Genomic DNA, 288,358 nt, shown 5'->3' with positions numbered 1-288,358 from the left:
TGTAATGTAGTTAAATTAGGATGTGCTTCAGAGAGTCTTGAATTGGTGGATTTTGAGGATTTTTCTCATTAACTTTATTCTTATTGTAAAAGACACCATTTTTTCATCTTTTCATTATTCTGACACGTACATCCAGAATTTGCTGGTGTTCTGCGGAATCCATTCTTCCCTTGGTGACAACACAACCCCAAAGTATGACAGATCTGCCTCGAGTGCCTCGAGCTGTTTTCAAACTGTACGCAATATGCGTTTCGCTCACCGTTCATGTTCACACAAGCTGCTGTTCAACACCCACACTCTATAGCGAGGCGCTGTCTGTAGCAAGGAAGAGTCATCGGAAAGAGAGGGATTTTCCAAAACACTGATTTTCCCAAATATTAACAAATAGGCTGACAGACTGGTATTGTACAGCTGTTCATATTCAGAATCATATAAAATGAGCCTTTCCTCCATGTTTGAGCAAACTACCAGTCACATGCTGAGATTTGGCAGATGAGCATTGCGCAAAAGTTGAAATCATTTTCAGTGTAAAAGCTGCTTCACAGTTGGCAAGGTGTTCTTTTCATGAGCTCAGGTGTTCAGTTTCATGAGCTTCTCCACTTAAAAGGAATATGGTAGTTAATTAATTCATCAATTACCTTTTTTACCAGTATACCAGCAGTCCTCTCATCGTTAATAAATAAATACAATAAAATAAATGTTTTATAGAATTTTGCTGTGCTGAAATTTGATGTTCTACTTTTTGGTCAAGGATCAAAACTCACCAGTGCCTCCTATCAACAGTGAATTTCATTGTGTTGAATTACTACATGTACAATACTATACTATATATATTGGGCTTGTATCATTTAACCTTACAACAAACGTAGTTGATAAACTAAAAAGCTGTGTGTTTCTTTGGTTTTGCACCACACACCACACCAAGTTGGAACGTAGTGTCAAACAGAATAAATGGTGTGGTTTCTGATGCTGTATGACATTCAGTTATCTGTACGAATGCCAGCAAGCATGTCGCATAGTTAAAATGCCTGTGGGTTTGACAATTTTAACTGTGTGAATTTGAATAGTGTCTATGTACAGCTGAAATGTTGAGCCACAGTCATTTTAATACCTCTGTAAGTCCTTTAAGTCCTCTTTAAGCAAACAAGAAAGTTGCTCAGTGTTTTGCGTTACATAATTGTAACTTTTCTCACTTTTAGAAGCGTATCACTCACCCAACAATGGTGTACAACGGCAGCAAACCAGCAGACCAAATATACAACACACCTGATGGTGTCATTCTGCAAGCTGTTACACTGCTTTTACTGTGCATGCATTTTTGTTTCTACCTTCAGGAGACGAGGAACAGAAAGTCTGAGCTGGATTGTTTGCGACGTCCTCCTATTCAATTTTAAAATGCCTCCAGAATCTCTATATCCAGCAGTACATTCTGTTCCCAGTATGCTACTGTATAGAGGCATGTGGTGTATGTACAGCCTCTGCTTGGATAATCAAATTCTACGCGGTTATGTAACAGGTCTTCTACTGGTGGCCTAGATATTATATCTACAGGTAACCAAAAGCGTTATGCTCTACATTCTCACACATGTACAACAGTTTCTTGTGCAATATGTGGTAAGACATGATCAGCAATGCAAAATCCTTCAGATTTTTAATACTTCTTTATTCTCCCATTGGTGAAGCAATACTGGAAGTTTCTGATGCAAAGCAAAACTAATCAGAGGGAGAAACATGAATTCTTTAGAAACATGAATAGTGGTGGATGTGGGGGTTGATTCTAACGGCCTGTGACTGACAACTGCATTTTAGTTAGTGTAGTATATTACCATGGGCCTTTATGAAATCCATCCTTTTTTCTCAAAATAGTTTGATATAGCATGTAATCATTGTTATTGTTTTAACTGCTTGAACTGAGTTAAATTTGTTGTTTATAAGTAGGAAAACTGCCGAAAAGCACCCCTCCAGGATGGATCGAATGGATAAAGTAAAGATTTGAAAAAAGACTTGAAAAATCAATTATGACCACAAATCAGAGTTCAAACCCCGAGCCATGTCGCTTTGCCATCAGCGGTCTAAGTCAGAGAGAGCACAATTGCCAGTGTTTTCGCCGGAGGGGTAGATGGCGCTATCTTTCCTCCAAGCATGTCAGCTCCCTAGAGCCAGAGAAGTCAGAGAAGACGTGTTAAGTCTCTGCTAGTGTTGGGTGCATTGGCAGAGCTAGAGGGAGTTATGAACGGATGGGTCAGATGGAACAAACAAAATAAAAGGAATTATGACTGTTTTGGTGAACCTCAACACAAAAAGTATTACATTTTTTCCACACCATTACATTTCAAAGTAAAAGATCAATTCACAACTGCAGCATGTGAAGACCTGTTTCTCTGATATGACCAGTAGGGACCCCTCAGAGACTTTAGAGACAGCCTAATAAAAACAGTAGGAATTCATTTTTATGTGCAATTCAATGAGCAGTTCTTTCTTAAAGTTTTCTTGATCTTTCAAACCACAACTTGACATCCACTATTCCAGTTAACTGACTACTTCTGATGATATAAACGTGGTTTCACTCCCCCATGTCCTGATTACTGCTTGTTCTCTCCAGTGCTCCTGCCCCTCACCCTCCCCCTTGCCTCCTCCTCCATGTTCCTCCGGGATAGAAAAGGAACATTTGGAAAAGTAGCCAAAATCTTTTGTAACTTTCTGGACCATGACCCCCTTTTCTTCTTCTATGATGCTGAGCTTGCATTGTGCATTTCTGGTGGTGCGTCTGCTGGATGGCATGGTAATTACACATATGACAGCATGATCATGAGTTTTTTTTCATTAATTTTGCCCTTTATGGCCTAAACTTTTTAATGGCCAATTGTCATGATATACAGCGATATATGACATAATAGCAATAATTTAAGGACATGAAAATTGAGAGAAAATCATTCAAAGGTATGTGATGCACTCTCAAATTGAATCAAACTAGTCATAGCAGTTACCTGATTTCTTTGTCATTGGGTCCATTATGAAACTCATAGCACAGAGTCAGCCATGCTTTTATGGGTTAATGGTCTTGCTTAAGGGCCCAGCAGTAGTATCTTAGCGGACCTGACTATTGAACCCTCAACCCTGTAATCACCGCCACTGAGCCACCAATCAGTGGTTAGAGTGTTAGGTTATAGATACAGTAGCTATCAATCAGCCATATACCAACAATAATACCACCTACATAATATTTAGTATAGGTCTCACTTGTCCTGACACAACAGATGACATTGTTGAACTGGCCATTCAAGGCATCCACAGCATCTCTAAAGGCATCATGTGGTGTCTGGCATTGAGATGTTAGCAGCAGATCCTTTGAAGTCCTGTAATTTGTAAAGTGGGCCTTCCATGGGTTGCATCAATGAGCCTTAGGTGCCCATGACCCTGTCACCGGTTCACAGGGTGTCCTTTTTTTGGAACACTTTTGATAGGTACTGGTCACTGCATACCAGACAAAACCCACAAGACCTGCCTGATGTTTGACTGATCTGACCCAGTCGTCTAGCCATCACAATTTGGCTCTTGACAGCGTGGTTCAGATTCTTAAGCTTGGCCATTTTTTTGCTTTAACACATCACCCTCAAGAACTTACTGTTTACTTGCTACTTTATGAATCCCACAAACTGACAGATGCTACTGTAGATCACTGCTCATGACCTTTCAGTGGCTCATCAGTTTAGATGGCTATAGCCTTTCAACTGTAACATTTAACTATAATGCAAACATTGATTGACAAAATAAAAAGGTCATATCTCACAGTACATTTGCTTAAGACACTTAAATAGGTACTTTTTGACTTGAACCTAAATTGAAATTTAAATAGGAATCACTTTTTCTTAATAACCTCAAGAATTTGTGTGCTTTGTTCATTGCTGGCAATGCAAACAGAAAGAGCGAAAGTCCCTTCTTTCAAATAGTATTGTAATTTTCTTTCATTTTGTTTTGGTGCACCACCTCCCCCTGAGTTTACTTCCTTTCGGTCCACAGGGGGCAAATGTGTCTTTTGTGGTGGAGCAAAGAACAAGGATACGCTACCAGAATTCCCAACAGATCCCTTTCTGGGACTTGGCAATGCAAGTGAAGGATTTCCCCAAGTTTCAATAAAATCTGAAAAAAACAAAGATTAATCACCCTACATGCCCCAATCACTGTCTGGTCCCATTTGTTGCAGCCGACTTGAAAGCCGGGGGGAGGAAGAGATGTGTTCTGCAAATATCAATTATCACAATGAACTGATAAGAACAGCTCATCAGGCCATGAGCAGACAGGAATCTGGGGTCAGGTTCTCAGAGTGGACACCTCTAGCGCTTTTAATTTTTAAATTAGGTTCTGTCCGGAAGATGCCAAGAACAATTTGTCTGTCACTGAAAGACCTCCGTTGGGGAAATTAGAGCACATTTTCATACAAAAGAAGACTAAACAGAGGGATGAATCATAGCTGATGGGATGAATCATGGTAGTGTGTGTGGGGCACTACTTGTACTACTACTACTACTACTACATCTAGTTCAAAGGGTCACTTTGATGCATCAAATTAAGCCATGGGAGGTTGGAGATGACATCATTTCCATGGCTTTGACATCAATGCACTGACTGTCTCATAAACAAGCTAAATCGTTAAAACAGACTTTCAGGTCAGCAAATACTTTCCACATAAAGCCACAACCACACAATGGCATTCTGAGGACCTGGCCTAACTCTGTCAACATAGTCATATCAGCACACCAACATTCATCATGAAAAGAGAGCACTTAAGTGCAAAAAGTAGCTCTACAACTAATGAGTTATTGCTATTCAATGGTAACAATTCCAAAACACCAGGACTGACTAAGTGGGGGTTCATTAAGGTACCCGTTGAGGCTGTCCAAGAGATGGGAGCCTGGTCTTGTGTGATTGGAAATAATTTCAGTTCAGCCTAACCTTGTCAATTGCTGTCGGCATGTCAGCGGAGTGATTCAGTTTAGTATGTAAAACTTGTGATGTTATCACAAATATCAGCATGATTAGAACACTCCTCTATCAATCAGACTGTGAGATCGGAACTAAATGTGCGCAATAGGTGCTTTCTGATCCAAACATCAGTCTGACCCTACTAGTGAGTTTGTTCTGCAGGCTTGTTCGTTCATCACACTCACTAAACGTGTCGAAATTCTGTCATTTTTAACAAATCTCTTTGTTTTGCTAAATACAGTTTAGAAATGAATAATTCAAAATGCAGGTGGAGACTTCAGTATCTCACCACCATCTCCTCACCCCTTTCCCAGGAGAGTTTATCTGACCCCAGGCTTATCTGGCAGAAGGAGTTTTTGTTGGAAAGTGTCCTAAACTGGAAAAAAAAAAAAACCTCAGGAGAGATCTAGACATTGTTTGATTAAAAAAACCCTCATTGTCCCTCCTCCAACTTCCCCTTTTCCTTCCGCACAAACTAACAGTAAAAGCGCCTGTGCAGATGGCCACCTGAAGAAACAGAGAGGGCCCCGGGAGAAAGGAGCTGCCATTGCAGTAGGGATATGGTAAGGGATATAAAAAAAATCCTTTCCAGTTCATTCCAGTCTAGATCTTACAAATAGAAATGTCAAATCAAAAACTGTTCTATGGATCAATACCATAGAAGAGCTATTATCAGCATCCTGATAGTGAATGTCTCTAAATACTCACTTTTGTAAATGAATTCTCCACAAAATGTAATGGTACTGTGGCCCATTTTTTCCTAGAAGTGTGCATTCAAGCGAAAAAGATACAGTGGCAAAAAAGGGTAACTCTCAGATAACATTGACCAAGATCTCAGACGATGTCTGATGTCTAAAAAAAGGACAGATGATGCAAATTCCAAAACTTTTATAAGACTCCTCAAACCTTTTCCCAACATTCAGCAGCCATAGACTCCTTTAAGCAGCTGCCTAGCACTATGAAAATACAAATAATTGATGGCCACAAAGAAGGAGAAGGTTCCTAAACTTCTGAATGTCACTGTATTCACTGTATTCTGTATCCCCCAGAAATCTATATAGTATTTTTTGATTAGCTGCTGATTGTTGGGAGAACTGAATGATGTAGGTCCCTCAAGTCTTTAGAATTATATGAGCAGAAATACAACAAATTACAAAGCAGTTAGTTGTACACTACTGCTGTGACACACCTAGTCTTATTATTACATAAAAATCTAGTTTATTCGGACCAACTTAGTGTTACCTCCATATTTTTGGCCTGAAGTTTATATAAAGTTAGCAAAGCACTCCAATTCCAATTGACCTCTGACCACTGTCTCTACAGTCCAGGTACCATATTAATACCATCATAGGTCCTAAGTGGTTCAGAGCATGTGATGTCTATCTGGCACGTAAAGGAAGGTGAAATGCCTTATGCAACAACTCTGCAGCACTCAAAATACAGGTGAGACTGTTTAAGAAACCGTCACGCCATGATTCTGATGTTATTCCAGCAGTTTCTAAAGGCCTGGAGGTCTTAAATATTGCATAACGTTTACTGTGAAGTTTCCTTCCAGCCAACAACCTCCCATCAAACCGTTGGATAATGCTGCTGCCCTTTGTATGAGGTAATATGGGGTCAAAACACAGGTCCTTTTATGACCCCCCTCCCTTTTAAATCTCCATATTATTGGATGTTGCTGGCCTGTGCATGAGGTAATACAGGGTTTTCCTAATTACTGTCACCGTTTTGCGAATGCTTATGCCAACAGAGAAGCCAGTCGCCCTGGACAGCGAACAGCCTAATGAGACGATGCTCTGTGCTCTGTGTGTTTTGTCAACAAATAGGGTGTACTATTCCAGGCCATCTGCAGTCAGGGGTTTACAACCCTCTCTTTTTTATTTTGAGAAAGAAAATCATCAGTTCTTATGCCACATACAATTGATAAGAGAATCGTTATGTACCCCATGCCTTAATGTTTCACATTTTCTTGGTCTCCCATTAACTCTAAATATATCATCCATGCAGGACTGCTAGTTTGCCATGGCCTTAACAAAAGGCTCTAGTGAGTGTGCCTGTGAAAAATGTAAAGCCAGGGCAACGTAAAATAATTACAGAGCATGTTTGAGGTAACTCACTTTAGTTTAGTCAAAACATTTTAACTTTTTTAGTTTTGCTTCTCAGTTTGGTCCACAATACATATTAAGTTGATCTCACACTTAATGAGTTGGCAGTTAAACTGTTGTGCCATCTTAGAGCTGTGACATTACACTACATAAAAAGTAGTGCTGAGTAAATTTCCCTTTCTGTTCTTTCATAGACATTACCCCATCCACACCACAACCCTCCATAGTCAAGATTTTGAGAATTCCGCAGGTGCTCCCTCCCTGTAATAGGGGTAGTCCTAACTTGCAGATGAGAATAATTTATGGAAAATGTTGGTCATTGTCATGTTGCATGGTCCATCTCCTCTTTAGTTTTTGGACAGATGGTCTCACAGTTTCCTCAAGCAGTAATGAAAGTGGGGGTTTCCACATTTTAAAAGACAAATAATTTTCTCAATATTGGTAAAATGAAGATCAAAAGGCATATGTTTAAATGTTCTCATGGGGTGTCCTAATTTATTTCACATGACTATGTATGGCTACGTGTCCTCATGTTGTATAGAAACAAGAATGTGCTGTGTGTGTGCATATGAATCCGTGTGAAAGTTCATCTGTATGTCTGCCATTGCATTGGTGTATCAGTCTTATCCTTCTTGCTTCTCTGTAACTGGCCAATGTAACTTTTAACAACCTTACACACACTGATTCACACAGACATGTGTCTTGCTCACACACACACACACACACCCACCCTGTCCTCACTGACCTCGGGTCCTCAAGTTCAGCAGCTCTGCCTCTAGTGTGGTCAGTTCCTGTAAGGACGTTTCTTCAGCCTAGCCAAGTATTAAAGAAATAGTGTCAGCGCCAAAGAGTAATAAAAGGTCTATTTAGGCCAAAGCCTGTTTTTATGTCTGTCCTGCCACACTATACTGACAGGCCAAATACCCATTTTTACCCTTATAAAGTTATACCAATTAAAAAATCTGAATAAAAGTTTCTGAATAAAAGCCATTCAGAAACTAACATGCTTCCACAGACCTTGCCAACTTCACACCAATAAAAGCTTGAATTCTGTCAAAGGACTTTAACTCAATGGGTTGGTTTTCTAGTCAGGGATTAAGCCTAGTTCTAGACTACATTTTCTTTTAATTAGAGAATCTCCATTCTAAATGCAGTACAGTCCAATACTAGGCTTAATCCTTAGCCAAGAACAGCTTCAAAACCATGTTGATACTCCACTTACTTGTAATAGGGAGAATGACATTTCTGTCATTATACTCCACATCTCTAGGTGGGGTCCATGAGCAAAAAAGAATTTCCCTGTAGTGCGGCATTAACCTGAGTTACGCAGTTGTCTCTTTACTTCAAATAGAGCCAAGCAGACGAGAAATAATGTAGGAGGATGATGTCTATGAAAATATAAATACAAAGTTATGTCCCATAGCTAAAACAGTAGCAGCAAACTCATACAAGCTCAACAACTCTATGGAGTCCCATTACTTGTTAGCCAGACTAGCTTCTCAGTTTCAGTGTAAAACTTTAGAAGCCAACTTTGTACATCTAACGTGGTTGGGTGATTGTTTTTTGGGGTGGGTAAAACTTGAGTAAATTTGACTTTTCACCAAAGTGTTACTTTTATGTTTGTTCCCATTGATATACACTGACATAACAGTTCTTCCACTGACCTGCAACAGGCCGAGCCTTCTCGGCCCTGTGCCAGGTCCACCTTGCCTTGGCCCGCCGCTGTAAAAGAAACCCTGTGAAGTCCGTGCTTCCTCTCACATAGTGAATGGAGATGGAAATAGCTCATTGTTTTAAGGGAGACACTGTAGGATATCGGCAAGTCCCGTTGACAAGCCTAAATCACTGCAAAGCATGCAACCAGCTCTGTGCCGTGTCCAAAAATTATATAACATGTTAATGGAATATCGTGGTTTAACTGCAAACGTGCTCGGAAAAGAGTCTGGGTTTGTCCTGCCAATGCCCCAGAACTTCTCCACCCCCCCTAACAATCCTACCTCATGCTATGTTAACTGTCTTGCTGACCTTGACCCTTGCTGAGCTATATATGTCTGAATCAATACATTCAGAATTGCTTATGGTGGTTATTGTGGGAAACAGGTGCATTGCTATTAAATCAGAAAGCCCAATACTCCGGATGTTCCTGAAGCAGTTAAAGAAGGCACAATGTTCCCTGACCAAAGGCTTTAGCTGAGCACCAGCTTTTGCTGAGCTTTGCTTAGCCCTCTGAGTGTACCAGATGTTTTTGCCCCTCCCGGGGACAGGCTAGACATCCTGGGCAGGGTTCACTGTCACATTCCTCACCTCTCTCATACACTCCCCAAGTGTCAATTGTATGTTCTTTCTCTCTCCCCATTTTGATACTGCTGTTAACATGCTCTTGCTGACTTAGCCACATGACTAGGCAGAGCATTAGTGTCTATCTTTGGAATGGATGAATGGACAACAGATGCCTTCCAAATTTACTTGAAATAAAATCTAAATCTCTTTGAGTTAGTGAATATTAAAACCAGCAAACATTAATGGATAAACCTACAGGAGAGAAAAGAGGGCAAGTCTTTTTAAATAGAGATACAGCTACACCTGCCCTAGCTTGCCCTCGGCTAGACAAACATCAGTAAACTAATGAGCCAGCTAATCTTAATGATCAAAAGATCTTTCCTGTTGTTAGCTATGTAGCCCTTAGCCCTAAAATAAAATATGTTTCAGCAGGAAGGTAAGAAAGATGGGGTAGTTTCCTACAAGGAGCCCAGCTTAAACATAGCAAATTCAGTGCTACTGTTGGAATAGTGTCTCTATGGTTGCTACTCCGGGCTTGACACGCCACTAACTGCACTATGTGAACTAACTTTGGTAAAGCCAGGTGGAAAACAATGACCAGAATCAGATGTCTAAAAGATGGTGTAAAGAGGTGTAAAATTCTGTAACTTTCCCGACTTAGTCCACATGATTCTTTCACTTTCAGACATGGTTCTGTATCTTTCAGCTTGTCCAGAAATGCATGTGTACAGTATGTTCTGTAAAGGTGTCTCAAAGTTCAGATTTCTCTGGGGAAGCCCTTAATCCCTAAAACTACCAATTCTTGCATAATGCTGCTTTAAAAGCTTTGATTTTGCCACCACTCTACTAGAATAGAGCATTTCAGATCAAACTATATATATATAGGCTGTGTCCCAATTGCACACTACACACTAATACTATAGGCAAAATACTATATACTAATCTTAATAAAAGTGGGCAGTGGTGGCTCAGCGGTTAGACCTCCGGGCTGTCGATAACGGGGTTGTGGGTTCGATTCCCGGGCTCGGCAAGCTGCCACTGTTGGGCCCTTGAGGAAGGCCCTTTACCCTCTTTGCTCCCCGGGCGCTGGAGTTGGCTGCCCACCGCTCTGGGTGTGTGTGTGTACTCACTGCCCCTAACACATGTGTGTGTGTGAGTGTGTGTTCACTACCAGATGGGTTAAATGCGGAGGACACATTTCGCTGTACACTGTACAGTGACAAATACGTGCACTTTTACCTTAATAGTGAAAAATATTAACATGCTAACATATTGCCATGCTAACATGCTAGGTTCTCCTGCTTGTGTCGTCACTGTACTTGCAAATGTTGTCTGCCTTGCATGGAGTAGCTCCTCCCTTTCTGTTTCACGTTGCATTGTGGGACAGTACTGTATTGTGAATCTACGCTAAGGAAATGACTGGTCCTGAGTGTGAATTGTGGATATTTCAGTATACTCAACTTTGGGACATTAATATGTATTACATACTACATACTCAAAAAGTAGTTACTATTACTAATCAGTATGCAGTTGGGACACACCCATTATTTACACCTGAACCTGAAAAATCAGTGGAATTCCCCTATAAGGTGTCTGGGATTCCCCTAAGGGGAAACTGCATGGACAAGTGTATAAGGACAGTATCCCAACTGACCCTCTCCTGAGGGTGCTGTTGCCAGCGTTGTATTGCTTTACTGACATCCCACTTCCAAATGAAAAACCATTAGTACTGATTTTAGCTTAGGAGCAGAACGCAGGAATAGAGTGTGCTCATAAAAAGAAGAGGGGGAAAACTCCCAGCCAGTTCTGAATGATGGGTTGTAATGGATCATTTCTGCCCAGCCAGGAATACTGCTTCCAACACCACATGAAAACGAGAGGCCATGGGTTCTCACCCCAGTGGACACAGTGGTAAAAAAAATAAAACAAAAATGCTGTGCTGACTTAAAACACATGTCCCTTAGTCAAACCTTGCTTTCGTGTGGTACGAAATCATTGGAAAAAAATACTTTGCAGAAAATGGTAATCATCTCTTTTTTTCTCATGTAAGCTTTAAACACCTCTGGAAAAGAAAGGCAACTACAAAATACCCTTTTTTCATAAAATGCATCCCTTATGTGCATTTTATAAGACTTGTAAAAGCAATTATGAAGTGAAATAAATCAAGCCATGGCAATGGTTAGCTTCCATTCCAGACGCGACCTCAGGCACGCAGCAGATTAGGCCTGATAGGGGATGGGACGTGCCTGAGAGACAAGACCTCATGCTGCTTTTGTTCCTTTAACACATTCCACGACAGCGGTGCCCACAAGTGCTAAACCAAGACACAGAGAACATAAAGTATCTTCTCCCCCCCTCCCCCCCCAGCTGTTTCTCACTCTTTCTCACATGCCTTTTCTTTCCTCCTTGCACCAATGCAAGGGACTGGCCTTTTTTAACCCCTAAGGCTTCATAGTTCTCATAGTTTCTCATCCAAAAGCTTATAATTCAGTCAATAATTAGAAAACAAGAATATAAAATGACCCGGTTTCATGAGTGTAAAAAGTTGAATACAGTGGATTTCAACATCAGTCCTGGGGACCCTTTTCCAGTATTCCAAGCCTCAGCACACCCGGTCCAGCTGGACCCGGTATCTGGGTCAGTGACATTTTCGAGTGTAGCGTTTTTCTACACAGTCCCTTCATTTTCTCAGGCCTTAACAGCAATTACACAAATTGAAGTATTATTTTTAATACATGGATGAAAATTCTTTGAAGTCAATGAGTGCCTGAACCCATAGACACCAAACGCTGAGGTTCCTCCCTTGATATGCTTTGCCAGGCCTTCAGTGCAGCTGCAGTTTGTGGGTCTTTCTGCCTTCTGTCTTGACTTCAGGGAAATTGAAATTCATGCTCAACTGGCTTGAGGTCAAGTGACTGACTCAGCCATTTAAGAACATTCTGTTTCTTTGCCTTAAGAAGATCCTGGGTTGCTTTTGCCATATTTTTGTAGGCAATTTGTACTGTGAGGCAGTGTTCTATAGGTTTTGCAGCATTTCACTGAATCAGAAAGTATGACTCTACACACTACTGAATGCCTCCAGATGCTTCTGTCTACAGACACATTATCAATAAACTCCAGTGACCCAGTTCCATTGGCAGCAGTACATGCCTTGTCATGACACTACCTCCACCATGTTTGACAGATAAGTGGTATGCTTTTGATAATTAGCAGCTCCTTTCCTTCTCCATACTATTCTTTTCCTATTGTTCTGGCACAAGTTGATCTTTCTCTCGTCTGTTTTAGTAAGTTTTAGTTTATATGATTTTCTCTAGTGATAAATAACTTTATAAATGTGCTGTTGAAGTCACATTATTTATTATGTAATAAGAAGTTTAATACGGTATAAGAAACCTTGCTTGTCTTGACCCAGTTATCGAGTCAGCTGTGTTGGGGCAGGGAGACTTGAATCCCATGACTGGAGTTGAGAAACAATGGGTATAATGGTTTGCAAACAGCATGTACTGCCCTGGAACGGCTCTAGCACACCTGATTCAACACATCAGCTTAGTTTGAAGCCCTCAGTGAGAGTTATAAAGTATGTCAGAGCAGACATAACGCTGAACTGTGCTGTGCTTTGGACCCTTACATTGCTCACGTTTGGCCTACATAGCGTAAGCTCAAAATTCAGACAAAAGATTTCAAATTGAAGTTACTATTATTTAACACACATTTAAAGCACACTGCAGGAAATGTTTGCACAAAGCACATTATTCACACACTTTCCCAACTGTGTGTTCCCAAGTTTCTTAGTTTTGGAACAAAATGTGCATTGTGATGAAACATCTGCAGCACCCTGAGTCTGAAGAGACGAGAAGATATGGTAGCGGCGAGGATTGATGTTTAATATGTGTATGATGTATCTGAGATCATTTGTGAAATAAGTTCAAGCATTAAACCACTCGAGCTTAACTAGTGTGTTGTTGGCAGATTTAACAGCAATACATGAAGTGTCAGACTCTGCGTTACAATGCTGGAAGCTGATCGACCCTTAAATGAAGGACATTACCCTGCTGCCATCTTCTGGCCGGATATAAGCAATGCTGCTGTGAGGACGAAGCCTTGAGGTAATGGTCAGGATCTGAGGGAACGCTTATTTCTTTAAGGTCAGAGAAGCTAAACATGGCAAATGGACTGATGAGCGAAATCAGGTGTATCTAAGTAAAAAGCAGCAAAAAGCAGATTTATTATTTATATTTTATTTAATATTAAAATTAAATATTATGCATATTGCGAATGTTTAAATGTGTTAGTAATACCACGTATGAGAATGAGAATTTGAATAGGACAATACTAATAATAATACTACTAATACTAATACTACTACTACTACTACTAATAATAATAATAATAATAATAATAATAATAATAATTGTTTAGGATTTAGCGCTGTTCTACCAGCTTTTTGCAGCATTGACAGAATCCAAGCTCTCTATATGGCTCTGTACACTTCCGGTCACCTCTTGCTGCTTCTGTCAACAGACACATTATCAACAGAAACCAGTAACCCAGTTCCACTGGCAGCAGTATGCCATGCCATAACACTGCCTCCACCATGTTTGACAGATGAACTGGTATGCTTTGAATAACGAGCAGCTCCTGTCCTTCTGCATACTATTCTTTACCCATTGTTCTGGCACAAGTTGATCTTTTTCTCATCTTTCTAAATTACAGAATTGTACAGGATTTGTTTTCTGACACAAATATACTGGTATATGCATATGAATAATATATTACTGTATTAATGTATGTAGTAATATCACATATAATAGAATGAGATGTATAATAATAATAATAGAATAATAATAATAATTGGACAAATTTCAAGTCAAGTCAAGTCAAGAGAGAGAGAGAGAGAGAGAGAGAGAGAGAGAGAGAGAGAGAAGAGAGAGAGAGAGAGAGAGAGAGAGAGAGAGTCTGAGAGAGAGAGAGAGAGAGAGAGAGAGTCTGAGAGAGAGAGAGAGAGTGAGAGAGAGAGAGAGAGAGAAGAGAGAGAGAGAGAGAGAGAGAGAGAGAGAGAGTGAGAGTGAGAGAGAGAGAAAGAGAGAGAGAGAGAGAGAGAGAGAGAGAGAGAGAGAGAGAGAGTGTATGGAACAGAAATAAACATCAGTTCAGTCTCTGGAGTTGAGAAGTCTGATGGAGTCTGGTCGTGTTGGACCGGATGCTGCGGTACCTTCTTCCTGATGGCAGGAGGGAGAACAGTCTGTGTGAAGGGTGGGTGGAGTCATCCACAATGCTGGTTGCTTTGCGGATGCAGCGGGCAGTGTAAATGTCCATGACGGAGGGGAGAGAGACTCAGATGGTCCTCACAATACGTTGGAGGGAGACGGGCCTTTCTCAGCTTCCGGATTTCATTTTGAAATGAAAACCACCTACTAAAATACCTTAGTTACTAGATTCTATACTAGAATGAGATGTATAATAATAATAATAATAATAATAATAATAATAGAATAGTAATAATAATTGGACATATTTGAAATGAAAAACACCTAGTAAAACACCTTAGTTACTAGATTCTATACTAGAATTAGATGTATAATAATAATAATAATAATAATAATAAAAAAATAATAGAATAGTAATAATAATTGGACATATTTGAAATGAAAACCACCTAGTAAAACACCTTAGTTACTAGATGCAGGGCACTACTACACCCATGATTGATCTGTTTGGGAAGCTGTTACGTAATACTATTATTATTATTATTATTATTATTGTTATTATTACTATTATTGTTGTTGTATAAGGATGACTTTGCTAGTTAATGTTAGGAAGGCGTGCTTTTATTCTGAAAACGGTAGCCGCAGTCGTACGTTCCCGGATGTGTGTACGCTGGTCAGATCCCATTCATGCCAATTATGCTGGTCCAGCGTTGGTGGACGTACTAACGGTAGATGTGTCTAAAATCGCGCTCGAGTGGAGTGTCCTCTTCAGTTTGCATGAAGATCAGGAGCTGCGGGTGTTTAGTAGCTAAATAACCTGTATCAGCAGTAGTATCCGGGTGTTTGGGTGTGATGTGGTTGTACAGACAGTAGGCAGGCGGCGGGGTCTGAGTGCTGCAGGGCATCAGAGGAGTCGCTGCGGCTCTCAGTCAACTTCAGCTAGCGGTCGCGTTTACGAGCTAGCTGTCAGATCTACCGCGGACAGGGGGGACGTCGTATTGAGGACTCTCTCTAAATTTGGGATTCAACCTTTTTTCTGAGGGGGGTTTCCGTTCCGGTCAGGTTTAATCACGGCGCTGGCTGACTAAGCCGTCGAGATTAGCTGCTCCCGCTGGAGTTTGTGAACTGCCTGCCTGCCTGGATGGATGGATGGATGGCTGGCTAGCTGGCTAGCAACTACCAGCCAACTATTGCCATGCCGTATTTAGCCAGCGCTTGTGTTTCAAGAACAACAACTGGTATCCGTTAAGTGTGTCAGGTGTTAATGCCACGAAGGAGTAACGCCTGGCCATGGAAAAACTGTCTAACAGCTATTGTTAAGTACTTGAAGGAGGAGGGGGAAGGCAGCGGGTGAGCTATGCGGACCACGGCGCTGTAGCTGCTGCATAGCCTGGCGTTGATGAGTGGGGAGAGACGGTACTGCTGACTGGATGAAGATGCCGTGGACCGAGGCGTGGTGGACTGGCTTTGGGTCGCTCGGATGGACAGCCATCAATCACTAACTGAATAGGTGGGTTTTGTAGCTAACCAAGGAGTTATTCATTAAGTAAAATGCTGTTAATCATACTAAGATATGATGTTTTGTGGAAAAATATGCATGTCAGTTTTTTAATGTTTGATGGTAAACTTCATCCAGTTTTACTTTATTAAGGTTCCCTTTTTTATTATTTTAATATTTGTGATTCGTGAACCCCACCTATAGTGTTCTTCTAGGCCAAGGGTCTTCACTTCTAGACCTGGAGGTCTGATGCTGATGCTCTGGTGCTTATGAGTTCTTAATGGTGTAGATAAAATGATGCATGGATGTATTCTGAATCTGAATGACCTAAAGAAGTGATTCCCTGTGTTGTTGAACTGTCTCAGTGGTAGGAGGGGATCTGCTCTGCTCTCCCATGGACATCTGCGGTAGGAACCCTAACCGTACCGCCCCGGTCAGCGACGGGCAGCCCAGGCGAGGTGACCTACCACTGTGCTCTCGGACAAACGGTTGGAGCTGGCCTCCGCACCCTTTCCAGCTGCTGGCTTGGCTTCTGTATCTTTACTTCGCGGTCACAGGCTTTGGAGTGTTTGTCCCTTTGCTGCCTTCCCATTGGATCCCAGCAGGCTACATTGTATCCTTTGGGATGAGGTTTAAAGTTTTTTCTGGGGGTGTTGAAGGTGTAGTATGTGAGTTCATTTGAAGTACATTAACTTGTTCTGGTTCATGTTCATGAAGGACCTCAACTCTTCATATAGTCTCATGACTATCACTAGTCTGTATGATCCCCTGCGGTTACTGGCCTTTAACCCTGCGTTCAGTGTACAGGCATTACGTTCGTCTGCCACCTGTTTGTGCACCTGACGGCAGTCTCCATCGATCCTGCGGACTATAATGTAAGAGCGAAGAGCTACAAGGGCCCGGTTCCTGTGTTTGACCGCACCAAGCATGCACACGTGATTGAGAATTGCCACTGCTACCTCTGTGAGGTGGATGTGTAAGTGTTCATGTGGTTATACCATGTGCCAGAAGTAGGGAAGTTATCCACGTTACTCTGTGTTTCTAATCCTGATTTATCACAATTGATTTGTTTGCTCAGATTTGACCCTTTTCAGTTTAAAAGAAGAGCTTTTTGTCAGTGCCATGTGAATGAACACATTAACCAGAATGTTTCTGTTCCTCTGCCAACTTCCACTCTCCACATGAGTGTCCTCTTGTAGCAGAATACGGGAGAGGTGAACAAAGAGCAGATTAATCATTCGGAGCCCTCTCAGATCAGATCTGATCATATCATAGCAACGTACAGTGTGGGAGCAGCTGCTTTAGCCTGGAACCACAGATGGTTCAAAGGGTTAAATAAGGAAGTTGTTAATGAGGTGTTAATGCTGTGAAATAGTGCAGTTAATAATTTAGCATGTTAACTTTGATAGTAATACTATAAACATGAGTTAAAGGAGAGTGCAAAGCATAAAGTAATTGAGATTAAATTAAAGGAATAAATGATTGTAGTGTCAGGCCTTAGTAGATAATTTGAACCTATGTAACTGGTATAAATGAAAAATATCACAGTTTGTTGATGGATAGATAGATTGTTGATGAAATGTCAGTTTTACTTAATGTTTCACATGTTAAACAAAATTTGCCCTAGGAAACTTGCAAAGTCTGTGATTCACTTCTAAAAAACAGCTTTGAATTTTTAACCTTGTTGATTTCTAGTGGAGAGACTGTCATTTTCATTTCATGGCAGCTGTGTACCTTAAAACATGCCAGTTATTTTGCTGAGTATATTTCCTCCCATCTTCATATTTGAATAAAAGAGGTAGTAAGTGCATGTTTAGCTATGAAACTTGTTATAGCAGCAGGGTTTGATGAAGTTTCTGTATTTGCATGTTGTTGTTGTCCCGCAAAAACCATGTATCTTCAAAATAGCAACTACAAGAGAAGGAAGTAACCTTCTTAATTTCCAAATCAATGGAAGTCAATGTTAAAAAGGTTTTCTGACAGCTTTTTTTTTTTTCATTCCATTCATTATGACATTTTGACACAATGTACAACTGCCAGATTTATATCATGTCAAACAGTGGAAAAACAAAAAAATCGAGAGGCAGGATTTTTGTGACCTTGTGTATATGAAGGATTACTTGGCTATAGTTACAGGCTGAAAGGAAAGAATGCTGAGACCTGGGTCTATCAGCAGCATATGGCGTTAGCAGAGGGCAGTCAGCATGCTTGACTTCCCTAATCGTCTCCGCTAAGAGTTCCTCTCCGATACACATTGTCATTAATAGTGGTGCTAAAGAGAGTTTCTGTGCATGCTTTACTTCCCTTATCGTGTTAGCTAGGAGTTCCTCCACATTGTCATTAATAGTGGTGCTAAAGATGCTGTTTCTGTGTTCTTTTTTTCCCCTCAGCGGGCCAAAGTCCAAACACTGCAGTGCCTGTAATAAGTGTGTGGCCAGTTTTGATCATCACTGTAGATGGCTGAACAACTGTGTGGGCAGCAGAAACTACTGGTGAGACTTCCGTCCTCCTTGGAGGACTTTTATTTTGAAGAAATCGGATGTGAATAATGAATATGCAGTATGTTCTGATTGTTAAAGTAGGTCAGAACAGATGGTTTTCCATCACGCCTTGCTGGCTTGCCATGTGTTCTCTGCTGTTCTGCGCTGCACAATATGACACTGGAATATGACACATTTCTCTGATGCAAAGCCAAAATCAGTCATTTTAACATAAGAACTGCATCAGATAAAAACTCAGTTTTGGCATCCACAGAGAGTAAATGCCAAAGTCTAAAATAAATGCATTCTTTTCAGTAGCAGCAAAAGGACTCCTCCCAGAAACCATCAGCGTGGGTGCTGTGAGCGTACTAATGAAGCATGAACACAAAATAATTATAGTTGTGATTAGAGTAATTGCGTTATGCTTTTTGTTTGAATCATGTTTAAATTTTACTGTTGGTAGCTTGGTGCTAGAACATGCAGTAATGCAGTTGGTTTAGGCAGTAGTTTTATAATGACCTTTGCTAAACTATTGTTTTCCTCATTAATGATTAAAATCCTTTGTCACTTTCCATTGCAGGCTCTTTCTGAACAGTGTCATATCGGCTCTGCTGGGTATTTTTTTAGTTGTGATCATCGCCAGTTACATTTTTATCGAGTTCTTTTTGGATCCATCAAAACTGCGATCTGACAAACACTTTCAACAAGGTAGGAATCTTTTATTAGGTCTTACATTGTAGCAGGCACAGTTATTCAGTTATAAAAACAGAGCAGGTGCGATAATAGGCCAAGTCATTGACCTAGCTGGGTCATTGTCTTGTTGCATGAACCAACTGCACTCCAGTTTAAGCTAATGGGAAGGTGACCTACAAACTCATATGCCTGCTTTTCTACTGCAGGGCTGAACAGTTTTGAGCAAAGAGGGTAACTGTTTCGGTGGCTTTTCCACACGGACACGGTTCGGCACGGGTCACTTAATGAGCCCAGTTTTCTCTGCACTGCACGGTTAGATAATCGTACTTAGAGCCACATAATTGTTCAAAGGGAGGGCTTAATGGCATAGGGATCCGCTGATTGGCTCCATAGTCGTGTTACTCTTGTGCTGCAAGATCCTGGTTCTTTATATTTCCAGTACAGAACATGGTGGAGACAGTATCTAATAAGTACGAGAATAGGTGTTCCAGATTAGCCTCTCTAAGATAACTGATCATTAGTGTGGCAACAAATGCGCTTTAGTGCACTGTAGCATGATGCAGTTTGAAATACTGGAGTTGGCTATGGCCTCATCCGACATCACTAAGGCAACGTTAGCTAGTCCCAACAGCGCTACCCCGGCACGGCCCCCTGCCAGGCTTATCCAACATCAGTACTTCAGTGTTAGCACGGCCCAGCTTGCTTAGTTGAAGGTGGTATTAACTTTGCAAGGCAAACGCTTAAAAGCGAGCTGCAAGGTTAATAATTGTGTGTCTGTATACTGTCTTTTATGCCAGGACCACAGCTACCCGTCAGCATAGTGCTTATTGCTTCGATTTTAAAATCTTGAAAACCATGATATTATTTAATGGATTCCATTCGTGTTCAGGGTTTGTCACATATGAAGATTGCACAATTAAAACCAACTGTTCATGTCAACTTACACTACTAAAGAATTGCACTAAATAAAACAAGAAAAATGTGCACAGATGTAAAAATGCCTTTGCTGGGGTTGTCTCTGTCTTTTGCACACTACTGTACGTAGGAGGAAAAAGGAGAAGGCTATTAACAACATTTTTTTGATGAGTTTATCCTTTATTCTCCTTTCCTCCCTCACTTTCTTTCGTCTTTAGTGAAGAATGAATCTGTGGTATGGTTTGTGTTCCTGCCGGTGGCTCCAGTGTCTACTGCAGGTCCAGCCATTCCTGCCCTGGCTGGAGTAACCATTGCTCTGGGGCTACTCTCCAGTCTGCTGCTTGGCCATTTGCTTTGCTTCCACATCTACCTCAGTGAGTGCAGCCCTCTGCTTTATGTAACTTTACTGAAAGTTCTGTAATGAAGGTGACATGACTCGCATGTAAAGATATAGTTTTAACATCTGTAGACTGTTTACGTGTCTCTCCTGTGTCATTGATTTGTACTGTTTTTTCAGTACATTTAAGGTCCTAATGACCTAGCAATTATCCATAGGTGAGGCCACAGTTCCGTCCTGTTTTTAATGGACAGATACTGAGATTGAAACCTTATCTGACGTCTCTGTATCTCTGTATTGTTGCCTGTTGTATTCACTACAAGGTTAGCATCTAAAACAAATCTCTGATATATATAGTTGGCAGAGTGGGTGATAATAACAGCTTTATTTAGTGAAGGGGTGGGAGGTGAGGTAAATTTCAGATTAGGTTAATTAGGCACATCTGTCCTAGTGATGAATTTATTTCCCCCTGCAGCATTGAGTCAACACAACAAACAGCTGTACCATTACACTACAGCAGCATCAACAGTGCAAATCTGTTCCAGAGAGGGTTTCAGAGATGGGGGGGGGGTATATAACTTAATTGATTTTGTCTGGTGTGTGTTATTGAATACCTTTCAGCTTAGACTGAATCAGCTAGCTAGCACCTGTTGCTATGGCTACACAGAGGCTAGAGCAAGAACAGTTAATTTCCTGAAGCCGTACTAGGCAAAGATGCAGTCAGACCCTAATCGACGGATTGGCTGTGTCTGTTTTGTGCCTTTAATACCAAGCACTGTGCCTCTTAAAGGCTGTTTATACTTGAATGCTGTGCGTTAAAGGCCTTGTCTGTAATTTCCTGAAGCTGACTCATTAAAACAGGTGTTCACTCAGTCATGTTCATTCTCATTAGATGAGCAGTGCGTGGTTTCTAATGGTATCTAAGCATGATGATTCACCCGTTCCATATTTAGCCTGCACTTCCAGGACTGACCATTTTGCTAATTGTCTCGCTGTGATGCACACTGAAGTGAAGAGGAGATCATTCTCATGAGCTTGAGGGCTTTTTAAGTGCTGTGTACTGAGTCATAATAACGGGGATTATCATAATAATTTGTTTTGTTTACACAGTGAGTTTCATTAAACCTCTTAACACACGAGGCAAGGTAACAGTGTACAGTAGTGCACTATTTTTCCAGCACCGATATAAAAAAAATGCACACGGACAGTTTGTTTTAATAATTCTAAAAGTTGGGCTCATCAGTGTGGTCTGCAGCACTTGAAGAAGGAGATGTAAAGCTTAGTGGAGACTAGTTTTGTAATTTCACACTTTATTTATTTATTTCTTTTTAAACCTATTTTAAAATACAGTGACCCCCTAGAACACTTCTCCAACTGCTTGTGTTGCAGCCAGTGGCACAGGGGAGAGTTCATTGGTAGAGGGAAGAATGGATTCTGTTAAATACAGTAAATTCTAAAAGCAAACTGAATAAAAAAATAAAATAAAATAAAACCCCTCAAAATTCACAAGAGGTGCAAGCTGTGATTTTGCAGTGCCCTCACAGTCATCAGTCCAAAATATGTGGATAGACCGCACAAGAGCAGAGCATGCAAGAAGACCCAAGAATCACAGAACTAGATGAAGAATGGGCAGTGGCCAAATGTTTGATTCAGTCCTTTGTTCTTTTTTTGTTATTTTGAAACCGTAAAAGATAAAGAGAACACAGTCTTGCTTAAAATATTAAAGAAACCGTCTGAAATTTTGACCAGGGGTACCCTGACATTTACATCACTGTATATGAAAAGGGCACCAAAAAGAGCAAAGAAGCAGAAGTAAACCTTTATGTGGGGGATAAAATGACAGGGTCGTGACTTAAAATTGGGTTTTCAAATGTGAAAGGATCTTCATAATTCTAAAGCTTAGTTATACACTATATGGACAAAAGTATTGGGACACCTGCTTATTAATTGTTTTTACTGAAATTAAGGGTATTTAAAAAAATTAAATAAAAAAAAAAATCCTCCTATGTTGTTAGAGTAACTACTGTCCAGGGAGGGCTGTCTGCTAGATTTTGGTGCTTTGCAGTGAGGATTTGATTGCATTCAGCAACAAGAGCATTAGCGAGGTCATCCCCTTTGTCAGCAATGAGTGCAACTGAAAGTAGCTGAATGCATTCATTAGGGGTGTACACACACATTTGGACATGATGGTCTGGTTTCCTTGCCAAGGATGAGACCTAGTCCTGGACTACACCACCTTCTGAATAGAGATTCCCCATTGAAAGGAAAATGTACCCCAAGAGTAGGGTTAATCTCTATCCGGGAAACTAGCCCATAGTGTATTTCAATGCTGATTATTATTAGGTATTATTGCTAGTCCTTAATGTACTGTGATTGACTGTATGTTCCACAAGGGGGCGAAGGAGCAGTTCAGGTCTAAGTAATGCAGTAGTTGAGAAGAATAGGTAGAAAAGGTACCCAGGAGGGTCTTTTATATGAGCTTGCTGTACAATTTACTGCTTACTCTTCCAGTTGTGTCTTCAGTTTCCAGGTTTCTTTCGCAATCTAATAAGATGGCTTTTCTCGTTCTCTCTGTCAGTGTGGAACAGGCTGAGCACATATGACTATATCATTCGACAGAGGCATCGACAGGAATCCAGGGACACAAATAAAGGCCCCTCAGGGAATGACACTGCCGTTCCCAAGATGAATCTCATCAAGGTAAACATGCACACAAACAAGCCACAGTCCAGGTGCGGTGTTTAGACACTTAAGGCCTGTTTACACACTCCTGGCCAGTCAGATTAAGCACACCGTTTGCATAATTGCTTGTTTATTTGTTTATTTAGAGGAAAGTTTATAAAATAAGCCAGGGTACAAGCAAGCTTGCTAAGACCTCACTCTGACCCGTTAGTAGTTTGCAAGTGAGACGCGAGGTTATCTTCATTGCAGACTGGCTTGACTGTGTTTAGCCATTTAAATCATTAATCAGAACCTGTTAACACCAAACCTTAGCCAGACCCAATGAAACTGATACGGGCTGCTGTTTAGCTTACTCTTCATCAGGCGTTCGCCCTCGGGAAGGACGAACGTGAATGATTACACTAAGGCAAAACAAGTCTTCAAAGTGCAGATCATTGCCCTGCAAAGCTGGATGGCAAAGTGAAATATGGAATCATGTGTTGCCCCTGGACACTGTTGCCTGAAAGGAGGGGATGCGGGGAGGGAGGTTGGGGAATGTTGCTTATGGCAACCTGATTGTTTTGATTTGTCATGCCTGGGAGACTGCATAGCTGGCGCGCAATTAGCGCTTTCTCCGAAAAATGTCTTTGCCAAGTGGCAGTGAAAATCTCACATGGGCGGCACATTGGGGTCTCGCCAGGCCATGGGAAATGAGCACACACGCCATTAGGTCACTTCCTGTTTTAGGGAGCTGTGTGTTCGAAGGGCAGCGTGACTCTTGGAAAGTGACCGACCAATAGAGCAAGGGGAGAGACGTGATGGAGAAACGCATTACCGTGAAGTGAAGAGAAGCAGGCTTACTTATTAAAAGTGTTATTTGAACAAAAACACTGGGAGAACACCATGCCCATAATGTCCAGTAGTTTGGGACAAAGGGATTTTTTATGTGGTTAATGTGCACCAACCAAGATTTTAATAATGGGTATTATTATCCATTTTATTGTTTAAATTAGCCCTGATAGTGGGGCAGTGGTGACTCAGCGGTTAGAGCACCGGGCTATTGACAACAGGGTTGTGGGTTTGATATCTGGGCTCGGCAGTCTGGCCCTTTACCCTTTCTGCATTAATGACTGCCCACCGCTCCAGGCACGTATGCTCACTGTCATGGTGTATGTTTGATCACTAATGTGTATGTGTGTGTTCACTGAACAGGTTCACTCTATGGGTTAAAGCTGGAGGCTAAATTCCATCTGTGTCCAACACAAATGTTGAATATGATTGTCTGGACATGTAGTGTTTGGGCTTTACAGGTGTCTAGTCTTTATTCAAAGCTTTTGCTCACCTGTGAGGTCTGCTTTTGCTGTTTGTCACCTAGTCTTGCACCATCACTGATGCTGTATTGGTATATAGAGCAATAGAGAGAACGATACCAGAAACCGTCTTGAAGGATAAGGGCTTCACACATGTCAGGTATTGGAACAGAAGGCGGAGCATCAGTGCATTCCTACTGCCATCATTAGACCCACTTTTTGCCAGTGAAAGACCAGTAAACATATAAACCTTGGCCAAACCATAGGCTAACCAAAATCAACTTTTTGGAACATTATTAAGAATGAAGGGAGCTTGGGTACCTTAATGGAACTGGTAGGTCAAAGAAGAGCTCCACAGCTAATATTAGAGGAAACTGTCAGATCAAAGACCCCTCACATAAAGGGGAAATATGGCAATGAGCACTGTCCTCAGAAGACGTAAACAGAAATGTAGAGGCTACACTGCAAGATGCAGATATATGTAGTAAGTGGTGAAATGTGCACGTGTGAGTTGTTTGAGTACAGATTGAAAACGGTTGGCTGCAAAAGCACATCAACAGCACATACCTTTCTCCCAGACATCATGGAGGTCGCATTGTGCTAATGAACCACTGTGATATTTAATAGCAGCTATACATGCTACATAAAAGCTCTGATAAAAGACTTTCAGGAAAGTATCCGTGTAGCCTGTGCTTTTAGTAAGTATCTGGCAAAAGTAGTTGCGCAAGATGCGCTGGTAGAGTATCTGGCATGTCTGTGAGAAAGTGGTGGTGTGGGTGGGTGTGTTGATGACTTCATCGTTCTTTGGAATTATTTAAAGGAGCTGAGCAGATTGTTGTGTGGGGCTGGGCTTCACAGTCACCTACCATGGTGTCACTGTGTGTACACACGCACAGCACTTCCAGTGCACACACCATTGTGAGTACACAACATACAGATTCACAAGCCTATGAATCCAACATAGTGATGCATCCAAACTCTGCATACTCTATACTGGAGTTAATGCAGATTGAAGGCATATTTTTGTATTCGTTTAGGTTAGTTTGCTAACGTTTGCCAAACTGAAGAAGGGACAGGGTCAGGAACCCGTCTGGAAGGCAGCTTAGTGGGTTGCATTGTTAGAGTAACGTGTAGTCTGATTTGTTTCCAGTCATTTGTTTTCAAGCCCTCTGGCGTCCTTTATGATCCATTAGAAGACGTTTTTCAGAGCCTGCCGCAGTGAGATTCTTTTTTTTTTATGGATAATATTTAACATATATGTAGTTTTCATGATTTTACTTAGTTTAAGTCGTATTTACTTCATTTGTTTATCTGGTTTCTGCCATTTTGCTCATCCCACTTAACCATTAGGGAACTGCAAATACATTCTGATTGTGTGTTTACTCCTTAATGCTGGCAGGGTCTATATTTATTAAAAAATGGCATTTTCTTGCTTTTTTTTGGGGGGGGGGCATATTTATTTAGTACTTTTTTCTTAATGTTTCTTGTTATTTCATGAGTTCTTATTTCATGAAATTTTGCTTTAATTTGTTTTTTTCTTTCTGTTTTTCGTTCTGCCGTCCTTTATTTCTTCATTTTTCTTTCTCGCTTCCTTTCAGGATGTGAGCTACTCAGGCCCTTTAGGCTACACCAATCCTGAGATGGAGGTGGAGGATCCTAACCACATGAGCTCACGGGGCGGACCTGAGTAAGTTGTAACAGGGTGTTTATTCCTCATCTCTACCACCCCTAAACACGCAAAAATGATATTTTATTTGTTTCCTAACAGTGTACAGAATTTTGATTTAGAAGTACCAGTACGAGAACAAATTTCAAACATTGTTGCGCACGAATGACCCTGTGAATTACGCAGCATGACACTGGGAAAATAAAAAAAGCTACTATTTTTACAGGGCATAAGGAGAAAATTTGCATAATTGGTTCATCAGACGCTTGCCACAAGACGCCTTCCTGACATAATAACGAACCTGAATTGGTGTCCAGTCTTACAGTTAAGTGTGAACTGCTAGTTAAAGACACACTTTTATTGGCTCTGCGGCGCTCTCACAACAGTGAATATAAATCTTACAGGTACTGTCCAAAGCCACATATTTCACCTCACACAGCCCAGAGTCCTCACATAGGCTGCGTTTAGGAAGTGAGACATTCCACTCAAAAAAGGAGGGCATAGGGCTTTATGGTGTTACAGTATCATTAGCATTTATGCGTTTATAAACATGCTAATTAAAGAACTCCCTGCATCGCTATCACTAAGGTATCATTTCCCTTCAAATAGTGTAATAAGTGCTATTTTTTAGTGTATTGATGTTATTTTAAGTATGTTGTGGCATCCTCCCATGAAGCTCCACTCATGGAACAGGACTTCACATCACGGGCAGTTTGCTCACGTTTTGCATGGGGGGGGTTATGTGTGAAATTCTTTGCCGTCTGAATGCAGCAAAATCCAGTGTTATTAGCCAGCGCACCCTCGTCAAAATTGCCTTAGTCTCCCCATTTCTAGAATCCTCGAATCGCCATTGCTGACTGAACTATACAAAAAAAATACATTACGTTTATGCTCACAGATGCACGTCTGTTCTGTATCTCTTAGCTTGTGAACAAATGCACATTTATAGCTGTCGCTCATAGTGTAATTTGTATTTACGGCAGTGGTGTAAAAGTGTTGGGGGAGCCCAGGAGCCAAAAATAAGGCTCTTTGTTGTCTCAGCATTCTGTACCTGAATGAAGATGGGAAATAAAAAGGGGAAAAATCAGTGAGTGTGCCTTGTATATATATAAAAAAAAAAATATATATATATATATATATATATATATATAAAAATAACTTTTTTTACTTTTTTTTTTTACATAAATGCACTGTGAGTACAGTACCTAGCATTATTCACAAGCCACCGCTGCCCAAAGTCATACGTTTTATAGGCCTCCTGCCTTTATTCTCAGTGAATGATTTCAGCGCTCTCATTTCCATCAGATCGAGCGCGCCTTGCTTAAATCCTTCCCACACCCTGATGAAAGAACTAGGGCTTGGTGGCCTATTGATTACTTTTTACAATGACTCGTAAAAGTGCAAGCAATGTTTTTTTTATAGTATTGGGCTGTTCTGCTATTCGGTCGCTCAGTCAAGCCCTGGGTGAAATGGTTGGGACTTTGGGAGTAGGGACATAAAAGCTTTTATTAGACAGTTAAAACGGTGCAAAGATATAATCCACAGACATTGCGGAGTAATCACGACTGGGGGAGTGACTCTCGCTAGAAAATACAGAATATACGCTATTGCCAGAGATGTGCGAATTAGAGTTCCATGGGCATTTGTACATCTGTTGTTCCTTCTGCTGGCACTGTAGAAAGAAAAACACTGAAGTGGTTTTGGCTTCTTTGCTGTTAAGGCTTCTTCTTGTGTTACAAGGCTGTCTGTTTCCACACATCAGAGTTTGGCCTTGTGTGTTTAAGGCCTGTTTGTTTTCAGAGATGAGTTGGTGCACACGTGTGTGTGTGTGTGTGTGTGTGTGTGTGTGTGTGTGTGTGTGTGTGTGTGTGTGTGTGTGTGTGTGTGTGTGTGTGTGTGTGTGTGTGTGTGTGTGTGTGTGTATACACAAACATGTTTTGTAAAGTGAACGAACGTGAAATTGAAAGTGAATGTTAAAGGTAATCTTGTAGCAGTGACAAAACAAGCTTTCATCATGCTGTCATGGAGACGGTTTTCTTTGCGAAAACACAAAGTGCAAAATCAGATTCTTTTCCCATGACTTTAATGAGACACAGCGAATTAAAAGACGAAGAAAAACATGTTTAGAGCCACTGCCACTGACCTCAGCCGTAGCGGTCATTAAAAGTAAAAGGTCAGAACAATTAAATGGCTGTATTGAGTTCAGTTTTCTTTTCATGGGCTGTTTGGATTGAAGCAGTTTAGGGGGGATGTCCCGATCAATTTTTTTTTTTTTACTCCCTCGATCCGAGTCTCTTAATGCCTCTTAATGTCAGATCTGATCTGATCTTTGTGTTTCTATAGATGATACAGCCCCAGATAAACCCCAGTAAATTCACTGTTTTTAATACCAGTTTGACTAAACTCTAAACTGATTTACTTTGTTTGGAGCAACTTTTTAAACTGATTTAAACTCTATAGTGTTTAATATCTTGCAGTCTTACTGACCTACCTGATCATTCAGCTGCCAGTTCCTTTACAACTCTGCAGTCAAATCACTCCCCTTTGGCTATGAATGCACCATACTCAGCTGGTTTAGAACCAAAGAAAGGAGCATGGTTCTCTTGCTGGTAGAACAGAGCATTTCCTTGTAGATAACCAGGCATAATTCCAGAGTAAAGACGGGATTAGAGGAATGTTAGATCTTCCCAAACAGAGATAATGGAAAAAGATGTGTCCTTGGACAACCAAATCTGTCTCTTCTGACAGATTAAATAACAATCTGTTTGGCGTTTTTCTTTTTTTTCTTTTTTTTTTAATTGCTATCACATTTACATTTAGGCGAGGTTAATGCCAAGCTAGTTTTCCTCTTCCCCGAACTTTCTGTTCCACCTTAAATGATGCGGCAGTTACATTCTGCTGTTGAAATGTACACAGTGTAACTGGGGCACTGTTTAAGGTGGTGTGGAGAGTTTTACATTTTGTTGTGGCTGCTAACAGGTAACGTCACCACACCAGTTTTCTCACTGAAATGACACAGTCACAGTGTCGCAGTGTCACAGTGTAATGTCACAGTGTAGTGTAGCTTTTGAAAAAATGAGAAGTTCGTCTGCAGCAGCTGTGGATCATGTCTATTAAGGACGCCAGAGGGCCAATGCATTAAAATTGCCTGGATCAACACCCTGTTGGGAACCCTTGAAAGAATCAGTTATTATGTGTTGCATACTGTGCATTGTTGTTCAAAAGTTAAACAATATATATTTTAAATTATATAATTTTTATAATTTAAGTATATAAAAATACAGTGTATTTGTAGAATTTATATTATGAAATAACTGTTTAAAATGTATAACCTCTTTGTATAGCTGTATAACACGATTCTATTGTGTACAAAGTTCCAGCCTCACTTTTCAAATCATTTATATTTGAACTTTGTAAAAGAAAAGTGTTAAATGAGAAAATCTAGTTAGGTTATTATTCAATAAAATATCAACAATTATTATTAATTAGTAAATCATTTTGATAGCTCAGTGTATCTCCATATGTTTTACACTTCAACTGTTTCCAGTGGTAAAAACCAAACAAGAGGGTGAGAGAGAGAGACACCGAATGATAAATGGAAGTGATCAACTGCAGAGGACAGTGAAGTGTTACTTGTAAAGGATGATGGGTGCTTTGTTACACTCCTGATTTTTCCATGCACATTTTTGCTCAGTAATGTTTAGTGATTGTTGTTGTGAGGTGGCTGTTGAGTCAGCAGAAAAAGGTTAAGGAAGTTCAGATAAGTATATATATATATAGCTTTTTTTTATAGCTTGGTGTTTTGTTTTTTTTGTCTAAAACAAAGTTGTAAGAATATATGGTGTTTTTTTTATGTCATTAGAGGGGGGGACTCTAAAATGATCAGTTTGACTGGCTAAATGTCTAGAATTAATGTTTAATTTAACATGATTAAAGGTGGAGATTGTTCCTAATGTACTATTAGTTTCTATGTAAAGAAAATAATGGCTTTCCAATATTATGGTTAATATGTGTGTCGCTCATGTGATGCATCGCCTATGATGACATCATTTTCCAGAGATGATTTTCCAGACATGGTTTATGAAGTAGGCCTCGGGTTGAAAACAGAGTCTCAGTAAAAGGCAATGGAAAAAAATCTCCTTCTAAAGCATACTTGGAGCATAAGTTTGTCTTTTAATCTACTGTACCTGACCGTCTGTTTGTGTCTGTCTGTGCAGGTTGTTTGGTAACGGCAGGGTCAGAAGCTCACCTGAGAGAATGATTGAAGAGGAACTGCTCCCTCCCATTTCCACAGAACAGAAACCAGCACCTCGTCCCCTCAAAAACACACAGGTTCGACACCCAGTGCACACACTGAACCCCCCCCCTTTCTTAAGAAGAAACAAAACAGTAAGATAGACGTTTTGGAGCTTCTACCATACTGGACGTTTGACTTGCCACATACCTGGAAACCATCTCTCTGGTTTGATTATCAGAGAAGCATTTACAAAGCTTAATTGTTTATCCAGAGTTTGAAGCCTGTGAGAGCTGACATGTCAGAGCTTTTATTATAAACAGTGTTCAGATATACACTATATGGACAAAAGTATTGGGACACCTGTTCATCCATTGTTTCTTCTGAAACCAAGGATATTGGAAAAAAAGATTTTCCCGTCTGTATTGTCCAGGAAAGGCTTTCTACTAGATTTTGGAGCATTGTTGTGAGGATTTGATGGCATTCAGAGCATTAGTGAGGTCAGGATGTTGGATGATCAGTTCTACTGCTCCACAGCTCAATGCTGGGGGGCTTTACGTCCCTCTAGGTTCATTTTTATGTGGTCTAGAATGTCTATTTTTATAGACATATTTCTATTGGCAATACGTCTCTGCAGGGACTAGACAAGCTATGTGTGTGCATTTGCACATCTGTGTCAGCAATAGGTGCATTTCCAAGTAGCTTAATGCATTCAATAGAAGTGTCCACTAATATTTATTTGTTTTTGTGTTCTTTCGGAGGGCTTGAATTCGATGAGAAACCAATGAATTCTGAGTTGCATTAGGAAATTCTACAGATTGTATGGGTGTACCTCTGTGCTCTAAAACACAGGGAGTAAATCAACCACCGGGTGACTCCAAACAAATGCTGTATTTTAGAATGACCAAGCCAAGATCTGACCTTGGTCATATTGAAGTGCGGAGGCAGTCTGTTTAAGAAAGACATCCCAAAAATAAACCTGAGCTGAAATCAGTTTATTGAGATAAGTGATTGATTGATTGGCCAAAGTACTTTTTAACTTCTGCACTTAACTATGGAACAAAGCTATGGGAAGCATTGAGGATGAGGATATTGTAAATAAATGTTATTGGAAAGGGCTTGTTTAGACACACTGGCCGTAACAAACAGTTGTAATCTTTCTTTTTTTTCTTTTTTTTTTTTGTAGAAGAAAAAGAAGAAAGTGCGTAAAGTTCCAGCGGAAGTGATTAATGACCGTGCCACCGAGACGAGCTCCAGCAGAGCCATCGCACACCACTCTGCTGAACAGGGTAAGATGCACAAAATCGCACACCAACTGTAGTTTTGGGAATAACCAGTGTGTATTCTTTAATGACCTTCATTAGAATAAATCATCATGCTAACCACACAAAGCACGGGACTGCCTCAGTGACTGCCTAGTGACACTCTCAGCTTTATTTGAACTAGATTTGTTTACCCATTATTTAGTTGTCATCACCATAGTTTTACCTCCTCAATAACTGCCTTGTTACTTGTGCAAGATAAGGTCTAAACACACATTACCACACCTACAGAGAAAAGCTCACGGTCAGGCTCTAGCATTTAAAGACACACTGGCGATTGTGTATTACACATAGTAGTGTTGGTAGTGTCAGTTATGGCAGTTTTGTGTAGAGGTATATGGACTGATTAGAAATCAGTATTCTAGAGAAATCTCGGCTACTATGAGCATAGTGATTACCAGTGGCGTTCCTAGCTGGAGTGCTACTAAACTGCAGTTGAGAAGTAAGCAAAGTGGTTTGATGTGCAATTATGCATTCCAGTAATCCTTACAGGATTGGTTGGAACCAGGCATCTGACGCAATATTATGCAGCATTAAAGCAACATTATGTAGTATTTCTACTTTAAAATAACAGCCTCAAAGTCATGATGATCCTCTGCTGATTGTAAAGTCAGCAAAGTATCATCATAATTTTGAGGCTTTTACTGTGCCTGGCTCTCCCTATCTCTTGGGAGACCCATTCTTGCACAATGCTGCTTTAATGCATCATATAGATAAAAAAAACTAAAGATATATCAGTAAGGCTATGGCATGGTTATGAATGTTGCCTGATGTCTGATGAATAATTTTATGGTAATTTTAAGTAAAGGTTCTTTTTTTATGTGTATGAGGGGTAATAGAGCAAATTAATAATTATTTTATTTTTTATATACTATTTTTCTACTATTTTAATCATTCTCAACATTTCACATAAACAACACATTTATGTTAACTGTCTGTTTAGTGGAGGGGTAAGCAAAATGTCTATATAGCAAAGTTTTGTGATATTATGCTTTGCAATACTGTATCAGTTTTAAGAAAATTAGTATTAGTATTATTAATAAATAGTTGCAAATACATGCAAAGACTGGTAGTAGATAGTGTTTCTTTTGTGTTGTGTTTAAACCCTGACCAGATCCCACAGTTCTAACTTTTTACTCAGATTTGATTCATATGATGGTGTTTTTAATATTATGACAGTTTTTCTAAAGTTTAATAAAAAACCAAAACACTTTTTTTCTTACAGTATCACAATATGTCACGGCATATAATAAATTATAACCCCTGTATCATAGTGCATACCGTTTCTCCAGCTTCACATGCCTACTATTTTGGATGGCAAATTAAATTCTGTATTATTTGTGAACATTACAGTGGTGGTCATCAGAAACCTTAGTTTCAATGTCTGCATCATTTCACACCAAACCACTCTTTGCTGCAGTTTTCAATTAGTGGAATTCCCCTTTGTTTCGCCATGGAATTTGTGACCACCATAATTATTTAACAGTTAAAACATTGTTGACCATTGTATTTGCTTTTGTCATTGTGCTGTTAGTAGTTCTCATATGTTTCATGATTTATGGTGTTTAAACACTAAGATATGCTGTTTGCAAAGCTATGATCAGGGCAGTGTTTGTCATGTAAGCCATCTACACTGCTGTTACTAGTCATTTAATTGTTTTATAGGTGTGTGTGTGAGTTCAGTATTGCACTCCTTAGTGCTGGGGTTCTCAGTCGTGATCTACCCCATTCTAATGACTACAGCATCTTTCACATGTAGTTACCTCTGTGTAGTGAGAGCAAAGCGGAACCTCTTGGTTTTCATTTCTTTGATAATGTTAACAGCTCGGTGTTCGCAGGTCGTTCGCATTTGATTGTATATGATGGTTCTGTTCCTCAGTAGTGGTGTAAAGGAATTGTTCGGTGAAAAATAAATGCCCACTGTTTCCCTACCTTACTCCAAAAATACTTGATCAGCTAAGACATGTTTGATACTCAGAATTTAATTCTGTAGTTCTGGGATGGAGCTACGAGGTGAATGTATCTCTAATAAGTGAAGATTACTTTTGCCCCCCTAGTTAACATAGTGCAAACTGTGCCAAACACTCCTTATACACACACTTGCATCTAATCGGTTGAAGTTGTGCTAAAGTATAGATGATGGTAATGTCATAAGAATGGTTCGCAGATGACAAAAAAAAAAAAGAAAATTGAGTTTACTTAATGCGGCTTGGTACATATGTTATTAAGGCCCTGATCACATGTATCCAGGTAGTTTTACCATGCTGTTTTCATTGTGTTTTGATCTCAGGTTCACACAAACACTGCACAGGTTTTTGAAAACGTGTTGTAGGTTGAAGTTTGCAGTTATTGCTAGTTATTGTGCATTTACTTTTTTTCATTCCACTGCGTCAGAACTTGTCATGAGAACAATTTTTGATTTTGATTGAGATTATGCAGGGCATAGTGTTTGAGCAATACAGCTTGAAGAAAATGCTTCAGCTTCATGCTGTGAGAGCAAGCAACTGATGCCTAGGCACTCAGCCAGTAACTGCTACCGGGTACTGTAGTTAGGGCTGCCCACTGCTCCGGGCATGTGTGGCATGTGTAGGTTAAATGCAAAAGACAGAACAAATGGCTTCCATGCCTGCCTATTTGGGTGTCTTTTGGGCCTTTTTGCATGCTTCCAATGGTTTTCTTAAGGTATTCAATATTATTTTCACCCCTCCTGGACTGGCATGCTCACATGAGCTTTCTAGAGCTATTTGTGAATTCTTTTGTGGATATAGAGATTATCAAAAACTGTTGAGGCCAAGGCTCTAAGATGGGCAGCTTTTACGAAGCTAATTGGCAGCTATAAGCTTCAGTTATTTGTTGCTCATATGCCATTTATGGCTAAATTAAAAAAGAAAATAAACATTGGGAGTAAGAGGGAATACTCTTGACTTTTTGCCAAACAATTCCTTTAATATTATACATTTTAGTGTTTTATCTTTCTGCACAGTAGGTTGTGTGCGTGTTTTATTGTGTCTGTAGTGACCTGTCTACCTTGTGCCCTTGTGTGTATCCTTTGCCATAGACTCCTCTGTAGCTGCTGCCACTCTGTCCTCGTCCTTAAGCCAGCGCCTCCCATTCCCAGCGTTCCCTCTGCGGGTGACCCTGCCCCCCCTGGCCCCCGTACAGGCTGCCGGCCCTCCAGCTGAGTACCATTCTGATTCCGCAGAGTCTCTGGAGGAGATTCCTGTAGCGTTGGCGCGGCTGGGCACCGCAACCTTGGCGGGGGCGCCAGCGCCCATCTCCGTTGCTACTGCTGCCCATTCCTCCTCCACCCAACGTGCTTTGCCTCTTCCTGCAGCAGCCCAGCCCCTGCCCTCCCCCCAGCCCAGGACCAGGAGGAAGGCCGCAGCTCGGAAGGCTGCAGAGCAGCGCTTTGAAATGGCATCGCAGAATCCCTCCGTGTTCGTTAGCCGTGGGAGCGGAGAAGCAGCCATATGTCTGGAGGGTGCCAGAGCAGACGAAGGGCCGAGTTCTACAGGGAAACGTAAGCACACAAGCAAGAAGAGGAGCGTGGAGGAGCCCATGCCCAGCTCCAGAGAGAGCACCCCACTGGCGTGAGAACACTAAACCTAAACCATGCCTCTTCTGTGGAAGACTTCAGTAAGCATAGCCTCTGGAGTGCTCTGGAGGTTCAAACTGACTAGCTGACAAGCTGCTTCTGGACAGTACGAAATCCACTACAGTCTAAGATGTAGCACCGAAAGCCTCAGATAACCTATGCAAACACCACTGAATGTAGGCATTAGGATACGAGGGGCGTTTTTTGAGAAATTTCCAACTCTGATATTTAACAATTTCATTCATTTCAATACCTTTTACTATAACACATCTGTAGCGTTGCACAATTGCATTTTATATGCTTTTATTTTTTATTTATCATCAACTATTTATTCATATTGAATGCCGAAGCTCATATATCGTGTACAGTCTTTACCAGACAAACTTTTGTTGACTATTGCTTTATAAGTAAGTCCAGTGTTTATTTTGAAGCCTCCTGTATGTAAACAACCACTACCAGACGTTATGTTACGACATTTCACTAGTATGCTTCAGCCATGCTATCATACTCCGCTTTTAAGATTACTTTATCATCTTAAAAGGTCAAATTAAAACAAAATTGCTTTGGAAGTGAGCCAGGCTCCTTAAATCATTACACCTGCGCTCCCCAAGCATGCTTATCTCATCAGGGTCGCCAACGGAATCTGCTTTAGGCCTCAAAATGCACAGTATTTGCTTTTTAAAACTGCCAGGGCACTACATCCTGTCCATTGTTTAACACTCAGAGCAGAAGAGAGGAATTTCGTTGTCCAGGTGGCTGCTTGCTGTGTTTTGTATGTCTGAAAGAGCGTTGTTGCCGAATCCACTCTCTTGTACAGCACTGTGACGCATTGAATCATTTAACCCCCTTCATGTTTTTTCTACTTCTCATGCCTTCAATAAAATCTGGAGCTTATCGCAGCCTCGCACGCTCCACACCCCGCCTGTTGTCTGCTCGAAAGATAGATGAGACGGCAGCTTAGGAGCTTCTGAAGTCACAGCGATGCATTCATGTGTATGTGAAAAGGTACTGGGACAAGGTAAGGTTTTGAAACACTTTCTCAAGCATCACACTGTTAGCATGGCAACATGTCACAAACACAAATACGCCTCTCTGGAAGAGTAATGGCGCCATTCGAGCAATGGTGGAAGTTCAGCGAGAGCCAGCACGAATCCCCAATTATGCTGGCTGGACCTCCACTGAAGGAGCTCACGTGGCTTCGACAGGGACATGTTGTGACTCTTCCTTTCTGCTTAACGAGGTACATGATGCAAGACTAAAGAGGAAATTAGCCTTCAGCCCGCCGTCACAGGTTCATGCATCATGAGGTTTGAATGCATATCTGCAGAATGCCATCCAGTGCATTTTGGAGGGTGTGTTTATACAAGCTAACAACATGAAATCACTTGCCTTAAATAAATGATATTGCATAGGTGCATATTGGCGCTGAACATAGTAGATGTAATGCTTTTGGAAGTTTGAGAGATTACTGAAGTCTTGCTGCCAATCTAAATAGCCTTTTTTTGTTCTTCTGGAAGAACCACTGTAACGTCCTTTCAGTTTTACTGCTAAATAAGGGTGTATTATTTCACTCTCTGCAGGGTGTCAATCATGATACAGGGTTCATGATTTGATATTCACACACTATTTTTTAACAAATCTTGAACTTATCCAGGCTGTTGCATAATCTATGGAGTCCAGGGCTGGAAGGGTGGCGTGACGTGCTGGATTGGTCAAATTATTTAGTTGATGTCATAGGAATGGTTCTGGACGTACGTGGGCCGCAGATTAAAAGCCAAAGTTTAACTCCGTGTGGAATACAGTTTTACTGCTGCGCTCACTTATTTTTTTTATAATTCAGCTTGCTGGCTTCAAGCGGAGGATGGGTCAACGATATTGTGGCTCAGACCAGAACGTGTTAAAAGTCTCTCATATAAATGTAGCAATAACACAAATTACTGATGAATGGAAAACTGATTTACTGTTGTGTTAGTGCTGCTACTTTGCACATGCTTGGTTTTAAATGTTCACAGGAAAAATATTGCAGTTTTATTCATCTTTTATATTAGCATTACCGTTTTTTCTATATTATTATATTTTTTTAAAACCAGATTTGACTCAAACTTACCGTTTACAGCATGTGTAAAACTAACATGCCTCTTGGAGAAAGTACAGTGAGTTTTCGCAGAGCTAGCAAACTTCAAAGCAAACCTCTGAGCTTTGTGGTGCAGTTCTACAAGGGAATTCACAGGCTGTAGCAGCTTGTGCCTGGAGATCAGCATAGATTTTAAATGTGGATGATTCCAAAAAGTAAAGTACAGTTGAATAGAACATTAAAGAAGTCAGACGGGGGCGAACCTTGTATCTCCAAAATGGCAAAAACAGGGAACAAAATATTGTAACTTTTTTAATGTAAGTCAGTGTAGTTCAGGTTACCGTAAGTAATTGGACGAGTAGCTACTTTGTAATTTTAGTTCATTTGTTGTACAAGATAGATGCAAAAGGTCTGTGTTGTAGTGTTGATTCTATGTTTTGCTTTTGCAATGGTGCAACAGTAGCAGTAAAACAGGGCGTCACTTGCCTGAAAATAATTGCATCGTTTGGAGCAGTAACAGAAAGGTTGGACCAGGTTCATAAAATGCACTCATTCTCGTTCCTAAACAAGGACTACCTTCATGTTCTACCGTTTGCGTGATGTTCTACCACTATTTTTTCGTCACACACTGTTAACTAAGTAACTTAATCAGTTCACCACACCGTCACACACAACCTGATCTAATCTAGTTCATAATGTAATGTGGACTAATCCATCTTTTCTATAATGAGTTTAAACAACGCTGTTTACACTGGCATGAATGCACTATTGTTTAATATTAAGATTAACTAAACACATTTTGATTAGCTTTAATTAATCATTGCGATTGCATTTGAAGATTCTGACTTGCTTCAAAAAAAAAAAAAAATCTGTACACTGTATGTCCAAATGTTTGTGGACACCCCTTCTAATGAATGCGTGCAGCTGCTTGAAGTTGCACCCATTGCTGAAACAGATGTGCAAATGCACGCACGCACACACACACACACACACACACACACAGCTTGTCTAACTTGGACTATCTGGAGCAGATAAGCATGAACCTATTGGCACCATGCCTAATGCCAGACGTGGAGCAGAGGGGGATATAAAGCATTGAGCTGTGGATTACTGGAAATATGTCCTCTGGAATGATGGTCGGTGCTCCACCCAATACTTTTAGGAAGAGTTGGGGAGTTGGAAATGAGGTGGGGTGGTGATCATTCAACATCCTGACCTGAGTAATGCTCTTGTTGCTAAATGCAATCAAATTCTCACAGCAATGCTCTAAAATCTAGCCAAAAGCCTTCTTCCCTGGACAGTAGAGACAGTTACTCCAACAAATCCAGGCTAAACTCAAATAATACCCTTGATTTTGGAAGAAGCAATGAATAAGCAGGTGTCCTAGAACTTTTGTCCATGTAGTGCTTGACGCTCTGGGAATCTGTATATCTGTGTATTGACTGTTTAATGCACAGTTAGGAAGCAAGCGCTCACTAGTGAGGTTACCGCTACAGGAAGCCTAGCAGATCACAGTAGTGGGTGGCTGAAGAATGAGCAGGAAAAGAGAAGAACATGCTGTACTGCCAGAAGAGCTAGGTTTCAGTTTGCTGAACAAATGAAAGAGGTTAGATGAATAATCTGTGCTGAAATGGTGGAATGAGGAAAGTGTGTGAGGGGGATCTATACCCATCTAGACATGTAAGTCTACATACCAGTGGAGCTGGTTCACCTGTCTTTGTTGACATGATTACACACAGCAGGAGGAGGAAATATGAAGTGTACAGACGCATCTTTACTGTTTATATCCAACAAAACCCAGCACATCTGCATCTGCAGAGGTATTCAGGCCCAAATGGTTGCGTGTTCTCTGATGATCACTATTCGTTTTCACAGTTGATGCAATGTCTTATCAGTAGGCCATAGGATGGGTTCCAAAATTAGTCCAATCAGTTGAGACACAAACACAAGACTCATCAAACACCTCGTCTCGGACAAGTGAAACGACCAAACCAACAACAAACACCAGTAATAATTGCCCAGTCTGGGCAACCAGAGGCACATTTGGCTACTAAGTATAAATGCATGTGGCTAAAATCTTATCAGGAGACAATCCAGATACTGCTTGCATGAAGTGACTGGAGTCAATGTCCCATGCTATCACATATTAGAATTTGCTGCACACTAGATATAACCTGATCTGAATGCAAAATTTTACCTCCATCTAATCTGTTCAGGGGAGGAAAAACAGAGGAAAATGGAACTAAACTAAGTGTTCAAACATTTTCAGCAAACGAGCTGAGAGTGAATTTTCCTTCTGCAGACACTGACAGTGCTTTAAGACCAATCTCCGCTTTTAATTAACGCTTTTAAGACATAAAAAATTAGTTAGACATAAATTCTAGTAATTGAAACATTTAATCTCATCATTTTAGAGGCCTTCTGAACTATCGTAAGGTTATTTTTTTATAATATATATATATATATATATATATATATATATATATATATATATATATATATATATATATATATATTAGAATATATAAAAGATTCTTATGAAGATTTTTAAAGAATATAAATTTATCATAACTTTTTTTTCTTTCGATAAATTAAGTAAATGACAAATCTAAGAAGAATGTAAATTCAGCCCCAGATATTTAAATATTACAACGGTGAAGGTTTTCAAGGTTATCTTCATTTCTTCATATGACTGTATCAGCTCTTTTTGAATGCTGTGTAATGGTTTTGTACGAGTTTGTAATGGGTTATTGCAGATCGGGCGCTATTTAAGATCTGCAGGAGTGAATATTCCTCTGTTGATCGTAAATAGTTGAGAACTGGCATCGAACTGATGGCTCATGTTCCCAGACTAAACTGTAAAGTTAGTTATAGACACTTCTTCTCATAAAGTACCACTGGATTCATAGTGTTGCATTTCAAATATCAAAGTCCAGCCTCTCTCTCTGATATCCAAGTCTAGCTCTCTCCAAAGGCCTGTATATCAATTTTGATAATTAAATAGTGAACTAGTTGTAGTGCCTATGTTGTATTTGCTTTTGCTCTCTCTCTCTCTCTCTCTCTCTCTCTCTCTCTCTCTCTCTCTCTCTCCCTTCCCCTCATTGGTTGCTGTTTATAGCGGTATATTGTTTTGTTGGGACAGATCGTTTACTCTGGCACTGTCCCCTCTCAACTCAGCTGGCCCCTATGCGCACAGTCACACCATGTTGCCATGGCAACCACAAACACGACGACATCATAACAGTGTCAATCATGTACTCTCTGGTAGGGTGAGGCTTGCGGAGTAACATGTTGACATCTAGAGACCCGTGCAGTAGCTCTATTGCTGGCAGCGTGAAGCGTGAGCTGGGGATTAGGACAGTCCTCTGATGGACTGTTGGTTTAGCAGAGGTGTCCTGCAAGAGCACATTTCTGAAACGCTTTTGAAACACCTGCCTTTTTTGCTTTGTTTTGGGTTTCCGTGATGTTCTCCTCTAGCGACACTGGCTGGGCTTTGTTGACTGCCGTTTAACCCAGAGTTAGCAAGGGCCTCGTTACTCCTCTCACAGCTCCTGAATTATGGACTACGAGGCAGTCTTGAGTTTTTTTGCAAATAATTATTGTGAGATCATTCCGGTCTGAATGGGGTTTAGATCACTGCCAACAGCAGACACCCACCCATTTTATATTTAAGGCACTGTGTTAGATTAAGTTTGAGTTCTGCTTTTACTTTTACAGTGTGTGTGTGTGTGTGTGTGTGTGTGTGTGTGTGTGTGTGTGCATTTACACATCTGTGTCAGCAATGTGTGCAACCTAAAGTACCTGAATGCATTAATTATACAGGGCATCCACAAACATTTGAACATATAGTGTAGCAGAACGGAATGGCTCCTCCATTCTTCTATGTTATGGGTTATCTGTGTTATCTTTTGCAGATAAAGATCATGGATTAAGATTTCATGTACAGCTATGAATATAGGCATATACAGGCATATCTACCTAAAACAAAAGTGCTTCAATTTGGCTTTGAGCAGTTCCACAGAAGAACCATTTTGTCAAGTGTGAATGTAAAGAACATTGAGTGTGATGTTTCTTCACACACATTCATCTTTATCACAAAATTGGTTCTGTTTGGAACCAAAAGTGGTTATTCTATGGCATTGCTCAAATAACTATTCAAAGCACCTTTTATTTATAATGGGATAGCTGCCCTTTTTGACACCTACGGTACTGTGCACTTCATTCATTTAGTTTCCAGTCATTTGGCAGTCCTTTGTCTTTTGTTACAGCCTCCATTCTCATTTGAGTTTCTGTAGAAATATTGTTCCACACTTCTTCTGATGTTGAGGCCTAGGCTTAGGGATGGCCAGTCCATTGTTAAACACTAACAGCTTCTGTTTGATTTACAAATTGTTCTCCTCTTTGTCTGTTTGCTTTACTCAGTCAGAGCTCTCATCACAAGCTCCACATACTTTCAGACTCACAATGGAAGGATGGACAGAACCACCCAGAGATGTTTTCAGAGCTGAAGCATGAGTGCAGCTTGATTTCTTCCTCTCTCTTAAAAGCTTTTAAGTGCTGTTTACCTGATAAGGACAATTTTGGTAGTCTACCAGGTTTTGCATGGTTTTGGAGCATCCTGTCTTCTCCATCATTTTTGGAATTCCAGTTTTGGAAACTCCTATTTTTTTCACTTATTTCTTAAATCTAATTCGCTTAAATAATTTTGGAAATGAAACTAGAAACTAGTTTATTGGAAATTAAATAAGCAAAGGAGGCTCTTATACTGGGTACTGCTTCAACATTGTATGGACTAAATGTGCCAAAAGCTACATTTGGGTGTGTCCCTAGATTTGGGTGTGGAACCTATAAGAACCATTAAAATTGAACATGTATGACTGAAACATAATCAGTGCGACTACTCTGGCTTCTCCTATACTTGGTCCAGTTCTTCTGAACCTTCGTCTGTTGTCAGCAGTTCAGCCATGGCAATTGCGCTGGGGCCACTGGCACGGAAAGGGGGATTGTGTGGACCAGTCTCTCTAAGTTTTTATTGAACCCATTGGATGCAATGTGACAGCCATTCCTTATGAGTAGCTACGGTTTACTAATACACTTCAAGCATTAAAGCATAATTGAGATGAAGGCATAGCAAGCAAATTTCACACAAGGAAGGTCTTAAACTCTTAGTGTCAGTATAATTAACTCCCCATTCCATATGTAGGCACCTTCATTACCACCCACAAGGAGCACTGAGGTGTTTGTCAGAATTCTTGGGGCAAAATGTCTGATAAATGTTTTCACAGGAGAAAAAATTAGAGATTCTAGAACGAGGCTCTGAAACGCTTAGGCCAAGACCTAATAAACCATCTCAGAAGATCTGAGCTATGACAGCACGGGTCCTATAACCTGCCTTTGACCATATGCTTTACTGTTTGAGCAGACATGACTCTGGCCATGCCTTGAACAGGTTGACTTTTATTAAAGCTGTAAAAAAAAAGGGGGAAGGAATCCCCAAATGCTTGTATGCGGCATGCAGCCCGTGCTTCAGGAGGAATGCGTCCAAACCCGATCTCCACGCTTATCAATGCCTTGCTCTGTTTACATCCACGTTGCCATAGCAACCTCCTCCGTCTGCGTTCCCTCAAAGGGGCCTGGTCAGCAGTAATCATCCCCATGGTGACGGGCTTTGCAAAAACAAAAGCCTGAAAAAATATCACACAGCGATCTTGTGATGCCATTTATTGACCCTTACGTCCAGGGACCCAACCCCCCTTCCCTTCTTCCCCCCCACTCACCAAAACACAACGCTGTTGTGGACACAAGTGGCTGTCCTGGGGCGACAGTAGGAGGGAACGGGGAGTGATTTTTCCATTGACCTGGCTTCCGCCACAGCTCCAGTGGCCTACTGACTATGGCTGAACACTCTCTCACACACACACACAAGCACTTTCTCTCACACAAGAAGACTGTCCATCTCTGGGCTTCTGAGGTGGTGGGAGGTAAGAACTAATGCAAACACACACTCAAACTCACACTTAAACGCATGCTCAGATGCAGGTCCAGACGTTCTGTTCCCCAGACCGGGACGCACATCTGTTTCCTGTTAGCTGCTGTTAGCCCTGATCTACTCACACGCTTCTAAATGAGCTCATAACGAGCTTCCATTAATATTCACAGAGGAAGGAGGGGAGAAGAAAGAAAAGCATAATAAGGGCCGGTTATAGGAGGCCGAGAATGAGAGCAGCTCATCATGACTGTCATAACCAACCACTTCCTTGTAGACACACACCCACAAAGGATGATCTAACTAATACCACATCCACATGAAAAACACAGATGCATGCTGAGACTTTGTGGGTTTCGGAGGTTTAGTCCTTGACCAAGCATACCTACAGGAAGCAATATTCATGTGTTTTGGCAGTGAGACAAGTAATGATGCCCAACCCAACATTCTCTCAGTGATTCTTAGTGTGTAATCTTCATCAGACTACTTTCGCACTGTGCAAAAGTCTTAAATATCTGGAAAAAATATTTAAGGCTAGATATATGGACAGTAATTCTTAATTCTTGTGTTCTCTGTGTTCCTCTAGCCAGCCTATCAATACAGTTGCAAGAAAAAGTAAGTCAACCATTTGAAAGTACCTGAATTGAACCTACATCTCAATTATAGACACACACAGTCTAACTACATTGAGTAAACATCTACACCTGGAAGCACCTGGATTTCTGCATTTCTGACTACATTTCTTACTAATAGACTGTGATATGATCAATGAGAAAACATCCCAATGCAGGCTAGAAAAAGTAAACCCTTTGGGGGTACCCTAATCAAATGTGATCTGATCATTATTTAAGTCATAATTATAGACACACACACAGTCTAACTAAACTACGAACCCACAAACAGTTGTACTGTTCATGTCTTCAATTGAGCACATTGAGAAAACCATGCACAATGCAGGCTAGAAAAGTAAGTAAACACTTTGGAAGTACCTGGATTTCTGCATTTCTTTTTACTAATAAAATGTGATCTGATCAATGAGAAAACATCCCCAGTGCAGGCTAGAAAAAATAACTGTTTTGGCAAAATGGTTGGTGTGGCGCAACAGCTAACACCACTACCTGCCACTGAGCTATCACACTATGTGGGAGGCTGGGGTTTGATTCCCGGTCTGGGTGACTGTGCTGCGCTACATCAATAAGAGTCCTTGGGCAAGACTCCTAAAACTAAATTGGCCCACCTCTGTAATACGAGTAACCTTGTAAGTCGCTCTGGATAAGAGCGTCAGCTAAATGGCATAAATGTAAAATGTGGTTAAATTTTTTATGCCTTGGAATTAAAAGGTGTTTTTATTGGATGACCTGTGTTGTTCCTGATTCAAAGGCAATTAGGCTGAAACACAATTTTATCAATCAATGTGCAGGGGGTTAAACCACTATAGGCTGAGTGGGTGGATGGTTTTGACAAAAACTGTGAATTAAAAACAGGCCAAAAGAAGTCTTCTCTCAAAACGTGAACATGGTTTGAGACAATTGTGTAACAATTTAGGCAATTTCTATGCATTACAAGTAGATATATTGCCCCAAAGCTAAAGAGGTAAACCTTAGACACCAGATAGCAGATGGTGCCAGACCAAATATGGCCCGGTTACAGCATTTCTACTGTAGGTCAGTTGTGTAATGCAGTAGTAAGTGTAATGTTATTGTGGGCCAAAACTGCTCCAACTCCAGCAGCCACATTTAAGGATTGTCATTGCATTTGCAGCTTAGCATGTGAAATGTTTCTACAGCATTTCTATTTTGGCCCAAAACTGTGCCAGCTGTGGTTGTGCCCCAACCCCAGATTTCCACCATTCCACCATGTTCCACCATAAGTGTTACGTCAACTGGACATCGAAATTGACAAATGCAGCCTTTATGCCAAATGAGGCTTTCTGGGAAAAAAAAAAACATGAAGAATGTTTATGTAAATTTAAGTCAGGTGTCATAAAAATGTTATATAGCCATATGTGGTTCTCTACAGGACACTTTACTGCAGAAGGAGTTTCAAACTGAAATGGGTGGCACGCAGTCCTCATCCATTAATCAAAAAATGCTGCAGCCCTTTTTGACATGCCTCATTTTTTAAATGCCAGGCAAAAGGGCAAAGAGGACGCTTTTCTTTCACTTCTCACAAAAGCATCTTGCGGGGTAGAGTTTGATAGCACAACAAAGTGTAACTATGGCAATGTAAACACACCCTCTAAACATGCCAGTCATCTAGAGGTCACTGAAGATTGCAGCATATGTGTGCAACTGCATCTGCAAGGCCTGTTCTGAACAGCACACACAATGTGTGTAATTCTATAGAGAGGATATATGTAGGGTCAGAAGTCAAACAGTTAAACTGTTTTAAGGTGAAATTGCTCATGTTGTGGGGTCTGTTTTCCAAAACCATCATAGAACACATTTCCTATCAAATAGAATATATATATATATATATAGCTGCCGCTACTTAAATTCTTAAATTCTTGTGTGTGTATTTTCCATTTTATAGATAATGTATATGTAGTGTTAGAAACCACATAAACAAGTCCATTTGAAGAACCACTCACCATAGTTAAAGGATGTGACGATTTAGAAATAGGGCACAATGCTAAGAACATATGTTAACACCCTGCATGAGAGTACACCTGCAAATAAACCTAAGCACTGTTATATAATAACTTACTACACTTGACAAAGCTTGCTGGTTTGTGTGGGATATGTTAGTGATATTGCAGTGATGGCTTGCATGTAGCAGCATTCATATTTTGACTCTTTAAAGTAATGTTATGTAGCAATTTGACCTTAAAATATCACTTTTTGATGCCACACTGACTTGTAATGAGAAGAATAGCGTCTCTATCATTGGCTCATCCGGACGGAAAAAGGTAAAATTGCAAGCTGCACCAGACCTCTTCCATGAACTGTGTAACGCAGCATAACCTGAGTCACATTTGTGTAAAATCCTGCAGTTTGTCAGTCGAAGGGGTTCTTTTAATCCAGATGTTCACAAATGGTCACAGATTTCTACAAAATACTACAAAAATGTCTACAAAAAAAGCATTATGCCCATTATACCTTGGTTGACTACACAGTTACAGCGGAATGGTGTACCCTTCAGTACAGTGCAAATTAGTGCTTTAATAGTTAAGTTAATCAGAATGTCACAATGTTGTTGGGGAAAGACTTGACCAGCATGAAACTACTGTGAAATGACCAGAGCAGAAAGGCTGCTACTCTCAGTGCTGCTTCACAACTCAAGCCGCATTAAAAAAAAAAGGGGTCCAAATATGGTTGGTTACTGGAGGAGGAGGACATCACAGGCTGAAATCGACGTCTTCTCACACATCTCTGCGCCTGCAGCTAATCCCACATCAACAATGCAGGATATTAGATCATCTGAGGACAAACCCAGCATGAGTGGAAGTGTATGTGTGGATGTATCTGTGTGTATGTGTGTGTCAGTTCTCCCAATTGTACTGGAAGGCAGAAAGCAAGGAATGTATGTGGTTTTGTGTTGAATGAAAGCGAGGGCTCCTGCCATGCTGCTAGGCAATCGAAACCCCAGCTAAGAAACAAATGACAGACCTCCAAGGAATATGTAAAACTCATTTACATGGATATGAATTTCAGCTTCTGTGTTCCTTTCAGTCTCTCTTCATTCATCTCCATTTCACTCACTCTTTCTGTCTTTCCCCCGAACGCTCATGCACACTGCAGTCTTCTGAAGTGGCATGTGGTTTCGGTGTCCCATATCAGGATGTCTCAGCCACAGTAATGTGAGCTGGTCTGGGGAGTGGATTGAGACCGATCACACCATTAGCTCTTTCCTTACAATGGCAACAAAACAAATAGAGTTGCATCGGATAGCCATTTGTTAGGCTGTGTACGTGCACACAGCACATGCGTCTGGACGCACCACCAACACACTGACTGTTTTTGCTGTATTTTTTCAACTACACATTACATCTACGGCCAATTTTTTGCCAGGCAGGGTATGGAATTAGGTTCCGTGGTACACTAAAGGTCAAAGGTTTGGACACACCTACTCAAAGAAGGGTTTTCATGGAATATAGAAAAAACATATGGATTTGTGCAGTGGCCAAAAGAGTGTTAAATAAATCAAATGTATTATATAGGTGTTCCCACTATCCTCTCCTGTGCCTCGAAGCCTTTTAAGATTCTCTCAAGCAGCTTCATGAGGAGCCATATGGGTTGCTTTTCCAATAGGCTTGAACAGACTCAGACTATATACTGAGTGTGACACACATGCCACGTACCACATAACAGACAACACAGCAGCGCTGCTGTGTGTGATCCACTCGTACCAGCGCTACATACGCTAACACACCACCACCATGTCAGTTGATGTCACTGCAGTGCTGAGAATGACCCACCATCCAAATACTACCTGCTCTGTGGTGGTCCTGACCATTGAAGAACAGGGTGAAAAGAGGCTAACAAAGTATAGCCTATATGGTAAGTGGAGCTGATAGAATGGACAGTGAGTGTAGAAACAAGAAGGTGGTGTCAATGTTATGGCAGTTATGGCATGTTATGTTATCGGTGTGTGTTTGTTGACAGAATAGCGCTGGATGATATATAATCTATAGTGGTATATAGAGGTGTTGCACTTAAACTGTGTCATCATAATATACAGAAACTAAATACACAGAGAACCATAATCATAATATTTACACTGTCATACATACCAGTATGTAGGAAATATGGATTCTGTCCAATTCATGTTTCCAGTACTGTGTAAGTTTGGCATAAGCACTTTGGCATAATTTAAAGGACTGTATGGAACAACAAACAGTCACAATTCATTTTGACATGGCCGTTTTCGGTCTTTTTTTCCCCCTTTGATTTTGAGATAGAACAGAGCTGCAGTGGATGTATTACAACAGCAAAGCACGATGTCCACGGAAAGACCACTTTCTGTTTGTACAGAACCCCAAGTTCTCTGTTTTAACCAAGCGAGTGCTTTCCAGGCCAGAAGTGCTTTCTGTCTGTTGCACTAGCACTTGCTATGTGTTCTAACCATAACTACACCGCATTCCAAATTATCATGCAAATTATATTTTCTCTGATTTTCCTGAATGGCTGATGCAAATAACAGTTTGTATAATTTTCAAGACAACCGTTCAGTTTTATTGAGCAAACCTCCCAATGCTAACAGTTTTTATTCACTCTTCCAAATTATTATGCACATATTTTATAGGTTGTAAAGACCTGGAAAGGTTGAGGTTGAGGTTGTTTAACATTAAGAGAAGAGCATTAGGAGATCACAGTTGCTGAAATCAAAAGCTATTCCAATCAAAAACCATCTATACAGGCCAGGTTGCATATTAACATAGGCCCCTTCTTTGAGATCACCTTCACAATTCTTGCCTCCATTGAACTTGTGAGTGTATGGAGAGTTTCTGCTTGAATTTTCTTCTGTTCTAATATGAACTGCCTTCCACCCTCATAGATCTTTTGCTTGAGGATACTCTGGAGGTTCTAAATAGGGTTGGATGGTGGTCACACCATTAGTTTCTCTCCTTTTATACCCTTTGCAGCTAATGACACAGATATGTGTCAAGGGTATTCTGTGCAGCATGAGATGATTTTGTACCATGGAAGAAAGTGGTCAGTCAGAAACTCTATATACATTGCTGAGGTCATTTTCACACCTTCAGGGACCCTAAAGGGACCTACCACCTCTCTCCCCATGATTCCGCCCCAAAACATTACTCTGCCACCTCCTTGCTGATGTCGCAGCCTTGTTGAGACATGGTTGCCATTCACCAACCATCCACTACTCCTATCATCTGGACAGTCCAGGGTTGCAGACCATTCATCAGTAAACAAGACTGTTTGAAAATTAGTTTTAATGTATGTGTGGGCCCACTGCACAACTGCAATCCTCTAGAGGATCCTACACCATGAGGTTCACGGGACTCCAGAGGCAGCAGCAGCTTCAAATACCTGTTTGCTGCTTTGTAATGGCATCTCAACAACTGCTCTCTTAATCTGAGAAATTTGCCAGGCAGAAACCTTCCTCATTATGCCTTTATTTGCATGAACCCATCTGTGCTCTGAATCAGCCACAGAGGCAACAGAGATCCTTCTTCTTTCCCATATTGCTTAAGACCTGTGTGCTGCTTAATAATGTGGAATGTCCTTCTTAAGTAGTTTTCCTTTAATTGGGCTCACCTGGTAAACTTCCAGTGCTTCCAGTGATCCACAGAGCCCTAAAACACAATGCCATCAATGAGTTTAATTGAAAACAAAAACATGTAATCTGGCACTTAAATCCAATTTGCATAATAATTTAGAACACAGTATATATAATAAACAGCTTTCTACTATAACTGCATGTAGCGCTTGCTTTCTGCTGTAACTGCATGTAGCTCTTGCTTTCTGCTGTAACTGCATGTAGCTCTTGCTTTCTGCTGTAACTGCATGTAGCGCTTGTTTTGGCTGTAACTGCATGTAGCTCTTGCTTTCTACTGGAACTGCATGTAGCTCTTGCTTTCTACTATAACTGCATGTAGCTCTTGCTTTCTGCTGTAACTGCATGTAGCGCTTGTTTCGGCTGTAACTGCATGTAGCGCTTGCTTTCTACTATAACTGCATGTAGCTCTTGCTTTCTGCTATAAGCGTATCTAGCGCATGCTTTTTCTTTCATAACTGAGCTGGAAGGAGAAAGGCCAAAAAAGGCAGAAAGAAAGATTGGGGGGAAGAGGCAAAAGAGAAACATTATGAAAAGGAGGAGAAGGCAAGAGCCGGAGGGCGGGAGAGGTGGGAGGAGAGGAAATCAGTGAAGCTGTGTGAAATCCAGGATTTGTTTAAAGTATCGTGGCCCATTAACTGGTGGGACCGGCTCCAGCGCGGGCTCCCTTTGCCTCCTTAATTCAAAGCAGAGATAATTAAAAATATATTTCTCAATGACATCAGGCAGTGCTAGATCATATTTGGCTCTGGGCTGGCCTGAAGTCTCGTGACTCGTCTGTTTATTCATCCTGTACAGACAAAATGGATTTGGAGGAGAAGGGGCAACTCTGGAAAATGTAATGCCATTGCAGCAGACAGTGGCCAGAGAGACAGAGGCCCAGATTCAGTATTCATCTGTTCTTCTGCTCTGCTAACTGCTGTAATGTTAACTGGCCTATTTGCTCTCTGTTGTTGAGGGAGTAGACCTGGTCCAAACGCTTGGTTGCCTGTCCAGTAATTAAAGCAATCTGTCAAATAAAATAATCTGTAAATGAAATTACAGATGCATATGCACATAAACACACAGAAGTGTGTGCATGTGCCCTCGAGAAAAGGTCAAGGTTTCTGAATGGTTCCGTTCTTTGGTGCATAAAAAACTGGTATAAATTGATTATATCAAGCTTCTATAAATACGTAATTTAAAGAAATTTAAAATAATTTCTTAAAGGATCTTCTAAGAAAAAAGTAGACTTAAGGAGATATTGCTGATATTGCTCCAGTGAACTCTTTTTAGTCCCTTTAATGTTCAAGAACAATCACTGCTGACAAACATTAGAGGGTGCTTGGGTTTTAAAGATATTTGTAAATGGCCTATGTTAGGCTTTTTTAGAAATAAAAGAGCTTGATAAAGTTTTTGAACACTGTTACTTTATTTATTATTATTTAACAATTCCACAAAATGCAGTAATTTCCAGTGCAGTTACATCAATAATTTGCTGTTGTTATTGTAATTGTTATAAGAATTACAATTTCTCCATAAGTGATGACACTAATACAATTTTTAAATTATACAAAACAAAACCTAAACAAAAACAAGCATTACATACACAAACAAATCCATTTGTCTTAATGTCTTAATGACATCCTAATGTTATCAGTCGTTCCTCTTATGGAGTATTTAATCTTTTACAATTAGCATAACAACAGGTCACCGAGCCATACTGACATTTTGGTTTTGGTCACTTAAATGATATCTTCAGAAATATATATATTTTGCAATTTCAGCACTGGGTGGCACATCTAAATCAAATCCTTTTTCAAAATTTTAAATATAGAGATCCAAAAACCCCTTATTTTAAAACACTAAAACAGCTAACACTGCTAATTAAGTTTAAATTAAGCTAAGTAAAGTTTTCTGAACATAGTATTTTACTGCTCAGTCCATTAGGTCCTTATGTGGACAGTAAGCTACACAAAAACAATGTATTTACATTGCATGTATTTGCATTGTTTTACATTTTGCATTTAAAATAGTGGTGTCAATGGATTTAAAAGCTTAATCATGTCAATCACAGCAATTAATTCTGATTAATCACAAGTCTTTTTTTCTTATCATGTTTCAACTTTAGCCTTGAACATGCTGAAGCTCAGACACAGACACAGCTTTAATAGAAAAAAATGCTCCAACAACTTTTTAAGAGATAAATGGACGATCAGTCATTGGGCTGGATTAGCTCAGCAAGCTCAGAGAGGAGCAGCTCAGAGAGGAGTGTGTGTGTGTCAGAGAGAGAGAGATGAGGGAGGGGTAAGAGAATACAAGTTAGTTATGAGATATAATCCATATTTCATCACAAATATAATGTAGTCTACGCTCTGAGCTCAACAGTAGCGAGGCTGTAATATATAAATAATAATGCTAATACGTCACTAGACTCTGTAAAGAGAGTGATCTACGGGTGGACGTTGGGGCCAAACGTGGTAAGATGATTCATTTCCATTATTTTTGCATTAAAGTTTGCAGATTAATCATGTGTGTTGATAGCACTAATTTAATCCAACATATTCACATACTGGAACATGTAAATTATGGTTCAGGCATGGTTTATTATGATGAGGTTTAAAAAAACCTAGCTATGGCTAGATTTCTTTTTTATTTATTTTGACAGACAATGCAAATTACAACGTGCCACACTAAGGGCCCTATCTTACACCCTGCACAAGGCGCGCCACGATGCTCATTGCTATCTTACACCCCACCAATAGTCTATCTTCATGCATTCCACCTGCGTTGTTTAAATAGCAACGGTGCTTGCAACTGTATCTACGCCAATGGGTGTGGTGGTCTCGTATTGCTGTCTTGGCAACAGAAAACACAGGAGCACCACTGACTGAAAACAACCTAGGCAGATGTCAACAGTCAGACATTCATTGCTATCTTGGCGGTGAATTGTCAACACAGGTGCGTGCCCAGTGCGTGTACACCCCTGCTTTACACTATTGAAATAGCAATCCGCCAAAGTCAGACCACACCTGGCTCTTAAAGGGAATGGCGAGTGACACACTGATTGATTTATTGCAAAATATGCCAAAAACACACCCATGACTAATTAAGAGACTTGGTACATGCCTTTTGTGCGTTTCGAGTGGAGCAAGGCATACTTTTCCCGTCATTGCCCGGCTCGCATTAGATTGCTAAAATAGGGCCTGTTGTATTGTCCCCTCTAAGCAAGCTGGTACAGCCTGGAGTAAATGCAGCAGTTAAACGTGAAAGTTAGCTTATTTTCAAACACTAATCCTTGAACTGTCCAACAAAGCCAACATACACACCCTGCTACACCTCTAATTTACATATATCCACCTACCAGTGTTGAAAGTGTTTTTTGTTTTTTTTGGTTTTTGGCAAATTCTTCTCTTTCTCTCTCAATTTGATATTGGCACTTTACCCACCGCTTTGTAGCTCCCCCCTAGCACTAGCAATGCTCCCAACACTAGGAGGATAAGAATTTAACACGTCTCCTCTGATACATGTAAAGCCAGTCATCCCCTCTTTTTCAAACTGCTGCTGATGCGGCATCACCAGGCAAAGCCTCACCTGATTCAATTTAATGAAGCTCTTAGTAACCAAACCAGGTATTTAGATGATAACCACAAATAATGGTAGGACTCCTTGTCCTCTTAGACATTTTAAAATTTGTACATATTCCCACTTCATTTTTCATCATAATTTACATTAGTTCCACAGGCCCTAAAATAGAGCCCTGTGGGACTCCACAAACTCTGGTAAGCTAAACTAGATTTAGGATTAATAAGTGAATCATGAATTTAGGGTTAAGAGGTTAAAACACGATTTGAAAATGGCAGGCGTGAACATCTTGAGATCCATAACATTTGCATGTTGAATTAATATTATCCATATTTATTTTATTAGTAATTTTTTTTGTGTTTTCATATAAACACTTACAGCCCAATTTCATTACTTTTGCACTGCACTGTACATGTACATGCTATGTCTGTCTGTACCTTTGAAACCTGATTGGGAGAGCATTCTCACACACACACACACACACACACACACACACACAGTCTGACCACCCTTCCTAATCATGCTTAAGACTCTATTTCAACTCAACTGATAAATGACCCTGGTCACTCCTGCTCAAGGAGCCTCTCTCTCTTTCTTTCTCCTCTCTGCGCTCTCTCTCTCTCTCTCTCTCTCTCTCTCTCTCTCTCTCTCTCTCACTCACTCTCTCTCTCTTTTTATTGCCCTCCCTTGATGTTAAACAGGATGTCTCTATGGATACAGGCATAAACAGATGATAACAAGCCCTCAGCCCTTTAAAGCTCAATTGAGAAGAGAGTAACAGGACAGAGAGAGAGAGAGAGTGAGAAAGAGAGAGAGAGAGAGCAGCAGGTGGTGCAGGAGACCGAAGCGCTGTATATAGAGAGCTTTTTTTTGCGAGTGTGAGCGTGAGTGCATGTGTGTGTGTGCGTGCGTGTGTGCGGAGTAGCCGTGCAGGAAGGAGCAGGGTGGCACAGGTAAGAGCTCCATAACCGTTATCATTCCAACACACACACAAACACATATATACATATATATATATATAGACACACACACACACAACTGCACACACAGTGCTGCAGCACAGCTTCACACACTCCGCTCGCAAGTTGACCGGCTTGCTTTAGCCCTGCATGTTTCTCACACACCCTGCACTTTGCCTGCAAACAGCCAGTGTGAGTATATACAGCTTTGAACTTCAGCTTTTTATTACTATGTAATTACTGATGTCTTTTTTCATGTTATAGCAAATCAGTGACTTGTTGGCATGCCAATGGCTGTTTTTTGAATGTAACACACTTTGCAAACCAATATGTTCCATGTGCAAAGAGACGGAAGGTTAATATTCCATATTATTAACGGACAAGCATGGTTAAACTTGGGTAAACTGGAAGATAATGAGCGTATTTTACTGGGCCGAGATTTAGGCTTAATTTACTGTAAAATATTTAGCGCTTGCTTCAGGACGCTTGGCCTGCAGTGTAGATACAAAGGGTGTTCCTTCTCTGATATTACACTCCTATACAGGAATCATGTCTAGACAGCATGCAGATAAAGGGTTATTACATTGTAATATAACTTACAGAACTGTTCCACATTCTGCACTTTATGCAAACATTTTTCGTCTGAATATTTTAGGAGAGCATATTTAGACCTGCTAAAGCATTGCATTTAAATAGCTGTCTTTAGAGAAACCTCTGTTTGGCCAAGCACTACAATACAAGACTATCAATGTCAACAAACCTGAGCCTGTCTAATAAATGCATGGTGATGTTTCCCAGGAGCCACCAAATGCCAGTGGTGATGTCATGGCTGTGGTGGGGAAAGACAAACGTGGAGCACTGAAGTAGATTGGGTTGTAATTAAGCATAATTATACCGCCTGCGATAGGCTGGCACTGCGCCACCTCGCTCACATCAGACCGCAGTCACCCAGCTCAGTGATCTCATGCAGTTAAATGATAGGGAGTGGGTCTCGTTATCAGAGAGTTCAGATCGAGTCAAGTAACATCCCAAAAGGTCGTCGGATGCAGGGAAATCAGACTGGACAAGAAATTGCTCCAAAATGACTGAAATCAATTGTGAAATTCGTCAATACAAAAAAATGTATACTGCTTATATTAAACTTAGCAGCCATATGGGACAGTATTAGGGCGCAGCGCTATGCTTATGTAAAGGTGCGTGTGTGTAGATAGGTGTTTCCCAGGTTTATGTAATGGTTTCCATGGACACTTCCTGAGACTGGACAAGCAGTGGAGTTAGAGTGAGGGAATCTCTTGAGGGAAGTGGACAGTGTGTGAATGTGTGTGTATGTGTGAGGTTCGGGGTGAGGTTCAACACACAATGATGTCTTTATTCCACTGACTGGCTCATGGAATAAAGGTCATGTCTTCTTGAACACACACTCACACAAACATGCACACGAACACACTGCAGCGGTCAGGGCTTTACACCACAGATCAACCATTTAAAGCCAAGCTGCTAGCTGGGAAATATGGGTGATATGCCATCAGTTATAGCAGTAAAAGGCCTCAAATAATGAGTAGAGTGATAAGTGTGTGTGTGTATAGGCATGTGTGAGTGTGTGTAGGTCTGCTTGCCTGTGTGTGCATTTATCCATGCGTGTGTGTCTGTGGGCTAAAAACAAACTACAGATGGTTTCGGAGGCTGCAAGTTGAAGTCAGGCCAAGCCCACCCACCGTCATTGTCCGCTCATCAGCTCAGTTCGGAGCCCTCCCCTGCCAAACCTCTGACATCCATCAGAAAGATTTCACAATAACACACTCCTCCAGGCCCATCACACCATCCTCACGCCTCCTCACACCTCTCCTCTTTCTACACTTCTGTGAGTGTGAAGGTTCACTCCTCTTCACACCTAGATCTCTTTCACAAGAATGTTCTCTATAGAACCACACATGGTTCTTCTGTTGCACTGCTCAAAGAGCACACTGTAGAACGAATTTGAGCTCAATTAAAACTGTAATGTAGGAGAGATGGTGGTAGGACAAAGTGATGTGCTGTGTTGATAGGGCTCTTCCAGGGGCTTAGCACACAATCCAATATAAAACAATATCAATTCCAGATACCAAAGAAATCTTCTCTCTAGAAGACTACTACTATTCCACAAATGCACACGAAACCACTTCAAGGCCTTGCCTAGACTGTAAGCATACAAATAGGTATCTGTACACACATAAACAAGACTAACCATCACACACAGTAGTTAACAGTAGGCTAAAACTGGAAGGTGGCTCCAGGTTGGAGTTGGAGCTGTTGAGAACCAATCCCAAATGGGCTTCCAAAACTTAATACTTAACCTCAGATTCAGAAGTTGGCTACAAGCTCAAATACAATTGCTGTAAAAAAATGCTGTGGCTAAAACTATAGAGCATATATGAACCATTGCAACTGATTACAATAAATGACTGTTGGTAATGCGGATAGCATCAATACAGCTGATGCTATAATAGAAACTAGCCCTGCTTTTAATGTTAATATCACACCACTTACTACCCGTGCCCGTGCTGACAGTAAGTTGGCGTGTGTATGTATGTGTGGGCACCTATATATATATATATATATACTTACAAGGGAGTGAGACCTACGATGTCCTTTACCTGATAAAAAGCATCATTAGTCGGCCTCTCATTTCAGCAGTGTATAAACAGCATTGCTCCTTAATCTCTACACACCACTTATCTGTTATTTTTGACCCATGTTTCACTGGCCTTTTCTACACTAATATTGTGTAAGCAGTTAATGGGATGTGTTACTATAGCGGATGACAGCTGGATTGTGAAAGACACAACTTGGGTCCAGAATGTGAAAAGTCTCTTTAAAAAAACTTTTACCCACTTAAGCCTTAAGGGTTTGTTTCCCAGACATGGATTAAGCCTGGTCCTGGACTGCCTTGTTTTTTTAATGGGGAATGTATATTCAGCATACTGTGTAGTCCAAGACTAGGCTTAATCCCAGTCTGGGAAACTAACCATAAGAGTCTAACAGTGGGCCCACACTTCAGTTCTTCACTCTCATAACTACAGAATACATATATTTGTTTTACAGTAGTTGCAGAATCATTCACAGTAGTAAATAAAGAACGAGTCTGAAGAATAAACCCACACTTCCAGGGCCTCAAAAGTTTTTTTAAATTTTCCCAGTCCACTAGCCCCTCACTTACACTGAAATTGAACTGAATTTTACATGATAAGTTGATTTTCTGTGATGATTATATTTTATGACAGATTATTTTATTCATGTAAAGACAAATTAACACCATCTAGCCCTGTGAGAAAAGAAACTGTAATAAAAACTGTAAACAAACTGCGAATTGCCAAAAGAAATGCAAAAACCCACAAAATTAAAGTCAAATTTAAATTTAGATTTAGTGGAAAAAACTATACATTTACAGAAATTGTCATTACAATTTCTGCAGAGAAATTTAACTGCAGAGAAAGGTTGAACACCTTCAATAAAGTGACAGTGCCAAAAGTTCTGCAACTACATTAACTATGTGTCAAACGCTGACAGAACAGAGTCACACTCAGCAGCATAGAAAAAGGTAACTTGCTCTTACAGCCTACAACTGCCAAGCAGCCAACCATTACATAAAACATGCACTCCTAAGAGAAGGTAGCTCTGGAGAAACTACAACACATTGGCATTGAGTGTCAGTGACTGGAGGACATACCCTGCATATAAATAGACAGTAGCAGGATGTATAATTCATAATGCATAAATTAGGAATGGTCTGTAAAATAACAGAGTATCTCTGCAGAAACTTTAATTTTATGTTTTTGTTTTGGCAGTCATGTTTCCATTTTTTATAGTGTTTACATAAATATAACTAATGAAACTTACGCTAAAATTACAAAGAAAATATTTAAGATTGATAAGATGGACAATAAACCTTTATATTATTATCTGCATATTTGATTAAATATAAAAATAATATAGTATTTTTCTTAAAATAATAAGAAATAAATGTCACATATAATTACTGGCATAAAACTTAAAATAACAGTTGGGTGGTTAATTTACAGAGACTTTCTATAGTTTTACCAGGGTTTGTACACAATTATTAAATATAGAAACTACTACAATTATTTATAGTTATTTTCTATAGAATTAGTTTCTTTTCAATTTACAAAAACAAAAAAAAATTATGCACAGGTTTGGACACCCCTTTCACATCCTGCCTCAAATGACATCTGTTGTGTTGTTGTTCTAAGTAAAAATGTTATTAACTACAGAAAAAAACACATTTAACATGTTTAAAAAAAATAATTGCATTTTACGTTGCATTTTATATGTTGTGTTTAATGATATGTTATGCAATACCTTACAAAATACATATTTATATAATACAATTTCCAAATTTCTTAAGTAGTAAGTTTACATTTACTACTTTCATTATCTTTGGTAACGCCTGCTGTTTAATGACACCAACTTAATATTTGCTGACTCTCTTGTGAAAAACACATTCTTATTTCTGTGCAGCATAACAAAGATGGCGGAGAGCACTGACATGGAGCAGCTGCTAAGCGCCTTCAAGAGGTTTGCAGTCCATGGTGACACCAAAGCCACAGGGAAGGAGATGAATGGTAAAAACTGGGCAAAACTCTGTAAAGACTGCAAAGTTATTGATGGCAAAAACGTCACAAGCACCGATGTGGATATTGTCTTCACTAAAGTCAAGTGAGTTGCTGTTGGATCACCTGTTTGTGTTTCCTGTGTTCATGATTGTACTTTGATAGAATGTAAGAAAAATGAATGAATTAATATATTGTTGGACATCCCTGACATATAGTATATCAATTTGATATGCAACAAATAAAAAAATAAATCAATATCATGTGGTTTATGTCTTTTGACATTTAATTTGACCTAAAATACAGTCTCATTTTTATTTCATGGCTGAAAACAATGATTTTGTTACATTTTTTAGAATAAAAATTCTATCACATTTTTTAATTTAGAGGAAAGTCATCTCGGGTCATCACTTATGAGGAGTTCCAGAAGGCTCTGGAGGATCTGGCCCCAAAAAGGTTCAAAGGTCAAAGCAAGGAGGAAGCATTGCAGTCCATTCACAAGCTGATTGAGGGCAAAGAGCCCACCAACGTTGGTGTAACGGTGAGATTCAGAAGCTTTCCGTATTGTACGAGCACATTAAAAATGCAAAAATGTTTAAAAAATGTACTAAAAGAGTCCCTGGAAGCAATTCCAAAAATTCCTTTCAATGGATGAGATGTACGAAAGTTGAAGAATGTATTTGAAATTGAAAGAGCTGTTTATAAAGGTTTTCTACCTAGTAAAGTAGTAATTTCTTCTCCAAAGTGGTCCCTGGTGGTCCCTGGTGGTCCAAGAACTGGGAGCCACAGTCTCACTCTGTAGGCCTTATACAAGTTTCTAGGCATGAGATTCAGACCATTTGAAGATAAGCGTGCCAAAACCATAAGCATAAACCATGTAAACGATGGTGTAGAATAAGCAGGTCTGAGAAAAGATGGTTTTGGGAAGGATTTGCTGAGAAGATTTGCTGAGGCCAGATCCCCCCCGCCCGCAAAGGATCAGGGGGATTATTATTGTTCTCTACTCTGCTCCCTCATTCACAACAGCTACTTACCACTTTCAGCCACAGGAACCTCACATGACATCATCCATATTATTACAGCTGTGTCTTGACCAGTGGCAAACTATTGTTGTTACAGAAATCTGAGGAGCATTTAAGCACTGGAAGCAGGCCAAGGCAGCCAAAATGAGATAATCCTACAAAATAGTGGCCGCAGAGGAAAACTCTCTGAATTCAATCAGAAATAAGATGTTCTGTTTAAGATACTGTAGCAACAACTTAAAAATAGGGCATATTTTGCAGCATCCATAATGATAAAAGGTGCTGAATACACTATTGATTGACACAGGAGGGCAGTAGAGAGTAGGATGACGTAAGTCCTACAACTGTGTGTGTGCAAAGTAATGAGTGAGTGAATTGTGTCACCTGTATTGTCATGTAGCTTAAACAGCAGGAGTTCAAGAAGAGTTCTTTTTTCTGCGGCATGTCTTCTGGCATTTACTCCACACACCTGGTCTTGCTCGGGCAGGCCTCATAGTAAAATATGAGCTGCTAGCAAAGATTGATTTCACGGAGGCAAGTGAACGAATGCCAATGCTACCTCTGAACAATTTAGGCCTCAGCCTGTTTTACGTTTTTTCCTTTACTCTTCACCATCTATAGTGCCTGCCCATCATTTGGCCTATTATTCTTGGCTTTGTGATGGCATCTTCATCAATCAAGGTTGCACAATGTTTCTTTTAGCCCAGATGTAGTGAGTCAGCCAAGACATGTTTGGTGTCCAAGGTTTGCATATTTAGTTTTGCACTGGAGCTAGACTAACGTAGCTAACATGTAACGGAAGATTTTAATCATCACTTGAGTAAACTGAACTGAAGTACAGACAAAATGCAGGCTTCAAGACGGCTGCTACTACTGGTTTTAGCTCTGTTTATTTCTGTAGATACCAATATATCATACAGTGCCAGAAATCCCATTAGCAAGTTCTTGTAGCTGGAATTATTACACACTCTTCTTTGCAGAAGGTATAGTTCTGAGATAGTTCTCAGATATCCTTGGGTCGTCTTGTCTGCACAGCTTGTTTGCTGGGTCAGGGGACTGTAAGTGCCATTCCAGAGGCTTCTGTAGTCCATGATGGTTTATAGGTATAATTTGGTATAAATTATCCTGTTGCAGAAGCCATCCCATTTTTGTCAGCTTCAGCCATTTCACAGATACTGACATCTGGATCAAAGACTTGCAAGGATCCATTCTTTCCACCATCAATACAATACTACCACTGGCACCAACACAACCTCAAAGCATAATAAATCCACCCTTCACTGTTGGCAGTGTGTTCTTTTCATTAAATGCAATTCCTTCCCTTTTCTGGTTGTGGCACTGAAAGTGGGCCAAAGACTTCAATTTTGCCTTCACCAGTCTATAGCACTTTTCCACAACTCATTTGGCTGGTCTACAAGTTCTGTAGCATACCTCAAACATTGAGTTTTGTGATCAGTGGTTGCAGGTAATGTTTCCTTTCCTTCTTAAGGCTTCCATGAAGATTATGTTTGTGCAAGCATCACTGCACAGTGGAATGGTGCACCTCCCTCTTGACTTCTTTCATGCAGGTTCTGGCCCATAATATGGATGTGTCAACAAGCAGTTTTCTTTGAAGGTTTTCTTGGTCTTCCAGATCTCATCTTGACCTCCAAATTTCCTCTGAACTATTTCTTAATAAAGCTCAGCCTTGTAGAAAACACGATGAGGAACCTTCTTATATACTTCCCCTGCCTTGTGGGCTTTAGTTACATTTGTTTACAGCTCTTTAGACCGGTGTTGCGCAGAAAAGCCTATGACTCAGCTGATGAATTTTAAAATCTTGGAATTTGATTCTGTTGACAGTTTAAATTTCCAAGGTCTAAGGCCTAAGGTCCAAGACCAGATCCAAAAAGAATTTTGGAGGTGGAGATTGCAAAGGTGTCCAAACATTTGCAAAGACCATGCATTTGACTTAAATATAGTTATTTTATGTTATGAAAGTCTAAGAGTTATTGTGTTAGGATCTGCTGACAGTATTGTTTGCTACAAAATGAGTAATTTGGCCACTTTTGCAAAAGACTGCATATCAGCCTCCAGTGAACAACCCTAATGACTTCAGATACCACACATGTCAGATTGACTACATTTTGAGATAAGGGGTAAGACTGTGTAAATATCTGACCCACCCATAATCTCATTTTCGCTTTCCAGAGAGTGGCAAAGACTGCAGCGGTGGACAGACTAACAGACACGTCCAAGTACACAGGCTCCCACAAGGAGCGCTTCGACGAGAGCGGGAAAGGCAAAGGCAAGAGCGGGAGAGAGGAGATTGTGGAGAACACGGGCTACGTAGCGGCCTACAAGAATGCAGGAACTTACGACGAGAAGACCAAGGCCAAGTAAAAGTGGCCAGTTGAGCATGAGAGGAATGCAGGGCTCCCTTCCCATCAGCACTTAGATCTGGACCAAAGCCCGAGTTCAACGCTGTCCCTTGAAGCACAGTGGAAGCCTGTGAATGACAGGAAGTTATGTAAAGGCTTGTCTCTGAGGACACAGGATGCAGTCGAACAGACGCACTGATGCTCGAGTGTTTTCATTATTATTGAGATGTTTCTGCAGACTAAGCCCATGTCTTCAAGGGTAAAACTATCCGACAGTTTTAACAACCATACAAAATTGATTTCAGGTCAGATTCCAGTCAGTGTTTCCTAGATGTTACGGTGCCACACCTTTAGTTTCCATTGTGTTGAGGTCAGCAAAATGGGCAGGACACAAAGTGCTGTCTAAATTGGTCATGCACTAATTATAACATTGTCCATCGCTGCCAGAACTGGCTTGCAATGCAGGGGCTTAAACTGGCTCATGAGTTCATGTGCATTTGTTCCATTCTTTTATAGCCTTATATGGTCAATAAACGTAGGTTACTGTAACAGATCAAACTGAGGTGGAAAGTAAGGATGTAATTGGCTGTTTTAGTGTCATTGCTGGATCTTGTTGTTGCTAATTTTCTCTTTTTTGTTTTTGCACCATTTAAAACAATACAAATAGATTTTTATTATTATTCAATATATTCTAAAAAGCTTGAAATAAAATAAATGAAATTGATCAAATAAAAAGCAGAAATCTAAATTTTACATTATACATTATTTGAATGCAATAGCTGTCCTTTACATTATGAATGGACCAATATTCATGAAATTTTGCATTTTTTTAGACTGTTGCATCTGTTTACACTGTTGTGTTTGACCACATGGGCTTAGTTTGCAAAAATGTGCTAACCTGAATGACAAAAAAGGTATTGCCAAGGAAAAAAGCACTAATGAGAACAGGCTTCATTTATACAGCTACCAGCCAAATATACATACTACCTGTTTACAGATAACAATCCATCGTGTGCCAGTGGAACCATTGACCATAATCCTTGGTCCGATTCCCTAGTTGTGTGCAGAGTGCAAAATATGCTGGCATTTTGGTTGCCTTGCTTAAGCTGTGCTCCAATAAGTGCACCTGAACATTAAATGTACTGTATATACTGACCTAAATGACAAAAAGGAGATCAAAAGTGCTTTCTTTAATCCTATCTCCTAACTGCAATACTTTCATTAGTCTGCAAAAAATATGTTGTTTTTCTTTCCTCATTATTTGTTTAAATGTCTGTGTCATTATGTCTTTACATGATACTGGACATCTGTGTTCAGAATATTCAAAGATCTTTTGATTTGCTTGATTTTCTTTTGAGTGTCTTTCTTTGTTTTCCTATGTGTAATGTCATTGTGATGCCAAAACTGGAAAATAAGTGTATTTACAGTACACGAAGTTGTATAAAGTTAGGAAAAGATCATGTGTGTTTCATTTTGGGCGGTTTATTAATATGGGCTGTTCATTTCCACAGGTTCTGTCCCTTTTCAAAATGATAGCTAGTGTAAAAACTTAATGTTCTCATTATATATTCCATTATATTATTATACATAAGACGTGATCCAATATACCAAAGCTGCAGCAAGTTAACCCACAATCTCAGTACAATAAATAAATAAATAAATAAATTCTTGGCATTTAACAGATTGTAAGTTAAATAAAGATATAAACAACATACAGATATTTTTATATATATATTGACACCCTTTATTTTATTCATTTTTGTATTTATTACAACATGAACTAAACAAACAATATCAAAATCAACGGTGAACAGGTCGGGGAGTACTCATACCCTATGATTATTTTAGATATTTATTTTCAGATAAATACAGACATATCAGAGCATTGTTCATATTTTACAACTCTAGAAAAGAATGACCATCATATGGAGGAGGAAAGGGAACGCTACTTATTGGGTAGGTATTTGGTTTTCCAAAATATGCAATTATTGGATTCAAAGGTGTGAGGAATTTAACAGATGCCAGGTTAGGACCTAAGGAAAGTATAACAGAGACACTATGAAGTCACTATGAAGCATTCGTTGAATACAGTGATTTCCAGTTCAGTCAATGCCGCCTTCTAGCCAGAAGTGAAGCAAAGGCCAAGGCCTCCATCATGTTAATGGGATTTCAAAGTCTGCGTTAACCAGCCCAAATAAACATACTTACAAATTAGGTACAATTTCTAGTCCAAATGCTTCTGATAAACAGCTATTAATTGATGACCAGAAACTTGACAATGCTGGACAAGTTTACAACATATGCAAAAGGGCTGAATTCATTGAATAACAATGATCACAAAGCAGTAAGTGACAAAAAGTGAAGAAATCCTGTACAGAAATTAGGAAACTTAAATATAAATATTTTTCCACACTTTTTAATTTTTTTTTTACAAAATGTTAAAAAAACATTCAAACTGAAATTAAATTAAGATATTAAGCATAAACTATATTTTAGAATATGCAAAAAAAGGTGTGCTTCTGTTGAGGATTTGAACTTCTTAACACTCCCTTACATTTTAATAGGGTTGGAAAAACCTTTTCACAAGCCTGTATGTTTTCATACTGATGCAACAATGCACATTTCAGTATTTACATTTGAATATTTCCACACATGTCACAAAATATAGAAATATCTTTACAATTTGACTCATTTTGCTAGGTGTGTCCCAATAGTTTTGTCACAATGTGGACAAAAGTATTAAGACACCTGCTCATTCACTGTTTCTTCTGAAATCAAGGGTATTAAATAGTATTTGTTGGAGTAACAGTCTCTAGTGTCCAAGACAGGCTTTCTACTAGATTTTGGAGCACTGCTGTGAGGATTTGATTGCATTCAATGACAAAAGCGATGTGATGCTTTATACTCCTCTAGCCCATGCCTGGCATTTGTCATGGTGCCAATAGGTTCATGCCTGTCTGCTCCAGAGTCCTATTCTATTTGCAGAACTTGTCTACAGAGAAAAGACAAGCTGTGTGTGTACAAATAGATGAATGTATTCATTAGAAGGGGTGTCCAAAAACTTTTGAACATATAGTGTGTTTGTGTAGGGATAAATTATCTTAAAAAAAAAAGCAAAATGTCCATTGGTCCGTTCATCATAAAACGTTTACACAGGGACATTTTTCTTTTTCGAAGGCTGTCAAGCAAAAGAGTCAGGCCCGGCCCCCTTATTCCCTCCCTTGTACCTCATCTCGCCCTCATTAAAACAGACGCAGAAACAGAGCCAGCCCCTGTCCTGTCTGACTTTATAGTGGACAGAGCTCTGTGTGTGTCCGCTCCTGCCCCCGTCCCTCATGAGAGGAACAGGATGCCGACCCGGGTCCCTCTGTTGCCATGGCAGCAGGCGCGTACACAAAATAACAGCGCGGCACCTGGCTCCGGCACTTCTCGTCTGCCTTTCTGTGTTTGTAACCAAACACACCAGTTCATGGCAACGTTTGTTTGGGACATCTCCTTGGAAGCCTCTAATCAAAACCATATCTCGCCCAGGCTAAGCGATCCGTTCTAACCCAGCCTTTGTTGCATGCCGGCTTGATGAATGGCGACCCGCAGGAAGGAGTTCTCACATACTCCTCCTCAGGCGAGCTCTGTGGCTGTTGCTGGTTACAATAAATTGCTTGATTAATTGCCTGTTAACTCACTCTGCACTCTTGAATGTGCAGGCTGTTGACATTTCTCTTGCCACACATGTGGACTGGAGTAATATTAGCATCAGTGAAATAGCTGCCTTCGCTCCATTGGCCGTCAGAGTCGTTCCTGCAGGCTGGGTTACATGCAAGAAGGGGATTAGCTAATGCACTGCACAAAGAGCATGCATGACAGTGATAAATGAAGGCAGTTAAGAGCATTAAAGTGAATTGTCAAGGCCTAGTCTAATTGAGACATGGAGGAAAACAACTGCATGTTAAGGGAGCGTTAGTCAACATTGGAACAACACTGGAACTATTTTTCCCTTTTAGATTCGCCTTTCAATCTTAGCCATTATCACAAAGCACGGCACTAAAATCTCCTTTTAAAGAGACTAATCATTTAGTCATGATCCCCATGTACTCAAATAAACTCTTCTGGTACAGCAGTGGTGTTTGGCCAGAGCAGGCATCATGATGGGTATGATGGCATGCGCGCTTTACCCCGATATGTAGAGCCACCATTACTGCTACTACAACATTTAGCTTCTTAATAGTGAAATTATAAACCTGTAAACACTTACAATTCAGCTCATAATGATTTGCAGATGCAGCAGTAAAATAGTGGAGTGTATTTGCTGTCCAAAAGTCCTTTGTAATGAGCTCCTGTGAGTTTATCAGTCACCACCTGTGTTAGCTTCATGGGCTGAAGCTGACCTGTATTACATCTATTTCTGAAAAGCAGGTTTACTCAATGTTTAATTTACTCAGCTCTCTAAGTGCTAAAGATTTATTTATATACTATATTATATACTCTATTCATTAGGTAAAGTCTGTCACTCAAACAGTTGAAAATAGGATAGAGATTTATAGTGTTTACATAGCTAAAATGTCACTGACTATGCAGCTAACTTCCTTTTCTTTTTCAAATGACAATTCTCTTTCAATGATAACTTCTCTTTAACACAAACTAGAGTGCTAAAGAGTATCTCATACAGACTGACTGGAACTGGAGTAAACACAGATGAGGTCTAGGTCATGGCGTTGTTTTTCGAACCGATTTTCTCAAGCAATGAATACATGTGCTGTTACCATTGCTAAAATAAGAATTCTGTTTCGTCCATATATTTCACATTTTTGAAATTTTGACTACGAACAGGGAGAGAAAATCAATTTTGATGTCCTGCCATGAAATCTCTTTAGAAGCATTCAGCTCATGAGTTTAGTTAGGCTCATCTTTTATTCATAGCTTTGCATCTGCTTCACTCATTGCAAAAGCCTAGTGAACAAAATCAGTTACTCTCTTCAAAACAACAGTTCCAGATGTTTTGTGGCTTGGATGCAGGAGTGGCGCCACACCTCCAAAAGTGGTGGGGCCAAATTTATTGTATCTGAAAAGAACAACAACAAAACCTAAAGTATGCTAGTGAAACTGTGGCTGACTGACTGACTGACAAATGGTGGCTTTCTCTGACTAATAAAAGATAACTGCACCATCGACTGACTGATAAATCTCAGCATAACATTAAGCCTTGGTTATAGCTATAGCAGGCTCTGCTCTGCTAAGACTGCTAACTTGCTGATATTTCTACAAACATAGGTTTCACTGTTTGGGAAATGTCCTGTGCCTAGTTTAAATGGGCATTTTGGTTGGTTCTCCTGCTGGGTTTGACTGTGGGCCCAGTTCCCCAAAAGTATCTTAGGCAATGTTCACACATCACACAAAAATAAAATAAAAAATATTGGTGAGAATCTTCCATGAAGGTCAAAATAACAGTATAACACCACTCCCAGGTGTGTTAAACCCTGAAGGTCTTTTGGGGTTGATCAGGGGTTTTGATATATCAGGCAGTGCATTTCTAAATAACATTTTGCTATCTTCATATAGCCTTTTTAGTGATCAGTGATTTAGTGATTAGTTTGAGTAGTCTCACACTTTGATATTTGCATCACCTGGCCTTTCCTAAGAATGAGGAACAAGCCAAATCAAGCTAACTAAGGTATGAGAGCTTAAGCAATGAGTTGTTTATCAACAATGTTTTCAAAGGTTCCAGAATGGTTAGCCTGGAATGTTCTAGGAACGTTTTCAGTAACGGTATGGAAAATTTGCCAGTACTTAAAGTACAATAAATAAAATACAAAAAAACATTGACAAAACATACAAAAATACATAGTGATGAATAGTGGGCAGTGGGCAGTGGGGGCTCAACGGTTAGAGTGCCGGGCTATCGATAACAAGGTTGTGGGTTCAGTTCACGGGCTTGGCAAGCTGCCACTGTTGGGCCCTTGAACAAGGCCCTTTACCCTCTCTGCTCCCCGGGCGCTGGAGTTGGCTGCCCACTGCTCTGGGTGTGTGTGTACTCACTGCCCCTAGTTCACTAGTGTGTGTGTGTGTGTGTGTGTGTGTGTTTACTACCACAGATGGGTCAAATGCGGAGGACACATTTCGCTGTACAGTGTACACTGTGTACACACTGTACCGTGACAAATATGTGCACCTTTATTTAATGAATGTTTTCTAAACTTAAGAATTGGAGCATTTATTTATACACATAACTGAATATTTTCTAAATTTACACTGTTAATAAAAAGTTATTTGTAAAAAAAGTTTGTAAAAAAATTGTAAAAGTTAAATTATAATTATAAATTATGAACTTGCATTGATTTTCAAAATGTGTCTACCATATTCAATTGTGAGAATAAAGAAACAAACATTTAAAAAAGATTTAAATAAACAGTTAATTGAAAACATTCTAGCAACGTCCAAAAAACTAGGAACTGAAAGGCGCAACGTTCAGAGAGTTCACGTTACGTTCAGAGAGTTCACGTTACGTTCTTTTAGCCAAAAAAAAAAAAACATTTGCATAGTGCTTTTTTCCACTCCAAAATGATACAAAACAAAAATAATGCAGTAATTATGCTTCAAATGTTGACAAGAATGTTCCCTTTTTTAACTTTATGTCTTTTGAAGATCAATTCATCTTCTAGTTAACTTATCTACAGTAATAGAAAATTTGACCAGGGGTGCCCAAACCTTTACATGCCACTATACACAGCTTTCTCGTTTGAGATTTTAGCATAAGTGAGATTGATTTTGCTGGATTTCATATAAATTAAAAATGCTATAACTGGTGCTAAAACAGCCCAAAACTTAACAGCTCATAACTTTTCATCCAAGTGGGCTGTCTGAATTCCCACAAATCTGTAATTGTGCAGCCATGCTGATATAGCACTTTTGTAGGATCTTGAGGGAAAAGATGGAAATTTTTATGTGCAGATATGATGCCCATAAAGTTTTTAACATGTCACTGATGTACTTAATAAATCAGTCCTCAACTACCCCTAAAGAGCAAGAGGCATGTGTGACCATACTTTATGGAGTATCGTTGGAATGTACTTATAAATCTGAGAGGTTTTTGTATGCCAGTGTAGGATTCTATAAATGACTTTTTTATTGTAAAAAAAAAAAGAAAAGAAAAATTCTATATTTGCAGTTGCTTAGTAGATTATTTCTGTAAAAATGTTAATGCACAGAAGCCATGAAAGAAAAAAAAGAAAGAAAAGAAACTAATGCTGGTGGCATCATCTATCATCATACCAGCATCACGTTTACAGCTAATTGAGCATAAGTCACAGGTGTGTAATGGCCACTAGTTCTACAGCAAGCTTAATGGCCTTCATGTCATTCTACCTGCTGCTAATATAGTTATATACAGCTCTTGAAGTCTCCAAACCTTTAGCTCTGTCATTGTTTGACCAAGTGAACGGGTCTCTATGGCTACAAAGAAAGCAGGGAAACAAAACCATTTCCAGCTCCATGGCTTTTAGTAGACATAACAATACATTGAGCGTGTCTCTTTCCCTCTTGAGGTGCAAAAAGCTGACACTGGGGAACTTGGCATACCCTGAAAAGTGAGAAGGCCTGGAATGGATGGTGCATGCATGAGCGAGGGATGGATTCTGGGATAAAGATAGAGGAGAAGAAGGCAGCTCCTCTGTATATTTTAGGACAAATTCCTAAGAGGTGAGCGCTGCACACAAGATACTGCATGTACTAAAGTTTATAAATGTACATAATCAGCCATAATACACCATTTACATAATCAGTGGATCAATGTTTTTAATGTAATTATTGTTTCATATTTAATACTAAATATAAGTATTTCTAAAAAAAAACAGAATTAATGACTGACTACTAGTTATTTTCACAGTAATGTAATATTAACAAGAATTTGATATAGTATGTATACTATGTATACTCTACTCTACAAGTACAATGTCAAGCTGTAATTAACCATTTAAAGCCTGAACTATCAAATCATTTCCTTGATCATTCTTTCAAACTGGTGTTTATTTCTCTCCAATTATAAATAAATTGAAAAGAAAACATACTTTGCATGCATTACATTTATTTTGTATCACATTTGATACATCCATTCAGCAAATGTTTTTCTAAAGATAATTTTCTAAACATTAAGAAAACAAAATTGTTTAACACCTTATACTCTGAATTGTACTCAAGTAATTTCAAACATAACGGGAAAAGTTATACTAATATAAAGAAATGTAAAAAAAAAAATCCTAAAAAATGAGGAATTAAAGGTTGCAAAGTTCAAAATTTTGTTCAATAGCTGGGAATCTCTTGGCCTGCCAAAAAACATTTTGCATAGTGTTCCTTTTTCACTCTGAAACAAACACAATGAAAATGTTGAAAACAATGTTTCCTTTTTTATCTTACATGCTTTTTAGAGATCAGTTGACTGTAGCGATTTTGCTGGATTTCATGTAAATTAAAAATGCTATGACTGGTTCAAAAACCACAAACTTTCAAGTGCATGGAGCACACAGATGATCCACTAGGGGGCAGAAAACATGCATTTGATTTTATATTTTATCATTTTATTTTATTATTTTTCATTATTTCTTATTCATATTATTATGGAACCCGTTATATATTGTTTATGTTATTATTAAGATACTTCATTGTTCAATTATCTCACTGATGTTGCAGATGTCTCAAAAACTCAAATATGTATCAAACATTATACATTGGGCTTTTATGGGTTAAAATTTAGTAAAATAACAACATTTGCAAAAGTCAGAGACGACCCTTACATTTACACCCTTATGATTTCAACACGGCCTCATGCTAGCTCATTTGTGGAAATTCACCCAAGCCAACAAAAAATCATGAGCTGTTAAGTAAAGGGTGACTTTTTGTAATCTGACTCCTTACAGTCCCTATTATTCTATTAGTCTTTCAGTTTGAATATCATAGATGTTCTCATTGCTGCATGCAACTAATCATTCACGTCTGACCTGTGACAGCACTCAGACATCTGCAGGTGAAGATCAAAGCCTCTATGATGTCAACAAATCCCACAGTTCAAACACTGATGAAGGTAAGAGACCCTGGAAACCAGAGTCAAATTCTGTAGAAAGTAATACATAAAAGGCCTCATCAGTCAAGTTGTACTATGGGATGTTTCAGACTATAGACCTCTACCTACTCCTTCCCACTCTGTTCTGCGTCCCTCCTGCTCTCCTCCACGTTCAAAGCAACTCAGAGTGACCTTCCAGCAGGACATCTCAAACAGCTCATCAAATAGCAGGACTTTCTACAGGTCTTTAAGTGATGCAGCCTGCCCTGCACTATGGGAAACCAGCCAGCAGCCACTGCTCACACCTACACACAATAAATCTGAGAGAGGACCTTCTTATTTGGATTCTAACCCTAGACCATATGGGTCTGATCGAGAATTGGACTCAAGATTCACAGATGCCTGCTGGCCTATGGCCGAACCTGGTCTGACCTCCGTGCCTTGGTCCTTGCCTCGGAAATCTAGAGAGTTGGAATCACACACTGCTCACAACAGACTGCTCCAACTTACCTCAGGTAAGGATGTTTTATTGAATTTCTCTGTGTTTATTTTTATTAACCTAAAAGTTTATGCACTTTTAAAGTTAAGATGATTATGATTGTTAGTAGTCGTAAAATTATTTAATTCTGCATTTGGTTTTATTCTACACATTAAATGCACTGCCCTCGTTCTAGACTTGTATGTAGTGACTCACCTGCCAGAAGGAGAGACTGCAGAGAGTCCAGAGCAAAGGTCACCACGCTGCACTCTCTCCATGGAGTCCTTTCTACAGCCCAGCAAACAGAAGCCACAACAAACACTATCCACTCAAACCGCCCCTTTAAGGCAGAATGATGGAGCCGCTAAAGGCTTGAAAACCAAGGAGCAGGTTTGTGTTTCTTGTTGACCAGTCTATGAATGTAGCTAAACATATTCTGGTCCACATTGGGAGTGCAAGTCGATAGGACATCCCTCAGTGACCTCACTGTGATAGTGCAAGTGTAGAACACCTGCATTACCAAATGGTGTTTGATGTGTTTCCAGACCACACTGCCACAAGGCAAGAGAGGCCCTTGTCCAGCTCTGGCCTTCCAGCCTGATGGCCCCGATATCTGCATGGTGCTAAGGGCCCTGCTTGACTTGGTGGACCAGCACTGGAGTGGACCGTTCTCTCTCCACCTGAGTCCCAGCTTCATGGGTACGTCCCCAACAGAGGCAGCAGACTGGGCTAAGTGGATGGGGTTTGGCTAGCGAGTGAATAATGAGTTCCTGTGGTAAATAAATATATACTGTAAAAGGAATTTGCATCATGTACTGGAATTTAGCTGGTTGATTGTTTACAGAAACTACAAGATGATGGAATATGTAATGAAGGGATGCTGTTCATTATTAAAAAGAGCTGATTGTTTATTATAGGCAGTATTAACAGGCAGTACTTCTTCTCTGCGTTCCCCTTCTTATAACACAGTTTTCACAACCAACCACCAACCCATCTTCTCCCTGTTACTCAATTCTTTCACTTGTCATCAAGCAAAGGTTTGGACTCCTAGACAAAATCAGAAGCCGCCCAGAACTCTAGCCCAAGTTTCCCCCCTTCAGTGATACAGCCTTCTCATGCTACAACCATAGGTTGAAGGCATAGTCTGTTATTATAGACATATCATACAGGACCTGGTTGGTGTGGCCAGCTACACCAATAAGAGTCCTTGAGTCGGACTCCTAACACCACATTGGACCACCTCTGTAATGCGAGTAACCTTGTAAGTCGCTCTGGATAAGAGTATCAAGTACATGTCATTTGTCAATAGACCACAGTCTACACAATACAACAAACATATTAATAATATTAAGAATGATGGTATTTTATTTAATCTGCTTCTGGATTTGACTGGCACAAGTACACTAAAACAACAAAATATCCAAAACAAGTGATTCTGATTATTGTTCGTTGATTTTTACTTGTGGAGCATTAACCATTTGCCACAACATGAGTAGTCACTCACATAATTACCACCCCCCCCCCCACCCCCCCCATTTTGTAACTGTGAAATCCCATCCACAGGCTTAAACAGTTGTGCCACTCTTGAGGCCCATAAAAACTGACTGATGAAAATAAACAACTTGAATGCCATCACCTTGACATGGTGTTCTGCTAACTTCTGTGACTTCTGTGTCACTCATTTGCAATTACGGACATTGCAAATGACTCAGATCTCAATTCACAATTATTCACTTCCAGGAGCTGCCCTGAAAAACCAACAGTACCATCTGGAATAGTCCTATACTGATATACTATATGCCTTTGCCCATGTCACTCACAGCGAAAGCCATCCGTCTTCTGATGCCCCTGGCTAGCTCTGCTCCACCACTCCAGAGCGAGACTGTGAGAAATGTGAAAAACATAAACGATGAAAAACATGGAATGGAGGACAGCAGAGAATGGTGGGATGTGTGGAATGCAAAGCTTGACAAGACAGAGCCACCTAATGAGCAGGCCAGAGTGGAGGAGAGGAGATGCTGGGGACAGTGTAGCTTGGACTTTGATGTCACTGAAGCCGACTATCTCAAGAGACAACTTGCCAAAACTCAAAACGAACTGGTAGTGGTGTTGCTTTTCTAAAATTGCAATAGCGTTTGAGACTTGCTTTGCTTTATCCAAATGAAACTATGCTTTTGCTGCAGGAATCACTGAAGAAAAGACTGATCACCTCTTTAAAGGAGAACTACATTTTGAGATCAGACAAAAGGAAGGTTACTGCGTGTCTCAAAAGTGGTGAGCATCTGAGCGAAAGGTATTGTGAGAATAATATGTATTATACTGTGTATTAGACGTTTGCTCCCTCTCTCTATCCTTTGTGTATGAAGAAGTTGTATCATTGGATTTGGATGAGCATCTACAGAGAGAATTAAAGGTCCTTCAAGAACAAGAAGAACTCTTAAAGCAACTGGAACAAACAGTGATTCTTCTACAAAGCAACCAAAGGTAGACTTGCATTTTGTCCATTATTAGATTTGATTATCTGCTGATCATGAAAGTGCAAGTTGGATGATATTAAGCCTTATATACTCATCATCCATCTGAAAGGTGAGATTAATATTAGAATGGTACTTAGTAATGCATGCTTCTGCTTCTTCTTCCTCAGGTCCTTGGTGTCCCATAATAACCTTCTCCTCAACATGATCAAGAGAAAACCAAGCAAACTTGGTGTAACATTATAATTCTGAGAGGTAATTACTGACTAGTGGCTATGTGGATATAGACTTTAGACTTTTTAGATAAAAATGTAAGACTTTAAGCTACATGTAAACTTTAGATGCTTTGCATATACTTATCTTGGCATGTGCCTTTTACTCAACAGTGGCTTCCTTCTTGTCATTCTGCAATCAAGGCCTGATTTATGGAATGTTGCAGAGATGGCTGTTCTCCCGATCTCTGCACAGGGTTCTTCTTACATCCCTGATCAAGGCCCTTCTTGTCTGATTAGTCACATCTCCAGGAAGGGTTAAGCTTGTACCTAGCATCTCCAATTTCAAAATAATTGTGACCACCGTGGTCCTGGGAACACTTAAAGACTTTAATCTTCAGTCTGTCCATTTTGTGGTATAGGGTAGTGGATAACAACACTGTCTTCACTATGGCAGACCAGGGTTTCATTCGCCATCCAGAAAAGTCTTTGAGCACAAAAGTCCTAAAACTACATTTGCCTAGCAGAGTAACGTGATTCAAATGTAAGTCGCTCTGAATAAGAGTGGCAGCCAAATGCTATAACTGTTAAAAAATATGCCTTTACCAAATCTAATCACAGATGTCGACTTGAGGACTTGTATTTCATGTTATGTTTTTTGTCCAGACAATGAAGTATACATAGTGGGCCCTTATAGGCCCAGCTCAGATGGGTAGAAACCATTTTAATTAAGTTTAATATTTCAGCTCAGTCCCGTAAATCTCTGAGCTGATCAGTTATATATTTCAAATGTAATTTGGAAATAAAAAAAAAATTAATACATACTTTTTAATACATGTTTTTGCTCTAATTATGTCGTCATTTTTTTCATTTTCGGTATTTCGTGTACCAGACCAGACTAGCTTAAGTAAGCTGTGGAATGACCCTTATAAATGACCCTTGTATGTAGGCCTATGTAAAGTCTGAGCTCCCTCTGTGGTTGTTTAAATGTATTGCGAGGCAGAAAGTGACAGTCTGTGCTGTTTAGACAGGGCCTAATCTCTGGCTAAAGTCAACACTCATAAAGATATAAACTTTAATTAAATGATCCACTTTCTGTGCGGTCTGAGGCTTTAACACTTAGAAAGAAGCTTTATGAGATACAGGCTGATCTGGCTAATCTGTAGTTATGTGATAATTGTCAGAGATACAATATGTTTATAATCACTTCAGCAAGTGTCAATTTTAAGGAAAGTAAGCAACAAGGAGGTAGTTTTCAGTTTGACATGTTTGTATTAAAATATCTTATCAGAAAGTCACGTAATATTACTTTTAACAACATCTGGATATTACCAGATTTCTCACATTATTGAATAAAATACTTACTGTATTGGCAATATGTGGGGGCCATGTATTAGTAAGAGGGCAATGTCATTTTATTCTGTAAGCAAAATTATTAAAAAATATGAATGCCTTAAAAAGATAATCTATCACTTCAGAAAGGTTACAGTGCAGTTCTCTGTGCTATAGCTCCCTCTACTGTCTTATTCTGGTGCTTGAGACATCCGAGACATTTGGCAGAAGTGTACTGGAGTAATGTGTTGTTTGTGGTGGATTAAGTAGATTAGACTTGGACTTTCAGCAGTAATACATGATCCAACACTACATCTGTTATTCATCTCCGTTAATACAGAGGAATAGAGTGTGTCTGGAAGTTCTTGATCTGTGTAGTTTAGTGCAGGAGAAAAAAGTCCAGTCTGTGCCAAATGCTACTCAAACTCCCCGTCGTCACTGTGAATTGGAGGCTGATCACCAGTTCTGCTCTTATGGATGTGTTCTAATATGCCTATGTTCCCATTAAAGGACAATCATGTGGGGACAGTACACTGAAAGCTTGAGCTCTGATGTTTTATGTTATGTTGTATCCAGAAACACCATAAAGTTCTGATCAGGGGAGGCCTGGTACCTAATATACTGTACCATAATTAATAACTTACTATTAAGCATATGCCTACATTGCAGCACCAGCCTGCCTGAGGCACAGCAGTTGTGAATAAACAAGTAAATTACATTCAAGGCCATTTTGTGTGGGCGGCCCATTCTTATTTTTCACTGGATCCCATAGGATCTGATGTACTATTCACACCACCAACAATGACTATTGTAAAATATGTGAAATTTTATATTATTATTTCCAAGATAATCTCATGCTGCTTTAAAATTATTTTAATTCTTTAAGCTTTGGAATCTCATTCATGTACTCCAGTCACCTGAGAGGTAAATAATCCTAGCAGCAGAAACAGTTTTGGGAAAATGGGCAAAAATGAGTGTCCAGAGGGCAAAGTTATTTATCTGTAAGAACACTACTCTGCTAAAGAGAATTACGCAACCTGTGAAATTTGGAAATATCAATACCACACTAATCCAGCAGATAGCGCCACTGACTTGGCCTCATGGAACCGATTCTAGACAGCCTTCCCACAGCACTGGTCTAGACGAGAGATGCCCATATTTTTGTCTTGAGAACTACAGCTCAATGTCTGTCGTAGGCAGATGCCCAACAGGACTCCACAGTAATCACAGAGTAAAGTGGAGCTACATATAGTATTAAATATGTTCTCTGAAGAATCCAAAGAAGCAGAGAAGCTAAATCAGGTTTGACTCCATCCCTCGAAAAATGGAACTGAGATGGGAGGAACTAAATATTCCTATTTTGTCTAAATATGTCTCTCTAATATGTCCAAATATCTGTTGGTACAATATGTCTGTGCCAAAATGGTCATATTTTTTCTCAACTGAATAAAACTGACCTGAATTCTTGATTGTTCTGGGAATTAAACATGATCTTGAGTTTTGTGAAGTTAAAGAGCTGTGTCTCACCTTGTGGCACAACTGGAGAGAAATCTGCCTGCCTTGACCTTGAATTAGTCAAATAGGCTGTGTTAATATTCAGTTACAGTGTTAGAATTCAAAGTTTTCTTAATTAAAGAAACCTTAAGAATCTGGTTACAGCAGCACCTCTTAATTTGTTTTACTGGAAAATTCTGCTAGTAGCTAAATCATTTGTTGTGTCAAATGATCCAACTAAATAGAACTAGCAACTTCAGTTACTGTAAGGTCAACATGGTAAATCCAGGCCTGAATGAGAAATGTAGATCAGACAGACATTGAACTGAGACATCAACGACAACACACTTGTTTAGTTGATGAAAACACTTTAACTGTGCACCAATACCAATTTTATAACTAAGAAATGACTGTAATATGACTGTAGAAACTGTAGTGTGTGCACAGTAGAGCATTAGTACCTATTTACAGGTAATTGAGCAAACAGTAATTGCAAATGTATGCAAATCATTCATTCTGGCTGTGTCAGTAATGCCTTACCTGTGGTTCTGACTACACAACTTAAAGCAGCTTTATGCAGGAATCTGTATTTTTATGATTTATTGTATTTTATTACAGTTTAATGAACCATATATAACCCAGCTTGATATATATATATATATATATATATATATATATATATATATATATATATATATATATATATATATATATATATATAATCCAGGCTTCCTGGTACCACTGCTTCCTAGTACCACTGCTACCAGACACTACTTCTACCCACAAACAACTGGCTGACTTATATCAGCCATATATTCAAAATGTCATATCATCACCTTAAAGCAGTTCATTGCAGTTTAATTGCACTTATGAATTAAATAGATTAAAACAGTGAACTACTTCTATGGTTATCTCCTTTACATTCTTGTATTCTTTCCCACCCTGCAGTTATGTCCCACAATTCATCTACAGCCATGCAGAGACTAGAAACAATGGTTTTACCTTCGTTTCCCACGCCTGAAACATTTCCCTAGCGCTTATCATCTGAGTGATGCATCTAAGTGTCTTGCTATTCCTTTTCTGCTGCGACACTAAGAATGTCTTATCTTATCACATAGATCCAACTCATGGGCATGTTTTGGATTAAAAACAAGAGGGCATCCCTCACTCCAATCAGTGCTAGCTCCATGCCAATGGCTTCATGATGGAAAGCATCCTGAGCAAAGTCTGCTGATCAGAAGACTTATTGACAGATTCTGCAGAAAAAAAATGGGTAAATAGCAAAGCACTTTTGTAAGTCGCTCTGGATAAGAGCGTCTGCTAAATGCCTTAAATGTAAATGTAAAAAAGATTGGTTAGTATGTAAAATCCTCCAGGTCTGTTTAAGATGAGATTTAAGCCGTTTAAACGGACCAGATCCACCTGGCCTGCCATGGAGACACGGCTGCTAAGCCAGATGCTGCTCAGAAGGAGACGGACGGACAGCTTATCACAAAAGAAGAACTGATCAGATACTGACGTACAGACAGAGCTGCTGAGAAATGAGAATACAGGCATACCAACAATGAAGGCCTGACACAGGGCAGTCAGTCTAAGGGTTACGTTGGTCATTACGTTGGTCATGGGTGTTCTTTTGACAGGTGACAGTTTTGACGAATTCTGCACCTGAAGAAAACAGAATTACCCTGAAAAGCGCATGAAACCATTGAAAGACTGTGGGTGCGCACATACGCAGAGCTGAGACTGACCACTGTCACCTAATCCTCAGCGCGCCTCCTTTACCTGTCAGCGGGCAGCAGGGGGCGCCACGTGTGTTTTGAATGGGACCATAGCGTGAGAAGTTTTGCTGTGAATCGAGAGTAAATAGCCGGATATTTGGGAGACGCTTCTGGGGAGGATTCAACCTTCACAACATAAGCTAGAGCAGTGTCGTCGCCTGTGGGTGCTGAACCTCTCTCTGTAACACGGTGAGTTATTTTTCTAGTCTATTTTTCTCCTTTTGCAAGCTAATTCTTGATCGTCCAGATGTGTTTAGTTCATTATATTGTCATTAAATCACTGAATCAAATCCTATGAGACTCTTACTGTACATCAGCTATTAAGGTTCAGTTTAATCTGTTGTTCTTTGCAGGTTTTATATAAAATAATACAATATTTATACCAACATGCTGCTAAAACCCTAGTTAAAATGAGTGTTTAGGCTTAAACTAGAGTTTAAGAGTGTAAACGTTGGTGACAACATGTGATTTGGTGTAGATTGTCCACCAATTATATTGTCATTGTGGTCACACTAATGTACAGGGTGATACAGCCCAGAGCTCCTTCCCATCCACTCAAGCTTAATGAACTGTTGCTGGTTTGTGTGTTTTTGCTCTTCAGTACTGTGATGATCAGCAGAAGACCATGTTCTCCATAAAAGGATTAGACATGTGCCAGCTGTGCCTGGGGTCTGCTTTAATTCTTCTTCTCTGTGGAGTGCAGTCTTCTCACAGCTTTTCCAGTGGAACATGCAAGCTGATGTCAAAATACCCACTGATCGATGGGTAACAACGTATTTTCTTCCCTGTCTAAAACTAATTGGCTAATTCAGCTACTTTAATGCTGACACAGATGCCAAACATCATCTGGAAACGTTTATAGACCTCCACTGGGTTCCCTGGAGTAATGGAACCCACAATTATCAAACCTCTAAAAGTATGGTAAGCTCGCTGATCTGGAATCAGCTTATGCTGAAAAAAAAGCCACTGGATGGGTCTATAGTCTGATCTTACCAGTGGTTTCAAATATGGCCCATTATTTGGAGATGAACTGGAGTGCTGTTTGTGATCCAGAGCTAGTGTTTGAGCATCAGTACCTGACCTCACAAATGGTATTGTGGCTGATTACAATCTGATTCGCACAGCCATGTTCTCACATCTAGTGCAAAAGCTTCCCAGCAGAGAAGAGGCGGTTACTGTGGATTTTTAGAAGAAATGAAAGATGAACAGAACTGTCTACATAGGAGCTGTCTAAATACTTTTGGACATGTAGTGTTAGCATGTATTATTTAGTATTGGTGTTTACCCACAGGCACAATGATCTCGCTCTGCGTCTCAGGATGAATAAGGACCACAAGCTCAGCGACATAAATTTGTACAACTACAGCAAATCAGCCACAAATATTAACCGGCTCAAAGCTGCTCGTGTTGGAGGACAGGTGACTTATTTATTTATTCATTCATTTAAATTTGAACTGGGATTAAAGTTGTACACCATAAAAGGGGTTTCTGTAGGTAGGGAAATGGCTCTGTATGGAACCACACTAAATCACATGAATATGGAAATGGTTCCATGTCTGACGAAATGTTTTTTATATATATATTTGCGAAACATTATTTTTACAGTAAAGCTAAAGTAAAGGTACCATCATTGTTATAGGTAAAAAAAACATTTCCAGTACTAAATAGAACTACTTTTGTATTAATAACTGCAAATGTAAGGCAAGGCATTACTTTGGTTCTTCTTAAAGATAACTCTCTAGAAAACCTGCTGTTTGCATTCGTCCGCTCACACATTTGTTTACTGAGTAGTACTGAAGCTGTTAACCGATCAAGCATTTAAACAAGGCCTAATCAGATCAGGGTTGTTTCTGTTGTAATTATGAGAAAAGAGTATGGCAATTCATGTGTAGTTGCGCTCAAAATGATTTAAAATGATATATATAGATCCCTTGTTTAGTATAGGTTTATAGATTTTGCAGTAATATTTTGTATTTGTATTTGTTTAGGTCTATCTGTAAATGTAAGGCAACGCATTACTTGGTGTAACTGGGACTCCTGAGTTTAGTACCCCTGAAACATACAGAAACCTTGCTGTTTGCATACATCCGCTCACACATTTGTGTACTGAAGCCATTAACTGATCGAGCATTTAGACAAGGTCTAATCAGATCAGAGTGGTTTCTATAGTAATTGTGAGAAAAAAAGTATGGTTAGTCATGTACAATTACTCATCATGCACTTAAAGTAATTCACCCCTATTGTAAATAAGGCTAAATAACAAAGTGTACAAACTTTCAGTTGTTAGCAATAAACCAATCAAACAAGACCAATTTAAAAAGCCCAACACAACTAATATAGCAAGTGCTTTCTCTAAAGTCAACACAAAATGCCATTTTTAATGATGACTGCAGTCTCAGAACCCCATAGAGCTCCCTTTTACTGTCATCACCTGCTGCAAACATGATGCATAGCCAGACTTCAGCTTCTGGCAGTATTTCTGTGCAATCTTAGCACATTCCTCAAGGGCAGTGGCCTCTAGATCACTGATATTCTTAGGTTTGCTTGGGTTTGCCTTCTTCAAATACCACCAAGGACTTTCTAAACCAAGGGCTTTGCAACCAAGGACTTGGATGACTCTGAGGTATGCTTGGGATAATTGTTCTGTTGGAAGGTCCAGAGTCTCCCAAGCTTCAGGTTCCTCACAGAAGGCATGATGTTTTCATAGGATACTTGATTAAACCCATCCTACCCTCCACACGCTGCAGGTTTTACTGTAGCACTTTCGCATCTTCATTTAAAAAAACACAAAAAGCCACTTTTAATGACGACTGCAGTTTCAGAATTACTGTAGTTTTAGTCCCTTCATGATTTGTGTCTTTGACCTGCTGCCAAAACGTGATGCATAGCCAGACTCCAGCTTCTGGCAGCGTTCCTGAGGAACCTTAGCCCATCCCTAATGGACAGTGACCTACAGTTCACTGATATTCTTGGGTTTGTGTGCTGCAGCTGCCGCCTTCAAATCCCACCAAAGACTGTCTGTGGGGTTCAAGTTCAGCAAATAAAAACATGGCAGATGTGTTTCCCCATATACAGCATATTTATAGGCAAATTTATGGAAGTACTATATAAGACTATTGATTGGCACTTCCTAATCCTGTTGTGCCCAGATATTAACTTTAATTCTTATACTACTTAGACTTATGAGGGCAATATGACTAGCCTCTTAAACTTCACACTTGCAGACTGGCATTTCTCACTTCTTCTGCACCTTAAGAATGGCAATCAGGTTGCGTTGTTTTCTGTGTAATTACTAAATAATAATCCTTGATAATGATATAATAAATGAGTTCATGGTCAAAACTGTCCTAAAAAGCTTTGTTCTTATTGGACAGATCCGTTTTTTTTCAATGAACTAAGAAATCAGGACAACATTAAGGATCCTCACTTCATTTATTAAATATGTAAATGTGGTCTGATAAGTGTAAACGTCCTAAAGGGTGACATTAATAAGTATGTTTAGTATATTGAGTACACAGTAACTGCAATAATCTTTCCTGTTTAGATCTTTGCAGCATATGTGATGTGTACGGCTCAGGAAAAAGACGCTGTGAGGCTGACCCTGGAACAGATCGATTTGATACGGCGCATCTGTACTGAATACCCAGACCTGAAGCTGGCTACCACAGCAGAGGGTAATAGCTTGAATTTACATTTAAGATATATTCATATTTTATATGATATGATTTATATGAGCTTTTTTTTTTTGTATTTTTTTAACACTGAATAGTACACTGAGTAGTATCTTTATTTTTGTCATTTTTCATTGTTCACTATATTTGAAAATGCTGATGTGATGATAAATGTACCAAAACAGCCTGGAATAAAATCATTTTCCACTGTATATGAAAAATTAAAGGAGTAGCACCGCAAAAAATCTAATGAACACAATTTATCACTTACTGCAGAGCCAGCCCATGAGCCAAGACATGTTTGCTATCTGAAGTTTGTTTCTTTATAAAGGAAGATGCTAGTTTAACATTGCTAACAAACAGTGGACTTAGACTGTCACCAAATTCATGATCAAAACACACCCAGATCTTTGTTTATTTAGTACAAACTAATCCATGTGGTATGACTAAACTAAAACACAGTATAGCTTAAAAATTAATAAACTTCTCAGCTGAGTTGTCATTTTGATTTAATTGTTTGACTATGGTCTAAGGTTGCTGTTTTTACAAATTTGTTTAAGAAGTATTTGTTGACAGATTTTCAATACATTTTGGAAGCAAATGAAGTAAATGAAGGCTTTGGCATATGTTTGCAGAGATAAATTGGTGACAGTCTAGGTCTAGTGTTTGTTTACAATGTTAGCCTTACATCTCCCTTGTCAGATATCAAACATGTCTCAATAGATCAAATGCATCTGGGGTTAGTGATACGTATATGAGCTTTCTGACCATTTTTGGACATTGTGGTTGTGGTTTACATACACTCATTATGACTATCATGGCAACATTAAACTTTCAGTAATTTCTTTGAAGTGTTTTTCTTTTTTTTTCTGGGGCAGAAAGACACCATACATCTTTAATAGGAATATAATTGTTGCTAAAGTCTTAATTTGGGCTTGGGGGGTCTGAAATCAACACAGGGTCAAACAATACATACCTAGATTATTAATTCAGTAGTTCTGAAAGTTGCAAAATCTCATTTAACTTGCCATGCTCAAGGTCTCTTGACTTCCTTTTAGTGATCACGATTGGCTACAGCTAGGAGCTTCTCTGTGTTCACATAAAAAAGGGTTTGTTTAACAGCACCTATTTGATTGACCAACACAGAACAATAGGGAAGTCAAATGAGCTCAATGCAGATCTTAGGATTTACACAAGTTGGGAATGTCTCTTGAAACCATTTCTAAACAACTGCAGATTTCAAGATGACTGTTTAAACAGTTGTAAGTAAGAGGTTGTAAGTGAGGCCACTTTGCCATGGTCTGGATAAAGGCCAGAGCAGTCATCCTCAGCTCAGAGGAACGGTTAGGAATTATGTTAGAACTACCAAGGCACAGGCTTGTCATGAACTGGAAAGCTGCAGGAACACCAGTGTTGCTGTCTAAACTTAAGTAATGTTTACATCACCGTGGACTGAAAGACTGCCGTCCGAGAAAGAAGCCTCTGCTTCCAAATTGGCATCTTCTAGCACGGCTAAAGTTTGCAGCTGACATTGAAAAAGCCTTCTACAGAAATGTTTTTGGGCGGATGACACTGTTCCACATGTCAGGAATGGTGGTGGCAGCATCATGCTCTGAGGCTGTTTTGCACAAAAAGTGGATGGAATAATAAAGGAAGGCTACCTCAGAAATCCTCAGCATAGCTTCAAACCATCAGCTGGACGATTGAAGCTTGGACACAGTTGGATGTACCAACAGGACAGTGACCTCAAAAACACCACAAAGGATTCATCAAGCTAACATTAAGCTTTTACAATGGCCTTCCCATTCTGAGCTCTACCCGATCAGAAATATGTGTACTTGGCTTAAAAGCCAGGTCAGAGCCCCCAGGAAAACAACACATTTAATTAAGCTCTACCAATTCTACCTAGAAGAGTAATCAAATATCCAACCAGAATTCTTCCAGAAGTGTGTTGATGGCTACCAGAAGCATCTGGTTCAAAGTGCAACTTGATAAGGGCCATTTACCCAAATATTAGGTTTGCTGTATGTATATTTTTGATCCTTTAACATTAAATATGAATGGTGTAACTAATTCTACCCCAGAAAAAAGAGTTGGTGCTGCTTCTTTTTTTTCGCTGTAATTTCGTTGTTGTAATGTTTACAGCTTTTACCCCATTTACCCAATGGAAGTCCCATATCAAATGATCTGCTAATTACTTGCACTTACAGGGAACAGCAGTTTCCGGAACACAGTTCAGCAACCGGTTTTAAAGAACACGTAGAACATGCAAAAGACTTTCTTGATCATCATCTATGAAGATGACTTTGTTGTTAGAAGGCTTATTTCTTTCTTTTTCATGTGTCTGTTTGTTTGTATACATGTATAGAACTGAGAAACACAAAGAAGATAGCCTGTCTGATTAGTATAGAAGGAGGCCATTCAATTGACAGCAGTCTGCCAGCACTGCGCATGTTTTACCTGCTAGGAGTGCGTTCAATGACCCTTACACACAACTGCAACACGCCTTGGTAAACACACACATACATTTGTGCACACTCTGACAATGAAAGATTATGGCGATAGTGGCATGGCTCACTTTATTAGAAACATCTACAATGTGTTTTCTCTCTTTTACCACTTCATGAAATCCACTTGCCTTATTAGGCCACTATGTACTGTCATATGTGCACCACCTAATGGATTTGAAATGTAACATCCAAGTGATGTGATTGAAGTATCAATATTGTAGAAACTGTTCAGGAATTACAGCCATTTTCTACATTGTCCTCCCATTTTCACAGGCTGAAAAATAATTAGACATGTTAACAAAATGACAGTGATATGCCTACCTCCTCAACAGTGTTCTTATCTTGACTAGATGTTGTGAAAGGTTTTTTCTTCACTAAGGAAAGATTGTTATTATGTGGTCATCTACTTTAGTTGTCTTCTTCTGTACAGAATTGGCCATGTCTAAAGTTTCTGCAAGCCCTTTAGTAGTTTTTTCCCCCAGCCTAATGATGGCCTCTTTCAGGTGCATTGACAACTCTTTCCATGAGATTTTCCATGAACAGTTCCTTAATACAAATTCAGCACAACTCCAGATCTCCCCCATGTTTTTTGGGGGGCTAAATCTGATTGTCCCGTCATGTACTTTATTTAGACCAAAAATAGAAAATTGGGCTGAGTTTAGTCTGTCTGGTCCAAATTTAACCCAAAGTGGGTGTAACCACCACCAAGTAGTTTAATTCAAACGTCTTGTACAAACCCAGACTTGTCTTTCTGAACATAATCACTGCTGTTCAAAAATGTCGAATATTGAAAAGAGACGAATGAAAAAATTACTTTTGATGACTGTTCTTGCAGCAGTGAAGGGCCACCGCCCAGTGTAACACAAACATAGGCTGGGATAACGCAGCAGGATGGGGGAGCTAGCGAGATGTCGCAGTAAGTTAAAGGTTGGGCTAAAGCTACTAAAGCTATTTGAAAAAATGACGTCCTGTCAACATTTCAACTGCATTTAAATATAGACATCAAAGAGGTTCCTTTGCTAGACGTCTTTTCAAGTTTCACTTTTCAATTAAATTTATCGATGTTGTTAAGACATCATGCAGGGCCGTCTTTTCAATGTCTTTTCAAAAGGTTTTTGCTGGGTGGGTTTATCTCCTTAATGTCTTCATTAAATAACCAGGATGTAGGCCACACATGAACATAAAACTGCTTATCAGTTAATTGGCCTGTTATCTAATCGGTTACCCCCTTAAATTCTAGCTGAAAGTCTTCAAGCTTCCGTTACAAAAAATGTATCACTGTCCCAATAGTAATGGGCTTACGGGCTGTGAAAATGGTAGTGTCACAGTACCAAAGCCTGCGTGGCAGGGGTACAAGTATATCAAGCGTTTGTTTTTCTGGGCTTTGTACGCACGTCAGGATCAGTGCTAGTTTGAGGATATGCATGCCTGACAAAACATGGGCAAAGGCAAATCTACCAAGTATGTGTTTCTAATAATGTGGCCAGTGTACAAGAGAAAGAGCACTTCCAAGTACAGCAGATTTCTCATTTCAAGAGTTCTCTTCTCCCCACACAACTAACTGCTTTCTTTAGGGCAAAGACCTCTTCTTCATTTTACTCCTACTACAAGGACCAGAAGAAAAACCTGACAGACTTTGGTAAGGTAATGAACTTTCTCTTCCTCTACTCTTGAAGATACAACAGAAGCAAACAAACAGGCCTCTCACATACAGGTATAATAAACAGAAACCACAAACACATGAGTACATGCTTATTTTCTTGCATAAGCATCTGGCCACAAGCTGGATTGCTGAAAACATTCTTGCACAAAACATAGGGATGTGAATAAATAAATAAGACACCCAATGGAAACCTTTGTCTTTTCAAACATTTGGTCATTTCAAATAGAAACAAAAGCCTTGATAACAAAAAATGATAAATAATAAAAATAATAATAATAATTTGTGAATTGTTATTGATAGCAATGCAATATTCTAGTGAGTAAAACTTTAGGACACCCCAACATTTATTATTACTAAAAACTCGGCTCGGACCATACCTTCATCTTCTGATCATTTGGGAGGAGACTGTAAGCAAGGGGGGGGGGCTCAGACAAGTTTTGGGCTGGGGTTCTGGTGGCTTCTGCCTTGTGGTAGGAAGCCAGTCCCCCTCTGTTATGTGCAGTCAGGAATGACAGATGGCAGAGAGGGATTCTCAATACAAAGTTTGCCATGTTCAGATGGGTGTACTTCGTAGCACTGCCATGGCAAGTTCAACTATCGAGTACAAGCCCCCAAAGACAGGAGAAAGCTTTATGGTAATTTTGCAATTGGCAATAGGCACAGCAGGGATATTTCAAGTCAACACAAGTCACAACCTGATGTATCCCGATAACACGAGTGGAAAAAGAACACATCTGGGCATCTGGACTGTACTTGGCTGGATGTGAACTTTTTAATGGAGCAGTACTTAGACTGCGACTGATGGCGTTTCCCAAGAACAAAGGAACACAAGTACAGACAAGAACGCAGACTGAGAATTGGCCACGGTTAAAAGTGAGGCGATGGGGTGGTGGAGGGTTTGTTGTGAGATTTGTTGTAGACACGTGACCAAAGTTGAGGTGGAATTTATAGGACTTTAGATTAGTAAGGATTTCAAGATTTAGTTATTTCATAACTCCCCAATAGAGGTTAGAGAGGATTCTGGAGAAGCCTGTCTTATTCAAAGTGATTCCGATCACAGAAGAAGTTTTCCAGTCACACTCTGACCACCTCTAAATATGGTTTGAGTGATCCGATCGTAATTTGATCCGGGTTGTTAGCTATGAAAAAGGGGTTTGTTTAGTGCAGGCCTCTACAGAATGTACAGTGGCCCTTAAAGCCTAAGATTGTCTACCCCTGCTAATCCCACTTAGCTATGTTTTTGATTTGATGAAGCACCTACAGGGCTTACAAAATCAAACTTGCGAAGTCAGATTCTTCATGGGGAAAATGGAAACGAGTGGCATGTGTATATTTTTTGCTGCACTGCTTATTTGAAAGAACTGTGAAGAATGCTTAAATGGTTTGTGTCCCCAGGCAGTGGTGGATGAGATGAACAGGCTTGGGATGTTGATTGATCTGTCCCATACTTCCTTGGGCACAGCATATGAAGTGCTACAGCATTCCAAAGCTCCTGTCATCTTCAGCCACTCCTCCTCCCATGCCATCTGCAGCCATGGCCGCAATGTCCCTGATGACCTACTTCACACTCTGGTGACACAGCACTGTCTTATTTGATTGTCCTGCTAATAGAGGTGTGGTAGACTAAGACAGCAGTGGATCCGTGGATTCTATACTTGTCTAATGTGAATGTCATATTCTGAACTGCCAGTTTTTATGATACCTTCCATATACCGTGCCCTCCAGAATGTTTCGGACAAGACACATTTTTCCTTGATATGCCAATATCTGTTCCACAGTGTCGTTTTTCAAATCACAGCAATCAGACGTGACGAATTCCAGACTTTATGTAAGGGTATTTGCGTACATTTTGGTTTCACAGTATTGAAATTACAACACTTTTTACACAGTCCCCCTCATTTCAGTGCATCATAATGTTTGAGACATAGCAGTGAGAGGTACATTAAAGCAGCCATGTTTAGTATGCATTTAATGTTGCATATCTCTTGCTTGCAGTGACTGCTTGAAGTCTGTGATTTCTAGACATCACCAGTTTCTGAGTATCTCCTCTGGTGATGTTTTTTCAAGCCTTTCCAATATGCAGCCATCTTCAGCTCTTTCTTTCAGGACCTTGTTTAGCAAGTGAATTTAAAAAGGGAGGCTGTTTTGTTCACTAGGTGTTTGAACGTACTGTATGTACTATTTAGAATCATGTTTGGGATCAGTATCAATGAGTTTGGAAGCATTTACTAAAACGTGAGCAGATATGATGTACATAGCTACTTCAGAATTCATTCTGCTACTGCCTTAAGCAGTTACTTCATTCATGAAGATAAGCGCCTGTACCTGTGGCAGCCATGCATATTAGACTTCCGCCTTTAACGGATTGGTTCACCCATCCGTGTGCTCACTAGTATGAACACACACATACACACTTGTGAGCACACACACACATACACAGTAGACAGTGAGCACATGTGCTCAGAGGTGGGTAGCTTCTGCACCAGCACCCGGAGAACAGAGGGGGTTAAGGGCCTTGCTTAGAGGCCCAATAGTAGCAGCTTGGGTATCAGACTCACAAGCCTGTCAGCAATAACTCAGTGCTCTAACTGCTGAGCCATACACCCCCATGGCACCCCCATGACAGATAAGGTGGTATGCTTGGATCAGGAGCAGTTGATTTTTGTCTCCACACTTTGCTCTTGACATCACTCTGATATAAGTTCATTTTGGTCTCATCTGTCAACAAGCTCTTTCATCTACTTTTTTGTACAATATGGCCAAACCAGGGATTTGCATCTTGCAGTTGAGGATTTTTCTTTACCATAGTGAGGATTCTTTTGCCATCAGCACTGGAGGTCATCCTTGGCCTACCAGCCCCTTTGTGTGGGATTAATGAGCTCATCAGTGTGATCTTTCTTCTTAATTCTATTCTACACAGTTGTTTTTGGTAATCCCAAAATCCCCATGTTTTTTCAGCCTCTTTATAGCTTCTTGACTTTCATTGGCACAGCTTTTGTCCTCATGTTGAACAATGGCATCTACACTGTTCAAAGTATAAGATGATTGAGGATTCTTAGAAGGTTTCTTGAACTTGAAACTGTGGAGGAAACTCTTGAGGTGCTTTGATGAACTTTCAAGAAAAGGTTTTCAGAAGAACAAGTTTCCTTGACGGTTCCTCAAAGCACCTTAAGAGATTCCTCCACAGTTTCTAACTGAAGAACCTCCAACTGTTCCTCAAATATCTTTTAAGAGTGCACAGTCTCAAAATGTACTTGAAAGCTTATAAGCAAGCACTGATGAAGCAATGAAACACAACTGATTAATCATGAACACTTGTGAAGCCATACATTATGGTGCCCTAAAATTAGGGCGGCTGTGTAAAAACAAGTATCATAATTTTAACATGGTAAAACCGAAATGTCTGGAATGTGTGTTTTTTCACATCTGATTGGTTTGATTTAAAATTGTGAACTGTATCTTTGTCCCAAGATTTATAGAGGACACTGTATTTGCTCTTCATGTGCATACAGTCTGTTATGATACAACTTGTCAGGATCTTCTTAGGACCACTACTGACCAGGTTATGCCAGGCAGTGTTGCTGGGATTCTTTCGCCCAGTTTTCTCCCACTGTGCCAGCGAACTTCATCTTCTAGACTTCTGTCAATGCAACATCATTGGACAGCTCAACACAGTTGGAGGAGAAGACTAAGGCACACATGTTGGCTAGCATGAGAATTTCCCCACTGCGGGACTAATAAAGGACTATCTTATCTTATCTTAGCATCACACACACAAGTGATCAGTGAATAGGGAGGGCCATTCTACACACCAGAGATTCCAAGTGTACTGTCTTGAATGGCTCTTTTGGTTGAGAATAGGCTGCCAACAGTGGTCCACTGATAAAGGGCTAACGCAAAGGTCCTAAAACTTCCAAAAAAGATCTGTCAGGCTTTAATCCAAACAAGCTGGAGCAGAATCTGATTAAACCAGCAGAATAAAAAAAAACCTGCAGCCACACCAGCTGCTTGAGGATAAGATTGTGATTGAACTTGGGCGGATCTCTTTTGTCTAGTATTCTCACGATTGCCTTTTTCAGTTACATAAGGTGGTGTGTGTAGTGTGTACTAGCAGAAGAAACATTGGCAAAATTAGACTCTCTTGTTTCTTTGAGCAATGCCATACAATAACTGGTTTTGGTTCCATAAAGAATCATATTTGTTAAGGAGAACTGGTAAAGAACTGGTAAACAATTTTTACAGCCACCTGTACAACTAAAATGGTTATTTATGGAACCACAAATGGTTCTTCTGTGGCATCACTAAAATAATAACCCTTTGTAGCACCTTTATTTCTAAGGGTGTAGCTGACAAGTTGTGCATAACAACAGATGGATTGCAGTAATTGACATTTTCATGGTGGGTATACCTGATAAACTGCAAACTCACTGTATATGCCACAGATGTTACCTAAGATTTATATATTTGCATAACCTGGGTGTATTTCCTGTCACTAACTCTTGGAAGTCTTGACTTAATTTTTGAATTCATTGTTCTTCTGCCTTTTCTTTTGTATGTCAGAAAAAGAATGGAGGGCTCATCATGGTCAATTTCCACAACAAGTTTATTGCCTGTCAAGGACAAGCAAACATCTCTACTGTAGCTGGTAAGCACTGCACTTGATGACCAAGTAACCATCAAACATAATAAACATTGCATTAAGCTTGCCTGAACTCTTGCAGACCATTTTGACCATCTAAAGGGCGTAGTAGGAGCAGAACACATTGGCATTGGAGGGGACTACGATGGGGCCGTTGGGTAAGTGATTTCCTTCGGAGCGAAACAGTGTCTGAATTCCAGCACACTGACTCACTCTAATTCAGTCGACCATAAATGGAGAACATCTGCCCTCAATCATGCAAGACCGAGTTAAGTTTCCTATGTCTTTTTGTTTTGGGTTTGGTGAGCGTCTAGATTTCCTCAGGGTCTGGAGGATGTGTCCAAATACCCTGCTCTGATAGAGGAATTGTTGAGGAGAGGCTGGAATGAGGCAGATTTGGCAGGCGTGCTGAGGCTCAACTTCCTCAGGGTGTTTGATAAAGTGGAGGAGGTGAGAAGCGGTGTTCTCCAAACTATCACAAACACCTACTGTATTCTTTTGATTGTTAGACTGAAAGAAAGGAAGTGTTTCTGATTGTTAGATAGCAAAAATAACATATACTCCCACACACTCTATTTGCGGACATTTCACCAATGAGAATTTGCCTGCATTTGCACTATGATAATGATGGATTATAGAGAATTGAGTAGGAGAGGAAACACTCCATCTTCCAGGTAGGATGGACAAAGACCATGTATTATTCACATTGGTTCATACATGATTTTGGGAACATTTGCGTAAGCTGTAAACACCTCTCTTTTTCCTCTTATGTGGTTTTGTTATACAGATACGTGATGGTCTGAACAACACTCCTCCCAGTGAAGTCCAGATTCCCTTTGCAGAGGCTAATAACTCATGCCGTTTGGAGCTAAGGCCTCCGGTCATCAATGGCAAGTCACTGAATGTACGTGGAGGTTCTCCGTTATTGTCAGTGAGTTCTGGACTGCTCTGGATCATGCTCCTAGTTACCTGTTTCACTGTTAAAGCAGCATAGTCATCTCACCAGGTATAAAGACAACATGGCTTTATACTGTTGATCTGCTAATCATGTGCAGAAGCTACATTTCTTCAGGTTGTTCTTTTAACATGTCACCCACCTGTCTGTAAATTACTGTACTGCAGCAATTGCAAGCTTCTGATAATATGGCTGAGTATGGCACCCTCTCAGTAAAGCAGCCATATAATACACCAGACATTCCCTCTTTATTTGGGTTACCTGTGAAAGTTTGTGACTGACTGCAAGTTTCCAGTGGCATGTTATTAGCACCTCTTCATGAACTACTGACAAGATGTCATCTGTGTGCTTTGCATGTGCATATATGCATGTCTGCGCACATACATATATACAAAAAATTTGCATATTACATGTAGCTTTACACAAGCAGCCATCCTGCTTTAGCTGGTACTGTCGGTGGTGCTGTGACTGCAGACAGTGTTGTCACTGCCTTTGCTACTGATAGGAGACACATAATCTTTACTGCAACTATATTTATAATTGTTTGCACACGCAGTATTCATATGCATTTATAAATGTCGTCTATATGTGTTTTCTAAAACCTGTAAGCATCCTGGAGTGCTTTATGAGTACAGTTTAATATGCTAATTAAGAAAAGTAGCTGCTTTTACAGTACCTTTACACTTTTTGCCACAGTTTTTAGTTTCAGTTTTTGACATGTGACAGCAATAGCCATATATTCTGCAACAAGTTGAGCTTGTTTGGCTTGTATTGGTAAGAAATATTGAAGGCATTGCCTACTGGGTTGCATTCTGGACAGCCACAGAGTTCCTATGTAGGACAGAGATGAACCAATCTGTGATGTGTGCAATATTTGACTTAAGAGAAGTAGGTCTGTTGTCTAACTCTCATTCAGGAACTATGACAGGTTTTCAGGAAATGCATACAAATCACATGCAAAACGTATGTTGCGCTTACACTTTAGGCACAAGTGCTGATACCTTTATTATAAAGGACAAATAGATAAGAGGTGAGCACTTAGTTCTCAGTGCAAAAGGGTGGAAAGATTAAAGGTTTTGTTAATTTTCTAAGTGAAAATAATGTCACATTCTCTACAAAGAACGTATTTTTTTCATTTTATTTCTGAAGAGTTTTTTAAGTGTTCTTGTATGTATAAATATTAAGTATGTGACTTTTTTTTTTTTGCTGGTTTAAAGCACTGTGAATGCCCACAGCCTAATAGACAAGGCTAGACCCAGCATTGTTTTTTGAGCTGTATTAAGAAGTTTACTTGGATAGTCTTGCTTGATAGCGTTGCTGCGCTCTCCGGGTCCTCTCAGTGTCCAGCTGGCACAGTGTGCAGTTAGCTAGCTAAAGAGATTTTAGTAGGCTCTGGTGGGGTTAGCTTTTAGCCTAGCAGCCTGCTGGCACCTATGTAGCACCCACTCACTTCATCAGCTCGTCCCTGGCCCTTGCAGCTCTCTTCTCGGGCTCTCCTCTCCTTTGGTCTGTCCTTCTCAGAACGGTGCCTCACCTTGTCGGCTTTTAGCCTGCCAAAGTGGTTGTGGTTAGGCTTGAAAAGCCTATGGAAATATTGAGGGTGTTAATATAATGAATGAAGACTGTTTTAGAATTGGTCGGCTGTACAGTTACTTTTTACCCGTGTGGGTTTTGCTGTTGAAAGAGGTCAAAACATAGATCAGGGTTTACAGTATGTACCGAGCTCCCAATTATTCAAGGAGATTTTAATGCTAGGGCACCTTTAATGCACAATTACTATTTATATGCTAAATGTAATACATTTTAGGGGAAAAGGGGAGGGGTTAATACAAATGTGGCACATAGAAAGGGTTGATTCCAAAGGAAATTGCATGTCATGAATTTTCTCATTTCATATCTTTATTTCACGTCAATCTGAATGAAGCAGAAGAATTCTTCATTATTTTCATGTAGAAAGAATTTATTTGATGAATTTGTAGTTTTCTAGATTGCAATATTTCTGGGCTATTTAAAAGGTCTTCCTTCTACAATCAAAGTAAGACATTTAATGTGAAATGTGACAGCCTGAACTGAAACACCCATGAATGAAGATGAAGGTGACACTAGAGTAGTAGTGAGGCTTGTACTGGTTTGATGGTAATGCTTCTGTACTGTCTTCCCTCCTACATTCAGCAGACAGCATGCATATACCTTGTAAATATGAGAATAGTACATGGTCATCTCCTAAATGTTTCTGGAACATGGTCATATTTAAAGCAGCTAGCATCGAAGAATGTTGGTCAGATATGAGTCCGTCAGGTTCAAAGAGTGTTCCACCTTTCTGAATTTGCATATGCCCTTTAGACTGGTTTGCATCAACACGGAGACAGGAGAAGTTTGACCTCATGGTAGAAAGGCATGGACACATAGGCACATTGTTAATTTTCCTTGTTTACATGACTTGTTTAATTAATTTTTTCAAAAAATGCATTTGCAAACACAAATAAAGACATAACAATAGCAACAAAGCAATCATTTCTGCTTCTGAAAGCACTCATCTGCCACTGTGAGCTGTGTGTGTGTGTGTTTGAGTTTGAAAACACATTTCATTTACATCATTACATATCAAACGATCTCTCTTTCAGAAATTCAGTACAAAAAAAGTAATAATTTATAAAATCACTGCATCTGTTCTCCAAATATCCCCATCAGAACAATGTCAAATCCCACTGCCTCTCCTCAGATCATTATCTACAACTTAATGCTCTTGATACAACGGGGACTAAAAGTAAATAAATAAGAAAATAAATATCGTAGATCTTTTCAAACCATTCCAAGTGAAATCAGAGTTTGGCACTTGTGTTTGAATAATCAGTCTCAGGGGAGAATGAAAGCTCATCCATTACAGGAGTTTATGGAGTTCTGTATGAGTTACTGTATGTGTAGCCAGTTTCTATCAGGCCAAATATTATCTGGCACTGTTTCGAACCAGCAGATTTAGTATGCTTAAAAGGGCACATTACTGGTCATCTGTGCAGACTGAGAAACCTCTTATGAACTGGGAATACATACACTGTTACAAATAAAGCTTCATCAAATGGTACTTCAAGCAAAGCCATAGAAGAACCATATTTGTAATAGATGTGCAAGAAAAGAGTGTGAAAATCCTTTAAAAAGGCTTTAAAGACCCTTCACCTGATTCAGTCGTAACTCTACTCATTTAAAAAGACATCTCCATTAAAAACATGCTTCCAAAGGTGGTTCTTCTATTGCTCTTCTATTCTGTATTTTTAAGCGTGCACCTTTTTAAAGGTGGATTTTAGTAATCTGTTCTGGAAACCATGCACTTGATCTGCCTCATACTCCACAGGCATTGCTTCAGCTGGCTTTTCTAGGAAGTAAAACATTCAAAGTAGCCTGATCACCATGAGATGTGCTTGCATAGCTCCTGTTTACTTTACCTGGATAATACAGTGCGTACAAGGTGCAGGATTGGCAGGACAGGCGTGTTGCCTTGGAGCGCTAGGTGTGTGTGATGCGTGTGTTTTTCTTTCAGTTTCTTTCTGCTTGAATTGAATTCTGATGCTATCTGCTGCCTGTTGCACCAGAGAATGTGGCCCATTGGCATGTAGCCATTTAGAACGGATCCCAAATTATAGCTATTTTTTAATATGAAGCAAAATAAATGTATCTGATGATACAGTTCAGTGTAGAAATCTCAAACTATAGATATATGATATCTAGATTACTGCTCAGGTAATATCTGTGTGATCTGGATTGTGCTGCATCATTCTCCAATATTTAGGGGCAAGTCTGATTTGGTGTAGACCAAGTGGTGACCATTTTAGGAGTAGATTGTGATGACCTCGCGACCTCCACCCCTCACGAGTAGCACTCTCTCCAGTCCTTCCGTCAGCACCTCCAGGAATTCCATGTCTGAAAGATCTGAGTTAGGGAAGATATGGAATTCAGACAGGTGAAGGGTAGAGTGGGCTGATTCTGGGGCTAGAAACAAATCTGAACGTGCTCTCTGTAGTTACAGATCTAGACCCTTAAATGTGATGTTGGTATAACAGCTATGGGTAAGTCATGGGTAAGTCAATGTTTTGCAGAGGATACAGTTTTCATCGCCTTCAGCATTGCGTGGAGGCCCAGGCATGTTGAGCAGCACCAGCCTGGCATCATGGGATCTGTTCACGATAACCTCATTGAGCTTCACTGCTGTGTGCATCCGTCGTACGTTGGATTGATCTCTGTCTCACACACACACACAGATAAACACACAAATACGTCAAGACAATCATAGCACACAGGTCCATATTTATTATTAGAATAAGAACACTCAGTCCCTGTTTACATCTGGTCACTTCCTGTGATGAGTATCTGGACTGTATATGATATGCACTTACACCTGGTAGTTAAATGTGTCTCCTTTAGTCAGACTGAAAACTGATTGCTGTGTGGGACTGAATATGCAAATTCGCTCTTATCATGGCATCTATTACTGGTGTTTCGATTGTACTGGGAGGAGTTTTGGTTGATGGCAATGGTCGAAAGCTGGTCTGTACCAAGAGTCCTTCGAGCTTCAAGTATGGCTCAGCTTGACCCGCCATCTCTTAAGATTCACAGAAGACAAGCATTCAGGCTTTTTTCTGTCCTGGCAATGGACCCATCTCTTCCAAGAGTACTTGGGTGAAGTGTAGTGTCGAGTATTATGGTCTCCATACTGACTTTGTGTTTAGTAGTGTCTAAGCTTAGGGGTATCTTTTGGATCCAAGCCGATACAAACTAGCTAAGGGTATTTTGTGAGTGTTTGTAAATCACTCTGGAGAAGTGTGTCTGCTAAATGCCTTTAATGTAAATGTAAATAATGTGCCTTAAATGCATCTCAGACCACCTCCTGAAGTGGTTTTTTTGATTTTTATCTATTTACAATTGCATTTTATGTGGCCTGGATTATAATCCTGGATTAGTTGTAATGAATGATCAGGTGTAAACGGGGTCTATGATATAAGACCAGATCTCATCAGGTCACAGAATTCTATTTAAGTGTAAGAGGTTTTGGGCCATTGACACATAAAAAACCTTGTATCTCCAAAATGGCAAGTTTGCAGTTGAATGAAAACCTTCACGTTCAATGACAGTCAATGTAAAAAACTGTAATTCCTGATTGATTTTGGAGCATTTCTATTGGTCCATTTATCATAAAATTTGGACACAATGTAAAGAACAACTGCAACATTGAAAAGTTGTTGACAAAAATGAAGAGTGGAAGGTTAGCGACAATGTATAGCAGTCTGCAAAATACAAGCATCCAGAATGCATTGCCCTTGAAGACAGATCCTCTCTTTTGAGAGATAAAGCAGGGAGAAGGAGTTTAGCAGCTTTAGAAGAGATACTGAACTAGAAGAAACGCGAACACGCTAACAGATCTTCAGCTATCTCATACACCGCCGTCACAAGAACTGCCTTGGCCATTCTCCATAATTAATCTAAATCAGATGTCATTCTTTACTCACGGCCTGATACTAATAAGCTCTCTGAAGTTTTCTGGAGCATTGTTTCGGTTTCGCCTCTCTGCTTCCAGCTTGTCCTTGGTCCATGTCATCTGAATCTTCTCAGGCACTACATCTATAGACTCCTCTTCTTCGTCTGAGTAGAGACTGCCCATTCGCACCAAGGAGTGTCTGTCCTTTACCAGCTGGGCCTACCAGAAACAATTAGGAGATTTACATTTACATTTATGGTATTTAGCTGACGCTCTTTTCCAGAGCGACTTACAAGGTTACTGGTATTACAGAGGTGGGCCAATGTAGTGTTAGGAGTCTTGCCCAAGGACTCTTATTGGTGTAGTGCAGCACCCAGACCGGGAATCGAACCCCAGTCTCCCACGTGGTGTGATAACTCACTGGCAGGTAGTGGTGTTATCTGTTGCACTACACCAACCACGGAGAGGAGAGATCAATGTCAAATGTACGCAGGATCTGATCTTTTTGTAGAAAGTGGAATGTTGAAGGAAGTCAAATCCATGGCCTGGTGTATCAATACTGGCTTCTATAGATATAGTACACCGCACATACCTCTCTGTTCCTCTCGGCACTGGACAGCCTCATCTGCCTCAGCATCTGTGACCTCTGCTCCATCATCAGTGTCCTCTCATATGTGTATGCAGAGATGTCACTATCATGCTACAAACAACAGCAAAATAGCATTGTAATTTAAGCGGGAAGTTACGGGTGACTTCCATGTACACTCACAGAGCACTTTATTAGGAAGTCCTGTATAACTTCTCCTTCATGCAATTATCTAATAAGCCAATCGTGTGGCAGCAGGTAAGGCATACAATCACAGAGACACAGGCCAGCAGCTTTAGGTTATGTTCACTACTAGGCCGGTAAGAGTATTTCTGGAACTGCTGAACCCCTGGAATTTTTTTTTCAGTATGGCAGTTTCACGCAACAATTATTACTAGTGTTATTTGTACTGGGGGGGAGTTTTGGAGAGAGTCTTGGAGAGACAGATGCGTTTACATATACTTGTAGTGAAGTGACCAGGTATAAACAGGGTCTCTGATAACCACTCTGTACAACTGTAGTGGGCAGAAACGCATCTCAGAACGCACAACACATCAAACTTTGAGGACAACAGCAGAAGACCCCAGCAGGTTCCACTTCTGTCAGTCAAGAACAGAAAGCTGAGGCTGCAGTGGGCACAAGCTACCTAAAAATAGACAGTTGGAGAATGGAGAAACGTAGCCTGGTCTGATATTGATTTCTGCTGGGGCACACAGATGGTAGGCTCAGAATCTGGTGCCAACAGCAGGAATCCATGGACCCAAACAGTCCATGCGGGTGGAGGTGATGTAACAGTGTCTCGGGCCTGTTAATACCATGCTATCTTCACTTGCTTAAATAGATTGACCCCGTCATGACCACAGTTGCCTTATCGTCCAGTGTTCAGTGTTCTCCCAGATTTGAATCCAAAAGAACACATTGCATGGATTGTATCAGAACAGGAAATTCACAGCATGGAAGTTCACCTGAAACATTTTCAGGAATTGTGTAATGCAATCATGTAACAAGAATCTCAAAGGAATGCTTCAATATCCTGTGGACTCCGTGTCACAAAGAATTGAAGGTATTTTAAAAGCAAAAGGAGGCCATATCCAGTGTTAGTACAGTCTTCCTAATAGAGTGGTGATAAGGTGAGTGTGTATCTGACATTTTTAAACGATAAGATATTATGCATGTTTGGATAACTACCATTTCCACCACCTCCACTTCTGCCTCTAGTCTGAGCTGGTACAGGAAAGTTGCCAAGTCCTTCTTCATCTGTATACTGTTGTCATCCATCTGAGCCACAGTAAAAATGCGCATCTTACACTTTCGCCAAACCTGGATAACATGGAGATCATGGGTCAGAGGTAGTGTCAGCTATTAAAAGTGCACTTAAAAAACACTACAGAATTCTTCACTGAATCCAAAAATAATGAGCTGTTGTGCTGAAACCCATCTACAAACCTTAGTAAAAACTAGTAAATATCCCCCAAATTTATCCAAAACTCTTAATTTTTTTGTATTAGAAGACTAGGACTGTGGCATCAACAATGTGCACCTTGTGCTGTTTGAGAAGGAAGGGCAGCAGCATGAGCATTCCTCCATCATGGACGATCCACCACACGTCAATGTGCCCGTCAGTAAAGCGTTCATGGTTACTGGGGTAAAACGACACATTCTTTGGCACCATCAGAGCCAGATGGGCAGCCGTAGTACAGCGGACAGTATCTACAATCACAAACATGAGGTGGGATTGTGAATAACCTTGATAAAGTACAGAATTATTTTTAAAAGTACTGAATATTTACCATGAATTTCTAGAATTTTATTGATCAGTCATAACATTAAAACCAACGGTTAAGTTAATAACACTGATTATCTAGTACAATGGCAAGGGGTGGGATATATTAGGCAGCAAGTGAACAGTCAGAAACTTCTGAGATATTTGAGTGACTTTAACAAGGGCCAAATAGGGATCACTAGATGACTGAGACAGAGCAATCTCCAAAACTGTATCTTGTGGGTGTTCCTAGTATGCAGTGGTTAGTAGCTACCAAAAGTGCACCAGGGTCATGGGCACCCAAGACTCACTGATGGGATACATGACGGCCCCACCGCACATGTTACAGGACATAGAGGATCTGGTGCTAACAACTTGGCACCAGATACAACAGGATACATTCAGAGGTCTTGTGGAGTCCATGTCTCAATGGGTCAGAGCTGGACACAATACACAATATTAGGCAGGTAGTTTTAACGTTATGGCTGATCGGTATAGATAAATGATCTTCTGGGAACGCTGGTCCTGAAATATTTACTTATTGTTAGAACACATTTAACAGTTTTCATTTCAGTTCATTTAAGTTCACTAGACATATACTTCATATACTACCTAGAAACAAAATTCCTGGTATGCTGTTGGATACTGACAAAGAAAGGCACTCACTAATGAAGGTTTTCCATGCTCGAGGATCCTCGCTCTGCCTCCAGCCATAAGGCCAGCCCATAACCACTGTGTTGTGCTTCATCCCACCCAATCCGCAGGACTGGATGAGATGCGAAATTCCCTCCCGCACCTTTGAGGCCACCACTACCTGACAAAAGCCCTTCACCCTCTCTATCTCCATCATGTTCTTAATTGCCTAAATGAAAAGAGACACAGCAATGTAATCAAACTCACAGTCATTGAGCTCATTGAGCTCAAAAGGTGCAATCTTTTACACCAACATGAAAGCATTACCTGTTCAGAGGCCTGCGTTTCTCCATAACTGTCCAAAAAGTTGCCCTGGATAACGGATCCCACAATCGTCAGACCCTTTCCTGCCTTCAGTTGTGAGGCAAAGGTTAGCATTCTGGGATATTTCACATGCAGATCTTCATCCAGCTTCAGCAGCACCAGCAGCTGTGGTCTAAAAACAGTGTTAAAGTAATCCTGTCAATACAATGCAGTATACTTTGACCATTACCAACCTCCCAGACTTCCCAATGCCAACTGAAACAAGCAAATTATATGTCAAAGGGATACGACACTTTCAGAAGAAAGTCTCTACTGCCCAGGGAAGGCTTTGTTCTGAAGCACTGCTGTGACAAGAGTGATAGTCAGGTCAGGAAGTTGGCTGATCACCACCCCAAACTCATGCCAATAGCATGAGATGGAGCACCATCATTTCGGAGAAGCCAGTTCCACTGCTCCACAGCTCAATACTGGGGGGCTTTATACCTCTCAAGCCCATGCTTGGCATTAGGCCTGGCTCCAGTAGGTTCATGTCCTATTCTAGTAGCAATGCTTCTATACAGGGACTATACGAGCGGTGTGTGTGTGCGCATTTGTACAACTGAATCAGCAATGGGTGCAGCTTAAAGTAAGTAAACATATTCATCAGAAGAGGTGTCAGTTAGAGATAAATTTAATAATCCTACAAAATTTTTAAACATCAGATATTCAGACTAGATATTTAGATCATTAAAAACACTCTGTACTGAGAACAGATTGCACTCTGTACACAGAATAACCCAGTATTGAACCCAGCTTTCTTATCATTACTACAATCCTGCACTTCTTAAAATATTAGCCAATACACAGTTATGGCAGTTTACAATAATTACTGTTTCTTAGTTTACAGTGTATTCAGGCAATCTGTCAACTGTTGTTCATGTGTAGTGGTTTCGCAATCGAGCTCACACCACCCACAGGGGATTGTGTAGAAGATCAAATAAGCCAAACAAGAAGTAAAAAGAAAGTGCAGCAACATGTTCTGGTTTGAGGGAATGAAGAACACTAACCTCCAATTTTTGGTGTGGGGTGGTCCAGCTTCCAAACGAAGAAGAGCGTATCGGGCTCCACTCAGAGACAGACCACGGATCCCATCGCCCCACTCTTTTTCTGCCCTGGGGGATGAGAGCATTTTCCTTAGTGTTAAGCAAACAGTTTTGTGAAACCACCTTAGTGAAAGATCACTCACCCCTGGTATTCAATGTACTTGTAGATCATGCCAGCGATGCCCATCGCGACGATGGCATAATACCAGGAGGAGATAAACATGAGGGCCAGGCACATACTCATTCCCAGGAAAGATAGAGCCCTGAGAGACAAATATATGAGATGCAGGGTGATGACTAACATGCTCTTACATGGTTTTGCAACATGACTGGAAAAAGAATAATAAGCATAACTGAAATCTAGGCCATGGATACATCCACCCACACACACATATTGTACTGCATGCACTTCCACACTCACCAGTGATAGTATTTAAACCTTGGTCTCCAGTTTGGAGTTCGTAAGAGAGTTTGTACAGCACAAGCCAAATTTACAAACAGGTAACACATCAAGAAGAACCTGGAGAGAGGACAAAACATGGGGAAATTGTAAAATTAGACTCAATAGGACTCCTTATATTTGCAAAATATAAGGGAAATGTATTGAGACATTACTGTAATGTACCAAATTGAATTACAACTGTGAACCATTACACCACTTCAAGTCACCATATTTGATTAATGACCTTAAATGATTCAAATTAAAAGCTGTACATATTACCATAAATTTCCACTTTTTGACATAATCTTAATCTGGCATTTTTGTTTGTTTTTTATTTTTTTTACATTGTGTCAAATTGCATGATGTATGGACCAATAGAAATGCTCTAAAACAATGACTGTAAAAAAACATGGTTCCCTTCCGTTTTATGGAAATGAAGGCAAAATTGTCCACCATGTTGTCAAATTTGCAACCAGAGTCTGCGCAGTAGAGACCAGAGAGCCAGACTCCTCTACTCATTTGATAGACCTGCCCACACACACCAAGCCTGTCTCAGTTCACCTTCACCGAGTTTACAGCGCAGCCTAGAGGACCAGAGCCTAGAATATTTTCCCCTGGATACCCAGTTTGTCCAGTCAGTTTAATTAATAACTGGCTCTTTTAGCCAAGGTTGTCAATCAGTTCATTCCTAAGTATAACTCGACTTCTTATGATATAGCAAATTAACATTTTCACCTTGACAGTTATAACCAGGTAAACTATGTGTTGGATTTAGATACTGGGGATGGAAAGAAAAATAATTAGATGGAATATGGGCTGTACACATCATGTACACCAGCAGAGCCAGCAGAGGCAGTAGACCTGTAGTGCTTTCACTTTTGAGAGATGTTTCACTGTCCATGCTTTTTACAGTCATTGCTCCAAAATGACTTTCTAAAAGTTGCCATTTTTGGAGATACAAGGTTTCTGCATGACAGTGACAATAAACTGGGCACCTACTAGCTACTACTAGTCCCATCTACTTAAAACATACACACATGAGTCTAGTTATGCCATTCATGAATTTGAAAGTGCTTCTGTGCACATCTGAAAGCTAATGTTGACTTTACAACCACTTCAATCTTCAAAGAGTTGCAGACATGACGGGGGAAATTGGATAGCAGGATCCTGTATATGTGCACAAACTGGGGCGGGAGCATAATTGGGATATCTGTGTATAGTTTTGCACGCGACTATAAGTGCTTCTCTGCTGTGTCTTTTGTTATGTTCTTACATGGAGAGAATAGGAGCCACCATATCCAGTGAGGCGATCAGAATGCCTAGCTCTGCTATGAGTCCCGTCAACAGCAGCGCCCATGTCGGCTCCCCGTTTGCTTTACCGTGTCCGAATATCTAGAGGGTCAAAACAGGCACACATACACAGAGAACACAGATAACACATTATATTTTTCAAAGAACAATGATTTGCATATCAGCATGCAAATATATCTATCTGTGTCTATCGGTTGTTCAGTTTTAGATAAGGCCAGAGCTTTCCTGATATAAACAACAGCTGCTCCTCATGCACATTCGGAACATTTACATAGGGACTTATAATGCTGGAAGGATTTCCAGGATATAGTCATGACAGGAAATGATGGAAGGATACTTTTAATATATCGATCCTGATTTAAGGAAACAGGAAACAAAGCAACAAAGGCACATGCAACAGGCTAAAACTGGGAAACATGGAGTGTGTGTGTGTCTATGTGGTGCAGAAGAGCAAGCGAGGGAGTGTGTGTGAGAGCAAGCGAGAGACAGAATGAGAAAGAGAAAATGTGAACTCAACTCAGCTAGTGGAAACAAGGACAAACGAGAATAAATGTAAAAGTAAGGTCTAATAATTTGTGTATCCAGTAGAGAGGAGTTATACAAAAAGGCTGGGCAGTGGGGGTAAGGTGAGCAGTGGCTCATTATCCTTTAAAGGAACAGGCACTCAAACCTGAACAGGGCTGTTTAGACAGTGTAAAAAAGGGTGCTGTTGGTAATTGATCCTTGTGGTATATTGCTCAAAGCAGGTGAGAGACATTTCCACCCCAGGGAAAAGTGTTATGTTGTGGAAAATGGATATAATAGGTGACCTTTTAGGATTTTACAGTGAAAGGTATTGGCATTGTTATTGTTGACAGCAGCTTACCCGGAGGAAAGGAATAATGTTGTCTTTAGCAATGGCTTGCAGGAGACGGGGGGCTCCAGTCAAGGACTGTAGTCCTGCCCCCACTGTGGAGAAGAAGGAGCCAATCACAATGACCCAAGGGGATGGCCAAGAGAGCGTGCCAACTACCAGGTTTTTACTGACCGCATCTCCAAACCTACAAAAATACACATATGTGAAACTTCATCTACAATCATACACATCTACATGTAGACGTTTCCATCTGAACACTTACTTGTCTCGGAGAACCACACCTTCAATACAGGCCCCAAACAGGACCACAGAACTGAAATCTGTTAACTTTAATTCAGGAAGAAATATGTTCACTTTAAATAAGTTATTTTCAGTTCATTTAGACTGTAAATAATGTTGACAGTATCACAAGATGTTCACGTTAAAGAAATAGTTAAGCAGGAAATCCAACTAACATGACTTACCACTTACCCCAAATGCAGTCAAACAGGCTAAAAGTATTTGCTATCTGACATGTGTTTTTTTAGTTTACAATGAGTAAGACTATGCTAACATTGCTAACAAACACCAGACTTGGACTGTCACCAATTTTGTCTCTTTTTCATCTACTGAAAAACTCAATAAATTTATTTGTTCAGTTTATTTTTGTTTTATAGACTAAAGCAAGTTATACCTAACCTTTTTGAGTGTGTTCTTACTAAGAGATGACAATCTAGATTCAGTGTTTGCTAGTTTAGCATCACCTGCTCTAAACTAAAGAAACAGCTTGTCTAGTCCCTGTAGGGTTAGGGTCTCTAATGCCAGGTGTGGGCTACAGGGATAAAAAGCCTTCCAGAATTAAGCTGTGGAGTAGTGGAACTGTGTTCTCTGGAATGATGGTTGGTGCTCCATACAGTATTTTTGGGAGGAGCTGAGGAGTTGGGAATGTGATGGGGTGGTGATCAACCAGCATTCAGACCTCCCTAATGCTATTGCTGGTGAATGTAATCAAATTTTCACAGCAATGTTCCAAAATCTAGCAGAATGCTTTACCAGGACAGTAGAGACTGTAACTCCTAAACATTTTTAATACCCTTGACTTTAGAAGAAACAATAAATGAGCAGATGTCCCAATACATTTTTTCCATACAATGTACCAAACATGTCTTGCTGCTTGCGATTGTACCTGGGGTAAGTGATCAATCATGTTGATCAGTGTTTTTTTCAGAATTTACAATATTTGAAAACTTTTGCTAAATAAGGATACAGACAAGGGAGGTGGTGGTAATGGCCAGTATTGTCCCAACAGGAATGGACTTCTGAGCGTCCCTCAGATCTCCTGATCTGTTGGATCCAGCCATTATGCCTAAAAAGTAATAAAAGAACGAGCAATAGAGCTGGTGTTAAATAAAGAATACAATCATGCTTTTGCTTGCATGAACTGCTGGCGGGTCGTACCTGTGGCTGAGGGAAAAAAGATTCCGACAAGAAGAGTGAAGGAGGTGGCGATGTCTGCAGATACATAAAAACCGAAGGACTCCATTGAGCCGTGGACATCTATGGAGGGTAGACTGGGTTTCTCTAGAATTTGCCCTTTCTCCATGTAATCACCCCACATGTTCTCTGCAACAAATACACACTCAGTATAAAATATCATCAAGCTCTAAAATCATCACCACCATCAGTTCCATAAATGTGAATAGCACTCCCTTGTGGAGAATCTTCAACCTAATAAATGTGAGTGGGTTACAAGCTAGGTTCATCAGACTATTCTCATTTAAAAGGTGTTCATGATGATACCTTGGAGTATCTCTCCTGTTTATTACCCAGTTAATTTTATATGAAAATATCTTTGCATATCATTTCAGCTGTTCAATTAGAAAAGAAACCAAAACAGAATTTTGTTATACACTTTAAATATACACTACATGGACAAAAGTATTGGGACACACCTCCTAATCATAACATTTGAGAATATAATTCAGTCCCATTGCCACAGGTGTATGAAATCAAGCACTTAGCCATGCAGTCTGCCTTTACACGCATTAGTGAAAGAATGGGTGGTCCTAAAGAGCTCACTGAACTCCAGCGTGGTACTATAATAGGAAGCCACTGCTGTAATAAGTCAGTTGGTGAAATGTTTTCCCTCCTAGATATTCTATTATCAGCTGTAAGGGGTATTAGTGCAGAGTGGGGTGGCCGCATGCTGAGATGCTCTGGTGACTCAATAACTCCAAACCTGCTGTTAGAGCTGCAAAGTGGAGGGGCAACTCTATAAATGCCTATGGATTTAGAATGGAACGTCATAAAAGCTCATCTAGGTGTCCCAATACTTTTGTACACATAGTCTAAGTCTTCGTCTTTGTATATTTGGTCAGCTGCTCATTTAATTTTAGGCTTGGACAGATGTCCACAATACTTGGACAACAGTATGTCAAGTACTCTACCTCTGATAATTCCACTGGCCATTCCAGGAATGCCTTGGATCTCAGTTACGTTGTTTTGGGCAAAGTACTCATCGCAGTGAGCACTGCTGGCATTCTCTGAGGTGCAGAAGTTCTTCCACAGCTTACTGGGGACTGTCTCATTTCCCTTGATTTCTGTCTTCCCACAAACATCAAAAAGATCTCGAACCAGCGTCCTGTTCCCCAGCATACAGATTCTGCAAGGGATGAATACATGAGGACAACATGAGTAAAAGTGCATTATTGTTTATGGTGCAAAAGCTTCAGAAAGATCCCAGAAAGGACGGAGGGAGACATACAACACATTAGAGTTTACAGACAAAATTTACAGCTGAGGAACATTCCTATTGGGTAATTCTTTACCTTGCGCTTACATTATCTGGGTAACTGAGAAATCCTGCTTTTGTGAAACACCCTCGGGTCTGTTAACTGGAAAACCAGCACTTCTTAAAGGCATTGAGTCATCCTGTTGCTCACATTAATACTACTGGTTTTGCATTACCACATCCTTAGAGCTGCATTATATTCTTGATTTTAAACTATATAGACTAGACTACTTGTGTGTGTGCACAGCTGCAATGCGAGCACCGCTGTTCACCATTGTTCCAATACCCATCTGCACATCTTTTGTGTACCTGGATGACTGAAAGATATATCCAGGAGGGGGTACATCAGAGCCTAACATTAGCCAGCCATTAGACTTTTAGTTCTGCTTTATACAGCAAAACCACAACCATAACCATGGCGACACCTAGGGGAGGCTAGCAGTGGCCTATCTCGCTGAGCATCCGGAGAAGACACAGGGTTGTTGTCATGCTAACATCATATCACATGGTGGTACCTTGCCACTGTTCATGTTAGCACTGAATTTCATAGATGCCTAGTGTTGATTTCTGAGGATATGCACCACCAACACTGCAAGTGAATACAGGACTGCAAGTTAAATAAATAGTTAAATGGATGAATATGTATTGTGGCACAAATGTTTGCCACGAAGGAAGCTATAAATATTCTGGCTTAAATTTAATATCTTGTTTGGACGTTCAGTGTGCTTAGACTTACGGGAAATCCGGAGGGTGGAAGACGGATTTGACTGCCCCAGCGTAAATGGAAACAATGGAGATGATGACACAGGCTAGGAAGAGGGAGGCAAACTTGTTCACATATTTCACCCCAACAAACACCACGACCGCCATGAGGCTCAGGCAGATGGTGCCATAGACTCTCATGTTGTTCAGCACGGCACTGCTTCCCGCATGGATATCAGTGGCATGGAATATGGCCGCCTGAGGCACCAGATATTTCTGCGAATGAGAAATATTGGGGGTTAGAGGATATGACTAAATATGAGGAGTGGGAGAATTTACAAAATTCTTAGCTCAATTTGATGCATTCTTAGTTGATAAACAACCAACATAAAATGAAGTGACTGATGCTAACAAGTGGCTTATGCTAACATGCTAAAGTTTCTATCTTCAGTTTATCAGAGCATTCAACATTATAAAAGTACAGCATCTGGCAGAAAAGCTGTGCTTTAAAGCTACAGTATATAGACAAAAGTATTGGGACACCTGCTCATTCATCATTTCTTCTGGAAACCAAGGGTACTAAAAAAAGAGCTCTTCCAGCTTTTGTTGAAGTATCTGTCTGTAATGTCCAGGGAAGGCTTTCTTCTTTGTAGCATTGTTGTGAGTATTTGATTGCATTCATTGACAAGTGCATTAGTGGGGTCCCCAGCTCATCCAAAAAGTATTGGATGGAGCACCATCATTCCAGAGCACACAGCTCCACTTTATACCCCTCTAGCCCACGCCTGGCAGTAGGCATGGTGCCAATAGGTTCATGTTTATATGAATGTTTATATGAATATGTGAATACTTCTTTACAAGACAAGCTGGGACTTTACAGCTCTGAACATCTGTGTCAGCAATGGGCGCAACTTAAAGTAGCTAAATGCATTTATTAGAAGGGGTGTCCACAAACATTTGGACACAGTAGTGTACTATAATACTAGCAAAGTTAGCATCAGCCTAGTACATAGTTAGAGGGCCTGGCTCACCAGAAAGATTTCTATGGCACCCAAGATGTACATGGCAGCAGCAAAGGTTGTGCCCAGGTAGAAACAAAGTCCCACGGCACCTCCAAACTCAGGCCCCAGAGAACGTGATATCATAAAGTACGCTCCTCCAGCTTGAAATAAACAACAAAACACACAAAAGACAGCAGTGATAATTGAGAAGGAAACTCTTGAAAAGGACAACTCTCTATGACAAACTGTCTGTGAGGTATCTGGATAACAACAGTGTCTGCTAAATGCCATATGTGGAAATGTGAAGGTAAGTACAGGCTTTATTTGCACACAGTAAAAAAAATATTAGTTTCAACTTGCCCCACCAGTAGCAGAGACAACATGACCTCTCATGTCAATACTTGCAATGCCTCAGTATGAGCTTAGGGAAATGAGTCTGTTCTGAGATGAAGAGCACTACTTAAGTCATTACCTGGAACAACGCCGTTGGTAGCAATAGCACTCATCGATATTGCTGTGAGCATTGTCTGAAAACCAACAGAAAAACACTGTCACTGAGGTTTTTAGGCTTTTGAAATCTACGACTGTACAGGGTTAATGTTCCCAGGTGGCAGCAGCGTAAACTGTCTTTGAATAACAGCTATTAAAACTATATAGACTAAACTGAGGTGAGTTCACTGGAGTACTAAAGTAAAGTTCACTGTCATATATATGCAATATACTTTTTACCAACAGGGGGCAGTAATAACAGAGCTGTCATTTCCATTTTCATCAAATTTGGTAAGCTATTGGCTTCTATTCATTTGCTCAAGTTCTTTATTGCCAGGTGAAAGGCTAGGCTATAACTGGAACCATGCCTTATTCATTTTTGCTAAACAATGCAGCTCTTACATCCTGATAATCTACATTTTCATGTGTAGTACAGTATATCTATGTTGTGTCTTATAGGCTGTTGTTATTATTTCTAGGCTGCTGTTTCTGAATGTCTTACTTTGCACTATACTGGTCTACCATAGCCTACCATATGCATGCAGGTGGCTAGTAAGCTGTTATGTGTGTTTACATCCACATAATACAACTGAACTCACACAGGAACAGCACATAAGGACAATGAGGAACGACTGCACAACTCCAGCTGTGCCTACGATCCAGGTGAGACGCAAGAAGAGGATGACTCCGAATATGTTCTGCAGACATGGCAGGTAAACTCCCATCAGCGTTCCCATGTTCGGAGACTACGCGAAGAGACAAACGAGGGAAAAAGACAGTTGATATTTGGTTACTGTTGTTGCCTGAACTTGCAATGAAATATCTTCAGGTATAGTTATAGTTCAGATTCCTCAGTGTTAATCTTTGAAACTTCACAACTTTAGGACTAATTACCGAAGCCAAGTTCTACCAAGTCAGTCATCAAATCTTAATAATGAATTTTACAGTTAAAACTATATATATATAAATATCTAAGGTCAAAACTCACTCTTTCTGCTAGTCCTAATATTGTTTTTGACACCAATCAGCCATAACATTAATACCACCTGCCAAATATTGAGTAGCCTCCCCTTGTGCCGCCACAACAGATCTGACCATTCGAGGCATGGACTTCACAAGACCTCTGAAGGCGTCCTGTTTTATCTGGCACCATAACATTAGCTGCAGATGTTTTAAGTCGTACGTTGTGAGGTGGGCCCTCCATGGATTGCATCAATTGGCCTAAGGTGCCCATGACCCTTCTAGGACCACTTTTGGTAAGTACTGACCACTGCATACACCACAAGACCTGCCTTATGTTTTAGAGATGCTCTGAATTAATTCTCTAGCCATCAAAATTTGGCTCTTGTCAAAGTGGCTAAGATTCTTAGGCTTGGTCATTTTTTTCTGCTTTTCACCTTCGTCATCTTCAAAAACGGACTGTTCACTTGCTGCTAAAGATATTTCCACCCCTTGACAGATACCACCGTAGATGTAGATGAGACAATGGTTTCACTTCATCAGTCAGTGGTGTTAATGTTATGGCGGTTTGGCATATAACTCTTTTTTTAGAGAGTTCATGGCACTGTAGATGTTTTGGTGTGTGTGTGTGTGTGTCTTAACCTTAGGGATTTTCCTCTTTGACGCATCAGCACTTTCCGCCTCCTCATGTTCCTTTGCCCCCTGAGTAATATTTGTGTAGTTGACCAAGCGGCTAAGAAAGGAGGATACCTTTGGACGAATGTCCAACTCCTCCTGCAGGCAGAGACCCAAAAAAGGATTATTTGTAGTACAGTGGTGAGAGGTTAAAGGGGAAAATTCATTAAAGCAAACAAACAATTGAGATAAACAGACATTGTGCAAAGTTGACATCCTGAATTTGGCAGTGCATTTACATCTCTTGAGCCTGTTACTCAGTAAGGGCTGGTAGGTAACCCACACACAGAGAATAAACCTACATAAGCAAAGCTGTGACTAAGGACTAAAGTCAAAAAGGAAAAAAAATACCTCAAACAGGGCCAAGTTCTTGTCATAGTAGTCATTCCTCTTTGACGAGTCTGTACTGTTGAGGAAAGGACTGTCTTCTTTATGATTGCCATGTCCTGAGGGTGTGAGGGAGACCAAAGAGTGGAAATTCAGTAGATGAACACTGGCTCCTGTATGAATCATTGCAGACTATCCATTTTAAACATTAAAGGATGCATGTTACAATTTAGACAATGAGAACTGAGGGGGGCATGAGATTTCTAGTCTGGATCAGACCCAATCATAGCTTTGAAACAGCCATCTATTTACTTTTGTCAGTTGGGGGAGGCTGCATCACTGATTTTGTGCTAATGGATCTCAGTGCCACATCTGATACCATAGATTATGGGATCTTAGTTGACAGGCTTGAGAATCGTTTAGTAATTAAAGAATATGTCCTCTACTGGTCATCTAATTTGACTGATCTCTATCAGTTTGTTTATGTAAATAAGGTATGCTCAGATTGTATTGAAGTGAAATATGGTTTCCTGCAAGGGTTAGTGCTTGGTCCATTATTTTTCTCTCAAAACATCTTTAAATAGCGCATAGTCTTTCTAGGAAGTAAATAAAGATCAGATGACAACTATCATCTACTCAATTCAGACAAAACCAAAGTCTAATTACTTGGACTCAGTATAGGTACATGTTAAGTTGCTAATACTGCTGTAAATCTACATGGTTTCTCAGTCATACTAAATAACACTGTAAAAAATAAAAGATTGGATGACACAACTGACAGCTCCTGCATAATTCAGATAAACCCAAGGCAGAGTCTTACTATTTGAACTTGGAATGTAGGCAAACATAAAGTTGCTAATGCTGCTGCTGTAAATCTACATGGTGTCTTAGTCATACTAAATTAACTTGAGGGTTATTTTCAGCTCAGTCCACGTAACGCCATACTGGCAGGATGTTCATGTGAATTGTTAAACAAGCTCCAACTGCTTTTTAGTGACAGCTCTCCATTATTTCACTTTATTTTACCATTATTCTACAATTTCCCCAATTTCCCTTGGATGAGCCTTGGTTCCTCAACATTTTGTTCTCTAGAACTGAACTAAATTTAATAAGAAGACCAACAGTATATCTTTCACAATTAACCTCAGAAATATGAAAGATGTTGAAACAATTACCAAACCCACTCAGCTTTCTTTTCCATGCAACACACTCCCACGAGCCGGTTACTTTAATTACTAAATCGTGATCCACTGTGTGTTTACCATGTCACAATTCTTCCTTTCGAGCAGTTATGCATTTAGTTCGTCATCGATTTATGGGGTCACACTGTCTTAATCATGTTTGGAAAAGTATAGCTCATGTGCTTGCAGACAGCCCACAATTAAGTTGTTTACATGCATTATGTGGCAGTACAACGTCAAAGGAGACATGACGAATCCTAATGAGTAGTTCAATGTCCAGAACAACATCATGGTCAGTGTTAACTTTGCTCTGTTTACGTGGAAAGCAATGCTGGAAGTGCTGAGGGATGCAATTACAACACTTACAAACACAGTTACAATGAACAGTGAAATACAGGCAAGCGGTCTTCCTAGTCTCTGATCGCTTTCTCAGTTCACTGAATCCATGTCCTTTCCACTAATTTCATTAAGTCCTCCTTTTACTAAGAATACTCATTGTGCAACAGCCTTCCGAAGCAACTCTAAAGAAAGGAGACATAAGGTTACCTTATCTAAATGTAAAGAAATTGCTACATTTAATAGAATTGCCATTTCCAATGTGAATGTCATGTGCTATATAGAACAAGTTCTGAATAGCTACTTTAAAGAACCATATAAATAGAAGAACAAAAACAAAATATTATATTATGCATGCAGTTTATTCGTGCAAGTGTCCAAGTGTTTATGGTTGTATGGAAAATCACTGCATTTACTAGAGGCCCCAGTTCAAGAACCCCTTCACTACGATTAAAGTGTACCATTTAAAAAAAGACCAACAGCCATCTACATTGCCTGAGTATTTGTAAATACATGAATGAACCAACAGAAATGCTCATATAAAAAGTTCATATAACAAGATCAACAATTCTGTAGAATTCAACAGGTAAGATGTAAAGTATGTGGGTGAAACATTCATCATGGTTTAATATGAAATGCTCAAGAATAAACTAACCAGTTTCAAAGTGTTGGTGGTAAGAACCGCACAGGAAGCTATTACAAATGGCTACAAATGTCTTGACTAATCTCTTAGACACTGTTTGCCAAAGTTTTGAAAGGCCTACTATGCAGGCCTGCTATGTATTTTAACCTCATTTAAGCCCCAACAGAGTCAGCGAAAAAGTCTCCAAAGATTGCTCACTGATCTTTTTGGATACTAGATAGAAAGGCTATATGTGCACACATTTTGATGCCTAGTCATGGTAAATAGATCTCTGCAATGCAGCATTTCACATTAAAACCCTTTGTGTACACCTCAATGACTTCATGAATTCAAATGTTCTATGCTGGTAGAATTCCCCCGTATGGTTTATGGCTGTGAAGTTACCATTTAGATAATACAAGGCTTTGCCACAGGCTTAATAGACTGTAAAATGTAAATAAAGGACTGAAATTACATCAGTGACCCAAATAAACATATCCCTCCTAACTACTCTTCATATAATCAGCACATACGAAAATTGTAAGTTCTCCTAAATACACTTCTGTTCTAGTACCTCAGTCCATACAAATGCACTGGATCTTCTAGAGTTATATATGCTCAATGACCGGGTATGCAGGAAACACTGCAAACTATTATACACTAAATATATATAGAACTTTAAAGGATGTTTATCAAGAGAGAGAGAGAAGCTATTGAGTCACAACACTGGTAGATTTGCTTCTAGCACATTCCAGTTTTCCAGCACACTTTTTCTCAAATCGGCCACATCAACTCCACAAAATCTCATATTATGAACCACCTGTTCCCCATATAAACCGATTCCTAATATTAATTAACAATTACACATTTAAAAATGTAAGAACTGACCCCTGAAATGTCCAGAGTTTGACCCTCTTCGAACAAACTGTCATACCTGACCTTCTGCCTTGTGTCTAGACCACCTCAACATACTTGGAAACTAAACAAGTGGCTTTTGGAGCCGGGTTCGAGCTATACTAGCCCCTATCTCTCGTTCTCTTTCTGCACACTGAAGCCTCACTCACCTTTGTCTTGGGTTAATGTGCCGTTAGCATTAGAGCTAGCGTTAGCATTGTTGTGGGTCAGCATGTCTGAGTGATGTAGTGTGAGCGACGTTATGAGTTCTGGGCATGATCGACCTCTATCCAGGCCACTGTGATCCCCCCCCCCCCACTCTGACTCTCTCTACCTCACACACACATACACACACAGAGGGGGCCTAATACTGTGCTGTTCAGAAAATGGTGACACACAAGCATACATACAGTGGCACACACTCGGAAAAGACACACATATACAACATGCACTCTGTCAGAGCATTTATTCAACACACACACACACACACACATATATATATATATATATATATATATATATAGTACTAGCAGAAAGGTGTACCCTCACACAAAGGGTGCGACACACACCCTTGCATCCCCTTAGGGCAACAATAAGTAATGATGCATCACAAACATGCCCCAGTTCCATTTACACGCAAGCACATACAGTGCGTCATGGCTAATCACTATACTATGGCCACTATTTGTATTCTCTGGTACTCTCTCTCAGAAAACTCTGTTTTCTGTTTTACAGGCAGCTCATAGAAATTCTGTCCACCTCAGCTGCAGCAGATACAGCTTGCTTGCCTTTTATAGTGAATAGAAAGTGCTCTCTTTTTTTCTGTCTAATGGTTAGAGAGTTCTTAAAAGGAGGCTTTAGGTCGGCATATAAAGACATATTCTACCAAAGAACAGCACCATCCCATTAACCGCAGCCTCATTTGACACATTTACACAGCTAGGAAATGGAAAATGTGGCGCATATCAGGTTGTTAATGATGCAGAATTAGAAGTGGAGAGTGAAAATGGACTGGAATGGAGGCCTCAGAGGGAAAGAGAGGAAACCAGAGTGAGGTTCTGTATGATGCCGCCCCCTAGTGGCAAACAGCATAGTAGAACCGACACTTGACGTCCCACTGATGGTAGTATGCCTGCAGTTGGACTGTGGACTGTGCAATGGTCATTTTTAAGAAGCGTCCTGTAGGCACAGAAAACATTTTACCATCTTATTAGCAGCTTATGCTTAAAATCCTATTGGCCGGAGTTCTCATTTAATGGACATTTAAACATTTCATTAAGGTGGAAGTCATGCTGCTTAGGCGATAAGCCACTGGGATTTGTGGGGAAAGTCTGTTTTGGTGGCACGCTTGCTTGTTGGACATAATGATGGGTTGTTATATGCTGTATGTATGAATGTATATATATATATATATGTGTGTGTGTAGTTTTTAAGGTAACCACTATGCTAAGTATGAGACATTAGTTTTTTTTGTTTAGAAGGCTGTGCACACCTGGCCAAACCAGCGGTCTATATCTGTGTCTGACCGCAGTAGCCGCTACACTAGTCATCACAATGGCATATTTTTAACCTGCTCTGACCCTCTTAAATGGCTGTGACACATCCTGACCATTGCGGTCAGCTGTAGTAGATGTACGTTGCCCAAACAGGTGAGTGAATCTGAGAATTCTAAAAGCTTGACAATGTTAGACCTTTGCTAACAATAACAAATGTATTACATATCTCAAATATATCATATTATGCTATGTGTCCAAATGTTTGTGGACACCCCCACTCTGGAATGATGGACCTTACACTCTTGTTGCTGAATGCTATAAAACGCTCATGGCAAAGCTCCAAAATCTAGCAGAAAGTCCTTTTCTGGACAGAAGACAGTTACTCCAATAAAAGCAGGATAAACTCTTTTAATACCACTGATTTCAAAGGAAACAATAAATAAACAGGTGTCCCAATACTTCTGTCCAAAAGTGTTTAAAAAAGCTTTCAATATAATTGGGTTTATAGATCATTAAATAGAAATACAGTTTATTATAATATTAAAGCAGCATTATGCAGGAATGGACATTTCTTACTCTTGGGCTCACCCTACAGTCGGGAAGTGAAATGTGTGCTTTGAGCCACCCTTAAAGAACATGCTTTACACATGCATTTTGCAAGCTGAGAGATACAGAACCAGTATCTGAAGTAAAAGTAGCATGTGCACTGAGGTGGGAGAGTGATATTACAGGATTTTACACATATTTGACTCAGGTAATGCAGTTTTACTCCTGCAAGCGTTTTCCTGCCTGCTTTGCCCTGAGTAGCAGCAATAGAGATGCTATTCACCCAATTACAGGTCAGAGGAGCAGTAACTCTATTGATGAGTTTGTTAATGATATTGTTTCTATTATTATTATTATTATTAACTTACATTATTTTAAGGTGTGAATGTTACATAATGTTGCTTTAATATAGTATCACATTTTAAACAATAATTGAACTATTAATAACCCTGTAGTTTAGCTATTATATAAATAAAATGGTCTTTTTTCATGTCTTTTTCTCCAGGCTCAGCTGCAACTAAAAAAGCAGTTATAAGTCCTGGTATCACTGAATTCTAAAAGTGCTTGCCTGGTCCTGTCATAGGGAAAATGCTTAATAGGGACTATGGGTGGGAGCTTATACTGGAAGTCTCATTATAAAGATTAAAGTCTACGAGTATTTTAAGAGCACACAAACACGGAATCACCGACTGTGCAGCTGCAGGAGGGAAAGGAACAAACTGTGTTGACAAGTCCGAACACATTAACAGTGCTGCATGAAACATTCCTCGCAGCTTTTCAGATCAGAGACTGACGCTGCACAAAGCAGGCCTGCTGCCACTGCACACCTATTTGTAAATAAATTAGATCCTGTTCCTGCTACGAACTGTATCATTCTAGTTGTTTGCAGTGTGTGTGTCTGTGAGATTAGCATGTAGAGACTGTGTGTGGACTCAATTTGTCTTATCTATTACCAATGATTAGAATTAGGTAATAATAATAATGCACAATTAGGATACCAAAAATAGGGAGGGGGGGGGGGGGGGGGGGGGTCTAGGAAGTTCCTGAAAATAAACTTTAAGAAGATTAGGACAAAATCTTAATGAAGGAAAATGACAAAAAGCTAACAAATGAGGTTACGCATAGGGCCCAGCCCATTCCCTTCCCCTATACTTACTTTAATCACCCACTACATCGCAAGCTCTGTCAGGTAGGCACCTCCCTTTTGTCAGTATTTCGCAGAATTTACTAACTCTCCTGTGTTACTGTAGCATTGTATTTATGCACGTATTCATACAAAAGACACTCAACTACACATTCGGGAAACATTGTTGTTAGAACCTTTTATTTCGTCCTGTTTTACCCTAAAAACTGGCACATGTATTAAGTGTAGCTAAAGCTGCACAACGAAATTGTATCACCTGTAAAACCGCATTGCCATAAAAACCTGAACACAACCCAAGGTGTGTATACGCAGTTCTTTCCCAGGCGGGGTTGCCAGATTGACACCAAATTTAATGTCTTTCCATATTTGGCCTCTGCGAGATCTGCTTACAATATTTCAAGAGACTCAAGAGATTTCAAGAGCACTGTAGAGTGATCATATGCAATGGATACATTGATCAACCATCATAATAGTTGAAAACGCTCTGATCTGTTAACAGAACATTTTGGAGATCTACACCACATGAACGAGTGAGTTGTCAGCCAGCCAACACTGGAGCAAAGGGATTGCAATTACTGGGAATTTTGCAAACTGTAAAAATGATCAGAATCATGACGCTTTCGGCAGATAACTGCTTTAAAAGAAATATTTCCCCCTTCCTGGCCAGGAGTCCAACGAGCATACCTGGCCTCACTCGCTCCCCATCACTCAGCATGGTACTAGCCAGCACGAGCATCTATTAGCTGACATAATAGAATTGGACAGTTAGTGTTCTCCTCCAAACGTGTTGACCCCCAATGGCATTGCTTGAGCAAGAGTTTAAAAAGGTACGTTGGTTGACCACCAATTCTTTACCCTCCTGGTAGAATGTGACAAAAAGAGTCCTACCTACCACTACAAATAAACTGAACATTTCTCTGCAATGCTAATCCATCTAAATCAAGCCTTGATTTCTACATTTTATAAATGTTTATGTATTGACATAGACTGATTGGTGCATTATTAAGAGTTAAAAATGGCCCTTTATGACCACCAACAGTCTGCTGTGATTTTTCCATCTGCATATATGACGAAGGCTTTGGAGTTATGGCGGAGCCTTTGTGCTTGCAAACCTTTCATTTGCTCTGGTAACTTCCAAGGCTCCCACTATCCTGGAAAGCCCTTCAAAGAACTCTTGAAAGATCTGACATCACAGGTCTGACATTCTTAGTTTAATGTCCCACAAATGTCTTCGATTAAACTCAAAATGGAAAAAAACAGAAAGCAAGCGGTTCAAATCTACAGCTGACCATGAAAGAGAGAGCAAGATTTAAACATTGAACTTAAACGGAGACATCTGAGAACTATGCAATCTACAGGATTGCATGTACACAATTTTATATACCCTTAAAGCAGAGGGGTCTTTAGTGGTTGGTGCATGGTTCTTAAAAGAACCTTTAAAAAATATATTCTACAAAGCGCCAAAACGGCTCCGCTGTTGTTACTATAAGACAGATTTTGATACTATATAGACCCTTTTTTCTAAGCGTACAGTGCTTAAGTCCACTTGAGTCCACTTTTAGTGGTCACTTCAAAGTTCTGACACACAATCTTAAAAATTAAGCCACTAAAAAAAAAACACCTAAAAAAAACATTTTTGTGAGTCCTAAACACATCCTACAACACATTAAACTTGGGAGTTTGGGATATATTTTTTTTACTGAAATTAAATACATTTAATTAAATACAAGAATATTTCACTTCAAAGGATCTTCAAATTACTAAATATAAATTTTCCATTTTTTTATTTTATTTATTGAAAATGTGCAAGTCTGAAGAACTAATAATTATGTAATTAAAGATTAAATGAAACCTTATAGCCTGGAACTATTTAGGACTTTTATTTTGCACACATTTGGTGTCCAGCTGCTGACTTTGTCTTCTTCAGACATCTGTATTGCAAATCTGTTCACACCAACTTCAAAGGAAGCAGCAGTCAAGTGTAAGGCCTTTGCAGTAGGAATGAAACACAATGGTTGTGTTCCTGCATGTAATGTACAGAACACACAGGAGGATGTGTGGAAGTACTGAGATAGATGCTTGCTTCGCTAGTCTTTTCCACACGTATTCATAGATGAACTATGATATACGTTTAAGCTCATAATCCTTTATTTACTGGCATGTAGACATTAACATGTTTGTGTGTTCTTGTGTATAGCGATCATTATTTCCCTAATTCTCGTAAAACCCAGGGGGCTAAAAATCTGGCTTTTGTTAGAGAACACTAAAGCCGATTAGACGCAGAAAACATTTTACCATCTTATTAGGAGCTTATGCTTAAAATCCTATTGGCCAGAGTTCTCGTTTAATGGACATTTAAAGATTTCATTAAGGTAGAAGTCATGCTGCTTAGGCTGATTAGCCACTGGGATTTGTGGGGAAAGAGGTCTGTTGTGGTGGCATGTTGGATTGTTTGACGTAATACTGGGTTACTATATGTTGTGTGTGTGTATGTATATATGTGTGTGTGTGTGTGTGTGTGTGTGTAATCTGTGGTGGTATGTAGTTTTTAAGGTAACCACTATGCTAAGTATGAGACATTAGTTCTTTTTGTTTAGAAGGCTGTGCACACCTGGCCAAACCAGCTGTCTATATCTGTGTCTGACCGCAGTAGCCGCTACACTAGTCATCACAATGGCGTATTTTTAACTCGTTCTGACCCCTAAATGGCACATCCTAACCACTGCGGTCAGCTGTTCTAGACGTATGCAGCTCAAACAGGTGAGTGAACCTGGAATGATAAAAGCTTGATAACATAAGGCATTTTCTTAGATAAACAGATATATTGTTATTTATTGTTTTGTTTTTCATATTTTAGAAATGTATTGTACTCAAAACAATAAACTAACAATGCTGTTTGACTTACAAATAACTAACACGCTAGTTGTGTTGTGTTTTCTTGAGTTGAGTTTTATGCTTTTTTTTGCTTGAATGAATAAGAATTTGGAACATAATTGAATAGATTCATACAATGATGGGCTGAAATTACTCATATTGAACATATTGAGTTTACTAACATATAACATATAACCTATTTAATGTTTACCAAAATAAGCAACATTCTATTGTTTGTGCTAAACTTTAAAAAGCGATGCTATATTCCATATTTCTGTTCATATTTTTATATATCTGGACTGATTTCATAGAATTTAATGTAATTTTCTATAGATTGTGGTTTAATATAAAACACATCCTACAACACATTAAACTTGGGAGTTTGGGATTGTTACTGTGCTTAAGTATTGTTTTGAAAGATATTACACAAATATTACTGAAATTAAATACATTTAATTAAATACAAAATATTTTTACTTTCTACACTTTAATGAGGATCTTCAAAGTACTACATTTCAAAGACAAGAAGATTTTCTATTTTTTATTTTATTTTTTGAAAATGTTCCACTTTATAAATGTGTATGTATAGACACTGGCAGACTGGTGCATCCTTTATTTGAGAATTACTAAAGAGAGCTACTGTTGGATAAAAAAAAATCTTATTCAAGAACATAAAAAAGGCTTAGGAGTTATGGTGGATCCTTTGTGCTTGCAAACCTTTCATTTCTCTCGGTTACTTCCATCTGAAAATTGTTATTTCACTTCAAGTGTTTTCAATTTTTTGTGTTTATTAAAACATCCTGGAATCATATTCCATGCAATAAAAACCTGTCACTGAATATGCTAATTTGTCTTTCTGAAAGTACTATCCCTTAGCTGTCTCACCACACCACCGCAAAACCAGAACCTCTCTTTTTTCATTTTAACTTTTTACTTTTATACATTTTTATACAAAATCTTTAAATGGAGAATTGAGTATTACTCAAAAAATTGATACAGTGCCCATTAGTATAGTTTTCTGTACTTTTCCACCTGTACATATCTGAGGGTAAGCTTGTTTACAACTTTTGATCAGCATGAAAGTGTGCTAATTGGAACCTGGATGAGGGAATTTTAATTGGTTTAGATATCCAATGTGGATAATGCAGCTCGTCTGCCAGTTACCTTATTCTACATCCGTATAACCTGCAGTATAATGACACGCACAGCACAGGACATCTAGCCTAAACCGGCCTGAGATATTTTTATCAAGTTTAATTAAAGTCAACTTAATAACTGCAAATATAGAGTTGCAAATACTTTCTACAGCATTTAGAGCTTTATTAAGACAGTAATAGGAACGCACAGTTGAACACCACAGAATGCGAACCTGCTGTGAAGGAACTGTACGGGCTTTGAAGTACTAACAAGGGCTTCAGGGATGTGCTGTGTGTGTGTGTCTGTGTGTGTGTGTGTGTGTGTGTCTGTGTGTGTGTGTGTGTGTGTGTGTGTGTGTGTGTGTATGTGTCAGAGGGGCATGTTGAGTGCACGGATGATAAACTAATGGAGAAAGCTGCCAGTTAATTACAGTTTTTACAGTACGGAAAGCACTTAAATTAAAATGGCAACATGTACAGCATATGCTGTCATTTTGATGAGTGTACAAACCAATAGTATGTCAGTATGTTGATTATGTATTTGGTGTAGATACAGACATTACTGAACGGACGCTTCTAGAGGAGTTTGTAGGATCCTTTAAGGAGGCCTTTTATACAAGCCCATTGGCCCAGTTCTACTTCCTAATTGAAGTCAGTAAGACAGTTCAGTGTTTGAGCTGTAGTTCGTAGCAAGCTGTTCAGTCACTGGGACAGACTGTGATCTTTCAGCAAAAACTAATAATGCTCTTCTTTCAGGAAGAGGATTAATTGTAGCAGGCAGAAAGGATGTGAAAAGAATGTAGGCATTCGCTGCTTTTTGGACTGCCAGGCAGTTCCCACTCCAAAATAGCACAGGCTTGTTTTTCTGTTCCGAAAGACCATTCCCACTGGGTCTAAGGCAACCCGCTGCTTCCCCAGGTCCGCCTCCTCTGCCTACTTAGTGCTAAGAATGTGGCTGGCTAGTTGTTATTGCCTCTGAATGTTACAGACCATAATAGTAGAGTATGTTATCACTATATAGCCTTTTCTCAACCTGTCTCTCTCTAATACAGTTTATTTTACCATGCCTTTAAGACTGTAATATACACATGATAACTTTAACTGGGATGGATGGAGCAAATGCTTGAATGGGTGGGGCATACAGGGCATTAGAAACTCGCATAACTTCAACTGGGGTGGGTGGAGCACGAATGACATCAGAAACTCTCACAACTTTAACTATGATGGGTGGAGCATGAATAACATCAGAAACTTTCATAACTTCATCTGGGATGGATGGAGCAAATGCTTGAATGGGTGGGGCACGCAGAGCATCAAGAGACTCTCACAACAGGCTCGTATCAGAAACTCGTATAACTTCAAATTGAATGAGTGGAGCAAAGGCTTGGATAAGTGGAGCATGAATAACACCAGAAACTCTCATAACTTCAAATGGGATGGGTGGAGCAAATGTTTAAATGGGTGGAGCATGAATGACATCAGAAACGTATAACTTTAGCTCGAATGGCTGGAGCATGAGGGACCTCACAAAAACAGTAAATACAAAATTAGCTGGTTTTGCAGCTCAATTTCCATGCATGGAACAACTGAGGAATTAATGGTACAAACTGAGCAGGCCCTGTCAGGGAACTCCGATATGGGTGGCATTCATGAGTCATATTGAAAGTAACTTAAAGATAATGTTCTCTGAATGTAAACACCCATTGTAATTCTATATAATCAACATGTTGTGATATGTAAGGACATATTTAACTTGTCTGCCATCATTTACCTAAATGTACCAACAACTTTGGCCTAAATGATAACTGCTTCTGTACCTTCTGGTTTCTTCATCCTATCATTTGTAGCAGAGCTGGAAGAAACAGTCTCATTTCCCTTCAGTTTGCTTGACTGCTAAATCAGCGGCCTAACACACACATACACACACACAGCCCTCTCTGTCTTGTCTCCCTCTTTCTTTCCTGGTATGTGTTTATCTTTCCTTGGCTAATGCTGGTGGTGTGGTATGCAGCAGACTGTAATGCTCAGACCAGGTTTGGTTTTCGTAATCCGTCAGCTGAGCCCCTGTTGCTCTGGTTAGTTTCTGCAGAGCATACATCGAGTATAGTCAAAAACACAGTACTATGTCTACGACTGCATTCCTATTCAGCAAACAGCTATCGAGCATATATCCCACAATGAAAACATGCATCTCCAAAGCAGAGACTTTACAGGAGACAGCAAAAATGTTCTGTACTTTGAATAAAAGTTATTGTAACATAAGTTCATTTACAGAATTTCTAAAACCGGACAAAAATGGAGACACATGTTTTTCATTGGACAGCAGCATTATGGACTTTGTTACTTCAGTTTGACAAACAGGTCAAGTGTGTCATATTAGACAAACAATCCCTTTGGTTCCTTTTTTGAGTGCACACTCTTAAAACTAAAGGCGCTTCAGATGGATCTTTGCCATAGAAGAAGCACATAAAGAAAAATGTTTGTAACAGAGATGTGTGAAGCACACCTGCATCTTAAAAAACATCTGATCCAAATGCTAAGGTGATCATAATTTTGTTTTTGTAAAAGAGAACACTGGGGACAGCTGGGTATGCACTGTAGTTAGGAATGTCGTGGCTGAGGGGATTTCTGGTAGGCCTAAGTAGAAGTGTGTATGTGTGAGTGTGGAAATACCTCTCAAACCATGCAGCTACAGTATGCTAATGTACATTTATACACACACACACACACACACACACACACACACTTACTCATTTAGCAAGATCAATAAATAGCCTTAATAACCTATGTGCCCAAATCATCGCCTTTCAGTTCAACTTACAACTTGGGCCTACTTGAACCTACAGTGGATACCCTGTGTGTCCCCCAGTTTCCTCTTTTTATCTTTTAAATATGGCCACTCTAGCATATGGATCAGATGTTTTCAAGATAAATGATAGCACACATTCATACCTGGTGTGTCCAATTTTTTTACTGGTATCGTATTTATTTACAATCTGAAGACATGGGTCATCCCTATTTCCCACACATATTAGTATCTGCCTATGAGGTAAATAATGAAACACTTGACATAGTCCAGATCCTTTAGTTGCTGCTGATGTCAAGCATTCTCTGAAACAGAAGAGAGGCTCTTGCTGTTAAGAGTGTTCGTGTTCATCGGCTCATGTGCTAGCTGTTCCACTGCAGGCCTGATCATACACAGTGTCTGCAGTGTGTGTTGTGCTGGCCTAAACAGCGCTCAACTCACGCTGGAACAAAGTTAGCACTGTGTCCACTACAGCGCCCACCCATTCCTAACGACACATCAACCACTTCCAAGTCCACAACAGCACAGAGCCAGCCCTCTGCATATCCACATATTCCCCCGGCAAAACCTTTACACTCAGACAAGCAAGCTTTCGTTACCCTTAGCACGGATAACAGGTCCCACTCTAGCTAAGCCCTGAGTCAGCAACACAGATTATGAAAGAAGACAAATATGCTTTACAAGAAGAAGCTTCTGAAGACATTGTGCAGGTTGTGAGGGTGTTTATCATGGATTGATTGCTGAATTTGCAAAGCAAAGATCAAGCTTTCAGCAGCATCAAAGCCTTGCAGTTATTAAACCATGAACCAACTGCATTAACACCCATATATGGGGCCAGGCTCCATTTTCATTTCCCTTGAATGCATTCAGCTACTTTATGTTGCAGCTGATTGCTGACACAGATGTGCAAATGCACATACACAGCTTGTCTAGTCCCTGTAAAGAAGTTCTGCCAACAGAATAGGACTCAGATAAATTGTGGAGCAGGTAAACATGAACCCATTGGCACCATGCTGAACGCCAGTCATGGCTAGAGGAGTGTACAGTCCCCCAGTATTGAGCTGTGGAGCAGTGGAACTGTGTTCTCTGGAATGATGGAGCTCCGTTCAATGCTTTTGGGATAAGTTGGGGCAATGGGATGGCGGTTATCACCCAACGCTCCTGACGATGGATCCTATCAAAGCCTCACAGCAATCCTCCAAAATCTAGCAGAAAGCCAGCTGTTCTTCCCTGGACAGTAGAGACAGTAGTTGACTACTATTAGGTACATTACATTTTTGAGTGTACCCATTTAAGGATTAGTCATACACATTTATTATATATGGTTCTTCTATGGCCCCCTTACTGACATGTTGCACACTCATACTAAACAGAATATGCTCAGCTCTCGATTTGATAGGACTCTCAATGCAGGGTTCACTACACAAGAATTTGAGATATGACAGGCTGTAAGTCTGGAGCTAGGAATGTGTTGTATAGCATTAAGCGTGTTGGTATGGCCTTAGTTCAGTTTGATGTACTTGAGATGGATGTCATAAGGGTGTACTTCCCTAAAGAAAAAAGCCTTTTATTAGATGGTTCTTTAAAGAACCAGGGCTGGCTTTCCCAAAAGCCAAAAACATCTTATCACAAAGATGTTTCTTAGGTGGTCAAGCAAGCATCACACTGAACACTCTCTCTACCAGTTAAGAGTATCTTAACACCAATGTGCTTCTGGGAGCTGGTGGGCACCTTTAAAAAAAAGTTTTGTCAAGAGTCATTTAGTAATGAAAGGTTCCTTTAGTAATAAGAACCATTAGAACGTATAAACCATTGGCACTACTGGAATTGTATTTTGGAATACTGGAATTGTATATATATAGGAAATTACAAATGTATGCTGTTGAATCTACTGATCTTACTGATTACTGATAACAGGGTTCTTTAGTGGTTCTTTAGTAAAGTCCATGGTTCTATCTACAACAATGACTACTCATACAGATTACCACCTAAATGCAGAATGGTTTCTTTTTAATGACTATTTATTTATCATATTTGCTCCTTGATATTTAAGAAAGTATGTTGCTAAATGTGCTGATGCCCCCCCCCCCCATTCTTTTAAAAGGAGGTCTTCAAGGGTTTTTAAACAAAGGCAAAGGTTCTGTATATAATAATGACAACTCAAAGAACCAGTGGAAGACATAGATGGTTCTTTGTCTAGTGAAATGTTATTTTTTATTATTAGTATTATTAATTTTGTTGTAAACAAAATTCATATTTGAACATTTACCAGCGTGTGCTGTTGAATGTAGTGGTGGACGTCCTTAAAAAGGGTTCTTCAGTAAAGGGTGATTTAAGGGCTGTTAGAACCACTGCAACTCAAAGATCCAACGAAAAGCAAAAATGGTTTGTTGCCTATGTAAATGGTTCTTTGTACTGAAAACTGTCCAAGAACCCTTTTCCAATACTATATTAAGCCCCTTTGATTACAGTGGGGCTCAAGCAGATCGTGCCCTGTTGCAGTAACACTAGGGTAGAGGCAGCTGAGGTCAGCCATGTCCCTTATGCACTTAATCACTTTTACATCACGATGCACTGTGCCTTGGTGTATTCTTACAACACTAGCAAACACTTCCTCCCATCTTCTTCTCACAAGCCAGTATTCTCAGGGTGTAAAGCAGAACCGTAAAGTGACAAACTATCTTCTCTTTCTTTGGAGGTGTTTCCGTCTTAGCGTACCGCATAGAGTGGCAGAGAGACAGACAGACAGACAGAGAGACGGAAGAGTGTGGAAAAAGTGAGAGATGGGTGTGAGACAGGCCCACACAGCTGTCGTCAGAGAAGAAAGCCGAGTCTGGGAGAGAAAGAAGTGGGGGAAAAGAGTTCCATCTTTTGTGTGGGAACACTTGAGGCCTGTCTTATTATTGCACTACCACCCCCTCCAACCTCCCCCACCTTTCCACTTCTCCCCCGCTCCAATTGTTTTCCCTTTTGTCACCACAGTCATGTTGGGCATGGCAGCGCTCTGACAAAAAAAAAAAAATAAATAAATAAAACGCCTGCCAAAGTTTCTCCTATATCCTCCCTTTCTCTCTGAGAAAAGAACTATCCCAGATGAGAAGCCTGTCCAGGAAGAGTTGGAAAAGTGAGCTGTCAGGAAAAAAAAAGAAGAAGAAAGAAATCCCTTGACTCCCATGACTGGAGGAGTGCCATGGTTACTATGGAGCTTATGCTTTGATTGTCCTGTGTACCTAAAAGTCCTGGATACTCTCAGTGTGTCAAGAACAATAAAGTTATGGCTGATCAGCTATGCTATTAAGAGCTTGGAGAAGTGGAGAAAAAGAGGGGTTGGAGGACTTTCCAGAGTGATCCTCTGGTCTTTTCTGAAACTTACCATCGGAGCTGACTGTGTCTCCATGTCCAGGGTATCCTTCTTGCCCCGTGTCTCTGTAATCCACCCAGTTAATCCCCTCCAGGCTGTCATAGTTAGACTGAGATTTGTCCTCTACTGGTACCACAGTGAAATGGGGCATGTTTCCAATCGTCTAGCAGCAAGTATCTTTCTCCGTGTCTCTCTCTCTCTCTCTCTCTCTCTCTCTTTCTTCCTGGACAGATAGCACCAAGCTTAGGGCTCTCAGCTGAACTCTTCAGCAGTACTTCCAAGCGCATTCCTCTGCTCTTCGCTCACTTCCTCCCGGTGCTGCCACATTACCATACTCCCCTCCCTCGCGCTTTCTCTCTCCCCTCGCTCAGCCCCCCTTGGCCCTGCCCCCTGCCCTCGCTGCAGGAGCTGTGAATAGTGCAGGCACTGACGCACAGTTCTTGCGCACTCTTTGCCCTATCCTTTTCGGCCCAGGCTCACTTCCCCCTCATTTCGGGGGCCCGCAAAAACATGACTCACACTCAGGGAGGGCCAGGAGACAATGACAGGGGCAGGGCAGTCTGACTACCCTTCACAGATGCTGCTCGAAAGGAGAAATGACCCCTGATTGGCCACGTCATCCATTGGCTCACCATCCAGGAAGGCTGAGTAAGATGAGACAGAAATAAAGTAAGTAATAGTAAGTGGAGTAAGCTGCTCATCGCCAGAGTAAAGCTAGCTACTGTAATTATAAACTACAGGCTGTTAGAGGGAGACAGGGATGTGACTGGTTGGGGAAAGATGCAGGTTTACCAGCCTATTTACTAGGGTTGGTACCTAATGATGCTGTACTGTGTTTGGTACTTTACTCTCTCTGTAAAAACAAAAATTACATTTCAGTTAAAAAAACAAAAAACAAACAAAAAAAAACATCCTAAACCATCCCAGTGGGTTTGCTTTTTAAATCAGGAAAAAAATAAACTTGTCAGGGGTCTTTAGGGGAGCGTGCTTAGTGTTTGTGCTGTTTTTGATGCGTCTAAAATACACAGTGTTTAATTTCTTAATTAATTAATCTTTTTTGTTGCATAACAGTTTACATTATAGAACCATAGAACAAACTGTTTTTTATATTTGTGTGTATTGAGCGAAAAAAAAAAATAGATAAAATTGCAAAATAAAACATTTATACATTATTTAAAAAAATAAAACAAAAAAAAAAATAATTATCAAAATTATTTTTCCAAACAGGATAACTTGATGATGCTTAGCTACTTGAAGAGGATGATGAAGTTGTTTCTAACTTTTCGTCAACCTTCTTTGGCAACGTTAGCAGCAGCTGTTATAAGGGACCTGGCTTTCCAGCTATTAAATACGCTACACAGGCTTTTAGTTCATAGACTTTTTTATATTTGACCTGGTGTTTGCTTAGGTTAGAAATTAGCTAGAAGTTTCCATGGCCAGCTTTGCATTTCGAGTTCCAAATATTGCCGAGATTGTTGTCTGCGTCAAGTTTGGAAAAATGGAACCATACTCGAGCTTACTAATTAATATAATGGTACCCTTAAAAGTACAGACATTGTTGCACAACCCAACCATTTACTGCTGTCCGCTCTGGGTCCTCTCGGTGTTCTCTCGGCATCGGGTGCGATTATTTAGCTTGTAGAAAAGCTTGTAGTAGGGTCTGCTAGGGTTAACTTTTAGCCTAGCACTGATACCTGCTCACTGTATTGCACGCTTAATCACTCGCTTCCATATTCTCCTGAAGTAACCATTGCATTAAGCCTTAAAAGGCTTGCACTAGTGGGCTGGGAGTATGTACATTTTGCAGGCTTGAGTCACAACTGTTACATAACAGTCTCGAGTTTTGGAATCGTCCTGTTTCGGAGCTATGTGTTATATATATATGAGTTTGGCTTGTGAAAGAAGACACAACAGTGTTTGAGGTTCAGTGGTATTTCACTTCCGTACTCCTCCACGCCTAATTTCAGAGTCTATGCTTTATGGTCACAATCATATGTTGACTAATTGTGCTAACACAAAATTCCAACAGGTTATTCAGCATCATTTAGGGAGCTATCTAGAGCATCGCTACCTAGCTTTCCACACACGTCCATGCGTCTGGAAGGGAAAGCCTGTTATGAAGCTCCAGTGAAGTGAACACATCAGGTAGGACATTGGCCTAATAGCTCATCTAGCTAGCAAAGAGCCTCACAAGTGCCAGACACATCCATTTCATTGGAGATTTATAACCGAGCCATTTCTCTGGGTGTTCATGTATTGGGTTTCCTCTCCACAAAATGGTAGGAGCAGACATATGGACGAAGATGGCCACCTCCATTGTTTAATTAAGAAAATAAGGTGAATACTGTTACGTTTGGGGGTTGAGGGAGGATACAAGTGCAAGTTATTTTTAGTAAACCCTTTCATATCATCCCAGGCAGAGGTCACAAAATGAAGAAAAAAACAAACAAGAACAAAACACAGAGGCCAGAACAAGGAACCCAAAACACAGCAAACATACATGAACATTAACAAATGCAACGCTAGACATGGAACAGCGCAAACACCTGGGAAGAATGATGAGAGGTCCGGGCTACAAAGGAGACACAGGTGGCAACACTAATGACTAGGCGGGGCTAGGTCAGTAACGAATGACGCAAAACAGAGCCATGTGGAGAGCAAAACCCAATACAGACACAGATCAGGATGAGCAAAACAGAGACACATATTACAGATATCAGGGGAAAATACAGTTTTTCCAGTCTAGGGCACCTTTATAAAAGGAGTGGAGATCTTTTTTTTCTATATTCTAATGACCGAATTAAATATTCAGCCTAGTTTTGAGACTAGGTGTTGAGACTAGTTCTAGACAGCTATGTGAATAAATTAGAGTAAGGATATATGCATATGCGCACACCCAGCAAGCAGTACAATAACACTGGCCTAATCTCGTAAGTGGATGTAGTGTAGTGTTCTTTAGAGTAGCTTCAGGTTTTTTTTGTGAACTGTTAAGTGTGTACCAATTTTCTGCCCTCTGCAGTCATCTTTTTTTTTTAGCTACTATCTTATTCGACTGCCCACTCGTTTGAGTCGAGCGAGTGTTTTATTCTTTATGCAGCTCACAAATAGCAGCCAGCAGTGCTATGTAGGCAGTAACACACCGGTCATTTAACTTTTTATTTCCATTCATGTCCGAAGGCATTTAGACTGAACTGTGTTCAGTTCCACACACACACACACACACACACACACACACACACACACACACACGCACACACACCATATATGTCCAAATGTTTGTAGACACCCCTTCTAATGAATGCATTCAGCTACTTAAAGTTGCACCAATTGCTGAGGGCACACATAGCTTGTCTAGTCCCTATAGAAAAGTCCTGCAATAGAATAGGACTCTCTGGCACCATGCCTAATGCCAGGCATGGGCTAGAGGGGTATAAAGCCCCCCAGCAATGAGCTGTGGAGCAGTGGAACTGTGCTCTCTGGAATGATGGTGCTTAATCTAATACTTTTGAGATGGGTTGGGGATGAGGTGATCTCGCTCTTAAGGCTGAATGCAGTCAAATCCTTACAGCAATGCATCAGCAATAAATCTAATCTAATAAAATTCCTTCCCCTTTTATTACCCTTGATTTAGGAAGAAACAGTGAATGAGCAGGTGTCTTAATACGTCAGTGCATATAGTGTAGCTTGCGCGATCAGCATAGAAAAGCAAGTCATGAGCACTGCATTATGTAAGGTCACTATGTCCAATATCCAGAGTTGGCTAGCAGTGTGCAAACCTCCCAGTACTACGTTTTCCAACATCAGTACCTGACGTCATCAGTGTGACTGAAGGCAATGAAATCCTCGCAGCAATGTTCCAACAACGAGTATAAAGCCTTTCTAAAAAAGGATGTTAATACAATCAATAGGGTGACCACTCTACTATTCGCCTCTACTATAAGTCCTCTCGGAAGAGGTGGGTCTTCAGTCTGTGTTTGAAGACAGTGAACGTCTCTGCCGTTCGGACACCCAGGGGAAGTTCGTTCCACCACTTTGGTGCCAGGACAGAAAAAAACCTGGACTCTTGTCTTCCGTGGATTTTGAGGGATGGTGGGTCAAGCTGAGCCGTACTTGAAGCTCGAAGGGCTCTTGGTGCGGATTGCTGGATCGGCTACATACAAGTGCATGTAGATGTAGACTGTTTAACTTAGTGTTTCCATTATTTTGTCTGCAGTAGTCATGACTAATGGATCTTCTGAGATATTTCTCAATGCTTCATTTAGATCCCCCAATTCATCCTTTTTAACTTTACCCCTATGACTTCTCTGGCTTGACACGAGCAGACAAACAAGGAGCTACTCCAACAAGTTAATAGTTTACAGTAAATCCACAAGCAGAAGCTCAGTAGGTTTGGTGTAATTTGACTGTGCATGATAGAACAGCCAGTTTGATGTATGTAAATAAAGATGTATTCATATGCAATGAAAACTAATCTTATTCAGTTTATGCATTTAATAAAGTAGCTAAGTCTCAGCGAACAATAAAGTAAGGGAATTTAAAAGGGTAGCTTTAGCACTGGAACTGGAGCCCAAGGCATGTTTAGAATTGCAGCGTCATACCCTTTCCTGCCTTTGGCACCACATGCAGCTGCTGCATTAACATTAAAACCAGCTGCACTAAGAGGACATAATCTCTCGGGGTAGTGGTGGCTCAGCAGTTAGAGCATCGTGCTATTGGTGACAGGTTTGTGGGTTCGATACCCGAGCCCGGCAAGCTGCCACTGTTTGGCCCTTGAGCAAAGTCCTTCACCCTCTCTGCTCCCCGGGCACTGCAGCGTTGGCTGCCCACCGCTTCGTGTGCGTGTGCTCACAGTCACTGTGTGTGTTTGATCACTGTTGTGTGTGTATGTATGTGTGTTCACTGCACGGATGGGTTAAAGGTGGAATCCATCTTTGTCCGACATTAAGGGTGAATATGGTTGTCTTGTTTTGTGAGACTTGAGTGTCGTATTGTACATAGGGACTTTAGGAGTCATGCATAAGTACTAAATTAATTGTTATAAATAGCTTATGTGGTGATTCATGAGACCACAAGAATTATGAAGTAAATGGCACTACATTGTATAATGCAAAGGCCACTTTCATTCATAACACTGTGAGGCATAATTAGCCATTAGTATGGCTGAACAATGCAGAGACAAATGTGAGTCACTTTAAGAGCCTTTATGTCATCGTGTGAGTGTTGAAATAAGCTGATATAAGCTCATGAGTACGGCAGCAGTTCTTTTTAAGTTCCATATTCAGTGCCCCTAAGTAGGTAGCCTTAAAACAAACAAAAAAAAGTTACTATATTGTGCATGCTTTCCATATAAGTGTAAACTTGTTCCATATATGGGAGTTTATTTAGAAGTGATCCAAAAAAACAGGGTTTTTCTGTCGAGGAACTGGAAAAAGCAGGGCCTCCACAGCAGATACAGAGCCTAAACTCTAAAGTCTGTAATTACTGTAAGGCTTCTATTTTAAGACACTTCCACCAGTTGTATTTTTTTTCTACATGAATTCTGTTCTGCTTTTTACACTGGGCTTGTGTGCCAGTGTCAGACATTTATGTATGGTAAAAGTCTTAGACACCTGAACCCATGTCTTCACCAATACATAACACTGGTCATATCGCCTCACTTTCATTGTTCATTTTAAATACTACCCTCTCTTGTTTCCGCAGATGCTGTACAACTAAGTAGTAGCCAGGAGTTACTTGTGTCTCAAGCTTGTCTTATCACATTAAGCTCTTCTCTGTTTGGTCGCTCATGGCTAGACTACCACTCTCTAATAAACATTGGGTTTGTTGTGTATGGAGCGACTGAGTGGATTATGAGCAACGTCTGAAAGCAATACCATCATGGCAATTACATTGCAGTCAACAAGCAATATGTGTGCATGCAGTGCACGTACACACAGTCGCACAGTCCTCATCTGAGTGCTGTTTATCCAGTAAAGGCTGATGGGTTGAATTACTACATGATTGTAATAAATGGAAGTTGATAACTTTGAGATTTTTTCCAATTATTAACCAATTTTATATGATGAAATATGTTGATGTTTATAACTTAAAAATCTAATAGCTTAAAAATCATGGTGATGCTCCACTGACTTGCAGTAGGGAGACTAGCAGCACTATTGTTGCTATTTTGGGCTCAACACGCCAGACACTGCACTATGTAACTCTGGAGAAGCCGGCAGGAAAACGAGGCTTGCGAAAATTGTGTAGCACTGTGTAATCCGATACATGTTTGGGAAAAGTCCTGTAATTCTACTGACTAGTGACTGCTCTGTATCTCACAGCTTGTAAAAAGCATGTCCTGTAGGAATGGCCCATGGCACGCATTATACTTCCCGAATGCAGGGGGAGCCCAGGAGCAAGAAATGCCAATTCTCCTGTAATGCTGCTTTAATCTATCTATCTTCTTATTTGCTATTTACTAGACAGGGTCACATTGGGTCAGGAGCCTACCCGGAATGATTGGACATGGCGCAGGAATGCTCCCTGGTTAGTGAATCTTAAGACTTATTACATCTTATTCAAATTATTAATAATGAATGGATACTGATATTAAATGTTGCAATTCTATGGTGGTCAGGAAATCACCACTCTATTTTCGTCTGATCCCTTCTGCTCCCCAACTATCCACTTCCCTGGAAGATTTTGTCACCTTCTTTGGGGAGAAGGTTAACAAGAACACCCAAGGACACAAGCACACCGTCCTTCCACTCCTACTTCTCTGACTTGTTTTTCTTCTCTTTCCACAGATGTCCTATATTTTTCTCACATCTAATAATCCAACCACCTGTCTGCTAAAACTGCCATCAGTCCTGAATCTTTCTACAGCCTCTCTGCAGACTTGATACAATCGATCCTCCTGATGGTTCTCTGTATAGAAGTGGTTTAAGTCCTACATGGAGCTGCTATGTCCAAGGAGCTGGTAGTGGACTCAGTAGTGGAAACAGGAGAAAATGCACACCCCTATCTCCATCAATGGGACCACTGTGGAGAGGATCAGCAGCTTCACATCACAGAGGAACTTACATGGACAGTACACACCACACGGGTGGTGAAGAAAGCACAACAGCACCTCTTCTACCTTGGTATGAACCCCCGCATTCTCAGGATGTTCTGCACCTCATTGTGGAGAGCATTCTGACGGCCTGTATCACCACCTGGTACAGGAACTGCACTGCTCTTGAGCGGAAAGCTCTGCAGCCCAGTGCATCATCGGGGATCAGCTTCCAAACCTTCTAGATTTATACACCATCCGCTGCTGTTATGATGTGGTGTGGGGTTTGGACTCAAGGGCAGTTACATTTTTTGCTTTATTATTATTAAATGAAACTACCCCTTTTATGGTGTGTGCTTGGTGAGATTGGTGACTGTTGGGCCAACAGTCCCAACCCAGGTAATGGGAGCCCAGTGTACTTCCACTGCACGACCACAGCTGTAAGAGGTGGCAGTATAAACACTGATCAAAAGCAATATAGAAAAAGGGCGGGAAAAGAAACAAAGGAAAAACCAGGAGTGATGTTTAACAACAACAACTCAAATGCTTTTCTCTTTTAACTTCAGCTTTTCCTCACTGTTCACAACTTGAACTCTTCCCTCTTTTACTTCAGCTTTTCTTCACTGTTCACAACTTGAACCCACTGTTACCGTTCACCCCTCTACAAAGGCGCGACAGGGAATTGTGTTTGGCTGGGTGTATTTATACTGTGCCACACAGGTGGGTCTGGTCAGCTTTGATTACCGCTGGGGATTCTGGGGCTTGGAGTTCTTTGCTCCAACCCCACCAGCTTTCATACTTTGCTGGCTGGGCCCCCTGCTGGTGGCTGACGGTACACGCTGCCGGCTCACAGCTGCCTGAGGAAGTCAAGGAGGATTATTAGGAACTCCACCCACCCAAGCCACTGCCTGTTCTCACAGCTGCCCAGCGGCAAGAGGGATAGAAGCTTGAATACTAGAACCAGTTGGTTCAGAGACAGCTTCTATCCTCAAGCAATTAGGCTGCTGAACGAACAGCAGTGTAGTGTACCTGTCCACAGTTCACAATCTCATCTGTATCAACACACGTCCACCCCATACAAACGCATGCTGCACCCTGAACTTACTACACCTATGCTCAGTCACACAGCCCAGACAAAGACTTCTCCCCACTTACACTACACCTGAATTCACACCCATTCAGTGTCTTTTGTAAATAATGTAAACATTCAGATGATATCAAACCTGTACATTTAAACTGCTTTAAACCACTGCAATATTGTATATAGACAGTATGTATAGTATGTTTATAGTGTGTATAGTGTGTGTATAGTATAGGTATAGTAGGGGCAAAGAGGGACGATGCACCTGTGTAAATGCGACATGACAATAAACTTGATTTGATTTGATGACCTGACCCTTTGATTACTCTTAATTCTTTCTTTCTGTCCCACTGACAACCAAGCTTACTCTTCACAGCAGACTGGAAACCTTATCAATTGATTATGTAGTAGGTATTTATCTCATTATGTAATTACATGGAAAATAATGTAAACTGCCTAAGCTATTCTTAGGTCTTAGGAGTGATTGCCATTCAAGGAGTTAACAGCTAATGGTATGGAAAGTGAAGCGGAATAATGGTCGAGTGGGGTGAGGAAAGGGCAGAGAGAGAAACTGAAAGAGCAGTGCGAGAGCATGGACTATGTTCCAGGAAGCAGAGGGAGGGATGACTGAGGTCAGTTTTTAGCTGTTTCAGAGGAAGTGGTGAATGTACTGTATTTATTCCTTTTGGGACCCTGTGGGTCCTGTAGGCTTGCAGTGTTTTGTTTCCTCCCAGGGCCGATAGCTAGCAAAACAGGTCAAGAATAGGTCAAGGCCATAAAACAGAGGTGACAGTGGACCAAGGTGATTTTGAGGCACTGCTAGAAGACCGCAGTTTTTCACTGGCAGTGACATTGTAATGGAACATGTTACATGCATGGTTGTTCAGCATCTACCTAAAAAATACAGGTTCTGAAAATTACTTCTAGGAGAAACCAGAGGCTTCAGTTAAAGGGTTCCTTTAGAGAACCCAGCAAAGAATAATGAATGAGATGTGTGGGTGAGGAACTTTTTCAGTGTTTATTGAACCAAATAACAAACCAAGAACCATTTAGAAACCATACGTTTTAAAATTAAAGATAAAGAATCTACAATGAACTAAGCAAATGAACTCTATCATAACTTGCTTGGAGGAATCTTTTGCAAAAGGAACACAAATGCAGAAGACTATACTCAGATCAGATCAGTGTGTTATGTTACAGAGGAATACAGAGGATGTTCAATGCACAATTACATGAAGTGGTTGTCAGAAACTATATTGTCGCTGTCCAATGAAAAACATGTATCTCCAAAAGAGCAGCTTTGCAGGAGGAGAAAAAAAACAAACAAACAAAAAACGTTCTTTCAGTGGAAGTCAGTGTAAAAAGATGGTCATGGAGCATTTCTATTGGTCCATTTATTCATTCATCAGGGCAGCTACAGGGTTCAAAGGATGGAGAAAACTCAAAACAGACAAAATGGAGATACATGTTTTTTGCTGGACAGCAGTGATATTAACTGATCTATGGAAACAGCAAGTTCTTGGAAATCCACATTTTGTTTAAAAAGGTGCCCTCTAGAGGCTGACTTTGCATTTTACATGCAGTTGAATGCAGGCTGAAAATGGTGCCTGTCCTTATATGAAATGTAGTTTAAAACAAACAAACAAAAACATACAGTGCAATAAATAGGTTTCTAGTGATCTATGACAAGCTTAAGCTATTACTCTAGTCACGTAAATTCCAAATTGCACTGATATACTCACAATTAAGTGCATATGCAAATAAAAAACACTATGAAGGAAAGTCACAACAAATATAATAAAAGCAGTATTTAATAGTAATGATAAAATATAGATATAGGCATATAGATGCTATTTGTATTTCTTCTCCACTTGTTGTTATTGTGTATTCTTGTCTTAATAATGTTTTAGGTCCTTCTAGTTTTCTTTTGCTCAGGGCATTTACATTACATATAACTGTGTTATATGATTACAAACAATGATAAAATACAATATACAATAGTTCAGTAAAGAAAATTAGTCTGTGAGCAACAGTTTTGTAGATGGAGACACCTTGTTGATGAGATAGGTCAACAGAGAATAGTCAGTCTGGTTCAAGCTGACAGAAAAGCTACAGTAGCTAGGATAACCACACGTTAAACCCTGAGGAGGATGGACTACTGTATAACCACAGAAGACCAAAGCAGGTTCCACTTTTATCAGCCAAGAACAGAAAGCTGAGGTTGGCTCAGACTTGGCTACACTGTACTGTTAAAGGCTGGAAAACATACCATGGTCTGATGAGTGTTGATTTCTGCTTAGGCACACAGACAGTCCAGTGTTTTTGACACATTCCCCACACCATTACACCACCTCAACCAGTCTTTGTGTTTTTGGCACTCTCTGAGGACTGTAAATACCAGTCTGTTGTGTTGTTCTTGAACACAACAGCATATTTGAGTATTTCAGAGATTTGCTGCATGAAAGTGCTTCTGTAAAATAAACAAGAATTGAATAATGCAATCATGTAAACATGGACTGGAATCTCAAACGGACATGGCATACTCATGAGCTACTAGTAAGCTACCACATGAACAAAGAATCATTTAGATAGAGAGATATATCACTTACTAAATAATGATGGGGTTTTAGCTCCAGCCTCAGCTCCAGCTCCAGTGTTAAGAGCATGGCCTTGGTAAATCAAATACATGTGTATGTGTGTGTAAGAGTGAGGGGTGGTGATGAAGATGTTTAATGGATATCTGCCTCAAGTACCACAAGGAGGCAGTATCAGCTTATGTTTCTGCATTACACACAGCATTACTGGATAGCAAGTACTTATATCAAAGGGCCTCAAGATGCTGGCTTATCACATGACAAAAAATGATATGGCCAAGGAAATATACACACAAACACACACACACACACACACACACACACACACACACACACATTAATAATGTAAAAGTTTAACAGTGACAATGCCAGTGATACACCAGACTGGAAATTATTATTATTATTATTATTATTATTATTATTAAAAATATAAAATCCAGCAAGTCCTAGAAGGCCTCAAAGCTCAAATCAGTCCCATTATTGCAGATCTTTCCCTCCACAAGGCACACAGACCTCAGCTCTCTTCCCATTGTTTCAAGCTTTTGAGAGAGTCTAGCAGGAACAATGGCAGCCCTGCAGTGAGGCAGAGCCATGATAAAGAGGCAGAGGGTTTCACCATAGACTGATTAGACTCTAAAGTTTTAAATGGTAGTCTTAAGGAAGACACCCTAATCAAGACACCCCATAACCAGATTGGGTGTAATATGTTAGCTTTTAGATGTTGTATGTAAGTAAGCAAAGATCAGGAAGTCATTTAAGCAAATTCATTTTTAGTCCTACTAAATGAAGTACCCCACCACATGGAGACAGAAAGAATGACCCATGTACTTTTCAGAATTATTGAACTCTAATTAATACTAATTAATAATTATTGAATAATTAACCAGCATCTCCTATTATACTCACCATCATGATCACCTTAGGGGTTCTGGATCTATGCTGGATTGCTCTATCAGAGAAGTTGATTGCTCTATTAGAAATCACAGACAATTTCAACATTTTCCTCCTGAAAGTCTCAAGATATTCTGAATTATAAGGTCGCTAACCTTGATAAAATATCAATTTAAGTTAATTTTGCTATATGAAGATAAGGATATTTCAATGAAATACCATAACGAATGAGAAGTTATGGCTTTCTTAACCCCTTAAAAACCCTATGGATGGCCATATTTGAGTAGTTGGTGTTAAAGTTTAGTAATTGCCTTATTTTATCCAACACCTTTTCAATGCTCTGGGTTTAACCTAAGTTCAACCTCTGGCAGGAAAAAAAATCCAATGCCAACTGTACATTGAGCTGTTCACTCCTTTTTTTATTCAAAGCTGACTGTTTAATGATGTTGAAATCATTTATGTTTAGAATCACTGAGATACTTCAAATATTTGCAGTGAGGTTGACGACCCTGTAAAGTTAAAATTGAGGTTGTTTTCATAGATTCTTTGCTAAATTAAGTATCATTTTGTTAATTTGTAACAATAAACATTGTTTTTTATACAGAAGTTCTACTATGATGATTTGAAGCATCAATGGATGAATGCAGTGGATGGATGCAGATTCGGATACCCAATATAATAAAGAAGCCTGTTGAAAGTTATCCAAGTTAAACAAAAGACACTTTTATGAATAATTAGATCTTGCTCATTAGTCTGTTCTGGTGCATGCGATCTGAATAATAATATGATTAGGGAATCACTTCACAATACGTCAAAGTTTCAGTAGCATTTCGATCCAGCTATTGTGAAGCGCATGGAAGGTGTTGGAGTTGGTGGTGATTATACTCTTAAATTTGTTACCAGTTCATGTACCATAGTCTTGTTAAGAGTCAGAATTTAGTGCTTCATCTAGTAATTTATTCATAATTATTTACTGAATAAAACTTCCTATTGGGAGCTATGCTACAAACACATTAATATTGTATACTTAAGTGTTGGAGTATGATTATTGGTCTTTAAGCACCCATGTCCCAATGTTTGTGGACACCCCTTGCATTTAGTTACTTAAGGTTGCACCCATTGCAGACACAGATGTGCAAATGCACACACACACACATAGCCTGTCTAGTCCCTGTAGAGAAGTATTGCCAATAGAATAGGACTCATTGGAGCAGATAAATGTGAACCTATTGGCACCATGTCTAATGCAAGGCATGGGCTAGAAGAGTATAAAGCCCCTCAGCATTGAACTGTGGAGCAGTGGAACTGTGTTTTCTTTGGAATGATGGCTCCATCCAATACCTTTGGGATGAGTTGGAAAGTTGGTAATGAGGTGGGGTGGTGATCATCCAACATCTTGACCTCACTAAACATTCTTGTCACTGAATGCAATCAAATCCTGACAGCAATATCCCAAAATCTAATAGAAAACCTTCTTCCCTGGACAGCAGAGACAGTTACTTCAACAAAAGCAGAATAAACTCATTAACTCGGATAGTTACTTGGTTACTTAAGTAACAATTTGTGGTATAAAGTATACAAATTGATTCCCATGGAAATTCCTCATATGCTTGCTTCTGCTATTTTGTGTGGTCTCCTGTGTGTTCTTGTAGATGCAGGTCCATGATTAGCCACTGAGAGCAATTACTTTATAAAAGATGATGGCAACACATGACAAGACAAGCATATTCACCATTAATGTTGGACACAGATGGAATGTGTGCCTTTAACCCATTCATACAGTGAACACACACACATACACACTAGCGATCAAACACACACAATGACAGTGAGCGCACATGCCTGGAGCAGTTGGGTCTTGCTCAAGGGCCCAACAGTTGAACCCAAAACCCTGTTATCAATAGCCGCTGAGACACCACTGCCCCAGGACACCATCATGACACCACCAGGTGAGAGATGTTCAGGGCTCCCCTCCACTTTACGCAACCAGTCCAGGCCAACCTGGCACTCTACACCTTCGCTGTTAGCTTGTTAGCTTTGTTGCACTTATGTTAAATTCATGACTCATTGGAGAAAAGTAGGGGGGGAAGACCTTTTTGTTTTATCTACCCTTTCCTCCTGTTGTCTTTGCAGGGAGTTAAGGTAGTCGACTTCTCTGTTTCATGTTCAGTTAGCTGTGTTTCGCGTGGGTGTTTTTGTTTGTTATTTTGGCGTATGCTCACCCCTGAAGCTATATTTCCTCCACAGTAAATCCATACTGGTTCATGCAGGCCGGTGTTTTGTCTGGCAGAGGGTCTGGGGAGAGAGCCCATACTCATATTCTGTTGCAGCCTGACCCTAACTGACCGTAGCAGAAAATGAGTATGGATCTTAACAATAAATCCATACTGGTTCATGGAGTCTGATGTTGGATCTAGCCGAGGGTCTATGGAGAGAGCCCACTCTCATTTTCTATTACACCCTGACACTAGTCCGGGTCATGACAGACTGCAAACTGTTTAAATATGGTGTTCAGTGTTCTATATTGTGTCACATGCCCATGCAGGGCAAGTTATTATTAACCATTTAATGATTTAATGGATGCCCATAATAATTTTTGTATTATTTCATTTTATCTTCCAAAAAATGGTGCATATGCTGCTTATACACACACGGTAACTATACAAAATATCTAAAATGTGTAAAGTAAAATGTCTGTCTTAGTGGCCCACGAGCCACTAAGAGTCCCTGGTGGGCAATATTTTGTTCTGTTAATGTAATTCCTAACATACATAACAGTCATTAGTACATTCTTATAATACATCAACTGATTAATAATATTTTACCATTTTAGTTAGACACCTGATATCTGCTTCACTCTTCACAATAAAAGTTCCTCAGTAGTTCTGGTTTGAGATTATGGGTTTAGAAAACTTATATAGCCTTTAGTTTAAAGGTTTATTGTTAAATATAACTTTCACAAGATTGTTCACAGTCACACCTCTCATTAACAAAAAAAGAACTCTGCCCTTGCTGTGGCAGAAAAGGGTTTAATTCCCTGGCTGGACAAGCATACTGTGCTACAAGAAGACCCTTTAACACTGCATTGGCCTACCTGTGATGCTGTAAGTGTAAATTAATCATCCATTGAGAGGTTCTTTAGGAATCAATTTGCAAAATGCTGACCAAAATGCTCACTGTTAACTGAGGCAAGGTAGGAGAACTAGAGAAGCTGGGGCTGGGGTTTTGGGCAGCTTCAGCTAATGGAACTTGAAGCCAGACAGCCCAAGCCTATGGCTGAGCAAAGACCTAGCATGATGCGAAGAGGAGCATTTTATTTTTGGACATGGTCCTTCTCTCAAACTTTAGTTACATCATAATAAAGTGGTTCTTCAATGGTATCACTTCAAATAAACATTTTAAAATCATTTTCTTAACAAAATTATATATAATACAGCAGGCATGCAATATTGATTTTATTTTTAAGGCATTCAGGAGATGCTCTTACCCAGAGTGACTTAGAAAAGTGCTTCATCGTTTACTCTAGAAAGAAGCTAGAACCCAAAAGATGCCTCAAGCTAGATGCTCCCAAATTCAAAGGTCAGTGTGAACATACAACATTTTGCCTGAATGTTGAACAAATCAGATATGACATGAGACATGTTACAACCATGACCTTAATAAGTGCAAGATAAGTGCTGATTTAACTACTGAAGATGGGTCTTCAGTCGGCGTGATGCTTGTCTTTTGTGTGTCTAAAAGGATGGTGGGTCAAGCAGAGCTGTACTTGAAGCTGGAAGGGCTCTTAGTACAGAGGTGGATGGTCAATTTACGGCTTCATAGGCCAGTATCAGGGTTTTGAATCTGATGCGGGAAGCCACAGAGTTATATGTCTGAACATTGAAGACTGGATGAAGTTCAGGATGAGTTGCCAAGGGCCTGATGGTAAGCATAGGAAGACCAGCCAGAAGGGAGTAGCAGTAGTAAAGTCTTGTAATGACGAGAGCAAGAACGAGCACCCGGGTGGCCTCTCTAGTGAGGAAAGGCCGAATTCTCTGGATGTTGTAAAGGAGAAATCTGCATGACTGAGTCAGGTTTGTAACATGACTTAAGAACGATAACTGTTCATCCATGACTACACCAAGACTTTGTGCTTTTGCAGATGGAGTGACCAGCAATTTCTCAAAGGAGATGGCAAGATCATGGTGAAGTCCAGTAGTCCCAGGTATGTACAGCAGCTCGGTCTTGTTGGGGTTGAGCTTTAGGTGATGGGCTGCCTGCAAGACAAGATGTCAGCCAGACATGTTGAGATGCAGGGTAAAAAATCATGTCCAGCAGAAAGCAACATATACAAGCCAAATAAAGTGATAGTTGTAACAGAAGTTTTGTAATGAGTAATAGTAGCTCAAAACCAATATGTCTGCTTAGCACAACATAGACTGTTGTTCTTAAACACAGTGACCTTGAAACTGTTGGCCCCTGACCCAGTGTTCTTTTAGTTGGGTTGGCCTTCTCCATTTTTGGGAAAATGTTCAGATTTAAACTCAGATCAAAGAGGCACATACATTATATAACAAGATACAAGTTCAAGGAAACCATCACTCAAGCGCTTAGCAACTGAGTAAAATAATCAGAATGACTTTTCTCTTACTATAAGTGAGATTGTGCCAGTTGACTACTTTGAGAGAACCCCTGTCCCATGAGAATATTGGCATAGATTTTATAGTTATTGATTAGAATGGTGCAGGGTACCTTCATGGGCCTCAACATTTTGTGAGGTTCATGTCAAACATGGTTTGGCACACAACAGTAGACTATATTATTTGTATGTTGGTTTGTACCACATGGATGTGGTAGTGGCAGACACGACAGGATGGCTATAAAGAGATGATACTCATTGCTCACATAAATAATTCACTCAGGCACTACAAATTCAAGTCCTCCTGTGAACTCGGTAGCTAATTCTCTAGCTAACTTTGAAACAGCAGAAAAATATGTAGATTTCCTATGTGGTTACACTACATGTAGAAAAGTATTTGGACACCTGCTTGTCTATTGTATCTTCTGAAAATAAAGGTATTAATACGAATTTATCCTGTTTTTGTTGAAATAACTGCCCAATGAAGGCTTTCTACTACATTTTTGAGCATTGCCGTGAGGATTTGATTGTATTCAGCAACAAGAGAATGGTCAGCAGGTCAGGAGGTTAAATGATCACCTACCCACCTCATGCAACAAGTATTGGATGGAGCAGAGAACACAGTTTCGCTGCTCTACAGCTTAGTGCTGGGGGGCTTTATACCCCTCTAGCCCAAATCTGGAATTATGTGCGGTGCCAATAGGTTAATGTTTGTCTTCTCTAGAGAGTCCTATTCTATTGGTAAGCTCGGTGTGTGCATTTGCACATCTGTGTCAGCTATGGGTGCAACTTAAAGTAGCATGTAAATTAATGCATTTGTTAGAATTGTATGGACATATAGTGAACATAGGTCTACATTGGCCATGAAATTTTGACACCCTAATAAATGCACTAGAAGGCATATTTTGACTGAAGTAGTTCCTCATATATAGGGGTTATGAGGGATATTTAAACAGAGCGTATCATCAGTTTGCTACCTTTGTTAATTTAACAGCTAAGATACTTCTGTTTTATGGTTGACAAAGTTAGAAATCGAGAGGTTACAAGCTAAACTTCATAATGTTGAGCTGGCAGTCATTATAATACGTTTTCAGTAAAGTTAGCTAATGCATCCAGCCTTATAAAGACCTTTTACCCAGGAGTGTTTAAGTGGAGACCATTAATCATGGGGTTAGCCGTGAAATTGAATGACTTTGCCTCAAGAAAAGCTAAAAAAAATAAAGAAAAAGAGAATTTTCTTATTTAACTTATTAAAGTAAGTAAATATAACAGGAGAGTCACTGGGTTAACATGATGACAAGAAGCAGATGGTCATAATTCAATCAATTGCAATAGTGGAGGATGTACAGTGTGTGGTTTCAATGAAAGGAGGCCTTAAGTTAAATTTCTTTTAGGGGTTGCCACTGCCCATAGCTTAATGCTGTTATTTACCAATTTTGTAAATATTAGCCTTTCTGCTTGATAAGTACATTGGAATATACAGTGCTAAAAACATATTTGCCATTTTGTCAGCCAAGCAGTACCCACACAAATCCCTGTTGGACAGACAGCACTTTAAAATAACATAGTTTCTCAGACCCTGTCAGCAGGTATGGCTCAATATTTCAAACCTTTGGTGCCAGGCAGTTCTTAGGCCACTGTTTTGCTGTTGTGCTCCCAGACTCCTCAGGCTGTTGTGGGCTATCATGGACACCAAAGAGGACCCGGAGCATCTAGAGATTGGAATGTTGTGATTTAGTGAGTGATTTTCAAGCCCTACAGTTTCATCCTTCTTGTCCACCTCTTCTGAGTCCAGATGTTCCACTGCATGACATGAATCTGCAAAGATAAGAGATGACTGATATGACTCCCTTTAATGTTACTGCTTATACAGTCCTTGGCGTATGATGGTGCTGGGTTTTATTGGGTAGCTTTATTGGGTAGCACTGGGTTTACTTTCTTGGACTATGCAAGTGGTGCCATAGCACACACATCTCAATAGATAAGAGTTAAAATCAAACTAAAGTATGGGTAAATAAGCGTAGGTTCCTTTGTATTATCCTTTATAACACTGTACTGTTTAGCGGTAAAAAAGTAATTTGACTTATAAAAACAGTAGAACCCTTTCTGTTGCTATATACTATACTATTAAAAGGTTTATTAGAGAACCTCTTACAACAGCTGTTTCTAATTTGAGCAAACAAATAACCATTTAAGCATTTCAGTGGTTGTTTGAGTCATCATGGTTCTACAAAAAACACAAAAGTTTGTGGAGACCTACTCTAATAAATGCATTCATTTATCGTGTAAGTGCCAGGTACTTTAAATTATGATGAGCCTCTGCTCACCCCAGCCACCACCCTCTCTTTTTCTTTCTCTCTCGCATAATTGCTTGCTGTCCCACACCACACACACTTTCGTAATGCAGTTCATTCTTATTTGCTGCTGTCTGTAGCTGCTAGTCTAACAATCAATTTTCCAAAATAGCCTGACTTGACAATTTTGACTTATAGTTATTTGAAACACTTCAAAAAAGTAGCAGGGGGAACTACTCAGATGGGGGCCGGTATAATGTTAAAGAGACCTTTTGTGACATGGGAAGGTATGTCTAATTTCACACTCTGTGGGTTGGTAGCCACTCCAGATACCTAAAAGTATTGGGACACCTGCAATTTATTGTTATAAGTTATTAAAAAGAGCGTATTTTGCTTTTCTTGGAGCAACTATCTCTACTGTTTAGGAAAGGCTTTCTACTGGATTCTGATTGCATTCAGAGACTCAAGCATTAGTGAGGTCAGGATGTTGGATGATCACCATTCCTCCTTATTACCAACTCCTCAACTTACCCCAAAATCATTGGATGGAGCACCACCATCACACAGAACACAGTTCCACTGCTCCACAGCTCAGTGCTAAAGGACTTTATACCCCTCTACCCCAAATACCCCAAATACCCCCTTCTACACCCAATGCCTGACATTAGGCATGGTACCAATAGGTTCATGTTTTCTGCTTCAGAGAGTCCTGTTCTGTTGGCAGTACTTCTTTTCAGGGACTAGACAAGCTGTCTAAAAAAAGTGTGTGCATTTGCACATCTATGTCAGTAACTTAAAATATGCATGATGTATACATTCAATAGAAGGGGTGCCCACAAACTTTTGGACATTTAGTGCATGTTCCCTTAAATAAAGGATGTTTTTTCTACTGAGGTGCTCCTCAACTTCTTAAAATGGTGTCAATCAGTCCTTATTGGGTATTTATTAATTTATTAAGTAATTAATATATTTATTTATTCATTTATTTCAGTGTAACTTAGCTGTGTAACTTTAATTAGAACAGTACACGTATTTGAGTTACATTTCAGACTGCATTTACAGTCAAACGTAGAAGAGCCTGTGTTCACTTGTCCAGCCGTGGGCTCAGTGGTGTTCCTGAACAAGTTCGTACCTGGGTAAGCATCTTTTTTTGGATTTATCAGCACAGCTAAGGTGAAACTTCAGAGCGGGTGTGCCTGAGTAGGCAGTGCAGCTGGGCACTGATGTTCTGTGCTGTAGGCGACCGCTTGCCTCTTTTTTAAAAAAGCATTGGTAGTTTGGTTTAAAACACTGCACTGTGTAGGCTAGGAAGTGTATCTTTAAGCTCCGTTTGTGTGTTTCGTTGTCATGCTGAATATATATTACTGTTACTCCCAACATCACTGAACATCCTGATGGGTGATGTGGTATTGATCGTTGTTCCCTGATAATGTTGTGCCTGGAAAGAGTTGGAGACTCATAGAGATTAAAGAGTGACTGTCATTTAAATTGAATCTAGGAGTATGTCTGGGGGCTGTGGCACTGGGGTTTACACTTTGTAGTTTAGTTATGGCAGATATTTATTTTAATAAAATTACACTCACCCACTTTAAATATACTAGATGAACAATTAGATGGAGTAACTGTCTCTACTGTCCACAGCAGGTTTTCTGCTAGATTATGGAGCATTGCTGTGATGATTTCATTGCATCAAAAGTATTGGATGGAGCACCAAGCATCATTCCAGAGAACACAATTTCACTGCTCCTAGAGTGTGGAACTTAGTGTGGAAGAGTTTATCTGCTTTAGAGAGTCCTATTGTATTGGCAGTACTTCTCTACATGGACTAGACAAGCTGTATGTGTGCATTTGCTTATCTGTATCAGCAATGTGTTCAACTGAAAAAATCATGAAAATGTGTTAATTTAAAAAAGAAAAAAAAAGGTGTCCACAAACATTTGGACATGTAGTGTACTTTAATACATTTGACTGTGCTGCTACTTAGCATTATCTTTTTGAGTATATTCTTCACTAAGTGGATCACATGAGAGGCAACAAGGACTTGTTTGAGAACCACTGCCAAAAAATGATATCAAAATGAAGTCAACCACTGTAAAGTATGCCTGGATAATTTACAGCAGTGCTTTCAGTCCTCCAGTTGAGGGCTAGCTGGAGATGGGCTGTGATAAAGGGTTGAGGAGAGTGAAAGGAGAGAACAGGAGACAGAAAGAAACAGTTAAGGTGATGAGAAGAGATCAGCTCAGGCCTGGAGGTGATCGGATACAGATGGACAGAGTAAAATCATCTGCGTTTCCTTATGTTTTGCAACAGCTATGGCACAGAGACGAGGGAGGAACAAGCCGGACGTGATTAAACGGAGATGGACTTCTAGGCCCGAGGAAAGAACACACACATGCAAGCACACACGCACACACTCTCTGGAAAATAAATGTGAGTAAATAAGTAAACACACAAGCAGACAGCTCAATAGATTAATAAATAAATATGATCCTCTCTCTCTCTCTCTCTCTCTCTCTCTCAACAATCTCCTTTTCTGTGTTAGTATTTATTTACAATATTCTTGATTGTGTGTGTGTGTGTTATTGTGTTTTCTCTGTAGCCCTCTAGCAGCTGAGATTTTATCTGGGTGTCCTTCAGCACCAGGCTGGATGTCCAGCTCCCAGCCTGCCTCTGTTTGTTTCCCTTTTATGTTGACCGTGTTTTTACGGATGTGGATGGACTTTTACACGTGGGAAATATCCCTACTGCTGCCACTGCCTCATCGGCCTTATCCGGATTATGTAATGAAATGCAGTCTAATCAGCACATCTGATAACATACCGGTCTGTCCTGGTATTTTTATCTAACTCTACGCAAAAATTGTATTCTTCCTTTCACACAAACATCTTAGTTTGCTTGCATTTCTCGAATGATAATACTGTTTGTCAAGTGAGCAGCTCTTCTACGTTTTCAGCCTCCTATAATCAAACTTCCCTTAAAATGTGGAGATGCCAAAGTGCCAATGTGGATTTATTATACAAAGGTCCACTGGATGTATGAACTCCACAGGAGGCGTCCTGTGGTATCTGGCACCAAGATGTTGGTAGCAGCAGATTCTGTGAGTGTAAGTCCTGTAAGCCATGAGGTGGGGCCGCCATGGATCGCAATGAGTCTTATCTTAAACCACATTTGGCAGATTTTATCCACTGCATACCAGAAACACCCTACAAGACCTGCCTGATGTTTTTTAAGGGGCTCTGACCCAGTTGTCTTGTTCATCACTGTATGGCCCTTATCAAAGTCACTCTCATTCTTATGCTTGCTTGACTGTTCACTTATGTATCCCAACTCTTGATAGATGCCATCAATGGTTTTCACTTCACTTGTCAGAGGTTTTAATTTTCTAGCTGATTGGTATCGCTGCTGCGGTCCAATGAAAAACATCTCCATCTTTCTCTGTTTTTATTTACATTTTTTTTTAACCCTGAATAAATCCTTATTTTACATTAACTTCCATTCAAAGTTAAAAACATATTGGGATATATATATAAATAATATTAGAAATCATTCGACTCTGAAGGGACAGAAGGTGCTGAAGATCCTGGCTAAATCAAGCCTTAAATCTTCTTAACCTTAACTTCAACCTAAAAACCTAAACCTGACACAAAAACTTTTAACATTTTTAAAGTTTTAACAAATAAATGGTGAACGTTTTTGAACATCTGTAGACAAGCTGTAGAGGAACATTAAAATAAAGTGTGACCAGAAAAAAAAGTAATTCTGAATTATCCCTTTGGTCCATTTTTGATAAAAGAATCAAATGGCTTGAATAATACAGTGACTGAAACAATGAGTTTTGAAGTTTTGATATACCAGCAATGGTAAATAAAACTTTGAATACAAAAATATTTATTAGAAAGTTTGGACTGTAGATTGATGACTTCCGAGGTCATTATTGTTGTACAGTTTCTTTGAAGTAGATGTGGCAGTACTTAACAACTTCAATAAATGTGGGACACACTTACTTTAAACATAGGCCCTTTCTTTCCTTTAGCCTTTTGAAGGTCTTCGAGTGAAATTATAACATTTCCTATAGAAATGACAAAATCAGAGAAAGTGTGGACTCCAAGGCCAGGACTGTCTTTGTCTAAAGCATGGTAAGATAAACATAATTAAGATGGTGAGTGCCCTTTGTTCATCATTTATTCAGATAAAGGAAATCCAGAGGGTTTGGTCTGTGTCACTGTGTACTTTCTACATCTTGTGACCCCAGATTAACACAGAGACAAACACACAGGAGACTTGGTGTCATGCTGTGACTTCATCAGTGATGTGATAGGCTTTGTTGATGTTGGAGAGCGTTTAGTGAAACACATAAGTGGATATTTCGTAAACACTCGTGACCTGACGAACTTTTGCCCATCTCTGCTCTTCAAATCCTTCACAAGACGTCACACATTAGGCCTGGAAGCCAACATTCGTGATTGTCAAGGAAGAAATTGTTTATTGGCCATTTCCTTTTCATGACTAAATGGATGCTATAAGATGAAGAAAGATGTCACACAACTGTGCCTTAGCACACTTGGAACCTCAATGCAAAACTGCAACCTAAGCGGCCACCTGCGTGCACCTGTAGTAGCACCTTAGAAAATTCATTGAAAGCCACTTTGAAACTTTTATTCTGACAGGGTCACCATAGCAGTGGTGGCATCTCTTTGAACCCAAAGCCACATCAACACACCCACAGAGAAGACAAAACAAGGCACACAAGTGCAAACAAAACAGCTGCACAGGAAACATGCGTGCCGGGCACAATTAAACAAACCGCCGCGTTTCTGCGCTGGACTGGAATAACCATGTTCCAGCAAAAATCAGTGTGATGTGTTTTCCATGACCTTGACTTGAGTGGGTGAGTACACTAAACTCTTATGCTAAGCTCTCCATCATTTCCAGGTTACCTACTTCCATGTTCACTTAGTACCTTTAAAGATCAGAGGTCTTTTGAAGGTCAGAATTGCTCATTTTAGAATCTAGTCTGCAGGAAAGTTCATTAGCACTAAATACATGAAGGTGTTTAAAGATTTGCTTTGTTGTTGATCACAAAACGTTCAGTAATGTAATGGTAGAATCTGATAAATTGAACCTATTGACCCTAGGACTAATGACCTTAAATATGGCAGGCATTATACATATGCAGCATTATATATTAAGAGTGTATAACAATTCGTAAAAAAAAAAAAAGCAGAAGAATTGGGACACGTTTTACTGTAGAGCAAGTATGCGTCGGAACTTGCAGAACTAACACTGGTATAGAAAGGGTCCTCCTCAGGCTGTCCAGAGGCCAAATTCTACCTTTAAAAACAGTTGATTTAAAATGTACTCTCTATTACATTTTTTCACAAACTGCTGCTGAATCTTAAGTCCGTTTCCGCTGGTATTTAAAGAGGTTTTGTACTGCATGTGAAAGACTGTGGGTCACGAAAAGCCTCAAAGGATATATCAGCTACATCTTTTCATTTTCATCAGTGTTTCTCTGTGATGTTCAGAGGATCCATAAAACGGAAAAGCCTTCATTTATGTAACGGGCAAAAAATGCAGCCGCGCCTTTGGGGCGTAATAATAATATTTTCAGGGAGCCCCCAATTCCTACTGGCACCCCTGTCGGTCAATATTCTCTTTTGCAACTGATATAATATACTGTCTGCGGATATCTGCCCTAATATTGATATTTATTGATACCATTGTGCCATTGCCTGTACATACACATTCATATCAGAATATTATGACCACCCCTGGTTTGGAATGCCAATTTGCTCCCCTGACCATACAGGAGCACTTTGTATACTTTGCATACTATCTGCATACTCTGTTAGCCTCTTTTCACCCTGTTCTTAAATGGTCAGGAGGACACAGGACTGACCACCACAGAGCAGGCTATTTGGGTGGTGGGTCATTCTCATTGCCTTTGTGCCACTGCTGGACCAAAATTTGTCCAACAATGGGACAAAACAGCATCCTGTGGGCATTGTCCTTTGACCAGCATCTTGTCACCACTGATGAAGGACTAGAGGATGACCAACACAAACTGCAAGGTTGACCAACTAGGTAGGAGTGCCTAATAGAGTGGACAGTGCTGACCCACACACTACATAATATTTGCTCTGGGGTGGTCCTGTGGTGTTCTGACCAGACAAAGACAGTGCTGACCTTGGAGGCCACGCTTTCTCTATTTTTGTCATTTCTATAGGAAATGTTATACTTTCACTGGCCATAATGTAGCACTTTGGACAGGGTACCACTCACCTATTCACTCACACACATAGGGCAATTTAGCATGGCCAGTTCACCTACCATGTGTTTTCGAGAAGCGGGAGGAAACTGGAGTACCCTGAAGAAGCCCACACGGACACAGGGAAAACACACCAAACTCTTTACACACAGTGCCTGGAGCAAGGATGTGTACCTTACATCTACACAATGCTTGTAATGTAGCGTTGCATACAAACAGCCACAAAAACAAAAAAATGCTGTTTTTAATTTATACAGAGGGTTTATAGTTTTCTCTCATTATCTTCACTGGGAGGTTTAGTCAATGTGTTAAAACCAACCCTGCAGTGTGGAGGCTGTACATTTGACTTTTAGCTTGACTAGCAGCACCACACACAAGCGTTCATTCACATCCTCACACCTATGAGCAATTTTATCATGGCCAATTCCTTCCGTGTGTATCTTTGGGTGGACTGGAGGAAGCAGGAGTACCCGGAGGAAACCTCCACGGACACGGGAGGAACGCACAACCCCAGGCCTTCTGAGCTGTGCAACATACACACTACCGTGCCGGTTCCATCATGCTGCCTACATTCAAAGTAAGAAAGTTACTTTATGGTACAACAACACAGAGTATCTTGTGTATTTGGAGGCTCATTGCCCCCCTAGTTTGTAGTGTTCTAACTCACTTCAGAATCAAAGTCAGGTCACTTCCAAAAGAGTCTACTTCCCTCTATATGGAGTCAAAAGCTCAGATATTCAACTACATCATTAAATACTGAGAAACTGATTTGCACAGGGCAAATGCATGGCGTCGTCTGTGCTTTAAGACTTTAGTATGATATGTCTGAGAATGCTGGTACATGAATCACTGTAATACATAACATAAGTCTATATAATTCATTTCTAAATGAAATTCTGTATCTCCAGACATCATCACTTGGAGGCCTACAAGTTAATGATATACTCTAGAGGTTTAACTGTGGCATGCGAGTTCCCATCTACTGAATGTAAACTTACAATCAGGCATTTCCTTGATTTTTGTTGCACTACAGTAGCAAAAGAATCTTGGATTTTGCATGCAAACTGTAAAACTTACTAAAACATTGTATTTAACTGTAAATAGATGTGTTTAACAGTCGCATGTTGCAGTTACTGTTTTGATGTTACCACCAATGTTAATGTTGTAAAGGTATTCCTCATGATTCAAAGACGGTTCAATTAGAAATCACAAAAAGTTCAACTTTACAGTGAAGGAGAAGCAGAAAGTTTATACAGTGTATGTTATGCTTTTACATTTTTTGTCCAGGTAAATGAAATTCATGTCTGAAGTCTACTGATTTACAGCTGGATAAATGGGAGATTTTAGTGGGTTACAACATATCTATGAAGTACTACATTTGGCCACGTGCAGGTTTGGAGTGCCAAATCATTAGTTATTCTTCTTCTTCTTCTTCTTATTATTATTATTATTATTACTACTATTATATTTTTAATACAAATTATTACACTGCATATGTTATACTTCTACTTTTTAGTTAGTAAATCCAGCTCTCTCAGAAAGATTAATTAATAGGTTTAATTTTTGCTTATTATTTCTTGACCTGATGCTATGGTTTATATGGAAAATGTGTATTTTTAGCTTATTCATAGTTTATGGAAGGTTTTCGGCTTTTGTTTGTTTGTGCGTGTGTGTGTGTGTGGGGGGGTGGGTGGGTGTGTGTGTAGGTAGTTCAATTTGCTCAAACAAACAACTGCAAGCTTCATTGCACCCAGCATGTTATTTATGGACCAAAGTTACCAAAGTCTACCAAGGGGAATAGCAGGCCAGAATTGTGAGGAATGATAATACCACTGGACTCAAACTTGCCCCACTCCATGCTCATCTTTTGGCCTTTTGACGTCTGTTCCACAATTTTTCTGATTACAAATGTGCCTTCATGGAATTGTCTTTCATTAGAAGGACAAAATAACTTTGCTTGGGTCTGAACTCTCTGAGTGCTGAGGTTAGGAGACCACAAACCTATCATAGATTATAGCCCAAATGGAAGCATTACAGTGGAAGGCACAAACATCCTTAACGTTTATTGTAAGTTATTGAAAAGAATTTATTTAGAGTAATCCTGGTGATGTTCTATTAATCCATTCATCGTGACACACATTTTCTTATGCTCTTAAGCAGCACAACAGTCTTCATGTTATCCCTTTTTAATCAGGAGATTGCGAGTTTTATGCAGAAAGGTGCCACAGCCATCCGTGGACAGCAAGCCAAGAAAGCATAACTGGCCCTCGTTCACTCTGTGTGGTGCTAGATATTATAGGCCTAGCAGGACTGGTAGTTAATGTTCTCCTTCAAGTGCCTTCATCTGTGCAATGATGTTATGTTAATGGCAGTTTGAAAAGATACAGTTTTCTTCATGTGTCTTGGAGAAAGCATGTGCTAGCCCTCACCTTCCTAGTGCTGTGATGAAGGAGTACTGGCAAGTGGGTGGGAATTTATCTTGACTACATTGGAGTGAAAACTGTGAAAAAAACATCCAGATTGTTCGCAGATGCACTTAAGTAAGGTGCCTGAACGTTCAATCATCTTTGTGCCAATGTAAATGTAAGGTAAACAACCCAAACTTTGTCATAGAACTGAAACCAAGAACTATTTAGGAATTGTTTTTTTAGGCCTAAACAGATAAGAGTCTGGGTCCTCCCTAGGGCTTCTACAGGGATAGTGTCTGAGCTCAATTAGACGTGTGTGGTCTAAAACGTCTTAAGATAAGGTCAATCTCAGGCACTTTGTTTTAATTTCTGTGGACATACCAGCCTTTGAGCCAGTGTACAGTCATTCAGTTCTCAGACTAGGGTGTATACAGTGTGTTGGGTTGAAAGTGTGGTATAGAGGTTCATATATGGTCATACTGATAAGAAAACTTGTTTGAAGAACAGATTGTCATGTCCACTGAAATGCAACAGTGTCCTGTCCTGTCCTGAACAGGTTCCCCAACTCTAATTCTCCCCTAACACATTACCTAATTCTTCAGTGCTGAGCAGAAAGGTTGAGGAGAAAACAGGAAACTATTGTTCCCACAATTCTCAGGCTTTAATGAAAATGATCTACTACACTTAGAGTTGTAAGCAAATGTGCAATACTATAGTGAGCCAAAGAAAACTCTTCCTTTCTCTTTGAACCTGGATAGATTGGACAGTGGACAGTGAAAATGGTTAACTGCAGGGAAATCAGTACAAACCAAACAGCATGTGGCTAATCCCTTAAACTTCAAAGACCCAAACTTCAGTTGACCTATCCATGCTCCCCCTTCAGTGGCTGTTACTACAGAATGTACATGAACTTACAGAATGTTGCAAAAGTCTCATTCAGTCTAATTCATCTAGGATTGAGATTAGCCGTTCTGGGTAGATTGAGTTTCCAGTTTAAAATGCTATGCTACCAAACTAAAATATTTAGCCACAATGCCAATGCTTATGGAATGAAATCATTTGTATTTGTATAGCACTTTTTACTCCCTCAGAGCTGGAGGAAGAAACTTTGGGAGAAACCAAGACCAGGTTCCTCCCTATACACTACTGATAAGAGTTACTGTGCCACAAAGACTGTTCTGTTCAGCTGTGCTGCTATAATCATTATATTGATATAATTAATAAAATCATAGTAAGAGTAATGCATCTAATGTTGGGTAATGTGGTAATAATGATAATAATAATTAGAGTCAAATTAGAGTGTAAATTTTAACACAGTCATTAGGCAGATAGCAGTGTTAATTTTAATAATGTTAATGTAAGATAATGTTGACTTACCTTATCATGGGGCACCACACATTCTGGGGAGTTTTGAAAGTCTCTGAGAAAAAATAATATGGCAGTGAAAATATTTGAACTCAAAGATGATGTATATGATTTCAATCCAAAACACTTTTTGTAAAATGCAGCACATTTCCTCACGATTCACTAGCTCTCCAGTCTGTTCGTACAGGTAAAATATAATGAAGATTAATACAATACAATTCTATATAGTTGGACCAGATGGGCTTTTTAAATGAAATACATAAAAATAGAGATACAGTCATGTGACAAAAAAGTAACCAATGAAGAAAATGCCTCTTAAAATGTGCAAAATGAGGGAATGCAAAAAAACATTTTTTAACTACTTAAAAATGTGGTTCTACTTCATCCCACATCAAGTGGTAACCTGTTTTTTTCATTCACAGCCTTCAGATCTATGCAAAAAATTGTCTGATCTATGCAAAATATTTGACCACTCCAAATGAGTAATAATCAAAATTGAAATCACATCCAAGTGTAGGTGTTGGTGAAAAAAATATATACAAATGTATTCCTTATTAGGTTACATTTTTGACAACATTTCCAGTCTAATAAAGCAACATTTGCTACAAAAGAACACATTTGTGGGTGGAGTCAGCACAGGTCTTTCAATCATTTTCATAAGAACATTCATTATAATGCTCTATATTATATTCAATAATATTCAATAAGAATGACCTTTATCTCTTGTCCTGCTAGGACCTTTGGCTAATGTTACACAGCTAACTTGATAACTAGCATGATGGTGATACATATGATCAAACAGGTCTCGCTTATACAAAGTCCCTTCTTTCGCTGTGCTCCAGTGGTTTTGGGACAGAACATTTCAACACAACAACTGTTTCTTATCCTAGAGATTGAGTAGTAATACACCCAACATGTTTGGCTAAACTCACTGGAAAACCCAATACATTAAATCCCAGAACCTTGTTGAGTACTGTGTACTCAACTGTGTTGTCAGTTCTGTTCATGTCATTGAAACAGAGGATCAGATACAGACTGGTTCATGCAAGCTATACTGTCCTCAGCTGAGAATATCGATACTTCACTTTTGATTGCTGTGTGACCCAGTCCAACAAAAGCATTGTGAGTGTGTGTGGTGGGTGGGGGGGTGGGGTGGGGGGGGTGAGTATTTACAGTACTGAAGAAGACCATTGATGCCTGACTTCCTCAGTCACACCCCAAATACTCCCCTTTTAGAGAGGAAGCATCCCGTGGTGAGCCTCGCTCTCTAATATTAGCCTGAGATACACTCTGGCTTCACACAGAGAAGCTGGAGTTGCCGGACTGCTGGGTGGATTCCTGCTGGGAAAAAAGGCAGGAAAATAGACACACACTGATGAGTTACATACAGACGCACTGAGCTTTGTCCATCTGGATATGGTTATGTTTTGTATGTGAAGGTTTTTGCTCAATATTGATAATCAACTCAAGGTGAATTATCTGGTCCAAGACTCTTAAAGCCCTTGCATTACAGTGATTTTGTACAATTAAGGGATGTTAGGCCCTGCTGTGTAGTTCAATCAGAATGTTAATATTAATCTATGTGAATATTAATCTATGAATGGCCCCATTTTTCTTAATAAGTTGTATAATAGTTAATAAAGAATTAACTTTATGTTTTACAGTATATGGGTGATGCATTTTACAAAGGATTGAATGTGGCTCAGTCAGAACCAGAACTACTGTATCTAAAAAAAAATAAAAATAATAAAAAATAAAAAATAAGGAGGTCCTAGGGGGTCTTGAGTACTTTTATTTAGAAAACATCATTGTACCATATTTATTTGTGGGGTTTTTTGTTGTTGTTGGTGGTGGTTGTTTGCATTGCATAAATGACTCCTAACTCCGTGCTTTTACATTTTTCTACACTCTTGTCTTGGTGTGCTAAATATTTACCAAATAGGTTCCCGAATATATTGCCTTGATTCCATACAGAACACCCTGTTTAAGGGTGTACTAAACAAAGAGTAAGGCTATGCAAAGGTTGTCAAACATGGGCTCCTCTAAGCAACTAAAGTAATTAAGGCCCACAATGCTGGGAAATGTTATAGGAAAGTAGCCTTGTGTTTTCAGCTTTACAATGTGAAATGCTCTGAAGAAATGACAGTTCAAGATCTGGTCAAGATGAAATCTGGAGGACCAAGGACACTCTCATATGCTGATAAGACAGGGAAACAGAACTCCATGAACCTGCACGAAAGTTGCTGAATTAAGACAGTGGCGCACTGCACCACAGTCCGTCATAGGAGAAGAGTAAGTCATAAGAAGAAAACCTTAACTGTGACTTTGTCACAAAATCCAACATTTGAACACATTTCAACATGCTACAGAACTTCTGGAAAAGCCAGTTTTGGGAACAAATTCTGTGAACAGATAATGTTTTGGCGTTGTTCTAAAAAAAGGTGTTGCAAATATCAAATATCTTTACCCTCCTAGTGTGGGGTGCATTGCTAATGCTATTGATGGGTTAATGGGCAGTACCAAAATTTTGACAAACAAATAAAAAAACTCACAAATGACAACCTGAAGAAATACAAACTGAAGCCTTTGGAATGGACCTTACAGTTGCAAGACTAGGGACGGCCTTGTTTAGCACCGGAAGTTTGCTGAATAGATGTGCCCTTCAACAAGACACTTAACCCTCAACTGCCCACTCTTAGCCACTCTTGTCCCCCTAGTGTATATGTGTATGTTAACTGCATGAATAGATCTTCTCCTTTCCAGCCACCACAGACAGTTTGCTGTTAATGCCAGACGACCTAAGGATATTTAAGGACTAGAGGCCTATGCACATTCGGATACAGACAGAGAATCCTGAGTATGATTTAATCCAAACCACCTGCAAAACTGACTTTTTTACACTGCATCTTTTTGTTTTATAACCCTAAAAACATCAGGTGATCCCAATTGAAGCAACTAATCAATCAGTGTACTATTACATTTTTTTTTTTTGGCAAATACTGTGCTTACGCTGTGTACTTTTTCCCATGTAGGATCACAGACCATGGTTCTTCTTCAGCAAGTAATCACATTAGTAATGGCAATCTGGATTTGTTTAGACGGGGATGTCAGCGATTAACAGGCTAAACTTAAAGTAAAGCTCTTCTGGAGACCCCCAGGCAGTTCTGTAAACAAGACAGTTACATAAAAAAGTGATGAAACAGGCTTTTTAACATTTGCTGTCACCGCTGCACATTGGGAGTGATTTCTTCAAGCACCTTGCATCGCATCTGTCTCAACTGTCTCTGCTGACGTGTTTAACCTCTGCCTAATCAAAAATAATGGCAGGAATAAGGAGCTGCTCCAGTGATGTGTAGTGCCGCTTGCTGTCAGTGCTGTACATTTCATTATGGCCTTCACCAACCCTTAAATTAATCTCTCCGCTAATAACACAATGTCTGCTTCTTTGTGTTGCTTTCCCCCCCAACCATTGACAAAAGGAAGGATTTTATCAGTGCGGTCACATGGATTAATCCTGGGTAATTGGATTATGAGCAGAGGACCAGGCTTTCGATATGAGGAGAGCGACTTAAAAAGTTCCCGAGGTCCTCAATCGCATTATGGCTGCGTAGGGGTTGCAATTAGATCTCAGTCTGTGCGGATCCTGCTTAACGTTTATTGGTTAAATAAATTTGGGAAAGGTTCATGGATTTGACCTTTTTAGTATGTTAAGGATGAACAAAAGGTCTGTTTCTGATATGTTTCTTTTTCTTTTCCCTTAGTTGAACTTCTCACAACTGTGTGGATTGTGTGTATGCATTTTTACATAACCATTTTCAACCTTTCCTTACTCCTGTCCAAAATGGCAACTTCACAGGAGAAGGGAAAACATTTTTAGCTTGTAATAGCACCGAAGAATGCACTTATTCAGTATTTCCAGTTAAATAGTAAGTATGTGACTTTGGTTGGGGTGAAAAATGCTCAGAGACGATGTTACAAGCTTATTTACAACCCTGTTATTTTGCCACAGAATGAAACACACTGAAGATTTCTTTTATGGTGGGCTCTAGCAAAACATAGAATGCTTTGCTTTATGTCAGTGGCATGGTTCACAGCTACATAGCATAGCATAGCTTAGCTTAGCACTATAACAAGCATAAATACATTATTTTTTCGAATTATTTTTGAGTCTGATCAGATAGTATTGTTTGTTTTTCGTGTCAATCTGCAGTGTGAAATTCGTTAACTGAAGAGACTGTATCCGGTCAGCCCATTTGCTTTCTTTTGTCAGCCTAACATTTAGCTATTCAACTCCCTCCCCCAGCTGCCAGCACAGTTCTGTTTTTTACATTGCTTTTACCAGTGCAATATTACAGATAGTGAGTATGTATACGTGTGTGTATATGTATAGTATAAGTTATTGTGTAAATATTCATTCTATCTGCAAATTTGTACTCTTTTTGTACTACTGTGAGGGACAATGCAAGCAAGTTTTTCACTCACCTTTACACCTGTGTAATGTGACGTGACAATAAAAGTGATGTAATTTGATTTGACATTCAACATCAGTGTCTGATCTCACAAATGCTCTTCTAGATAAATGAGCTAAATGAATGTCTCACAGACACGCTCAAAAATCCTATTGAAAGCTTTCCCAGAATAGCAGAAGTTGTTATAGCTGCAAATTAGGGGGGTAATGGTAATGGTAATGCCTATGCATTTAGAATGAGAAGTCATAAAAGCTTCTAGGTGTAATGTGTAGGTGTCCCAAATGATTTTCTTGTATACTGCTCAGTTTTTTAATTGATGTTGAAATAGTGTAAACAGTAAAAAACAACAACAGAGAGACAGGGAAATGTGAAAGGTAGAGAGCTGCAGAAGAGAAAGAAAGCCAGAGAGAAACTGTGTGACTGTTTTATCTCTGCTAAAATCTCTGTGGATCAGGAATGCCAGCAGAACAGAGCCTGCGGAAACTTAGAGCAGGTCATCTCTTTCTCCTATCAGCAGAGGAAACACAGACAGGAAAAATAACAAAAAACACAAATAAAATGAGATAAAAGAGATAATGAACTAAAAATGATATGATCTCCTCCTGGCCCTCTTGACCAGGGCTGCGTTTGCTGCTTCACTCTCCAGTCTGGAGCACTTTATTAAAGTCGAGTCTCTCGTTCTCACTCAGAACAATCTACAGGACCCTACCCAGTCTGGCTTCAAAGCGGAGCACTCTACTGAAACCCCTCTTATGGCTCTTATACAGAGAAGCTGCAGCAAAATCTGCCAAACTGTCATTAGTCCGGATTCTTCTTAACCTGGACCTCAGACCCGCAGCGTTTGATACAGTGGACCATAAGAGTCTCCTGTCTGTCCTCACTGGCCTTGAAATTACCAAGACCACATTGTGTATTGTGGTCTCCATACTGACTTTTGTGTTTAGTAATATCTAAGCTTAAAGTAAATTTTTGGGTCCTAGCCGATACAAACTAGCTACGGGTATTTTCTGAGTAAACAGTGAAGCACTTTTGTAAGTTGCTTTGAAGAGCATCGGCTAAATGTCAAAAATGTAAATGTAAATGTTTAACTCCTTGAGGGGAGTGCATTTATTTAGATAGAGCCTATAGATTACTCACAGATGACTTACCAACTGCTTGATTAATCTGATTAATCTGATTAGTGTTATAGCTAGTGTTATTATTAGGATAAATTAGGTTTAAGTTTTTAGTTGAGGTTGCTTCCTTCCAAAGGGCTTCTAGTTCTGTGAGCTGGCAATTCTTAAACTGACATTTCATTCCATTATCCTTTCCTATACCAATAAAATGTTCTTTGTGCCACTGGCTGCAATACAAGCCCACAGCATGATTGATACTCATAGACTTAACAGTTGGAAAAGTGTTTTTGTCATGAAATTCTGCACTCTTTTTAATTTATTTGAGAGATTTATTTTTTCTTCACTCTGAAATTGTACAAAATGAAACAAATACACAGTATTCTTGCTTAAAATATATTTTTATGTATCCACTCTTCCACTCAGTTAACTGTTCACAGTAACAGACATTTTGACTAGGGCTGTCCAGACTTGTGCATGCCACGGTACCTAGTTTGGATAATCTCTATAGAAAAATGTTCCAATTATGGAGAACTAATCACCCAGCATCTGTACCTGACCTCACTAATTCTCTTGTGACTGAATGCAATTAGATATTTGCAAATCAAATGTTTAACCAAGCCTATAAGGTTAACAGAGGGACAATGTAGATCATGTCTGCCCCTGTGGAAAAACACAGAAACCTTTCCCATGAAAAAGCATTTACGCACCACACGGAATATTTTCCACTGCCTGTCACATAGATGAATGTTCAGATACGTTCCCTCTCTGTGTGTGTGGGGGTTTTTTCGGTCCTGTTTTTGTGTTTGTGTGCATTGCTGTGCCTTCTTGTGATTTTGTAAGGTACCTCAAGGGTTGGTGAAGGCCATAATAAAATGTACAGCACTGACAGCAAGAGGCACTACACATCACTGGAGCAGCTCCTTATTCCTGTCATTATTTTTGATTAGGCAGAGGTTAAACACCTCAGCAGAGACAGTTGAGACCTATTGGCTCCATTAAAAACACTAAATAAGGAGACACCAAAGCTGTTCTGCAGGTACTGTACATCCAACCAGCTGCTTAAAAACAGCTGGCGGTGGGGGGTGGGGTATCAGACACCAGAATTGGCCTAAAATGTCCTCCTACAATGGTTTAAGAATGTACAATATAGCCACTTTACTCACTATATTTACTATGAAGAGTACTGAATTTGCTCTTAAAGAATGCACTTTCTTAATGCAGTATTCTAATAATTTATTAAAATATCCAGCCGTTTATATCTTGTTTAGCCATGCTGGAAAAATCCCATTTAAAAGCTCATATTTCTTGTCAAAATTCCTACACTTGCAGAGCAATGTATTAGTATGACTATATTAATACTGGGGTAGGCCTTCTTTTTGCTCTCAAAACAGCCTTAATTCTTTGTAGCTGATGTTGGAATTTTTTGCACCATGGAATTCCTGCAGATCTTTCAGGAGCGCCGTCATGCTGTGAATCTCTCGTTCTACCACATTCCAAAGGAGTTCTATTGGATTCAGGTGTGGTGACTGGAAAGGCCACTGAAGAACACATTGACCCCATTTACACCTGGACACTTCATGTGACTAGTATCTGAATTGTATCCTGATAAGATTTTGGCCACATGCATTTACACTTGGTAGTTAAATGCATCCCTGGCTAGTCAGATTGAAATCTGATTGCTGTGTGGGACAGAATATGCAAATATCTTAATGTGTGGCAATTATTTGTTGTTTGTTGTTTGTCCCAGTTGTACTGGGAGGAGTTTTGGTTGTTGAATGTGTCTTGGAGAGATGGATGCGTTTCCACTGTTAAAACATGTGACTCAAATGCGCCTCAGATCAGATCACCTCCTGAGGTGGTTTGAGTGATGGGATTTATATCTGGTTTAAAAGAATCTTGGGAGCGTTTACACCTGCATTTGTATGTGATTTGGTTGTATCCTGATATAATCCTGATACTAAAGGCACATAACATGACCAGGTGTAAACAGGACAGCCAAAAACATTGTGGTCATGAAGGGATGCACATGGTCAGCAAGAGGCGGCAGTACCTACGATTTTTTCAAATTGAAAGCCGTAGCATTCGTGAGTGGAGAAGGGTATTACAAATAAATAGTATCAATGTGCTTCTGTGACCTTCCCTGCAGGTCGAATATGTTCATTTTAAAAACAGACTGTTCTGGTAGACATTGCCACATAGTTGTTGCTTATATTGCTTCAGTAGCTGGTGCATCATTGACTCTGATCACCATTTGACCCATTTAAAGTGGATTGATCATTGATGAGAACAAGGGAGACTAAGCATTGACTAAGCTGACAAGTGGAGTTTTCAAATTGTGTACCAGGAAAATATTTCTCACAGCTTCACATCACCTCCTCCAGTCCTGGACAGTTGCCACTAGACATCTTCGCTCCATTGATTCTGAGGCTGTTGACACCAAATTCTGACCCTACCATAAAGATTAATCAGACCAGGTATGTTCCAGTCTTCAACTGTCCAGTTTTGGTGAGCCAGACAGAGGAGGATCCATGTGATTGGTTGATTAGATAGCTGCATGGATAAGTAGGTGTACAGTAGGGGGCAGTGGTGGCTCAGCGGTTAGAGCGCCGGGATATTGATAACAGGGTTGTGGGTTTGATTCCCGGGCTCGGCAAGCTGCCACTGTTGGGCCCTTGAGCAAGGCCCTTTACCCTCTCTGCTCCCCGGGTGCTGGAGTTGGCTGCCCACCGCTCTGGGTGTGTGTGTACTCACTGCCCCTAACACATGTGTGTGTGTGAGTGTGTGTTCACTACCAGATGGGTTAAATGCGGAGGACACATTTTGCTGTACAGTGTACAGTGACAAATACGTGCACCTTCACCTTTACCTTTAGATATTCCAAATGAATGGCTCAGTGAGTGTACAAGTTGGTAAGTAGTAAAATTATTATTTCAGCATATCTAATCTAGTATCGATGAAACTATATTATACACCTTTAATGAACTTTATTTATACTTTAAACAGTTTTTTTTCCTAGTTAAAACGTGAAGCCTGACAATTTTTTGCTATTTTATGTAAAGAAACTGCTGTACTTGTGGCATAGGCTTTGCCCCATGGCTGTTGGCTATATTACTTCAGTGGCTGGCGCATCATTGACCCTGATGACCATTTGACCCATTTAAAGTGGACCAGTCATTTATGAGAACAGGGGAGAATATACCAGCTGACGCGGTCGGCACTGTGGTAGTATAGCAAACTATTTCTGTTCTATTCTTTGCAGTTGGAAAAAGTAGTTGCTGATGGCAGAGGCTTGACTATACAGTAGGGTCAGTAATAGAAACAGTCAAAACACAATGGGGAAAGTGACAGAGTGTAGAATAGCCATGTCAGCCTGTGCTCAGCAAAACACAAAAAAATAAATTAACCCTTTGGCCCTGCCTCTGCGTGTTTATTTCTGCATTTATTGTTAAACAACAAATTACTTCTGAGATTCGAGATGTCTTACCTTTCCTTAAAGGACAATGGAAGGACATTCCAATTTCATACAAAGTCATTCAGAGTGTAAAATTGTTTATTATAGAAACACTACAGAGTTTCTATATGTAACAATGGTAATGGTAATATAATACTAATTAATACGTTTCTGTGAGGAGGCATTTAAAAAGTGTTATCACAAACGTCAGTTACCAGAGAATAGCCCCACCAGTTTGTACAGAAGTCCCTGTAGTCACTAAATAATACACCTTGGTGTGTAATTGGAGTGTTAAGGTATAATTGCAAGAACAAAATAGTTTTAACTTCTTTGTCTTAATAGGTTTTTAGGCTGCTTGCGCAATCCAAGCTGCCATTACAATTCTGGGTCTTTATCCATCTGTGCTGTAAAGCATAATCATTTTTCAGCATTCGACTGAATGTGAGCAGAAAGTAGATCTCTATACATTTCAAAATCCATCCTGCTACTTCTATCAGCAGGCAAATAATCAATAAACACCAGTGATCCAGTTCCATTGGCAGCCAGACATGCAAATGAAATAACACTGCCTCCACCATGTTTGACAGATCATGTGATGAGCTGTTTAGCTCTTCCTTACCTGTTCTATACTTGTCTGCCCCTATTATTCTGGGACTATTTTTTTTATCTGTCTAAATCATTTTGTTCCAGAATTGATCAGACTTTTGTAGATGTTTTCAAGCAAAGCTAATCTGGTCTTTCTGTTTTTAAGTATTATCAGTGGTTTGCATCTTAAGGTAACCTTGAGGAAGGGGCTACATCTGCTTATCAGGCAACTACTTTTATCAGTGCAATTACTTCTAGCCAATGGAAAAAGAGGGACATTGTCACAAATTGCCTTCATTTCTAAAGGGATAATGCAATTTGTTGGTTAAACCACTCACAGCTGAAACTCTACATGTCAGTCAAATCTTGGTTACTTCATTGTAACTTAAGACAAACGCTTTGTTGTCATTGTGTGGAAAGTTCTTTATTGTGGTAGTGTGCATATTTTGACTTCATGGATAACTATCACTCACGATCAACAGAATGCTTGTACTTGTACTCATTCTGTAAACATTGCTCAGAAACGCTTGGCCAGAACAGTCTACATTCATGTGGCCAAGCCACCCCAGTATATATATATATATATCGCTTTACCTTTACCTACATCAAACACATGATATAACAGTAGACAGCCTACATTTAAAATACTTTACATTCACGTTTCATTATAAAGAATCTGATAAATACAAGATTAGATATATAACAAAAGAATATATTTATATATATGTATATATTTATATTTATATGTTTTAACCCACAGTTGTAGCTTGTTTCCAACCAGTTACCTTGTTACAGTGTTGTGTATATTTGAAAGGAATTTCCACCAGAATAAATAAAGAAAGTAATAAAACCATCATAAAAGGGGAAAATATTGGCACTTAAAACTGTTTGTGCAAACATTTTTTCTTCAAAAAGGAATCACACAAAGCAGGTAAGAGACGTTAGTCTGACCTAACAGAAATCCCAAACACGTACACACACACACACACACACATTCACACATTTCATCAGGGAGACATTATGTTCAAAAAAAGCATGACACTTAACTTAACAGGAAACACAGTACTACATAATCTTTTCCAACTCTCAATCAATAACTTTGTGGGGAGCAGGTTAAACACCATGCTGCTAATTGCTATTTTCCCACAATCATCAACAAGGCAAAACTTGTCCAGTCATACACACCTGGTTGAACCAACAGAAGCCTGTGCCTCTCCTTTTTTCTGCTTATGCCCTTCACTCATTTCCCCTGCTGCATAAATCTCACAGACTCTTTCCCTTTTAGCCAGCAACTTAGAAATCATCTGGCAGTGTTCATAAGGCTACACAACACAGCCTTTAAAGACAACTGACATAATCATGTATAGACATTTATAATGGCTGATTCCAACAAGTGTCGAGGTTTGCTGAGGTACAAATTACATCAGAATTGACAAATGTAAAAAAACTTTATAAGCCTTTAGAAATGTCCATTATATAGATTTATGACATGCCGCCATGAAAGACTTATGACCATGTAATGTAGCCTTAAGGATGCTGTCTTTCAGTAAAATGTTACTATAGATGTATTAGTGACCTTGACTTGCTATGGAGTTTACGTGATATATTAAACACATACATAACATGGACTCGTGCTCGTCTTAAATCGAAGCTTAAACTCTTAATGCAGTAAGCTCCTGATTCATTTGGTCTGCAAATAGATGCGTAATATAGAGTCCAATAAATATATTTTCTCCCATAATTACTCCCATAATAATTTTTTTACAGAAGAATTTCAAAGAATGAATAGTCAACTTTAAATGTGGCACTGCACAATAGTCTTGTGCTTAAAAAGACAACACTGTAAAAAACTATAACACTGTGTACTTTAACACAAAACAGTTATGTTAAGTTCTTATTAACTTACAATTTTACAGTCAATTAACTACCTTTTTAATGTAAGGCCCTATTAAAAGACAGAAGATGAATCAGTTTACCCACTTTGGGTAATACATGTTTTAAAAGTCCTCAATTCACAAATACATTTGCTAATGTTAAGAAAATCATGTTTTTTTTTTGGAAATACATAATAAACCTTACTACTTCATTTTGATTTCCCAATTATATGATCAAAACGGATCTGAATAGTGCAAATTAAAGTAAGATTCAATAAGAATTGCCTCATAGATATAAACACATTCTGCATGTATAGTTTTGTAGTTACAGGCCATGTGTAACTCAAGCTTTGGAAAACCTTTATGAAAGAGGCCTAAAGGTTCCTGTTCCCTTTTTTGCTTTAAGCTTTTGATCTCTTTTATGCTCTTTTGGATATGAGTGACAGTATATTATTAAGTCAATTTTGAAAGCTGATAGGATTATATCCTCCTGGTTTTTGGGAATGTCTGTTGAAAAAGATGTAATGCTTTGGTTGTAGTGAAGAATAATGAGAAGCAAATCTACTTTATCGATTACATAAGTTAACATTAAGGCACTGACACAGTGGTGCTTGTAGAGCAAGCAAAGATGACTCAGGACATACCTGCAAGCCATGTTTGCTACTTAAAATGTAGAGGAAAGAATGAGAGAGATGCTTGCGCAGTTGACGTCAAGTGATCTGTCATCGCCGAACAATCGGCAAAGCAAAGGAAATCACCTGCACTCCTAACTGCAGTTAAATACTTGGTATTTTTTTAAATGAAGAAGCTATAGTGTGTTAGTTTACATGCTTTCTGACACACACACACACACACACACACACATACACACAAATGCACACACAAAGTGTGTTTTGGTTTGTTTTCACCTTTACAGACACTGAATAATCCACGAGTCGAAGGGGGAGAGCAAAAAAAGAAGTACAATAGAAAAATAGAAATGATCACCAAACCTGGAGAACACCTGTAATGTCCTGGCATGGTACCCTTAAAAGGGCCTTTCTGAGGTTTAAGAGGTGTGATGTCAACATAAAAAAGATCATAATAGAAAATACAGACATGATGAACACTGATTTCATCCACCAATGGGAAAAAAAATAACTTCAGCCATGGGACAGAAGCAGAGTGGCACAGACTGTAGGGTACGTGGTTGAGAAATACACAGAAGTCATCGCTTCGCTTTGTCCATCTGACTGAAGCCGCTTTTCTTGCAGGAACCGCACACACACTGCACATCTTCCCCATCCTCCGCAAGGGATTTGACATGGCACTTCAGCAACAGTGACCACATTAGATGGCCAGCCAGTGTTTTAGCTGCAATACAAGATATAGAATGTTAATTGAGAACCAGTGAAACCTAACAGCACAACAGGAGGGTATCTAGGCCAAGTGCTGTAATTCTCTTAAAGGGCCCATTTTACATAAAGCCACCTTCTTCTACATTTTTTTAAATAAAAAAGTTGGTTTTAGACTCTAATATTGAGTTAAAAATATACTATTCTGTATTCAGTCAGCTACTGTAGTTATTGTAGTGCGTGCAAAATGAGGTATTGCACTGCCGTGCGGAAATAACCTCAAACTTTCTGGAAAACTTGAGGGCAGCATATTTCTCTCAAAAATGTCAAAGTATGCCTCCACGTCAATGGTAGCTCTACACATAGGTAAGTCACCCATGCCATGGGCACTGATGCATCCCCACACCATTACAGATGTTGTCTTTTACACCTTTCACTGATAACAGTTGGGACAATCCTTTTTGTCACTGGCAGAAAGAATTCAACATCTGTCTTCAAAAATAAGCTAAAACATAGACTTATCAGATCACAGCACAGCGCCATTTCTGCACAGGACTGATATATGGCCTTGCGCAACAGAGTGTCAGGTTGAATTCTTGATGTAGCGGCGTATTGATTGAAGTGAAAACGGTTTTCCCAAGTACTCCTGAGCCCATGTGCTGATATTTATCACAATAACATGACAGTTTCTCATGCAATACTGTCTGAGGGCCCGGGGGTCAGCACTGGTTTCAGGCCTTGACCTACATAGACTTGTCTGTGACTTGTCTCCAGATTCCCTGAATATTTTAACATTATTATGTACATATACAGATGTTCTTTTTGAACTAATTAACAATTCCATTTCCTTGGCACAAAGTAATTAGCCATGACCTATCTATGCTTGCAGAGATTAAGCCTTTGGGGGATACTCCAGTCATACGCAACCATAATCCCATCACCTCTTACCAAATCACCTGTTTTATTGTATAATGAATAAACCTTTTAAAATGGTGAACATAAAATCTTCTATACACCTTTTACTCATATTCTGGGCCTGTCCCAACTTTTTGGAACGTGTGTAAGGTGTTAAATAAAAAAAAAATGGTTTTATTTACAAAATGCAATCAAGTTGGTCAGCCAAAATATAAAAAGTAATTTCTTTTGTCAGTTAAATAAAGGTTCAAAACAACAAACAAATCACAGACTCTAGTTTTATTGAATTTTACAAAAATTCCAAACTTAAAACACAATTGAAGTGAGAAATATACATACCCTCATTATGGACCTACTAAATGTCATGGCACCATTGGGCTTTCCATTACTTATATTAACTATTCTTTTTCTGGGGCAGAATGAGTGACAACATACATCTTTAATAGACAAAACAAAAAATTGGTGCATAAGTTTTAATTTTAGGTAGTTTAGTTAAAACATTTGGTTAAATGTTCCTAAGCAGTTTCATCCACTGTGTGCAGTGTACCAGTTTTAAACCAGCCCCAGAGTATGTTGCAACCACCACCATGCTTAACGGTTGGTGCAGTGTTCTTGACGTTGAATGCTTCACCTTTACTCCTCCAAAAATCTTTGTCTCATCTAACTGCAAAACTTTCCTCCAGCTTTTTCATAAAGGATGTATGTTGAACACTCATACTGACCCCATAAAAAAAATCATTGCTAAGGCAACATTGGCATGACATTCATGTCCACAATGAGTGTATACTTCCAACCACAACTGTATAAACATTTGACTGACACATGTTTTTCTTGTTATCTATTACACTGCATTACTAAGCCTTGCGTAGGTGTAAGCAGCTGTAAGTTTATGGTTGAAGTGCATCTATCATGTTAAGTTCATAGTAGACAGAAAAGACTATGGTGCATATTTAGGCATCTACCCTGGAAATCAAGTTCTTTCAGGATGTCATTGAGAGTAAAAATAATGCATCATGCTAAGTGAAATTTCCCTTTAAACCATGAATAAAAAGACCAGCTATAACAAAAGGTCTTACCTTGAACTGCCTGACATTTCCCTCTGCAACCAAGTGATATTCGTGCTCAGGTGTGATGCAATATGCTATTCTCTGCAATAAAAACGAAATTTCAATACAGTTAAACTGCTAGAAAGCCTGAACAAGTATGAGAATTTAGACATAAAGACAAAAGAAGAATCTAACATTGTACTAAAATGTAATGGTAAGTTTAGACACATCTGATCAAATGGCAATTTTAGTTTAGTTTAGCCATTTTGGCTAATTTGCAGTTGTAGTCCCTGGGAAGGTACAAAAGGACAATATGATCTCAAATTTATATAAATATAGTATATACATCAGTAAGTATTAAGAAACTACTATTTAAAACTGACCTGCTTGAGGTTGCCTGGCAAACTAAGGAACTTGTAGATGGCGTACATGGGCACAAATAACATAGAGGACATGGCGATGCCCCAGCCCACCAATTTAGCCCAGTAAGGGAAGATGTAGTCATCATATTTGAGCTCGTGGGTGGTGACGATGCTAGCTATGACCACAACCTGCAAAAAGAGACCATATCAAATTGCTGCACTGTGGTAAAATGCGTCACAAGGTGTACATCCAAAGGCCATGCATGTTTTCTTTGTGCCAATTCTGACCTCAGTCAGTACAAGTCAGGTCATGTCTGTGCACTCAAGACCACTGGAGTCTCTTCTGCTTATTTCAAACAGAATATCAAAGGCAACAGCATGACACTGTGTTCCAAAGAAATAGCATCACTGTGCCAACATCACATGAAGGTTCATTACTGCAAATGATTCATTATCCTCAGACATGAACATGGCAGGTTTACTTGAAACACTATACTACCCTTCTTTGTGGCTTAAAAGGACCTTAACATAGGATGAAATACAGATTATGTTTTGCAGAAGAGGTGGAATACATCAAAACCCTTTCTTCCTGTCATTCTTTCTTTCTTTGTTTAACCTCAAAAGTGCAAAATGTTGACAGGCTGGTTAGTAATAAGCAGGAAAGTGTTGAAAGCATGACTTTTGGTCCGTGTGGAAAAATGTTCTATCCTGAATGGCTCATATGCTTCTCATAATCCCGGATCAGGGAAACCTTTTGACACTAGACATCTGCATCTCATTGTCGTGAATCTTTTATTATGTCTACAAAGCAATCTATGGAATCCATTCAGGATCACATCTGAAGGTCCTGCTTTCTAATGTACCTTCGTTGCACTTTGTTTGGCATAAAATGAATCAAATGGAAACTAAAGTGCATTGTAATCAATGTGATCATGTCCACACACAATGTGACAAGATCTATATTGTTGAAAATGTAACTGGACTGAGGTAACTGCAGTCCTGGGGGCTGGTGTCCAAGACAGTTTTGGATTTTTTTCTAGAAAAAAACACTGTTCTGTTCTGTAATTTAGCCATCCAGAACTAGATTTCACCACCCCTATCATAGCTATTGGCCCACACATCACTGAACAAGCCAATGGAAAGCTCCCTGAGGTAGGATTAGCAAGAAACCTTGAGGAAAACAAAGGTTCAGGAAAGAAAGCCCTCATCTCCAGCTAGTGATTGTACAGATTTAAAGCATCTTGAGCAAGTCAAGGTAACATTGGATGCACAGTTTAACATGTTGTTAAACATAAGGGTGCCAGATAATTGCTTTTCAGTGCATGGTTCTTTAGAGCAGTGGCTCTTAGTGCGGCACTGAGGACAAGTTTGAGAACCACTGTTTTACAAAACTAGTTTGGTAAACAAAATGTGAGAGTATGACGTTAATGATTACAAAAAAAAAAAAAATAAAGTAGTAATGTAGCTTCTGGGAGCAATCATTAAGTGGTATATAACCTTTTTATTCAGTGAAGGTTATTTATGCTGTTTAAGCAACATTATGCAATATATGTTGATGCTCCACTGGCCTGTGATATAGAGAACAGGGTCTCTCTGTCACTCTGGGCTTGGCATGCCAGGAACTGCACTCTGAAACTTTGGTGAAGGAGGCAGGACAAGTCTTGTGAGATCTGTGTAATGCTGCGTAAACATTTTCCTCATGGTAAGACAGTATTTTTTAATGATATTTTACAAATTATTTACAAAACACTTTTTTTTGGTTTTGTTATATTACCTCCATTACCATAATTTGATCCTATTCAAATTACACCTTTCTCAGAGGAGGCTTCCTCTGAAATGATTAATAAATGTGGGACTAATCCTCTTACAGTCCCACTTTTTGTCCCCCACGCCTTTATCATCACTTACCAGTAGAAAAATAGGGCTGACAAACTTCCAGCAGAGCCTCCAGTAGAGCCCTGGCTTGAAGCCCATCATCCGTTCAATGTCCTCACTGAATCTGTCCACGCCTGAAGGGCACACACACCCACCCACACACACACACATACACATATACACAAGCATCCAGGCATCATTTCCAGCAAAGGAATACACTGATACAACTTATCAGCAAAAATCTGACCTGAAGCCTGAGTTGATAAATTATGCAGTGAAATTACAGGGAAAGGGAAGGAGGAGAGGCACCAAGATTGAAGTGGGAAAAAAAGGTCAATACAATATCTGGGGATGATATTATCCAACTTAAAAAGTCTGTAGTATAGTTTAGCTGGAAACTGTGCAATTATTTGAGAACATTTGAGAAATTAGTCACTGTTATGGCTGTTTGAAGAGTATGGTGTATAATGCAGAAATTATTAGGTTGGGGAGTAGGTTGGTGAGAAGACAGTTGTGATTAGAGAGGAACCACCTACCGTAGAACCAAGACACTCCTATGGCCTCCACAAGAACTCCAAACAGAATAGACGTGCCTGCAGCGTAGGTGTCCAGCAAAGTGAAAACATAGATCCCTCCCTGTAGGCAAAGAAGCGGTCCAATAGAGAAAGAAAAGCAAAATGAGATACTGAGACCTAGTATGAATATTATATTTCAAACAAGAACATGCTCTGTGATACAAGAGTGGTAAAACCAATTTGCCAGTTTGGAGCAATTTGTCATTTGATTTGTGTAGTAAAGCACTAATCCACTTCCCTTTTTATTTAGCAAACCAGGTTTTGTGCTCGCTGGCCAAAGCATTCCTGAGATGTTCTCTACCGTTTATTGACCACATGTATAAAATCATATGAACCGTGGCATGCAAGCTTGAAGACAATGATCCTTTATATCCAAGAACCTTCGGGTCGAATGGCTCTCTGGAGAAAATGGCAAACTGAATCACTTGTGATGTAAAATGTAATTATGTGTTATCCGATGATTGCGAAGGTTGCCATAATTCTGATAAATTAGGAATGCAGATCTTTCTCTCCAAATAAGATCCAGCATTTTATGGCAATGGTGTGTGGCAGTTTGTGCCATAGTAGAAGCACTTATGAGTAGTAAAAATCTTTCATTGTAAATTAGGCGTGCAAGTGGCAGGAACATAATGTAACGGAGCTGTTCAAGTGAAAGTTTTTCCCTTAGAACCGTTCATTCATGAACTGCGGGCTCAGGCTTTGCCATCAGCAGCTGTTAGCTGTTAGCTGTTAGCTGCTTCACAACGCGGCAGTTCGTAAAGAGTCCTTACTTTCCTAGTGTTGTTATCATTGGTACTACTAGGGGGAGCTACAAAAGCGTAGGTTAACTGGCAGTACCAAATTGGAAGAAAAAGGTTAAATTTGGCAAACAAATAAAAAAAGAAAAGAAGCCTTTATTTTCTAGAGTGTAAATACTGCTTGTAGATATTGTCCTCAGTATTACATCTGTATCACTAAATATTGTACTATTCTACTTTATTATCTTCTGTGATGTTCCCTGCCTGGCAAACCCTCCAAAGCTATGTTGGGCAATAGGATGAAACGTACTTTAGTAATGCACAGTAAGGCAACCAGAAAGGTTCCAAACGCGGTGATGAAGGTGAACAATTTCCTGTTCCTCTTGAGGATTTTGAAGTCGTCCGTGAGTCCAGTGATGACTGCTTCCATTCCACCCATCTGAACAATGACATGAAACAAGACTGAGTATGTGTTTGTATATCTGGAGCTGTGGTTGTACAGATGTAGGTATTTTTTCTTATGCTAATCTGTTAACATTTGCTGCTTTATCAGCATCACGGTTTCTATTGTTATACATAATTTGTGTTCCTTTAGCAGATGTTTTGGCATGTTGGTGACAGAAATGTGCTTCTAAGGTGTTTCTTTTTGCACTGAACAAATCTAATCGTCTTCTCACACTTCATCAAATCCCTTGTTATTTAGACTTAATGAAAGCAATATCCATTAGATGTTCAAATGATTAAACTATGAATAACAGACCTAATGGAATCAATCCAAATACAGAACTAGTCTAACAAAGCAGTTAAATTTAATGTGTGTGATGACAGAACAGAGGGAAACAGTGTGAAGACACATCAGATGAAAGGTAAAAAGGCAACAGGAAACATTTATGAGAAAAAATCGCAGTGGTTCTTTTACACTTCATTACAAACCACAAGCCCCACACAGTAATTATAGAACGAAATACTGTACAGTACATCACTTACAGAACTGTCGATGCCGAGGGTCAGTAGCATGATGAAGAAAAATATGGCAAAAAAAGTGGATCCAGGAAGAGTGGAGATGGCCTCCGGGTAGATAATGAACACTAGACCAGGCCCTGAAAGCATACAGAGAGAAAGCTATTATTAGCTTGCAGTCTAAGACTTCAGGCCTACTGTGGCAGCTGGAATAAAATATATCACTGTTTAGTACAACATAAGGTAACAGAAATCCTTCAATCTTTTAATAGTTAATTTAAAGGATGTAGATGGCATGCATGTGATGTCACAGGTACTGAAAGTCACTGCGGCCAAAAAGACAGACTGAGTGGCAGCGTTAGTGTTCAGTGTGAACCATGCTAAAACACAAAACCATGCAATTGACTGTACAGATTCAGCTATTATTGGAACTATTATTTTAGAGACTGATAAAAGCTAAAGAGAAGAGAAACAAATGGATTGCTGCAGTTCTGGAATCCATGCAATGAAAAGTTCAGTTTGGTTAAGTCATGCTCTTTAAACAGGTGGAGAAAGTCCACCATAGCTGCAAATCTAGCAACATGTTAAGTTAGACTGAAAGAAAAAGTAAGTAAACCTGGATGAACCAGTAAACTAAATGCACCTGAAACATTTGAAAACCCTCCTAAGACCATTTACTTGAGAATGTGCTCTCAGATATGAGGTTGTATCTTTTAAACATGTGTGATGTGAGCCTCAGTTAGCTGGATGGCTCTTGCTACACATTGATATCCATGCATGTTGGATGGCGCACTGTCAAGTCCAACGGCCTTTAACTTGAGCAGATAATGGCCTGTTTTATTCCCGATCTGGTCGTTTTCCTAATAAATGCAGATGTGTTGCCACTCAGTTCCAGCAGGAACATAACGTCAATGCATGACTTCTATAGAAAAGGCTGACCGAAATAAAATTCAGGGGTGCAGAATGATATACACACCTTCAGTGGCTACTTCCTTAATGTTGACGCCATGCTCATGGGCCATGTAGCCCAGCACTGAGAAGATGGCAAACCCTGAGAAGAAACTGGTAACGCAGTTGATTGTGCTGGTCAGGAGGGCATCCCTGAAAGAGCACAAAGCAACAACACCCAACAGGTCAGAAGAACCACAGTGAAAGAAAAAAGGTTTTGGACCCATGCCAGTTTTCATCACATACTGCCGAAAGCTTACAAAGATTGTTAACGATCTAATCCTGGAGCTGACTTCTATTTTAAGATTGTTCAGGGTTGTTTGTTTAGTTGTGTAGTCTTAACATTCTGTATACTCCCTTTGTCCTCAGGGAGTATACCCCCCCAAAGACAATGCATGTACCCTGCTGGTGTACAGCTTTAATGGAAGTATGAAAAAAGGCATTTATTTTTAACGGTGGGGTCACTCTAGGAAAATCCATTGCATTTCAAGCTGAAAAAAAAATCAATTAGGGGGGGTTCTGGTGTGAGGACAACACAGGGGCCAAACATTGTACTGAGGACTTATGTAAAAACAAAACAAAACAAAAATTACATTTTAAAAATGTTATTTTTTCTAGATGTAAAAGCAGCAAATGTGACAGTAAGGTATCAAAGAGGCATGACCCACAGCATGACCGGGGTCTTTTGTGATTAAAATGTTTGAAAACAATGCTTGTTGCTGCCTTTCATAAGATAACTATGCTAGCATTCATGAGGGAATCTGAAATGGCTCTACACCCCCCCATGTTGTGCTTCACGTAGTACATGGAATGAGAACTTCTACACCCGAAATAATGCACTATATACAACATTTAGATCCATTTGTGTTTCAGACATACCACATAGACTTGCTATAAATACTGTATATGATGCATGATATGTGTCTGGAAGTTATAGTTCTAAGACGTGTCCGATTAGGGAGCTTTCTTAACATTACATTCTAAACAGAATAATTACTGGGTGAGCATGTATTTCAGCAGATACTTAAGGTAAGGGAAACTAATGAGTGTAAGTGAAAGTTTAACAGTAGTGCTTAAAGTAAAGGATCAGTAATATCAGCTCTAGCATCCACCTTTGGAAGAAAAGGCTGTTTATAGATGTCCAGTCTGAGGCAACTGCATCTAGAAGAAAGAGCTACAGGAAGCTCCTAGATAGTCACACTTAATAAACAGAGTAAGTGGATATAGGCCAGGCTAAAAGGACAGTAAGAGACAATCATAATGTATGGCTATGACGCACCACCACTATTTATGATTTCTCTAACAGATTGTTCTGGAACGTCTGTTACAACAAACAAGCCATGTCCAGTTTGACCCTTTTGAACCTTTATGACACATGTCCAGTTTCAAAAGCTCATATGTCTCCATAAATAGATGGTAAATCTTAAAAGACAGGTTTAGTGGGACCAGGTCTTGCCTCTGAGTGAAGTTTTAATGATGTTATCCAAAGACAAGAAGATTTCCCTTCCCCTCTAGCTAGTGCCAGGCTATTGTTTGTCGAACGAGGGGTGAATAAGGTTAATGAGAAGTGGGTTTTTAATTGCCCCTTCGCGCCGTCACAGGACCAGTGAGCTTGGTCCTAGACTGTTTTTTTTTTTTCCCTTATAAAATGACCTCAGTGTGCATACAGTGATTTTCAATCTTCCTGTCTGAAATGTGGCCAAAAGGCACAATGCTGTACTTTAAGCTCATAAAGTCACATTCATGGCATGTATTATTTTATCTGGCATAGAATTGGGAAGGTTTGTGGGGTCTTATTCACAGGCATGTTCACACATTATTGTTGTTTTTATGAGCCTACTTTATGAGTTAGCATTTATAAAAGTTATCTATCTGACGCAGAATAAAAGGTTTTAACAAAACTTCCACATTGTGTCTGGCCCAATGGCCTACTGCTTTTAGCACAATGGTCTATGGCATAAGGAACTGACACCAGTAACATTTTTTTGATTTTATGATTTTTCTTCATTTTCTCTCTTTTCTCTCTTTTTGTGACAACAGCAGATCCTATGGATTTTTTAAAATAATGTGCTTGAGATTTAGACAATTTTTTTGGCTGCATCCACTCATACATTTGATACATTTGAAGGCCAGTGATTGCTGTTAATGTCACTCGCTATAAGTTCAAGATTTCTGCCGCTTAATCATGATCTTTGGCAATGTCGGATTGAATTTATCTAGTGTGTTAGCAAGCAAATAAACAGGGAAACACAGAATTAATGTCAAATAGGTAGGAATATTAGTTCACAGTCTTATCTGGACATTCAATCTTCTCATATTCCAGGTTCAGAGGGTCAGTACAGTAAAAAAAGTATAGTTATATTTCAAGCTTGTTTGATAATCTAGAGTTTGATCTTCATAACATGCTCACAATGTACAGGCCTTTAGTTGGTTTAGGCTGGTGTGGAGTTCAGTTCTCAGGTCATATTCCATGTTCACTGTTTTTTTTTTTCCTTTTCTTTTTCTTAGAATTCATGCTTTTAATGGTCTGTTATTTCGAGAATCTTAATCTTTTGGTGTGAGATCTGGTCGTACGGATTCAGCAAACATGCATTTCGTTTATAATACAGAATGGTCACTCCTGATAATTGTTACTAAAACCGGCATCCACTGAGACATGTGCACCTAACCATGACACAAATGCCCTTATCAGTCAGGCAGGGGCAGATGCTTGGGGCTCATTCTCTCTGACATGCTCTTTGGAGAATGACACAAAGCAGAGAATCTATTGGCTAAAAGTCAGCAGAAACCTGGTACCAGCTGTAGCTCCCGATTGAATTAAACAACAGCTCCGAGGAGAAACCTGAAGATAGCTATCATTTACCTGCACTTTGGTGCATTTAATGAACCAGATAGGTGTGCATGAGCCTGACGAATGCGCTCTTTATGCTACAGGGCTGGTGATAGAGGCCATGATATCCATGACCTGCACTTTGTATCAAAGCTCTATCTTACCTGTAGCAGTTATTCTCAAATTTATTGTAGCTGGCGAAGGCGATAAGGACTCCGAAACCTGCCCCCAGAGAGTAGAAAATCTGAGTGGCAGCTTCAATCCACACCTGCAAAATACAAAACATACTACATTGATAAGAGAGACAGGAAAAACTGCAGTATATATATATATATATATATATATATATATATATATATATATATATATATATATATATATAGACTGGGGACATATAATACACTCATTGGCCATTTTCTTAGCAACTGCTATCTTTTACATTCTGAATCATTCTTGGTAGAATGTTTTTGGGGTGGTGGGCCATTCTCAATGAAGCAGTTGCACTGACATGTAAAACCACCATGCTGGAAACACTCCACCAGCTCCAACAAGATCAGTGTTGGGAACTGCTGTGCTAGGAACTGTCTGTCTACCAGCAGTCCTGTGGCCATAAACCGATCAATGCTGACACAAGATGGGTTACAATCTGTAAAATGTCACTGTCTTTTGTTTTCATTAATTTTCTGTCAAAACAGACATTATGGCAACATTTTGTAACATTTTATTTCTAAGAATAACAGCTTTGAAATCATGCTAATGCTCCAAATACTTGAAATAGAGAGAATACTTTGGTGAAGCGGACAGAACAACACTTGCGAGAACTGTGTAACGCTGTGTAACCAGAGTCATTCAGTCCACATGTTTCTGTGTCTCTCAGCTTTCAGTCCAGAAATGCATGTAAAAAGCATGTCCTAGCTCAAACAGCACTTCCCAATTGCATGGGGAGCCCAGGAGCAAGACATGCCATAATACATAATTCTTACATAATTCTGTTTTAAGATACCAGTTAAGCTGTATGCACAAGCTACTTCTGAGAATATGACATATAAGATATTCGACTTATAGGGAATTATTATTATTAAAGGGAAAGGACAAGGGACAATCAGTGGGAAAAGGGGTAACCATGACCCATGAAAAAATTGGTAGAGCACAAAAATGATCCCCCTTATTATCATTCATTTTTTAAGGAAAGAAGAAAATCCCCTCTTGTGTCAGTAAAATGTAAAAATGTGTATTTCTAATAAAGTGGACACTGAGTAGATGCAGATACAGAAAATTCTGAAAAAGCAAAGTCAACTCTTCGTAAGAAGTTTAGATGCCAGTTTTCCTTAAATTACTCAGAGACTCACTTGAGGATTCTTTAGCTTATTCAGGTCAAAGTTGAGGTATTCACGGATTCCTGTCATAGCACCAGGAAGAGTGATACCTCGAATCAGCAAAACCAGCAGCACAATATATGGCATGGTGGCAGTGATGTACACCACCTGCGAACATATACACACACACCAAAGCACAGTGCTAATGAGAAACATTTATTATTTATTGCATAAAAGAAAACACAACAACAAAAACCATGTATCTCCATTTTTACCATTTTTACTTTTTGTCTGGCAGCTCTTTTTTACATTGTGAAACAATTTCATGATGAATGGACCAACAGAAATGCTCCAAAATGAACTGGAATAAAGTGTTTTTACATGGATGCCCACTTGAAAGTCAAGTTTCTGAAATTTGGAGATACAAGGTTTTCGCATGACAGCAAAGATTTACTAAATAACTATACACAAGTGCTAGTATTAAGATGTGCCCTGTGTAATTATCACACTACCATCACCATGCAGTATGTGTGTACTTACATGTTGAAATTCTGTCTGATAATAATTTTAATGAATACATTTACATTTATGGTATTTAGCTGACGCTCTTATCCAGAGCGACTTACAAGGTTACTTGTATTACAGAGGTGGGCCAACATAGTGTTAGGAGTCTTGCCCAAGGACTCTTATTGGTGTAGCGCAGCATAGCCACCCAGACCAGGAATCGAACCCCAGTCTCCCACATGGTATGGTAGCTCACTGGCAGGTAGTGGTGTTATCTGTTGCGCCACATCAACCGCTGAATAAACACCAAACAAGACAGCACAACGCAAAACATATCATATATTATAAAGGAAACTGATTTTACTACCTTTCCAGAAGATTTAACGCCCTTCCACAAGCTGAAGTACAGAATGATGAGCACCACCACAAGGCAAAGGACGAGCTGCCAGCGAGGTTCTTTCAGGTCATGGATCCCTTCACTCTCATGGAAGCGCAAGACTTCACGTCTAACAGGAGGAAGCATACATTCATGCTAATTATCTTTGGTCCGTTTCATAGAAATTTGCTTTTGGAACTTCTGGACAAAAGTATTGGGACACCTGCTTATTCATTTGTTTGTTCCAAAGTACAAAGGGTATAAAAAAAGAGTCGATTCTGCTTTTGTTGGAGTAACTGTCTCTACTGTACAGGTAAAGCCTTATACTATTGCATACTACTTTTAGAGCATTGCTGTGATGATTTGATTGCATTTAGCAACAAGAGTCACTCCCAGAGCTCATTCACAACTCCACAATTCTTCCCGAAAGCATTGGATGGAGCACCAACCATCATTTCAGAGAGCATAGTTCCACTGCTCCACAGCTCAATGCTGGGGGGCTTTACACCCCTCTAGCCCACACTTGGCATTAAGCATGGTGCCAGAGAGTCCTATTCTAGCGGCAGTACTTCTCTACAGGGACTAGACAAGCTGTGTGTGTGTGTGTGTGTGTGCATTTGCACATCTGTATCAGCAAAGGGTGCAACTTAAAGTAGTTGAAAGCATTCATTAGAACGTGTGCCCATTGTCCATTTGACCATATAATGCATTTTCACAAGAAAATGAACAGATCATTATTTTAGATCATAATTTTAACAGTGCCAAGACTGAGCCAGTTCTGCCACTATGCCACTTCTGTTTTTATGCTGGGCTGAAGTGCACAAGATGACACGATGCTGTTGTTAATGAAACCATCCACAGTCTACGGTTAGGAGTTAGGACACAGACTGTTGTTCACAAAAGACCTTGCCAAAATGACGAAGCCTTCAATACAACACACAAACCATTCATCAGAACCAAAAACAGAAGGATCAGATGATAATTTGCTAAAACCCACAGCCATGAGTCAGCAGTGGCCTGGAAGGAAGGTTTATACACAGATGAGCCAAAGATAAACCTCTACGAGGAGATGGGAATCATGTGTGGGAAAGAGCTGAAAGTATCCAAAGCATGCTACTTCATTGAAGCAGAGTGTCATAGATTTTGGAGATATGTAGCAACCCCTGGAACGTTTTCACTCACGTCTAGTCATGCTGGAACTCACATTTTATTGGTAATGGCAGAAGCACTCTACCTGTTTGAAGAGAATCCTGCTCCATACTCATTCTGCTGCAAGGCAATGATCCAGGACACACTGCCAGTGTAACCATCAGGGGAAGTTTCAGATATGAGGTGATTACAGTGAAAAGTTTTGTCCTTGCCAAATCAATCCTCCAAGTAACATCCAATCAAACATGCATCTCACTCGCAAAAAAGAAGCCTGTCACTTGTTTCTGAACACTAACAAGAGCTGAAAAGAGACTTGGCGTAGCGCTTTAAAAAAGATCATAGTGTCAGCTGATCACAGGCCTGGCGTAGCAACCAAACACTAAACGCTTCCAGTACGGTCATTATTCAGTTATTTTCATTTGCTTTCATTTCATTTGCAGACAAAAGTCTTGGGACACCTGCTTATTCATTGTTTCTTCCAAAATCAAGGATATTAAAAGTTTAACAGAGTTTCCTGTGCTATTGTTGGAGTAACTCTCTACTGTCCAGGGAAGAAGTTCTACCAGAATATTTGGAGTACTGCTGTTTTTAAATGCATTCAGCGACAATAGTGTCAGTGAGGTCAGGATATTAAATTATCAACATCCCACCTCATCCCCAACTCATCCCTCCCAAAGGTATTGGATGGAGCACCATCATTCCAGAGAACACAGTTCCACTGCTCCACAGCTCAAAGCTGGGGGGCTTTATACCCCTTGAGAACACACCTGCCATTAGACATGGTGCCAATAGGTTCATGTTCATCTGCACCAGAGAGTCCTATTGTATTGCCCAAACTTCTCTACTGCGACTGCTATCTATAATTTAAGGAACATGCAAAAGATTAAGTCTTTGGAGCAATGCTATACAAGAACCACTTTTGGGTTCCTAAAGAAGCTTGTGCTTGTATGTTAAACATTTGTAAGGCATATTTTAAGAGTGCATAATATGGGAACTGTGGGCTGATGAAGATTTTTTATATATACTTTTTTATAATATTTTTATGTACACTGTAAAATAAGTAGATACTAATACTAAATAACAAATCATAAACAAAAGAAAATCACTAAGATGAAGGTAATGCACAAAATGCGGATGTTTGAGTGCAGTGGCCCAGCACCAATTAAACACAGCCAATGCTAATATTATTATTATGATGCTGCTCTAATGTTCTTGTAATAGTTATTTGATGTATTTGATGTATTTGCATTTCAGGACTTTGCTTCACTCATTGCTGCTTAAGCGAACAAGTGTCCATTTACTTGCATTAGTCTTTCTAATACTCTGATTTTACACTTGCTTATCACCAGAAGCTGGACTCTGAAAAAACTGATAGCATCTCTGGAAATACACTGGGGGCTGGAGGTCTTGGCTCTTTCATCAGACTCATCTTTGTTTTTATCTGTGTGGGGTGTCTGAAGAGAAACCGATTCAGTATTTTATGGCTTCATTTCCTGTTCTCTGTCAATACACAGTCACACACACACATACAGAACACACACACATATACTCTCTCTCCCAAAACACACACTTACAGACACATTCCCCATGGCGGTGTCCTGAAGCAATCTGGCAGGTCTTGGCTTACCAATAAAGCCCTGTGGACCCATTCCCTTAGGTTCTTTTCATGCTCTAGGTGGAGGGGCTTTCAAAGGTTCAAGAATTTTTATGGTTTCATAAATACAAAAGTGAGAAACGTACAAGAGATATACAGTATAGGGCCTCACCTTTCCTGTGATAAATATTTTCTCACTGCATTTCACTTTCTTCGTGTCACAGCAAAACATTAGCCCCACACCCTGTGAGAAAAGACCTGCTGAACGTGGCAGTCTTTAGAAAGGTGCTGTCTAGGTGCTAATAGTTGCAGCGTCCCTAAAAACTGTAAAAGGAAAAAGAGTTTAAGGCCATTGTTCTTTTATAATAAACAAACCCCTATAGGAACATACTGTTTCTGCTTTTCCTTCCGACATAAGAAGTGGGAACAGGAATGTGGGATATTGTTTCCTTGCGTTTTATGGTTTACGAGTTAAAGGTTTGTTCGTGGATTTTTCTTTCAGGTCACTTTTTCTAATACTTGCCGAAAACATTTTGGTGTGAAGGCTCTGGAAATGAGTGAATAAACAATATGTGGATTTGGACCACCAACATGTGAGCAATTAGTAACAGCAGGTATCTCTACTCATGCATCCACAACATATAACTCATCCCCATAACAACCGTTGCTGGTTCATTAAAGAAATACTGACAAATGATATTTAAAATGAACAATACTCTCTTCTCTACAAGTAAAGAAAACCTACAGCAAAGGAAAGAGTGAAAATCAGTGTAGGGTTTGCACTCTGGGCCATCAATGGCAGCTTTTTGAACGTAAAGTAGAGCACACAAGCTATCCAGTTAGTAATGTCTATGTGTATCGGAGATCGGTAGACTAATGAGGGCCGTCTGCAGACTGACATAACACTTTTGCAATGCACAAATGGAATGTGATCTGCTGTGCTTGTCTGAAAGAATAACACACAGAACCATCAAGAACTGAAGGATAATGAAAAGGTAAATAATTAAACAGAATGCTAACAAACAATTATCAGCGCTGATGAAAGCAGGACTTCCAACCAGCTTTCAATTTGGGCTCTTCTGAAGGATTACGTGTTTAAATGTATTGGGAAAGTATTTCATCTAATGTAGTGTGACAGTATAGAATTGTATGTGTCAATAAGTTAAGCAAAACCATAATAATAACTCTATAATAATAAACTGTCACACAAAAACCTTCTATCTCCATTTTTGCCATTTTATCATGGACCAAAAAAATGCTTCAAATGACTTTAATATAAAATCTGTTTACGTTGACTTCCATTGAATGGTAAGAAGGCTTTCAGGCCTTCATACAAGGAATTATTATGCATAGCACAGTTTGTCTTCTGTATGGCTGACACAGCTAAGTGTCTTAACTAATGTAGTTTCCCATTAGTTATGTCAGCTAGCTTGTGCCTAATTACCTACATTAGAAAAAAGATGATGGCAGCATATTTGAATCTAAAAATACAAAGAGCTCAGTTTTAGACTGTCAGTTTCTGCAGATACCACCACTTCATTCTGGGTGGGTTAGAATTTAAAATTTAGATTTTTCTTTGCTGTCTTTCCTCAGCAGCCACAGATATGTCATTTAAGGTAAAATCATTACACTAATAAATGTCTACATTTACAGCTTTTGGCTGATGAGCTTATCCAGAGCATCCAGAGTTCCCTTACCATAACCACTTACAAGCACTTGGGATCACTCTCACTGCAGTGTACATCCACAAAATATGAGCAAATCATCCTTTCATAATCTGAAACAGGCTTCATCTGTCCTGGCTAAACTTTCCACAGCCATCAGTCTTGAACATGGTCACTGACAGTGCATCATTTCATCATCGTTTTTTTTCCCATCCTTGTACCAGTTGATTTATCTTCCTATCATGGGTTATGGGCTTCGTCACACTTTGATGATATCAAGCCATAACAAAAAAACACTCCATCTGGATCTGATTCTTAGGTTCGGTTACAGTGCGATTAGAGATTGCATGGCTTGCACCACATTTGAAAGCCAGGGGGACTTTGGGAGCTGCTTGGTGGCACAAGATAAACTTGTGAGGTGGGCTTGGTCTGCACTGCACTGATGATGATCAAAGCACAGCTGCAAGGTCCACAGGAAGTGAGCAATGAAATCGATAAAGACAAAGAGATGGGCCCGAAGGACCCTTCTGGGTTCTACAGATAAGCGATCGTCCATCGTGGCTGGGTCTTCTGTGGAGCACTTGTGTAAAATATCACATTACCGCAATTATATAGATTACGTCACAGAGCAACCCGTGCCACAGGCCTATCGCCTGACCTTCCATCTATTGTCTGTGTCCTTGTTGCAGCCTCTAACCTCAGAACATTCATTCTTACTCTCTACACAGATCTCCTGTTTCTTTTACGCAAGAGCCTTCTCCCATGTCCCCCTTCAGGCCCCATGAAGAGCATAGTTCTTTATGAGGCAAGCAAACGGTTGTGATTACAGTCAAAAGAATGTTATTTTAAAGTGCCCTTTTACATATGCATTAGTGCACGAATGCAATCATAATTTTACTGACTATTTGAATCGTGTGTTGGGCAATTATTGAATTGAGTGTCTCCTATTCTCAGCAAGTGATGTTTTGATGAACGTGATCCATCACGCATAGGTGTGGAATTGAAAACAGCTGTTTCAACATGTACAACATCATGTGATCTGATGAAAACAGGCGATACTGTACATAGTGATCATAAAGGACCTATGAGGAATGCCGAGCACATGCTGATTTAAACGTAACATGATATATAGAGCTTATCTGTACCTCTCATATCATAGCTAGACCTCAATGGATCAGAATCTACAGTGCTGAGTGCTTTCTTTACTTTTGACTGTTTGGGTTATTCTGGCTTGGACTATTTCCCTGGTTAAAGACCTGAAGAACTGATGTCTATCTGAGAAAGTAAAAAGACTGATCAATTAGTTGGTCAGTCACACAGTACAGTGCTTATATGTAGGGCAAACACTACCTTGCCAGCTTAACTACAAATGTTACCAGTGCCAGGTCTTCCTATGCCCAAACCACGCGTGTTGTATAGGGTTCCTGACCTGCCGCAGTGATAATCTATGGCAAGACTTTGTAGTTATATATTAGATAAGCTCATTATACAATTTCGAAGAGCTACAGAGTACCGGGTATTCAAACAGGCCTAAGTAATGCTATGTTCATGAATCAAGTCACGACAAGTACAATAACAATGGCCTGCTTTATTTACAGGCCTACTTAACATATCTGTTTGGCTGTAACTTTAAAGCAACATTACTCCTTAGGGGCGTAAAAGGAAAAAGCTACTGACAGCCAATCAAGACAACAAGAGACAATGAACTACTAGTCAATTAGCTCATGTAAGCCATCATTATGCTCCCTCTGCCAATGAAAATGTATCTGAGTAATCAAAATGTTAACAAACTCAGCCACTTCTTTGTTGCTGCTACAGTACCAGAATGGACCTACAGTGCTTCAGTGGCCTAATGGTTAAAGAAGTGAAAAAAAAAAAAAAAAAAAAACCCAGAATTGAACAAAAAGCAAGCTCAGCTGCATTTCTGCAGCACACCACCAGCTTTATTAGTCAACAGGGACCAATCACATTAGGGCTAAGACATACTCTGTCATTTACACAAGTAAACAAAACAGAGAAGTTAAGCAAAATGTGTTTACAGAGTTTGTGGGCTTGCTGTAAAGATATAAGGCAGCATTAGGCAGAACAGTGTTTTACACTAAATGCAGTGGAAAGCATCTTCACACTGACACAGCTGATTGACACTACAACTATATCCAGTAAGTCAAATCAATGAACTCAGCTGACCAATAAAAAAACAACTTTGACTAAAGCAGCATTATGCAAGAATTGGTATTTCTTGCTCCTTGGCTCCCCCTGCAGTCAGGAATTGTAATGTGCACTTTCAGCCACCTCTAAGGGACACTCTTTACATACACATTTCTGGACAAGCTGAGAGGGACAGAAATGCATATGTAAAGTGTGTCCTTTAGGGGTGGCTCAAAAGGACACACTTATGTATGCGTTTCTGGACATGCATTTCTGGACAGGATTTTACATGAATGTAATTTGGGTTATGCAGTGTCACACAGTTCTCATGAGTGTTGTCCTGTCGCTTTACCAAGGTCAATACTTCTTGGGACCAATTTTTAAGTTGATAAACTTTTACATTTAAGTATATGGTGTAAAATTATATTTCATGTTTTAGGTAATGAAAGTGTTAGTAAACTTAATATCATACTTAATATCATACAGTTTGCTACCCATATATTTACATTTGGCTTTTATCCAGAATGTCATTTGAATCATGTTACTCAGGTGGGAGAATGCAGTTCTGTAGTATGCTTTGCCCAGTCAGGGAATCAAACCCTTGTCTACCTCTATCTTAATCAAAAGGTCAAGTAAAAGGAATATGCCAAATATACCTAGACTTTACAGTATAACCTTTTGGACAGTATAAGCCACATATACCTAGGTATATGTTTCTGTATACTTTATATAAGCCAAGTACAAGTTTAAGGGATACAGATCAAAATATACCTTTACAAAATAGACATTTCTGTATACTTTTTTGTATTTCTTCTATGTTTTGCGATCACATCATATCATACAGCTGTCAAAAAGAATATACATTGGATGAGTGTAAAATACCATGTAGAACTGTAGATCACATAATTCCTTGAATTTGGTTTTGCATGCTAAAACCAAATTAGTAACCACTTCACTTAGTTCTGTAGAAAGCTCTGTAGAAATGCCTAAACCTCTACCTCAATGCGGTACTTCTTGCTCAGCTTTAAGGCCAAATGCGATGCCTTTGAGACAGATGCTTTAAACACCTTCAACACATGTCAAGAGTCCTAGCACAGCAGTAAATCTGATCACACAGTCTTTATAGTGCCAATGGAGGGCCACAAAATCAACACAAAACAACATGTCCACTCAATAAAAGCTGGGGACCCTTACTATGCCACAGGTTATCTTGCAGTAAACCATACGTAGAAAACATAGAAAACATACCCCGGGGTCTCTTCTTGACCACTAAGCTGTACAGATAGTGATAACAACAGCTTTTCTTCCATTCAAATCACAGCTATCTGAGCCAAAAACTCTAACTAGTATAAGCAAGATTCCTTATAATTGAAGACTAGCAGGGATTTTGGCTGGCTTCGCCTCCCTAGTGCTCACTCATATTGCCTCCCTACTCTTTTCACTTCAATGTTCAATGCCAAGCATATCTAATTACCCAATTTCACAAATAATGCATATACTCTTTGCCAGTAAAGCTATTACAGAGTATCATATTTACCATACAGAGTATCTGCAGGCTGTAAGACCAAGGATGTCCACTTACTTAGGCTAAAACATCTACACCTACTCTGGTTAGGAAAGATATCTGTTTAAACATCTTTAGACATGCTGTGTAATAACCTCCTAAGGGCCTGGACATGGGCCCACACTTCAAATCATCACTCTCATAACTAACATTATGGCTTTATAATAGCTTATAATAACTAGCAGCGTTTGACCCTTTAAAAATCTTGTGAAATTAAATGTATCTGACTTTTTTGTATTTGGCAATCAGCCATAACATTAGCACCACTGACAGGTGAAGTGAAAAACATTGATTATCTTTATCTACAGAGGCATCTGTCAAGGGATGACATATATTAGGCTAAAAGTAGTAAAAATGTGGAGGTTTAAGGATCTGAGACACCTGGATCAAATTGTGATGGCTAGACAACTGGATCATAACATCTCCATAACATCAGGCATCAGGTTTGTGTTTTCTTTCTGGTATGTAGTGGTCATTACCTACCAAAAGCATTCCAAGAAATGACTACCGGTAAATCGGTGACCAGGTCTATAAGGCTCACTGATGCTCCTAGAGGTCCCACCTCAGAACTTACAGAACTTACAGAAGAATCTCCTGCTAATGTCTTGGTGGCAGATACCACAGGACGCCTTCAGAGGCCTGTGGTTAGATCTGTTGTGGTGGCTTATATTGTGGTGCTGTAGCATTCACGCCCCAGTGCACATATGGACACTTGCGAAACATCATTAAAAAACAGCACATTTACATATATGTGCTTATTCAGCTAACAGCAGTGTAGCCCCCCCTCACAAAACTGGTCCTCATGAACCCCAAGATGGACTTGATTTTTGCTCCCACCTACAGTAAATCATTTGGGTCTTATAACTCCCTCAACACTACCCGACAACTACTAAGCATTAATTTTATGCATATCACCATAAATTAGCAACAATGTGTGGACAGGATTTTGGAGATGTGTATGTTGTGGCTTCTATTAGCCTGTTAGCTACATTTGTCCATGTAGTCCGTCTCTGAGAAATAAAGAAGGCGAAGTGAAAGTGTCTCCAGACAATAGGGCTAATGGATCATTAGCCGAGGGTTCAAAGGGCTCCTAAGTCCTTTTTTCAGAAGATTCCCTCAGAACATTTGTATGTACTGGTTGATAGCCAGTGAGAGAATGTATTATTACACTACCATAAAACCTTAGTGTGAAGATTTCAAATGGTTTTGGAGGGAAAAAAACAAACACTGTCTTGGCCTGTCATAGTTACTTGTTATTGCGGTGAACTTCTGTTCTGACCTACTGTTTCAAGCAACATCAACCGTTTCTAACGTCTAACTCAGGATCTGAGGATCTCATCAGTTTTAAATCTGTTTAAACATTTTTTTTCTCTTCATAACACTACATTGTATTTATTTGAGCCAAAAAAAAAATGTTGCTAAAATGTCAGGTGAACATATTTAAGAATGTCTAACAGAGAAAAGAGAATGCTGATTTTGTGTGTGCAGTTTTGGCATGCTTAGTTGAAGGAAATGAACAATGTTTATAATTAAGGGAAGGCACTTTAAAAAAGAATAGCATTTATAGCATTTCTAACATTAGAACATTTTATAGCATATGCTATAGCTTAGCCTTTTATGCTATGCACGATAAACATCACAATACTAGGACTTTTTTACTAGGATAATTTTATGGCTTGATAAATGGGTATAAATGGGTATAAAGCCCCACAGCACTGGGCTGTGAGTGATGGAGCTCCAGCCAATACAGCTGGGATAAGTTTAAGTGGCATTTCTGATCTATATCTAATCATCCACTGACTTCACTGATGCAAAATCAAATCAAATCCTTACAGCAATGTTCCAAAATCTATATCTAACACTGAAGGAGTAGGTCACTTCAAACCTTTGGATATAGAGTGTATATATCTATACACACACCGATCAGCCATAACAATAATACCACCTCCTTGTTTCTACCCTCATTGTCCATTTTATCAGCTCCACTTAGGTGGACCAACTAGGTAGGTTTTTCTAATAGAGTAGGCAGTGAGTGGACACAGTATTTAAACACTCCAGCAGCACTGCTGTGTCTGGTCCATTCATACCAGCGCAACACACATATTTGAATATGTGTGGAAGAAGCCTCAATCTCAATTACAGTAGAAAGAATAATTAGTTTTTTTTAAAGAATTAACCAAATTAGTTTTTACAAATTGTGGGTCTTCTGTTGTATCTTTCTGTGGCACCTTTATGTTTAAGAGTATAGTGCTGGTCATATAAATATAAAAGCCTGACTGTGTAGAAATGAATGATTAAACAATGCCAGTATTTATTTTTTACTTAATTACTTAACCGACCACTGATGAAGGACTAGAGGATGACCAACAAATATGTGCAGCAATAGATGAGCTTTACATGTACAAGGTGGACCAACACAGTGTTTAAACACTCCAGCAGCACTGCTGTGTCTGGTCCATTCATACCAGCGCAACACACAGTGCTGAGAATGACCCATCACCCAAATAACACCTGTTCTATAGTGGTCCTGTGGGGTCCTGACCATTGAAGAACAAGGTGAAAGCAGGCTAACAAAAGTACTACTGTCTGTTATTATAGAACTACAGAGGGCTCTTATTTGGTAAGTGGAGCTGATCTGATGGACAATGAGCGTAGAAACAAGAAGGTAGTTTTAATGGAATGGCCGTTCAGTGGATATGTCTGTGTGTGCATGTGTTCATTTGTGCAAAAATACATGTGCAAAATCAAAAAATAATTAAAGGTCTGGAACAGAGATTGCTGCTGAGATGGAGATGCTAAGATTGACTATAAGCCAAAAAGAGTTTGAGTATTAATGTGATGGATAAGGTTTAATTTCAATGCAAAAATTAAGTTAGATCATCAAAAAAAAAAAAAAAAACACAATACACTGATTATTCACTCTGTCAGGTCTTAGCTGGTTTCCATCCCTCAGTTTAGTTTTTTTTTCATTGTGCTGCCACTTCATAAATGCCAACCTGCATCTAACTTACATTCCAACGTCATAAGATATTTTTCTGGTCATAGACTTAAAGAGCTTTCCAGAGGAGAATCCGTACTCACAATGTGGCGAGTCCAAGACTAGGATTAATCTGTGTCTGGAAGACTTTCCCATTTTTGACAGCTAAACACTAGCTATTACTCTCTAACCACCAAGGACATGGATTGACTGGCAAAACAATGCACTGAAAAGAAATGTGGGTGGTAAGCTAGTTGATGAAACTTTTCTTTTCTTGAGCTTGTCATACAACATCAGACTTTCCATTGTCTGGCTGCCATGATTGATTACCTACTTCAGGGAAGTTTAGTGGTGACATGAACACTTGTGTGGGATCAGTGAACATCTTCTGTAATCTTTGGTTGCAGACTCTATCTATTGCTGCCTATTCCTTTAGACTGCCTTTATCATCCTCTATGCAGATCTTTCCAAATGACTTTCTTAAACCTATCTAATCAGTCTTTGGGAAAATCCCACCCAACACAGAATCGGTTAACCGAACATACTGCAGGAATGCTGACTCTGGATTTAGCAAACGTTCATACAGTCTTAGAAATATACAGTAAGTCCCAGAAAAGGTTATTTGGAGCAATACTTGAAAGTAGTGCAGGTTTGGATATATGAGGCGACCCCCCCCCCCCAGTACCATGTGGCCAGGCCAAGACTGATTTAGGAACCTTTATTTTTAAGAGAGCTATTTGGCCATTAGGTTCCCTGTAGTGGGCTCATTCATCTGATATGCATTGTATGGGACACCTGTTGTGGATAGATTACACTAATGACATGGCCCTGGGGTGCTGTGTGATCTGACTTGATGTCAGGGTTAGTTCTGGACAATAAAAGAGGCTATAAGAAAGAGGCATAGGGGAGGCATTTAGAGGTTAATGATAGCCTCCTACATCCTCTCAGGCCACTAGGACTGGGAACCCCCGCCTTTAATGCCTTAATGTGTAAAAGAGTAGATGTCAGACAGACGAGTGAGATACAAAGAAAAACGAAAATGGGTAGAAGATGAAATCAAGGGTTTAAAGGATCAAGTAATCTCTGGAGTAATCTCAATTTACTGAATGTGAATAAAATGAATGTTTTTTTTCTTTATAAAGGTGTTTCCTAACACAGCGTATAGCTGGAGTCTTTGGGATTCCCTGCCCTGCATAGAATGGTTGTGGTAGGTTGGGAAGTGGAATAGGTAAAATTATACAGGTCTGGAGTTCAGAACCACTGCCCTACATTCATACATTTTGGCTCAGCAGAATTTACTGTACTGTATTTGAACAGCCTCTGTTCAAAAGTTATCCCTGCTGAATATCCAGCTCAAGACCAGCTGTTGCTGGTAGCTGGTTTCCGATGGTCTAAGCTGGTCTTTGATGGTCAAGGTGCTTGGAAAGCTGGTCATCCAGGCAAAAAACATGCCCTATGTTGGTAAAATAGATGGTTACCTAGGTTGCTTGATGATGCGTTGGTCAATCACAAAGCTGGTCGACAGGTGTGGTCTTGCTGGTCTTAAACTGGCCATGCTGTTGTTGTTTTTTTTCAGCAGGAATATACCAACACAAAGTCTGTCCAATAGAGTTTTCTTCTGGAACTCTACGTAATGTCTTTTGGAACTATCTACTAAAATATTCTTTATAGATTCCTCCTCTTTATGGATCCCAAAGGTTACTCTTTGGCATCACACCAAAGAACCTTTTGTCACATGTATTTTGAAGAGTGTGCAAACAGCAGAACGGGTCAGATTGAAAATAAGGGGGGGTACAGACAAGACAATAAAAGTAAGGGGTAGGGTATCTGAACTAACAGGAAACTATAGACATTCGCTTCAAAGGAGATTTTATTGTCTGTAAGTGTGGGCGTATTTCTGTTTAAAAGCCCAGAGTCTATCTACTGTATGCACTTCACTACCTTTTACACACATTAATCAGCTTTTTGGTGATGTGTGTTTTGAAGTTCAGTTTATAAAAGAAATCAAACAGCACTTTCTTGTGTTTACAATCTGATTAACAGTGTTAAAATAAAAGCTACATTTATTTATATATTAAGAACCACGTCTGACCAACTCTTTAACAATTCTTACCCTTAAGGTTGCTTTCTGAATAAATATTATAGTGGAATCCTTGTTGGTAAAAGGACATTTAAAGTTCTTTAAAGAAGCCTATACAACCGGTTATCTGTCAAGTATGAATTTTAATGATTTGAGTTCAAAACACTTACCTTTAAAAGCAACCTTTAAAAAGTATTAAACATAACAGTTCCTAAATAGTTCTTGACATGGTCCTTTACAGTTCAATATGTAGAAGAAATTTTAAACTTATAACATTTTAAACCTCTCACACATTTATAAACTGTCCATACTAGAGAATAGCCTGAATTGACTTTTTATACTTTATGTTTATGTGTATAGTGACACATAGACCAGAACTGAACTGAATTGAGAGGTTCTTTAAGGAATAAACAATGCTCTATCTATAGCATCGATCCCGATGAATGAGTGTTGGACGGCACTAAAAATAAAGCAAATTATTCCGGGTAGAGTCCAGACCCACCGGGAACCCTGACATGGAAAGGGCAGAAAAGCAGATGGATTGATGGATGTCTGGTGCCTGATATAATAGCATTTATAGCTATATGCTAATTTGCAATGTTTGTCCCATGATTTTTAAAAGTGTGTAGGAAGCTAGTACAAAATCCCCAATGTAGGAGAGGTTAGCAAGTGCTTCCTCAGAGACATGTCAAGCCAGCCAAAACTGATGCTTTTCAAACTACTGCCATCATTGGGCAGCTAAATGAACTTGTAGGACTGCCAATTCTGTTACATCAATCAACATACGGCTGCACTGACTAGCACTATACTGAGTATTGGGGGGAGAGGGAGGGCTATCCAAGCCATCCAGAGAGAGTGAGGCCAATTGTGTTCTCTTAGGCCCCATCCACATTTATCTGTGTGTCTTGGCCAGTCAATATTTACTTTTCTTAGGTGACTAATAATTTAAGTTGTCCCTAGTGTGGAGATTTGTAGGTCTTTTGGTCTTGCTTATTGCTTATTTGATGAATTTGACATCAATCTACATGATGTTTAGCAGCCCCAGCTAGGCTGGCATGCTCACGAGAGTGTTTTAAGGCTTTATTTGCATGGCCATGTGTTTTTTTACCAAGCCTTTTCGACTTGCATGGAAATATTTTCAAAAATGGAGGGAACTTTTTTAATATTTGGATATGTGTGGAAGGAATTCTTAACCAAAGAGGTTTTTACAAAATGTTGGTCTTCTGTTGCATTGCTTCATAGAATCTTTCTGTGGCACCTTTATGTTTAAGAGTATAGTTCTGGTCTTATAAATATAAAAGCCTGACTGTGTATGAATGGTTCAAGAAATGATGCCAGTATTTGTTTTTTACTTAATGCCTGATTAGCCGAATAAGTCAATCAGAGGAAGGCCTCAATCCCTCACCAGAAAGAGTTTTCAGAAAGTGAATAAAAGACATAGCATTAGAGCAAGCAAATGGATTTGTTCAGCATAAATATATTAACATGACCAGAAAGGCAATATGAGAGGCAATATGTTAGGGGGAACTCATGCTCTCAGTAGGCCACTATCACGTGGCTCTCAGCGTGTTATGATTGCGGCTAGAGCTAACAATTGGCACATCAGCTCAAAGTTAAGCACTGTGCATTGTCCCAGTCACTGCTCTGGCTTCCTCTGGGCTGCAGAACCCAATCTCCACGCAGACTCGGGAATGCCTCTCTTTGAAGTGCAAGCGGAATGCCTTTCTTCCTCTCTACTTCAAACGTCAGTGTTTTTGCATTGCCCAGAATATAGCAATGGGTTGGAGGAGGCAGGTTTCAGGGTTTGGGGGGGTGGGGGGTTCTGGTTTTGGGGGTGTGCAGTTGAAAAGTTTCAGTGGCAGTTTTTGTAGTGACCCACTTTTACTGTTCATGTTCATAGGAGGGAGCTTAAAAAGAATTGACAAATCACAAAGCACCTAATCAGTGTTTACATGTACTTGTACATGTACTTACTGGTATAAACAGATAACACAGAGAACTTCAGTGATTGTAGCAATTTGATGATCAGACAAAACTTAAAAACAAAACAAAAAGAAATATCTTCATTCTCATGGAGCATGTCATAAACATTCTCCCTAAAAACTAAACAGAATACATCAGTGAAACCTATCTGAGCACTATGTTAACACTGGCAGAGAGATTTGTGTGTGTGTGTGTGTGTGTGTGTGTGTGTATGTATGTGACTATATTCTTACATCCAGTTTGGGCAAATTCAAATATTGAATACTACTAACTGTATTACAACCCTAAACTATGAGAAATCCTAGTTGCGGCAAGGTGTGCTTTTCATGAAATGAGGTTCCTTTTATTACAAACATACTTTTGGTCATAATTATGGTCAAAAAGCTCTATTTTGACTTCATCAGACCACAGTACTTTTTCCATCTGGAAACTTATTTAACTTGTCTAGATGTTCTAGATGATACTTTGAGTTGAGTGATGATATCACAAGTAAGGTTTCTTTCTTATGACTTATCCAAGAAGATTATGTTTATGCAGGCAACACCGCACAGTCGAATAGTGCACCCTAAAGGTTGATTAAAACATAACGCTAAGCATTCCTGCAGATTCTTGGCAGTCATATGGTGAACATTTGCCTTGCTTGCCAGCATATGAGTTTTCCTAGTTTTTCATATCTCATCTTGACCTCCACAGTTCCCCTGAACAATCTGCACCGTAGAAAAGACAAGCTGAAAACGCTTGACTATTTTCTTATAGCCTTCCTCTTAAGTATTTTCCTAGAGCCATCTTGCGGGCACTGATTACTTACGATATTGGATTTTCAAACAGGTGCTTATACAAGCCTAAGTTGGACAAATGTAGGTACATTCATAAGAAAGGTTAAAGAGTCAGAGACTATATAAAGCTTGTAAATCTGATTCAGCTGCACAAGACATATTGTTGATTTTGGTTTGATTTTTTTTAAAAAGAGATGTGAACCGTTAAATGGTCCTTTGCCTTTTTTTTCAGTAGTTCTTTAATCTGATCTTCAAACTTTCTTGTATATCGTTCTCTGTAGCACCAAAGACGGTTGCACGATTGTTACTAATGAGTGCTGAAAATGATTTTTCAGTACTTTATAAAGGCCTTTTTGTTCAGAGTGTACCGAGAATCAACTACTGTTAAGTCAGTCTTGAAATCTGCTCACAGTATTAAAGCACAACAACTTTTGTGATGTTGTGCAGCTTTTTCATCTATAATTGTCTTTTTTCTTTTTTCATGCTAACAGTTTATTACTAATTATTTGAAACCTTCAAAGTTGTACAGCATGTCCAAATGTTCATTAGAAGGCTAATGAAGGCTTTAAGCTAACTTTAAGTTTTGTGCAAATGCACACACAGTTTGTGACGTCCCTATAGAGACGTTGTGCTGATAAACTCTCTGAAGCAGATAAATGTAAAACTACTGGTACCATGCTTAATGCCAGGTGTTGGATAGAGAGGTATAAAGGTTTGTGGAAAACAATTTCCACAGCACTGAGATGTAGAGTAGAGGAACTGTGTTCTCTGAGATGATGGGAATAAGTCAGGTTTCATAGTTTATTGAGCAAGTCATAATTTATTAGGCACTCACGAAAGTGTCTAATTATTGCATTAATTTATTAGGAAATAACCTCTTGGAATGACCTACTCTCATAGTTAGACACATATAGTCGGCTAACTAGACTGGTATGTTTCTGAAATTTAATTTTCTTTGACAGAAAGTATTATTTATGCTCACAAATGCATTCCTTTACAGCAGGGGTGGAGAGCTAAATTGACAACTGCCTGATGAGTTGAATCAGGTGTATGTAAGCAGGAAAATAATGTGGCAACAACAACAATCCGAAAACTGTGCAAATATATGGCATTCCAGAACTAAAACCTCCCACACTGGTTTTACAGAAACTGTTACAATGTAGACAAGCCTCACAACACTGGCATAAAGCTATGCTATTGCTATGAGGATTTAATTGCATTCCTGAATGTTAGTGAGGGCAGGGCGTTGGGTGATCACCACCCCACCTCATTCCCAGCTCGCTAATTCATCAAAAGTATGAATGTGACATTTTTGTAGTTTTTATAATCAGTGCTAGAATTAGTTTATATAATTTGCTGATCCTTGAGCTCCCTCGGTAATGGTAGTCTTTTGGTGATGGCCAGATTAAAGTGTAAATATGTAAAATGCTGTTTTCCTCTGATATTACTATATAATTATCAGATTTGGTGTTATTACATTATTTATATCACTGTAGTTACACATATCACTTTGCAGAATTCTGTTATATGTTCTTTTTTTATATCTTTGCCATGTAGACAAAACCTCGTACTTACAAAACTTCAAGGGAAGTGAAGGTATAGTCATTTTGGAGCATTTCTATTGGTCAATTTGTGAAATGTTGACACATTGTAGGGAACAACTACAAGGGTTAAATTATGCCAAAAACTATTTTCTTTTTTTGTATTATATGTTATATTTGTATTATTTATGTATTTATATCTGTTTATATTTATATCTCAAGATCAACCTTTAAAATAATGCAAAACAGCTCCTTTCCAAATCAAAGGTCTGCCATAAAGACACATAGGGTTAAATGGCATGAGGAAATATTAACCAAAAAGTTAGAATTTCTCAAAACAACGAGAGAGCCTGATACAATCTGTTTGATTTCAGTAATTCCAGCAATGAGGCAGTGATCCTGCAGAACACACCACTGGATGTTTAATTAGGAGGCCTGTTTGAAAGTGATCCTGAAGGTCTCGCTCAGGAAAAGCCATTAATTTGACATTTCCTGGTGGAGAGAGATCTTTTTAAGCTTCCATTAAAACTTTCACTACACTCACACACACACACACACAACAGAGAGAGTGATCGTTGGAATGCAACCTGCTCCACTTTCACACAGCAATCTGATGCTTATACGCCCCACTGCTTTCGGCTAGACCAAATCAATTATGGCACACTCTGCGGCCTACTACTGTTAGTGATTAATGCCCAGACCCTTTCAACACGTCCTGTCAGTAAGATCCGATTTTAGGCATGTTTTCCATCTTTCATCTTACAGGCGTGTTTTTATTAATAACTCACATTAATACACACACAGACACAGACACAAACACATGCATACACACACAAAAGCTGCCAACATTGTGCAGATGCCTTACGCAACCCCCCACTAGCGCAGAAAAACAATATAAAGCACAATGAGGCCAAAGAGATAAAAGATGGAAAACAAATGCTAAATTAGAATGGAGCGAAGAATGGTCCATTAGGAGCTCTAATAGGATGTAGTGAATGACTGCGACAACATGACAAAGTAGAACAATACGATAAGAACTAATAGTAATTCTTATCAGGAATATGGTAAGCATTACTCCACATGCTTAGAGCAATAACAATGAAATATCTTTAGCTGAAATACTGAAGAACTGTTTCAAACAAATACACTGTATGTGGAGATCCATCACCAAATCATTTAACAAACCAGCCATAGCAGGAAACAGCCAATTCTGAGGCAAGTGACAGATGTTGGCACAATCTAGGTCTTAACTTACTATTCTTGAGAAGCTTTCAGTGAACCTCCAATGAGGCCTCACTTTAGCAGGTCACTAAAGTGCAGTCAGTGACAATACAACACATGGTACACCACTGAATAAGAACGGTCATGCAGAACTTCACTTTTAGGGTTCGTTTATGTTTGTTTGCTTTGTTCTCTTGGTTTGTACCAAAGCCAAAAATGATCCACTGTTGCATTTTAGCTCTGGTTCGAGTTCAGTTCAGACCGACATATTTAACATTGGCCCATGTGAGCCATGATTGGGAAGATTGTACAATGTACATCTGGTGACAATAACAGTAACAATATCCACCATGAACTTTTCTGTACTTTATTTTAACTGATAGAGCAGTGGTTCTCAAACAGGTCCTCAGGGACTCGCAAATGGTTCCGATTTATGCTCTAACCCAACCGGCAACAAAAAGGGATTGAGCAAAAATATGGACCATCTAGAGGTCCTTAGAAGACCAGTTTGAGAAGCTCTGTTCTAGAGCAGTAAGCTACAAGAATCTGTGCTAAAATGAAATATTTAATTGTATGCTGTGCTGCCGTTGCATTAGAAGACCAACATGACCGAATGATGCTGTGAGTGAACAGGCAGACTAATTGCCAGCCTAAATGTTGTAAGCCCTGCCCACCAGACGCAAAAATGTGAACGTTATAAAAATTATAACGTTCACATTATTAATAACCTGCTAAATATACACTGATCAGCCATAACATTAACACTGGTGAAGTGAAAAATATTGATTATCTACTGTGGCATCTGTGAAGGGGCGGATATATTAGACAGTAAGTGAACAGTCAGTTCTTAAATGTGGTGGGTTAAAAGCAGGTAAAATGGGCAAGCATAAGAATCTGAGCCATCTTGACAGATTGTGATGGCTAGACGACTGGGTCAGAATATCTCTATAAACATCAGTCAGAGCTTGTGTTTTTTTTCTGGTGTGCAGTGCTCAGTACCTACTAAAAGTGGTCTAAGAAAGAACAACCAGTGAACCAATGACAGGGTAATGGGCTCCATAGGCTCTTTGATGCAATCCATGGAGACCCCACCTCACAACTTACAGGACTTAAAGGACTTGTTGCTAATGTTTTGGTGCCACATACCAAAAAGGCAAAGACAAAGAGAACCATATTCATCGTTATTCATCGTGTTGTGCACAGATGAATGTTTGACTCCACCTTTAATCCAGCCATGCAGTGAACACACACATACACACTATGAGCGGTGGGCAGCAGAAAGGGTTAAGAACCATGCTCAGCTCGCCGAACCCGGGTATCAAACCCATAACTCTGACAACAGTAGTCTGCGGCTTTTAGACGCCACCACTGTCTTTTAGACGTCTTTGGAGTCCATGCCTCAAGTTGTCAAATCAGTTGTGGCGGCACAAGGGTGGTCCAAATGTGATGGCTGATCTGTGTATATTTTAAAACAATTTTAATAAATCTTCTATCAGCTCATATTCCTTACCCTCTGCCTCTTCTGTCACTGCACACACATACCTATATGCCCTCAGGTTGCCAGATTTTCAAAACCGGCATCAATACTCACTCATATGCCAATTCATTTTTAGGCATCATACTTCTTCCTTCACTGCTTAATAATAAGTGAATACTGTGATTATTAGTGGAAATAGAAGGATCACATTCATGATAAGTCCATACATGCGCTGATATATATATATATATATATATATATATATATATATATATATATATATATATATATATATATATTAATACATGAATAAATTGTGTGCATAAGTGAGCAAAATGCATATTCTGTGTGAGGTTGCAGAAAAGACAAAATATTATCCTAAAATATAGGCCAGGTAAGCAAGTTTTGGACAAGTCTCAAAATTAAGTTTGGATAATTAGTTTTTTTTTTATGATTTTACATTGCAGTGGCTAAAATACACCAAATCTTACACACATATGTTACTTTTCTGGTCAGGAATTTGATTGGGATTGTCACCTCATTTATGTAGTCTTGATATAATTGCATTATCCTACCCATTTCATTCCAGAAATGGCAAAAATGGCAAAGATCTGACAATCACCAGCCTCCACCTGTGTTGACTTCTAATTACACACTTTTCTTTCTGCTTTCAGAAGTGATATCACACCCCCTTCCCCTTCTCCCCACTGCCACCAGTTTGGTCCTGTTGGCTGCCCGGGTCTAGGCTCCGCCCCCTGCTTATAAGTTCGGCGGGATCTGCACAAGTCCCAACGGGACCTATGCCAAAGACAATCAACAGTTCTAACTTGCTAACATTGTTCCCATCTCAGTTATTGTCAAGATTAAATTTACAATTAACTGCCCTCATGTCTGCAGTCTTCTGGTGAAAATATAAAGACACCTGACTACGGTACAGTGCTGATATACTGCTCGACGAACAGGTAAGCATGATAAAAACAGCCATGTTTCCAGTTACTATAGCCACCCTGCAGAATCCTTTCATTACCACCACTGTTTTCAGACTGTTATAGCAGTTTCACTCCCAAACCTTTCTCAGGCTCTATGCTATTCTGACCCTCCGACTTCAGTGAATCAAAGTTAGTTTGCTGGAAGCAGACCAAGACTTTTGGAGGATCACGGTTCAGTTTGTTTGGGTAGGGGTGGAGTGAGCACACCTGTCAAAATGGACTGAACAAAAGAGAAAGCTCAAATTGTCTGCCCTAGGGGTACAGGGTAGGTCTGACAGTGTCCTACATCATGACACATAAAATGCTGAAATGACACATGTAGCTGAAATACTCAGCTTTCCTGGAAAAAAAACAGGACGTCTCGCCGCCCTTAGCGGAGCACCATTGTCCTCTGAGCTGCTCTTGCTCTGATTAAGAGGTGCGATGCTACAAAACAACAGCAAATCACATGCACAAGAAAGAACAGGATGTTAGAGTATAGGAACAGGATAGAACTCTTGGAACTCACGCATAGAACTCTGCAGCTGGCGTTCTGTTGTACTTGGCATAGGAGGATCCACTACCCATGAGCGAGGAGCTATTGATGAGCTTGGGGTCTTTGCACAAGGGGCTGTTCCATGTGTTGTTACAGTGCTGCCAAGGCAGTTCACTTGTGAATGAGGAAAACAGGTAGTACAGAGACCAGGCTATAATGACGTTGTAGTAGAAGCCCACGTACAACGCTATGATGATCACGGTGTAGCCAACACCTGTAGACACAGAACATAGCCTCTGGTAAATGCTCAGCATGACCTGACATTAAAAAAGTGCACAACTAAGCTCAGCAAATGTAAAAAATGTAAAAAAAATCTGTAAAATTTACAGTATTTTTTTCACTATAAAAAATATATGGTCACAATAAACAGTATGTTTTTTGGCAACCATAAATTTTAGATTCAAGGGCTGTTTTGTTTACAATATATTACTGTGAAACTACCATGAAATTACTGTAAAAATCAAGTCTTACCAACTAAAATTTTTTTGTGAACCACAAAAATTCTTTCATTTCTTAACTGACTAATAATAACTAGCTATAATAACTATAATAACAGTATAATCCTATGGTAATGCAAGAGTGACACTCAAAAGCACAAAAAATGGTAACTAGCTCTTATAGCCTTCAACATTAAATCCAGTTAGTCAACCATGGTATACTACATAAATGTACAGCCAAAAAAGGTGGCCTGGGTGTAATGACTACACATTGGCAGTGACTGAAGGTGGTGGGGACACGCCCAGTATGCAAATAGATGATTCCAGGAGCCAATGGGAAAGGAGTTTTACTTCAAAACGTTGCACAATCAAACCCACTGTATATGGCTGATACAGCACAGCTGACTCACAACACGTGAGAAATAATTAAATCCAATAGTATTTTGGCTGATTTGTGCATTTACAGTATTTCACTGGCAAAGAAACTGTATTTAACCTTTTTAGTGTGGTTTAACAGCTTTTCATTATAAAATTTACGGACATTTTTGACAGTGTAAATCAGCGACTGAAGCTTGAAGAGAATAGAGAGATAAAAAAAAAAAACAGACCTTTGAAAACAGGGCAGATCTTCCACACTGTGGCTGCACCTTCCCGGTTGTACTGGCCCAAAGCCAACTCCATGTAAAACAGCGGCATCCCCGCAATGAACAGGAACATGGTGTATGGGATCAGGAACGCTCCTGGAGAGACACATTGTATGGATTTTAGCATTGCAGACACAGAAAGGAAAGACCTCTTAAAACAAGGGTGGCAGAAAGAGTTCTTTGTGGGACGGTCCAGGGGAACCAGTTCCTAATAACAACTACAGTGAATGGGTCTTCAGAGAAACCTCTGATTTTTGTGTGTGAAGAACCTTTTTAAAGGTTAAGAACCTCAATGTAAATTCTTCTAGAAAGAACCCTTAAATTGCTACGCAACTTTTACAGATGATTCATTAAACCTTTGAAAGCTTCCTCACACTTGAACATCTCTTTTTCCAACAAGTTTATTCAGAGAACCAATGTGGTTCTTCTATAGCACCATTTTTGGCACCTTTTGTTTAAGGTATACCCGTAAACAGAAAAGGTGCTACAAAGGGTTCTTTATAATAATGCCATAGATGTAAAGGTTCTTTACCTATTTAAAGGTTCTTTACACTTACTTACACCGATCAGCCATAACATTATAACCATCGACAGGTGACGTGAACTGATTATCTTCATCTACAGTGGCATCTTTCAAGAGGTGGGAAATATTAGACAGCAAGTTGTTAACAGCTGACACGTTAAAAGCAGGTAAAGTGGGAAAAGTGCTTCAGAACATCTCCAGAATATAAGACAGGGCTTGTGGGGTCTGTTCTTGGACCACGTTTGGTAGGTAATGACCACTATTTACTGGAAACACCCCACAAGACCTGCCTGATACTTTGGAGATGTTTCGACCTCACAATTTACACCTAGTCAAAGTGGCTGAGACTCTTAGGCTCGCCCATTTTTCCACATTTTTAACACACTGCCTTCAAGAACTCACTGTTCACTTGCTGCCTAATATGTCCACCCCTCATCAGATGTCACTGTAGATGAAGACAGTCTATGCTTTTCACTTCACCTGTCAGTGGTTATGTTGTGGCAGCTCAGTGTATTAGCTACAGGTTAAGTGCAGCTTTTGTTAAAGTTTCTCTTTCCAAACTGTTTGTTAATAATTTGTTAAAAGTACTATGGCTTCATTCTACAGATAAATAGTCTTTAAAAGGGCACAGTGGAAATAGAAGGATCACATTCATGATTACGGGAACAAGTCCATACATGTGCTGATCCAGTACACAGAACAGAGTGAAGTCACCTGTTTTAAACAGTCTGCTGAGAGTTTATTTAAAGGGGGTTATTTTGCTCTGGACGGGATAATACCATAATACCACAGCCCCCAAGTCATAATTTTGTGGAAAGCCCTGAAATGTTCCATCAGTTCCTGAATCACTCTCCAAACAATTGCAGCACCGGCCTGCCGGTCAGCAGTAGCCTACAAAACGGGTGCGGAAGATTTATCCCAAACACAGTGAGCCAGCTGGTTGACTCCTGTCTATAAACTACAGGTAAACATGGAGAAGAAGGTATTTTGCCTCACCCAAAGCCTTATTTTATGTGAACTATTGGTTTGACCCGGGTAAGTTAGGTTAGTATGGGCAGAATAAGGTCTAAGAATAAGCTTCAGTTCTTCTGAGTTATCTTAAAACTGCAAGCATAACGTATTGATAGAGTGGACTACACACTGGACTACAGACTTTGGGACATCAGGTGAGGACATTGTGTTAGATTATTAAATCTGTTCATTTGATATTACTTTTTACAGGATTTACAGAATCTTCAGAGCTATTTTACAACTGCATGCACATGTTATTGGTAGGGTACATTACACACGTGGGACTTGTGTAAATAAAGGACTGTGTGTTACAGGTATTGGTAATAGGACATACATGCCATAGTCTGTTTATGATGAAGCTTTGATTTTGATTTAATTATCCAATAGAAAATAATTTAATTTATATTTACAGTATCTATCCACACATCTATCCTGACATCTTGCTTCGTTTTAGTCAGGGATGTTATTTGACCTGAAGGAAATAAGGTAAATGTCTTGTAGACCCTGTCAGAAATAATGTCTCAGAAATGTCTTAACAGTAAAGGCTTTAAAAGAGTTTTCCTAGAACTGCAAGCCACGAATCATTTAACAGGTATAGCATCCTTACTGTATGCTGAGGTCCTTTAAAGTAACTCTGCGTAAGGGACAAGTTCTATCCCCATAGACTACATCAACCAAGAACCTATATATTTTTTTAAGAGTTATAGAGATGTTAAGTTTGATATGGTTAAAAAATAAGGAAGTAAAGTAATGTTTTTTTTTATATATATATATTTTATTTAATATATCTGTCCTAGAACTCTATGTTCTAGCTTGGAACGATTTAGAAATCTATATTTTGAAGAGTTAGAGATGCTAGGTTTCATAGGGCTAAAGTATTTAATGTCTACATAAGGTAAACATTCTGTTCCTAGAGCAATTTAGGAACCTGTATTCTTAAGAGTTTGAGATGTTAGGATTGACAGAGTTCAAAATTAAAGAACGTATAAAGTAAAGGTTCTATCCTCATTAAGAGCTTTCCTAGAACCCTATGTTACGACTAAGAACCGGTCAGGAACCTATTTGTTTTAAAGGGTGTGCGATGCTAGGTTTCATAGGACTAAAGATTAAAGGTTCTAACCCATTATTTATTTAATCTAGAACTTTATGTTTAGGAACTATTTAGGAACCTGTACTCTATATTGTTGAGATTCCCGAGTTCTAAAGTTTGATAGGGTTAAAGATTGAAGAACCTCAATGTGAGATAAGGGTTCTATCCCAATTAAATATCTGTTCTAACCAATAGCTTATATTTTCAATAGGACTAAACCAACAAATGAGTGACCCTACATTGACCGGATAGCCTGTACACCTCCATGTACTCTATATCCTGTATAAAAAGCATAAACACTGGGTTTTACCTCCTCCGTTCTTGTAGCACAGGTAGGGGAACCGCCACACGTTGGCCAAGTCCACCGCAAAGCCTACGACGGACAGCAGAAAGTCCAGTTTCTTGCCCCATGTCTCGCGGTCGTCGTGCTCGCCGGTGCCGGAGGTGTGGTTGCGCCCGCACGTACCCGCCACGCTCGAGTTGGTGTACTGGACGCCGTTGTGCTCCTTGACCAGGATGAGCTCCACGTCCTTCTTCTCCGAGGTGTAGGGCTTCAGCGGAGCCACCGAGGACAGCTTGTGCTCGGGCATCACGTGCACGTTCATCGCGGATCGCCGGTCGCGCGCCGCTCCGGGAGCTCGCCGCGCTCGCGCTCTCGCTCTCGCGCACCTGATGGTGTGGCGAAGGGGAGACGGGAGCCGCTGGTAGTGATGATGGTGGTGATGATGATGATGAGGAGGAGGAGGAGGATGATGATGATGATGATGGTGGTGATGATGAGGAGGAGATGGAGGAGGAGGAGGAGGAGGAGGAGAAGGAGGAGGAAGAGTAGAGTGGAGAAAGCGCGTCTCCGCTGAGACACTCTGCGTCGTGGAGAGGTGGGGACGGCTCCTCTGCTTCATCAGCTGCACAACAACATGAAACACGAACAACAGTAAGAAAAGTTTAGCGAGTGACAGAGAGAGCGAGAAGCGCGAGACAAACTAGAGTCTGTGAAGCACGAGCGAGTTTACATATGAGTTCTGAAAGCGCAGAAAGAGCGCGTGAGCAAAAGCAGATGCAGTAGAGCAGTTCAGCGAGCGACGAGGAAAAGATTAAGCCCTCTGTGTCACATCTACTACTACTGTCCTCTCAGCGCGCCTCCAGCTGCGCGGGCTCATGCTTTGGATCAGATCAGCCTAAAAGCCCTGCATGCCTTCCCTGCGCGCTCACAGTCAACAGGTTAGGGTAAGCCTTGCTGCCCCGCTGCTCTGCTGCTGCTCTGCTGCTGCTCTGCTGCTGCTCACACTCAGCGGAAGTTTGAGTGTAGTTCGTACTTGTCACGCAGAGAGGCTTCGGCCATGGCCGGCTGCTGCCGAGCTCCGGATGCGAATGAGCTCCTGCCCATCCTCATCCCAGCTTAAGTGTCCCCTCCCCTGGAGCCAGAGGCAGCGCGATCTGGGAGGATAGGAGTCCACAACCTCCTCTTCCACGTGATGTTTTATATGTGAGCATGGGGGATATTTATGTATTTCTTCATTATTATCTTCATCATTATCATAATTGTAATCATTATCATTGTCATTTTTAGTATCATCATCTATTTTATCTACATTGGAGTCCTTATCATAATCATCCTCAACACCATCATCTTCATCTTCTAAATATTTTCATCATCATCATCATTAACACCTTTCTAATCATCCTCACTTGTACTATCATTGTATTATTTTACTTCATCATCATCTGCACCATCATCACCATCATCACTATCATCATCACCATCATCACTATCATCATCATCATCATCTGCACCATCATCACTATCATCATCACCATCATCACTATCATCATCACCATCATCACTATCATCATCACCATCATCACTATCATCATCATCATCATCTGCACCATCATCACTATCATCATCACCATCATCACTATCATCATCACCATCATCACTATCATCATCATCATCATCATCACCATCATCATCATCTTCTTCTTCTTCATTTTCTAAATATATATTTTTAGGAAATTACCTTTCCTTATCTTCTTCTTTTGTAGTCATTATAATCATCATCATCATTATCATCATCATCATCATCAGCATCATCATCCTCATCACCATCATCTTCTTCATCTTCTACATATTTTTAATCATCAACACCTTTCTAATCATCTTCACTTGTACTACCATTGTATCCTCTAATTCATCATCATCTGAACCATCATCATCATCATCATCATCATCATCATCATCATCCCATCATCATCTTTTCCATTTACTAAATATTTTTATATATCAACATTAATCCTAACATTTATAATCATCTTCTTCTCTTGTACTTTCATTATAATCATCATCATCATCATGATCATCATCATCATCATCATCATCATCAATCATCATCACAACATCATTATTTTTACACTTCCACATCATTATCTTCATCATGATCTTCATCATCTTCATCTTCTACTTCCTGTTCCATCGCCATCAACTTTATAATAATCTTCTGCTTCCATCATTTTCTACTTCATCACCAGCATTAATCTCCTTATCTCATTGTTGTCATCTTTTTATAACTGCATCATCGTAATCTTCACCACACACCACCATCATCATCCTTCTTATCATAGTTGTCTTCTTCATCATCATCATCATCATCATCATCATCATCACTTCTTTATTGTTACTTTTCTTTTTAATCTTTTTCAGCATCATCATGATCACCATGATCTTCATCATCTCCACCACCACCACTTCATCATCTTCAGCATAATCATTTTCTTCATCATCATCATCTTCTTCTACTACTACATCACCCTTACATTCATTTTCTCCATCATTATCTTCAGCATCTTTTTCTTCTAATAATCATCTTTGTAATATTTTTTCTAATTCATCGTCGTCACCATTATCCTCTTCTAATTCATCATCTGCAGCATAACTTTTACTTCTACTTCATTATCATCTTCAAAATCTTCTTCTTTTACCTTATCACCATCATATCTTTCTTCTGCTTCTTCCTATTTTTCTTCCTTTTTAGTCTCTTTTATTTTTCCCCTTCCTAATCAGAACCCCCAGATGGCAGCTTATGCCTCATTTGCGGTGCTAACAGGCTGGACTTTACCATGCTGGAGACTATAAACTCAGCGTGATAAAGTCAAGCCTGTCCAGCCTAGCCTGTCAGTGCAGCGGCTTTGCACTGTAGTCCAGACAGGCAAAATGCCGGGTAGCGCCTAAAGAGGAATGTTTCCCATCTCCGATCCTCCCATACACAGTTTCATCATTTCCTTGCACCTGAGTCACATCATTGATTAATAATTAAGCGCTTATTCAGCTAAATCGGGTGTGTTAGAGCAAGAAAACATCTTCTTGACACTACTAGAGTCAGCAAACACAGTTTTAAGCTGTAGACGGAATGTCACCGTGTTGCTGTCTCTGCACCCGTGCCCGTACGCTGAGCGAAAGTTTGAGAAAGATAAGACCTTCTCAAAAATGTTTTATTCTTCCTCCTTTAATTGCCTGTTTCTCCTCTCTTCTTCTGCATAGATTCAATTACCTGTTTTCTAAGAAGCGGTAAAAGCATTGTGTTCCATGTGTAATCAAATCCCACACAGCTTTAGCCAAAGGCTACGATTTCTATTAGATATGGGCGATCAGTTCATCCCATTAAAGTCAATGAATGTCCCTTTAAAGCTATCCAGTGCTTCTTTTATGAAACCTTTACAGGCCTGTTTTGGGGGGCTTTTGTTGATACTCTGGCAAAGATTAGATAATAAAAGTAAAGAACCTGGTTATACAAGCTGATTTATGCACTCATTAAAGGCACTTGCTCTTCTCTGGAAGTTGGAATCTGTACATGCTATTTCAGGACGTTGGGTGGGAGAAGGTGACCCCAACGAGGGTCTCGGACAGACAAACAAACAAGATGTCCTTGCACTGTGGCGTAAAGCACCCTATAAGCTTGGATCGTCCACCATCATCAATCTGATGAGCACTGTCCATTTTATCAAAGGCTGCGCTGATGTGGAGATAAACTCAAAGCCAAGCACAAGGACAGTTTTATAGACACTCCTAAAAAAACAAGCTCAAGACTAGCTCAAAAAACTCACTCCGAAGTGAAGTCATTTAACGTAGCATTGATGGACTAACATGATGGTGCTGTACTTCATGTCTTACACATTCTATATCCAACATCCAACATCCTGACCTCACTAATTCTCTTGTCACTGGTCAGAAGCTTTTCCTGGACACTAGACAGTTACTCCAACAGTTACCACAACAAAAGCAGGAAAAACACTGTTTAATACCCTTGATTTGAGAAGAAACAATGAATCAGTGGGTGTCCCAATACATTTGTCCATATAGTGCATTTACATCATAGAGGTTGAGGTTATTAAGACTTATTAAGATCTATGTCAAGTTAATACTACTAGTAGTACTACTACTAATAAATGAGTAATAATAATATTAATTACTATAATAACTTTTAATAACTATTTATATTTTAATTAATGCATTATGTTAATACTGGGGGTGGATAACAAACACCAATTTTTACACTTTATAAATGTGGTAATTTAAATAAATAAAAAACATTAAAAACATTAAAAGTAGTGGCTGGTAGATTGTGGGTTCAAGCTCTGGCTTCAGCGTTTCAATATTTACCACCTCTGCAGTGTGAGATGTGTCATGGGCACAATCTTTCTTCAGAACTTGGTACTTCAAGGTGCGTCACATGGTTTCTTGCTCCATTTTGCCCTAGCAGAACTGTTTCCCTTCCTCAGAAGGCTTGTGACCATCAGGCCAAGTTCCTTTATGGCTGCCCTGTGTACTTTGCCATGATTCCTTAGTCTACAAAGGAAGCTAGATAGACAGAGGGAGATAACAGAGAAAGAAAATGAAACAAAGAAGAGGCTTGAGAGCAGGATCTCCCAGAGGGTAGGCCAGAGGATGCAAAAGTCAGGTGATGGACAGCCTCGGGGTACTAGGTCAAAGGTCACTAATTACACTAGGCAAATTGGATAACGCCATGGAGCTGGACTTATTGAATTATTTTGCATAATTAATTTCTGCTTTTTTAGCTCTTGCTGTCTATGGCCTTTCAGAATCACAACCTTGCAGATACAATGAAGGAATATATATTAAACTGTAGGGTACATATAAGGTATATGGTGTACATGAGTCTTGTTGGTGCGATACTGTAGCAGGTAAGTATGCAGAACATTGGCATACTCAAGTGTGTTACCATGCCCACATAAACTATGCTGTATGCTCAAAGCTTTGCAGACACCTGCTCATCCAACGTTCCCTCTCAAATCTAAGTTAGGATTTGATTGCATTTAGCCACAGAAACCAGGTAATGATGTTGGATGACTAGATGATTAGTTCTAGATCAACAAAACATCACTCTAAGTCTTCCCCAAGACAATGTACGGAGCTCCATCCAACTTCAGAGAACTTTCACTGCTCCACAGTCCAAGCTCTTTATAAGCTTAATAGCTGATGCCTGGCATTGGGCTCGTATAAAGCTGCCCTAGAGCTCATCATACTGTGTCAGCAATGGGTGCACCTTAAAGTAACTGAACTCACTAATTAGAATGGGTGTCTGGATATTTATGACACATACAACATATAGTGTATTTTGCACCAACCTTCAATCTTGTGGGCTACTATGAATCTATTCAATTTAAACTGGAACATAATTTTTTTTTATTTGTTCATCGAATTGTACTCCTTTTTCTCCCAATTTGGTACTACCAATTAACCCACGCCTTCGTAGCTCGAAGGGCCCGAAACCAGGAGGGTAAGGATTTAACATGTGTCTCCTCCTCCGCCAACGCAGTGTCTACCCGCTCTAAAAGAGCACTGCTAATTGTGCTCTCTCAGACTCCGGCTGCTGATAGCAAGGCAGCATGGCTCGAATTTCTGACTTGCAGCACATTGTACCGCTGAGCCCCAACGTTCACTGACAGTGCGAGAGTAGAAAGATGTTCTGATTCAAGTTTACCTGCCACTTTCAGCTTGGTTAAAAGAGTTTTCTATTAAAACCCATTAAAATCCATTAAAAAATTTAAGTGCTATGATGCTTTTGAGAATTACTTGTGAATTTACTACAAAATCTTCTCAAAAGCCAGTTAGAATTTGTAGAGAGTAAAAAACTGTAGTTATTACCTTCTTTACTTGTTGTCATTACTTCCTGCACTCTGAATATTACTCCATTTCAAATTTAATAAATGATGGAAGAATGAATCCCACATAATCTGAACTTCAACAACTGAAAGCAACTAGGGAGATATTTTTATTTGGTGTTACTGTGGGCAAATCATCTCTCAGCACACTGCAGCTGGGTCAAACTGAGCATCACCCCCGCAGCAATTGACTAAATCAACTCAGATCCATAAAACACTTGTGGCTCTGTATACAGCATCACAGCCAGTGTCCAAATGAGTGAACAGCAGATGTCCACTCATTCGAAATAAATAAATAAATAAACAAACAAAAACAGCATTATCTGTTATTCTAATAACAGAATGGATGCAACCTTTATTTGAGTGTTTAGGCATTGTAAAAAATAAAACCTGAAAAAGCATTGCTTTAACATTAACATTATTTGATATTAATATTATTTAGCATGTAAACAATGTCAGAGTTACCAGAGTTTACAAATAAATCTGTATTACGTCATTGCAGTGTTTCTTAGTTGTTTAAGGAGCCAATGCATTATTAATAATAATATGTAGTTTATCTTTTTTGCACAACAACAGATTTGTTGATTTGTTGCCGATTTGTTGCTTCATCTTATGGCCTTTATATGGATAAGAACCTTACTTCAACACTACAGAATGTGGGATACATGCTGTAATATCAGTTAACCCCTTAACACAGCAAGGCTTATTACACACTAAGGTGTATTACTCAGTAACTACAGGGGCTTCTGTACAAACTGGTGGGGCTATTCTTTGGTAATAGAAGTTTGTATGACAATTTTGCCCAGCTGGTGAGCCATAGACTTTTTAAGGAATTAAAAAGAGCAGTTACTTTGAAAGCAAATGGTATATCATTGGTATATTGCATGTTCATGGCCTGCTGTTGAGGCTTGCCTGTCAGCCTAATCAATCTCTACACTCCAACTTGCACGAATAGCATTCAAAAGACACACAGAGGGGTTGAGTGGAAGACAGATGCTAAGTATAATCTGACTGCATTTTCAGGCCCTGATCAATTAGTATGTAAACGTAACGTAGCAACCCTGCTTTTCAGTGTAATGTCCAGCTCAGATCCACAGCATCCTCACTGGCTTACACTCTAAACCAGGAAACTGGAATCACTTCCTTGGAAAGCAATCAATCATTCACATCACCCTGTAAGACAGAGACCAAATTCAGTGTGGAATTTGACATTTTCTTACCTGGCTCTTCTGCAAGAACATGTTCATGCCTGTGAGGTCTTCCAAAATGGGACTGAATAAATCAACATGGTGTTGTCCAGCAGTTTCAGGGAAGGGTGGCGTCTGTTTGTGTCTTCTGGTCTTAGAGGTGACGCTAAGGCCTTTGTCCCAGCCTGCCAAGGCCATGCTTTTTTCTTAGATCAAAAACAAGCAGGGGATCTACAAACTGTGTATGTCTAAAGAGATGGTGTACAGGAAGCTTTGTGAGCTTGCAAAACATCTGTGGTATGGCATTTATTCTTGAAAAAAGCCACACAATTACAGAGAGAAACATGACCAGACAATGAGTTGTGTGTTTATTAAGTACATCTACCTTAGTAGCTACACTTACTGTATAAATCATCGGTTACTTCTACCATATAGCTGCACTTCGTAGATATGTTTCTGGAGTTTTGAGATACTTCCCATTATTTTCAGTTGCTATGTTTAATTTTTAAGCCACTGTAATTTTTAAGAAATGTTCTTGTTATTTTTAACAAATGTCTTATTATTTGAAAAGAAATACGTATTACTTTGAGATGATTGCGCAATATTTTTAGATAGGTTTCTGATGTTTTGAGTTTATTTCTTATTTTAAGAGAAACCTCAAGATGTTGAGGTCTTTTTCTGTTGTATTGAGATGCTTTATGGTTTAGGGTTTTGAATATTTTCATCTGCAAGAATGAGCTAAGGTAGAAACTGTATGAAGGTGTATCTAAAAACTACTGTACTGGTCCCCCACCCAAGCAATATTTAATATCTAAAAACTGGCAACTCTGTGTAAATTATGTTAACTATATAAACTGGTGTACATGGTGTAAAGTACAGTTAGTGAGCATATGTCACCCCGAGAGATAGAGAGGTGAGAGAGGACATTCACATAACACAGTCTGGCACTGGCACCTTAGTCTAAAGAGAAAGGTCATGTACATATGAATAAAACTAAAATAAATGCAGAGTGCACCAAGGATGATTAAATGTGAAGAGTGTAATGGCGGTCACTCTGCATGGGAAAGGCCTTGGCTGCAAGCAATGTCCCAATACCTGCCCATATACTTGGATAGAACCGTTGGTACGTTTTTGCAGTGGTTTCGCAACCTGTCAATTAGCCGTCCAGCTCATCAGCGCTGACCTTTTTCAGGCAAGCATCTGATCAGTCCCTCTTTCATCTGTGTCGGCAGACAACGGCTCTCAGAGACCCCGTTAGCCCAAACACTTGTTGGGTTTGTGCAAATAAAACCAGATTAGTGACATTGATTGTGTACGATTTGACTGGACAGACTGAACCTGGGGCTGCAGCGAAATGGATACAGCAATATCAAGGAGAAGAAGGAAAGTGAGGAGAGAGAGCCAACAATGTTACTTAATTGATCCCATGCCATCTCATCAATTGTGATTAAAATGAAATGGGCTCCTCTCCTCTGAAAAGGTTAAAACAAATTGATGGTGCAAAACGCAGCTGCTAATCACAACGTGCTGAACAGCAGGGCTTTAATGAAGTGAGCGTAGCTCCATCCTTCATCCGGCAGGGCCTAACCAGAGAGAAACATTAGGCTCCTGTAAGACACTGCACTCATCATCATCATCATCATCATCATCATCGACCCACGCTATTCATGCGCACACACGCTGTCCTTCATATACAGAAGTACTGGAAATGTTTCTTTTCTGCATTACTTTTTAAGTTTTCATTACAAACCATATTTTTATAATGATATTTGACATTCTAGTATTTGGTACATTACACCCTCTGTTGCTTTGATGATGTGAGCTGGCATGAATGTGATAAGTTTGTGCAAAAACTTCTAATAAGTAGATCGACTGTCGTTCAAAGAAAGATTCTACCAAATATGACCATAATGTACTTAAAATGTTAAATATTAATGTTTAATTGGGACATGGACATGATAGAAATGATTAATTTAAGAATACAATGAATATGTTTCGGAGGTTTGAATGAAATACCAAATGTATTTAAGTAGACCTCCACTGTGTAATAACAGCTGTTTATCCTGGCATTTTTGTTTGTCTCTCTATGTGTTAGTTATGGTTCTGTGTAGTAGTTTTAGGTTTTAAAATTGTGTTGCCACAGCCATGCAAAACCCTTGTATATCCAAAAAGGTAACTATACAAGAGAAGGAAAAAAGCATCAGTTGATTTCAGTTGATTTCATTCATCATCAAAAAAGTGAAAAATGGAGAAATATGTAGCTACAAGATTTATGTAGCAGAAATATATATATATATATATATATATATATATATATATATATATATATATATATATATATATATATATATATATATATAATTGAATAATAAGCTTTGGATTTTGCCTGTAAGCCTTAATATGATACAAATATTCAGGTTTTTTTAAGTCTTATATAAACCAAGCAAGCTTCTTGTCTTGTTTATTGCATATGAAACAGCAAGCTAAATATCTTTAAATATCTTAAATATAAATATATCATTCAGCCTATCCAGCTTTAGTCAGAACTTGGCATTACCCATTTTTTTTTGCTGTAGGACTGAATCAGCTCAACCATGTGGCATCATGAGTCCCACAATTTCCACTTGGTTTATACATCAAATTTTATGAGTAGCGGAGCCTTAACAGTGAAGGTACCCTTTAAACTCTGTTCCAGGCCGCTGTATCTTTAAACAGGTGCCTATCGGTTTTCTGCCTGTCATTGTCTGACACTTATGGTGGTTTTCAGCTTCAGCATTATGCTGACAACAGGAGTGTTTACAATGCTTTCTGTTTGCTGTTGCTCAATAGGAGCAGACAGCACTGGGTGCATCTGTTTTTATTTGAAAGTCGCACCCTTTGACCTCTGTGCACTCTGCAGTGACCTATTGGGGCTGGATGAGTGGCAGGGGTGATGAAACCACACACAAAACCTACACGGCAACCCAAACATACAATACTCAAATACCCTTCGAACTGCGCCGCGATGGACGCACACAGACTACACATTCAGTCTTCAAACAACTGTTTGCATCTGGAGTGGTGTATTGCTGGCACCTGGTGGAAGATTTCAGTATGTGAGCGCTGGCAGTTTTTCTGGCCTGCTCACCCGTTCCCTTTGTGTTTCTGGAGAGGTTTTCTACTGTAGAAAAAAAAATCCCTAACAAATGTTCAAACGCTGTAACATAAAAGATGCTATAAAAAAATGCTTGTTGAAATTCAGTGTATTTTTGTTGTTAAATAAGCACAGTGCTGTGTTCACAAAAAATAGTCCTAATTGCAACCTGTACTGTAGCGGGACAGCCCCACCCCGGGTATGTGCTGCCGCATGTGTTGTGTTGCCAGTTTGCTCACAAATTGGCCTATTTTCAGCTGCACTGGCTGCGCATTAGACTAAACAAGCAACAGGGACAGAGCGCTAACTCAGCAACATCTCTTCTCAATAGAAATGCAAATACAAACAGATGCAGAGCAAAAAAAGCTTTGATTATTGAAAACTTTCCACACCCAGGGTCCCTGAGCAGAGTGAGAGAGAGAGAAAGGGAAGAAGAGAAAGAAGGCAACAGAGGGGAAAATACAGCATGTATATTCTCCCTTGGGTCACAGTTCATCTGACTATTATCTGCTTTGAAAAATCCCATTTTCCCATTTTTAACTGGCCTGTTTTAGCTGGCAGGCCAATCATCCAATCATACAAAGTGATCAAAGGTTTGGCAACTGCGTTCACTGTCCTATTACAGACAGTTTAATGTGTGAAGCATCTGTAAGCATAACAAGCTAATGGTGTTGCTATGCCCTGAACACATCAGAATATCAGCTTTGGCTCTATTGCTATTGACATTGTAAAATAGCAATGGCACAACACATCCTATATATCCATCAAGGGTGGGTACAGCAGCACCACATCATAAAGCTACCTAGCTGCCATTATCACAGTAGCTAAATGCACAACACTGTTACAGACTGCTTGAAATAGGACAACTGGTTCAATCAGCAAAATCTGAAGACGGTGGACCCAGCTGAAGACAGATTTGCTGAATTTGATGTAAAGGACATTTGCAGCCTATGGATAAAATGTTGCTTATGTCCAGGGCAAAAGCGACTACTCTGTGTACTCCTAAGGCACGTGTTGAGATGACTGTGGCAGAAATTTGTCCAGGGTGAAACCCACAGTGCTGTAGGTTTGGCTTGGCCTATTACACATGCTGCTTAGTCATCTTTCTTGTCCGAGTTGCTATCTTCCTCGTTCTCCCCAGGGGAATAGGTGTAGCAGTTAGAGAAGGAGTCTGCCTCCTCCCCCTGGAGGCCCTGGTAGCGCTGGAGCTCGACATATGTGGTGAAGAGTTTAGCATACTCGGGGTGTGTAAGAGCAAAGGAGCGGAACTCATCTACAGTAGAGACAGCAGGAGACAAGAGATTAGATGGTTAGAGCTTATACAGTAAATAATTGTGCACTGCTATTACCCTGTATACTGTATACTGGTACATTATCCAATGCCAATGCGATGTATATTTAACTACTTAAAAAATCTTTAAAATATAAACAACATAAATAACAAAAAAAATCAAAAATGTTAACTTTACAGAAGAAGAAAAAAAACATTGACAATGGTCAATGTAAAAAGAATGTATTCTAGATCATTCTGGGGCATTGCTATTGGTCTATTCACCGTAAACGTTTGAGACAATGTCAAGAACAAGAACAAATTCACATTTAAAAAAAAAAAAAAACAGCTGGGTGAATAGACCCATCAACAGGCAGTCTGAACCCAACACATATCATAAAAGTGTCAGTTGCCATTATTTTCTGAGCTGATGCTTATACGTACCATATGTGATATGTCCCGATCCATCAGCATCAATCTCATTGAAGAGTTTGGAAACTTCGAGGTCACATACGCCTAAAGCAGAGCGCAGCAGGCCAGCAAACTCCTCCGGTGTGATGTTGTTATCCTCATCTATATCAAAAAGCTGAAGCGAGAGATGACAGGCTATATAACTGCTAAGTCACGTCTCCTTATGCAGCCGATTTACATTAAATAAATAACATCAACAGGAATTGCAGAAACAGTACAGGAAATGAAACAATTAATACAACTTAGGTTTAGGACAACTTAGGATCTTGCTGCCCTCACACTGAATCTTCAAGTATATGTCCAAAATGCCACAAAGCTACAATGGTAGTTGTGGTTGGTGTGGCGCAACAGATAACACCACTACACTGCCACTGAGTTACCACACCGTGTGGGAGACTGGGGTTCGATTCCCGGTCTGGGTGACTATGCTGCGCTACATCAATAAGAGTCCTTGGGCAAGACTCCTAACACTACACTGACCCACCTCTGTAATAAGAGTAGCCTGGAAGTCGCTCTGGATAAGAGCATCAGCTAAATACCATAAATGTAAAATGTAAATGGTACACCCTCTACTACAAACAAAAGTGCTTCTTTTTTGGCATCGCTCAAATAATAATTTGTAGCACCTTTATTTTTCAGTGCGTTGCTGCAGTAAAAGCCTCTACATTTGTAAGAAGGCTTTACACCGAATGCTGACGAACTTTATAGCCCCTCCAATACTGGCATTTGACTTGTTTGGCTGCTGAGCTTCTACGTCTACTAACAATGCTCATCTATAGAGATTATACATACAAGTGGAGGTTGCAAAATTAGAAGGTAGTTCTACAAACTTTTGGACCAATGTTGTACTAAAAGTAAATACACTATTGGTCCACCATGCACCACAAAAGATATGAAATACTGTCCACAATGCCTATGGAATACACACAAACGGTTCTTGTCATTAGTGGGTATGCACCTTAAATGCAGTCTGGATGACCTCCTCTGTGTTCGCTGGTCGACACAGCACTGTCACACCAATGACATACTCTCTGAAATCAATGGTGCCGTCGCCATCCTACAGTTACACACAGGGAACAAATCTTCAGTGGGGTATTTCACTAAGGAAGGTTCCTCAGATAAATGAAGCCAAACGTCAAGTAGACACCAATCTACCTGAAGAAGAGGTAAGGCAACCTACACTACTATTAGACAGATCTTACCTTTGGTTTAGCTTGTCCAGCTAACTATAAACTATTTTTTGCATAACAAACTTACATTATTCCAACAAAATAAGCAGCTTATGATTGATGAATTGTTGAATTGCCACCATCAGAACACATGAATAGATGGGCGATGGTTATGCACACATAGAACACTGGGTGTTGGAGCACACACACCCTGTCAAATAGCGCAAAGAGCTCTTGAAGGACTGGGCTGATAGGTAGCTTGAGGAAACTTGCAAACTCTTCTATTCTGATTCGGCCTCCTTTGCATGAGCACGCAATGGCAGCAAAATGTTCCAGCTCCTTCTTCACATTGTCCCATTTCAGACTGTGAGAGACAGGAAGAAAAAAAATCTTTAGACTTATTGTAATGCAATAGCACAGTTTAAACATTGAACAGTAGAACATTTTTAGGATGTAGTAGAACAGAAAGTTTGCGATATGAAAGTGCTTCTGAAAAATCTGCAGTAGTCAATATGGATGAGAAATCTCAATCATATCTAATTACATCCATAGCAAGAAGAGCTGAAGCTGTTTTAGGGAAAAAAAACAAAACAAAAAACATACCTAGTATTAGCTTGGTGAGTGCATACTGATTTCTTGGTGAGTTTTTGTCTTTATAGAGCTTAGGTTTACATACTCATACTCGCATGTAACTAGTATACCAAAAAAAAGTAACATTTCTTCTTTTGAGAATGAAATGCATATGCTTGTAGTGTTTCAATGCAGTGTGCATTCTTACTCTAGCTTCCTGCTGATCTTAGTGAACTCCACTAGCCCCGCCTCCATGGGTAGGGTCAGCTCCCCTGCGGAGATCATCAGACGGCAGTCCTCAAAAGTGTGGTCTGTTACTGGGATACGCAGAGACCTGGCAACACACACACAGCATATACTCATCAATACAGTCATGCACACCTGTATCCAGTGTAGCACTGTATTTAGTGTTAAAGGTTAAGAATAAACTCATTCAGTCTTCCGTACTCGGCCATCACACTCCGTACAGACTGAGCAAACTTGTTGGCATTCTTCTTCTCTTCTTCTGTTGGAACGTGTGGAGGAAGAAACTGAAACAAACACAGAGACAAAAGCACGTCTGTCAGAGGGTCTCACATTTGCTGTAAAGTAGAGAATGGTAAATATTTGAACACATGTTCACAATGTAAGCACCACAATGCTTTTTTCTTACTGTCTTTGAAACAGTTAAAAAGGATGAGTAGATTGAATAAAAATATTTATATTTTAAAATATTTATACTGCAGTCATTTCAAATAATTGGTGCCAATGGCACTCCAAGTGTTGCGAATTCCATACAACAGAGGGAACCTTAGACAGCCACACTCATCTAAACCTTAATTAAACATGTTGGTCAGTTGGTCAGTGTTGTGGAAGTATGACGATACCCACAATATGCTCAGAAAATCTTGTTAAAGCAACATAATATATGGTGATATCATATCTATGTCTTATTATTTACCACCTATGGAGCCCTTTGTAGCATCTTTCCTTTTAACAGTGTACCAGTAAACTTAAAACAACCAAGTGTATGTCTACATCACTCTCACTCAGTCAGCCAGTCTGTTGGAGGTCCCATCCATGCAGTGACAAAGAAAACTATGGGATATGGACCACTCACAGTCTGGGAAAGGTCTCAGAACAAGCAATGCAGTTAAGAGTTCTGTTTAGCGACTGCCGCACACTGCAATTAATCCACTGCATTGAAGTTATAAGCTACTTTTACTGTTTGCCAGAGTTCCAGAAGGCAGCATAAGTCTATGAAATTGTTTTAACCTTTTCCTGCCTTACAGTACATAGCATAGACTATATACACATTTCATTATAACCAGAAGAATCAGTTCTTTAAAATGATATAAAACTCAGTATGGTTATTTAAGTGTAATATAACCAAAATTATACAAATATCCTCCAAAATCAACCTAAAAATCCTCTCAATTTTTATTTCATTCATAAGTACTTAAAATTGAAGCATATTGTTGTGCAATATAGAGACAAATATATGAAGTATATGAGATGTTTTCCATTTTGTTTGCAATTTTGCAACTTTGTCTTTATGTTCAAACGTTTGTAGAATAGAATAGGACTCTTTGGAAAAGATAAACATGAACCTATTGGCACCATGCCTAATGCCAGGCATGGGCTAGAGTGGTATAAAGCTCCCCCAGAATTGAGCTGTGGAGCAGTGGAACTGTGTTCTCTGGAGTGATGGTTGGTGCTCCAGTCCAATACTTTTGGCATGGGTTCGGGAGTTGATGATGAGATGAGATCCTGACTTCACTAAAGCTCTTGTTGTTGAATGAATCAAATCCTCACAGCAATGCTCCAAAATCTAGCGGACAGCCTTTTCTGGCCAGTCAAGAAAGGCAGGATAAACTCTTTTATAATAAAAAAATGAGCATATGTCCCAGTACCTTTGTCCATTTCGTGTATCTTTTTAACATTGCTTTCACTTTACTTTTTTTTATTGATGACGTATCATTTATTAGTAGAGGTGAAATCCTAGAGAAGGTCATAAGGTCTTTTTTCATGTGGCATACACTCTAAAACATAAAGGTGCTACAAAGGGCAATGCCATAGAAGAAACACATTTGGTATCACTCATCACAAACCATTAATGATGACCTCTTTGATGTAGCTTGTGCATAAAGCTACTGAAGAGCTTTGAAAAAGCAGTTCAGTTCAAAGCAGAAGCTAGAAAAGGGAAGTAGACACCGGAGGTGGCTAACCTCAATTTCCACCGTCGTGTAAAGCTGACACATGGTGAGAAGAAGCAGTTTCGCCCTGCAACAGGAAACACCGGCATTACTCCTCCTTCTCAGAAACCCATACATTTTACATTCATTATAAATTCTAGGATTTATTTATATTTATGTGAAAGACAATTACAAAGTATTACATTAGGAGGACTGACAGTAAGGCAGGAACTGGGGGAATATTAGGCAGGGAACCACCAGAATTAGTTGTGTAAAAAGATTTTATTCCAAGTAATTTTGGAGCATTTCTATTGGTCCATTTATAATAAATAACATATACAGAAAAACCTAAAAATTATGTCAAATAGTGAAAATGGCAAAAATGGGAGTGAGTAGCAGTTTAAAGCACATGATTAACATAATTAACACTTTAGGTGACAGTGCTAAACCCACTGAAAGAGTGAATGGAAGGCAGAAGTAGTCCTGACAGGGTTCAGCTAAACATCTTTAGTGATGGAGAGTGTCTTCTACTTATGCAGAACGCAAACAACATTTGTTTAAGGATCTGAAACACTTACGCTTTGAGGCCTTGCCAGGTCCATGTTACCGTATCCTGAAATACAGAAAATGGAGATAAATTATCAGTGTAAAAGTAGGAATTAGAGAGGCTGCTTGACAGATAAACTGTTGACTACTCACACTGAAGTTCAGCAGAGTGGGTAAACAATTTACACAATTATACACAATTATTTGTAGCTTTTAAATTCCATAGACTCTCTTTTAACACATATACAAAAAGAAAGAACATACAAAAAGTGGGAATAATTGAACTGCATGAAAAGTAGCTCCATTCCTTATGTAGTAATGTAGATTCCATTTGGGTGTATCAGTGACAACTGATCAATGAAATCTAATCCTTGAGTTATTATCAGTAGGCCACCTGTTTCACAATGCTTTTTTTTTTATTTAGAGGCTTAGTCAGCATAAGTCAGATACAGAAACTTAAGACCTTAAACTACAGAGCTTAAAACAATAATTTAATGGTGTGAAATGAAGGTAGTTTAATTAAAGAAGCTTTCTTTAGGATTTGTGCTTTTTGACTGCAGTAAAGGCACAATTTGAATTAAATACAGTACCCCACTATTTACATTATGTCTAGTTATATTTCACTGAATGTCCGAATTTTGGTCACATGGCAGCATAATTCATTCAAACTTTACAAAAGATTTATGAGTTACACAGCAATCAAATAATTAGTAAAATGTGGTAAAATGTTTTTTATTCAATATTTTTCTTGCTGAGAGCAGTTTATTATTATTTTCTTAAAATTTTATCAGATTTTTTCACCAATTTTCTCCCTAATTTGGGCCATCAACTACCCAACCTGTACGTACTGGTCCCAACACTACAACATCACATCAATGCATAACGATAGATCACAAATCACTTGTTTTACTCTAATGCTTCAAGGAGCATGTATGTAAAAAAAATGGTAGATATATAAACATATTTTTTCATCTAGCTCTTAATAAAAGGAATGGTTGTTTAATATTTACATACAGTTGATCATATATTTCCAGAGAAAAATATATAACTGGAATCGAACCTTTACATTAAGTAAAGTTCCAAACTTTTAAAAGGTTCTTTACATAAAGAGTTGGGCAATTAATCAAAAATCAATCAAAACCAACATTTAGAACCTTTTTATGGTTCTCTCTGTTGTATGGGATTCACAACACTTGTAGATGTAATGGTGCCCATGCCAATTATTTAACCTTTTTTTTATTCTCTTAAAAAGTTTCTTTAAATTCTGTTAATGCTTTTCCATGTACTGTATTCATGTACTGTCTCTCTTAAAGACATACCATTGCATGTGTAATCAAGTCACTCTGCCCTGTCCAATCTGCAACATGGAAGCAACATGGAGGGCAACGCAAACACAGAGCCACACTAAGCAAACTCGAAGTGGTCTTATAAAATAAAAAAGAATTCAAGAGGTTGAACATGCCTGGAGCCCCACTTCCCTAATGTAACGTCCAATAAATTCAATCTTGCGCAACTCTCCCCCACCCCGTCACCTCCCTTTTAACCTTATCTTTTACCATTCCTGGCAGCACTAATCAGAGGGGGACAGGATTTCTACCACAAAGCAAAAGCCACCCAGACTCCATCTCAAACCTCCTCTGAGTTCTCCCCCCCCTCTTATAGTCTTTATGTTCGGATCTATTAAACAGCTTACATAATCATTTATTAGGTGGGTTGATGTCACCCTGCATTACCAACCAGTCCCAAAAAAACACCACTGGACGGTTTGCAGGAAACCAAAAGTGGTTCTCCTGTGGCATCACACCAAAGACACCTGTATCTTTTAAAGAAAAGCATTAAGAGTGCAGTCAGACACTCACCAGCTTATTGGGGTACCTCAAAAGCACAGGCTGTACAGGAACTCCAGGCACAAAGGCACCTGCAGAGACAAATAGAAGGGTTACTTTTATTTTTTAGCTCTCGCTTTTTCACGACAGCCTTTGATTCGTGTTTTAAACACACTCAGGCCCAGTGAACTTATTGTGCAAACACAATAGGGTCAAAGCACACAAAAGTTAACCCCCTCTTCACCTCAGCTCTGTGGCTGGATATCAGTTAACATTTACTGTGGCTCTGAATGTCAGTCAGTGGACTTCATTAATCAGACGGTGGCCTAGATTACGGCATCCTATTTATCCTACTAGCACAGCCTCATTCAGTCAGTCAATACTTACTGATTACTGAGCAAGTGATGGCTCAAACTATGGCGCAAACCATATCTGTGTGGCTAATATGGCCTGAGACTAAATGAATTCAATATATATGGATGACAACGGCACAGCATCCTGAACTGAAGGTCTGCAAAACTGAAATCATCCAAAATGTAATTATTAAACTCTCAAACCACTGTTTGAGATTACAGAGGAACAAAGGAAGGAAGTTGCTGGGTGCGAAAGTCATATCTACAGATATAAAATCTCCCTTTAACTCATGGGTTCCTGTTTTTGCTACTCTTGGCAAACAGAATCCCGGCTGCTTCTGTAAGCAAATACAAACGGGCTAAGGCATGAAAGTCCTATTCATGCTCCCTGGCCTTATCCCTATTTATTTGTACATTTGCATGACAAGCAAATTAGTTCCCTGGTTATTACGGTCATGTTATTTAGAACATAACAATGTCATTTTCATATTTTATCCACATGAAAATAAGTGTCATATTTCACATACATAGCAGGGTTGCACAGTTATAAATGGTCTAGATTGGATTCTGCCCATTTTTCTTTCAAACTGTTATTGAAACTATTATTACTTTGTCAGTCATTATTTTGCTTTTGGGGTACAGTTGCCTCTTTCAATATAGCAATTTAATTGTTTTCACATTGTTTACATAAGTATTTAAAATGTTCAAACTAATATTAAAAAGTGTAAAAAGCAGTACTGGTTATTTCTGGCAGCCTGTCATCCAGAGTGGTGCCTGTGTGTTTATTCCTTCAAGTGATGTGCATTGCTCTAGAGCTGCTGTGGTATGCCATCGAAACTTAGCACGGTGTACAAACCAACTTTCTGTTTTGTGGTCAGCTGAAGTACTTCTAAAATTGTGGCACCTTGGGTCTTTAGTAACGTTTAGAAAGCGCTTTCGGACTCCACTGCAGCTCCTAGGATTACAGTGGATTTCTGTAGCTGACCTCATGCATGCAGAAATCTATGTGGTGGTATTTCTGGTAAGCATTCATTAGTTTAATTGAAGTGCTTTATAAATTAAAAAGGTAAATTCTTACAAAATACATTTTTAAGTTTCTGATTCTGCTGAATTCTTTGACACCAATGCCATTGATTGCGTCAGACAAAGTATGGCCTTGTTTTAAAAAGACCCTTTCTAAAAAGAAACAGCTCAGTGGGCTCAGCATCAATTCCATTACAAATAATCAATAAGTAATATGAATATAAAAAAATAGACTAACAAATACACAAACAAGGTAAGGGTGTGTTTTTACCTTGTTTGAAAGTAATGAGACAAGACCTGTTTGTGCACGTTCCTTCAGGAAAAATCAACACCTGAAAACAAACCAACAAACAAATAATAATGAAATAAACAAATGAACGCATAAATAAATAATAACAGATACTGCTTTCTTTTAGCTCTGCTTATATCTGATCATTTGCAAAGTAATTAGCTTAATAAGATATAGCATATAGTACGCTGTAGATTGGGAAGTAATCACTTATTGTCACAGATCAAACTTGATGTCAACAAATATGTCAAAAAAATCTGTGCATTTATTTAACATTTGCGGAAAGTAAACATGGGTTGGCTCATCTTGGAAGTCTCCCCTGCTTGGATGTGGGGAAGTAAATACGGTTCAGGCCTTCTTTCATATCTCACACAGGAAGGAAAAGCTTTTTGAAAGATAGTACACTCAAATCGGAAACCCCCTTTTTAAGACAGACTCGATTACATCACTTCTTATTCGATCAAGCAGTGTGACTGTGACTGTGTGACACTATATAAATGAGTATGAGTCCGGAATTGATGCGGAAACTGTCTATTGTGGAGTAATGTATGTTTTCAGATACTGTGTGCTGTGAAACGGAATTGTGTGAAAATAGTAAAATACTTTACTACTTTTTTTTAACACAGTATAGAAAAAAATTGAGAATACTGAAAGCTGAGGACACTGTGGGAAATGTTGAATGATTCTGATGCTGATACATTCCTAAAATGTTAATACTGGAATGTATATATCATATTAGAAAGAGGTAACACATATTTGTGTTGTTACAAATGCAGTAAAATGAATGATAATGCTAATATTTTAACACAGAGGTCCAGCATCACCTACACATATAGCTTTTATGTAGTACAAATAAAATTTGGCTTGCTATATAGTTTAAATCTAAACCTGTAAATCTGCAAAATAGCAATATTATTAAGCAGATTTCTGTGCCAGTGCTGGTCCTGCATCTCTATTGAAATCATGTGTAGAATTTTAAAGGTTTTAAAGCTCCTCTGGGGGTCTGCTATTTTAAATTTGAACTCAAGCTTAGTTCAAAGTTGAAACTGTAACATACAGTTCATTTATTGTTTCTTACAAAATCAAGTGACACTCAGCACCAAGAGCATTCAGGATGTTGTATCACAACCTCACCTTATCCCCAACTCATTTCAAAAGTATTGGATGGAGCACCTTCCACCATTCCAGAGAACACAGTTCCACTGCTCCACAGCTCAATGCTGGGGCTTTATACCCCTCTAGCCAATGTTTATGTGAGTCCTATTCTACTGGCAGTTCTTCTACTGGCTGTGCGTGTGTGTGTGCATCTGCACATCTGTATCAGCAATGGGTGCGAATGAAAAAACTTGAATGTATTTAATAGAAGGGGGGTCCACAAACATTTTGGTCAAACAGTGTAGCATTTCACTCCTAGGAACCATCCTAAATAGCTTGATTCCAATTAAAAGTTTGGAAAACAGTGATTTAATCTGACCTGTGGCCAGCGGCCTCCAGACTTGGCTCGGTTGCTGATCTCCAGGATAGTATTTTTGCGCGAGTCTGGATCTTTGCGTGACACAAGCACTGGCTGCAAGCACCGCAGAAACCCTGAAGTACACAACACAGCATCAAACACATTGTGTAAAGCTTTTGTTGTAAGTATTAATGTCATTTACTGTACAGTTACTGTGAAGGCTTTTTAATTCATTATGGTTTCACATTATATATGTGGTTGATCAGGAATTTAGACAGAGGCAAGCATCTACATGTCTAGGGAATATTGGCTAGGTTTGGATTTCTATGATTAACCCTAAATTAATCAATTCTCCATCCCACATAGAAAACAGCAAAAGCCAGAAGAAACAGCTGTACTTACGGCCGAATATGGGGGTGGCCAAAGTCTCAGAGCGGGACACGGTGGAGGGCAGGCCGGCTACGACGCAAACGATGGCATCAAAGAAAGTGGAGTGAGGAGCCACGGCCAGGATTGGAGCCTCAGCACTACTCGCTTGCTTTCCCTTAACCACCACACGAAAACCCATCCCAAAGAAGTACATCCGGCCCAAAAACACCATCGCCGTACGACACAAGAACCTGCACACACAGACATAGTTGTAAATGACCACAAATTCAAACACAAAGTCAATAAAAAAAAAAGAGGACACCCCATGAAAATCTTTGGACATTTGATTGTCATCTGATCAATATTGAGAGATTGAAGCAAACACATATAACTGAAGAAATTCCTTTGAAAAGAATTAGTAAATGTAATTCATAGAAATACAATTTTCTCATAAGGAAAAAGTTAGGACACCCTCCATATATTACGACTGAAAATATCTAAAATTAGAATCAGCTGCTTCATATCTGATGCAGATGATTAAGAGAGGATTTGGGAGGAGTCGTCTTAATTAAACCTCACACATTTAGTTGGGTTGGCTCTTAACTGCTGAAGTGAGGGGGAACACCGTGGTGAGATCCAACGAGCTCTCTGAGACCTCCCGAAAGAAGGTTGATTTAACTGTCAAACTGGTGGCAACTACCAACATGGCCAGGTCAGGCCGTCCTAGCAAGTTTTTAGTCCAAGTGCAGACTCCAACAATCCTAAAATGTCATCATAGGACCTACAGATAGCCTGTGCCATAGTTGATCCACCATCAAAAACCCTGTCCCTGTCCCAGCACACCTTAGCCTATTCATGGGTGCTTAATAATGAGTTTCACTAATACTGTTCACTGCTAAAAGTTCCCCTGGGGCCAAAGTAACAGGACACCTCAACCTCAGTATACTTCATCCCAACATGTTTCTCTGGATGCTTACTGAAGTATTCAGTGATCCTGCATGCATGTATAAAACTAGTCAATATGCACAGATACCGAATTGACATACAGTGCACTATAGGAGTGTTGAAACCAAAGTATCACAAATCACACAATGTCATACAGAGCCCATTCAAAGCCCAACACTCCACTAAACGTCTTTACTATTCCGCTTCCTTATTTTGTTGGTTTTTCTGCTGATTTGGTGGTTTCAGGTTTTTTCTTTCTTTGATCTGTTTGAAGTTGTGTGTTAACAGTAGCTTGATTTGTAAGAAGTGTTTTAGGCCCAATGCATCCTTTAATTAGTCAGTATCTAAAAAAAAAGATGAGCTCATCATGTCAGAGTGTGTTAGTCTGACGCCCATAATGCTGTAAACATGCAATCTGAAAAGGCTAGTATGAGAAATAAGCGGTCCATTCGTTTTGGTGGTTAGTTAGATAATTCATATCTCATTTGTTTCACAACGCTGTTCCGAGAAAAAGTGTGTAAGCAATATTTAAAAAGCATCTCATAGGTTTCTTCACATCCCCATCAAGACAGGGCAGTTTTTGATATTGCTACAACTGAGCAGCTCAAACAACATAGTCATGATTTACAGAATCATTGTCTTAGAAGCTGATGAGATCTTACAGACGGTTGTGCTCGGGCTAGAGGTTGTGCTCATAGGTGTGTTTGTTTTTGGTGGATAATGCATTAGGAGCTTGTGTGTGTACCTCCTCCATCCTGTCATGGGCTTCACGTCTCCTTTCAGAGGACGCTTGAATGTTATCAAAGCAGCAACGGGCCATGTTACCATCAAAACCAGAATCATGAAGATGGAGCGTAGTGGCACAAGTACGATTCCCAGAAGAAAACACTGTATAGATTTGAGAAGATTAGAGATTAGAAAATGAAAAACATGATACTTGTTCATAATTAGTAAACATTCTAATAGCACATATACACTCCAACATGCTGGATTAAACTTCATTTGGCTCAAGCCAGAAAGTCTTCACACCCCTTTTATCTTCTCCACGTTTTCTTGTGTTACAGACTTATTCTACAATAGACTGAGTTATCTTTTAGTCACAACATTCTACACAAAATAGCCCACAATGACAAAGTGAAAGCAGGTTTTTAACCATTTGTGCTAATTTATTAAAAATCTAAAGTGAGCTGAGGTGCCTTTTGTTTCCACTGATATTGCTTGAGATGTTTCTACAACTCAACTGGAGTCCACTTGTGGTAAATTCAATTGATTGGACATGATCGCCAACACCTACCTATATAAGGTCCCACAGTTGACAGTGCATGTCAGAGCAAACTCCAAGCCATGGGGTCAAAGGATTTATCTGCAGGATTGTGTCAAAACTTAGATCTGAAGAAAGTTACAAAAAAAAAATGCTGCAGCTGCAGCCCAGTGGCCACCATCAATTGTAAATGGAAGAAGTTTGGAACCACCAAGACCTGGGTACCCGGTCAAACTGAGAAATCAATGAAGATGGGCCTTGGCCAGGGAGGTGAGCAGGAAGTCGAGGTTCACTCTGACAGAGCTTCAGTGCATCCTTGTGGAGATGGAATTAGAATTAGAATCTTTCAAAAGATCAACCATCCAGGCAGCACTCCACAAATCCTGCCTTATTGGCCAGGCGAAAGCCACAGCCTTAATAAAGGTATATGCCACCTAGAGGACTCTCAAACCATGAGAAACAGACTCTCTGGTCTGAAGAAACCAAAATAAAAAAGACCAGGCATCGCTCATCACCTGACTAATGCCATTTCCTACAGTGAAGCATGGAGGTGGTAGCATAATTTTATGGGGGTGTTTTTCAGCAGTGGGCCCGGGGCGACTTTTCCTGATAGAGGGACCTTGGACTGGGGTGAGGGTTTACCTTTTAACATTACAATGACCCCAAGTACACAGCCAAGAGAACAAAGAAGTGGCTTCGGAGAAAGTCTGTGAATGTCCTTGAGTGGCCCAGCCACAGCCCAGACCTGAATACCTGTGAAAAGAGCTGTAAATGGCTGTGTCTCAACACTCCTCATCCAACCTGATGACACATGCAAGGATATGCCAAGAAGAATGGGCAGAAATGTTCAGAAACAAGTGTGCCAAGCCCATAGCTTCTTTCCCAAGATGCCTTGAAGCTGTAATTGCTGCCAAAGGTGCATCAGCCAAGTATTAGACTAAGGGTGTGTCCAAATATGTAAACCCTCTAATCTATTTTTCGTTAGGTCCATTATTTGTCTATTTTCGAAATACCTGCTTTTACTTTGTAAATATCGGTGGTTGTGTGTGGCTGTTTGAGACAAAAACTTAAAACTCATGAACTCAATCTATTGTAGAATAAATCTGTAGAAGGTGAAAGGGGTGTGCAGACTTTCTGGTTTGACTGTAACTTATAATTATAGTATAAACTATATACCTACTAGTCTAACAGGATGTCTAGCAAGGCTACGACGATGACTAACTTGCTGATATCCTGGCATGTTTGGTATATTGTCCTAACTATCCTCTAATTGACCCATTGGCTGGGTTGTTACTATGCCTATGTCAGTAACCCAGACACTGGGCAACACAATAACTGCCAAAAAACTACCATGCACTGTGAAAAATACTATGCAAAATGACCTGGGCTCCTCATTTGCAAAGTAAAAAAACACAGCCGTTTTCAGAGTGTGTAGACATAACACATTCTTAGCATTTATCATGAGTTGAGATCTGTGGTTGAAAGTCAGAAAGAGCACAACTGGCCCTGTGGTTGGTTAAGATGGCCCTCCCTCTCCCCATATCATTGATGGAGCCGCTAGTCAGTGTGGGCCTCTGTTAGCTGGCATAAACAATTGACAGTTAGTGTCTTCCTCCAAGTGTGTACAGCTGTCCAGTGTGGTTGCATTAGCTGCAGATTTAAAATGTGGTGTGTTGGAGGAAGCAGGTTCTAGCCTTCACCCTCCTAGTGTTGGTAGCACTGTGTGAAAAGGGAGACCTAGCTAGTGACAATTACTAAATTGCATAAAATAACATTATCACCACCACCAACCATACTTCAGGGTCACATGTAGAGACTAGTCTATACCTACACTCGAAACGCCCAGTTCAACCAGTTGGGTCATTTGCTGGGTTAAAGGCTAAAGATGTTAGTTAGAATAAGATGTCAGACATGCTAATGTTGTTCTGCCACCCGTGTCAGACTAGCTGCCCACCCACCTGCCACTGCCACCTGCCTAATGACTATGTTCACATGTACATGCCACTACTATTATTATTACCACCATTAACCATCATTATTCCCATGTCTCTTACGCTATACTACATTATTATGATTATTATATGATGATATTATTTTATTTTGCAGACCTGAGCAGTAGAACAGTCTTATACAGTGATTTATGAATAGTTCTGATCAGAGGAGGATGGGTCCCCCTTGTGAGTCTGGGGGAGTTTTCCCCCCACTGTCGCCTTTAGCTTGCTCACTGGGGGTCTTGGGTCACTAGGGGTCTTGTGACCATGCCGGTTGTAAAAAGCGCTATACTAACAAATAGTTTTTGATTTGATAACTTACTATTTGATTATTCATGGACTTTTATGACAGTACATAAAGTGTAATGTGAGGTTGCAGGCTGTAGGGTAGTAGTGTGTGAGTAGTTTGAGAATGATGGCCCACGTTTAGACGATTATATAGAAGTGCTGCAATTACTAAACGTAAAAAAATAATATCGGTGGATACTCAAGATATCAGTATTGGTATTGAAAAAGAAAACGATGGTATCGGTCAGCTCTAGGTAGCTACACCCCTATAAACTGGGTAGGGCTGCACGTATATGGACGCATTTCAGTGTAATAACAGCAGTGCAGTGCAGAGAGTGAAGGTAAAGCCCTATAGTCAAATACGTGTTTACACGCCTTATCTGAAGCTGGACACTCTTTAGGGGAGTACACTCACGGCCAGATGCTTTATCGGATTAGATTACCTGCGACCGGTCAGCGGACACATTATGGAAAGCTCAGCAGCGCATTCTCCACACGACTTGAGCAGACTGGTGTTGTGCATGGAGGTGCAGGTAAGAGTAGGTAACCTAGTATCTTGCTAGGTAAGCAAATACACTCAGTACTCACCTTGATCTTCTCCCTTCTGGTTAGCTTGGCGTCCTGCACGAAGGGGTTGAGAACCGCGGGGAGAAGCAGAGACTGCTGCCTGGGCAGAGCGAACACTCTTTGTGGAGACATGACCGCGCACCCCGGTATCGAGCCGCTCCGAGCCGCTCCGAGCCGCTACGGACGAGGGACTTCCTCGATGTGCATCTTGGCCCGTTGCGCAATATGGGCCAGGCTCTACCTTCCGTCTCCCCTCCTGATATGCATCTGCTCTGTGTCAGGCACAGTTCTCCACCGCCCCACCTCTCCTAAAGCCAGCTAATCCTCTTCTGAGCTGCAGTAACACGGCGAGGCGGCGGGTGTCCTCGTTATCGCTGCTGAAGGCTACACCTGGAGATGTAGCCTACGCACATTTACAGGCCGTGGTTTTAACCCATAAACTGCTGTTTTAAATAAATGAGGAGCTTATTGTTGCCATTTGTTCACCGGCATTGAAATATGACGGTGGTGGTATTTTTCTTACGCTGTAACTTACTGAGACGATATTTTCCTAGGGCATATTCTGTAATTATGAGCACCCACCACCAGATGTCGCTGTTTATTCAAATGTTCATTCTGCTTAGCGACATGCTGTGCAGTCAGTTGCCTTGTGCAAACTTCCTGTGTGTTCATGCTGGAGAACATGTGACAATCCTACCCTACGAGAGATACACTGCTTAGACCCCTCTGCCCATCATCCTGCTTAGAGGTCCTCTCTCACACCCACCGCCATCCACCCCTGAGCAACATCCTCTTTAGGGCCTTGCCTTGGGTGCTGCTAACACGTGATAGCTAGCCTCCAGGCTAGAGATGCTCAATCCTGGCCCTGGTGATAAACCACCTTAAAGTTTTGCCCCAACCTTCATCCAATGCTTCTAATCTAGGTAATGAATGCCATGAGGGGCACCTGAACATGTGCAGGTGTAAATAGATCTGTTGGATCTGGAATCATCCAGGACCAGGACTGGACTTTATCAAACCACAGTTAAATTCAGAGGTCTGGGCAGATATTTTAAAGTTAATTAAAATAACTACGTATTAACATCTTTAGAAAGCAGAATTAATGTTATTATGAAATTACCTGTGAATGGGCATGAGTGAATGAGTATGTGTGGTACCCTGTGATGGACTATCTTGCTCTCAGTTATAATGGGTGGGCTCTAGACACACCATGGTTTTCTGCAGTGGTTGTGTTTACCAGATTGTTTCCATTCTTGCACACAAAACCTTACACTCAGGGAGTGTAAGGTCCCCCAAGTAGGATAGGGTTTGAGGGGGATAAAAGTGTAACTGGTCAGTTTCTGAAAACTCTTGACTGGATCATTTCGAGTGGATGACCGCCCTCAACATTGTGATACAGATGTGTGTGAAAACCTCAGCGACACCACTGTGGCCTCTGCGAAAAAGCAGCACTACACACATCACTGTTCCACTACCATGCCAGTGATGTACTTATAGAGTAGAATAGTCTGCCAATCAAATTCCATTTGTTCAGTTCTGTGGTAGTAGTAACTGTCCAATGATAAACAGGGTAAAGAGTAGCTGACACAACAGATGGGCTACAGTCCCCTGTTGTACTCTATTTATATAGAGACTTAAAATGTGAGAGTAGCTCATGATTATACATACAAGATATCATAAAGTGGATGTGATTAGATGTTTGCTTGATTATTGAAAAGGTTGAATAATTCATAAATGAAAAGAAGGACATATAATAACATAAGCATCTCTTATATATATACACACACACACACACACACACACACACATATATATATATATATATATATAATAACTAACTATTAAATAGATGAAGCAACAGATGGGAATACTGGACAGTCTCTTTATTTTCAGAATGACTTGTAGTGACAAAGTGCACAAAGCATATACAAAAAAAAAAAAAAAAAAGAATTATAATGCCAACTCCAAAGATAAAAATAAAAGTACATATGATTAATCAACAGTATTTTCATGATACTTTCTTGTCATGAGTCCATCATGCTACACCCCTACATAATCTCAGGCAACCCGTGCCCTGAATCACCTCACGATATACTCCCTTAAAAGAAAAAAAAAGTCAGTTGAGAAGCAAAAAAACCCCAAAAAACCCACAACTGATGTGCTACTGATATGTTTGGTCTCCTGTGTTGCTGCTGAACACAATAATAATCAATGTACAAAGTGCTTTTCCTATGAAATGCAAAACAGTATCTGATATACATTAAAATAAAAAATAAACTGATTCAGATTGTTTGTCCGTTCTCCACCTATTTAAGGCTTTTTTTAAGGCATGTTCCATAATACTTTTCAAAACAGCAGGCACATTTTTCAACTTTTGCTCAAACTGTTGTGCTCACAATTGTACCTTTGCAGTCCTACTTGAAAGAATCCAGTTTAAGTAACAATTACTACAGTATATTACAATGTAAATCCACTGCAGGAGTGGGGACATACCTGATGTCTTTGCAAATGCGGTAATACACAAATGGTTTATTTCCTTTAATAAGGTCATAAAAGGAGAAATAACACTTTAACATGGACAGTAAACAGCCAATATCACACAGCATAACAATACAATTCTTTTTTTTTTTAATGATCTCTCTGGTTTTTCCATTACGCGTTCCATTACAGAAGAGACCCAGAGTTTACTGACTATGATGAAGCCTCACCGGCTAGCTAAGTGTCCTCACTCGGGGTGAGTGCGAGAACAGTCCAACACCATGGTGGAATGTGATATGGTGACCCGAGGTTATAGGTCAGTCTGTGGCTGGAGATTGTGCTGTTGCTCAGCAACGCAGCCAGTCTGTTTTGACCTCTCCCACTTTGATGATCTTCAGGCTCTCGTCCATTTTCAGATAGTGGGAGTCTTTGAAGAAGTAGCTGTGGCCTGTAGAGCAAACATGGACACCAACGAATGTCAGAACAACAGCTGAGGAACTAGTAAATGTCACATGGGCCCTAAAGAATAAGTGAATAATAACCCTGCAGCTTGACCCCTTGGACCTGGAGTATTCACTCCCCTTCCTGGAAGGCAGCAGTGTAGCACAATTTGGGGACTACCTTGCCTTAGGCAAATCTAAGAAACCTGGCCATTACTGGATGGCTTTGTCTGTAAAGCTAATTTTAAAACTTTTAAAGTTCAAATAAGCACCACAGAATGTAAGAAAGAACCATTTAATCTTAACAACGACCAGCCAGAACATTAAAACCAGCTGCCTATTATTGTGTAAGTGCCCGTTGTGCCACTAAAATAATTCTTCCAAAAAGCATACCCAGCATTACCCTTATCAGCAATTGCTGTGAGATCAGATCAGATGGCCTAGCTTTTGCTCCCCACTCACAAGGCATTTTGGAGATGCTCTGACCTAGTCATCCATCCATCAAAATTCAGCCCTTGTTAATGGGGCTCAGATTCTTATGCTTGCCCATTCTTTCTGATTCCAACACATCAACACTGTGAACCTTTCTGCCTCACTTGCTGCCTAATATGTTGCTCCTACTCCTTTACAGGTGCCGTGGTTATGAGGTTATCAATGTCATTCACTTCACCTGTCAGTGGTTTTAATGTTCTGGCTGATCAGTGTATATTATGTAAAGGTCCTTTCAAACCTAAATGGTTTTTCACATGAATTGATTGACTCTTCCATGGCAGTGGTTATCAATCCTGGTCCTGGAGTAACACTGCATGCTGTGTTCTCCCTGCTCAGGCCCATCCAGTTCATCTCAGGGAGGGCTGTTTATCAGGCTGTTTATTTTTATCAGAAGTGCACACTTCAGTTCCTCAAGTACACAACCTATGTATTAGTTCCATGTTGAATAATTTACAGTAGTTTCTGAATGTCTCAAAATGAAACACTAAGTATTTCTGAAGGTTAACAGGTTCAATAGATCAGACATGTAATAAATACAGTACAATTTAATTGATCAATGCTGAAAGTCTGAAATTGTAATGGTTTGTACTGAAAATAACCAGAAACGGTTCTACATAGTACTGGCAAAGAAGGCAAAGAAGTAAGTAAGCATCCAAATGCTACTTTGTTGTCATGTTTATGTCAAGATCCACTAAGTTTTATGCTAAAACACTTGAAGAAGCTTGTTTGTAGAGTGTACAATTCAAATAAATACATTCTCAAGTGCAGCTCTGTTTCTATGGCTTGGCTGTGTAGGTGCTGGCAGTTTTACGAGGCTATGTAAATATGCAAAGCTTCCTGCCCTCGCGTTGGGGACGAGCTTGTGTGGAGAAGTCAAAGGGACAAGCATAATGAACAGTAAAGAAAACATTTATGATGAATAGCACTGGATATATTTACTGGTTAAAAAAAAAAGGTGGCAGCATTTACAGGAGCCAAAAGCAGTAATCGTCAGCACTGGTCCTACATCACTGCTTATACACATTCCCTGCTTTCTGAGCAACTAGGTGGTTAATTACCAACACAGAGGCTCCTTTCACATATTACACAGACTTACACTATTTAACTGTGAGAGCCTATGTGTAGAAGTATATATATATATATATATATATATATATATATATATATATATATATATATATATATATATATATAACAAATTCCAAATAAAAATATTTGCTATTTAAAGCATTCTTTGCAGAAATGACAACTGCTCAAAAACAACTGCTCAAATAATGCAAAAAAAAAACTATATATATATATATATATATATATATATATATATATATATATATATATATATATAATAACTGTAATGCAAAGAAGTTATTAATCAGATGTAAACAACACAGTGCTAATATCTGTATCTGCTATATATAACTTTGAGAGCATTCAAAAATCACTATGGTGAAATAACCTTGTAAAGACTAGTCTTTACGCTAGTCTTTCACATTGCTTTTGGGACTTTATGCCATTCAAAGTCTGCAAATTCAGGTAACTCAGCTTTGTTTGATGAAATACCTGGAATAAAATGGCTGCCGTACATGTAGAGATGCAAATTTAAGAAAAAAAAAATCTGGAGGTGTATATTCTCCAAATGTTTGTGGACACCCCTACAAAAGTATGACTAATGACTTCTAAATGACAACCTGTCCCTGTAGAGAAATAAAGCCCCCAGCATTTAGCTGTGTTCTATGGGATGGTGCTCTATCCAATAGTTTTGGGATGAGGTGGGGTGAATGCAGTTAAATCCTCACAGCAATGCTCCAATATATAGTAAAAAAAAGCCTTCCCTGGACAGCTGGACAGTAGATACAGTTAATCCAAGAAAAACAGGATAAATTTAGGATATAAAATATTTTAGCATGTGCTCTATGCACTGACACTTTGCCTGGAGGTCACGAGTTTGAATACCACGCTATGCCACTTTGCCATCAGCAGCCAGAGTCTGAGAAAGCACAGTTGGGTTCCCTCTCTCCAGATGGGTTGATGGCTCACTTTTTTAAAAAAGCAGTGCTGGTCAGCACAGGCGTCTGTTAGCTAGTGTGGTGGACCTGGGGATACAGTGCTTTCCTCTGAGCATGTTGGCTGCTGGCGATGCTGCATTGGCATTTTTTTATAGTTATAGGCTATAGATGTTTTTAGTACTAGCCAGCCCTGACTGGGCCCTGAAGCCCTGAGTCAGGCTTCACTTTCAAGACCTATGTGCGAGTGTGTACAGGGCACATGTTGGCTAGACTAGTGTAGTCTTTTGCTGTTGCTAATGAAGTCCTAATGCTAAATCTGGCAAGGATTCTGCACAAGACTTGCCCAACAACACTCTACAAACACACACTCACACATACGCCCACATGCACAGGGTCAGACTGTGGCTAGAGGTACGCTTACCCCAGGAACAACTTGCGCCACAAAAAAACGTCAGTGCATTGCCAAGAACACAGATTGACCCAAAAATCTAACAGCTGTATCAGATTTCCCACAGGACAATGATTCACATGTCATGGTCATATTGTTTTTATATGCAGCAGCAACTTTAGCCAATCTACCAAGTGTTGTGTAAAACCTTTTTAGTTAAACTGAGCGGAAAAATAAAAAGTCTAGGCAGCTGTCCGAATAGCCTCTTACCCTTTCCGTTCATACTGAAGGCTGCATCCAAATCATCAGGAACACCATTCCACGAATCAGCAATGAGTTTGGGAAAGCCTGGATCCATCTTCTTCTTGGCTTCATTGTACCTGTAGAGTTATTACAACACAAACCAGGGCTGCTTACATGCCAGTAGACCATGCAACATCCATTCCTTTCCCAAACACGCTCAATTGCTACAGATACAGGAGATGAGGGAAAAAAAAACAAAATTTATGATTATGAGCACTCATAATTTTATAAGGACTTTGTAATTTTGGAAATTTCTTGGAACTGCAGATGAACTTTGGCATCTCATGCATACAGTAAAATTGATTTACTCCCTGTGCACACAGGCACCGCCTAGAAATTTATATTGTTCTCATTACAGCTGTAGTCAAAACCATCTTTGTTGAATCAAGAACAAAATCAAGTCAAGACCAGTCCAAATATGCACAAATCATCTTCCAGGTCAAAACTAGTCTGTTACCATTTTCCAGTTCTGAACTACGACAGAAAATATATATACATATATAAGGGATGGTACCTCCAGAATTTGTCTCCAGAGAACAAGTATGTCTTCTTGCTCTTGTGGTAAGAGTAGGCTGCATCTATACGGTGCAGGTCTGGTGGTAGGCCCATGGAGGAGAGCTTCTTAGGATAGCCCCTCTCCAGAGTACTAGCCGAATACACCCACATTTCATCACCTAAAATTTTAATTAAAATTTCACATCAACAATCCATGTATTGTGTTTTACAGATGATTCAGATTCATGTTAACAACACTGAACTGTACCTGCAAAGAACACTGACTTTTCCTCTAGAGGGTTTTCATAGGCAGCGTCTATCTTCTCAGGGAGCTCACTCCAGAACGTGGCTACCAACATCGGGCCTGTTGGCTTACTATGTGGAGTAGCAGTCCTGAAGATGAACCTGAGAGACAGATTGAGAACTTTAATGACAGTATAAATACATTAAACTTGATAAAGAATGTGTTGTGGGGTGTCCTGTGTGATAGGACAACATGACATCAAATTGAGGAGAGAACTGGCAGCCAGAGGCAAGAGAGAAACAGAGAAGGAGTGGGACAGTGTGTTTGTGAAAGAGGGAGCGAGAAGAAAAGAGAAAGAAGGAGAGAGGGAGTCTGCATTAGTAGATCTATGGCCTGACCACAATGGGGTGATTCATTGGAGCATCTGTTTCTCGTTATGGCAGCGGGCTGTGAGAGCAGAGCCAGTGGAACAGGCCCAAACTCGCCCGCTTTTCCAGCATTCAGCACACCAACAATACTCACTCCCCCCCCCAACCCTTTTCCACTGACCTATTTTTCAAAGGCCAAAATATTTCAGTCTCTTAAAAGGCAGATCCGGCCACTGCATTTCGATGCATAGCAAATACGACCCACTGCATGCAAATCTGTGCAAGCAACAAAAGAACCTCTGGCGACTGTTATCTTTAACCCATTACATTCAGCCAGAGTCGCTTATGGACCAGGCAGGAAAGGCTTTTTATACAGTTAACCCCTTAAAGTAGGTTTATTTTTTATTTGTATCTTAAAATTTGTTATTAGATTTTTAATCTAGTCTAAAAAATTACATAGTCACATGATTAATTAAGGCTTCATGAATTCATATGTTATTTGATCAAATCTAAATTAATAATTGATTGTTTTAATGTTGCCTATCTATCTATCTATTTATCTATCTATCTATCTATCTATCTATCTATCTATCTATCCATCCATCCATCCATCCATCCATCCATCCACCCATCCACCTATCTATTTATCCATCTATCCATCCATCTGTCTTGTCTGTCCATTTATCCATCCTCCTACCTATGTATCCATCTATCCATCCATCTACTAAGACATATATATGTAAATGACCTCTGTTCTAAGAGGCTACCCAGCATGATATACAGGTGAACTAAGAACAATGGTATGTATAGCTGAGTTGGCAACTACTAGGACACTGAAAAGTTAGTGTTGAAGGGATTTTTAGTGTTTAGGCAACTCTGATTACACTTGAGTTGTAGTTAATAGTTTCCATAAAAAAAGGTTTCCAGTTACTGATGAATGAATTTTCACTCTAGATTAATCTGCTGATTATTTTTTCAGTTAATCGACTGACTTTGTTTTTTAAAACTCTTAAAATAGTAAGAAATTGATGGACTTCTCTGTTCAGTTTTCCCAGTACTGGTATTAAGCAAATGTACATTTTCATACCATGGTATACCTAACAATGGCATACACCTAAAACCCTAATTAAAAATAAAGCCCTCTGTCCCCTAATGTCCCTCTCCTGAACTATCCCAAATGGAATTAAGGCAGCAAACAGCTATAGCGCTACCAACAAAGAACACTGATTCTTTCTTAATATGAACAACTCTTCAAGAAAAGACAATTAGAAAACAATGGCATGCATTTTTAGATGTGGTTCCAATACAATTAGTTGCTGAACCTCTTCAATACCTCACACTAACCCTGAAGAAGAGTTCCTACCATAATACACTCTGCCTAAACCTCCAGACAGGTTCGGGAAAGGCAGACGGGGTTTAATGAGAGGTGATCAAATGGTTAGCCTCCAGACACCACTCCCTGCTAGTGCAGAGAGAGCAGCAAAACAAAGCCTTCCGGGAATTCAGACATGCCAGCATTCCCTTTTAATGCATGCTCCAACAGGACAGCAGGAAGAAAAGGGGGAACCTGCCTAAAGGCCCTCAGATTCAGAGGAAAAGTCCAAGACTTCAATTAAACTGAAGAGAAGGAATGTACTGTGGTATTAAAATGATCTACTGAAAGCAGTAATGAGAGAAGAAATGTTAATTTCCAAATGCAGCTGCACAAGTACAATAAAGGATGTCAGCCACAGATAAGTCATTCAGCCTTTCTCTGTTTTCCTCGCTCTTTCCAATGGTTTAAACAGCTGTAGCCAGTGACCCAATGTGAATATCTGAGGGCTAAAGTCATCCTCTTTCACAGTAAAGTAAGCCTCTTCTCTTGCTGACTCTGGGTATTGCAGGATCATGCTGCAATATGTTTATTATCATAACGCTGTCATAATGACATTTCCAGTATCATATTCAAGCATTTCCAAGAATATCAAGTAATGACGTATTTTTCTTAGATAAGTAAATCACTGAACTATGGCATACAGAGCTACAGACTGAGTGGTATAATCAGTTGCCTAAAGCCCCCAAGCCACCATGGGAACAACTGTGGTCAGAGACACCAAAATGTCCAGTTTGCCCACTACTAAGAGATCCAGACTACTAATTCTAATGAGTGATCTAAGCTACTATAGGGTGCCCCAAATGCTAAAACAGGACTTCCAATAGAGTAGGATGCTCTGGAGCAGCCACACATGAACCTAAGGTCACCATGCCCAATGCCATGTGTCTTGCAGAGAGGTATAAGGATCCCAGTATAAGGTTATAATGTACTGGAACTAAAGTGCTGAAGTAAACTGATGCAGAACTACTAATCCAACATACCCTTATGGCTGATTGCAATCAATGTAGCACTATTCCAGCAACTAGAGCTTATGGTTTTAGAAGCAGCACTGGATTAGCAAGCACCTACAAACAATTGCAGATACAGTGCAATAAATACAGGCCTTATTATGGTAGACTGATGGACATTTTGTCCAGCATAGCTAAACAGCTAATATTGACAGCGGTTGTTTAGCTAGCTAATGAAGTGACCACAGTCTATGTTAGTTGTTTAATGCTGTAGTGGTCTGAACAGAATACCGTATGGTGAGATCTTGCTGTATTTGTTTAGACAGCCAGTGTCAGCAATCGTCCACCAAAATCCCTAAACTGTTAAACCCCTAGTAGATAGCTTAGACTAGCCTAAATTCCTTACCAGTCTAGGGAGGTGCTAGTTTTTGGGTGACCGGGACAATATGCTAGTCTTGCTTGCGATTTTTAACAAGAATGGGGTTAACAAACTAATGGCTTGTTGCTTTCTAGCCATGTAATCATAAATGTCAGATAAAAAGGGTTGGTGCTGCATATCTACTTCGTTAAGTAGAATGTGATCATTGAGTCCATGATGAGCTTTTACAGCCATTCCCCAGAAATTATTCACGGAAAGTAATTTCCCAACTAAGAGACACGATGCACACACTCAAGTGTGTGTATGCATGTGGTCTCTTGATTATCCTTGTCAGCCACAGAGCTGTGAGGACTTAAAGATGGCTCTGTGTGCAGGATGGTGGGTGGCTCTCTCTTAGTCCAGCAGCTCTGCTCTCAGGCGACGTTAGCAAGCTTCTATGACTGCAAGCTTTTCATTTCGCTGCTGTTTGCTTTGGACACTGTTTCGCCTTTTCAGTCTTAAATTCATCTACAAAGTGTGTAAGTGTAGGTGTGCTTGCGTCTAGTCCGTTAGAGACTGTATCTCCCTTTGCCGTGTGTGTGCTAAAGCCAACAATTTCAAAGACGTTTGCAGAGTGCATTGTATTATTTGGGTTCGCTGTTCCCAATGGACCCGGTCCCTGACAGAGAACATCTGGAGTGGACGGATGTGTGTGTGTGTGTGTGTGTGTGTGTGTGTATGTGTGCTATGGGGTTTACTTGAAGTCACATTCTGCATAAAGAAATAGCTCAACCATGGCTGACAATGAATGAAAGCTACTAGTCACCTATTGCAATTAGCATAATGCTAATCGAAGGCTTTCCACTTGTATTCACATTTATCATTAGTAGCTTTTCATCATAAGAGATTTTTTTCATGTAATTTAGCACCGTTGTGAAGCATATAATCAAATCACAGTGAGATCCAGCCAGGCTAAAGTACTTCAGGTTTTACCTCAGGGTTACAACGAAAAAGACACAATAAGAAAAAGACAGAAGTCTGAGACATATAAGGCTGACACAGTGTAGTAACAACACATTTCATGTGGCAGACTGAGGTTTGATTTTCTGCTGAGCTAATATGAGTCCCATCAAGACTCCCGACACTATATTCACCAACCTGTGTAACATATTTCAAATGTAAGACCCTCTGGAAAAGTATCCCTATTTGTGTCTATTTGTGCTGGTGCCTGCCTACCCACTGGATCAGACTCTCCTGTTGTGTAAACTCACCATTTTTGTTCCATTATCGTTTCTTTCTGTTTTCTCTTTCCCATGTATTAAGATGGTCTCCAGACTCACACTCACATTCTCTTAATTCATGACTTGATTTTTCTCATTATTTTCTTTGTTTTCTTGTTACTGTCATTTGTTGTGTTATCTGGTATCTTGGTTGCTCTCAAGGCTTCTTTCTCTCTTTCTGAGGGAATTTTTCTTTGCAACGGTTGCCCTGGCTTGCTTAAACTTTTAACACTCCAAAGCCTATTACACACTAAGGTGTATTACTCAATAAGTACAGGGACTTCTGTACAAACTCAGCAGGCCATTGGCTTTTTAGGGGGTTAAAAGAGGCTCGGACCCAAATCTCTGTAAAACTGCTTTGTGACTACTTTCCATTTCCTTTATACAGAATCAGGCCACTACTCAGAAAGAAGCACTTTTGACTAATATCCTACTTGTGGATGCTCTGGAAAGTCTACAGTACACAAAAGGACTGTTTTATGTGGGTCATAATTATGTAATTACGACAAGACAGGACAGTCAGCAAGACTGCCTGTAGGCTGCACAATAGACTGAAAAAGGCTCGTGTGATTGGTTGTTTTTGGTCATGTTATTGGTTTTGGTACAACAGTTTAGGTCTGGAATTTGGAGAGAGATTTGTGGTTACTGTATCTCACCTATCTACACACACACATACACATATGTGCAAACATGCAGACACAAATACACTGTTGCGGATCAGCCTGAGACTCTAAGATTACTTTATCACTGGACCTCAGAATTACAATTGCTTTTAAAATAAACTTGTATTTAACTCTAGCTCTTTTAAATAAACATTATTACCTTAAGTACTTCTACCATTATTATTCCCATTTATAACACATCTGATCTTTTGTTTTTGGAAGATAAATTAAGTTTCCTGCTGTGGTTGTTGGTCCATTTCCTGACAGCAGTTTCTTAAAGCCACAAAAAGAGATGAATAATTCGGAACTGCCTGGAATTCACTAAAGATTACCGCTCCTACCACTCAGAGAAAATGTTCCCGAAGCCTTCCCTGAATTATGGTGCAATTTGTGAAGTTCTTTGTGACCCGTAAAACAGAAGTTCAACTGTTTATACAAAAACGGCATTGTGCAATGGTGTGTCGATATATCTTGTGGTCTGTTCTGTTTTAAACCTACTGAGGACTACTGGCATATTTGTTTACAACTGTAGCTTCTTTTTGAATGTGAATGTAAAACTTACAGGACATGTAATTCAATTGTATTCTTTAAAATAAAGGTGCTTTAAATGGTTCTTTGAGAGATATCATAGAAGAACCACAACTGGTTTCATTAACCCCTTAAATAGGCTATGGACCACCGGCTGGCTGAAAGTGTCATTGCATATATACTTTAGTACATTAAACCTTCCTGCTTTAAGGGTAGAGCTGGGCAATATAACAACATTTTAGTGTATTGTGATCAATTTTGTTGTCATGGTACACAATATTCTTTTCTAAGCATATCGAGACACTGATTAACTGCACATTTCATTACGAACAGTGTAATTAGTCACTATTATTGGATGAAGTGCAGCACATTTTTAATAAAAATGACTGTGCTCACTATGGGAGAGTATTTTAACAGTAGCTTTTAAGTCACTACCATTGCATTTATTCTGCAATCACATTTATTGTGATTAATATTGTGTATCGTGAAAATGTCTTTAAATATTGTGATATAATATTTTTACCCTAGTGACCAGAATCAGTTAAGGTTTTAAAACTTATGTTTGGTACACCTCATTTATATATTAAATAAATATATATGAAACATATATTAACATGCCTTAAATGTTCAGAAAAGGTTTCTCTTTCTCCTGTGAAGTACGACAGCATGAGGAGAATTTACAGTTTTAGAGTGCTTGTTGTGCATAAGCTCCATTAGTCACTCAACCTTAATGACCTTTACCACTTTTAGAGCTACTCTCTCTTATAAGCCTCTGTCGGCACATTTGTCTGTTGCATTTGAAACCCGATAACAACTAGATAAGACTGTGCTAACAGATGTTGCAATGCAATCAAACACACACACAGACAAACATACACATGTGTAACTTGACACAGGCAGTTAGACACTTGCGCCACTCTAGAGCTTTGAAACTATGTACATAGCTGTGCACAGATGTGTCTATAAAGTAACAGAAGATAAATGTACTGAAATTACCGAATGGTTTTTATGTACTGAAGAGAGTTTCACAGCTTTTGAGTGGCGCAAGTGTTGCCTGTGTCAATCGTCAGGAGATTGTTCAAAATCTATCAATATCACAATTTCTCTATGGTCAGAAGTCTGAGAAAAGGAAGGCAATGTGATGGAGGAGGCCTAACCTACAGATAAAATTGAACCATAAACAAGCTGAATGGGGTATTAATGACATGAGATGCAGAAATAAAAATGTGAGTAAGGAGAACTTTTGAGGAGATGTGTTAAAATGAACTCTTCAACAGAAGTGTTAAAACCAATGCTGATTTTAAAAAGCTGATTTTACTGTGTTGTAAACAGTCAATTGTTGCTGTCACCCCCCAAAAAATCTTCACAATGGCAACTTTACAGGAGAAAGAAAAACCTTAATAACTTTCAATTTAAGTCAATGTAAAAATATTATATTTAAATATTTTATTCCATTACGTTTTGGAGCATTTCTATTGGTCCATTTATCATGGTATATTTGACACAAAGTCAAAAACTATGTAAAAAAAATATGTAAAAAATGTTTTTTTAAATGGCAGAAAACTGAGTTACGAGGTTTTTGAGGGACAGCAATGAAGTTTAGGATTAGCGCTTGTAGTAGGAGATGGCTCAAGAATTCTATGGAAATGCATCTGGATAATTACCTGTCCTTAAAAAAGAAGATCTCTCCTCTGATCTGTGCTATCGCATCAAATATGATGTTCTCATTGCAGATATCCATTGGAGTGACAGGACCCTGAGTGGGTGGAAGGGGCTTATCAGTTGAAGCACCTGTAAGAGATGAAGGGAGAGTGAAAAAGTGTTTATTACTGTCATGACGCTTCTTATTTTTTGTTTGTTTGTTTTTAATGCCGGCATCAACAACTGGAAAAATTCAGAGCTCACCATAGAGGTGCTGGATGCCTCTGATGTCATCGTCAGAGAGCCTGAAGTTCTTAGTGTAGGTGTAGATGGGAGCCATGAGTGCGCCAGGGTCCTCAGAGTGCTCCAGGCCCAAGGCATGACCAAACTCATGAGCTGCCACAAGGAAGAGGCTGTAGCCTGGAGAACGGTAAGAATGCAGGAACCACCGTCAGACTAGTCTCAGTTTAACTGCCCATTCTCAGCTTGATAACCGTCTTATAAGATGTGTTCCTTGATGCAAAATTTAACATCTACTAAATGCTGCATTTTACTTCTAATGAGCAGAAGTGAAGTAATCAGTCACCTTGATCAGGACAGAAGCCCCACTTGCGGTCATCATCGAAGCTCTTGGTGACAGCGCACCACATTTTCCCATCGCTACGTCCGGAGCTGGTGCACGAGTCGTAGGTTTTGCCCAGGAAGGTGAACGGGAAGACACAGGGAGCACCTTCAGAGTTCCCTCCAATAGTGGACATTGCTGTAGGAGCACAGAAGAACTTCATGAAAGGTTATAGAAACTTACCAAGAAAAGAATATCTACAAACATACACCAATCAGTCATAAAATGCCTATGGCCTGTTGTGGGGCGAAAGTGTAGCCACAGTCATCCATGGCTGGGAGTTCCAGCTGGGAGGGGGTGGGCAGTAGAGAGCTAGGCCAGACCAGGAAGGTATTACTTCTATTACTAAAGAATAGCCCCACCAGTTTCTACAGAGGTTCCTGTAATTACTGTGTAATATGCCATAGTGTGTAATAAGGCTTGGAGTTTTAAGGGGTTAGCACCACTGATTCATATAATATAAAGTGATAAAAGATTATTTTCATCTACTGCGGCATCTGCCAAGGGCTGGATTTATTAGACGAAGTGAACAGTCAGTTCTTGAAGGTTAAAAGCAGACAAAATGGGCAGGCATAAGGACCTGAGACGCTTTGACAAGGGCCAAAGCTGAGGCTAAACAACTGAGTCAGAGCGTCTTCAAAATATTAGGCAGGTCTTGTGAGGTCTTCCCAGTATGCAGTGGTCGGTACTTTCCAGAATCAGGGTCGTGGGTGCCTAAGGCTCATTGATGCTTATGGAGACCCCACCTCACAACTTACAAAACTCAAAAAGATCTGACGCTAACATCTTGGTGCCAGATACCAAAGCACGTCCTGTGAGGTCTTATGGAGTCCAAATAGTCAGATCTGCTCTGGTGGCACAAGGGGACCTACTCAATATTAGGCAGATAGGTGTATTGCACTGCACTCTTCAGTTTTCAGGACATATTCTTGAGGTGAATAGATGTAAGACTTGCATAAGAAAGAGGAAAATCACAAGCTTCCACAACTGGAGTTAAAAAAATTATGAACAGATACAAAGACAACGGGGCTTTTTACATCCAAGCAAGACCTGGTAGACCACCAGGTAAACTGTGATAACCTGAGTGAAAAGCTTTCGTCTTTCAGAGATAGGAGGAAATCAAGCTCTGTTCTTGTTAAAAAAACAAACAACAAAACCTTCAACCACTGTAAGAAGATGACTGTGGATCTGAAATGATGTGTAGCTGATTAAGCCACCCTTATTGAGAAAATAAAAATAAAACAACAAAGAGACTGCTGGTGTTGATGACTGGCCATCCCAGAGTCCTTTCCTCAGAATTACTGGATGTGTTTATTATTACTTGGATGGTGAGAAGCACAAAATGCTCCAACATCTAAGAATAAAAGCAAGTAAAGCAAAAGGATTTAAAATGTAAGTGGAAAAAAAAGTGAAGGATGAACATATTAAATACTGAACAATATTATCTGCTGTGACTCCTATGTAATTGTATGTTACATACAGTACAGTACAGTTGTATGTTACATACAGTACAGTACAGTTATATGTTACATACAGTACAGTCTAACTCTACTAAACTAGTTTGCACTGTTTTCCATGTCATTACTGTCACTGAGCTTGGGAGGTTAAACTGATTTTAGCTAACAATGCTAATATGGCTAATAAAATAGTTATATGCTAGTTGGGAACAACAGCTGTGTTCCCAAGCCTACGCAGCTGCCAAAGTAGCATGCATTTCTCTGGGTGCTACGTCACAGAAGGCTGTTTAGAAGTGAAGGACCCTTCATATACAGCAAATGTAGCTAAGAAATGCAGCCTAAGTTTGGAGCGTATCGGAGGATACTGAAGTATCCTTCCTGACCCTGGGTTACCCACAGTTCTCTGCGCACATATGATGCAGGAAAAAAAGGAAACAAAAACAGCACCATGAAAATGGTGGAAAACAAAACCTCCAGAGCAGAGTTCTGGTTTCATTTGCAAGACCTACAGGCTACTAAGAAGGAGTTTTAATGGGACAGTCTGCACCCACCCAACCTACTGTCAGCTATTAACTGTAGAAAACATGGACAGTCCAACAGCTCTCTAGCACCTCTGCTGGCTGTTTGCAGTATGATGTGTAGCTCTGCCCATCCCCATATGTTTAAAATATAAAATAGACCATTTTCCATCTTATTTTGTTATGCCGTATGCAGGGTTACACTTGGAAATGAAGTGATCGACAGCCTTGGAAGCCTGGAAGAAAAACCATCTGCAGGACGCGTATCACGCCCTTTCTGTTTATTACACGTAGTAGATTAGCTGCGCTTTTACTGTTGGAACATTACACTTATCGGACAAACTAGGGACCAGGGAGAAAACCTGCTTTGCTTCTGCTCTGTAAGCTCAATGAAGGCGGTCTGAGATACGCTTGAACTGGGAGAAAGGATGGGTCTACCAAATGAGTGGGCGAATCGGACAACATGGTGGACAATTTTGGCTTTGTTTCTATAGAACAGAAGAGAATGGAACCACAGCATCCATGTTTTCTACAATCATTGGTTGTGAATGAAAGCATATTAGCATGTTAACAGTTACCATCCTACAGTAGCATTTTTGGACAAACTGCATGTTTACAATGCTCAAATCAACATGATAGGGTTTCATGTTTCCCTCTATTGTACTGCTCTGTTTGTAAGCTATAATCCCTGCAGACCAGATCACATTGCAGCTTGTGTTAAATGATTTTTTATCAGGACCGCAGACAGAGCTTTCTGGTACCCGGGGTGAGATTACCCAAGTGAACTTCCGCTATTAAGTGACTTAAGATGTCCCACTGGTAGTTAACAGCAAGCCTGTGTTTTGCCCAAGACTGACGTAATAGCAAGTGGAACAGAGAGTTCAGATCTCTGGTGCAAAGAGGAACAGAAAGCATCTGTCCAGACTCGTGAAGAATCCTGGATTAGGGTCTAACAGAATCTGAGTGAGAGAGAGAAAGGGATACCAGATGCTTTTAACTTCAGTAAGGTAGTCTCATTCGAGAAATGAAATCAAGGGGCTTTTCTTTTCTTTTCCTGGGCTGCTGAGCTTTTATTTAGAGTCAGGCTGGCATAGCCAAAAGCTTCTGTTGCTTTTTAGTCAAGGGGTTATATGAACACACACACACACAAGTTGCATTCCCAGTGAATTAGATCCAGATGAAGAGGCCTACTCTCCTGGATAGCTTTAGCCAACTCCCTGACACAATGGAAAATAACGACTGCCAGCCCACAGTGAAAAAAAACAAACAGAGGAAGGACTTTTGCAGCCTTCTTGGAGACTGCAGGAAGAGTGGATGCCACAGTTATGATGTTTTTTTTCTGTGGGCAGGTTCTATCCCATAGGAACAGAATATCGCAATGTTTCTTTAAAACAACAAAGAGATCGGATGTAAAGACAAAGGAGACTTTGGCATTAGTAATTTCATGTCAGTCTCCTCTTGAGTAAACCTGAAGATACAAACAGATGATACAGATATTCTGGAGACACCCTTTATGCTTTTTTCACTATGCAAAATGATTTCTGTTCAAGAAATAAAAGGTTGATTAGTAACAGGTAAATAAATAATAAATAATAATTAAAAAATAATAAATGAACTGAATGTGTTAAATTAGGGTTACAAAGCTTTACTTCCTAACTTCTCAATTATTTATCATGGTTTTATTGGGTAATTCCTGTTCAGATTAGGTCTTGAAAGAGATGGAATCAAGGCAAGAAAGAGGTCTTGAGTCTCATTTATGTCTAATGTTGTTTCCCCTCAGCAATTTTAGGAGAACTGCTTAATTTTAGTAGAAACAGTTGTGACAAAGTTGTTCTCCAAATTAATTGTACATGAGGTTACAAAAAAAAGACTCCTGAGACATCAAAGATCAACATTTTAGCAATAACATTTTCCTCTAGGATTAACACTAAGCTCCTATCTGAAAGAAATATCTGAAGGAAATTATGTTACACTCTAAAGAAAATTTACTCATTCAAAAATGTACTACAGGAAAAGCTTAGATCCTTAAATACAACAGATTGCTGAAGAAACGCTGGGAGATAAAGTGCTACATTTTATACTGAATGATATTGGCAGATAATATTGAGAAAGTGACAGATAGTATTAGTATCAGATTTTTTTTTGATGACATCATGATGGCATTTTGTGTTTTATTAAAACTTAAGCTTAGTGTTGCATCAGGAACACCACTGACATTTAGTTCAAGATGCACCTGATCAACAAGCCAACGCGGCTGAAAAAAATAGCATGATTCTTATGTGATGTGACAGTCTATATAAACATTGTCATGCTTGCCTATATGCTTATATAGTGTTTATACCAGATAATGTCCCTCAGACAGCAGTGGGTGTACAATAAAGCACATATGAGCTGTAAATATAAAATGGGGGAAAAACGTTGTAAAAATACAGTGATCAATTTTGCATTTAGTAATATATTACATAGTTGTATACATCACCTTAAAAATATGGGGTCAGAGAGCAGGGTCAGCACAACAGAGAGGGTTAGTGACCTTGCTCAAAGTCCCAAAAAAGGCAGAAGCAATAAACCGAAATGCTGTGATAAATAACCCAATGCTCAAACTACCAAACCACCACCACTACCTGGAACATGACTAAACAGTAAATTACTAGAGAAATTGCTGCCAATAAATAACTGTACTTCTCTTGGCAGGGATGTCACAGCAGAACCACATTTCATTCCATAAATAACTTTTTAATGGATGGTTATTTCAGCCAGGCCAAGCCAAGATCTATTTAGGAATCTTTATATTTATATTTTTTCTTTATATCTAGATGTTTTGAAAGCATTTCCAATGTGTTTTTTGATAGAAAACTTTTTGATAGACGTTTGTGGCTCCAACCCAACTCTCAACATTACAAGATTTAGTGAGGGTCTATGTAGATAGTAGAGAAAAATACTATACCAGTCTCAGGGCAGAATCCATAGGTCTTGTCCCGGTCATAGTCCTCAGTAGTGGCACACCAACGGTAACCATCATCTCTACCTGAGGTGGTGCAGCTGTCATATTTGTCCCCTTGGAACGTAAAGGGGAACTTGCAAGGAGCTCCATCTCCATTTCCACCCAGTGTAAACAGCACTGTAACACAAGAAGTAGAGCTTGGTATTCTCTAATTTCTGTTAAGGTACTTTGATGTCCCAATAGGTTCTATTCTGTCCTATTGCAGGACGATGTATCAAAGCATTAGTAGCAGGGACATTATCTTCTAACAAAGTGTTATTATCAACCATGCAAGAATAACCTAACTTATGAGAAGAACACAAAGTCAAGCAGAACATATACTTACAGAAGCTGCCTATTTCAGAACAATGGGTACTCTTAAAAAAACATGCTGTCCAAGAATCCTGGCTACTCACACTCATGTGGGCAGAAACCGTACTTTCCGTCCTTATCAAAGTCGTAAGTTGTGGAGCACCAGAGGAACCCATCATCACGTCCCTGAGATGTGCAGCTGTTGTATTCTGTCCCCATGAAGAGGAATGGAAACTTACAGAACTCTCCTTCTGCGTTCCCAAACTTCACCTTCACGACTACAGAGAACAAAAGAGAAAGACACACAGAGAGAGAACAACTTGATGTTATACATGTTGGATACTTCAGCTTAAAACTTAGGATAATACAATTCTGGGAGATAATGGTTACATTATTTTTAATAGAGAGAAGAAGAAATGCTTGATTATCAAGATGTAGCCATTTGAATACCTTGCCCATCTCCCAGAGTCCATTGCTCGTCATCATCAAAGTGGGAGTCGCCTCCAATTCCAGGTCCAGGTGCAAACGCATGAGCCAGTAGACCGTCCTTCCCATCAAATGGATAACCATCACCATGCTCTGCAGAGCAAACCAAAGAACTGCAGAGTCACCACATACCATATACCCACAACCTCCTGCTGAACTGAACTGACTGGGCATGCAGTTCTGAGTCATACAGCTCAAACACCAGGTGTTATTTCGACGGGATAGTTTCTAGGACTTGCAGAAAAGGCCTTGGAGGTGTCTTTCATACTGTTGGGTGATAAATGGGAAAGTTTTTTTAAAGGTTTGATATTGGAATAACAGCCAGTGACTACAACCAATAACCTGGGGATACCCGAACACACGCTTTTCCAATTTACACCACAATTGTTCACACCACTGTCCCATAGATGGAAAACCAGACGTATAGTCTGACCTATTTCTAAGCAATGTTGAATCAATGATCCATGATTCCAGAAAGGAATCATCATCATTGGAGTTATGTCATGATTATCCTTCATGATTAGCTTCAATTCGCCACACCATGCTCTGCTTGGTATACTGGGTTCTCCAGCATCAGCTTCCACCTTCCAAATGTTTTGCTGAATAAATGCCTTGACATGTGACTAACCCGTCTGGTTACTTCTTCGGACAATACAGAAGACATGAGCCACAATTTCCAGTCCACTGAGCTGTACTTTGCAGTTTCAGTGTATAATTTGTAGTTGTTTCAGACCGCAGTTTAGGCAGACGGTCACTTAAGTCTAGCCATAATCTTGCAAAGCTATCTAGGATTCAGTATTACATACTTCTATTTCTCCGTGGACAATATACAGACCTTTTCTTCAGGTCAAAGTGTAAATAAATACATATAAAGACTTTCATTATGTGCTTTCTATTGAGGGGAGATTACAGATTGTATTTTACAAGACCTGAACATAAGGGCATCTTCTTAGGTTCTTTAGGCCAAAGCCCCAACTAAATAAAATCACACCAGAGAGGGATATTCAGTACCGTTGCGGCCAAAGTTAATCATGATGTCAGCCTCTCCTTCTGTGATGCGTGTAAAGGTGAGAGGAGTGAAGTCGCTCCAGACTTTAAAAGCACGGAAGAAAGCGTCATCGGTCGTCTCCTCGTCCAGGTCAGGAGTATGGCCCAAGATCCTGGAGATAAAAAATATGCAGTTAGACCTCCAAACTCCAAAAAGACGCTGATTCAGACAACATGATGTAAAAAGGCCAACAAAACGTCTTCTCTAGACTAAACACTCTTTTATACAGTTTCCAGTTACACCTAGTATTTGCTACCTCTGTCTATGATTCACCTACAAGAAGTGCTCCCAGAGAAACCAGACAAGCAAAGGTCTTCTTCAATTAACCGTTATTCACCCGACTAACAACTCTGTCCGGTTCTCTGGGAAACTCTGGATTATTCTCACAATATCGCATTGGCCCAAACACACTGAATCACCCCTAAAAATGATTGCGTCAATTGTTTGTGATAGCAACATTAATAGTGCATTAACCACTATTAATTAATAGCTCTACTAATGAATTTATTTTTGGTTGTCACTGCCACTGCCCTGTCTCCAATTATGCCCACTGCTGGTAACACTAACACTATCATTCCAGTCAGATCTACCCACCACAGACAGTTTAGGACATTCTTGAGACGTTGCTAATGTTGTTTTTGTTATCCAGCTGGGACTTTTCGCTTTGTACGGTATGGACTACTAGGGAACCCAAATAAGGGCTTTGTGGCTTTTTTCCTTGGTTCAGAAACTTTCCAGGATCAGCAACATGTTTTACCAGAATGGAATGTGCAAGTAAGCAGGAAAAAAGCCTGAAAAATTACAGGGAGTGGGGGAAGACATGCTGATCATCTCAGAGAAGGAGATGCCTTTTCTGAGAAGGGTCTGGGATACACACGCATAGACAGATGAAAAACAGCCCCTTAACCTGTAAGTAATGTCATTCTTTTCCCATTTGGGTGATCTGTGGAAGAACTTGTAATTGGCCACATCTGGGACTCCACAGCGGGGCCTCTTCATGATCTCAACAGTCTTCTGGTCGATCTCCCCGGTCTCGGGAAGAGAGAAGAACTTCTGCATCTTCTTCAGTGTGTCCTTCAGGACCATCAAGTTGCATCGGTCCTCTGGGCAGCCATAGAACTTATTTAGATAGTGCTGGAGAGACACCAAGTGAGAGAGAGAGAGAGAGATTACAGAGTTTAACCTTACTGGAAGTGCCTTCTCAGACCACATCCCACACAAAGTGCTCTGAGGGGTTCAGTATGAGTGCCAACACTCCGTCTTAGAACAAAGGACCAAACCTAGAACGCTTGGGTTTGTGATTATATATGTATATATATATATATATATATATATATATATGTACACTCTGAACTCATGAGCAAGGCAGTCTATACCTAAAACAGGCTTAACCTGAGCAGAAAATACAACTACACAGTTTAAGAGATACCTGATTTCCTAATCCATCCATGTCCATATCTGACATGGGTAATTGCATTTGGTTTTTCTGGTGTAAAAATGTTGCACCTATTATTTTGGTCATACGCGATGATTGATTATTAACACATTTGTGATTATTAAAACACAAAAATATTAATTAAATTAGATTGAGAATAAATTTAATTTAAAAAATTAATACATTTCATGCAATCAAAAAATTCCAATGGATATTTGTTTTAAATGATGAACTATATGAAACTGTTAAAGAAACGACCCCCCCATTGATAAACACTCTTCACTCACCAGCGCTACTTCTTTGTCTGTCCGTGGTACACTATCATCGCCAGGGAACTTGATAATAGGCGAGGGCGCAGCGAAAGTTTCCAGAGAAGCGAGGATCTGCACCAGGAAAGCTCTGAGGACAAAATGCCTACAGTTGTACGCCGTAAAGCACCTCATGTTGACCCGTTAGCGAGGAGCCTGGGCTGGGAGAGCACAGCAGAGAGTTGAGCACGGCTGTACACCGTGCGCTCTGAAGCTGCGAGTGGTTCTCTCTCTCTCTCTCTCTCTCTGCGCCTGCACTGCACTCTGCTCCTCAACAGCACATCCTGACCCACTGCTCTGCACAAAACAGCTGCGCCTGCAGTTTTTCTTTTTTGTTGTTTGGAGCGATGGAAGTTGATTCAGTTTACTGAACCGATTCTTTACAACGATTCAATGAAGTGACGAATCGACGCTTTCATGATTAACAGGTCAAGTTTGCTCTAATCCCCTCCACGATTTGGTTCAGTCAGTAATCTGCTACTCCTACTCAATATAATGGAGTCCCTGCTGGAAAAAACAACATAGACCAGCATGAATTCCGGTCTGTGCTGGTCTGGCGCTGGTTGACCAGTCTACCACTGTTTAAAAATGACAAATGATGATAGATCAGAAAAAAACATTTTTTTTCATGATTTGCCATATTTTGGTATTTCTTTTTGTGTTTGTGTGAATTTTTATGTATGTTTGTGAAAGCTAATTATTATTATTATTATTATTATTATTATTATTATTAATCGGTCATTTATTAGAACCCGTCATTTTATAACAGTAACAGTAGCCTCGCCGTTTTGCTTACTAGTGATACAGTTTATTTAATTTATCCAACAGAGTCGATTCAAATGAACGACTCGCTCATGAGTCACTCGGTCGCTGCAGTTCGCAGTTTGGAGCAAAGTGAAATAGGAGACGGGTCTGTGATTTGGTGTGTGTGTGTGTGTGGGGGGGGGGGGGGGTGTTGGTGGGCTGCCCTTACCCTGCTCAACATCAGATAAATGTGACAGAAGATTATAGAGGAAAAAAGTTCAGGACTGTTGTTTTGCTGTTATGCTGAAGTTTGCAGCAGTTTGATGCCAGTGGTGCTGATAGTAGGGCTGCCGACTGAATGTTGCGTGAGACCCGTGAGGAGAAGTATAAATATAATATATATAAATATAAATAAATTATAAATAATGGGCATCACAAATATAGGCAATATTCTTGCTAAAGTAAAATCCATGAGTCCACAACACACGCTGGAGGTTCACTAAGGATTCAATAAGGATTAGGATAGCAATAAGGATCTCAGAGAAGGTTTAAAGTAGGGCTGGGCGATATGGTAAAAATACTGTATCACAATATTTAAATACTATAAATATTTATCTTGATACAATCATAGACTGAAAACATCAGTAGTGACTGATTCTTATAAACTGCTATTCAGAGACTCTCCCATAAATATCACTAAACACAGTGATATTTATTTAACATCTGCTGCTCTTTATCTAATGAAACCAGTCTAATGACACTGTTAGTAATGAAACCTGCAGCTGATCAGTGTTTATTAAGCACTAACAGTTTCCTCAATATGCTTAGAAAAACATATTGTTATCACAATAACAACATTCATCACAATACGATGAAATATTGTCACATTGCCCAGCCCAGAGCTTTTGAAGGACATGGGTAAGCTGCAGTAAACGGCCAATTTCCTGGGCATATATAATGCAGGCAGTAAATTCTATTTACAGGCTAATTCAAAATATAGCTAGGTTATGTATGTAAGTCTCTGCCGGGCCTGTCATAACTCGGGAGAATATGACCACTCATCTGCTTTGTGATTTATATAGGCCAGGCGAGCTGTCTCAATATTCCACAAGTTTATGTGGCAGCCTGACGTTACTTCAGTAATTTTACTGATTTGTAAAAGCTCAAAAATATTAAATATATGAATAATGGAACTGTAATATTGCATGTCCAAAGTCGGGTAAAGCCCTAGGTCAGCATGTTGGATATTCACCCCCCACACCTTATGCCCAACCCCCCAACTCATCCCAAAAGTGCTGGATGGAGCGACAACCATCATTCCAGAGAACACAGTCCCACTGCCCCACTAATTAGGCATGGTGCCAACTGGTCCATGTTTATCTCCTCCAGAGAGTCCTGTGGTATAGACAAGGGCAAGGGCTAAACAAGCTGTGCATGTTTGTGTATGTGTGCATGTGCACATCTGTGTCAGCAATGGGTGCAGCTCAAATGAGCTGAATGCATTCATTAGAAAGAGTGTCCACAAACATTTGGACATGTAGTGTCTCATTTTGTTTTAAAGTAATGCTTTTAAGATTTACATGTGTAATACGAAGTGCTGGTACTCTACCAAATCTGTCTCAAAGCACTGGACATGAGCCTTCACATACCAGCCCCAGCAAGGTCTCTCCTACCTCTTCTGCAACCTTGAATTTGAGACATGACTAAAGAGGAACCACCACACTCCACACACTGTATTATCCTCTGCTCACTGAAACAGCACCATATTTTAATAAAACCACCCACTAATATTGCAGTTTGGAGCTTCAGTGTCCTAAAGGACTATGACATTGGGATTGAGGCCTACGTTGACTAGAAGCTACAAGATACTAGATACCACACGCTGCTACATCATGCTGCTGTACGCTTGATGCAATCTAAGATAGACTTGGGCTCTAAGTCAGGAGGCTGTATGTAGTTGAAGGAGAAATACTGAAAAGCTTTGATTATCTTCCATTATTTAAACTCCTCTTTATCAAACCAAACTCTATTGTATTATTTGTACGAAGGTGTGGAAGAGAGTCTCTTTGGAGACCATTGCATTGGTAAATCTGACTTGGTTTGTAGGAGACTCAGCACATGGTGAACGGCTTTAGGCCTTGAACACATACACACCCAAAAAGAGCACAACTATGTTTAAAAGACATAAATAAGACAACATACAAGATATATGTAAAATATAAAATGTAGTCCATGTAATTTAGAGCATTTCTATTGGTCTGTTCACTTAGAAAACTAACAATAGACAAAAATGGGGAAACATGTTTTTCACTGGACAGCAGCAATGTCCAGTGTACTCTGATACTGCCCAACATTCTCTGCTCTCCATAAAATTCCTCTCAGAACTAACCCTCTCTTTTTACCTTCTCCGAGTAAATGGACACCCAGCCCGACCTGCTGGAAGCAGGCCCCCCACCCACCACCACCCATAGCAGACCAGCGGCTCACCCACCTACCACTGCTACCTGTTTAATGACCATGTTAAAAAAATGTTTAACTAGCTGTTATACCTGGTTTGGTCATATTTTATTAATGTTTAAATAATGTTTGCTCACTGGGGGTCTTTGATTCATCATGTCTTACGTTATTTTCTTCTTTCTTCTCTGTCTTTGTTTTTAATTAATCACTAATTATGTAAAGCTGCTTTGTGATGACAACAGTTGTAAAAAGCGCTATACAAATAAATCTGACTTGACTTGATTTGACTATATATATATATATATATATATATATATATATATGTGTGTGTGTGAGTGTGTGTGTGTGTGTGTATAATTCACCAGCATCCATGAAATGTAAATAGCTTGTAATTCTACATAGCATGTCTTTATATTCCTGTTCAAAACTGGACGTCTGTGGAAATCTCATGTAAGACAGTCCTCTATTCAAACAGTCCAGCTGTTTGATTGAATACAAGCAAAGTGAGAATACGAGATTATTGAATTTCATTTGTGAAAAAACATGACTTACAATGTTATAAAACAAACATGTACATTCAAATAGTTCACTGGATCACAGTAAATCTGATGTTTTCAGTAAACCTACAGAGTTTCTCTTAGGGGAGTCTTTGTAGGAAAATGCCTCCCTCTGGTGGCCACTGGCTGAAATTACACTTTTGCCTGACTGCAATTTGGCCTACGCAGGTCTGTGAATGAAAAAAAGGTGAAGGTTTGTCTTAGAAGACCAGTAACAGATTTGAATATATGCTGTAGAGAGATTCAAATGATTCAAATAATTTTAAAATGAAGATACTCCTGAAAAGGAGTATTGATTATTATGAAGGATTATTACGGCTTGAAAGCTCACAACCCTTTTTTTATTATATCGTATTACTGTATTACTGTATTAACGTAACGATCATAACGATCAGCTTGCTTTATTTATGGGTCTGGAAGTATTTCATGGCGTTTCTCATTCTTGACTGACTGAATGACACCCTCTGGTGGCGAGTGAGAGCACTGCACTCTTTGATGAGCGCTCAGCAGGGCTTATTGGGTCTGACTAGGCCTGCATATCCACTCCTGGATTTCTTTTAACTCCTCTTGACATCTCTCTCTTTTCTCGCGTGGAGGATTAGACCCGACAGTATATTGATGTGGGCTCTTTATGAAGGAAAGCCGGAGGACTTAACGGAGAGATCTAACAGTCAGAGTGCTCTCAAACAGGATTTCTTTTGCCTATCTCGTCCTGCAAATCTCTCCGCATTGAGGGAGTCAATTTTTCAGTTCTGACTGCTGACTGTGAGGGGGGGCTGGGGTATAAACGTAGGGTCCATTTGGCGTGATGGGCGCAGGGCTTGTGGCTCTGCAGTCTGCCTTCATTTCATGCTCTGTCACATGCAGCAGTCTCCTGCTGCTGACAGGAGGATACAGTCTCTCTCTCTCCTCTCCTTCTTCTTCTTCTTCTTCTTCTTCTTCTTCTTCAGTGTGTGTACTGGCTCACTTGCCTAAAATGAATGCCTTTGAGCTTGCGAATGCAAATATGCCCAAGAACAGGCGAAAAAGGAGATGGAGTTGATAAACTTTGATTTGCATGTAAATTGTTTCTTTTATTCAGGGGGCTTTTTTGACTACTGCCAGAGTTCCTTTAGGGTGAAGTGATTTGTGCTTGTGCTCTCTCTCTCCCTCTCTCTCTCTCTCTGCCCCCGAGTCTTCAGAATACAAATGCTTAACTGGTTTATGCTGGGTTTGGATAAAACATGCAGTCAGAATCACTCACCCACGCACATAGTGTAAATGAAATGCATAAGTATGCAAAAGGCTTCTGTAGGAATCAGTATTGTCCCAGACAAAGGAACAAAAGTGAAAACATCATTTTCTACTCGGGCCTAATATTTCTCTGCATTGTGTTTGGATGTCTATCACTCTCTGATGCCTGTCAGTCTCTCTCTCGCTCTCTTTCTTTCTATACTGATTTCAATGTGCCAAAGAATCAAGGCCGTGGTCACAGAATGTACTGCAAGGGACAAATCTGCTCAAAATACTGATACAAAGTACCAAACCACTACTCAGATGCTCAGATGTTTAACAAGCCAAAGTAGTCCCAAAGAAAACTGATTCGGAAGGATGAGGGTGGTGTATACACCAATACACTGGTTCACCCAGTATACTATAAAGCAACAATATGTAGCATTTTTACCTTAAAATACCAGCTTCAAATTAATGTTGACACTCGACTGATTTGAAATAGGGAGAACAGCGTCTCCGTCATTGCCACTTTGGGCTGGAACGCTGCTCCTGCAGCATGTATTGTTTTTAAGAGACATATCAGAAAAATAACCCTCAATAATCTACATTAAAGGGACTACTGAGGCATTTAAATTGGTTTTATTTAAAAAATAAATAAATACATAAATAAATAAATTAATTAATTAACATACCACCCATTACTAGACAAAGTATCCTGCCAACATTAATGTAGTGTGTATTGTGCAGTATGTACTGATTTTAAGGGACATACCAGAAAAATAACCCCCAGTAATCTACTACAGTAAAGGCACTACTGAAGCCTGTAAACACACAACCCATTACTGTGGTATTAGGCAAAGGATCATGTCAAATGTAGACATGATCAGAAGTTGTTCAGACATCTTTAATTAATATTTGTTTTATGTTCCACAGCAATAAAATACTTTAAATTACTTACTACATTTAAACATGTAATTATTTTATACGTTTAAACTTCGGCCTTATGTAATAAACTACTCCATCTTTAAAACATGACAGCTGGTTTACTAGTTAGCAAAGAAGCTTATTGAGCACAGCATCTATATTACAGGGAGAAATGTATAGCTTGTAATTCTACATAGCATGACTTTATATTCCTGTTTTTATGTCCAGGCCAGGTCAAAACTGGACTTCTATGGGGATCTCACATAAGCTGGTCCTAACAGTCCATCCAAGCAAAACTGGTTCATTTAATAGATCATGTCAACATAAATGTAGACTTTGTTAGACGTTGTTGTCCAGACAATATTTTTTTTTACATTCCACAGCAATAAAACACTTTAAATTACTTAATGTTTTACATCTGCAATTATTTTATACATTTAAACTGTGGCTTTATGTAAAAACAAAACAAAAAAAAGTCTCCATCTTTAATACATGACAGCTGATAACTTAGCGTCTTTGCTCGGCTGGTTATGTCTTGACTTTGGCTAGTTTGAGTTTGAATGAATCTTAAAGGAGAATCATTTTAGATCAATAAACTTAAGCTTTCAAGAAACTTTAAAAACTTTATTTTGATTAACTAGCTAATCTAAAGGCTACTCTGAGGCCACAGAAGCTAACCTATCAAAGCTGGCCTCTTCTTGTCCTGTGAGTGACCTTTTGCATAATGCAGATGTTGCACATTTCTGATTTGTTGATGAAGGCTTGTTTCTCGTACTCTCTCTCTCTCTCTCTCTCTCTCTCTCTCTCTCTCTCTCTCTCTCTCACTCTCATGAAGATGCTGTGCTGCCATCTTCGCTTTGGACTTCTACATGTCGCTGGTATAAAGGGAATGCTCAAAGAAACCTTTGACACACGCCCTGTCTGTGTTCCTGGACCACTACACTGTGTTTTGGCTCCATGTCTTCTGGTCTGGACTGGAACTGGTACTACTGGGCCCGTGAGCAGGCCAGAAGGGGCTTTTTGGCATTTCGCAGAAGTGCTGGCCTGTTCATCTGGGTCATGTCAGAAGCGGTGTCAAACCCTCAGATGCCTCCTCCGATCGGGTCCCGCTCCATATGTGTCCACGCGCGCCGCTGCGCCGGCTCGTCCCCTATGCCTTAGCGCGCCGCTCTCAGCCCTTATGGTCTCGTTCCAGTTTGGATGCGGACGTGTGCAAGCGCACACTACAAAGTGAATCACAGTTTGTATGTAGTACAAGTGTACACTACAAAGTGAATGCTGGCGCCGCTTTTTTTTTGAAAGTCACTAGAAACTCTGCAGGCCCATGTGCTGAGAGTTGGACGGCTGCGGTGGACACATGTCGCTGTCTTTGAAAATGGACAAAATTCATGCTTCAAGATGGCTACTGACACTTCGGTTAAAAGTTGAACCTACAGAGTTTCCCCTTTACACCAAGAGGAGACGGTCAGCTGGCTTTACGATGAAGATGTAAAAAGAGTAATAATAAGAATATTACACAAGCAGCCTGAATATCTTAAGAAGAACTTTAAAAGTAATGTTGCTGTAGACAATAAAACTTACCCCATTGGGTTTACTGTAACACACAGAGGGGCTAGTTGTAGCAGCCTGTAAAAAGACTGGATAGAATTTGTTCAATATGTTGTTTAGCTTTCCAACCTAAATACATCAAAATAGTTGCATCCACATAATGAAAATTTAATGAATGAAACAAGCTATTATTAAACAGATCCAATTAAAAATCTTGAATTCACATGATATTTATAGTACATTTTTATTGTATCTGTGCAAAACAATGGCCAGATGTCACTTTTGTGAACTTATATCACTCATTATCATTGTTTTCTCTGGGAGATTTGGTTGTAATCTTACGTTAAAACTAACCCTGTCGTCTGGAGGCTGTACTTTCTGCAGCATTTACATGTTGACCATGTTGAAATAAAACACTGTTTTGTGATGTGTAACGATACACAGAAACGACAACATGCAGTGCCCTTAAAATAGCATAACTCCATGTGTGGAGTGGCAGTGTTAACAAATATTTCATTCTGAAACACAGGCTAATGTTTCAAATTGTGTGTTTATATTGAAGTGTGGGCTTTGTGGTATAAAATCAGGTAGGCCTGTTCTTCTAGTACAAATATAAAGGGCCTCTGTTTCCTTAAACATTAGAATACCACTGAAGGTGGCACTTACAAGGGAACATTAGCATGACAGTTGGTTTAAAGGTGACACAAAATGCATTTACAGAGTATTTTAAGTTGTTTTTAATGCATAAATAGTAAGTATGTGACATTGGATGGGGACAGAAAATGCCCAGATGTGGTTTTACAATTTTTAGGAGCATTGCATAGCCCAGCCTAGCTTAGCTTGCCTTAGAACTGCAGCAAAACAAATAAAAACTAAAAATATTTTCTGTAATTATTCCAGAGTCGTATTGGATAATGTTGTTGTCCCCTGGTTATCTAGCCAATGAGATTGTAGCCAGTTGGCTGGGTTAGCTTTTAGCCTTTTCAGCTGCACTTGTTCTGATTTGCCTAGTATTAGCTTTTAGCATATTTAGCCTCCTATTTACATTATTCAGACTTAGCTGTTCAGGGTTTGTTAGAGGGCTGTGTGTATGTATATTTTGTGGGTATAAATAAAATGATTTATGACTATTACAGGAGTTTGAAGATTTTGGAATTGGCCCATTTTCCAGCGCTGTTTTGATAATGTTGGATTCTCTTTTGAAGGAAGTGTTCATGGTGTGTCCCTTCCATGTACCAAACTCTCATTAGTCAACTACGGCAAGGTAAATAGAGTTTTCCATTCTAGGCCGCCTTTTAAAACCCACTTTTTACATCGAAGGTGCCCTACAGTCTTATTCTAGACAAAGCAGTCCCGACTCGACCCGCCTAATAAATCTGTTTGAAACAGAAGTTAATTTTGCTAAGTACTTCATAACAGCGCAGTTTTACACCTCGCTGTGATCGCATGATGGAAACATTATGATTAATTATTGAACATGAATCCATCATCTTTTATTTATGCATGCATTAAGCAGACCTGGGACTTAGCCTAAGCGCCGCGGTGTAATTATTGTTCTATTGTGCCACCGCTCTCCTTTCTGATGTGCCTGCTGAAGCGAAAGCGGGACATGATGGATCTAGGCCTCCGCTTTGATTGACGTTTTGCACGCCAACGTGACCCAGAACGCTTTCTGTTTAATGCTGTTTTTTTTGCTGTTGCTCGTCTCTGTTTCTCCTTTAGAGGCGGCTTGTAAACACTGATGGAATAACGCGCTCCTCTCTATAATAGGTCAACAGCTGCATTTAAAAAATTAATCAGCGTTTCTTGGCAAGTCGCAAAGGTTAGCCGCTGCGCCTGGAGATGCAGTTGGGGGGTGGCTCGGGCGTCTCGGTGGAGCTGTGAGGCGCTGCTTTGATGAGGAGAGCATGTAAATGATTTGCGTATCATTAGGGGGCCACGCGCCAGCCTGTGATTCTCCGCGGGAGTGAGCGCGCCACTCTGTGGCTGCATATCGCAGGCACGGTTGTGTGTGTGTGTGTTGGGACCGAGCTCTATGATTGTGCTGCCTCTGGGTGTGCACACAAACACACACACATGAAAAGAAGAAAAGTGAGAAGAAGCATAGCCAGAAACACTCTCACACAGGCACATGTACATAATGCTAAATAGGTTAATACACACATACTTATGTTTATTTGCCTAATTAAATGTATAATGGAAACTTTAGCTCCTTAAGGATGGTCTGCAGCATGTCAACAAACTGTCTGGTGAAACCGGTATGTTAAATATTTCTCAATACACCGATCAGCCATAACATTAGTCCCAATATTGAGTAGGTCCTCTTTGTGCCTCTGTAACAGATCTGATCAATCGAGTCATGGACTCCACAAGACCTTTGAAGGCATTCTGTGGTATCCTTTAAGAAGTGAGGTGAGTTGGGGCCTCCATGGATCACATCAGTGAGACCCAGTGGTACCCATGACCTTTTTCATTGGTTATCCTTCTTTGGACCACTTTTGGTAGGTACTGACCACTGCATATCAGAAAAACCCACAGGCTCTGCCAGATGGTTTGGAGATGTGCTGACCTAGTTGTCTAGCATCACAATTTAGCCCTTTTGTCAAAGTCGCTCAGATCCTAATGCTTTTTTTCCGGCTTTTAACACGTCACCTTTAAGAACAGATGATTGATGATAATCAGTGTTAAATTCAGGGCATACATTTTTAGAGTTTTTGATGATTTATTAACTATATAGATATACAACTGAGCCACACAGAGCCAGATGCATAACTGGTCTAGCTGGTGATCATATATGCCCAAAAATACTTCACTTTTGTAAATGCTACTGGACAAATTAGGTGTATGTGGGTAAATACACTCACCAGTCACTTTATTAGGAAGACATGTACATCTACTCATAGATGCAAATCAGTCAATTATGTGACAGCAGTCTAAAGCATAAACCATGCAGACACGTGCCAGCGGCTTTAAATAATGTTCACATCAACTATTAGTATGGGCATGAGCATGGCATGATTGATGGTGCCAGACAGGCTGGTTGGAGTATTTCTGTTACTGCTGATCTCATGATATTCTTGCACAACAGTCTTCTCAGTGCACTGAGAATGATGCAAAAATGAAGAAGCATCCAATGAGAGGCAGATGGAAATGCCTTGATGATGAGAGATCAATGGAGATTGGCCAGACTGGTTGTAGCTGACAGAAAGGCTACAGTAACTTACCAAACTACCACTCTGTACAGGCTCACCAAAACTGAAAAAAGTAGGCTGGTCTAATGAATGTCGATTTCTGTCGAGGTACGCAGATGGTAGAGTCAGAATTTGGTGCCAGCAGGATGAATCCACGAATAAAACCTTCTATGTGTCAACAGTCCAGCCTGGTGGAGGTGTTGATGGTAATGGTGTGTGGAATGTTTTCTTGGCAGACTTTGGTCCCATTAATACCAAATCAGTTGTCACTTGAATGCCACAGCCTATTAGACTATTGTTGATGACCATGATAACATAGTTTTATGAGCATGACGATGAGTTTAGTGTTCCCTAGTGGCCTTCCCAGTCACTGGATCTGAAACTAATAGAACACTTGTGGTAGATGTGGTAGAGATTTGCAGAATGGAAGTGCTCCAGAAAAATCTACAGGAATTGGTTTATGCAGTCATGTTAACATGGGCCAGAATCTTAAAGGAATGTTTCCAACCTCTGATGCTGTTTGAGAGCAAATGGAGGCCCCTACCCAGTGTATTATATGGACACCTGCTCATTCATTGTTTCTTCTGAAATCAAGGGTTTGGTTGGAATAATTGCCTTTATTGTCCAGGGAGGGCTTTCTACTAGATTTTGAAGCATTGCTGTGAGGATTTGATTGCATTCAGCATCAAGAGCGTTAGGATGTTGGATGATTACTACCCCACTTCATCCCTAACTCCCCAACTCATCCTAAAAGTATTGAATGGCAAACCATCATTTTACAGGTTAATGTTCATCTGCCCCAGAGAGTCCTATTCTATTGGCAGTACTTGTCTACAGGGACTATACAAGCTGTGTGTGTGTGTGTGTGTGTGTGTGTGTGTGCATGCATTTGCAGATCTGTGTCTATGCAATGGATGAAACTTGTGGTGTCGGCAAACATTTGGACACATAGTATGTGTTACAATATATATATATATATATATATATATATATATATATATATATATATATATATATATATATATATATACAGTGTATGAATACTATTAACCTTGTATTTGCCCACTCCACTGCACACACATAGAAACACTTGCATATAGAGAGCCAAAGATGCACTCAAACAGACACACACAATCAGGCAAGCATGGACACACACCTATACACAGACACACCCAGATGCACACAAGCAGACACAAATGCGTGCATACACAAACATAGACAGCCACACACACATGCAGAGCTCTCTATCATAGAACACTCAGACTGTTACTGACATTTAGATTAGCTCACAACAGATTTTAATCTAAGCGCACACATCCATATTAATGGAGAAAGCGAGCGCTTGGCTGGTACACACATGTCTGCTCGGGATGGATTTACTGCAGGAAATTAGCTCAGAGAACGAGCATCAGCCCATGGCCTCTTTTGAATCTGTGTTTACTTTTTACCAACTTGAAATATTGATGCTTTTTCAAGCCGTAGACAGATTACTCCCATAGGTGTCAAGAAGTGTGTGTGCGTGGAGGCGCAGATGAAATATGCATGGCTACCCCGAATTGCTTTTAGTTATTGTAAAATATTCACCCAGGTGTGCACGGGGCGCAGCAATATACGGCAGCTGACAGAGGAGATGAATTTTTCAGAGCTGTACAGATTCAATCCTGCTGAAGCAGCGAGGGCAAGTGTCTGATCTCTTACGACACAGAATCAAAAATAATCTTACTGAAGTTTTAATAAGTTTTATGTGGTTTGTAGTCAAAGGCAAATCAACCTGCACAAGTTTCCTACATGTAGACAGATGTGTAGTAAATCTCTGACCTCTTTCGTCAGCTTAGAACTGTCACAAAATTAGCATAAAAAGTCATAGCACCACACTTTCATTCATAATTATTTTTAGAAATATGCTGAATACATACGTGTGACTGGAACTGTTTACACAGAAGTATAATACAGTTAATAACAGCCATACACCAGGCCTATTTCTGGTTGATTTTATACAGCTTCAGTTTGGTTGATATAACATTTGTCTTATTAAACAGTTGCTTTATTGAATATTTAATAATTAATTTGAGGCATTTGGATTATTCCTTTTATTATAAATTATAACTTAAATTATTACAGAATCGTCTACAGCTCTTATCATCTTTCTAAAGGCATTTACATTGCCTCTATTTAAATCATTAATAGCAGTAAACACACTCACGTGTGAATAGGGCACTTAAAATAAACACCCAACTCAGGACCAATTGGGGATTTAGGTGCCTTGTTCACCTGTATATGTTAAGGGAGGATAATGTTCCTTCCTGTCGGTCGGTCCTGGTGATCAAACCAGCAACCTTCTGGTCCTGAGCCTGCTTTTATCTAACCTTTAGGCCACACTTGTCCCCTGAGGTTCTCTCATCTCCACATATCCTGTCTTGTAAAGCTTGGGTCAGCCATGCCTTGCTTGAGGGCTCAACTGTGGCATCTTAGTGGTCCTGGATATCGAACCCACAACCCTGTGATCAGTAACCCAATACTTCAACCTCTGAGCCAAAATTGCTTCATTTTACACATGCATCCACAATAATCTGGTTTTAAAAAAAATAATAATATAAGACTTGATGCTTCTAATTGATGTGTCAGTCTGAAAATTGCCACATTCAGATTAATGCATCAGTTCATATTTATAGCACTATGTAGCACTATGTGTCTGCAGGTTCACATCTCTTTTTTTTCCTTTCAGTCTGTCTATCTCCAAACAGAGGCTTCCAGGCCCCATGAGCATTCAAATCCTTCTCCCAGCCTGACAGAGCGGTTTTCTCTCCAGGGGTTCTGCTCCCAGTGTTGCCTACCTGGCATTAATATATTCATACTTATATGTTTCTTCTTACTGTAACCGTGTGTGTGTGTTTATGTGTGTGTAAGAGGGAGATTACTGCATCACCTTTATGTGGCTCCCAGGCCTTCTTCATTAACCTGGAATTCAAATAATACAGTTGTAATCAGCTTTGCCACTGAATTTGGTTTGATATGTACCTCTGACATACACATGCATACATTATATTTCCAGATGTTTGTGGACACCCCTTCTAATTAATGCATTCAACGGCTTTAAGTTGCACCCGTTGTTGAAATAGATGTGCATATGCGCACACACAGCTTCTCTGATGCCTGTATTCTCAATAGAATAGGACTCCATGGAACAGACAAACAGGATTCTATTGGTACAATGATGGGGCTTGAGGGATGGAAAGCCCCCTGGCATTGAACTGCAGAGCAGTGGAACTGTGCTCTCTGGAATGATGGTGCACCATTCAGTGCTTCTGGGATGAGCTGGGATGGTGACATCCAACATTCTGACCTCACTAATGCTCTTGTCACTGAATGCTATCAAATCCTCATAGCAAAGCTCCAAAATCTGGTAGAGAGCATTTCCTGGACAGTAGAGACTGCAACAAATATGCACATAAGCATTGTTATGATCTAGAATGCACATGAGCTCTCAGCCTAATTGATATAAACAAGAAAGCATGCACTTAAGTTTCAGCCACCAAAATGGTCAAAAGTGCTTTGCATTACATAGTTTTTTGCTGACAAAAACATTAAATCGATTAACAGCAAAGAATTGAAATCTGACCCTTAATAACTAATTGTAATGATAATGAAAATAAGACTTTTTTTTAAAAAAGAAAGAAAGATGTTTAAAAATGCTGTTTTCTTTATCAGAGCAAACATGTTTAAAGACATTAGAAGGGAGCAGCCAACTCCAGCAGAGCAGAGAGGGTAAAGGGCCTTGCTCAAGGGCCCAACAGTGGCAGCTTGCCAAGCCCGGGAATCAAACCCACAACCCTGTTATCAATAGCACGGCGCTCTAACTGCTGAGGCACCACTGCCCCCTGTGTTACACATTAAGCTACTGACATTACAAGGGGAGTCATTTTTAAAAGGAAAGCAATGATCCTCATTGTGATTAGCCTGAGTGTGCTAATCAGCTAGCCATGCTACCTTTTCAGTGGAAAAAAAAACTTAAGACATTGGAACACATCATATGTCACACCACTTAAATTAATTTGTCTTGCTATAATATTGCCGTGTGGCCTGTAGCTTGCTAACTAGCAAGCAGACAGACTAAAGTAATGAAGCTGTATCAGCAGTCATATTATAGATGGAGAGGTTTATAACCTAAAGCCTGGAAAATTGGAGGTTATGGTTTATAAATACAATGCATTTTAATTTAGGGTGCTGCTATGGCTCAAGAACAGCTTTTTCCGATGTTTTGCTTGTATTTGTGAAGTAAAAAGTTGCAATGATTTCTAGAAAAGTTTACTATGCCTAAGCCTTATGATTATATTTACAAGCAGTGAGGACAAGTCTCGGATCTCTTACGTCACAGTTTTAAGTTTTAATAAGTTTTATGTGGTTTGTAGTCAAAGACAAATCAACCTGCACAGGTTTCCTATATGTAGACAGATGTGTAGTAAATCTCTGACCTCTTTTGTCGGATAAGAACTGTCACAAAATAAGCATAAAAAGTCACAGATAAAATCACATGTGATTAACCTGGAACAAAACGTGTCAATTGAAATACTATAAATAATCATAATGATCTATTTATATCAAGGGATATGTATTTATATATACATATAGTGATAGAGTAACTCTTAAGATAGCTTTGAGGGAATGGAGAGACTAAGTAGTTGAGGGCACATTAAGACCAGCAAAGAAAAGGTAGATTTTTCATAATTTATATTATTTACATTTTATGAATGTGTATGTCAATATTTGCAATTATTCATAAAAAATATCGGATACTGATACATACCCAGATTTTTCACATAGTGGATTTCTAATAAAAGTTTAGCAACATCATATTGTCTAGATTCTGTCTGGATATTGAACTATTGTTTTGGTATTAGCTTGACAGCATTTACCTATGTTTTAGGTCCGAGAAGGGCAATGTCACATGGAAAGAGACATTATAGTAAGCCATATTATTTCATAGATTATTACATTACTGCAATAGTGACATATAGCAGGTTTTGCTCTGAAGAAGCCTAGGGGAGGCCATTTATATATGTATTCTATTAAAACAATGATTATTTGAGGCTAAACATTTGACTGTACCTTTAATCATTACATACATAACCAGCAAGGAGACAAGATCTTCTAACTAAGACCTAAGCAAAACTCCAGATGTCAGTAGTTATAACGTTTACCATTAAACATCACACAAAACACATGAACACCTGTGTGCAGTCTGTCTTTTGACCTCCTTAAAATACATTTGTAGTTGTATCTTCTCATCTTTATGAGTTTCTACCGGAGCCTGCCGTCCTCAGCGAACCTCTTTCCGGAAAAGCTGTAGGTGTCAATGCAGCGCTGTTATGGTTCTCTCTGCTGTCACAAATTCCACACCAAAGTGAATTTCCTCTCCTGTCAATACTAATCTGAGGGTTGCCCCTCAGCCCTCAGGAGTGCGTGATCCAATAAAGCTCTGACACTTTCTTTTGGCACTGCAACCCCTGCACCGCGTTAGTCCTATAGTTTTCTATTACATGCAGCTTTTGCAGTCTTTGCAACCCACCTTCACCAGTTAACACGGATACATGCTATAGAAACTGACCTGTTTTCTGTTATTCCCAGATTTCCCAGTTGTAGTTTTTTTCTTTTTTTTTTACAGTGGAATCCTGTATTCAGATTGTTGGGACATTTAGAAGTATAGGCAGTTGAAATATGAAATTATTGGTTAACCGCAGAACATGATCTGAGCACCATTAATTTTTCCCATGGGTGTTGACTCAGACTTTACATTGCCAGGATGCCACTGGCAATGCAAAACAACAATACAACTTTAGAGGTCTATGGGTTGGGTTTTGATTACGTGAAAATGACTGGGCTCACACATGTGCGTGTGTCCGGTATGCTGTCTTTGCCCCCTGTGATTCAAATCAGGCTTAACGGGCCTCTCCTGTTAATCTTAACTACGACCTGGCACGACACCTCTCTCCTGCTCTATCGTTCTACTCTCTCCCTGTGCCTCCTCCCCTCATTGCTCCCTCCTTTCAGGATATTGAGAAAGACCTTTGTCAGGAAGGGGAAACCCATGGGGCATTCAGGGGGATATGGAACCTACTGTGATAGATTACTGTATCACCTTTCAGATGTCAGGTGCCGCCAATACCTATTTCACAGCTACAGCAATGTACATCCTGCACGTTCAGCCAGAGATTCAGCCATGATTTGAGATGAATATATGCTTAAAATGATAGTTTGGCCAATAAACAAATGTAAACAATTGTCGCTGTATGTCTGTCTTTTTTAGCTTTGCACTGTAACTGTGAGAATAATGTTGCTAACAGCTAATGGCAACTAATAGCCACCAGTTTTGCAAATCGTTCTAAATAGTCCATTTTATTATCTCTAATGTAATCTCAAAGTAGACTTTTTATGAGAGACAATACTTTACATAAATGACAATTGTATGGGTATGTATGAGTTTTTGTCTATGCTTTTGCCCATTTTCACAGAAAACAGCATGTCAGATTCAGAAACCACATAAGCAAGCATATATGTGGGTTTACTCAAAAACATAACATGGTTTGTTAAACCTAAGTGGGTGATAAATTAGGTTTGCAGCTATCAACTGATGCATGTATGCCTCCATTACTTGTTAGCTTCATTAACCTTGTAGCACCAGTGCAGAACTAAAGATGCCATGGTCAAACACCACGTATCTCTTGGTTAAGTAGAACCAAGGCAGAATATAAGGTGGATTCAATTTGGCCAAACAGTCACTTTAAATTTCAACAAATTTCAGGACAAAACAACATCTATGCAGCTCCTAGAGCCTGGGGTTGTGAGTTTGAGCCTTGGCCGGTCACTGTCTGGAGTTGTGTTCTCCTCAAATCCGTGAGGGTTCCCTCTGAGTACTACATTTTCTTCCCTTTCACGTGATAGGTGAATTGGCCTATTTGTCACTAAATTATTTGCCCAATCATTCCAAGTAGGCTCTGGATACACCACAGCCCTGACCATGAAGATGTGGGATGAAAAATTTATGGACGAACGGAAGGAAGTTGGTGTGATGTAAGCAAGAAACACGGCATGCCCCAAAAATTCAACCATTTTTAAAAGCATCTGATTCAAGACCAGCCATAATGTAGCATTCCAGCGACAATCCTGAACTCAGTGGAAAAGGGAACCTGATCCCAGACAGCTTTCCTGATATGAAATACAGCATGCACAAATGCAGGCCCTTGTTGAAAAAGCCCCCTAATCCTTGGCTCTGTCGCGTGCCTGCCACATTAAAAGGTTTGAGTTGTTCTGCATGGAATAAATAAATAGGATGTCCTGAGCTGTCAGGCGGGCTGCACGAACTGCGTTGTGTTGGCCGTAGAGGGATCTGACAGCATATGAATCAAAAAAACTGTGCCAGAGCGGCAGCCATTAATATGCAAACAGAAGAGACGGGCTTCGGTTTAATTTATATAATATTCCCAGAAGAATCATTATTATTCCAGGGATCTTGCCGGCAACATTTGGCCTTTAAAGAAATTAACTTTGTCTCCTTGCTAAGTACACCAATACATCAAGCCGTAATCTCCCCAGCAGATGAATCATATTTCAAATTATACAAGACGAATGTATTCGTATTTCATATTTTTCTAATTTTTCCTGTCTGACCATCTGTATGTATTAAGACTTACTAAGATTAATCTCTTGATCCTATTGGAGCAGGAGCCAGGTGTTTTTCCTAATACAAGTGTGAGTAAATAAGGCCGAGTATCAAGACCTAATCCCCGGCATTATTTTTTATATTTCAGTAATATATCTGGGACAGCGGTTTTTCCCGTCTTATACCAATGTCAGACTCGCCTTTGTGATTTCAGATGTGTGTGTGTGTATGTGTGTGTATGTGTCTGAAATCCCATATGTGCTGCATTGTGAATATCAGTGGCGTATGAAATTGCTCTGCATGTCTCCAGATCACTGTGCTAAATCATTTAAGAGCTCCATCCCCTTTGAAAGGGGATCAGGCTTGCTAGGAGTATGTGTGTGTGTGTGTGTGTGAGAGAGAGAGATTGGGGTGTTGGGGGTTCAAACAGGGAAAGCAAAAGGTCACCATCACCATGACCTACATCCATCTCTACAGTTACAAGCGCTCCGTGATTACTTTTCCCTGAAACAGGAAGTAGCCTATTTCATCCCCTGATCCTCTGTTTTTTTTTTTGTTTTTTTTTTTGTCCTGACACCAGCTAACATCTCCAGCTAGTCGCAGTGATAACGACTGACTTTGGCATTAGTTCACCAGGCTTACGGATAAGCACAATGGTCAGCAATGGCTCAATAACAGACATACTTTCTTTTATGTCTGTGCTGTCGAATGCTTGTCTTTTCTGAGGCTACGTCCTCTGTTGTGATTAGACACATCATAGTAACTAATTCCTGATGACTTACTGAACTCTTTTTTCCCCCCTTGATCAAAGATGGAAATGCAAAGCCAGGTCGATTTCTGAAGCAGGACTGTTGCATATATGCATGTGTAAATGTCTGTCAGGGCTTTATTCTTCTGTAGGACAGCATAGACCCAGGGAATATGAGCAATGAATGATTTCTAGGTGAACACAATAGGCTAAAATGCTCAGTTTAGTATTCAGTCCATTAATTGTACCAATTTTGTTCTAGGAATGATTATTTGTAGGTATTATGTTTTGGCATAGTTAAGGTACATGGAATTTACTTATCATGAACCTAAAACACTGTTGTGTTTTCATGTAAAGGGGCCATTCCAAAACCCCAACAGTTTCTTGTAACAGTCTTGACATGTTGTATTTAAGCCCCCAAAATTTATATTAACCCAGCCCACTAATGAAAGCCCTAGGCAAAGCTAACAAAGTCAGTGTGTTTCATTCTGAAGTGAAATAACAGGGTTGTAAATAGGCTTTGAACATCACGTCTGAAAATCTGGATAATATAAATACTTAGTAAATGCATTCTTCAGCACCTTTAATGCTGAACCATTTCTCAAAGGTTATGTCTAAGAGGTTTTCCATCCTAGGGAAAAAGACATTTAGAAAGAACCATTTAATATAATGTACCGCTCCAAAAATATACTTTGACTTCAAAAATAGTAGAACCCTTTTTGGTGCCTTTTATTTAAACAGTTCTTCAGAGAACTTACCTATATAGGTTCTATATGCAGGGCTGGACATTGGGCCAGAACTTACCTATATAGGTTCTATATGCAGGGCTGGACATTGGGCCAATTCCAAACCCCCAAAAATGATTTGTTACAGTTTTGACTTGGTGTATTTACGCCCCCAAATTTGACATTAACCTAGCCCACTAGCGAAAGCTCTAGTCGAAGCTATCAAAGTGGTGAAGTCAGCATGTATCATTCTGAAGCAAAATAACAGGGTTGTAAATAGGCTTGAAAAATCACATCTGAAAAAATTGAAAAATGTTACGTACATGCAAACCAATTACAAACGTGTAAATGTGCTTACAGCTTACCATATGGACTTTCCAGCTTTCTTATGGACTGTATGGGCAAAGGAGTGAACAGGAAGTTGTGAAACCTATTAACAGTGTTATCATAGCACATAGCAACCTTCCTGTAGAGATTCATACTCAGGAGCCCAGGATTTATTAATCCATCCCTGATAAGAAGCACAGCGTAAACTGCCCCACCATGGAAACTGTGATAACTAACGCACATTGGCCACGGAGTTCATTAGAAGGTTCACTTTGATCACATTACCACAAATCCTTATCAATGTACCATCCGCCTTTTTATACAACCCAAACATGTTCCCACTGTATGTATGTGCACTGTTATAATGTCAGAGCACAACACAGTACAATATACAACTTGTCATAATTCACGCTAATGCCTTACATTTCATTGTTTAGTCACATATATGCAGTATAATCCATACAAGGCCTCTACACCTTTCCCCACTGGCTTCATCTCTTCAGTACAATACCCACTGGTTTGGCTGAGCCAGTCCCAGCCATGTGAATCTCCTCCATGGAACAATAAAGCGCCATGATTAGGGCGACCATTTGCAATATGAAAATGAATTCCTCAGCCCTCTGGAGGCTGTTCCTGGGTCAGTGCCCACACGGCTCACGGCCGTGCTGTAATTCATCCTCCACATTATCTCAATAATGATATATGCCCGGGATTATGAATGGAGATGTTTCCCCTGATGGCGATTTACATGCTACTCGGGAAGGCTTGTGGATCACTTTTGTCCTCCGCAAATCCTGAAGATGGCAATGAGGCTCCACCACGCCACTGGAGTCGTATGCATAAAGAGCACATTGGGTTGCTGTGGTAAAGCCCTGCCTTGGCCTGGCAGTGGCTTGTTAAAGGTGCAGTGCTCCCTTTAGCAACATGAACGGAATGAGTATAAGTGGTAGATTTATTAACAGATGTATAAATATGTATATTATTTGATGCAAAAATGCAGTGGTTTATGTAAAGACAACATACTGTAGGTTTATAATTAGCCATGGTTCTGTATAATACCAAAATATAGCTCTAATAAGATGTGAATAAAATAATTAAATAAAAAATAAAATAAAACTGAACCATTCCTAAAAGATTCTTGAAAAAATATATAAATGTATAAGAGGTTTTCCATTCTAGAGAAGAAGGTGAAGAACAATTTAAACAATCGAAGGGTTCTCTGACTTGCAATGGTTCTATATAGAACTATTGCTTTTAAAAAAAAAAATGAAGAACCCTTAAGAAAAGGCATAATTTCGTCTTTTTATTGGTGCATCATTAACAAAACACTTCCATACAGTACCCCTCAAAAAGGTACTTTGACTTCAAAAGCAGTAGAACCCTTTTTGGTGCTTTTTATTCAAGCAGTTCTTCAGAGAACTCAGCTTTAAGGGTTCTGCATGGTACTGAAACAGGGTTGTTTGGTTCATACCAATAGTGGAACCAATAGTGAAAATATTTAGCAAAGAAAAATCTACAACAGGTATTCTGTCAAAGTTGAAGAACCCTTCAACCAGGAAAAGAAATGTTCTTTGAGTTGTCTTGGTTCTATATAGAACAATTTCCTTGTACAGAATACCTCTTGAAGAACCCCTTTTAAGGGTCTAGTTGTGAACAGACAACTGTATAATACACTACAATAAAGATGCCAAAAAAAGGTATTGGAGAGATGCCATAGAAGCACCACTATGAACCTTTCAATTGATGGTTCTTTAAAGAACTGTAGGTGAGGTGAGATGAACCTTTTCAAGTTCGTCCTGGAATCTTACATAAAACCTGAGAGGGCCATTTAGGAACCTTGATTTGTAGAGTCTCTGTTAATCATACTGCCTTTTTTGTTTATCCCAGTCAGAACATTGACACTCTGTGTTGAGATATCTTCTCATTACAAAGATATTTACCTCTAAAACAGACCTGACACTCTGGGTCTAGCTTGCACGCCAAGGTGCACAAGGAACAAAGAGTTTATTGGCTATTTATGCCAAGATGCGTGTCTTTGCTTGTCAGAGGCCAGCTCCGGTGTCCGCTTGGGGTGTCAAGCCCCATTAAGGTGCCCAGAGTCCTAAACAGTGGCTGTTTTTGTATGCGGCAAGTGTGCATGTTTGCGTGTATTAAAGTGAAGACGTCGGCCGTCAGAGGGCTAATTGATGACTGGTGGCTGCGTGTCGGAAGCCGACTGAACGGAAAGACGCGGGAGGGGGTGGCGATAGCTGTTCTCTGGGGTTTCTCTTTGAACTGGCAGCGCTGTGTAGAAGTGGCAGGGCTAACGGCTGAGCGCAGCACTGCATGGGGCAGCCGCGTCACTCCCTCCCTCCTTCCTTCCTTCCTCCCATCAGGCCCCGGGCCCCTCTGCGGCAGCTACAAAGTCGGTGCGCGTCTGCCGCCTAGGAACACCTCAGCGTTTCACTTAGGAGATAAAGCTTAACTTCTTTCTCGTTCCCAAATGATGTCCAGACAGAGACAAGATCAGAACTATTCATTTGCAGTCTCCAGTTCTACAATCTTAGTTAACAAATTGTTGTGTATTTGGACTGAACTATAAAGCTGTGGCTGGCATATTATTCACAGATAAATGGGAAAATCTGATATTGAAATTATAGTTGATAATTACAACCAATAATTTGGTGCACAACTTTTGTTTGCACTCACACTGGCAATTGTGCAGTCACTAGTGATTGGGGATTCCCATTCTTTTTAAACTATGCAACTGAAGTAGCGTAGTGGATAACAACACTATTCACACATGACAGGTAGTCCAAGATTCTAAAATGTTGCAGGGTTGAATGTGACAGAGTTGAAGGTTTTGTGGAATAGTTTTCTGTGAAAACTAACGATGATTATAGGTAGGAACAGGCCTGGAACATTAGGCTTTAAATATAAAGTAAAGAGGGAAATTTCTTTGAAACATGCGATTAAAGAGTTTTTGATGATGTCACTTTTTTGTAGAAATGGCATCAAAAAGGTCAATCCATTATTTTTACATAATGATGTTATAGGGTTGAATGAGGGATTGAGGGGCTTGCTGCAAATGCTGCAATATTTGTAATAAATATATGTAATCTTTGAAACATAAATCAATATATTTTGTGAAAGAAGTTATTATTCTGCTACTTAAATGTGACATCAATCAATGAGGATAGACCAAAAACTCTGATATTTGTCAGGAAACACAAACTTTAAAAGTTTAATGTATTTAATCATTACATGCTAAAGACATGTTTTGATATTATGTAATGTTTGTAATGTTACATTTTAGTGGCTTTCCTAATTGATAATATTACAATCATGTCTAGTTATATGTCTTAGGGATTTTAAAGGGTATGAAATCCAGAGAACTACTGAAGTCGCTGTAGATCTACAATAATATGGAAATGCTAAATTGGATTTGCCTGTGTAATGGCTCTGGAAATTGAATAAATGATCTGTAAAATTTTAATCTGTCTAATCTGTCACTCAATAAACTTCATAAATGGTTTGTAGTGTAAAATGATAAATTTTTCTCAATTATTGGTATTGGCCACATACAGGTGTTATTGGTTAAAGGTTAACCCTTATATTAGCTTCAGAATAACTACGGAACAGAGCATTTTTAGTTGGAATTAAATTTCCATTGGAATAGACTCTATTCAATAGTAATATATATATATATATATATATATATATATATATATATATATATATATATATATATATATAGGGGTTTATTTATATATCACAATAACATATCAAATGAAGCAACAAACAACTAAATGTAAAAAAATATATATATTATAAGTTATTATTATTAGCAATAACAGTGCATCCCCATTTATAATAATTACAGAAGTCTTAAAATGAAAAGCTGAACAATAATCCTACAGTTCAGGGGTAAAGTGGAAACACTGCTGTTTGTCTTTTTTGTTCTGCTTGTCGTGCGCCAAACAGGCAGCTCGTTCTTGTTTACTTTGGGATAATTTTGGAGGTGATGCCTGTCTGAGCCCCTTTGGGCCTCTCTGTCTCCAAAGCAAACACGCTAAAACACACCCTTCGCTCGGTCCGACTGGCCTTCATTAAAGCGTGTGATTGGTAGCACATGGCGGCAGAGTGGAACGTGTGTGTGTTGTGTGTTTTCCTCACACGGAAGGTGAACAGAGGGAAATTGCGGAGTTGCCGTGCTGTAAGCTGACTCCTGCGGCTGATTTCCTGTGCTTTACTCCGCACACGTGGCCCGCTGGCTGCCTGCCGGCCGCTCTGCGCTAGGGGAGACGCCCCGGCGCTGAGGGCCCAAATCAAGCCTGGCAGGCTAGCGGAGGCTCTAATCACTGTGTATATAACTGAATTCCGAGTAGGTAAAACACAGCCTATTGCACTGCTCCTGTCTCTTCATCATTATCTCAAGCACAGTCTGCTGCCCTGGCCTCTGTATGCCGTGCCTAAACTTTTTTTTCTAAAGTGTTTGTGGCAGGCCAAGGGCCAAATAGACAAAACAACATATGAATGGGGGCTACTTTACTTTACTTTACTTTACTTTTGAAAAATCTTGATTTCATTATGTCTGAATAATGTTTACATGCTTTAAAGTAAAGACTTAATGATGGCCCAGATTGAGTCTATAAAGAATACTTTATAGCAGTGCAAATCCAGCTCATTCTAAAGTGTTGACTTACTACTTCTTCCTTTACATTTTTTTTCTGTGCTCCCTAGAGCTCTATGCTGTTGTCTTACAGTCACACAGACTAAAGAACAGTGAAAAATTTGCTTTCTGAAGTGTTGTTTACATTTCACGTTCATTCCTAAATGAAAACTGAAAACCACCATCACCAAGTGTCACCATTGTCATCACCAAGTGTCATTATCATCACAGCCAACAAGTTGGTGCTGGTAATGATGAATTACGGTAAAGACAATTATTACATTTTATAGGGGAAAAGACCCTAGATTATGAATTAAATGCATTGAAATAAGAAAACATATATTTTTTATATTTTTTATAAATACTAATGATGCAGAATAAACTTAAATAAACTTCATTATCAGGAGAAAGACATGATTCAATTACTCACTTTCCCAGATTTAAAATGTCACCCATTCTCTCACGGCTGACATGTTTCCATGGTTCTGACAAAAACAAGTTTTGCCTTTAAAAAATCACTTACAGTAATCATAGGCTTTTTCTGTAATGACTGAATGTTGGTAATGGTGCAATTTTGTGCAAAAGCTGTGTAGATATTAATGTAAATAAGTATCTTTTTAAGTTACTATAAAACACACATTTGGATTTTTTAAATTATTTAAATTTTCACATTTTTATTGAAGTAGAAGTGCATTGTGGACAAGGGCAAAGACGCAAATTGTTGATGTTTTAAAAAATGGAAATCGCAATGATCTTTGTGCATCATTTTTTAGTAGGCCAGTTCATAAAGTCTTTAATATCTAAGCTATTTATTCTGTAATAAGGTGCAATTTTAAAAGGCAAATAAGAGTTTAATAAAATAAACAAATGATAAAAATATGTTTTTCTCTCTTTAGGTCAGGAGATGAGTTTAACTCAGAGACCAACTTTGGTCCAAATGTGGACACCCCTTCAAATGAAGTTGCACCCATTGCTGACACAGATGTGCACATGTACACATACACACACACACAGCGTGTCTAGTCCCTGTAGAGAAGTGCTGCCAACAGAACAGGACTCTCTGGAGCAGATAAACATGAACCTATAGGCACCATGCCTAATACAGGCATGGGCTGAAGGGGTATAAAGCCCCACAGCATTGAGCTGTGGAGCAGTGGAACTGTGCTCTCTGGAATGATGATCGGTGCTCCATCCAATACTTTTAGGATGATTTGGGAATTTGGGGATGGGCCAGGGTCGAATCTAGTGCCAAAATCTAGTAGAAAACCTTCCCAACAGGATTGCAGGATCCTGCCTTTGAATGAGCAGGAAACAATGAATGAGCAGGTGTCCCGATACTTATGTCCATATAGTAAATATAAAGAAATATACAGCTGGAGTAGAAATGAATAAAATGGGGGCAGAAATACTCAAGAATATCACAGCATGTTTAACTACATGTTGCTACAGATTTTGTGAGTGGATGTATGTGTGTGTGTGTGTGTGTTTGTGGGAGGGGGCGATGGGGGTTGTTGGGCGAGAGGGGCGGAGGGGTCTGCTGCTTGTCCTGGGTGAAGATGAAAAGTTTTGCGGACTTGTAACCCTTCTCCTGCTGCCGCTAATCTCCTGGGAGCCCTGTAATCCCGTGGTGTGTGCACATGTCGCAAGCAGCAATATTACTGTTCATATTCTTAATCTGCTCACACACGCCTTTCTGTCCCCCCCACCGAGGCGTCCCGCACGCCATGTTCCGACGGGAATTAAGTGTACTACACCGGATTCATCCAGGGAACTCTCTCTCTCTCTCTCTCTCTCTCTCTCTCTCTCACTCTCTCTCTCTCCTTAGCTTTCTCTCACACCATCTTTTTGTTTCTAACTCTCTGTCTCTCTCTCTCACTTTCTCTCGGCCCCTATTTCTCTCTGTCTCCATCTACATGCCTCTTTCTCTCTCTCTTTCACTCTCCTTTTCCTTTTCTTCATTCTCTCTCTCTCTCTCTCTCTCTCTCTCTCTCTCTCTCTCTCTCTCTTTCTCTCTCTCTCGATCTCTCTCTCTGTTAATAGCTCTCTCTTTTTGTTTTTAACTTTCTTACACCTCTCTCTCTCTCTCTCTCTCTCTCTCTCTCTCTCCCCGGTAATAGCTTGCTGTTGCTCTCTCTTACTTTCTCTCTGCCTCCATCTGTCTGCATCTACTTCTCTTTGTCCCTGTCTCTCACTATCTGACTGTCTTTGATTCCCTCAACCTGTCCCTCTGTTTCTCTCTCTTACTTTCTCTCTTCCTCCATCTGTCTGCGTCTCCTTTTGTGTCCCTGTCTCTCACTGTCTGTCTGTCTTTAACACTCTCACCCTGTCCCTCTCTCTCTCTCTCTCTCTCTCTCTCTCTTTCTCTCTCTCTCTCTCTCTCTCTGTCTCTTTCCCCCTCTGTCTCTCTTTTCCACTCTCACCTTCTCTCTCTCTCTCTCGTTCTGAAGCCGAGTGCCAAGCTTTATGTTTTTTCATAAACACATAACATGAAAGCACGCACGCACACGCACACACACACACACACACACACACACACACACACACACACACACACAGAGACACACTGCTCAGGTGTTGAATGTGTGGCAGATGAAGCTGTAGGAGGGCTAAAGCAGGTTTAAGTTGTCCTGCTGTATGGTACCTGGCTCAGTGCTGTGCCGGCTGCTGTGGCAGCACTGGAGGAGGACCTCACGCATCAGTGTAATACTTCTAAAGCTTATTAAAAGCCTGTTGACACCAAGACATGCGAAGCAACACACACAAGATTAGACGGTGGCAGCGCTGACATGAACCATGTCACTAAAAGTGTGTGAAAAATTACACAGAGCTTCGCTCACTGACGAGGCGTCACTGCACTTTAGGGGGAAATCCGAATAAAGTGTCATTACATATTTTTAGTTTTCATGATGGTAATTCTTTTGTCATCCTGTGGTTTTACAGTATATTCGCTGCTGTTCAAAGCAGTGTTAAGCTGATTTTGGACAGTTGTAAACAGCATGGAATAAACAGCATTAGAGAAACTGGTACACAGAGCTGTAAACGAAGAATTTGCTTAAAAAAGGCCAGAACTGAACCAAATTGAACACTGAAATGAATGCATATTATTTCCAAAGCAGATGTGGTCTTCATATTCATCTATGACCCTGTATAAAAAGTGGTTTGTTTGTACAACCTGAGACAAATTACTTAATGTAGTTTAAGTTGTTAAGTGGTTGGTGTGGCACTATGGCTAACACCACTACCTGCCAGTGAGCTACCACACCATGTGGGAGACTGGGGTTTGAATCCCGGTCTGGGTGACTGTGCTGCGCTACACCAATAAGAGTCCTTGGGCAAGACTCCTAACACTACATTGGCCCACCTCTGTAATACGAGTAACCTTGTAAGTCGCTCTGGATAAGAGCATCAGCTAAATGCCATATATGTAAAGTAAATATAAAACAACATTAGCAGGTCATTAACGGCCTCTACAGTTCAGGGAATGCTTTCTACTAGATTTTGGAGCATTACTGTGAGGATTTGATTGTGTTCATTGACAAGAGCAACATCACCACAGCACCTCATACCCAACTCCGCAACTCATCCCGAAAGAATTGGATGGAGCACCAACCATTATTCCAGAGAACACAGCTCTGTTGCTCCACAGCTCAATTCTGGGGAACTGAATGCTTTCAGTAGAAGGGCTGTCCGCAAACATTTGGACTTATAGTGTACTACAATAGTAACAATAGAATTAAAGCCGTAGTGTGTTGTCCATATCTTGCATCCCCAGTATCTATAATGAATTATTCAGTGCTGTAGTACACCTACAGCATTTTGTTTGGCCTCCATAAATGCTTTTTAACCCCAGAATGAAAGGCTATCTTGGGAAGATGCAGTTTCCAGACGCCTTTCACCAAAAAGCAGCCGACTTTTTAAAACTCTCTTTATTTGTTTCTATTCTATTTACTTTCATCTGTTCATGATACACTTTTTGAAAACTGTCTCTGTGAGACTGGGTGTTAGGAGTATGCGTGTGCATTTGTGTGTCAGAGAAAGAGAGAGAAAAAGAGAGAGCGAGGGACTTGACAAGTGAGGCCAGAGCATGTATCAGTGGAGTGTGAAATGCGCCGGCCAGATTGACAGCTGAATGACGGATACCTGCGAAACATATTCTCTCCACCGAGGCCTGAGCTTTTTCTCAAAGTGATATAAACAAAACATTATCAGAGACAACCCTCAGGAATTGCCTTATTCCCTCAGCCCTGAACCACCCCCCCCCCAAAAAAAAACAAAAAAAAACGCACAGTCGAGCTAAAATATTGTTATGTGTAAACCTTGTTGATATATATATATATATATATATATATATGTATATATATATATATATATACTGTTGATTTGTGGCAACACTTTCTCAATTATAAATGTACGGAAAAAGAGGCTGCTAAACCTTTCTGAGTGGAACCTGGGGGCGACGGCCTGTGATGGAAAACCCATTCTTTTGAGACGGAACTACGCATTTGCATGGCATGCGTGTGTGAGAGGAGAGAGAAGGCTGAGCTTGAGCTTGGTTGCTTCTGATATCATAAGTGAGTGGGTTTGAACCCTGCTTTTTGAGCATACAGTAGATCAGGAATAAATACATATAGGGCTGAGAATTAAAATTTGATTAATTAATGGCACCACCAAGTAGTGCAAAATGTTGCCTTATGCAATACTAAAGTCACTACCTGACTGTCTAGTCTTATAAGCATTAGTAAATATGAGTATGACGTTTTTATTACCTTTATACTACCTTTATTGTTGCATGCGGAAACCGTGCACCTGAATCAAAAAACGTCCATATTGTTCGAACAACCTGGAGTTGGAAACAATAACAATAAGGAACAGAAATTAGATGACAATGAGAGCAGTTTCCCCATGTATTTTATAAAAATTGATTTCAAATATATATTTTACTGTTTTCTTTAATGGATTGGATACATTCAGGGCAAATTATTTAGTTATCCATATTCTGTTTTCTTTTCTTTTTAAAAGTTTTAAACTCTTACTTTAATTACAACACATAATGAATTTATAACATCCCACAACATTTTGGCACCTAATATATGACTAAATTACAGCAACTTGACTATCTAGTCTTATGAGCATTAGTAAATATGAAGTTTACTACTTATATATTTAATGTTGAGGAAATATAGGCAGAGTTTTTTTGCACAACAGTGGCTTAATTCATGAAAACCTTATTCTTATTCAGTATTTTTCTAAATGTCTTTTGTAGGTCTGTGTACACCCATATCCTTATGCTTTGTAGCCATTTTAGCACCATTCATCTCTAAACCTCATCCTCTGACAGTCTTTAGGTCTTTTGACAGTTGTTTGCATCGAGGCATGGTTCACACTGACCAATCTTTTTTGAGAAAAAACATATTTGACAGTAAATTTTGGGTGCCTTTAAAGGGCAAGCACATCCAATCTCATCTCCATCACTGAAACACTCTTGCCAAGTACCTCTTTAGTCAATACCACAGAGGTTCACTTACTTTTTCTAGCCTGCACTTTCAATCTTTAGTAAATGAGCTCAATATACAATGAACAGTACAACTAACTAGTAATCAATGCAGACATCCAGGGAATTCCAGAGGGATAGATAGATAGATAGATATGCTATAGTCAAAAGTGTTTTTTTTCTATAAACTGGGTCTGTAATATGCAAATGAAACTGTGTTTGATACAGTTTTAGGACTTTTACTTCTGAAGGTTTGTGACAACTCACAAAACGAGATATTTCATTTAATCAAGGATACTGAAAACTGAAATAACTAGTTCCAGTACAGTTACTACGGTACCCTAGGTGGCTGTTATGGTGTCTGAGATGGTTGATAGCCTGTTACTATGGGTTTGCTGTAGTACAAAATGTAACTGGTGGGTGTTTCTAGTGTTTTTGTATCATTGTGACATACGAACATTTCTACATACATTCTGCCCAACTCTTACTTTTATACCAACACTTAATGGTTCAGAATGTTAATATGC

General features: G+C 39.7%; 7 protein-coding genes and 1 long non-coding RNA gene across 10 annotated transcripts; 4 read left to right on the top strand and 4 right to left on the bottom strand.

Moving 5' to 3' along the window:
* Window positions 1-15,218: 15,218 nt before the first annotated feature.
* Window positions 15,219-36,185, top strand: zdhhc1 (zDHHC palmitoyltransferase 1). The gene is made up of 11 exons (XM_072671683.1): window positions 15,219-16,085; window positions 16,439-16,686; window positions 16,874-17,049; window positions 18,464-18,565; window positions 19,134-19,261; window positions 20,380-20,535; window positions 23,077-23,198; window positions 26,068-26,156; window positions 30,353-30,467; window positions 31,556-31,658; window positions 34,750-36,185. Exons 2-11 carry the CDS (start codon window positions 16,468-16,470, stop codon window positions 35,283-35,285), a joined length of 1,746 nt encoding a protein of 581 aa, XP_072527784.1. The 5' UTR covers window positions 15,219-16,085; window positions 16,439-16,467; the 3' UTR covers window positions 35,286-36,185.
* A 17,752-nt stretch (window positions 36,186-53,937) lies between these two features.
* Window positions 53,938-63,556, top strand: tppp3 (tubulin polymerization-promoting protein family member 3). Of its 2 annotated transcripts, none has more exons than XM_072671431.1 (4): window positions 53,938-54,103; window positions 58,625-58,822; window positions 59,104-59,257; window positions 61,929-63,556. In XM_072671431.1, the coding sequence occupies exons 2-4, from the start codon at window positions 58,635-58,637 to the stop codon at window positions 62,118-62,120; spliced, it is 534 nt and encodes a 177-aa protein (XP_072527532.1). In that variant the 5' UTR covers window positions 53,938-54,103; window positions 58,625-58,634; the 3' UTR covers window positions 62,121-63,556. The 2 variants fall into 2 exon arrangements, with proteins under 2 accessions (XP_072527532.1, XP_072527533.1); XM_072671432.1 differs by lacking the exon at window positions 53,938-54,103 and adding an exon at window positions 55,842-55,970.
* A 15,481-nt stretch (window positions 63,557-79,037) lies between these two features.
* On the top strand, window positions 79,038-94,852 carry dpep2 (dipeptidase 2). The gene is made up of 11 exons (XM_072671811.1): window positions 79,038-79,104; window positions 79,517-79,680; window positions 80,207-80,333; window positions 82,460-82,589; window positions 84,955-85,096; window positions 86,671-86,740; window positions 88,155-88,331; window positions 91,320-91,404; window positions 91,481-91,556; window positions 91,713-91,848; window positions 92,186-94,852. Exons 2-11 carry the CDS (start codon window positions 79,541-79,543, stop codon window positions 92,390-92,392), a joined length of 1,290 nt encoding a protein of 429 aa, XP_072527912.1. The 5' UTR covers window positions 79,038-79,104; window positions 79,517-79,540; the 3' UTR covers window positions 92,393-94,852.
* Window positions 94,768-128,435, bottom strand: slc12a4 (solute carrier family 12 member 4). Of its 2 annotated transcripts, none has more exons than XM_072671808.1 (24): window positions 128,149-128,435; window positions 111,765-111,859; window positions 111,381-111,512; window positions 110,378-110,524; window positions 109,762-109,816; window positions 109,320-109,450; window positions 108,323-108,564; window positions 107,243-107,457; window positions 106,254-106,418; window positions 106,063-106,161; window positions 105,079-105,136; window positions 104,826-105,000; window positions 103,923-104,041; window positions 102,629-102,727; window positions 102,351-102,470; window positions 102,172-102,276; window positions 101,129-101,297; window positions 100,835-101,030; window positions 99,947-100,116; window positions 99,595-99,726; window positions 98,413-98,520; window positions 97,852-98,039; window positions 96,452-96,585; window positions 94,768-96,268 (listed from the first exon to the last, which is right to left on the bottom strand). In XM_072671808.1, exons 1-24 carry the CDS (start codon window positions 128,285-128,287, stop codon window positions 96,177-96,179), a joined length of 3,285 nt encoding a protein of 1,094 aa, XP_072527909.1. In that variant the 5' UTR covers window positions 128,288-128,435; the 3' UTR covers window positions 94,768-96,176. The 2 variants fall into 2 exon arrangements, with proteins under 2 accessions (XP_072527909.1, XP_072527911.1); XM_072671810.1 differs by lacking the exon at window positions 128,149-128,435 and adding an exon at window positions 114,944-115,027.
* On the top strand, window positions 120,467-136,553 carry LOC140548290 (uncharacterized). The gene is made up of 3 exons (XR_011978555.1): window positions 120,467-120,719; window positions 134,598-134,661; window positions 134,922-136,553. It is a non-coding gene; the product is annotated as an uncharacterized lncRNA (long non-coding RNA).
* Window positions 136,554-166,722: 30,169 nt separating this feature from the next.
* slc6a2 (solute carrier family 6 member 2) lies at window positions 166,723-208,723 on the bottom strand. Its single transcript, XM_072670941.1, has 15 exons — window positions 208,677-208,723; window positions 207,671-208,265; window positions 204,701-204,832; window positions 203,629-203,869; window positions 181,949-182,087; window positions 181,111-181,245; window positions 179,926-180,029; window positions 176,960-177,084; window positions 176,011-176,123; window positions 175,334-175,462; window positions 174,248-174,347; window positions 173,745-173,845; window positions 171,858-172,025; window positions 171,505-171,576; window positions 166,723-169,532 (listed from the first exon to the last, which is right to left on the bottom strand). The coding sequence occupies exons 2-15, from the start codon at window positions 208,260-208,262 to the stop codon at window positions 169,509-169,511; spliced, it is 2,175 nt and encodes a 724-aa protein (XP_072527042.1). The 5' UTR covers window positions 208,263-208,265; window positions 208,677-208,723; the 3' UTR covers window positions 166,723-169,508.
* Window positions 208,724-217,951: 9,228 nt separating this feature from the next.
* lpcat2 (lysophosphatidylcholine acyltransferase 2) lies at window positions 217,952-234,813 on the bottom strand. The gene is made up of 14 exons (XM_072671615.1): window positions 234,447-234,813; window positions 231,064-231,206; window positions 229,407-229,624; window positions 229,026-229,138; window positions 227,534-227,594; window positions 225,920-225,978; window positions 224,093-224,127; window positions 223,548-223,602; window positions 221,788-221,870; window positions 221,549-221,674; window positions 220,981-221,134; window positions 220,560-220,658; window positions 219,575-219,716; window positions 217,952-219,133 (listed from the first exon to the last, which is right to left on the bottom strand). The coding sequence occupies exons 1-14, from the start codon at window positions 234,555-234,557 to the stop codon at window positions 218,955-218,957; spliced, it is 1,578 nt and encodes a 525-aa protein (XP_072527716.1). The 5' UTR covers window positions 234,558-234,813; the 3' UTR covers window positions 217,952-218,954.
* Window positions 234,814-236,293: 1,480 nt separating this feature from the next.
* On the bottom strand, window positions 236,294-257,913 carry mmp2 (matrix metallopeptidase 2). The gene is made up of 13 exons (XM_072671614.1): window positions 257,579-257,913; window positions 256,764-256,990; window positions 255,820-255,968; window positions 254,773-254,901; window positions 254,427-254,600; window positions 253,975-254,148; window positions 249,017-249,190; window positions 248,695-248,850; window positions 248,454-248,580; window positions 241,296-241,432; window positions 241,047-241,206; window positions 240,500-240,609; window positions 236,294-237,351 (listed from the first exon to the last, which is right to left on the bottom strand). The coding sequence occupies exons 1-13, from the start codon at window positions 257,732-257,734 to the stop codon at window positions 237,251-237,253; spliced, it is 1,974 nt and encodes a 657-aa protein (XP_072527715.1). The 5' UTR covers window positions 257,735-257,913; the 3' UTR covers window positions 236,294-237,250.
* Window positions 257,914-288,358: the final 30,445 nt, after the last annotated feature.

This window comes from Salminus brasiliensis, chromosome 25, assembly GCF_030463535.1.
Source record: "Salminus brasiliensis chromosome 25, fSalBra1.hap2, whole genome shotgun sequence".
Taxonomy (NCBI): Eukaryota; Metazoa; Chordata; class Actinopteri; order Characiformes; family Bryconidae; genus Salminus; species Salminus brasiliensis.
The sequence above is the reverse complement of the archived record's forward strand: the minus strand, read 5'-3'. Positions and strand labels throughout refer to the sequence as shown.

What these genes read in the sequence shown, in the direction of transcription:
- tppp3 (XM_072671431.1), top strand. Translation starts at nt 58,635, where the DNA reads ATGGCGGAGAGCACTGACATGGAGCAGCTGCTAAGCGCCTTCAAGAGG. An exon ending in ATTGTCTTCACTAAAGTCAA is followed by an intron (nt 58,823 to 59,103) that starts GTGAGTTGCTGT and finishes TTTTTAATTTAG; the next exon opens with AGGAAAGTCATCTCGGGTCA. An exon ending in CCACCAACGTTGGTGTAACG is followed by an intron (nt 59,258 to 61,928) that starts GTGAGATTCAGA and finishes TTCGCTTTCCAG; the next exon opens with AGAGTGGCAAAGACTGCAGC.
- mmp2 (XM_072671614.1), bottom strand. Translation starts at nt 257,734, where the DNA reads ATGAGGTGCTTTACGGCGTACAACTGTAGGCATTTTGTCCTCAGAGCT. An exon ending in GATTAACTTTGGCCGCAACG is followed by an intron (nt 254,902 to 255,819) that starts GTACTGAATATC and finishes TTTGCTCTGCAG; the next exon opens with AGCATGGTGATGGTTATCCA. An exon ending in GGGCTTCTGTCCTGATCAAG is followed by an intron (nt 248,851 to 249,016) that starts GTGACTGATTAC and finishes ACCGTTCTCCAG; the next exon opens with GCTACAGCCTCTTCCTTGTG.
- dpep2 (XM_072671811.1), top strand. Translation starts at nt 79,541, where the DNA reads ATGTTCTCCATAAAAGGATTAGACATGTGCCAGCTGTGCCTGGGGTCT. An exon ending in CTGCTCGTGTTGGAGGACAG is followed by an intron (nt 80,334 to 82,459) that starts GTGACTTATTTA and finishes TTTCCTGTTTAG; the next exon opens with ATCTTTGCAGCATATGTGAT. An exon ending in GACTACGATGGGGCCGTTGG is followed by an intron (nt 91,557 to 91,712) that starts GTAAGTGATTTC and finishes GTGAGCGTCTAG; the next exon opens with ATTTCCTCAGGGTCTGGAGG.
- slc12a4 (XM_072671808.1), bottom strand. Translation starts at nt 128,287, where the DNA reads ATGCCCCATTTCACTGTGGTACCAGTAGAGGACAAATCTCAGTCTAAC. An exon ending in AGAACTTGGCCCTGTTTGAG is followed by an intron (nt 111,513 to 111,764) that starts GTATTTTTTTTC and finishes CTCTGCCTGCAG; the next exon opens with GAGGAGTTGGACATTCGTCC. An exon ending in AAGTACATTGAATACCAGGG is followed by an intron (nt 102,277 to 102,350) that starts GTGAGTGATCTT and finishes CTCATCCCCCAG; the next exon opens with GGCAGAAAAAGAGTGGGGCG.
- slc6a2 (XM_072670941.1), bottom strand. Translation starts at nt 208,262, where the DNA reads ATGAAGCAGAGGAGCCGTCCCCACCTCTCCACGACGCAGAGTGTCTCA. An exon ending in GATCTGCCCTGTTTTCAAAG is followed by an intron (nt 203,870 to 204,700) that starts GTCTGTTTTTTT and finishes CTGTGTCTACAG; the next exon opens with GTGTTGGCTACACCGTGATC. An exon ending in TAAGGAAGTAGCCACTGAAG is followed by an intron (nt 176,124 to 176,959) that starts GTGTGTATATCA and finishes GTATGCTTTCAG; the next exon opens with GGCCTGGTCTAGTGTTCATT.
- lpcat2 (XM_072671615.1), bottom strand. Translation starts at nt 234,557, where the DNA reads ATGTCTCCACAAAGAGTGTTCGCTCTGCCCAGGCAGCAGTCTCTGCTT. An exon ending in CCAGAAGGGAGAAGATCAAG is followed by an intron (nt 231,207 to 234,446) that starts GTGAGTACTGAG and finishes AAATCTATACAG; the next exon opens with TGTTTTCTTCTGGGAATCGT. An exon ending in TCTCATTACTTTCAAACAAG is followed by an intron (nt 225,979 to 227,533) that starts GTAAAAACACAC and finishes TTGTCTCTGCAG; the next exon opens with GTGCCTTTGTGCCTGGAGTT.
- zdhhc1 (XM_072671683.1), top strand. Translation starts at nt 16,468, where the DNA reads ATGGACATCTGCGGTAGGAACCCTAACCGTACCGCCCCGGTCAGCGAC. An exon ending in TACCTCTGTGAGGTGGATGT is followed by an intron (nt 17,050 to 18,463) that starts GTAAGTGTTCAT and finishes TTTTCCCCTCAG; the next exon opens with CGGGCCAAAGTCCAAACACT. An exon ending in TGACAAACACTTTCAACAAG is followed by an intron (nt 19,262 to 20,379) that starts GTAGGAATCTTT and finishes TTTCGTCTTTAG; the next exon opens with TGAAGAATGAATCTGTGGTA.